The sequence below is a fragment of the Acromyrmex echinatior genome, chromosome 16 (assembly GCF_024713525.1).
Source record: "Acromyrmex echinatior isolate Ae372 chromosome 16, ASM2471352v2, whole genome shotgun sequence".
Taxonomy (NCBI): Eukaryota; Metazoa; Arthropoda; class Insecta; order Hymenoptera; family Formicidae; genus Acromyrmex; species Acromyrmex echinatior.
The window spans coordinates 748,119-988,853 of NC_141867.1; the positions used below are offsets into that span (position 1 = coordinate 748,119).

The 240,735-nt window shown below is 31.0% G+C and overlaps 14 protein-coding genes and 2 long non-coding RNA genes across 26 annotated transcripts in view; 10 read left to right on the forward strand and 6 right to left on the reverse strand.

Annotated features, from left to right (window-relative positions):
• The window catches only part of LOC105145124 (longitudinals lacking protein, isoforms F/I/K/T-like), a 2,416-nt gene extending 856 nt beyond the window's left edge, over positions 1–1,560 (forward strand). Inside the window, exon 1 of the mRNA XM_087414676.1 lies at positions 1–1,560. This exon is cut by the window's left edge and continues 856 nt beyond it. The gene's annotated coding sequence lies outside the window, so the exon portion shown is untranslated.
• Positions 1,561–2,317: 757 nt separating this feature from the next.
• Positions 2,318–11,113, forward strand: LOC147907018 (uncharacterized). The gene is made up of 2 exons (XM_087414551.1): positions 2,318–3,429; positions 6,236–11,113. Exon 1 carries the CDS (start codon positions 2,370–2,372, stop codon positions 2,715–2,717), a length of 348 nt encoding a protein of 115 aa, XP_087270677.1. The 5' UTR covers positions 2,318–2,369; the 3' UTR covers positions 2,718–3,429; positions 6,236–11,113.
• LOC147907019 (uncharacterized) lies at positions 10,963–21,414 on the reverse strand. The gene is made up of 2 exons (XR_015547740.1): positions 16,040–21,414; positions 10,963–15,708 (listed from the first exon to the last, which is right to left on the reverse strand). It is a non-coding gene; the product is annotated as an uncharacterized LOC147907019 (long non-coding RNA).
• Positions 21,415–22,136: 722 nt separating this feature from the next.
• On the forward strand, positions 22,137–23,902 carry Cox11 (Cytochrome c oxidase copper chaperone COX11). Of its 2 annotated transcripts, none has more exons than XM_011054476.2 (3): positions 22,137–22,581; positions 23,168–23,491; positions 23,675–23,902. In XM_011054476.2, the coding sequence occupies exons 1-3, from the start codon at positions 22,429–22,431 to the stop codon at positions 23,831–23,833; spliced, it is 636 nt and encodes a 211-aa protein (XP_011052778.1). In that variant the 5' UTR covers positions 22,137–22,428; the 3' UTR covers positions 23,834–23,902. The 2 variants fall into 2 exon arrangements, with proteins under 2 accessions (XP_011052778.1, XP_011052777.1); XM_011054475.2 differs by having other exon boundaries at positions 22,138–22,632.
• A 7-nt stretch (positions 23,903–23,909) lies between these two features.
• Positions 23,910–182,893, reverse strand: LOC105145114 (tektin-3). 3 transcript variants are annotated; one of them, XM_087414574.1, is made up of 10 exons: positions 180,765–182,893; positions 180,401–180,443; positions 26,131–26,276; positions 25,601–25,843; positions 25,286–25,518; positions 25,083–25,192; positions 24,841–24,989; positions 24,553–24,775; positions 24,339–24,493; positions 23,910–24,260 (listed from the first exon to the last, which is right to left on the reverse strand). In XM_087414574.1, exons 1-10 carry the CDS (start codon positions 180,899–180,901, stop codon positions 24,050–24,052), a joined length of 1,650 nt encoding a protein of 549 aa, XP_087270700.1. In that variant the 5' UTR covers positions 180,902–182,893; the 3' UTR covers positions 23,910–24,049. The 3 variants fall into 3 exon arrangements, with proteins under 3 accessions (XP_087270700.1, XP_011052780.1, XP_087270701.1); XM_011054478.2 differs by lacking the exons at positions 180,401–180,443; positions 180,765–182,893 and adding exons at positions 27,156–27,245; positions 27,333–27,422; XM_087414575.1 differs by lacking the exons at positions 180,401–180,443; positions 180,765–182,893 and adding an exon at positions 27,811–28,241.
• Nubp1 (NUBP iron-sulfur cluster assembly factor 1) lies at positions 26,716–29,615 on the forward strand. The gene is made up of 7 exons (XM_011054479.2): positions 26,716–26,831; positions 27,365–27,606; positions 28,337–28,438; positions 28,515–28,605; positions 28,693–28,958; positions 29,029–29,215; positions 29,293–29,615. Exons 1-7 carry the CDS (start codon positions 26,801–26,803, stop codon positions 29,343–29,345), a joined length of 972 nt encoding a protein of 323 aa, XP_011052781.1. The 5' UTR covers positions 26,716–26,800; the 3' UTR covers positions 29,346–29,615.
• On the forward strand, positions 30,033–37,298 carry LOC105145111 (lysosomal alpha-glucosidase). 2 transcript variants are annotated; one of them, XM_011054473.2, is made up of 19 exons: positions 30,033–30,251; positions 30,365–30,496; positions 30,697–31,243; positions 31,357–31,671; positions 31,807–31,964; positions 32,286–32,460; positions 32,546–32,636; positions 32,711–32,879; positions 32,953–33,022; positions 33,106–33,210; positions 33,284–33,541; positions 33,611–33,813; positions 35,399–35,506; positions 35,578–35,755; positions 35,859–36,007; positions 36,088–36,172; positions 36,252–36,522; positions 36,597–36,793; positions 36,892–37,298. In XM_011054473.2, exons 3-19 carry the CDS (start codon positions 30,752–30,754, stop codon positions 36,982–36,984), a joined length of 3,117 nt encoding a protein of 1,038 aa, XP_011052775.1. In that variant the 5' UTR covers positions 30,033–30,251; positions 30,365–30,496; positions 30,697–30,751; the 3' UTR covers positions 36,985–37,298. The 2 variants fall into 2 exon arrangements, with proteins under 2 accessions (XP_011052775.1, XP_011052776.1); XM_011054474.2 differs by having other exon boundaries at positions 30,037–30,251; positions 31,360–31,671.
• On the reverse strand, positions 39,580–48,576 carry LOC105145109 (uncharacterized). 2 transcript variants are annotated; one of them, XM_087414571.1, is made up of 2 exons: positions 46,885–48,576; positions 39,580–44,544 (listed from the first exon to the last, which is right to left on the reverse strand). In XM_087414571.1, exon 2 carries the CDS (start codon positions 41,910–41,912, stop codon positions 39,642–39,644), a length of 2,271 nt encoding a protein of 756 aa, XP_087270697.1. In that variant the 5' UTR covers positions 41,913–44,544; positions 46,885–48,576; the 3' UTR covers positions 39,580–39,641. The 2 variants fall into 2 exon arrangements, with proteins under 2 accessions (XP_087270697.1, XP_087270698.1); XM_087414572.1 differs by lacking the exon at positions 46,885–48,576 and adding an exon at positions 46,740–46,878.
• On the forward strand, positions 51,839–108,447 carry Ntan1 (N-terminal amidohydrolase 1). 6 transcript variants are annotated; one of them, XM_087414576.1, is made up of 9 exons: positions 51,839–52,522; positions 78,952–79,056; positions 93,106–93,192; positions 99,147–99,337; positions 100,969–101,034; positions 103,473–103,655; positions 104,470–104,678; positions 104,992–105,153; positions 105,293–108,447. In XM_087414576.1, exons 4-9 carry the CDS (start codon positions 99,148–99,150, stop codon positions 105,416–105,418), a joined length of 936 nt encoding a protein of 311 aa, XP_087270702.1. In that variant the 5' UTR covers positions 51,839–52,522; positions 78,952–79,056; positions 93,106–93,192; position 99,147; the 3' UTR covers positions 105,419–108,447. The 6 variants fall into 6 exon arrangements, with proteins under 6 accessions (XP_087270702.1, XP_087270703.1, XP_011052772.1 ...); XM_011054470.2 differs by lacking the exon at positions 93,106–93,192 and having other exon boundaries at positions 51,840–52,522; positions 78,955–79,056; XM_011054469.2 differs by lacking the exon at positions 93,106–93,192 and having other exon boundaries at positions 51,841–52,522.
• On the forward strand, positions 108,565–213,338 carry LOC105145106 (GTP-binding protein Di-Ras2). The gene is made up of 6 exons (XM_087414580.1): positions 108,565–110,259; positions 138,964–138,999; positions 197,286–197,901; positions 199,323–199,468; positions 199,754–200,019; positions 202,730–213,338. The coding sequence occupies exons 3-6, from the start codon at positions 197,715–197,717 to the stop codon at positions 202,932–202,934; spliced, it is 804 nt and encodes a 267-aa protein (XP_087270706.1). The 5' UTR covers positions 108,565–110,259; positions 138,964–138,999; positions 197,286–197,714; the 3' UTR covers positions 202,935–213,338.
• Positions 125,625–129,650, forward strand: LOC105145107 (lipase member H). The gene is made up of 7 exons (XM_011054467.2): positions 125,625–125,783; positions 126,300–126,345; positions 126,626–126,783; positions 127,657–127,899; positions 128,541–128,753; positions 129,119–129,278; positions 129,355–129,650. The coding sequence occupies exons 1-7, from the start codon at positions 125,705–125,707 to the stop codon at positions 129,383–129,385; spliced, it is 930 nt and encodes a 309-aa protein (XP_011052769.1). The 5' UTR covers positions 125,625–125,704; the 3' UTR covers positions 129,386–129,650.
• Positions 213,339–213,433: 95 nt separating the features above from the next.
• Positions 213,434–221,947, reverse strand: Bulli (regulator of MON1-CCZ1 complex protein bulli). Its single transcript, XM_087414573.1, has 14 exons — positions 221,904–221,947; positions 220,638–220,683; positions 216,823–217,140; positions 216,439–216,744; positions 215,833–216,007; positions 215,605–215,764; positions 215,424–215,529; positions 215,205–215,358; positions 215,015–215,078; positions 214,579–214,798; positions 214,308–214,477; positions 213,951–214,226; positions 213,589–213,882; positions 213,434–213,474 (listed from the first exon to the last, which is right to left on the reverse strand). Exons 3-13 carry the CDS (start codon positions 216,949–216,951, stop codon positions 213,621–213,623), a joined length of 2,022 nt encoding a protein of 673 aa, XP_087270699.1. The 5' UTR covers positions 216,952–217,140; positions 220,638–220,683; positions 221,904–221,947; the 3' UTR covers positions 213,434–213,474; positions 213,589–213,620.
• LOC105145104 (ribonuclease H2 subunit B) lies at positions 217,379–221,997 on the reverse strand. The gene is made up of 7 exons (XM_011054464.2): positions 221,904–221,997; positions 220,638–220,683; positions 219,158–219,288; positions 218,782–219,017; positions 218,423–218,708; positions 218,003–218,229; positions 217,379–217,724 (listed from the first exon to the last, which is right to left on the reverse strand). Exons 3-7 carry the CDS (start codon positions 219,243–219,245, stop codon positions 217,635–217,637), a joined length of 927 nt encoding a protein of 308 aa, XP_011052766.1. The 5' UTR covers positions 219,246–219,288; positions 220,638–220,683; positions 221,904–221,997; the 3' UTR covers positions 217,379–217,634.
• Positions 221,998–222,884: 887 nt separating this feature from the next.
• LOC105145103 (protein KRTCAP2 homolog) lies at positions 222,885–224,464 on the forward strand. The gene is made up of 3 exons (XM_011054463.2): positions 222,885–223,109; positions 223,444–223,662; positions 223,924–224,464. The coding sequence occupies exons 1-3, from the start codon at positions 223,106–223,108 to the stop codon at positions 224,094–224,096; spliced, it is 396 nt and encodes a 131-aa protein (XP_011052765.1). The 5' UTR covers positions 222,885–223,105; the 3' UTR covers positions 224,097–224,464.
• On the reverse strand, positions 224,457–226,641 carry Stoml2 (stomatin like 2). Its single transcript, XM_011054461.2, has 7 exons — positions 226,429–226,641; positions 226,249–226,362; positions 225,907–226,054; positions 225,570–225,818; positions 225,155–225,310; positions 224,753–224,997; positions 224,457–224,676 (listed from the first exon to the last, which is right to left on the reverse strand). The coding sequence occupies exons 1-7, from the start codon at positions 226,489–226,491 to the stop codon at positions 224,491–224,493; spliced, it is 1,161 nt and encodes a 386-aa protein (XP_011052763.1). The 5' UTR covers positions 226,492–226,641; the 3' UTR covers positions 224,457–224,490.
• Positions 226,642–227,453: 812 nt separating this feature from the next.
• LOC147907020 (uncharacterized) lies at positions 227,454–234,562 on the forward strand. The gene is made up of 4 exons (XR_015547798.1): positions 227,454–227,685; positions 228,801–228,860; positions 229,360–229,482; positions 229,760–234,562. It is a non-coding gene; the product is annotated as an uncharacterized LOC147907020 (long non-coding RNA).
• The last annotated feature ends 6,173 nt before the right edge of the window (positions 234,563–240,735 follow it).

Consider the following 240,735-nt stretch of genomic DNA (forward strand, 5'->3'; position numbering starts at 1 on the left):
AAAGTCTCATGGCGAAATATTGTTTCTACGAAACATTTTGTTTCGCAGATTATTTTATTTATTATAATCTTTTTAAGAGTGAAATTGCAAAATTTGATTGTTTAACAGTAGGTTTCATAACTTCATAAAACATTTCCGATGGAAATTGAATTTGAATTGTAATGAATAATAATGAAATATTATTTCATATTGAAATTTATATCAATTGATCCATTTTCAGATACTATTTTATTAAAATTTCCATTGCAATATATATATATTAAATTTATTTTATAAATAATAATAAATTTAATACAAAATATTGTTGTATTTAGCTTCGCGTTATAAAATACAATGCATTTGTACATGGTTTTTACATATACTTACCAAAGTACGTAGTATACGTACGTAAGTAAGTAAGTAGTATAAATGTAAATTTGATATATCTGCAGATAATTTGATCTTCGGTTATATAGAAAGATCAATTCAATTTCATTACAATGTTAACTGATTTCATTATTTTTTAGCAAATTTCATTACAATCTTTCGACTATTAGTTCCAACACGCACATTTTAATTATTCTGTTTCCATTTTCGATAACTTTCATTAATAAATCTGTAAAAATATTGTATATTTCTTTCCGATTTCGTTACTTTTTAGATATTTTCATTAATTTTCCTTAGAATTTATAGTATTTCAACATATTTCAATGTACAATAAATTATAAAAGTATTATATGTTCTGCATTACTTTTCATTTTTTTTATGCATTTTTGATAATTATCTTTAGGATTCATAGTATTTGCGTATAATTCAGTGTTCAATATCTCTGAATAAATTAATATATACATATATTAAATATATGTGCATTATTTTTCATTTCTTTTCATTAATTTTCATTAATTATCATTAAAATTTATAGTATTTCAATATTAAAGTATTATTTATGCTGAAATATTTTCAATAATATTTCTGTGATTTTCATTTCTCATTTCACGATTTTTTTGTCGATTTCATCAATTTCAGCTATTTTTTTCCATCAGGTATAAATTAAAATAAGTTTCAATAGCAAAATATTTCTTCTATAAGACAATACATAGTACAGTATAAATATGTATCTGCACTGCAAATGATGAGTTTTCTCGTCAGTTCTGCCGGCCTTTAAAGCTTTGTGACTGCGTCTCGAAGCTCAAAATATTTGTGATCGAAATTTATCAGCAATACAGCGATAGAGTTAAATTTTTTTTAAAAAATGACATTCGCTCCGAGAAGATTTCTTATTTATAAGTTAGATAATAATAAATAAAAATATTAGAAATTATTTATTTATTAACGTTATGAGAACAAATGATCTTTCATCTTTCTATATGTTGCAGAAATAGAAGATCAAATAATAATCATAAATTATTTCTATATTGAATTTGTTACATTTTATAATATTGTATCTTAATCATTATTAAAATTTGTTATATGTAATAATATAAGATTTAATTTAATTTCCGAAAAATCTTTATTAAGTAATGAATTTACATTTCTATGTCATTCAATATATGTAAAAAAATAAATTATTATATATTAAAAGTTGATCTAAATAATTAACAAAAGTAAAGATATAGAAAGATATATTACCATATTATTTTTAAAAGAAATATTCTTCTGCTTTTTATAATAGCATTGTTTTTTAGCAACAACTGAAACTTTATTATATTCTCCAAGTTTTATATTGTTATAATTTAACTTATTTATTAATTATTTTAATTAGTCACTATATCGTCACAATATCATATATATACATATATATATATATATATATATATATATATATATAATATTAATTAACTTTATTTATATTGATCTCGCTATAAACATTCTATAAATTAACTAAACGATTATATTAAGTTAATTATATTTTTTAATTACATGTCCTTATTATAGACTCGACCAAATGCAATGAAACTATAGTTTCCGTTAGCATTTTTAGTGCAAATAATGCAATAGACTAAAAATATTTTTAACACAAACAAAATGTAATTTTGCCTACATAATTAAATATATCGAAAACACGTTTCAGGGAAATGACAACAAGTTTTCTCCCTCCTCTTATGAAAAAAGAGATCCTGTAATCCTATGAAAAACCCGATCAAGGATGCCTTGTTTACAGTCGCTTTTATGGTGAATGGCTACGTGTAACTCAACTCATGCTGTGTATGTCCGTGTCTTTGTCGTAATCCCGTAATAAATAAATCCTTCTAGACTAAAGCGTGATCGCCAATCCCTATGGCAAAAGGACGCAATAATTCTGATAAAGTTTTACTGATTCTCTTGTGTGTTTTCTAGAATGCAAGCACTCGCCAGGTGACGCCATCGAATGGTATTATCAGTATCAAACAATGTATCTACGTCTGATGGCGGAAAACCAGTTGACGAAAGAGACAACAACGAGAACAACAGCAACCGAAAATCAAATAAGTGTTTGTCCCGATAATATTGCCACTAAGAAAATTCAAAATGACCAACCATTGATAGAAGTCAGCAGCAACCAGGTAACCGCGAGTAATCGCGATTCCTATTACTATTGTCAACGTTGCGGTAATGCCTACACGAGACCGCATTCGTTAAATAGACATATGAAATTTGAGTGCGGTGTGGAACCACAATTCGAATGTCCTATCTGCCACAAGAAGTCCAAACACAAGCATAATTTGCTGTTACATATGAGAACTCATAAAAAATCTTAGACCATTTGGTGCCATTGAATGTTATGCGAGGAGAATGCACTCTGAAAGTTTTAATAATCTTTGAAAATCTCTCACGCGCATTTCGTAATTCAAATTGAATTTAACGCGCATTTCGTAATTCAAATTGAATTTAACGCGCATTTCGTAATTTCAATTGAATTTAAAATATGCTTACATTAAAAAGTTGAAAATTTTTAGAACTTTCAAATTCTAATTCTTTTTTATTGAATAATTCACAAAAATATTTATGAATACTATGTCTCAAATGAACATTTTTTAGACTTAATATTAATTCTGATTTTGTTAATTCCTTTAGATTTTTAGGAAAAGAAGTACTATAGCGCTCTGCTCGTTTTTGTTATATGTGAACATCATTTTGATTAATTGTAGACAATAAACATTCAGAAAATCCAAATATTAAATATAAACAAATATAGAGTTAACTAACAATTCACAGATATAACTGATATTTTTAGCTGATTTGTATCGATTGTATGAAAGAAAACGGCAAGTTAAACATTGTTAGTAGATTTTCATTTATTGAATTATTTATTTATTAATTGAGGAAAAAATTATATGGTCTAAATATAATATTAAATATTTTATCGTACAAGTAGGTTTGAACTAAGAATATATTTGACGTGTATGTATATAACAAAGTCATCTAAAGTGATGTCACACGAACGAGCGAACAACTGATGGAACAATTTTGGTACGTAATTATGAAGTATCCCAAAGAATAAGATAGGAATAAGACATTAGATAGAAATCACACACATACCCACACAAGATACCTGATGTATCAAAAGGAACATTAACATATCAGTTTAAATAATTTTAATCTCTCAACTGTCAACTTGCAAGAAATAAGTACAAGAAACTCTTATTAACTCATTAAGGACCAAAACAAATTTTTTTTCTCAAAATTTAAAATCCTTTTAATGGCAAGCTATGCCCTTAAGGAACCAACTTTTCACAAATTTTCACCCTGGGATTGGTTAGGCAGGGGAGGAAAGGTGGTCGATTTTGCGACCATTGGTCTAAAACGATAAAAAGTTGATCTATTTTTTTTTTATCGAAAAATCAACCAGCGGTCCTTAATGGGTTAAGAAGAGTTAAGAAAACTCTTGAATTTAACTTGTATTTTAAAACAATAACAAAGTTACCATTAGTAAACGAGATGCCTTTTTAGTTGTTCTAATTAGTTAGGTTTGCGATTTTGCGAATGTAATAATAATTATAATACCTAATTAAATTACTATAATATAATTAACAAATTATTCCATAAATGTAAGATTCAATACCAGTAAGATTATTATTAAAGCCAATAATTTTTATGTACGTAACGTGTTCAAGTTTCAGTTTTTAAATCTTATAGACATACATATAATATATATAATATATATAATATATGTATTATATATGTATATAGTTAAATATTTTAGAAATTATTATATTTTATAAATTACTCTTACATGAGATTTACGTAAACAAATCAATTAATTTTTGTAATTAAAATTTATATAAGTTGTATGTTTGTTAATAGCAGTTTCAGAGCAAATTTTATGTTAATGTTTATAGACTGATCCACTGCCATAATGATTTTCTGTTCAAACAATTTTTGTTGTCCAAGGCAGACTGATTATGAATAATGTTTGAACTTAAATTGTATTTCTGCCATTAAATGTAGTATTAAGTCTATGATGTCTATCATCTATGTTGAGGACTAAATCCGTTGTGTACAGGATGTCTATAGAAAATATGTCAAACGAGAATTTATTTTACTAAATTTACTAAATTTTTTTATTAATTCTACAAATGAAATACGAATACATTTCTTTGAGACGTCTTGTATAACTGCTCATGTATTTCTGGTCTATTTGTCGATAATGAAAAGAATTTACTTGAAAGAATTAAAGTCATTATTTATAATCAGAAATAACTGTGATTGTCGAACGTGCAAAATGCTAATGCAGCTATAACATATTTAATGTATATGAATGAAAAACTATTTGAAAACGTGGGATAATAAAAATGTATGCTGTGTATTTTCACTGCACATGAATGCGACAACAGATAGTGATAAGAACATGCCTATATTTCTAGAACGTAAGAGAGTAAATAGCAGAGAGTGCCAACGAAACGAATAGTCTGAACACATATATATGTATATGCGTATGTATGTATTGTATCTATATATAATAATATATATATAATAATATTATATATATATATATTATATAATAATATTATATAATAATATTATAAATAATAATATATATTATATATACATATATGTACATATACATATGTAATAGTTTATAGGAGAGAGTCTATGACATGCAATGCATGTAATGAGCTCTCTTTGTCAGATATATGATACTTAAAATTTATGTATACACGCGAATATACATATCTTTGCATATATTATGTAACTGCAGCAAAAATAAACACGCATATTTTGATCCAGAATTTGGTTAATATTTAGATATGACCTTGCACACTAATTTCCCTCTTTGCTACATTTTATTATTATTCGATAATTTATGTGTATGAACGTCAATCTTCGAATTTTTTTACGAATTAACCGCTAATGCGTGATTCTTTTGCAAAACATTTTTGGAGTAGTTAACGATAGTTCACAATCGATACTATCAATTATGTGATCATTATAATAGTCTTTTAATATTATTATTATTACTATGCGCATTATATAAATGAGACGTAGGTAATTAAAAATTAAATGCATGCAGCAATAATATCTGTATTAAAAGTAATATCTTAAATCGGAGATGGACAAAATTTGCGATTGTAATATGAAAGAAATATTTAAAATATATATATAAAAACGTGATATTTTTATATTTGAATTCGAATCAAATGTTAAAATGTAACAAACAGATACCGAATTTCTTTCTTAATGAATGCTGGACAAAATAAAAATGTTTAACATAAGCATAAAATATTATAGTCAACAAAACTTGTAAGATATAAATAAAAGATATACTTAAGTCGAGAATTCTGATGATCGTTTGTCTATCCCCGATATAGATATAATATTAAACTTATTTATTTTAGAGATACATTTTTGTTGTAAAAATGCAGTACGTAGCATAATACAGATTATCACACAAAAGTATCAATGGCAATAATAAATAAATAACATTCATAAAGAACATTTATAGAAAATGTATATAATTTAGAAAAAAAAACAGACGTCGCGACGCAGAACCAAGCGTATGTATGCAAACGGAATGAAATTCTATTTGTCAAAAAGAGAAATCTGTGTGTGATAATCGCCCTGACTTGCGGCATGACTCGCTATATGCACATTCGGTGTTTTTGTTGCGTTATTTAGCCGCCTAATGCTTCTCTAGTTTGCATACGTTGACTCGCGAGAGTGAACGAGCGAGAGAGAGAGAGAGAGAGAGAGAGAGAGAGAGAGAGAGAGAAAGAGAGAAAGGGGGGGGAGAGATTACATATATATCTTATTGTATCCTTTCCGACGAATGTTACAGTTTGGAAGAGATTGAAGGATGCGGAGGACGGACCACCATTTCTTTGTCCGAAATGCGGCCGCACTTATTCGCACAAGTGTAACTTGACGAGGCATTTACGCCTCGAATGCGGCGTCGGACCCAGATTTCAGTGCGGAAATTGCAAGAAGCGATTCAAGCATCGTCATCACCTGCGGGATCACCAGAGAATCCATCTCTACGCAAATTGTGGCTATGAGCAAAACTGAAACGTCATTCTCTCAATTAAAAATCGCTTCCACCTCCAGTTCCTTATTGGTTTCTTTACTTGTTTGTTTATCGAATTATTTATTTACCAGTTAATCGATGCAATCTGTGATCCTTTGAGTACCAAAAAGTACTGAAAGCAATTATTTTTCATACTTCTACACTGTAAGTATGTCTAATGGAATAATGCAATTTTAAAACGTTATTTACAACTCTTCGAATACAATTAATTTTATTAGACGTGTACAGTCGTTATGTGTAAAAGGATTTGGATATAAGCGAATTGCTGCTAAATCAAGATTTTGCAGTATTAGCAGGATTAAACTTCGTATAGTATTATATCTAATATTATTCTGTAAAGCGACATTATTAAGCTATTGTCGACAGAGAAATCTAATCTCTCGAATTCAAAGTACCTAAACTCTATTGCGAGATTCACTAAAAACGTTGATCTGTTAGAAATATAAATGCACAGCCGATTTAAGAAATACCATATAGATAACAAACACTAACAGTGCAAAAAAACAAGCGTCATTAAAATTATTTCGGAATACACGGCATGTATACTTAGATATCACTCTTAAAATTAATGATGACTAGTTTAGTGTATAGTGAAATCATAACTTTTTGAGAACATCAAAGGTATTGTGGAACATTTAACACAGATGTTAATGAAGTATAACTTCGGGATTATTGTATTTTCAATGTTGCGTGACGCGTGTTATTGTCAAACTTCGTGCCAAAAGAAGACAGTAGTAATTTATAGCGGGTTTTATACGATGTTGCATAGTATCCAGATGCTCGGATACAAATACTCATCGTGTAATAGCCATATTTAAATACAATCCAAAGACAACAAGAAAGTCATATTAATTAATCATAAAAGAATGATAATTTCAGTCAATAATCAGTCAATATGACATCAAATTGAGATTATTTTAACTTTTTTGTTCTCTTTGGAAAGTGTCCAATATAACAACGAGCTGATGTATCCATAAATTTAGATACTTAAGATACTTATCGAACCGAGTGTATATAAAAACAGATGGCCATAATTAAATCCATCTCAATTTTTGAGAGGAAAAACTCTATGTAATAATTAAACGTGGAGAAAATGGTCTATTATGAAAATAGAAAAACAAAATTTTTTGGAAAAAATATATGGAAACGAAATTGTAAGATAATTTGAATTTGCTTCTATTATTTCTTGCTAAAAAATATTTTACTAATTTTGCATTTAATTCAGAAACTCTTCTGCTGAATAGATTTTTGGCAATATTACATTAATTATTTTTTAAATCTTCTTATTTTATAATTAATTATAAGTTGTAATTAATAAGTTGTAAAAAAAAAAAGTCATAATTAATTATAACTTATAATTAATAATAAATTAAATATTACTTTGATACTTTTACTGTTATTTTTATTTTACTGTTATTTTTGCATAATGAGCAGTTTGTCTCTATTTTTATTCTATTAACGAATTAAAAAACGTACAAAAAGAATAAAAATGCAGGGCTCGGTAAAACTGATACAATTTTTTTTTAATAAAAAATATAAAATAGTTTCAAAAACTTATTTAAAATCATAGAAGTCGATAAAATAATTAAAATAATTTATTTAAAATAAAAAATATAAAATAAGTTCCAAAAACTTATTAAAAATATTAAATAAAAATAGATCAGAAGAAATTATTTAATATAATAAGTATTAAAAAAACTTTTTTATTTTTTTCTATTTAATATATATATATTTTAAATAAATAATTTGAAGTATGACCAAGCCCTGTCAAAATTCTATTGTGCTTTTCCATGAATTTTATACATACTCTAATGGGCCAGATCAATCGATACAGAAAGTACATCATATTAGAAAGCGATTGCAAATACCTCTTGATCGTGCCAAATATACGCTTTAGTCCTTACTTTGAGATTTCGAGTATTATAGTTTTTCAATAAAATAAGTGAAATACACGATATATATAAATACATGTGTGTGTATGTGTGTGTGTGTGTGTGTTTTGTGTGTGCGTAACATGTTCAGAATAATCTTAAAGACTTATCTAGCTTTGAATTAGATATTCTCGGATGATTAAAATTATATGCTTTATGTGGTTGCTTAGTGGCTAATTATCTCGATGTTATCAAAAATTAAGGAAAAAATTGAAAAAACTTTAGGAAACTACAACTTTTAATTGAAACTATAGGAAGGTAATTCTCAAGCATTTTTAAATGCTTTTTCAATCAAGAATGATATTTGAATAATTTCTACATAGTATAATACGACGATCCTTGATATATTATAAAATAGTATATCAAGCTAACAAGAAATATTTACTGTTAAATATTTATGATGCATCTCTTAAATTATATGTTATTATGAACTGAAATTACTTGTTGTAATATAATATATACCAACACGCGGTTGTAATAAGCGACCAACACTTCCTATTTTCAAGACGTACAACATATAGTATAATAATCGTTATCTCTTGACCAATATATTCTTGATATTTTGCAGTTTGCTTAATTTGCAGGCAATTTCCTATATTCATATAATCCTAAATTATATATTTTAACATTTGTTTAAATGTTAAATTTTGTTTATATGTGATTAAAGATAATCCATTTTTTAAGAATAAATATAGATGAGATTAACAAAATTTATTAAACATTATTTACAATACATACAAAATTCAATTTAGTAATATAAAATTTTATTATTTTTTAATTTATTTCTTGTGAACAGATTACACATAGTTGAAAATTACGATCTTAAAACTCGATTTTCTAAAAGGAAATCGATTGTTATCGCAAATGTAATCTATATTGCATCCCTGATATATTTGTTGTTTTTTAGAATTAAGTTAAAGCAAAAGAGTCTTTTGTATTCATTACACAAATAGTTTATATACAAATGTGCATGTAACTTATGAATTACATCTCAATTTTCCTAATTATGAAATTATATAACGATATGTTAATATTTTTCTGAAATTTCTTGATTTGTAATTAAAAAAAATTTTTAAATCCAAAAAATTTTAAAACTTGCAAACTATATTTAATATTTTTATTTAACTTTTTAAAATTTGTTGTTATCAGTATAATAATGCTAATTAATTTATTGATATTTTCTCTTTCAAGCAGTGATTTTCTAAAGTTAAATTCACACATGTTTTATATGTAAATATCACGAAAAATTATTTAAAAATTTTGCACTGCTAAATAAATTGGTTTTAATAATAAAAAATGAATAATTAACAAATGAGAGTAAACAACTGCACGGTCATAGGTGCGCTTAATAATAACAACGTATTTAAATTATCGTTACATATGTGTGAGAGATATAATTTCTATATCTGGACTTCAACAGATGTTTAGCCATCTTCAACAATTAACATACCAAATTCGAATAATTAGAAATAATTAGAAATTTAAATATATTGTCATAATTAATCATATCTGTAACAACACAGTTGTTTACTCTTACTTGCGCTTTAATTATTTATTTTTTGATTATTTGAATATCGAGAATCCTAAACTAGTAATTAATCTTTTTTTAATATTTAATTTATAATTAAAAATTGCTTTAAGAATATAAAAATATAGCAAATATATACTATTTTAGTTATTGCGAATATTTACTTTGTTGTAATAAAAATATATAGAATTTGCAATATTTAGACGGCAGATATAATAAATGAGTTACATGTAATATATTATAACTGATAATTGGATATATTTGTGCAAGAAAAGAAATTATTCAGATAGCACTAAAAGAATTTAGTTGTATGCCAATTCTGAGTTCAGCAAAAAAATTTCTTTCAGAACTCAGGATGCCACGGAAAATAAATTTTAAAATTCCCTGACTTTTCCAGGTTTCTAGATGAGAAAGGTAAATTTTCCAATGTAAAATATATAAATTATAATATAATACATTTAAAGAGTTGTAGGAAATCTAGCATGTATTATTAAAAATAATGCAAAAAATAACGTAGTATATTAAAATTTTGCAAATTCGAGCCAATAAAAAATAAATTAGTACTGGAAAAAAATGCAGTTACGAAAAAGGATGATCAAATAAAAATATTGAATAAAATACAAATTTTAATTATTTTAAAATCATTTTAAGAGAGTGCAATTTTGAACGTATTTCACTATAAATGCAGATATAATATTAAAAAATTATAATAATTATTAATTATTTGACTTTTTTACACTTTCCCCTGACTTTTCCCGGTTTTCCATGACTAATTTCAATTTCCTTGACTTTTCCAGGTTTATGGCAATCCTGAGAAATATTCAGAAAAAGAATTTTTTTGTGTCCGAAAATGAATTCTAAATTCATTATATAATAACTGTGAAATGAATTCTGTTTGAATTCTTTTGAAATCACTGTGCTATCTGGATAATTTCCTTTCATAAATCATGAATATAAAAATATCAAGAAAGATCTCTCAAAATTGATGAATAAAAAAATTATCTTGTACAACTACGGCCAATTTGTTTTACTTATGCATCGACAAAATGTTGATTAACGAGATCAGAAGAAATTATCAGTCCATGTAAATGAGGAAACTCATACGCTACAAAATACGAGAGAAATTCACAGAAGCATGTAAGAAATAAATTTACTTTTTATGAACAATTATAATTACATAGCCTTGTCAATTCGTCATCTTTGAATCCACCCACGACGGATTTCAGTCGAATCTCTTCAAGTTCATCCAGGTTGGTATTAATACATGTAACACATAGTGTTTATCCCTACCTATTCATACTTATTGTCCCTACCTATATAGTCTCTATCTATCCATACTTATCCTGCCTACCCGTATTTTCATTTATTTGTGACTATTTGCCTATCTCCACCCGTGTATTCCTATCTACATTACTTCATAAATGTGTAATAACACTGCGAATATAATACGCTAATGGCTGCATTCAGCAGAGAAAGCAGCTTTGCAAAAGTTGTAAAATTCTTTAATACAATTGATTCTTGCTTTTGTTTCCTTATAAATTTAAATATATAAATCATATTGAAGAATTTTACAACAGTTGCAAAGCTTTCTCTACTGAATTCAACTGAATTCAGCATGCCTAACCATGTCTTATTGCGTACTGATAAATTCAGCGGGTTAATCTAATCGCGATCATATATTAAGTAAAACAATAAAAATAATAATAATTAAAATGGACTTTTAATCTTTAAAATACAAAAGAATTAACAGATAATAAGGCTAATGAGAATCAGCGCGGATAATTAAGCGCAAGTTTCATAGATTTAAAAAAATCTACAAAACTTGCTTGATTATTCGCAATGGTTTTCATTAGCCTTGTTGTTTATTGGTCATTTTTCTATTTTAAATAAAGCAATAATTTAAAAAATATAAAAACTCGCAATTTGCGAGCAAGTTACCCTCCCGAAATCAGTTTATTTTTAATATTCTTTAAAAACAAATTGATGTTAAACACCAATCTACTTCGTATACATCCTCTTCTTTCTTCTGGCCAGATTGCACTCACCTTTAATTGCTACTGGCCAATATTCTGACTTCATATGCCAGAAATCGACAATAAGGAGAAATATTCCTTTTTGCTGCAAACATTGCCGGCAATAGGCATAAGATTTTACACTTTTATATGATGCGCGAACGCGTCGCGAATGGGCCATCATATTAATGAAATTAATTAATTAATTAATAGTAATAATAATGATTCCATTAAGATACGAATAAATTTCACGTTTATTAAAAATTAAAAATACAAATATTCGACTAAAATAAATCTAAATTTAAAAAAATCTTTATGTCAACAACGTTTCGATTTCAAGAGTCTCAAATATTATAAAATTAGATTAAATTTCTTAATAAAAACTTTATAATATAAACAACAAAATTTAATTTAAAAATTAACTGAAAATTACTAAATCGATTATCATCTGATAAAATTCAAAGCCCATGTACGTATTTTCAATGATTCGAACGATTCGTTGCTGAATTTCATCTCAAAGCATGCGAAGATGAAAAATTCAGATGAATGATGCAAGATCCGAAAGGGATAATTTTCCCACACACGCACACAGAAAAACATGCAAGTAATAAGTACTCTGCAAGTAATAATAATTTATTTCAAGTATTTCATATATCAGCAAATCTATTGTAATTTCATCAGAAGCATTAAATTTATTCAAAATATATCCTGAATTCTAACAAATTTAATATTTCAATCAAGTTTATTAAATTAAAACAAATTGGATATATTCATTATGAAAAGTTCGTTTCTTCGATTAATTTTATATTCTTTAAAAAAAAAATTTTTTTGTTTTGAGTACATGATAATGAGTTTTTCTAAAACTTTGTAATATTTTAAGATTATTATTAAGAAAATATTCTTAAGAGAAAGAAAATAAATTGAATAATTTCGTTTCTTAGCAATACAGGGTTATCACAGAAAATAAATTTTAAAATTCCCTGACTTTTCCAGGTTTTACAGATAAAAATGGGAAATTTCCATGACCAATATAAAATATGTAAAAATTTTAACATAATAAAAAATGTAAAAAATTGTAATATTCAACGATTATAAAAAAGCTTATATTATTAAAAATAGCGATCAAATAAAATTACTGAATAAAATAAAAATTTTACTTTTTTTAAATTTTTTTTTTTAATTTTTTAATTTTTAAAAGTGCATGAGTTTTCTTAAAGTGAATGTATTTGACTAAACATCAGATATAATATTTAAAAAATTATAAAAATTATTTGAAATAAGAACAGTTTAAGAGAATTGTGAACAAAGTTCAAAATTCTAGTCACTTTTATATTTTCCCTGACTTTTCCCGATCTTCCATGACTAATTTCAATTTCCCTGACTTTTCCAAATTTTTCCGGTTTTCTAAATCTGTGGCAATCATACAGTAAATTGATATTTTTCTGTATGCATTGATAAACATATATCTTTGTATTTTGAATATATATCTTGAATTATTAGAATCATTTTTGTGTTTATTACTTCAAAATTAAATATTTTAAGTGACGCAAAATTTTAAACCCGATTTTAAAATAATTATAAGATAAAATTCTTCTATTTTTTGACAAAATATATTGGATCTTACATCATGTTACTATTTTAACTGGTATAAAATCCAGTTACTACATATGGATAAATTATAAAAGTTTAGGCTAAAGTCGGTGCATTAAGATAAATAGCAAAAATTAATAATCGTAAAATCGTATTTTATAAAAAAGAAAGATCAAAAAACCGTATAGCATAAGCGTTATATTATAATATTTTTTATTTCTTTAGTAACTTGTAAATCAAATCAATGTAAAATAATTAAAAGAATATCTTAGAAAATAATATGTATATTTATGTTGCTTTTCTGTGCACTAACTTATATATAAAATTTAATCCTGAACGAATATTTGAATAGATAGAATAGATAGGATAGATAGAAAAAAATAATAAAATAATACTTCTTGGTAAAAAAATTTTCATATATTAATACATTGAGAAAAAATATTCTAAATTTCAATAAATATTCATTTGAATAGCAACTATATATTTAAACATAAAAATATACAATATTTATTTGGTACAAAAAACATTAATTTGATTTAACAATTACTTCTTTTTTTATAAATACTTATTTAGTAAGTAAAGTTTAGTTGGCAATACTCAAATAAATATTTATTTAAATTTAGGCCATTTTTTTCTCAGTGTATGTACAAATATGTATAAACATACATAAATATTTATAAATACGTATAATACATATATGAATTTGAACATTATTCGTTTCAGAAAAAAACAAGTTTGAAAAAATAAAAAAAAATTGCTTATAATTATGCACAATTTTATGTAAAATTATACATAAGTAATTTTTTATATTTCTTCAAACTTGATTTTCTCTAAAATAAATAGTGTGAAAATTATCCTTTTAATTATTTTTAACATTTTCACATTACTATTATTATATCTACTATACTAAAAAATAATTTTACAAAAAAAAAGAGGGATGTATGAACATGTATGGGCATATTTCATATAAAATTATATATATTTATGAATATTTACGATTATTTATACATATTTATATATATTCATCCATGAAAAATTTGTTACTATATTGTAACAAACATTTCTATTTATGATAGATAATTCAATTTACTCTAATTACTTTCTATGTATGAAGATACTTTTAAAATGCGTTTTGTCAAAAATTTATAATTTTCAGAAAACGAGAAACAAAAAAACTGCGCACACAAGAAAATTATGCAAAATTTACAAAAAATAACAATATACTAATTAGTAGAATGTGAAATATTAAACAAAATTGCTAAACAATTGTTAAAAATGTTAAACAAATGTTCTTTGTTTCTCTCTAGTCTAAAAAACATAATGCACTTCGAAATATTTATGTTTTGTCAGCATATAAATTAACTCTGAAAAAATGCTTTCTGAATATTTCAGAGTAACTTTTAATATGAATCTTTCAACACTGAATACTACGCCATCTCTAACTAAAAAAAATTAAATTCTGGACATTTTGCATTTTGGAATTTTTGCATTCTGCTCTTCATATATTCTTTATATTTTTTAATTTCATATATTTCACATATTTAGAAAATACGAATATTTCATTATCTTTATTTTTACTTTCAAATGTATTAAGATGTAATATTTTAGTGTAAAAATAAAAATGTAAAACATTTTTAAAAAACCCATCGAATCAGTCTATTTATATCATTGTTTTGAGATTGCATTACTTAGTATTAAATTAAGTTTGAATTATTTATAATTATTATCATAGCATTCATATTAACGTATGAATTTACAAAATTTTAATAATTTTCTTAAATTAAACAGTTTTATTCTGTTGTTTTAGTTAAATTAATGAAAGATTGAATAAGAGCATGACTTATAAAAATGATTAAAAATAATTCAAACTGGGTGTAACGTGAAATTGTAAATTTTACAGTGCATGCACAATAAATTCTATAACGAAGAGGCATTCAGGATTAAGTTTATCCTAATCTATTATAACTTATCCATTTCAAAGTAACAGATGTGTGGAATGCTGTACATACATTTATCAATATATTTTTATTAAATTGCATATATGCATCTGGATATATAGTGCATTAATGAAATTATCACACATCCGTTACCTCATAAAAATATAAATTCATTACTCATCACCTGATGCACAATGGCAGAGTTTATATCAGCAATGTCGTTACGATTCTGTAACAAAAGAATATAAAATCCAAAATAGAACAAAGTAAAAAAATCAACCAATATTTTTAGAAATATTTACTAAATGCAAAATCCTCTTGAAAATAATCATATAAATTTGAAAATACATAATTTCTATAAACATTGAATTTTTTAATTCATCATTCAGTTATATTTATAAAAATAATTATACATTTTCTTAAAAATATGTGTATTTACAAAATTTCAAAATAATTTTAAAATAATCCTTTTTTTTCAATTATCATTTTTCAATAATTATTAAAATAAAACGACTCAAGATTAAACAGAAGATTTCTAATAAGCAAAAAATGATATTTACCGCAAGGTTGCTCCGCTGATGCCCGATGTCTCTCTCAGGCCTCCTCCTCCTCTCAGAATTGGGTTGACATCCTCTCGCACAGGACACTCGCGTAACACTCGCGAATAATATACTATAAACGCGCGTGGACTATTCATTTATAAAGTCTTTCGCGCGACACTGCGGCATTCCACGTTTACAAAACCCATGATAAGATTACTATTTCGATCGGTGGAATTAACACCATACGTCGACGAGTACTTGCGAAACACGCGATGAATGCCGAACAAGGGTTAAACCCCATACGAAAGAAGACGAAATCGATCGTATCGAGTCCGTCACCTCTGTTTTACGCAAAATCACGTTTAAAATTGACTCAGAAATACGCCCTAACTGCTAGTTCTAGTGGGACACAAGTGGTGCTGTACCTCGAGCGATTCCAAGAGACTGGTAGACGTGACGAGCTCCTCTAATAAGGGTAAAGTTGGTACCATCACCGATTGTCTAACAATCTAGACAATTCAGGAATGGGATCCAACCCCTCGGCACGAAGCTAGTTTTTTTTAAAAAAACTACTAGAGCTAGGCTCTGACCAAGTCAGATTAAACGCGATTTAGGCTGATAGATAATGACAGAGAAATGAGCGCCCTGACCAGAGTTATACAACTCCTTTTTGGACGACTCACCAAGGCGGAATTCTATAACTCGTTATGCAATCGTTATGTGCTCATAACGACTGCATAACTCGAGTTATCGAATACAGGCCCAGAGAAGAATCCGAGTCGATCGATCGTTTCTTACCGCTAAGGGCCGAACTGTTGGCCGACAGACAGAGCGCGTCCTCAATTAGCCGACAGCAACAGTAGTTGCTAAACCGCGCAAACACAGCACCACGAAGTGCGTGACATTACGCGGCCGACATCACCTCGTGCCCGGGCACTTGGCGTGAGAGCGTTGCAGTGACCGTGACCACTTAAGCAACGTCCCAAAGAGAGTTCCGCTTTCTTGTCGAAACGTCGCAGATATGATTTCATCGCCGAAATAGAATTCAATCGAATGGGTTTTATTAAAAGTCCATTAGTCCGATAACTTTAACGGCACTCCCGAAGCAAACGCGCGACGCGACGAACCGGCTGCGGTTCGTTCATTTTCATTAAATCGGCGGACGAGGGTACGTTAGCTTCCCCATCGTTGGATTTTTATATGAAGAGAACGATTTTGCTCAATATCTAAAAATTTATCTAGACATATCATTCAGATAGATACGAAAATTTTTAGATACTTGAGAAAGACCATTCTTTTCGTATATATCCTCCGGGTACTAAGCCCTCTCACCACGTCAAGGTGTACCCGTGAGGGGGAAGATATCATTTAAAAAATGTAATATACAGCTGTTATCTATATTACTATGCAATTATCGGTTGACTTTTATAAATGAATATCAAACACATGTCAATTCGTCGCCATTGCGAAATAAATTCAGGATAAAAGGGCTGAATCTCTTATTCGATGTGTCTGTAAGTTAGTAATTAGAGTCAATGGAATGAACTAGAGATTAATAGAAAAGAAAAATATTTCTTTTATTACCGACAAACTGTTTCAATGTTACATTCAATTTTTTATCATATCACGAAAAATACAGGAAAACGAAAAATTAATTAAATTATTAATTAAGCAAATTATTAATAGATTCTGTCGGTTTTTGCTTTATCAACGATCTACTAAATCAACTAAATATTTATTTAATGTAAATATATATATTTATTTGATACAAGAAATGTTAATTTGATTAACAATTTTTTTTTTACTAAACAAATATTTTTTACTGTAAGTAAACGTTTAGTTGGCAGTATTGAACTGAATATTTATTAAAACTGATCATATTTTTTTCTCAATGTAGATATAAAAGTAATTATAACTTAGTATACTATTAACTGTAACTTAGCTATAATTAATTAATTTAATAGTTACTTTTATAATTGAGGAGATGGGCGCAATAAAGGTCTAATTACAAAATCTTGATATTAATAAAAATTAAAATAATTTGCTATTTTTTTATTATACATAAATGGGTATATATTAAATGAATTTATGTAATGTCTTTAAGAAGTTACATGTCACAATATTTTTCTATTATGATCAATAATACATAAAAAAGATAATTGCCAGAAAAAGGGCCTAAATAGAATTGTGACTTTATTCCGCTCATCCCCTCAATTACTGTATACATTTTTCAAATTTATTATATATAAAAATTCAGAAATTAAAAAAATATTTATTAAACCAAAGTTATCTTCAATAATTATATAATAACCATAATTATATAATTTTTTAAATATATAATTTTTATAAGAATCGAATTTTATAAATTCACCATTCAGTTAGACATTTATAAAAATAATTATACATTTTCTAAAAAAGATCGTAAAAATACATACTTATAAAATTTCAAAATAATTTAAAAGTAATCCTTTTTTCTTATTATCATTTTTCAAAATCATTCTAAAACAAAACGACTAAAAAATGAACAAAAGAAAAATATTGATTTCATATAAGCAAAATATGATATTTACCGCAAGGTTGCTCCGCCGGTGCTCGATGTCTCTCCCAGACTTCCTTCTCCTCTCAGAATTCGATTGACATCCTCTCGCACAGGACACTCGCGTAAAATATTCGCGAATAATACACTATAATCGCGCGTGGACTATAACTTGAGTCCGATAACTTGAACGGCACTCCCGAAAACGCGCGACGCGACGAACCGACTGCGGTTCGTTTATTTTCAATTAAATCGGCGACGAGGTACGTTAGCTTCCCCATTGAATTTTTACACGAAGAGAACGATTTTACTCAATATCTAAAAACTTATCTAGACATATCATTAGATAGATCCGAAAATTTTTAGATACTTGAAGAAAATCATTTTTTTCATGTATATATTCTCCGGATGAGCTCTCTCACTACATCAAGGTGTACCCGTGAGAGAGAAAATATCATCTGAAAAATGTAATATACAGCTATTATTTATATTACTATACAATTATTGATTATCTTTCAAAAATGAACATTAAACACACGTTAATTCATCATTGCGAAATAAATTCAGAGTGGATAAAAGGGCTAAATCTCTTATTACGTCTATAAGATATAACTAGAGTTAATGGCTATAGAGAGTAATCAAAAAAAGGAATATTTCTTTTATTATACCAATAAACAATTTCAATTTTTTATCATATCACGAAAAATGCAGCAGAATGAAAAATTAATTAACATATTAATTGTCAAATTACATTAATTATGAAAATAGGAATCGCATAAATTGCATGAGAGTATTAATATAGCTTTTTTATGACTCGGGTAATACCGTTCGAAGAATAATCGAGAGTTATACTCAAGAGAGACAAAAATGTTACGTTTAATAAAAATAATTGTCGTCCGTAATTATCGCGAAATAGTAATAAATTCTGTTTTTCCATCGCGTTTTGATTTCATATGAATGAACCGTACAAAATGTGTGTTCCGTGATATATGATTGTTATCTCGATTCTTTTACGAATAATTAATCGTGCGAGCTAATAATCTGTGAGTATTCATAAAGTATAATATTTCATATTATCTAGCATTTGTCGCGATCACGTTTCACAACAAAAAGAAATACGAAGAAGAGCGGCACGCGACACGGCTACCTGCCTATACGAGCCTCGGTAATGAAATTACTGCGCGATAACTTCGCATAAACGTGACGCGCCACCCGCCCCTTCACACCAAACAGTCTCGAAGGTCACGCGCCGATCATCTAGCTGCCGAAATATTAACGAATATTACAAAATCAGTTAATTATTAATCTAGTCGGTACATTTTTAAAATTCATCTTCGATGAGTAGGCTTTGTTGCAGTGACATATTTGATATACAATTATATATAATTATATACATATATAAATATTTCCATATATGTAACATTTTTTCCCGGAAATGCTATATTTGTACTCATTATTATATTCAATCCAAATTGTATTATAATTTAAAAAAGATGTTTGCATTTATCTTTATTTAAAAAATATAGAACTTATTATTCATTTTTATTTAATTATAAATCATCGGAGAATAAAAATTGAGATATAATGTTGGGAAAAACGGTTAAGTCAAAACAGTTAAGTGAATAATTATGTAAAAAAACCTTTTTATACGAAAAATTATATATATAGGAAAAATTTGAAATTATAAAATAAATACCAAATTCTTCAATGTATGACAATATAATTACCGTACACATTAAACGACTCGTGGTACTAAAACTAAACTGCTGAATTCTGAGAAAATCGAATAAGAAATATAATATAATATAAGAATTTATTTCATTTTAATTCCGCGACGAAATACTAATTGGAATTTATTTCACATAATATAAAGTCAAATTATTGATTTATATTGATATACGGGACTCGGTCATATTTAAAATATATATTTTTAATAAAAAAGATAAAAGAGTTACTTTGAAACAATCTTATTTCTTGATTCATCAATTAGCGTTCGTAGATATCATATCATCCGTCGCGAACCGAAAATTAATGCGACACCTGGAGCGATTCGTAAAGCACGTCCGTCTCCCTTTAAGCTCGCCGAGCGAATACCAAAGTGATGACGTAGTCAACCACCGTGCCACGCGCCAGATGGCACGCTCCCCTCCCCTACCACATGCTGTTCGCTGCGCGTCGTTTAGATGTTCAACTGTTGCGAAAAATATTTACGGTTTACTCAATTATTCGTATTTTATATGATTCGTATTTTTATATGATTTTAACAAACAGATATCGTCGTATATTTCGCGCTTTGCTTTGTAGCATCTCTGATACTTGTTCAATTCCATATTATCCTTGCAGGATTCTTTTAAACATAATTAATAATTATTCGCATGAGATGTTTTTGACATTCTAATATTATGTCTCAATTTTATTGCACGATTTTTGCTTTATTTCTTCAATTGTGGCTTTGTTACTTTTGAATTGTTTAATTCTGTCATGTCTTATTCCGCATTTTTAACCCGGGAAAAGTGTAATAGGTAGTGTAAATTATATTTAAATTATATATCATTAAATAAATACCCGGAAAAAAATATTTCATATATTATTATATATAATTACGTAAAAAAATCGACATATTTGATATAAAATTATATATAATTACTTTATTACATTAAATGATTCGCGTCGTTAAAACTAAATTATTGACTTCTAAGAAAATCGATATTAAAAATTATTTCATTAATTCCGCGACGAAATACTAATTGGATTTTACTTTATTTCACATAATATAAAGTCAAATTATCAATATATTAATATACGGAGCTCGGTCGTATTTAAAAAAATAAAGATATTTAAAATATATATTTTTAATACAAAAGATAAAAGAAAAATTCATTGCTTTAAATAACTTCTTCCAACCTATTTCTTAATTATATTTTAAATAAGTTTCCAAAATTTATTTTTTATTATTTTATTATTTTTTCTAAATAAGTATCATATCATATCATCTCATGAATATCTTAGTTTAATTGTTACATTAAGCGATTATTAGTTTGTAATATTGAGGAAAAAATATACATATATATATGGATTTTTATTATACATATATATATGGATTTTATATATAATTATATATACAATTATATGTAAAACATTTTTTCCCGGGAACTTTATGTTATACAAAATTCGCGTAATATATACAATTTAATATTTTTAACAAAGGATTGATGCCTTGCTGTTTTTGTTTTCTTTATTACTATTGAATTACTGAATTTTATCGATTCGTACGTGTTATTTTTCATTCTTAATCCAAAAAAAGATAACAGGTAAATTATATTCAAATTCACAATGCGTTACTTTTGTTGAATTCTAAGCATAAAGTTAAAAATATGATACCAATTGAAATAAATCAGTGTATAATTCCTGTATTCTCTCAAAATCTCACCATAATTACTTTGAAACGTCAGAGGCAGCCTATTTCAGGTGTAAACGTAGCTGATGTAAACGTGTGGTATAAATCTACAAACGTAGCTGATGTCGAATGTCGATTTGAATTGTTATCAATGTTACCAATATAGTGGAATCAGATTGGTTACCAACTTAAAACGTTCGCGATCGGTGGAGCAAATGAGCAATATGGAGCCTCATGTGGCACACGGCGCCGGTCATATTGTATCAAAAAATATTTTATCGGAACTTCGTAATAATATTACAATAGATCAAATACGGATGTATTGCTGAGAAAATTGTTCTCGGTCGCCTACCGTTTAATGCCATTATGCTTTCGAGGAGAATTTAATTTTTACCGGCGAATATATAAAAAGTTGTATTTAGGTTAGTCTCTTGTTTTGGATTGACAGGACCAAAGTAGAGAAATTCTAAAGAGATGTACCTGAACATCTGTCGACTGTTGACACGAACATGCGTGAGGCAAATACATACCAGCGTATCGCGAAATTTAATGAAAGACCATTCTGACAACACGTTCCGAAAGAAATTACGTTCCACTGCCTTTTATTGGTCTGGAGTCGGAGTTCTGGTAGTTGGTTTAAGTTACTCTGCAGTGCCTTTGTACAGAATGTTTTGTCAGGTGCAGTTGTGGTTCTCTAAGGATTATTTTATATTACTTAATTCGAGCTTAATCTCGTGTTGCTTTAATAAATTAAATATAATTTGTATAACCATTAGCAAATTCTATCATTTGTATTACACTAAATTAGTCATATAAAAAGGCTGTTTATAATTAATGATATAATAATATAATAAAGCTGCATATGAAATTGGCAAAGTTAAATATAAGAGCATAATAAATATTTAAACTTTATTGGTTGACCTAAAAACTGGGGAACTTGGTTTTACATTAAACATTTTAACTTTTTACATTCTCACTCATATTTTTTTCTCCTTTATAAATAGCACATAAATATTTTAAACGATTGAATATTCAATAATGATACTGTCACGTTCAATAAAATATATATATATTATTTTATTGTCAAAGTTGATTATATTATGCCACTACATATAGATACTTTATATAAAACAGCTTTTAGTGCATATTAATTCAGTGTAATGCGAATTTATCTTATATTTATTTTATATGGAATTTTCTTTTTGTTCTATAGTCATACAGTTATGGTGGAACGTTGTCAGCTGGTCATGATGCTAGTAAAGTATCCACAATGACACCTATTAGAAACAGAAAGATCAAAATTATGTTCAATGCAGATGTGGCGTCGTCGATGCAATGGAACTTCAAACCGCAGCAAAAGGAGATTACGATTATTCCTGGAGAAACGGCTTTAGCATTTTACACAGCCACAAATCCCACCGATAACCAAATTGTAGGAATATCCACATATAATGTTTTACCATTCGAAGTAGGACAATACTTTAATAAAATACAATGCTTCTGTTTCGAGGAACAGATGCTTAACCCACATGAACAAGTAAGTTCGTTAGCATCAAATAAATGATCTACAGTCCAGTTTTTTCTGTTTTTGACAACAGCTATATTTTCTATCTTCTTTATATCAGTTGTTATTCTCTAACAGAAATTATGAACATTTATAATATATATGATTAAATTAGGCAGTGTGTAGTATAAATTATGTATATTCTTATGTATTAAGGTTGACATGCCAGTGTTCTTCTTCATTGATCCAGAATTCATAGAAGATCCAAAGATGGAATTTGTTAATGAAATAGTTCTCTCCTATACGTTTTTTGAAGCCAAACCTGGATTTAATCTGCCTGTACCGAGTTATGCCAAAAGTCATTTAACAAAGTAAAATGTATGTTTAATAGTACTAGCGTAATTATGACAATTGTACAAACGAATAAATATTTAATGTATAATATATTTTTTCAAACCTCCTTCTCGTGGAAATATCACGTAGCCTAAATTCCTTTAGGAGTGTATTTCAAGTGATGATATAATACGACTGAACATTCTCATAAATGGCAGTATTCATATGTAGAGCACGGCATTAACGGAGAATATATCTTTAAAATCTAAATAAAGCATTAACAGGATATGCACGTCTAAGACCACAAACTTTTTCCTTATCGATATATATTGCGTCTATTTTCAGGGCGAGATCGTGTTCGAGCATAGTTCGAGTTCGCAGCAGTTTCTGATGTTGATTCTCAAGTTCTTTCAACGACTTATGCATGCGCTCGAGTTGATGATTTATTTCGTCAATCTCTTTCTGAAGACTGCAAAATAAGAATAGCATTTTCAAATAATGTCCACATATATACATATATTGCTGAATACATTATAAAGTTATATACCTTGCGTAGGCATAGTCACGACATAATTCCATATCAGGACGATGCATCCTCGCTTCCATCCTCGTATGTGCAACTTTGGTCGCATAACTTTTGTCCGCGATAGCCTTACGCATTAATTCCAAATTTTTTTCAACATCGAATATTTCCTGTTGCACCTGTAATATTTCACAAATCGTGTTTAATCCGAAAAGGCTATGTGCATAATATTTGGTACCTTTTGCAAATGCTGTTGCAGCTTGTTCTTAGCCTCAAGTAATTCGGACGATCTATGTGTTAAAGCGTTGTTGGTATTACTCCAAGTATTCCACATTTCCTGAGCGACTTTATTCACAAGACTTTCGGCAGTGGTGCGTAATTGACAAGATTTATTCCGTTCTGTTTGGGATCTTTGCACTATTCTATTCACTGCATCCGCCCAGGTTTCTTGTTCTGAAACACTAATAAGCTAACAATTAATTATAATAGTTATTAAAAATTATACAAATATTATATAATTAAATACCATGGGTCATATTTCTCAATTCCAGAATAATATTGTAATCCATGGGTGTGATTGCTCAATTGGTGACAAATACTATCTATGCCCAGGGCACTCTCCTTATTTTTTAAATCCAATTCTAGTTGATTCTGTGAAGCTCTGCAATTTCGTAACTGCAAGCGGAATAACATTAATTATTTTAATTATGTCGATTAGTTAGGAATTCTGCTATCATATAAATTAAGACTTATTAAGATATAATTTACCTGATCCTTGCATTTGTCCAAATAGGCTTCCAGTTTCTTTTGATTTGTCCGCAAGTTTTCTACTTCTCGGAGTAAACATTTCTCCGACTCGTCATGTACCAATTCTGTGCCTAAAAATATAAAATTATTTATTGTAACTTTTTACACGCACACAATATCTAAAACATGAAATATAAATTAAAAATAGTTTTGTAATATTCTACCTTTTCTAGCTTCTCTGTGATACAGACATTCTTCTGCGATGTGTAAAGGTCCTTCAATATCTCGTGATGCCTTTTCTAAAATATTTCGGCAATCATGGAGTCTCTCGATTTCATGAAGCATTCTCTCTAGTTCCGCTGCAACTTCGTTGCGCCAAAAAGTAATGTCGTTTATTCTCTCACCAAGTCTTCGGCTGGTATCGTATTGACCATGCTGTATCTTCTCTTCGGCATTTCTGAAAAATATTTGAAATTCAGATTTAACATCAGTTTTATACACAATATATTTAAAAATTATTCTGAAAAAAAAAGTTGTACCTGATAATTCTCAGGGCATCGTTTCGTGTCCTCTCGGAGTAATGTCTCTGTGAATCTGCTTCGTTGTAATATCTCACTTGTTTCTGAAACCATTCGTGCGGTGTGTATCTCGTATAAAGGGCGGCTTGTGATGCATGAACAGGATTGCGTTGATAGCCCGTGATCAGATTTGGAAATTTTAACGGCCTTGTACTCATTTTATTACTTGCGTCCAGTGCATAACTTGATATCGATTTTGTGACTCTGCAAAAATAATATAATTATACTCTTCATATCCATGTCCAGATCTGTGCTGAATATTTATTCAAAATGAGAAGAAGAGTAAGATGAGGATTTACCAAGAATCGGCAGTGATATAGTAAAACAGCAAAAATTGTTAAATCATATATAAAAGTACAGTATCTATTTGTTAAATCAATATCATTCTATAAAGAGTTCAAAGCATAACGTCTTATAGTTGTTATCATAGGAGTGATGCTAAAGCAAATGAATCATAACTACTTCTAAAAGAAAATGTTGAATCTACTTACAAGGGGATAACTTCTGTATTCTTGAACCCAACATTTGGTCTCCATGGTAGTAAATGGTGTGTACGAGTATAGTCACCTATACGGATTGGAACTACTGGTTCCATATAAGACATTGAACCTGCGACTGTACTCCATGGTTGTAATTGCTACAAATTAATATTAAAATGTATAGTTAAAAAATAATTGTTTTTTGTTTTATCTTTGTGTGAAGAGTTTAAATTACATATATCTCATATCCTAAACTTATATTTAATGTCAGCATGTTCCTAGAATTATTTTTCAGACAGAAAAGTAATATTTTTATTAAATCTTGTGAGAAATAAATATACATTAATAATTACGTGTTCTATTAAATAAATCTATAGATTATAATAGAAATATAATTATTCTAATATAATGAAACAGATATACATTTATTATACATTAATTGTGAGATATAAGAAATTAAAATAAAAGAGTCATGTTTTTTAATAGAAAAAGTTTATTAAAAAAATTAAATTAACCTAGTTGAATCATTATGATAAAATAATATTCTATTGTTATATCTTGTTATTTTTTCTTCTTGAAAAAAAAACAAAATATAACAATATGGTAGTGCATTTTGAAAAAATTTTTTTATATTCTTATACAATTATCAATGTGTATATCAGAAAAAAATTAATGATCCAACATGGCAGATGTACCTAGCGAGGTTCCCGAACGTGAGTTGTATATTCAATATGATTTTAATCGGTATTAAAAATAAATTAAATTAATTAAAGACGTATAAACTTGATATTCTTGAAATTACATAATTATTGATATGTATCATTTATATGTATATATTATATTATATTATGCTTATAATGTGAATCAGAATTAAAGGTTATGTTAGAACAGTACTGTATATTTTAATTTTGATATTTTTCATTCATTGTTTATGAAGCGTATAATTTATTTTTTAATGTTACATTTAATAATATTTTTTTAATGTTACATTTTAAATATACTAACTAGTTTTTACTTAAAGTAATAAAATAAACTACCTTTTGTCATATTGATATTATGTGTGAATCATCATTTTTCTTTTTTTGCCAAATCCTTTCTATTATGGCTGTGTTTCAAAATTGTCAGTACTGAAAATTTATAGTGCACGTAATGTAAACTGTAATATTTTCAATTAGCAGTAATTTTGGAACATGGCCTATATATATAGAAAGTACTTCAAATATTAAGAAACTTATGAAATTTTTAGATTGTCCTGGAACCCAGAGTGAGAGTGCTGGCAAAGCATCAGCTTGTGCAGGATGCCCGAATCAGTCGCTATGTTCTTCCGGAGCTACCAAGCAGTCAGATCCTGGTATTGCGCTTGTGAAAGAAAGACTTACTTCAGTGCGGAATAAGCTGCTAGTGCTTTCAGGCAAAGGAGGAGTAGGCAAGAGTACTGTGACATCATTACTATCCAGATGTCTTGCAACAAATAATCCTGACAAAAATGTAAGCATATAACTAATCATAACTGAAAAGGAAAATATTGTGTAATATAAACATTTTTTGGAACAAATACTCGATTTCTTTATCTTTTATATCTCATATGTTCTATGTATATTATGCCATGCCTAACATAGATACCATATATTTTACTGTCACATAAGTAACCTCACATATAAAGTTAAAAAGCAAGTTAATATAATAACTCACTCTTTTGCCCATTCCAAGTACATCCATATGATTTTCAATGTACATGTTGACATAGTGAACGCCTAGCAGCTACCTTGTAGGAAATAACCTCAGACAGAGAATATCTATAGTCGACTAATGGCTATGTATATCGTATCAGCCAGTGCCAGTTCCTTATTGATTATCAGACTTTTAGTATTCTCATTCTTATTATTAGTATTTCAAGTCAGTATTTTAGTATTTCAGAGATATAAATACAGATACAATTAAATTGTATCTGTATTTATATTTTTGATATAAATATTACAACATCAAATATAATTTAATTAATCTTTGTGATATATTAGGTGTTGGAATTAATTCGTAGCGTTTTACAAGTGATGGGAAGTACTTTCATTAATGTATTTTTTAATGCTCATGTGAAATAAATAACATTCTTTCATTAAAAACGCTACGAATTAATTCCAACACCTAATATATTGGAAAATTTGGTAATATAAATTTTATTAGAGAGACATTTCAAATTTTGTTTGTGTATTTTATTTAGGTAGGAGTACTGGACATTGACATTTGTGGACCATCGCAGCCAAGGGTACTGGGAGCACTTGGTGAACAAGTTCATCAAAGTGGATCAGGATGGTCACCTGTAGTAAGTAAACTCCTTGAAGCAGAATTATTATATCACTAAAAAATATTATATAACACTACATATTATTTTGTTTTAGTATATCGAGGATAACTTATCACTAATGTCGATTGGTTTTTTGCTCAGCAGTCCAAGTGATGCAATTATTTGGAGAGGACCAAAGAAGAATGGTACTTTTAAGATTTCATCTTTTATAATTCTTATTATATTAATGTATATGATTTTCATTGTAAATAGATTTATCTGCATATCTTCAGGTATGATTAGACAGTTTTTGTCAGAAGTTGATTGGGGTAGCTTAGATTATCTCATTCTGGATACACCACCTGGCACATCAGACGAACATTTGTCAGCTACGTCATATTTAAAAGGTGCCGGCATAACAGGTGCCATAATTGTCACGACACCTCCACAAGTTGCTCTCTTAGATGTCAGGAAAGAAATAGACTTTTGCAGAAAAGTGAATATTCCAATCTTGGGTGTGGTTGAGAACATGAGTATCTTCGTATGTCCTAAATGCAAAGTAAGGACAATGTGAATAGAACAAAAGAACAAATGAAAGAATATGATTAACGAAATATCTTTGTACACAGAATACTGCAGAAATATTCCCAGCTTTGTCAGGTGGAGCACGAACGATGTCGAACGAATTAAATGTAGAATTTTTAGGCTCGATACCTTTAGATCCGTTGTTAGCTAGATGTTGCGACGAGGGTAAAAATTTTCTGACGGAAATACCAGATTCGCCAACCGTTAATGTTTTGAACGAAATTTGCAAGAGTAAGATTTTAATATATTTTGGAAGAAAATTTATTTGACTTTTCATGGGAATTACAAAAAAATATTTTTGTTTTCAGGTATTGTTCGAAAGTGTGAAGAAGAAAAAGAGAATTGTCCCAATAATTCTTAGTAATAACGCAAAATCTTTTGTATAAAAATTTATTTGTATATTCACTTATTTTGCTGATTAAATCTATCATAAAGTTTCATTTTGTGTTAATGTAACTTCCATCTTAGAACTTCTGTGCTTTGCTATTTTTATCAGAAAGAAGATGTAGTAACACAAAACTTTCTATTTGCTTTATTACATTACTTTAAAAAGATATGAGCAATATATAATGATATAAGTATTTTTGATAAATGTATAACGTGAAATTTTAATAAAACACTGATAAGCAGATATCGGAATTTCGATTCATTGTCAGCTTAAAGATAGCTTTACTTAACGACCTTTTCTTAAATGTTTGATAAGCGTATAACACCGATAACAAAGAGAGATTACAAATTTGCCTATAATTTTTACAACAATGTTTTCTGTTATGTTTTCTTTTATTTTCTTATGTATTTTCGAATATTTTGGAATATTGTAATATAATATAAAAGAGTATAATATAATATAAATATATTATAAAAATCATATAATGTAAATATAATGTAAAAGTAATATAATGTAAATTGTAAAGATTTGTTGTATTGTATTAAAGATGTAAAAAGATTTATCATTATTGATACATCCACCATGGATCATCAATAAGAATTTTCTATTTTTGTTTTAATTCAATATCGAATGAAGATAGAATGATTTCTCTCTATATCGATAAGTATCTCTTCCTGAAAACTTTCCATTACATTACGAGTTCAATAATCTAAACAAAGATGACACATGATACATGTCTGATGCACACGTTGCGTGAAAATATAAGATCCAATACACACGAGGCAAGATCAGATGTTCATTATACACAGCAGCCAGTGATAGCGACAAAGTGCGGCGATTCAGAACCGAGCGCGAGATTCTGTGCTCGAAAATAATACTGTAAGTTCTTTGTGCACAGTGATATATGCAGTACGAAATATTATTTTCAGAAGTCTAGTGTGTAACGAATATATATTTGTGCAACGAATATGTATAATTCCGATTATTTACAGGTTACATCAATCTGAATATATCTATAAGGAATATATCTGAATATATCTATAAGGAATATATTAAAATGCGTAATATAAAACGCAATATATTTTTCGTGTAGAAATACATGCATTAGGACGATAACATTATCAGTAAGACGAAAAAAATTACAGTTTGCTCAAAAGCAGTCCATTTAAAAATACTCATTTAAATATATATATTTATATCCATTTAATTTTAGACATGGTTAAAGAAACATTATTATTTTGTTCTACTGACAGTAATGATTGTGTAGTCTTTGTACAAGTATGTTCACGTGTAAATTGTTCATAATAATTCTTATCGCTTTCAGATAACTTGTTCACGAGTTATTTGTGGCAACAGAATTTTAATCAAGGATTTGAAGAATGGCTGATGTAGAAGCAAGTGGGCAGGATGTTTCTGAAAAATCAGGATATTACAGTGCAACCAAAGATCGTCCAAACAAAATTATGGAGAAATTTAATACCGTTGTGGTTAAAACATTAAACAATAAATTCTATGAGCCATCAATGAAAAAATATGAAAAAGAAGAGTTGAATCTTGATAAACGTCACAATGTAAAACGTATAATAATAACGTTATTCTTAGGTCTCATCACGGCTTTATTGTTGTGTCATCTCGGTCTTCCATTATTATATGCGATTATAAATCCATTACGTACTGTGAATAGTTACAATGCAGAAGTGGAATTTATGATTGATATAAATAATGATAGCATTGAGGAGACAAGATATCAGCATATATTAGTGGATACTCCTGATATATACATCGAACAAGAAACATATGATCGTAAAATAGTGCCTTTGAAAGAAGAAAGTAATTTATCTGAAGAAAACACAGCTTTTAACAATGCTCAAGTAAGCAAAATCTAAATCTCTTTATAGTCTTTATTATAAGAAAAACAAATAACATATTATGTCATTTATATTTGTATTTATTGTGTTATTATATTATATGCATATATTTAAAGCAGTGCAGCAATGTTCCTGAAATATTACGCTTTGATTGTCATCCAGAGAATGGAGCATCGCAACTTTCTTGCATAAATAGAGGATGTTGTTGGAATCCTCGTAAGAATAATAAAAATGAGAAAGATGTATCGCTAGATATTCCTTACTGTTTCTATCCTGATGGATGGAATCTGTATAAATATATTAACCGCAGTCAGGATGGAAGTAATTTCTTGGGTTTTCTCAGTCAAGAAAAAAAATCTGTGTACAAGAACAATGTGCCCCTTGTCAAGATAGAAGCCACAAGCATAAACAGCTCAATTCTGCGTGTGAAGGTATGATAATATTATTATATTTAAAGCCTGTGGCACACGATGCTTGTTTTCTAGCTTAGCAGGAAAAGCATCGTGTGCCACTGTGGCTTAAGTTTTGAATCACACTATAATAAAAGAATAACATATAATTTTTAGATATATGATCCCATTAAAACGCGATATGAACCACCATGGCCAATTAGATCGGATCCGAAACCATTTTTATATCAAGTTGTTGACACGAAATATCAATTTAATACTGATGATATAAAACCTGGCTTTAAAGTCAATAGAATCAGTGATGGCACAACACTGTAAGTATAAATTACTTTGTATGTTGTATTCAGAATATTATCTATACTCAGTAAAAGCATCAATTAACAGCATCATATGACATTAATGTATAATTTCACACTTAACAATATAAGTATAATGTGACATGTTGTATGTAACAGTTATATTGAATGTGAAATTATAACATTGATGTCATATTATTGTTAGTTGATGTATAAGTTAGTTAATGTTTAATGGGTAAGGTTTTAATGGAATCGTAAAAATTAAGTTTTTTAATTTTGATTGCTAAACAAAGTTATGAAAATTATTTAAATTACTTTTCTAATATACTCTGTATGCAGATTTAATTCCATTGGGATTGGAGGTTTCATATTTGCTGACCAATTTCTACAAATAAGCTCATTGTTACCAACAAGTAACATTTATGGTATTGGCGGGCATCAATCGAACTTAAAATTAAATACTAATTGGCAAATTTTCACTCTATTTAATTTAGATCAAGCGCCAATGGAAAATGTACGTTGCTCAATTTTATCATATGCATGACAAATGGATTATTATTGCATATTGCAAATAATATCTTTTCTATTTATCGAATTAGGCAAATTTGTATGGATCTCATCCATTTTATATTGTTATGGAGGAATCTGGAATGGCTCATGGAGTTTTATTTCTAAACAGTAATGCTATGGGTACGCTTTTTACTTTTTCTAAAACAGATATATGACATATAATTTTCTTTTCCAAATAATTTTATATATTTTAGATGTGATACTGCAGCCTACACCGGCTATAACGTTTAGAACAATCGGTGGTATTTTTGATATTTACTTTTTCCTGGGACCGACTCCAGCCGATGTAGTGAAACAATATTCTGAAATTGTAGGCAAACCATTTATGCCGCCTTATTGGTCGCTTGGTTTCCATTTATGCAGGTATTTTTTTATATCAGTATAAAATAATATTTTCAACATGCGATTTTACATTAACATTTTGTACATCGATTAGATATGGATATGAATCGTTGGAAAATACTAAAGCAGTATGGAACAGGACGAGAACAGCTGGAATCCCATTTGTAATGTCTACTTTTATAATGTTTTTAAAATGTTTCAAAATATAAGCTATACACCATTTATCATGAATTTATCGTATTTATAGGATACTCAATGGAATGATCTGGATTATATGGACAAAAATAATGATTTTACATATAATAAAGAGAAATTTAAAGATTTACCTAAATTTGTAGAAGAAATTCACTCGGTATAGTATATTTATATAAAAGATTATCAATCGATAAGTCAACATATATTACAGCAATTATTTTCTATTTTAGATAGGAATGCATTATATACCCTTAATTGATGCTGGCATATCTGCTTTCGAAGATAATGGTTCTTATCTGCCTTACGTCGAAGGAATAAAACAAGACATATTCGTAAAAGATGGTGAATCCGACAAACCTTTCATCGGTAAAGTTTGGAATTTTTTTTCCACGGTATGGCCTGATTTCACAAATCCTAAAACTATGATCTATTATGCAAATATGATGGGAGATATGCACAATAATTTTACGTACGATGGTGCATGGATTGTAAGTATCGACTGTTAAAAATATTACTTCATTATTATTTTTTAAACTACTTTAAATTTTTCAATCAAGGATATGAACGAGCCAGCCAATTTTTACAATGGTAATAAGAATGGTTGTACACATAATAATTTAGATTATCCCGAATATATTCCCAATGTTGTTGGCGGTTTGCTCGCTACGAAAACTTTTTGCATGAATGCGAAACATTATTTGGGCACTCATTATAATCTTCACAATACTTATGGAACGAGTCAAGCGATTACCACAAATTAGTAAGTAAAAAAACTAATCTATATTCTTTCAACTTTTATAGAGAATTTAAGATTTATAATATAAACATATATAAAGAAAAAAACCGACCACACACAAAGACGTGCTAATAAATTAGGATGCTAATACAAAGTATTTCAGAAATAGATGGTCAAACTTTGATGATATCATGTTTTAGTGTTCCTAAAGCTCCAGATACAATGCGAAGGAATAGCGATAACGATAGAAATAATTCACACGATTTCAACCTATCAGAAATCAGATACACTGGAATATACAGTTTCTGATAGGAAATTGTGTTATTTCTATCGCTATTACTATTCTTTCACATTGTGTCTAGAATTAAGGACGAAAAAAGATCATATAAATATAGGCTCGGAAATTCTTTCCTTTTAAGATAAAAATACCATGTTTGCGAGATAATATTTTAAAGATTTGTAACTTACTTGAAGAAACTAAATGTATTCTTTATAAAGCATCGTCTTTTGCCGAAGTTTTACGATACAAAATACACTGAGCTTTTCTGCAGTTTCCGTTAGTTCGTCCATACAATTGAAATTCCCACGATATTGGAATAAATCATCTTAATAACACTATCTCTCTCTCTTAACTATGCAACGTTTGGAAACTAATTTACTACGATAAACTGCCTTCATAATAGTATCATTTACTTTACCATAATATTCATGTGATATCTGTCCATATAAATTTTTGAGATAAACAAAAAGTGTTTATATTTCAAGAAGAGTTTCCAGACTTTTTTTCATTCTTAGAGACCGTAGAATATGATACTAAAGTTTGGCCACCTATTTTTGAGATACTCTGTATAATATCAATTAAATTTAATATACATTAAAATAAGCAAAACTAGATACAATTTTATCAAATCTTTATCAGTTGTGTAAAGTTAACGTTACAAATTAATTAAAATATAAATAATCAAAAAGAATAAAAAGTCACGGAAAATTATATTGATATTATATTTAGTATAGGTGCAATCAATCCATAATGTCTCGTAGTTACGAACAAAACTTGATTGTTCTCTTGATCAGTTAAAATTTCAATCTTTAATGAATCGATTTTAACAAATGAGAGCTATGGTACAATTTCCACATCAGATATTGTCAACAATTGGAAAATGAAATGACGAACAATCATATATAAATTATGACCAATCAATGGAATAAGATATATATGGTAAAAATTTTTTACTTCTAATGCTAGCAACAGTTAAGAACGCAATAATCCATCGTGTTTGTGTCTGCGAGATTATGGATTGACTGCATATTGGATGTAATTGTTATAATTTTTCGTGATTTTTTACTTTTTTGATTTTTGATTATTTATATTTTAATTAATTTGTAATGTAAACTTTATGCGACTGATGAAGACTTGTAAAGTTAAAACTAGTTTCGTTTATTTTAATGTATATTAAACATTAAATTTAATTGATATTATAACATCCTAATTTATTAGCTCGTCTTTGATCGGTTTTTCTTTATATATTTTTATATTGTAATTTTAATAATAAGCAGATTATGATTGGTCTATCTTTTAAGAATTTATTCTATTTCAAACTATGTGCAGTGCTCTTAGGAAAATTAGACTAAAGAGACCATTTATAATATCGCGTTCAACATGGATAGGACATGGTCATTATGCGGGTCATTGGACGGGTGACGTTTATTCATCATGGTAATTAGAATCCATCTTAATAGATTCATCATACTTTCATTATGTAACTAATTAAAAAATTATTTTATCAGGCATGATTTAAAGATGAGTATTCCAGCTATTTTGTCATTCAATTTTTACCAAATTCCAATGGTGGGCGCAGATATTTGCGGTTTTAACGGAAACACAACTATTGCATTGTGCAATCGTTGGATGCAACTTGGTGCTTTTTATCCATTTTCTCGAAATCATAATTCCGATGATACAATTGTGAGTGTCGCATCGATATATAATATAAATATTTCAATAATAATTATTGAATTTGAAATATTCTTAATATAATACATAAATATATTAATATACATGTACATAGGAGCAAGATCCAGTTGCTATGGGCGATTTGGTTGTACAATCGTCAAAAAATTCTCTCAAAATACGTTATCGATTTTTACCATATTTGTACACCTTATTCTTCAGAGCACATAAATTCGGAGAAACTGTAGTACGGCCACTTTTCTTTGAGTACGTGTCTATGCTTTGTATTGTACCTATATTGTGAATAACATTTTATACATACATATATATATAATGAATGTTAATAGATTTACCGAAGATCGGCAAACTTACGATATTGATAAACAATTTCTTTGGGGAAATTCGCTTATGATCAATCCAGTTCTCGAAGAGGTATGTCATTAATTAATTTTATTTACATAATATGAGACGCTGTGATATTTAATTAATCATTTTGATTTATATTTTGTAGAACAAAATTGCGGTAACTGTTTATGTACCACGAGGTTTGTGGTATGATTATTATACCTTCAATTCCTATTTCTCCATTGGAAAATATTATACCTTCCCTGCACCAATTGACAAAATACCATTATTGATTCGTGCAGGTTCGATTCTTCCAGCACAGGAACCGGGTGTAACAACGACAGAGAGCAGAAAAAACAATTTTGAATTAATAGTAACATTGAATGAAACTAAAAATGCTATAGGAGAATTGTATTGGGACGATGGTGATAGCTTAGGTAAAACATATCTTGTATTAAATGATTGTATATTGTAAATTGTATCTTGACTGCTAATTATTTTTAATGTATAGATTCCATAAAAAAGAAAGAATATTTGTGGCTGTCTTTCATTGCAAATCAATCAAGTTTATTGAATATGGAAATGGATAAAGGTTCTTTTAATGAAGAGGTAATACTGGGAACAGTACAGATTTTTGGATTACGACCAGTCATCACAGTGTTCCTAAATAATAATGAGATAGAATTTTCATTTAATCTTTCCACATCGGTAAGTGTTTTATTAAATAATGATGAATACCTGAATAACAATGAAAATAAAATGGCATAATAAAAAGTAAATTTTTAAATATATAAAAATTATTTCAGAGCTTACATATTACTGGTTTGCAAGTGGATATGAGACAACCATTTATATTTAACTGGATATTTGAAGATATTTTCAATAATAATTATACATAAATTTTCTATCGCGATTTTTTATGTGAATCTCATAACTAAGTGATAAATGCTACACATATTTTTTTATAGATTACTTACTTTAGGTTGATATATTTTTCTTATGCAATTATACAAATAGCGTGTGAAAAAATAAAACAATTTAAATCATTGTTTATACAAATATTTACACATATATATATATATATGATGTATTGGAACGATGTATTATAATGATGTATTGGAACGCATTATTAATCTCTATTCATTAAAATGAAAAGGGAAGTGATGTTAACGAAGAAAAGAAACCAGCAAATAAAGAAACGTATTTATTCAAATTGTTTTCTCCCACACATCGCACATTATATTAATGTACAAATATGACTATGTTTAGTTTATGGCACTAAAGGAAAACAAAAGAAGCATTCCCATTTCATCGATGCCGAAAAGAAAATGTGATTCGAATATTAATTTCCGTGATCTTACGCAAAAAAAATTCGCGAAAGACACAAGACAATCATTCTCGAGAGCGCTATTTATTTGATTTGGCACCATAACTCAAAATCATTGAGTTAGTGGATTTCGTTGTGAGAAGCTACGCTTCCTGTCGACCATTCGAAATGGCTCTTCTCCGACCTCGATCTATATTCAAAGTGCACTCCGACCCGCATTTGCATCCACAACCGAAGTATAGATTTCGATCTTTCGAATAAATTTGAAAATGCTAAGTCACTGTATACGTCAATACATTCGGACTCATGTTAATACATTAAGGTGCGTCACACGTTATTCATATCGCTCCCTTATTTTTCTCTTGTTTTACAGGCGCAAAATATATCTCGGTGCCTACAATAATAAAATTGAAATTATATAAAACGTAACGATACATACAGTACGATATATTTGGCAATGAAAGGAACAAAGTCTTTGGATTATACTTGCGCGCCGAAAAGAAAGCTCAGAAAACAAATTTCTTTTCAAGCAACAGTTTCAAGTATTGCAAACGATTATATCGCATAAAATAGCACCTCCAATTGCAATATTTTTTACTATTTTTATCCAAACGCACGATTGAGAAATATCCTCATGGTACGTCGAGGAAAGGAACTTTGCGTATAAGAATACCAAGTCAATTTTGATTTTTTGCGCTAGCAAAAACGTCTTCGTCTATAAAAAGAATTATTTGCATTAATTTAACATTACAGTAAATTTATATTACTGTAAAATTCGACTTTCGTTCATCGAGGTAAAATAAATTGCTATTACTTTTCTGAAATTTAGCATCTTTAGAATCAATTTAAAAAAAGATAATATGTTCCTCTCCCCTCGCGGCTCCATCAGCATATATTCATCTAATACCAATATATATATGTATATAAGTATATATATATGTGTGTGTATATGGATATAATATATATCTTTCTTCTCTTCAATGACTAATATATACTAAACTTGTAACCTTCGTTCATTATTGTCTGCTCACATTTACTATGACTATCTAAAATGATGGCACGCCAACATGTTTACTCATCCGCGGCCAATCAAGCCCTCAGTTACGCGCGAGTGCATGTATAAGTGAGATAAATAACGAATAATAGTATCAACTACAACGGGAACGTCGCGCAGGACTGTCGAATATCAATTTTCCGCGGACGCGTCCGTGAACACATTTATATATAACAAAATCTCATAATATTAAATTTATAAATGTGTATGTGTATATATATATATAGATATGTATATAGATGTCTTTATAAATATATAGGATAATATAACGATTACGCATGAAAAAACATAATTGCAAATGACTCGTGCTAGCCTCATTTCTGGTTTTCTTTTGGTATCTATACGATTGACGAACAGTCGTGCTTATAATTAAAATGTATGTGTTAAAGTGATTCTCCGTCGTTCGCCAACGTGTATGCGTGTTTTTAACAAATATGGCAAGAGAACGTCTAATTCTACTTCAGTCGCCGAAGAAGCGCGGCAGTTTGTTCCCGTCGTTTGAGAGAAACACGCCTGGCTTTCATTAATTAAATTCGACAATACGTATTCTACTCCGATGCGATTTATCTTACGCTACAATCAAATAAAAGGATTTGCTTAGCTCCCCTAAATCACACGGTCTACTCACTGGTTTAGTATGGCAAGTATTATGACACATGGCACCATAGAAATTAACATTCGTTAATTATTAGATCAGATATCACACGGAAACTTCCTCGATATCACCTTGATTTATCTTCGATTGATGTGATTAGAAATGAGTAAATATATATATATATATATATAGAATTCTCTTGAAAATTGTCATTAATCTTCATAATTAAAGGTAATGAATAGAGATCATGTCATGACCGCGTTGCAAATGCCCGGCATTCTATTTCGTTCCTTAAAAGATTTTTATAATTATAAATTATAAATTATAAACGTAAAAAAAAAGAATAAAAAAACATAAAAATTATAGATAAAAAGTCTCGTGTAAAGTTGAATGAAAAAAATATTAAGAAAAAGAGTAAGTCGGACAAAATAATTAAATTTTGATGTAAATTTTGATATAGTTAAGACCGAATGTAGAAAAACGTGAGATGACTTTATACTATTGATTTTATCTCACTGTTTTCTAATCTTTACGCAAGGGGTAAAATATAAAAAAAAAACTATTATTAATGGATAAACGTTTACGTAGCTGTGAGCGTCTCCAAAATATCTTCGGGCGATTTTTTCATCTTACGGAAATTCTCCCAATGCTCCTTCGGTACTGTCCATTCTAGAAAAATTTCTAAGTTTCGAGTGAGAGCCTCAAGCTCGGACAAACCGCTCCTCATGACCGGTTCTTTGCCAGCATTCACCAGAGAATCCTGAAGAACGTCGTCGATAAGACGTTTACCGAAGCCGAGCTCGTCCAACCGTTCCTGCTTACTGATCCTCTTCAACAGCACTGCCAATAGCAACCGCATCTTCTCCACCGTCATCAGTTTATATTTCGCAGTGACAGAATTCTTCTCGACGATCTCGGAGCAGCCAGCCGGTTTACCGGCCGGAACGCCACCATCGTCATCCTCCACCTCCATCTCTGGATGACAAGTCTTCTCATGACTTTCCAGATCGCTTTTAATCCTGAAAAAGCTCTTACAACGCTTGCAACCGTATGGATCGCTCCTGCCATGTATGCACTTCATATGCTTCTTCCAATGTGGCAGTTGAGTGAAGCCGGCATTGCATTCGGGACACTTAAACGGCCGTTCCCCGGTATGACGTCGAGTGTGCAGCTTCAGAGCGGTCGAATGAGCGAAAGCTTGCCAGCAGACTAGACAACGAAATGGCCGCTGGCCAGAATGAGTTCTTTGGTGCACGGTCAATTGGGACTTTTGAGCAAATCGTTGGCCGCACGTAGCACAGCCGTGCGGACGGTCGCGCGCATGTGTCCTCATGTGTTGTGGTAGGTGGCCCTTAAAGGTCTTGTTGCAGATAGCGCAGAGGAATGACTTGACGTCACGGTGCAGGCATTCCAGATGTTTCTTCAGGGCGTCGCGTCGCACGAAAGCGCGTCCGCACAGGTCACACTTGTGATCCTTCTGGCCGTTGTGACGTTTCAAGTGTAGTGACAGATTGGCCGCGCACGTGAAGGTGTTGGAGCACAGCTTGCAGTGGAACGGTCTGACCTGGCTGTGCGTGCGACGGTGCTGTACCAGCTGGCCACCCCGCGCGAAACTTTTATCGCACTCCGGACACTTGTACGGTTTGAAGCCGGTATGTGTGCGCACATGCAGTTTCAACCGTTCCTTCAGTGGAAACTCCTTACCGCACTCGTCGCACTTGAACACCGGTCCAGCACCGTGTACTACTTTGTAGTGATTTCGCAAACCACCGCTACCCTTGAAACGCGCGTCGCATACGACACAGCAGTATTTCTTCTGAGAATTCTGTTGATCCTTCAATTGTCTGGTCTTCTCATGATCAGTTCGCTTTCTCTTCGTCTTCTTCGTTTCCGCAGCAGCAGAGGAGGTGCCAATGTGCTCTACGATTTTGATCTTTGATTCATCGGAACCCACAACGTTATTATTTTCGCGCTCGAGCAAGTAATTCGCTTGAATGATGGCGTCGATCTTTAATCTCAGCTCCTTTTCGGGAATGTCTTTCTCAGTAATGCCATGTGCTTTAAATTTTTCTTTCTCTACGTCAGAGATCTTTTCAACGAACGTTCCCTTTCCATCAAATAATTCTCCATCCGTGGTGGGATAATCCTCACAAAAATCCTTACGATTGATCGCACCCAGTTCCTCTGGCTCCAAACTCGAGTGTGGATCCAACGGTTCCCGTCTATATACGTAAATCTCGTCCTTAAAGCAGTCTTTCTTTTCCAGGTCCAAGTACAATTGTTCGTCCTCATCTTCCTCGTCACAGTGATGTTCGAATTCTTCGTCGCATTCAGTAGTATTCTTCCCAATCGATTTCTCATTCATTCCATAATTACTTTCCCTGTCGTCATCCTTCTTCTTGCTTGACGAGCTCGTCAGTTTCCTTTTCGGCGCTTTCACGTGAGCGATCTTGCTATTGTTACGCACTTTCTTCTCCGCCACCCCGCTGTTTTTCTCTTCATAAAAATCTACGTTTTTAACATTGTTCTTGATTTCTTTCGTTTTTTTGCGACAAACCTCCACTCGTCGAGGTTTGCTGCCATGCTTGCTGCTCCGACGTTCCAATTGTTCGACGTTCTTGCAAAAGTTGAATTCTCGCAGATTAAAGCTATCGCCATCGCTGCAATCGCCCGAGAGACTCCTAAGTGCCCTCAGAGCGTCGGTCGCGTCGGTAGCGTCGGTATCCTTGAAGACATTTTCTCTGATACGCGATTGCTTTACTGGGAGCAATTCAGTCAGCTGCACTTCTTCCTGTGGCTGCTCTGGCCCGGTTACATTATTCAAAATCGTTTGCTGCTGCATGCTAATCATCGCGCCGTGCGTCCAGGCAGCCCGGACTCTGATAACGCCTCGAGAGACTTCGACGCTCGACTTCGATTATCTCTGCATACTGTATGTACGTGTTGATCGCCTGCTTTAAAATAACTCACATTGATCATTGCGTCTTTCTTCGATCAAACTTGTAAGCATACGCTGCTACCTCGAAGAAACATGTCAATAGGTACATTCGACAACGTGCAATATAAGTTCGATGCAATATAAGAGATTCTACTAATGGCGAATTATTCAATCTGTGAATTTATTATCCATATAATTTACGTATCTCCATATCAAACCGAATGAAGTCGCTAGGCATCGATGTCGCTTCACAATCCGAACATGGTGATCGAATACGATGTGCGGGATGCGACCGTGACCCCGATCATTATCAATGACAAAGTAAAGAGTTTGAAAAAATCCAGCAGTTTTAGCTATCCATTCTAGAGTAGCCGCACTGTCTTAATGACCAGCACCGGGGCATTGCCAGATCCAAACTGGTAGCGGCGCGATCTTTCTCGAGGAAAACTCCAGATTCGTCTTTTATCAGCATGACGAGGTCGGAAAGAGCAAGAGAACAAGAGAGGCGGAGAGGAGAGAAGAGGTGCGCACACGCATAGGCGTTTATAAAACGCGGTCCGCTTATCGTGCTCTTATCGTCCCGATATACTTCGCCTGCACCCCCCTCCGCCTCGGACCGCCTGCGGGTTTTCCCCGTCCCCCGTCCTCCGTCCCCTGGTGACGATGACGAACTCACAACGCGGTGCCGAGCGGAGTCGAGCTCTCCGCGAGGAGAGCGCCCGGACAGCTCGCTTCCGGAAGTACGGTCCAGTGCGGGCGTTGGAATCACCGTGTTGTACACCCGGCCTCTACCGGCTCTGCCAGGAGAAACCGGAAGTCTTCCCCGAATGGTGGTAGTAGCAGCCCGTTTCTCGTCGACGTGACGATCGACTGACGACGGGGAACAGGAGGGCTTTTCCTCTTTCGACGCGGAGGGCGCCGTTGCTCTCTGGGAACGACCGTACAATTGCGCTCGCGCCTTTTTCCACGCAAGCGCAATCCTCGGTCGATATCAGCTCCGATGCAACCCCTCCCGACGATAACCGGTGCTCCTCTTCCTCTCTTCCACCCCTGCTAGCTGAACCCCCTCGATTCTGTCGCCCTTCCGCGTTTTTCCAGACGGGTTCTAGTCTTGCTTCCGCTATCACCTTCTTTTCTTCCTTCCTTCCTTCCTTCCTTCCTTTTTTCCTTCCTTCCTTCCTTCCTTCCTTCCTTTCTTCCTTCTTTCTTTCTTTTTTGCCGTCTGCGACCTCTCACCTTTTTCACCCTGCTGTTTGCCTGAACAGAGCACTTACCGTCGCTCTACTTCAATGCTAATTCATTTCCGGGGCTCCGAATAGAATCGAAAATTTGGAACGTATCTCGCGTCTTATCCCGTTTTTTTTTCTTTGGTTTTCATTAATTTTAATATGTAAGTGGCGTTTGAATCTCCATAGAATATTCTCCTTTAGATTGATTTATTGTTTTCTCTATGTATAACTTGATCGCTATATTAGCTTCAATCGATTATTAATTTTTCCGATAATGGAATATCAGTTATAATTATCGGCATATTTATTTAATAAATGTCAGAAAAAAATCATTACATCAAAATGTAAATTCTCTTTGAGAACTTCATTTCTTTGACTATGCATTTTCTATTTCTTAATGAAGCAGCGATTAAACAATCTATAGAAAATGGAAACATTTTCTTTCAGTACCATCGATTTGTGCAAAAACTATGATAAATCGCGAAAGGCTTTTTCAACGAAAGGGAATCTCCTCGCTCTCTGTGGTCGCTGAGTTGGAAACGCTGACTCGTCCGGCCAACACTGCATCGATGTTACCAGAGAACTCGACTACCTCGTCACAATTTTAGTGCCGTCGTGTCGCCGATCGATATCCTCGAATTCATTTTCTTCTGTTGATTATTTCTCAAAAGGCCAGTTGCACTATTTTTCATTTAATTTGTCGCACTTCAACGTAATCTCTAATACTCAAATGGCACTTGGATAACACTTCGATTAAGTCTCTCGATTCTTATCTATCTTATCTCTAATTACTCAACGTTGATAAAAGCTTCATAATCGATTTTCTGAAATTCAATTTCAAGCGACCGTTCGCTTTTGCTTTTCGTTACTCCGAACATGTCGATTTTCTTTGGAAATGTGGAGGAACTTGGTATACGGAATTGAATTTTTTTTTTTTTTTTTTTTTTTTTAGTACGATATCATCACGACGAGGAAGATGACCGTCGAGAGATCCCTCTGAATCAGCCTAGCTATCTTGTTTCTATATTTACACACTTTGGCTTGGTTTCTCGCATATGTCGACCCTTATCTCGATCAGAGCGTCACGGTTTCCTTTTTCGCCGATTCATTTCTCTTCTTTCTTCCATTTTTTTTCCTCTATCCTTCTGACTAGACGTTGACGAGCGAACGAGAGTACGTTAAACGCGCGTTAATCGCTATTTAGGTATCAACGTAAATGAAGGACGAGCGGATTATGTGTGAGTTAGTGTTTTAACCACTGCGCACCTCGACGGAATCTTGAATTAGCGGAAAACCGGAGGAACCCACCACCAGATCTGAAAGAAATTAGAGATACCGGAGGCAATTCTTCGCTAATTCCAATCATCATATTATTCGATATTAAATTGCGGAAGCCCATCGATATAATACCAGCCTCGTTTAATAATAAATATTTACGAATGTTAGATAATAAAAGGGAGATGTTATATAAGTAAGCATTAAGAATTACGATATAAATGCATATGATGTGTGATTAGTTATTTATCGTTATTATGAAAACTTCTAACAATTAGTATTGATAAACGTAATAAAAGATATAAGATTTCTCTTTTTAATGAACATGACCTTTTTTTACCTAATATCAAAATTATTGATATTCCAAAAATTATCTTCGAATAATTAAATAATGATCGAATACTAGATTTAATTTGACTCTAAGCAATATAATATTATGCAATGAAATACAATGTTATTATTTCTTGTTCGTTTCATTTTGAAGCTTAATCCACGATTCTTTCGCGTTCGACAGAATTCTTCAGACCTTAAGGGTCTCTCGAGGGTAAATTTTTTTTCAAAGTTTCCACCGTGGGGAAGCGGAGCGTGCGAATGCGTTAAAGGTCTATTAAAATTTCACACGATCGACGGCGGGACACCTTATACACGAAGCGGAGGCATTGATCGCGGAGGCGCATTTACATCGCGCGATTGAAAGCTCGCGCGTTTACGTGACCCGATCTGCTAACCGCACCGATCAATTTTTGTCACCATCGCTGACGGCGAGGCGTGCGACAACGGCGTAATGCTTGCGGGCGAAAAGTGGAGCAACCTGAGGAGCAGAGAGACACGGTTAACGAGAAATATAAAGCGCTGGCAATGCTTCGTTAACAAAATTGCGTCGCGCTGGAATTGCAACTCGAGAAGACGTCAAGTTTTCTCACGAAAGTTTGAATTATAAAGAATTCTATTCAATACAAATTTTAACGCAACATCGGGGGAGAAATTTAACACTAGAATCGACTAATGATATATATCATTGATATAATTATACACCGTTGGAAAAAAATTTGTCGATCTAACATAAGATAAAAATATGTTAGAGAAGGTAACATAAATATTATTTAAAAAGAAACAAAAAATAATATTGACAGTTTGTAAATAAAATAAAATAAAATATGTGGAAGCATATTTTTTTTTAGTAAAATTAACATTTATGATATATTTTTTAAATTAACACATATTTTATTCATTCATCTTAAAATTTATGCTTCAAAACACATTTATTTCTGTGATATTTGTTCACTTACTCATAAATTATGTAATTTTGACACTAAAAAATGCCGAATATTAATAAATAAATTGTGTAAATAACAATTGCATTAAATTAACGCTCAAATATGTTAAAAAATTCAACACAAAAATTTAACAAGGACTCGAGTGAACTATTTTCAATGCAAACATGAAATGTTTTTTATCGTGTACATTAATAACATATTAAAAACAATAACTTATTTAAACATAGAATGACCATTTAGTCTACAAAGATACACTGAAGAAAAAATATACTAAATTTTAATAAATATTTATTTCAATATTCTAAATAAATACTTACTAAATGTAAACATATAATTATTTGATACAAGGACTATTAATTTGATTAATAATCGTTTTATCATAATTATCATTTTTTTCGTTGAGTAAATATTTATTTGCTATAAGTTATTATTCCACAAGAATTATGTATTAAGATTTAGTAATTTTTTTTTTCAATATAACAAAGAGAGTAATTAGTAAGATATTCTCACAATAATTTGATAGCAATTAAGGAACGTTGTTCCATTGTTCCTTAGCATTACACAAACTGTAACACGAAGTAAATAAATAAATTATACATAAATAAAGTAAAACGGATTCTACAGAAGTGTTCCACGAATCACAGAATTGTCATTAAAGTAAGAAAGTTTGGCTTTTAAAAATTCATTACTCTCTCTCCGATAATAAAGATCGGTTACGTTCGATCTCGGATGTTTTCCGCTCTGCTCCTCGGCGTAGCTGACGATTCGGTAACGCGAATGACCTCCTCCGATCTTTCTCCTCGTCCGTTAGTTTAGATTAGGCTTTTCAAGCGTGTGTGACGCACATGAACGCACGGATGTCACGTCATGTCACGTTGCGTGCGGCACTCACACGCGCGCGTCGCTCCCGTTTCTCGCTGTGGCATGGATCCGTGCTGATCTGTGCGCATTGAACTTACCAAAAGTCACGACGGGGATCGCGCGAGATTTCGTCGATCGCGCCGCCCGCCGATAGTTAGTTACCCGCCGACAGGTGCGAGGCGCGCACACGTGATACTCACAATCAATCCGAAACGATTCTGCGAACGTGGCTTGCTTACTCACCGGACTCGACCCGAGCGGGTGGCTCGCCCCGATACTCCACGGCTGTCTCTATCGGGGGGAAGAGGTTGCCTTGCGATGCGCGTCTCCGGCCCGACCCTACCCTCTAGTCGCCATCTTCGATGCGTCTCAAGCTCCGCCGAGAGCTGAGCTGTCACGCTGTGAGCCGAGCCAGCCGAGCCGAGCTGAACGCGGCCGAGACGTACCGGCGAGCCCGGCGGAGTTTAACGTTCAAGGGGGGATGAAGTTACAGCGGTTGATAGTACGGCCACGTGACGTCCGATGGCGCGACGAGCCATTTTCGCGACGAAAAACAAAGCAGCTAAAAACCCCTACAATCCTCTCTGACAGCATTTCCTCACATTTTCTACTAGGAAAATTAGCGCAACACTGGTGCAAACACTGGTTTGAATGCAAATTGATTTATATATTTTTAGTGTTAAAGTAAATAATTTAAGTGCAAATTGATTTGTATTCAACTACAGGGTGCAGCGTTGTTCTATTTTTTCCGGTGGAAGACGCTATGATCTCTCCCCTCCTCTCTCTCTCTTTCTTTATTTTTGATAACCCAGAAGTTTTATCGATCATTGTTGAATCCTAATGCTTATTTTTATTAAAATATGCAGATTAACTTTAATTTTAATTATTAATTTAATTTATATCTTTTTCTAGTCCTAAGAATTAAAAAAAGGATATAGAGTAAATATAAATCGTATCCGTTCCCACATAATTTTTGTTTAAAAAAAAAACCTATGTTTACGAGGACAGTCTGCAAATAATTCTCATCCTCTACTAATAAACTTCATCCCAGATAACATTCATGTTACATAAAATATCTAAATCGTCGTCTGTTAGTTATTTTATATAGCATATATATTTTATATAACATATATATTCCAAGGAGAACAAGCAAGTTAAAATAATGTCATATCGACCGAGTCATGATGAAAAAAATGCCATAAATTCTGCCAATAATCAATCATGATAATCAAATATGATATCAAATTGACATTGTTTTGACTTTCTTATTCTCCTTGGGATATATTATATCCAACTTTATCTCGATTGATTTTTTTATGTCGTCTACAAAATACGAAATAAGAAGTAAAAGTAAAAAATTGACCAATCAGAGTCAATTATTCTTCTTACATTGGACTATGATTGATCAATTTTTTACTCTTATTTCTTAATCAGTGTACTGTAGACATTACATTAGAAGGGTAGGTTGAATTATAACAAAAAGGAAATATATATGCTGAATTTTTTCAGAAGTAGGTATAATACTTTTGCGAATACTAAGCAAGAAAGAATACCTATATTATCTTTCTTGCTTTCTTATCAATACGATTATTGTTGAAATTGTTCCTTGTGTCTCGCCTGACAAAAACAGTTTAGATAGATAATTAATGCTTAAGCAACAAGTAATCATTAGCGTTCGAAGAATCGTCAGATATGGACGTCACATCAGACGTATTTATTAACGATGAGAACAAATAGAAAAGTTTTCTTACAAAGAGTATAAATAGGATATTTCCAAACAGAACACAAGTCATCATGATATCAAAATGACTTCAAAATTATCAGTATAAAGTCACTTTTTAATCATTCTATTTACTATTTATTTTAATGTCATTTTAACGTTATCACGGGATTTCATACTTCAGCGCTTAATGTAAATGATAAAAGGGGTAAATATATAATAAAAGCATCATAATAAAATATTTTGAAATGCATTCATTATAGCCGTTCGATATCTATTCGTAAAACATTCTTCAACTGAGTATAAGAATTAATGATTTCTTTATTTGGAAAAAATAGGCACTGTCGTTGGTGAATACAATAGATTCCTATCAGTCACAATTTTCGATCTTATTTTTTATATATATAATATAGAATACAAACGACTACAAAGCTATCAAAGCTCCGATTAATTCAACTAGCTATTAATTCAGGATAATTTCTAAATCTTAATTAACATAAGCAATTATCTTATAAAGCAGTATTAATGATATTTCGTTTAATGCAGATAGAATTTTTCATTATTTAACTTTAATCCATGAAAAGTAAAGTCGAATTAAAAGCGATAAATTACACAGTTAGAAATGTTGCTGCAAACAATTTTACTATTAGGTGTTGGAATTAATTCGTAGCGTTTTACAAGTGATGGGAAGTACTTTCATTAATGTATTTTTTAATGCTCATGTGAAATAAATAACATTCTTTCATTAAAAACGCTACGAATTAATTCCAACACCTAATAGTTCAATCAATCGTTGAGTAAGTTGATCGGAATTTGATCACTTTTGATCAATTGTTTGTAGCTAAATGTTAAAAATATAATATGCTCTTCTTAATCTAATCTTTCTTTTCGTTTGTCAAACGATAAAACATTAAGATAATTCGATCTATCTAAAAATATTAAGATACCTATTATTTTCGACAAATGAATCACTGGTTACATTAATTAAAATTTGACCGAAATTATCCTAATATTTTTTGATGATTCGAAAGTGCAAAAATCTGACTACTTTTACAATCGCATTAACTACGTTTTACACGAAAAAAGTCCAAGAGTTCGTGAAAAAACTAAGTGAACATCCAAAGAACGTACACCAAGTTAAGAAAATCTCAAATAATGATGCTTTATTTTAATGCTATGAAAATCAAAATGATGATTTTTGGTTATAAAATTTGACTATTTATTAAAGTTACGAATTAAAATAGTCATTTTGATTTTTGTTAATGTTTTTATCCTTGGGACATACTATTTACTTCCTAAGTAGAACACGGAGTCATAATCAAGTCATAATGATATCACAGAACGTCATTTGATACCTAAAAATTGATTTATGAGTGACAAATGAGGTCATGATGATATCCTCATGACTTCTGTGTTCTACTTGGGCTATGGGTGATCAAGGAACGAGCTTGATAACATTAGCAATACTCGGTTCGCATGACTCACTTTGTTAGACTTTTAAATGCCTGCTGCAAGTTTTATTGCGTGTGGGATATATGTGGGACCGTAATATTCTCCTCGTGATCACCGCTAATGACTCTCGCGTCATTTTGCTCTGAATTTACCGACCTACTTTTTTGAATGGTAGAGTATCGGAGCGATCAGTACTGTGGGCTTCATATCTTATCATAGTTATTATTCTACCTTTATCGTTTGCTCTTTTGTAGTCGTTTTGTTGTACTTTCTGTAAATAAGTCTGCTTTTTATTCCTAACAACAGACGGCACTAGAATTTTTTTTCTTATTTTCAACTAAATAGAAACCATATACCTATTTTGTTTTCAAAAGTGTTCAACTATAGAAAACGGTATTTCATCAGGTGAAACAAAAAGAGAACAGGAAGGAGACAGAGATAAAGCATTTACTAACATTCTAAGACAAGTCTTCTAAGAATATGCAAAAAAAAAACAAGATTAAAAAACAGCAATGATTACAAAAAACATAAAGAGAGAAGATAATTAATATATATAAAAAAAAAACAAGTAATGAAGAAAAAATATAATAAAAAATATAATAATGTAATATAACATAATGTAATATAATAAAAAAATATATTTTTCATTATACTAAATTCAGTAATATATTACGTCCGTTATAATAATATACTTAACGTGCAATCGTATTTAAAAATTCTGAAAGTAATAAAGCGTTAAAGCGATCGATCGTTTCCACGATTAGATTATTCGAGAGAATTGTTATTCCAAGCATCTCCTATCGCGACAATCTCGAGGACATCACATTACGACACCGCGATTTAAATGGACCTCGCGCACGATCGCGACCGATCAGTGACTTGAACGCCAAAAATCCGCGCCGAAAGCTCGCTCTGGCGAGATCACCGAGTCGGTCGTCACATGGTGATTTCAACGCTTAGGGCCCGATATTTTCGTAGTCTATCGAAATGCGATCCGGAATTGAAAGTCTAGTTTATCCGTCTGTATTCACGTTATCGAATATCGAACGATCGAAAGAAACACACTGAATCTACAAAGAAGTATATTAATAAACACGTTTATGCAAAAAGTCTGGACGTTGTGCGAGGTTATTTTATTTGCGAAAGATTGAATTTAAAAAAATCTTCAGCGACATCGGATAAATAAGGATGATATCAGAAGTTACATCTGTAAGTTAAACAAATTTCTTTTTACATTTTACGAAGAAGAATAGTCACATTTTTACAAGATCAGAGCGCGAAAAAATATTGATGCAGGGGCCTTATTTTCGAAGATATCCCATACGAAGATACTAGAGAAATTATAATATATGTAACATATACATATATGCTATAGTACTTTTGTTCATTCTCGTATGCAATATTTTTCGAGAATACGCGTGCAGTCCCAGATTCGCGTAATAAATTCATCATTAGAACCGTCGATTCGAGCGCGAATTCAAACATTCGTGACAAGAGTCGAACGAAGATAAAGGATCTATCACTGTACCGACAGTTCACGATATCGACCGTAAGTAATATAAATTAGTTGGTCGGCCCATCTCGAGATGGCAGCACTAGTATTATTACCCTGCGTTACCTAGAGTAACTTAGAGTATATCCTCACACTTGCGTATCCGCGTAAACGTATGCATAAAGAAAATTATCCAATCGCACCTCTCTCATAAAATCGTACGAAAAATGTGATTGGATAATTTTCTGATACATATGTTACGTGCAAGTTAGTGTGAATATACCCTAAGGCGGGAGTACAGAATCTTGCATAATACATGATGCGTAATAAATTGAATCAATCAAAATCCTTCATTTCCTTCCTTTCCACGGACTCTGATTGATTAATTTTCTTACGTGCATACTTTTCTTTGTGCATTGTTCGTCGTGCAAAAAAAAAAAGAAGTCTGCGGTTTTTATTCCGAAAGCTCGTGGCACCGGCGATCGCACATCGCAGTTCGCACCAAATCGCTCGGTCGCGAACCGAGCGCGGCCGAAGTCGCGCGAACGCGAGACTCGGCGAAGCGAAGTGAACGTAGACGCGCTCGGACAGTGCGCGGCGCGGTGCGTGAACAGTGCAGCGGATGAGCGAGCGAGCGGAGCGTTGCTACGCTGGGTTTGTGGATTTTGCCGATTTTTGCCTCGGCTGTCAAGCTGGAGGAGCGCCCTACTCTCGCGGCGCGTGAAAGCGGTGCTTCGTGAGTGACGCCCCTAGCACGCCTCTCTCTCTCTCTCTCTCTCTTTTTCTCTCTCGAAGACGCGAATTTGTCTCTCGCTCCGATCTGTCATCCTTTCTTTCTCGCGTTCTCTCCCCCTCTCTCTCTCTCTCTCTCTGTCTCTCCCTGCCGCGCGTTCAAAGAGTCCGCGTGCTCGTCTCTTTTCCCGTCGCGATACGCTCGATAATCGTATATTCGTGGACGACGGCGATCACGACACGAGGACGGTGACGTCCGTCGCGACACTCTGACGTTTTTGCCTTCGATCGATCGCGCGTCGCGTGTGCACCACCAGTTGCGTGTTGCGTAACTGCATTTTACAGCAGCCCGCCGCCTCTCGCCGAGTACCGCGGGTGCATCGGTCTCCCGTCCCTCCCGCGTCCCATCCTTCGTCTAGTCACGCCGAAGAGTTTGGAGCTACGGAACCTTGGGATCTTGACGTTTCGAGCGCACGACTTTGCTGGTGAGTTTGTCCTTTTTTTTTTGCCTGTTTCATCTTCTTTCTTCTCTTGACGGTGCCCGTAATCCTCTCGCCTCGCGATTCAACATCTTGAATCTTGCTCGACTGTTCATGTACTTGCTTACGCCGTCAGAGACTTCATCCGAATGTATTAGCATAGATTGCGTTTGCAACAGGAGGAAAAACGAATGGGAATTATCGCAACAATGAAGATTCGCGAGATTTGAATAAAGATTCGGAAATATGTGGATATTGTATCTTGTATCTGTATTGTTAAGTAAGAATCTTGCATAATACATAATGCATAATAAATTGTGCCAATCAAAATCCTTCATTTTCTTCCTTTTCATGAAATAAAAGACTCTGATTGATTAATTTTTTTATGCTTAAAGATTGTCAAGTAGCATCAAATATACCAGTGATTTATTTGTTATTGTTAATACTATCATATGTCATTTTGTAAGTCAGTAATAAGCCAAATGTATCCAATTGATTAATTCTTTATTGTTAATATTATTATATTATGTTATAATAAGTCAATAATAAGCCAACAGTAAATATATACTAAATATATCCAAATAATTGGTTTCTTATTGTTAATATTATTATTGTAATATTATAATAAACCAAAAATACACTAATAGTCGATAATAAGCCAAGTATATTCATATAACTGATTCATTTGTCATTTCTCATTTGTCACACACAATATTATTATATTATTTTATAATTAAATTTAATCTGGGAGTGTGATTTAAATTACTTTCCTTTCAGGAAATAGGAGACACAAGTGTCATTCTATCTTCGATAGAAGATTCATGTCGATTATGTCGAGCAATTTAAGCTCATCCGCACTCTTGTTTCTTCCACAACATTGGTTTAATTGTTAAACCGTTTTCAAAAACAAAAATAACAAAAGTGCGAATAGATATAACCTTCAATACAATTCTAGACTAAAATTTAATCGTAACATGATATCGCCTGCAATTTCTAGGTAAGCTTTTAAACAATCTCAACTTTGCGCTTTCTCGCAATGAAATATATTTTTTAATATCTTTATATTTAAAACAAAAATGCAGCCAATAGACAACATAAAAGACGCGAAACAAGAGAAAGCGTAAATTACGTTCCGTTTTTATTTAATTTAATTCGTTGAGAACGATCTAGATGTATATTGATTGCTGTAATTTTGCGATCGATCGATCCGGTATTTTTCTTAATCGCCACGATAGCGCGCGTTTTTTACGGCGTTTAAGCACGAATACCATTGCGGTCTCGCCTCCTCGCGTATCTGAATATGCAATATAGAATCACAATGATGTTGAAAATGAGTTGGTGTTGGGGAAGTAATGACGGGTTTATATGGGAAGAAAGAACTGCTTTTATTATAAGACGCGTTTTTGCGATGGCACGAAGGACCAAAGGGGAGTTACTCATAGATTCGATTTCGCGGAAAACATAACGAGCGTGCATCTCTGAAGCAGTTTTAGTCAGATATTAAAAGAAAATATGTTTTGCATTATCGTAAAAAGATAATGTGTATTGCGATAATAAACAGCTTGGATTTCGATTTTTATCGTCTCGGAAAGTTAAATATGTACGATAATATTTCAAAGAATTAGAAATTTTGCTGCTTTAAGATAATAGCGATTGCGCCTGAACATATTTTTTAAATTATGATCCAAATCTAAGCACACGGTAAAGTAGTTTGAATGGACTCACGTCTGAAATTTAGTGGGGAGGCTTTTTAAACAATCGTAGTTTTTTTCTCTTGAATCTGAATTCGGCTTTTATTTAGACATTAAGATAATTAAGAATCTGCAGATATTCTTTGCCCTCTCTTAAATTTATTTATATTTCTTTAAACTCTGTTTAATTTATAAAATTTAAGGTAAAATATTGAGATTTATTTTTAATCTGACAATCTCGTATCGGAACAATAAAGTTATTAAATAAAATTCTTCCATTTTTTCTGCTTCGAAATAACAATTAATCCAAACGCGATTTAAAAGAATTGTACGATATATTATGCAATCGTGCAGGAATGATCGAATTGACAAAAAAAAAATATTTTATTTCAATATCGCTTTATCGAAGAAATGTATTTCCGTTATCTTGCTTATGAAATGTTCGCCCAAATCGTAAATCACATATAATTTCAAACGACAAAGGATCTCGCGTACAAATAATGAAATAAAAAATAAGAGGCTGACCGTGTACCATCACATGTGAAATACACACGTATACTATCACCGAAAAGTTTTTAGACATTGGCAGCGAAGGCAAAGAGATTTCTAGCAGCAATAACGAGAAATTTTACGGGTAAAAGTTCTTTTGAATTATTTTCTACATATTTCTTCTTCAATTTGTGTATTTACGAGTTTTGTATTTGCCGCAATTTTCCCGAATGTAACTCTCGCCAACATGCGATCTTTTATTGTGCGCATGTCGGGAAACTTTTCGAGGATAGTGTACGTGCCGACATACACAATAGCAAACGTAACCAGTCGTCGCGTCGTGACACTGCAATGGCACTTGCATATGCAGTACGCTCGTCGACATGAAATTATCCAGTGGCCATCCTTTTGCTCTGTCCTTTTATTTCCCCTTTTTTTTCTTCTCCTTCAGAGGAAACAAAAGAAAACCTTCATTACCCTCGTCGTCCGGTCTTACAAATCTTCGTACGCGCTGCAGGAATTTAGATTTTTTGTTACAAATACTTTAAAACGGTCTTAAAAATTATAGAAGGATTATTTATGGATCAGTTAGATCAGTTCATTTCTGAATTGTTGATAAAATTATTTTACTTGATTACATTCAGTCAGCTTCTAAGCGTTGTCGAGATCTTAAGCTGGAGCTCCCTCGCGAAAATTTAGGAAATGCGTCTTGTAATTAATAATTTGTCGACGAGGAAAGAAGTTAATTCTCGCAATCGGCAGTGATCTGCTGCCCTGTTCGAAACCGGAAGAAAGAGCATCCGACGAGCAACGGAGTGCAAGTACTTAACCTTGCCGCGACTTTCGAACCTCCGATCGAGCGGAGTTCAAGGGAAAGGGTTATTAAAAGGCTCCCTCTCCCCCTCCTCCATCACTCGCGTAGTCATTAAAGGCGGAATCGAATTGACCCACTGCATGTCGGTTGCGATTCGTAGTGTAAACGTACGTCTGTGCCTGCATCTATGGCAGCATCTCTCGCCGCTCACACGCTGTGATCGAATTTATTATAATCATTCAGCCGGAGTATCGCGTACGCGCGTGTGTGCACGTATGATGATTCAACTCTCTCAAGATAGTTGAATTTCGCTATGTGAAATTTATAGGAAGCCATATGCTTGATCAACCGCTTGTAGAAAAGCGCACCTTTGATTAATGGATGCCTAACGCTTCGCAAAACATTTTCATCTGTTGAGATTGCCTTTCTTACGTTATGTTATACCTAACATATCTTATTTTACGAGGAATTTATTAGTCGTCCTATGTCCTTAGTACTTTGGATGTTATAAAAGTACCAACGTTTCTTACTCACTAAAAAGGCAAATAAATTACTATGAAAGTAAAGATGAAAAATCAAATATTTCATTTATTCTATGAGAAAGAATATGATTATTGAAAAATAAAAAAAATTCAGAATCCTATCTTTTATACAGAAAATATAATATTAATTCAAAAAATTGAAACAGTCATAATGCTCACAATCACTATATTGTAGTTAAAAGGATTAAGACCCGGTTCCACCAATATAAAATTAACTTTAATCTTGGTTTAACTTACTATTTATCTTTTTCTAATTTTTAAGATTATAAAAATGCTGAATAGTACAAGTTAAACCGAGATAAAAATTCATTTTACAGTGGAACTGGATCTAAAGCTCAGTTTCTAATTAAAAGCATTATGTAAGAGGAAAAGCTTCAAATATTTATCTCGCAACGTCGTGATATTGTACAATGTGCACGTTACGCGAATCTTCCTACCTAAATAATTCTCTCAAAGTTATGAAAAGATTACTTGCGCGCGTTGCCTTAATTCCTCTCCGTTTTTTGTCAATGACTGCATCCTCGTCCCGTAGACGTACGTTACATTGCAGGTAATAAGGTAGAATCATCGGACGAGTGGATAATGGGCAAGAAGAGAGGGAGGAAGTTGGGAAGGCTGCCGTGGAATGATAAACACAGCTTTTGCGTGTACTTAAAACGCATGTGCGTGCGTGTACGCGTATACATATGTGTATGTGCGCGTGTGTATGAAAAGAGGGAGGAGCGGGTAGGTAGAACGATAGAGCGCGAGGAAACCGAAGGGAAAAAGGCAGAAACGAAAGGGCGGCGTGTATGATGGGATAAGTGCACGTCTCTGACAAAATACCGAGGCCCGCTTACGCACACGCACGCACGCACGCACGCACGCAACACGCAGACACGCGGGGCTCCTCGACCGATCGACAGTCCCCGGAGAGTCATATTTAGTAATCATTTTTAGCGAACGCCGCGGTTTAATTCGCGCGTGCATCATATTGTGAAACCGACAATTTCCGCGCCGACCGATCATATTCCGCATCCGCCAAGAATTCTATCGGTCCTCCTAGTCGCCGTGCAATTTCTAATAGCGGTGCATTCATGGAAATCACGATCAATCGGCAGTCCTTGCCGCGAACCTGTTGCATCGAGTTACGTCTGGACTCAAAGCGACAAGCTAAACTTTTTATTACAGCCGATATATTCTCGAAGTGTCACACAGATATCCTTTAGGATTTTGGATATCTCCTTGAAAAGTCGGGAATGTCATATATTTAGATAACATATCTAATTATTAATTGGGTATTGAGATAATATATTTTAAGAAATAAAGACATTCGGATTTATTTCAATGTATTGCGGATTTTTATTGCTACATAGGATAATTATTTTTGCTTTAATTCTAGAGTGCTATCTCTGAGTGATGCTGTATTGTTATTTCGAGACGTAAATTTTACATGCAAGAAAATATCACTCTTAATTAATGCAAGTAATGCAAGCTTTTCATACATTTTATACTTTTGATGACAAAATATTTATATCATTTAGATTTTTATAAATAATCTAATTATATTATAACTTAAGGAAAGAAAGATACTATTAAATTTAATTTTGAAATGATATGGAATAGATAGTCCAATTGTGTGTGCTTTAAATAAAACATAGCATAAAATAATAACACAAAACTGATTAAAAATTGAAAGAAGTAATCACAAGGAGATTCAAATTAATATATATTATATATATAAAATATAATAATGAATAGAATTTTTAAACACTTGTCCTAGCTTGTGGCATTAGACTTCCTAATAACCATTGAAGGCATAACTTTGCACTCAAATATATAACGTAAAATTTACATATCAATTCTAGAGTTATAATTGTAATTATAAATTGTGACAAATACATTACTGAATTTGAAGAATTTGAAGACAGACATTTTAAACAATTTATAGATATAAAAGATATTAGATAGAACTTGTCCACTATATTTTGATTGCCTGCACGTAATTCTGATTCATTCAGCAGAGACGGAATTAGTTTTCATGATCTTCACGATCATGATCACATCAAACGTAAAGTTTCGACTAACATCTTCTTCTCTGACAACCACCATTGCGTTTGTTGAGTACGCATCATATGTTTTTTGCTTCGCGAGAAAATGCATCCGACGCGAACGGTATCGTGCCAATAATTGTGCGCAACTTAAGTACACGTCGGTGCTTAAGGACCAAGGAATTGCGAAATAATGAACACTTCTCCGGGCGAATAATTAGAAAAAAATGTCCGTCATTAGAATTAGCGGTGGATGGCGTAGGCCAATTCCGTTGCATTGCGACGTAGGATTTTACAATTGCGTAGTCATTTGTCTTAAGATGCATGGGACACTTTTCTCCTCTAATCAACGTTTCTTTTCTTTTTTATAGATACTGCACTATTTTACGCCTGTTAAATTATCTTTCATTAAATAAATTTTTTGTATAGAATTAAATTCTAATAAGAATGATTGATCATTGTGTTTTTTTGCATAAAGTAAATCAGTACAGAGACATTCATAGAATACGATATTCAAATGTGCAAAAATATAAAATGAGTTAATGCATAAATCAATGGCACGCGATGTTAAGGTATGCAGGATGACTTTGGAATTGCAAATTTTTTTTTAGTTGTGATAGTAAATGTTCTGTTCGTTAAAGTCGTAAATTGAATCTTGAAGTTATTTTATATTTATTAAAGATTTTATATTTATTTGCACTTGTAAACAATTAAATCCGATTTTCAGTTATATTAACACAAAAATGTGATTATTGATTTGGTAATCTCGTTATATTCTCTCTTTTACATCGGTGAATTGAATGCAAGAATATTGCACAAATTCGCGCGACAGTAAACGAACGCGGACGGTGATTCGAATGTTGGGTATATACGATCGTTGCGGATGTTGCATAAATAATAGAATTGCGATTGACACTTTTACAATATCTATCATTCATGTTAGTATCAAGGTAACCACTCCTTTCTACGTCATACGCACTGCTGCTCCGCATGGCGCAATTTCCTCTTAAGCTTCTTTAAAAAGCTAATGTGCGCCTTTTTTTACTTTATACTACTCACATTCAGGTAATGCGCAGATAAATACGATCGCAAATTACATATTTTATGCAAATCCGATGATAATACAAGATGTAGATATTCATTAGATAGGCATTAATCTTTTTCCACGGAAAAAACATATTGTATTATAATTTTACTGAAATATCTAACAGTTTAGGAAGGTACAGATCTGAAAATGATTTGGTTGAACTATCAAAATAATTAAGTAGAAATCTCAAGCACGATGAGCAATGCTACAAAAAGTTTTGATATTCTAGCAATCAGTTTGACGTAATTATTCTACATAATTATTTTGATAATTAGCATGCAACAAAATTATTTTCAGATCTGTAAATCTATCTAAATTTCTAGATATTCTATAATAAAATTTTACGAATATATATATATATAAACATGTATCATTTATATTTTTTCATACTTTTAATAAGTGTGTCAATTTTCCTGTTTCTTCAGTCGCTGTATATAAAACGATGATTAAAGAGAAACTTAATACAAAAATGCAGAAGGCATCGCACGCTCGTAATAATTCTCGATGGTGAACATGCACGATAGCGTACGATCGGAGTTAAGATCCCTTTCCTTGAGGTCCTCTCGAAGGGACGATAACTCGCGTTAATTTGACAGTTAATTAGTAGCGCCGATCGGATCGATCGCAGTACGATTCGCGATGCACTTCCGCGATTAATCTTTTTTTCTTGGAGTTGCCTGCTGCGTTTACTTTGCCGTTTGCGATTTGCTATTAATTTCTCTACTACTAAGTATGTTGTAAGATGAATGCTTAATGTCATGTCTATATCAAGCTTATTCGTGGATATAGAGAAAATCTATTTTTACTTTAAGAATTAAATCCATTTTCAATTGAGTTTTCGAAATATCTCTTTGCATAGTAGGTTTTAACACTGAGAGAAATGATTTTGTTATAGGAACAAATTAAGGGAAAGCAAATGTGATATTTGTTAAAAAAATGATCGATTTGTTACGATTGCTAATTAATTCGTCAATGTAATAATAATAATCAATAGTATTGCTAGCAAATAAGAGGCTCATATATATATATATATATATATATAAAAGTCGTAGACGGTTCCAGGGTCTCAAATCATAAGAAATTGACCAATGCTCCTTATATTTGACTGTGCTTGGTTGGTTTCCTATGACTTAAGAGTCCGGTCATCTATGGATTCTATGTAAACGAACCTAAAGACTAGGTTAGATTGCATATAGTTTGCTTCTGTTATTAATAATTGGTATAGCAGACTAGCAGCAATGACAACAACAAAATTTGTTGTCACGTATTTACCGATCACCGGTTAAAGGTACTGGTGGCTTGCTAAACAATAAACAAAATCCTTTCTCTCAGTGAATGAATTTTAGTTTTCGATATGACGAAGAATTGCCATTTGCTACATTGCTACGTGAAGAAAGATAAGAACTTTGAGTCTTATGAGATTTATTTGAAAAACGATACTTTTTTCCTAAAATAATTTTGGCATTTAGAATTGGAGATGATGGTTTCCTTGTAAAAAAAAAAATGAGAGAAAAAACGAAGATTGATATCGATAAACAGGATTCTCGACGGATACATACTCTTTAATTAATAAAGTTAAATCACCTTATCTCCCGGCTCGTCAGCGAATTTATTCGCTCGGCAGCGCACACGAGATTGCAAGATTTCTTCGATGCGGCCGGCAGCGCGTTATAGCAATCCTGAAAACTTCCGTCATCGCCCGCGGCGGGTATTAAGAATGTCGTTGATTAATCCCACATTGCCTTTTTTCAGTTTTACACATCGCCATTCTATAAATAAAAGGCGCCGCTGGACGCGGTGGCGGCGGTACTTGAACCGGTGCGGTGGGTGTGCGCCTCTCTACGAGTCTACGCGGTTCTCCATTTCTACCCTTCGTCCTCTCCCACGTCCCTCTCGCACCTTCGCCGAGAAAGCACTCCGGCAGTAGGAAAGCAACGATCGCGGTTAGGATCATCGGAATTTCTGATCGGAGAAATTCCTGGGATATGAGGATGGATGATCAGCGTTGAAACGACGTCAGAATCCGGGATGCGTTTAATTAACCTTCGCGTCTCGTGCTGACCTTATTCAACATTGTAAATCTAACTCGATTACGAAAATTGGAATCTTTCTCGTCGTGCGACTCTTCATACGAGATGCATTGTTTTTAATCCATGGTACACAGTTAAAAGGAAGAAGTTGGTTAAAGATTCATACGTTAATTACATGTGATTTATTTAACGGAGTTTTAAGACCTTAATATCAGCACGATGGCAAACATGTTTATTATTTTATTCATCGATCCACTCTATTCAAACGCGCTCACTGCCGTGATCGACGTTAACAAATGATACCCATCACTGCGAAGATTAGCAATCCGACGATTATAAACTTGTATCGTTCGATTTCGGACGCAGCTTGGATTAATGGAGGTAAATTTATGCCTAAATTCATTCTTGAAATTATGATAGAAATCAAATGATACATCATATTTATTCATTATATTTATAATTATTTCATATATCTTCATTTAGTGGAATTTGGAACGTTGTTTCTCTTTGAGAAAAAATTAATTTTAATTCAGTTTCTTCAATTTTAAGTGATTGGACAATGCATTGCGTTTTTTTTTAAATTGCGGCATAAAAATAGAATAGTATGTCTTTTCTTGGACATTCTATGTGCTGATAAATTGCTACTCGGAAAATTAAAATTGACCAAATTTATAAAGGGAATGATTTATTTGACCTTTTTGACACCGAGTTCTGACGATAATTAATGTGACAAAGTAAATAAATGATATCGGAAGATAGACTGTGTGCTACATGAAAAATCAAATGTTCAGCTGATAGTCATTTACAAATTGTCATTATTTCCCGCATGATTCAATGTTGACCTAACCCTGCTGGCCACCCGGAGGCGTTTGTCAAAAGTTCAATCTTTCAAATTGATTTACGATTGTTCTCATGAATGTATGCCAAACCGGTTCGGGCCTCAGGTACACTTAGTCGGCCTGAAAGTTGATAATTATCGATTCCTTGATTTATCTTTTGCCATCGGAAAGCGTAACGGAAAAACGTGCGACATTAACGGTGATACGCTCGTGAAAAATTTTCAACCGTCACATAATGATTGTTTTATAAACAAACGATCAGAGTCACGTGTTTCTGATCGAATAGCAAGTGGGATCTCGATGGCAATAAGAATCATCCTTCGATGATTTGCGCAAGCAACGTATCCATATAGATCTCTCCTCTCACTGGACAAATCACGGCTATTATTTTCCGATCACCCTGTACGTCCGTCTTTTTATTCGAGCACACTTCTACCTGCTTCATGTTTTTATTTCGTGTGCACATAGAGTCGGTCCACGTGTACAGGGCTCTTGCATATACGTGTGCTTGTACACCGGGGACGGTAATGAACCGGGTTGCTAGCTCACTCGTATTCGTGTAAACCAAGAGCACACACACACACACACACACACACACACACACACACACACACACACACACACACACACACACACAGAGCACACATACACGTGCAAGGCAAAATGTGCGAGACGGTGTACACGTAGACACGATACAAGACGAGGCTCCAGGCGCGGTCAGATTAATGAAACTCATGCGAGCAGCGGCTCTCAAGTCCGTGAAATATTGAGAAGAAAGCGTTACTGTTCTTCCTCGATTTTCGATGTTACCTCGTATCTCGAAATGAGAAAAAGAAGCGTCTTAACCATCTCACATTTTCGGGAAGAAATGTTTCAAAAACTTATTTGAAAAAGAATAACAATGCTTACGTTGAGAAAAAGATTTTGGGAATATAGTAGAAACTGAAATTATCTATACGGACAGTATGATTTTGTTAGTAAATCGAAAAATTTAGGTAAATACAGATCTGAAAATAATTTTGTTGGATTAAAATAATTCAGGGATGATGTTGCAAAAAATTTTGACATTCTAGCAGCAAGTCGTCCTGCATAATTATTTTAATAGGTAGAGCAACAAAATTATTTTCAAATCTGTATCTAAATTTTTAGATACTTTAGCAAAACCATCCTTTCCGTATATTTTTTCGAAAAGTTTTTCTCTCTTTTCTAACCTAAATATGCGACATTGAACTTTGAGATAATCACTCGGAACATTGTATATGCTTTAATTTTTTTTATGTAGAAAAAACGATTTTGTTGAAATATTAAAAAATTTTAGTTACCTAGTTGTAGATCTAAAAATAAATTTGTTGGACTATAAAAATAATGATATATGTAGGACGTTCAAACTAATTGCTAGAATATTACAATTTTTTGTAGCATTACTTATCATGTTTGAGTTTTCTACATAATTATTTTAATAGTCCAACAAAATTATTTTTAGATCTGTATCTACGTAAAAAATATTTTGTTTCCTTCAGTGAAATGATCTTTTTTTTTTTCGTATTATTTATTAGCATTCAGATAATAAGAAACGCAAGAAACTTGGCAAGAAATAAAGAGATTCTACACATTCTACACTACTCTACAGCGGAAACAGTTCCACAAATAACTGATGTTGTGTACCGTTATGCATAAATTTTGAAACTGTTGTGTACCGCTTAGAACATACTCGGATCAGCAAGTATCTACGCGATCGCGTGGAAACCGTCGTGATCGTTACAAATCTGCACATTGTGAGTAGTAAACACACGCTGTGCATCGCGTGAAAATAGCGAAAGGACGCGGCACATCATGTAGACGTCCATTATTGTCTCATGCATCCATTCTCGATGATGTGTTACGTGCAAACACGCCGCTTTATCTCGCCCGAAATGGGTCGGTAATTGTAATTCGAACTCGCCGTTACTCGCGCGAACGTAAATCACACCGCTGCAAGGATTCGAGATGTTCCGGGAACATCATTATCTGCCTCCTTATAGAACGTTTCGGCGAAACGTTCGTAGAGCTGTTCTCGCAATGAGCTGGATGCGAGAATTGCAAGTGCAACCGCAATTGAAGTGCATTAAACGCGATATTCGGAAACTGAACGAAAATAACTTAGAGAATGTAATAATTAACCTTTTATTTCAAGTTAGACGATTAATATTCACTGTCCGCGTTTCATTTTCATATAACATTTTTTTAATAATACTTGCATTAATATTTATTTCTTTATAAGTCTTAAAAATACATATATATATATATATGTTATAAATTTTATATTTCTGTTTTGCGAATTTTTGAATTCCGCAACGGAACCTTTGCGATCTCTGCTTTCAATTCATCTCCTTTGCCGTAACAATTTTACTTCGATTCGATATTCAGAAACGTTCCGCTTCAATTTCGAGAAATACCATGTTTTCAATTCCGACAGTCTTCTCTTAGCCGAAGTAAGCCTATGCTAGTGTACGAATATGGACGCCCCTGCAACCATAACTGTATACTTTCACGTGGCCGCCGACTTTAATCGGAAGGTACTTAACCGAACCACAGTATAGAATTATAACCAATACCTTCTATTCCCATACTCGATGCTCGCTTCGAGAGTTTCCCACGACTTTGGTCTCTGTTTCTGCTCGACGTTTCCTAACGAGAGACAGACGGTATGTGAATTTTCGAATTTTATCTCAAATCCGGTCAACGAAGTGCTCGAAGCACAAGTTTCACCGAGGAACAGCCAGTTTCCTTATTGTCACGATAAGCAATTCTCTCATCAGAGAGAATTGCTAAAAAATTATTAACTCTTGCCACTTGAACATGATAATCTCCTTTACACGTATTTCTATTTAAATCTGCGATATTTCATCGAAACGTCAGGTTTGAGAAATCATTTGAGAAATAGAGAAGTTGCATGTTTCACGATTTCAAGAAATCAATAAATTTTTACGAATCAGGGAATCGAAATCTTACGGACGAAAAACGAATTCAATAGAGCCAAAAACTGCGTGTAACGTATTATTTTCGATCGATGCTGTATTTTATAAATTTTCAACTTTTACAATTTATCACTCCTCACTTTTACAAGTTTTAAAAGCCTCCATGAATGAGTGACAATATGCTTCTAATAGTGTTTCGCTTTTATCGTGTCTCAACGTGACTTATTGAAGCGCACTTCGACGATACTTTCTAATAATAAAGCATTACATTGTCGTAACGCTCGTAATTATTACTTGTACTAGTGATTATTATTCGCTTGTTCTGAGTAATTTCGGTGCTGATTAGTCATTACTGATATTAGTAATCTACTATCGTAAATACTATCTCCGTTTTGCCGCAATCAGTTGTAATTCAGTAAATTAGATTCATAACTATCAGTTGATTAATCTCTAGATTCTATAAATCATATCTATCTATTAATCATTGAATGTATACACACGGAAAGGATGATTTTGCTAAAGTATCTAAAAATTTAACTAGATACAGATCTGAAAATAATTTTGTCGAACCTAATCATTAAAATAATTATGTAGGAATTATGTAGGATATTGAAACCGGTTACTGTCCCGATATAACAAAGGGCTGACCATTTTGCACAAGATGTGAAAAATTCAAATGATTAAATTCGAGCGCATCCTGTTTTCTCTTTACACGTCTTCTTCCCGCAATTCTAGTTGGAATCTTTACGAATTGCAGACGTGCACGCGAACCGCTGCAAAAGCGAAGGAGGGCTAAGCCACGTGGAACGCCCTCGATCAGGAGGTCTCCTGCATCAGCGGGGACGAACTCTTCTCCGGTGCTTTGAACTCTCTTGAGCCAGTCGGACCTAACTGAGTTAAGAAGACGCTGTTATAGGGCCGGCTAAAGAGAGGGTGTTAACCTTCTCTCCCGCTAGTTCACCTGCGATAGCTACTCTCGCCGGTCTCTCAACGGTACGCCATCGTTTTCCGTAACGTTTCAATTCGATACGCGAGTCCGCATCGCTTCCTTGTTGTCTGTGCCACAGCGCGAGTCGCCGAATTTTTTTATGGGCTTCGAGCACTTTGATCGCCGTGCGAACGGACGTATCTCCTCTAGAATACTCAATGTGTTCGGAAGTGATGGGATAAGCTACCGCGCCGAATGATCGAGCAACTGTCTAGACGTTAGATTGCCGATTTAATGCGAGACGAAGCATGACGTGAGAGGAAAGTATGGGATATTAATTCTTCGACTGACATGGCAATATGACAAATTTCACGGGTCTGGTAGAACAAATGAAAAAATGGGCAAGAATAAGGACAAAAATTGCATTTGATAAATTTATTATTATAAAGTTTTCATCAAATTTTTTATATCTGTAGCATAAAAAATTCGACAAATTTTTTAAATTACTCGTTAGACATTTTTTCCATATTTTAATTGAAATAATTGATCGATTCCCTCATATTTTTCACTTCTGTTAGTCTCTGCAGAAGGAATAGTTTTGCTGAAGTATCTAAAATTTAGTTAAATACCTACAAATCTGAAAATAATTTTGTGGATCATTAAAATGATGACGTAGACTATCGAAATTGATTGCTAGAATGTCAAAATTTTTTGCAGCATTATTATAATATGGTTGAACATCCTACGTAATTATTTTGACGGTCCAAAAAAATTATTTTCAAATCTGTATCTAGCTAAAGTTTTATTAGATACTCCTGCAAAACCATTCTTTCCGTACGTATTTCAATTTACCGGCTTGTCTTGTTGGGTAAGAGAGAATGGAGCTTGCTTAGAATTTAACTATTTCTGAAGCAAGTAAGTTCGTCCGTAACTCTTTTTTTCGCAATCACCTGTCTCGGACGATTCGAGAAGGCGAAGCGAATCTCCACCCTTTAATCGTCTCTAATGATTAGCTCTTTATGCGCATGTCGGAATTCGAATATGTTCGCGTGTGCACGCTACTTTGTGGCAATTGACAGGTTCTTAGATAGAGGCTTTCGATAACATTACGGACCCATGTTTCTCTCTACTCGTTTGCGCACGAAGATCGATTAACATGCCGCGATCAACGATGATATTCCGATGAATTTGACGAAGTAACATCCGGCTTGTATGTGTGTCTCTTCATACGTTGCAAATATGATGATTCATTGCCCGAAGAATCGTCTTTCTTTATGGAAAATTCTCGCCGCGGATGTATTAAATTTAAATAGCTTAGGTAATCCTTAAATTTCTCTGACGATTACGTAAATGGTACGAGTGATATCAATGCCTGCATTCAGCAGAAAAAGCAACTGGATGTGTGTGTGACTGTTGTAAGATTTTTTAATATGTTTGATTCTTGCCTCTTCCTCAATGGATCTAATATGTATAAACCAATTATATTAAAGAATCTCACAATTAAACATTTTTTTTTGCTGAACGCATTGGTATCAATTGATATAGTCGATGTGATGAATAATTGAAAGAAAAACAAATAGGATTTATTTAATAAATTACACAGGGCAACAACATAAAAATTTTTTAAAGCTGTCTTAAAAATGTATATTGATTTTATAGAAATTTGATGATTCGAAAAATCCGAAAAATCTCAAATTTGCTCTATCATTCACAATTTTTTTACAACAAAAAATTAACTCTTAGAATATATTTTTAATATATTTAAAATAGATTACAAAAAATTTACAAAGATTGTACAATTCGATTATTTACATTTAAATCTTATGTAAAAGGCTTAGTAGTTTCTTCTTCTTTTGTCAAAGAAATTGTACCTGTAGCTTTTCCTTTTGTGCCTTGCTTTTCGATTTTCACAATGCAGCATCTGGCAATAATGTCTCATTCTCTTGGGAGAGTATATAAATTTTTTCACCATGCACTACCAGTGTTAAATCCACATTCAAATTTTATAGCGCATAAGAAAATTAAACGTAAAATAATTGTGTGGTACAATATTTTTATTGTGTTTTTCAAATTTAACACTTATAAATGCATCAAAAATATAATCACACAAAACATGCTAAATCAAAAAGCAATATAAAATTGACAAAATGAAATATAATAAAAAAATTAGTCTTAAAAATATATTGTCATTTATTGTTTCTTTAATGCCATTTTTCTCAAAATTAGTAATAGCCAAATTTGGACAGCGTATTCGTATTCAGCAAGCAAGAATACATTACACTGAGAAAAAAATATAGTCAATTTTAATAAATATTCAGTTCAATACTGCCAACTAAATATTTACTTACAGTAAATAAATATTTGTTCAGTAAAAAAAATTGATTATTAAATCAAACAAACATTTCTTGTATCAAATAAATATATCTTTATATTTAACAAATATTTAATTGGCAGTATTCAACTAAATATTTATTAAAATTGACTATATTTTTTTTCAGTGTACAAACAGCTAAAATGGTTAAAATAATTTTTCCCATATTGCTCCATGTTATTAATGCTTCAACATCTTCGTATGAAAAGATCAAATTTCACAACAAATATCGGTATTTATTTTCCACTATTGCGGAATATCTTGTACAACTGTCCGTTTCTGCTTTTCAACTCGGATTTTCTTTCGAAATCCTCACCCTCGCGCTATCTATTGCGGATTTTAATACCTCGTCCGTAATCACGTTAGATCTTCGGTAGGATCGGCAGAAATTTTCGAGCCGCCAGTTATCGACGAGCAATTTACGTTATTCGCAGCTGAATAGTCGGAATTTTAAGCGCAATGTACGGAATCCCGTGTGCCGGTTTCCACGTTCCGTATTTCGCGTATCAAGGGACTCTACATCAGACTAGGTTAATCCGGTTGGCTGTATGAGGAACCGAGGTGCAAGGAGAGAGAAACAGAGAGAAACTTATAACCAGAAAGCACACAGAACTTCTCTCCTCTGGTGGAACGCACGCGAAACGAACGGTCGTGTATCCGTACATAAATGTGTCTCCTAGCGAGAGCCAAGAATAAGTGAACGTATATCCCGTATGGATACCATACAGCATTCTGCACGGATTCAAACACTAGGTTCTGCCGGTCAGAACAAATCGCCTTGCACTCATATTAATTGCTAAATTCTTTCTGTCAAGAAGCAAGATATATTTCAAATACGATCCTTGATTTGTCTCTCGAAGGGTCCATTTATTTGAAATATCTTCTTAATCCTAATCATATCCAGTCAATTAAGGAAATATCTTTAATTGGTATTCGCGGTATTCCAATGTGCTTTAAAATAATGTAACCTTAATGTTTAAAGTTAATTAATAAATTAAGTAATAAAGTAATTTAATGATTTTTTTATTTTGAAGATCAAAATCCGAGGAATACGATTATTGCTTGAAGTTATGTATGTATAAAGTTCTCAAAGCATTCGTTATTATTCTAAACAATTTCTCACAACGTTGAAGAAAATGTCCAGATCCATTAATTGGAATCGCGAATACAATTAGGGTTAATAAAATAAAAGTTAATAATCATTTCTTTGGACACCTATCGGAAGCTTTTTATTAAATAACAAGTTTTTATTTAATTTTATTTCATTTTAACTTGAATTAATTATTTTATTGTACTTTCGGTTCTCTCTGTGAATTACCAAAATTTGTCTACCCTTCCTTTCTCGTTCCATTTTAGATTATTTTAACTCAATATATTATAAAAATTGCAATTACAATCTCGTCATGCTCTGTGATTTGCAAACATTACAAATTGGAGCTATTAAAGCAATCGAATAAAATAACTTGATGCTTGCTACAAAGCTACACATGATTCACGTTACTTCAATTAAATGCTTTTAATGCAAGGTATAATACGGCGGTTTCATTAGCTTAGTAGATATTTAACGCGAGATTAAATCTTTTAACATGGATATGTAAACTGTCAAGGAATGTACGTGCGTGTGTACGTGTGTCTAATATGTGAAAATTATATAGCACACGCGTGCGGAAAGTCCATGCGGAATGCAAATCAAGGTTAAAAAATACATAGCAGTTGAATGTGTGTCGGAAAAAGTTATACAGACACGATTCATGCGATGCAAATTCAAATAAATAAGATAAAATTACAGATAATTAGTTAGGTATTAATTACACAGAGAAAGAATCTTTGATCGAATTGAAAGTTTGGTTAAATCTTTCATAATTTTAGTTGAAACAATCAGAATTTTAATTGATATAATTAAAATGTTTCAGTTCTCTTCCATCCATCTTCAACCGGAAATTGTTCTCAGTATCTTTTACGTTACATGATTTTCGCGAGATGCGATTTCTGTAATCGATTGCTTTGTAAAGATACGCGTACTTTTAATAGAATATTTAAATGTTAATACGTTTACTGCTTTCAGATGTTTGACAGAAAACTTGGCGAATTCGAATGGCCTTGTTTCTAGCAAACTAGGAACGTAAAGGACATGGCGCGATCGTAACTTTAATTATTCACTGGCTTGTGAATTTCGTTGTTTAAACTGCGACTTTTTCAGTGCCGCGATGCACCTGCATGATGCACAAGTTGCAAGTGCATCCCGTATACCGTATATAAACCGCGTTTACGCTATCTTAAGGGTAAGGCTCCCTCAGTGTTACCGCAAGAGTTCGTATCGCGTACATTAATCTTTATTGTATAAACTTCGTGTACCTATAATTTCACGTTGCAATTTGCTGCGTGAAGATGCATAAGTATAATCATGTCTTGTATTTCGCGGCAAAGTGTGCATTATGTATTTACGTGTATATGCCATCTTTAAAACCACACAGACAGATAACATCGCTTTTTTTTTTTAATTATATGCAGCTTAAATTCTTGCGTAACAATCCATTTAACTTGCGTACGATACCTCAATATTTAAAATATTGAAATATTGTAGCACAATCTTAATTTTTGAATTCAATGTTTAATTGAAACGATATTTTTTATGCTGATAAAAATTATTTGCTTTCTCAATTTACTTTATTAAAACTTGCATAGAGTTTATTTTATGAAAAATGATACAGAAGATTTCTACGATAATCTTATATCTTAATATATTTTTTGGAATTTATTGACGCCCGTTCTCATCGTAAGATCTCCAATTACGCACTTTACATACGTGGCTCACTTTTTTTATGGCTGTGCCGATTTTCTTTCGTAAACATTTGAGAAAGAGTCTGATTGCATTGGAATTCTACATAGTGAAAATGGATAAATTAAAGTTATCTGATTGAATCCGTTATAATTCTAGCAGAATTCCGATCGATATGATTAGAATCTTCTTCGTTCATTTTCAAGCAGAAATCTTTCTCGGTGAACGTACAGATCTCCCTAACGACGCGGTATTTCAACAATTAACCGTTACCGCTGTATCGCGGTCTAACGTGAAAATACTCGATGGAAATCATCAGCGCGTCCCTCGTTTCGACACGTAACGCCTCAGCGACGGTTTTCATTTCTCACGACGAAGAAACAACGAGTGACCATCGCGCTCGAAAGTCTCGCGAGTATGCATCCATCCCATCGGGGGTATAGAAATCCGCACCCACGCGCGATCTTAAACGCGGCTACGTACTGGATGCTCGGGACACTATGTACTATGTACGACACATACGTGTGCACGTACACAGGCTTAGAGGCGCGGCCAAGTGCACCTCTGCGTACTGGTGTACATTGCACGATGTACGTTGCATGTACGTACGTAACATGGCGCGTCTGTGTCGGGAGAGGAGACCTGGCAACTGGACTCCCCCTGGGGGCCTACATAAATCAGAAACTCAGGTTCAGGCCTAGCCCGAAGCACGGGCAAGTCAGAAATTTAGATGCACCGGGTGTCCCCGAAGTAATTTCCCCGCGAGGCAAGTGAGTGGCCTGCGGAATTGGAAATTAGGACGGCGCACTCATCCCGCTTTGCTCATCCCGCGCTCCAGAGTTTCGTACGATAATTTCAACGCGCCCTCGTTGCCGGCCGTAAATCAACCGGTGGATTTAGATACACTCGATAGAATCGTGTACGGTGACGCTGTTAATTTTTTTGCTAGATATCTCGTTGTTTGTGGGTGAAACAATAAATTGTTGGCTACATGCTGAACGTGTACTTCTGATACCGATACCATTAATAATTGTAATTAACGTTATCTCTGAATAATTATTGAAAACTTTTTAGATTCTTTGGAATAGAATCTCGTCACTCTGAAAGGAGTGACCCAATTTTCAGTCTTTAAGAGTGAGATTTCACTTTTCAGAGTGACAATTTATTCTAAAAGAATAGAATCTAATATCATTTACAAATGATATTAGATTCTAATATCATTTGTAAATTAATGCAAAATAATAAAAATCATCGAATGATCAAGAATTGTATATTGAAGTGAGAACTGTACTTTTGCACGCCTTTATTTTATTCGCAGTGCTTAGAAAATTGCTCGTCGAACATGTTTAACCAGTTTCTCACATTTCGTCCATTTCTTTTCCTGCGTAATTTCCCTCTCATCCGTATTTTATATCTGGCGTTTCGTAATTTTGTTCTAACCGCAGGTCGCGATATCGAGATGTTCGATACGGTGGTGATCTCCATCTCGATTTCACGCAGCATTGATCGGTGGACGAGAGAATAAGCGTTGCGGATTTAACACCGTAGTAAAAGAAAAGCAGCTCTTTGAGCGTGTCGAAAGACACATTCATGAGATAATCAACGACGCTCGATATAAGTCGTGCGATAACAACTCTGCGGAGACTTAGTACATTCATAATTTCTGATACCCTGCACACAATTTAACACAGATCACAACGAATCGCGTTTTATACATTCGATTGTCATACATGTTTATAATACGCGAGTAGTGAAGTAATAAAAAAAAAATGTTATTGATATTTTTATATGAAAAAAAGAGGTATAAAAAACGTAACGTTTTTTTTCTGGTAATATAATTTTCGGATTATTATAAATTCCATATTAAAATTGATTAAAACCACCGCAGCGTAGAAAATTCTTTCGAAATTTTTCAGCGCTCTCTGAATTATTGATTATGACTACGTTATTTCCTAGTGATCTTTCGCGCAAACGATATCTCGGTATACTGCGAACGAGTTCCGCGAACGCGTTGCATCTAAGGGATAAATGCGGCGACCACGTATATTCGCGGAATATGTATATACCGAAAGAAACGAGACGCGCACACGAACATTCTGCTTTTGCCATAATGCACGGTTGCACCCACGGTCGCCGCCCATCCTCTCGCCATAACGGATACCGTTACATTATCGTCGGTATTGCCAATAAATGCAATTGTCTCGGCTCGTGACTTTGTTGCCCGATCGCGTATCGTTAATTTATCGTTATATTCGCGGAGTACCTATCGGAACAATCTTTATATATCTCTATATATGGCTCTGTCAGCCATCATTGCATGTGTTGCACCGTGATGGAGATTCATAATCGATTAAGAGAGCTCTTGCCGAGAATTGAATAAAGACTGCGTGTTTAGAGTTTTCACTTTCGAGAAACGACTCTTAATAGTAAATTCAAGCAATATTGAAATATCTGCATTTTTTTGTTAATTAAGGTTGCCTTTGGGATGAAATTATGCAGCGAATATTCGATCAAGGAATGCTCGAGTAGTCGTACCGTTTATGTTTAGATTTGATTGTTTCAAATAAATTCACATTGAAATAATTAAGCGCTGAGATTCACTTTCATCGAAAGTAGGATTATTTCTCTTAACTGATTTATTCTCGTTGATCTAATTTTGAATTATATAATTATTCATTATTTCATGTTTCCTTTTCAAACATGCATGTCTTTCTCATTATACATTAAATAACCTCTAAATTTTCACTGATTTGCAAAGAATATACGTTTATCAGATGCTCTATGCTACATTCGTTGATCCCCTTCTCCAAACATCACTTACATAATTATCAAAGTTTACATGACTATCGCCCGTTTCTGCCAATGTAGATCAACTTCTAGTTCTAAGAATTAGAAAAGGATAAAAAAAAATAAGCTAAATTCACAGTTAATTTACTTTGATTAGATTACAGTTAATCTACGTTGCGCATTGGTAGAAATTGCAATTATGAGCTTTTCGATAAATATATCCAAGCAAACAAAGCCTTGGTCGTTCAATATACTTGCAGGGAATTATAATCATGAGTGAACCGTGGAATCTGCATTTTATTATCAGGGCACTCTCGGAGGAGAGTCCGTCATCGGGATCGTCATCGAAGGGATCTCTCGATTTTTTTCGCGCGCGACTTTCGATTTCGACCGACGGCGCGCGCGAACGGTCAGAGAGTCGCCGCGCGAAAAGGGAAAAGAAAGAAAAGAAAAGAAAAGAAAAAGTAAGAAACCCGGAAGACCACCTCGCATCTTCCGCGAATTTACCGGGCCACTGACTTCTTCGTTCGTTGCATAACGCTCCTTCTGTCGGCGGGCAACGTCGTCGCGGATGAGAGCCGCTGAATCGTGGTGTACCGGTTGTTCCACTCGTGGAATGCGGACCGGCGCGCTGTGTGCGTGTTCACATTGGTGTGTACACACCATACACAAAGCTACATACACAAAGCGACGCACACAAGCGAACGCGTAGTGCTGTAGGCCATTTCTGCGGCACCCCGACTACTCGGTACCAACTTTTGTTTAATGGGTTTAATCCATTAAGAGCCAACCCATTTTCCCTCATTTTCGAAACAAGAGTTTTGTGGGTGTTAACCAAATTTTATGTCACAAATAAAACGATAGGTAAATAAATCTTTCGTACGCTACCTGGCTTTATTTTTCAAGTCACAATGCGTACGTCAGACGCATACATTGTAATAAGAAACACAAAAGAGCCTGTGTGCCGCAGAGTTATTACGTTGCTGTATATATGCTCGCGTGCCCACACGTGCATACAGACGAGCGAAAGGGATAGCTACGTGTGCACGTTTCACGTGTGCCGCAGACACAAATATTGTTATTATTGTTTACGATCGAAGAGGAGGTGCATCGCACGGCGCACGGCGCGGCGTTCGGTTTTAACTCACGTTAAGAAAGCATTGTTTGCATTTCATTGCCTATGCGCCTTTGCGTAACCGCAATATCGCTGTACACAACCCCCGACGATCCTTAATTCTAAACGATGGACCGTGTGACAGAGATGCGAACACCGAGACGAATTTTTAAAGAAAAGAGAATCTTATACGTTCGAGAGAATATAATTATATTCTCTCATAAATTGTATAATTGTGGTTAATTTATTTGCTCAGATTTAAAATAAAATTTAATAACGTGACTCCTATATATATATTATGATATTTGAAATAATATTGTTGACTTTTCTAAAGCAAACGGGCGTGAATAAATGAATGAACTTGGTTCAATGAGCGTGACTGAAGCAAATCATTTATTCGTGTTTGTTCACCCTAGCTTGCTTGGATCCGACTCGAAAGAGAATTGCAGCAAGAATTAATATATATCTGAAGGTATTGTAGCGATAAATTTGTTAGAGACAAATGTTTTCGAATTGTTACAAATAACGTTTATCGCGATCCTGTGGATACAGAATAGAATACGATTTATTATTAGTAAAATTGTTACAGAAATAAAAAATCGCAGAAGTGTGTACACGGAGAAAAAAATGAAAGGATAAAAAAATTACAAATAAAAATAAAAATTAAAAATAATTGAGACGAAGAATGCATCTCAGAGTGCATGGCAAGGAAAAATTTCCCGTAAAATTTGATACAATTCCAATCTCTCTGCATGCATTATTAAATCGATCACAACCGGTCTGATTACGACACATCAGAGCGACGATTCGATTATTTCGCTCGTAATGCTCGCGTGAATTTTCTAACGCGCATTAATCAAGAGTAATGTCGCAATCTGTCTTGCGGTTAGAATTTTTTTTCGATTGGCCGCGCCGCGCGGGTACTCTCTTAATAGACACATTAACTTTGTGTCGGTAATCGACGATGGAAATTAAATCTTATGTTCCAGTTATAAATCACCCGGGTAACGTGTCCTCGAGCGCTAAATAAAGGACGCGATTATTCATCCGATGAAACTCGGGAAGAAGCATATCGAGTAGCGGTGTAATCTATGAATCTCGTGCATGGAATATTCATAAACGTGTCCCGCAAACTTTAATTGATTCGCTCGAATTATCGCGTCTAGCATCATGTTGTTTATCATCAATATCGCATTAATAAAATCAAATTCTTAATTGGTACGTAGATTTTTTTTCTTTATATTAATTTAAAGGGAAACTTACGTTTTGCGTGCAGCTGCAGGCATTTATAAAAGCTTTTTTACAAATATTTTTTATACTTTTATTAACTAGTTTTTGTTTATGATATATGATATGCTTTACTCACTTTTCACTTACTTATTATATTTAATCGATAATTTTTTTATTTTTGGATAATTTTACGGTTTTTCTGTCATTAATTTATGATTAATATCATCGAAACTTATCAGCGATTTTAGCAGCGCGAAACTATTATCGAAGAACGTAGAATGACTGTATTACTTATACGTAGCTACTTGCAAACAATCGAAGGAAGTCGTATCTCATAAATATTACAGCGTTGAGACCCATCGACTGTCAGTTGCGATCTGTATGCAAATTAGACCGCTGCATGTTTCTATTGCTACTACCTTCCAATCGAGTACTCGATATAAACAACCCTCGACTAACTATGTTGATCTTGGCGCAAAATTTTTATGTATTTTAAATTTGTTATAAAAATAGTAGATATTTATTTCGATATATTCAGATATTGAATAATTTACTTACGTCTCTTATCAAATTGTCCTCGATGCTTCGTATTGACTTGTTAATAAAAAATTTTCATAATGTCATTTTTTAAACATCACTGTTTCAGGATTAGCTGTTTTCAACATTATAAAAATCAATAATATTAGGTGTTGGAATTAATTCGTAGCGTTTTTAAATGAAAGAATGTTATTTATTTCACATGAGCATTAAAAAATACATTAATGAAAGTACTTCCCATCACTTGTAAAACGCTACGAATTAATTCCAACACCTAATAATATTGACATATTACTTGTTACGCATTATCATTAATAATTCTTTAAAAATTAGAACTTGTTAGATAATTTTTGTTATTTAAAATATTACAGTTATCTTTTTACAGTTTTGAAAGCAAATCATTGTATTTTTGTGTTTTGTTTTAAATGTAAACAATCATTGTTTATATTTTTACATATTACATTCATCTATACATTGTATTTTATATGCAAATCTAAATGAACGTAGTACATAAAAATGAAATTTAATTTGCTTTCTTTTTCCTTTAACTTTATTCTTATTGAATATTATCTATTGAATCAGTAATCGAAACAGCACATGAAATCACATAAATGTAACATGAATTGGGTATCAAATATACGAAGAAACGAGTTTTATTAGAGGGTGAAAGCGGCATAAAACGTTGGATTTAAGACGATTTCAAAAATTTGCGTCATAAAAATGAGATTAAGAGGATTAAATAAAGGGATAAGCAACGAGTTCGATGCAGCTTGCGACTTTTGACACGCGAGCGTTTCGGCTTAGCAAATTTACGATTTCCTCGAAATCTACAAGGCGGAATGAATTTAATTTGCATATTCTGGAAATCTGCGTGGTCTTAGTCCCTGAATATTTTTAACAAATCGAAAGTAAATTGAAATGTGAATTTCTTACGTACGTTTATTTCGAATTATTAAATAATATATTAATTTTGTATAAAAGTGCATTGTGCTCATCTAAATGACTCAATTGATAATTTAAAAAAATTAAAAATTTGAAGTTTACCACATATTAATACAATAATTACTTAAGTATTCCGTATAACAAAATTGATATTTAATAATGAAATCAGTGTGCTTGTAATAAAAAAGAAATGCAACGTATTTAATAGTTGATTCAAATGCTAAAGATTCTCGGCTGAACGAGAAGCTATTAATTAACATGATGAGTTTGCGCATCTGTTTTCAAACAGCTGCACTGTTTTTTTGAAGAGAGCTATAAAATGCCAAACCTACAATCCTTACAGATCCTTGAGATCATTGACTTCCCAAGTCATTATCAAATCGACAAAAACTTAGGTGGTTTAAGAAATATATAAATGTCACGATAAGATATTCTTAAACATATAATCAAAGATAAGGATGTTATAGATATATGTACGAGTCAAATTGTAAAAGTATTGAAGGGACGATTCATCGACCGATTTTTTTCATAGATGATAGCCAGATTTGAGATGAATGATATATGATTTCGCTTATCGCAGCCTCGTTTACGCGAGGCTTACTCCTTCGACCGTCATTGATCACAGTCTTTTTTTCAACGTGAGTTTTGGATATTACATTTAGTCACTATTAATTCTCCATTGGCTGCATCTCGTCGCAACTCGTCGTTCTGAATTGTATAGAAATCTATATACAAAATTCTTATTTATATACTTGTAAAAAATTTAATAACAAGTTTTTACTATCATATTATAATAGAAGTCGAATTGTTTTATTACTCATTTTTACAGATTTAAATTTATCTGACAATTTTACAATTAAAAAAATCGACTGCCTTCAAAATCCAACATTGCCAATGAAGAGTAAATAATGTAATCAATTTAATAAACTGTATTAGACGTTACAGCGTTTTAAAAATTATTTTATAATTTAGAAAGATGTGTACTCTCTAAATTCTTTGGAGTGGAATTTCGCCCTCAAGAGTGAAAATTGAGATAGTCTTAAAAAGGAGTGACTCTATTTTTTTCTATCTTTAAGAATGATGTTCACTCCCCAGAGTGAAATTCACTTCAAAAGTTTTAGAGATGAGTATCTATACGATTCAATGAAGATAATTCTGTGTTGCACAAATCATTGATAAATGATCAGTTTTGAACTACATACACACAAATATCGATTTAAAAAAAATGGAATCTCTCTTAACCATCCTCGATGCACTTATCCTTTCAGCAGTTTCCCGCGACGTGCGGCCGAAAAGGCGGAAGTGCCCATTGACCATGGCGGCGGGAACGTGCCAATTTGCCTGAGGGGACAGTATCCGCAGAAATCCGCAAGGTGAGTCCTTACACCCTGTTCCCTTACGCTTCCGAGCTCGGATGTACGACGTTATTAAGATTTTAAGAGATACGGCAAATAAATTAAGCGGGTAAACGGTCGGAAACCGGTGAGGCGAGCTTCGAGATAAATCGAGTGGCGGAAGACGAAGACCTATGAGAGATAATGGGGAAGGGAGGGTGGGTCGCGTTTTTCAGACTCGCCCGGAGTCAGCCTCTACATCCCAGCCGATAGCTTCCAATAGCGAGAGCAAGATAAGCGCAGCGGTGCAGCCGCTTCGTGAAGACACCGATCCTGACCAAAGAGAAAAAGAAAGGGAACTTCCGCGATTAAGATGTGCAACGAGGCACCCATGAATTCCGTCTAGATACATATCTGATTTGGCATTGTCACCGTCGATAATCCGCTCGTCCTTTTTTCGCGAGGAATTCGTACCGAATGGAGATGTTAACTCCCAAATATACACGCGAGGAAAAAGATGTACGCGGATGCAGCATAAACGATCGCTTCTATCTCGCTTTCAGACAGATTTAAGAATTTAACAACCAACCTTTTTATAAAAAAGAATGCTAGAAGCCAATCTTATGTATATAACTCTTTCATTCTTTCTCATAAAATAGTACGAATGAGAATAGAATTGCTCGGATTGAAGTATTTAGCGAGTATTTAAAGTTTTAAAGAGTCAAAATGATTCTTTGCCGATAACGATCGTTAGATAATCTCATGATTATTATTTGTAGAGGTTTCAAATAATTAAAGATAAAGCAGCGCATCGATCAGGTAAGGTTTGTTTCTACATAACTTCAATCTTGGTTCTATTTATTCTTTAAGGCCCTTTCTTTTTTAAATCTAAATATTAAAAAAAGAGATAGATATTTTATAGTAAATTATATATAAACCGAGATTAAAGTTAAAATTAAATTGGTAGAAACGCGCATAAAAGTATAATGAACGTTTTATTGCTTGCATTTTTCGAGTTGCATTTTTAAATCCGCGCGAATGCATTCGATGAAGACGTAATATTCGTATAAAAATAACGAGAGAGCATTTAATCTTGCATTTAATTTAGCAGTTACATATTTTGTCGCCGAGAGTAAGTGCTCGTAAGCATTTTTACTGAAATTCACCTTTATTGTATGTAATGTCAATTTAGTGTCAACGTTGTTTCCCTGACGGCAGCGATTAGCGTACACGAATCTACGTTAAAATCACGTAAATTGATAAAAGAAATTATCTTATGATTGCTGCATATTGCGAAGTTGCAGATATATTGGTATATATACACACACACACACACATATACAAACATTGATATGTGTGAATAATAATTGATTATTGAGTATCTTGACATTCGCACGCGGCATGAGAGATTACGTCGGAGCAGTTCTTTGTTGAATTCACGGGAAACATGAGTGAAGCTGATAATTTGCATATTAAATTAACTGAGGGAATATTTTTCTTAGATACGCTCCAGGAAGTTAAATTATACTAAATAAAATAAAATGAATGTCAATATTTCTGCTTGAAAGTGGATTAATCGTAAAAAAGCGGCATTAAAAAATATGTATAGTTTAGATACGATCTATGCAAATATCATTTTTTATCGCGTTTATTCAACTGAAGTACATCGATTTATAATTTACGTCTGACAACACAGAATCTTTATATTTCTATTACAAGCTAATTTGTAATTCTAATATTAAATAGAATTGAATATTAAATAGAAATGAATGGCAGAATATTTTGTTATACGCTTTTTTTAAAAAAGTAGTTAAAGATCATTACATAAATTATTAATTAAGTTATTACTATCAAGCAACTTGATTATGCGCGTTGTCGAACTGTTTGAATTCTATTTAATCCCATGTTATATGATATTTCAAAAGAACTTCCTGGGTGTGTAAGTCAATGGACCCTTGGTCCATCGGCTATGGGTAACCTTCACGGTATGCATGGGCCTCGTTTATCGCGAGGCCGTAACTTATGCGTCACCCGTTATCTGGGTGCGCTTATTATGCATGTTATCGTCTCTCCCTTCGACGAGGAGAGAGCCATAAATTTAATAGTCCCCGGTGTACGGAGGAATCTTCCTTCTTCGGCATGAAAATCTGAATCGACCCTCCGGGACTCGATTCCTGGCTCTCCCTGTTCTTGTCCCTCGAATTTCATAATGTCATTTAAGCCTATTTGTGTGTGATATGAATTTCTGTCAATATCGCACATATTAACTCACAAGATATGATTATATTTCAGAAAAATTCAATTACATGCATTTGATTGGTCAGAAGTTTTTATACGACTCTTTTAATTTCATTTGTGGCATTTCATTTTATTATCTGATAATATTTTCGATTATCGCGAAATATCCTTATTGCTTAGATATATTAATTTAATTATCTTGAACAATTTGCTCGCTATTAAGAATTATTATCGCATTGAAAATAATTTTTCGCGATAAACGGAGATGTTTGAAACTACAGTTTATGTGCATGTGTATAACGTGCGTGTATGTAACGGCTTGTGTGTCGGCAAAACTATAGTTATCATGCTCCATTATTTGTAACAGGGGAGCAGTTCAGCCTGTGTCGGACAGTGGAAAATTTCGCGCCGATCGTGACTCGTATCGCGGAGAAGGAAAACAGATAAATTGTTGCGAGCAGCGTTGCGACGCTGTGTTTACGCGGAACACGAGGAAGCAAAATAAGAAATCGACCGGGAAATCAAATCGTCCGTCGCGATAACGACGATGCCGGGCGACGAGCCCGACGTCATCGGTCGGACCGTCTTCTTATCATCGACAGAATTCTTGGTTGCTGTGAATGATACGGCAGTCGGCAATTTTTCATTGCCTGGCCACGCTTCCGGCAATCGCAATTTCCCAACCCTTTGATGTTGTTTTATCTGACACATTTCGTTCTACTTTGATCGAGTAAATCTCAAGATATTTGAATAATTTTATGATGCATATACTCGTATATTATCGTTATATCCTAATTTAATTTTGCAAAGTACTCTAAATTTAATCCTTTTTCCAATCTCATGAATTTTTCTTATAATGAATGTAGAACTGATACGAATATAGAACTAATTTTATGAGAGATTACAGATATTGTCTAAGAGATTAGTGATACCAATTTTTAAAAACTCCTGTATTTGAAAGTGATCTAATTTTAGATCCATTTTGCATTAAGACGAAACAAAATCTAATAAAAATTGGATGAAAAATATTTTTACTACTTATTTATTATACCAAGTATTTTCCACTTTTCCCACCCCTATTCTGCAAACAAAATTTTTAATCGCCGAAATTAACAATGCAAAATTTCCTTGCTATACATATAAACAATAGAAACCAAAAACCAAGAAAATATTGAAAATACATTAATATTTGAAATATTGTAGTATAAATACTGGAGTTAAAGGCGAACGTTAATAAATTAAAAATATAATTGAACGAAAAGTTTGCCAATTAGAAGCATTATGATGTACGTGAGACATCCCGTATAGCAAGATGGCAACAAGAACGAGACTGCCTTTTTGCAAGTCACGTATTGCATGTCAAATCGATGCTAAGTGACCAATAAAACCGTGGCGACCGTACCGATTAACCGGCATCGCCCACATGCACCGGTAATGGACACATGCGTTTTTCTAATTACCTGTACTGAAATCGCCCTAATCGCTGGCCGTCGCGTCAGACCGAACTCACTTGATGCCTTCTCGCCATCTTTCTCCGTCTGAGTGGCGAAGGCGATTTGCTACGTGAATTAAACTAATAACGTAAACGGCCTTGAGTCACGCCTTCTTTGCAAGTGCAAGGTTCTCCCTGTAAAATTTCATTTTTCCCGTCTGAACTATTAATATTCTTAATATTCTTTACATCGTTCGTGTAAATGCTTTATCACGATCTTATAGATGTAGATACAGAAAGTCTTCAATTCAAGTTGTATTAATTTTTCTTCAAAGGCAGAGAGTAGGAATTGAATGAAAGATTATGTCGAATAATTAGCTGCACAAATGAGTGACCAGAAAGCGTTAGAAAATATTTGAGTACAGAATACACCGCGCGCGATTTTATAAAGATCCATATTTTTCAGTGCGAGTCTCCGCAGAAAAATCTTTCCATTACAGGAAAGAACGAGCAGGAGATCGATAAATGATGAGGAAAGACAGGGGCCCTCATTGATACTGAAACGTGTGTCCACCGACGAAAAAGAAAGTTTGTCGGGCCGAATGCCAGGTCGAATGGATAAAGGCATTATTGTCGATTGTCCTTTCACAGTAAATCGGCGCAGTTATTCCGCCGAATAAAAACGGAACGAGCGATTTCCGTTAACTGGCGAACGATACCAGATTTCGTCAGTTATTTCACCGTTGTGTGCGAGTAAATTTATTAATTTATGCAACGCAAAACTGTACAAATATGATGTAATAGATAATCTTCACTTTTTGCATAACAATCTCGTCAAAATGACAACGATCGGGTCGTGGCGACCATATGTTGTGGTCCTACACACGCGCGCTTAGTGATTAATTAACCGGTTTAATTAAACGTCTAATTACCACCAGATACGGATCTCCATCGGGATAATCAGGCATGAGGACCGCGACCGCGAGACGACGTGTACGTATTATATACGGCATAGTGATGCCCGATACCGAGCTCTCGGTTACATCCATCCGCGACTATATCCTCGTGTTTCGAGACATTGGAGAAGACGCCATTTTAACGTGTATTAGAGTTTCCACAATGCCCTCGTGCGCGGTCATCATTCATACCCTAATGAACGTGAAATCTCCGAAGCACTTGAGAAAAGAACGTCTAAATTCAAACGATTTTTTAAGCCTTTCAGGACAATCTTTTTTTCAGTGATGATTTAATGATTTGATGTACACACACACACACACACACACACACACGTGTAGGCTACACACGCACGAAACAATATACAAATGCTATACTGTTCGGTATCAAAGGAATAATACAATTAAGGGAGTAATTCAATTCTTTGAGTTAAATAATATTTTGTTATTTTTAACTTCCATGTGTGTCACACAAAACAAATCAATCATTTCTAAGGTTAGTCTTAAATTTAAAAAATCCATATTAACGTATGCATTAGTATAATAAATAATAAACTAATTTGAAATTTAATTGACATTTTCTTGATTTAAATTTTTTAATTCCATTGTTTTAATTAAACATTTATTTTTGATCTCGAATAGAAGCAGCAACCTATAGAAATGATTAAAAATAATTCAAATTGAGTATAATTTGACGTTATGAAATTAGTAGAACTTTTGATTTTAATTTTGATCCAAAAGAAATGATGAGAGTCGACACAGATGATTGTGTGTGGAAAAAAAAGTATGTATTAATAATTATGAACATACATTTCGAGATGAACCAAAATTAATCATCTTCAGTGTATGAGTAACAATTATTAAAGTTCAAAAAAACTTCCAGTTACGGATAGAAAATATGGTAAAATAACTGTCATTGAATCATCATTAAGCTGTTGTCCAGAAATAAAAATTTAGATATCGTCTGTATTTTGTATAGAATACTCAAACCAAAATTAGTAATTTAACTAAAGTATCAAATCAATAATCAGAAATGGAATGTAATCAAAATATTAAAATTAAAATAAATTATCATTATATATATTGTTCATACATTGAAGATGATCCAAAACTAAGAGTCGAAACAGCTGTTCTTACTGATTAATATGTACGTTTTTATTACGATCATCTATGTCGGCTTTCATCGGCATCATTTTCCTTTGATTTAATCTTGGAGCTTTTTCTTAAGTTTATCATTGTTTAATTTTGACAATCGATTAAAAGGAAATCCCAACATTCTTTATAACAGCTGCCTAAAATTCAAGCGTGTGCTTAAGACATTTATAAGTCTCGCATTCTCCGTTGATCAATAGAACACAGCATTCAGAAAAGATGCTCGTGATTCTCACAGCTTGGCTACTCTCGGCGATACGAACTCTATCTTCGAGGCCGCTGGCGGAATTGTCGGCCATTAGAATACCGATATTGCGTGGAAAGAAGGTGACTTGCGAGGTATCCGTTTAATGGCTCTTTTGCACGCTTAAATAAATAATTGCACCACGATCGCGCAGAATGTAATTATCCCTGTGTACGTGCACGAATGATGCGTGCCGTGCGTGCATGCGTGCGCGTCTAGAGTGCATGTTGCGAATAATCGTCATTGCAAAGAAGTCGTAGAGCAAGAAAGAAAAAGATAAGAGAACCTTTTGATATGCCCAGGTCTGCAAAATTGCGATCTGAAGGAACGCAGATAAATTGGCGTTTGTTCACTGTCAGTCACAGATCCAATCGCATTTACGCCTCTCGCGTGTATCTTCCTCTTACCGATGGATGCATAAGATGTGTTGCACACGGCAGATCGATAGAGTTTCATGTCCGTTTCCAGTAGATTTAATCTCGGTTTAATTTATTCGTCATATTTTATCTAATTCTTTTAGAACTAAAAAAGAGAATGATAAAGAGTAAGTCGAATCGGTATAGAAATAGGTATTAAATTTGCAAAGGTGATCTATCAGATTTAAATGGACCACCCAAAATTGAAAATAACTACATGCTTATTTTCATCGGTAATTTAACTTTAATCTCGCTTCAACTTACTCTTCATCTTTTTCTAATTCTTAGAACTAGGAAAAGAAGAAGAGTTAGTTGAACCGAAATTAAACTTAAACTATATTGTAGAAACGAGCCTAAATGTTAGAGTTATATAAGAATTAATGCCCATTTCTATCAATGTAGAGATTAACTTAAATCATAGTTTAACTTACTTTTTATTTTTTTTCTAGTCATAAGAATTAGAAACGGATACAAGTATGCACAAAGTTCATTAAACCAAGACGCTAAAAATAAACGGGAAGACGTATTAAACGAAATCGAAAGGCGAAAAAACGAAAGTTTGCTCGGATGTATCGGTTCTCCATCGTCTCCGCTGATCGATCTATGCAAAAGCATCATGAATTACCGGCGATACGCTAACTTACCCCCGCAGACTCTTGCCATTTCCCCCCCCCCCCTCCTCCCTTTGCTTTCGATAACGTTGCATTATGAAATAGCGTGCAACAAAGTTGTACGATGTTGTACCGCCATTACCGCTAATTCCTTAAGTGAGCGATGCCTCGCTCGATCGGGGCTTTTTCGTTGATCCTTTTGGAGAGTCTCCGTTCTCTCAAAGAGCCAACCTCGTGAACGCTGATACGCGGTTATTAAAGGTCGATCTACTCCCGGCTCATCGATTTCCACCGCCTTCTCCTCCTACTTCTCGAAACGTCGCCGATTTATTCGAATTCCATTCTGATTTTAATTATCTCGCTTTTCTCGCTCTCGAAAGGATACTCTCAGTCGGTCGCAATTAATCCGCATAAATGTACCATTTTGGTTCTCTCGCCGCAATTTATTTCTCACTGTGACTCTCCACTTTCATTTCCGTCGATTTTAATTGGCTTCAACCTCTTCGTTTCTTTTAATTGCGACATATTTCTGCGAGCAGAAATGTCGACATAACTTCGATTGATAAACGGAATTGAATTTTTATTTTCTATCGAACGAGCGGTAATTACAAGAGAACGAAAAGTTCTCTTTGTGATTTAAAAACTCCAAGATCTCTTCGTGCGACTATCATTTTTTTATTATACGTATAGTTTATTAAAGAGAAATAATATTAATTCTTTTTCTCTCTAAAAATTCTTTGGAATGAATCTCGGCTTTCATCGGCTTTCATTTTCCTTTGATTTAATCTTGGAGCTTTTTCTTAAGTTTATCATTGTTTAATTTTGACGATCGATTAAAAGGAAATCCCAACATTCTTTATAACAGCTGCCTAAAATTCAAGCGTGTGCTTAAGACATTTATAAGTCTCGCATTCTCCGTTGATCAATAGAACACAGCATCCAGAAAAGATGCTCGTGATTCTCACAGCTTTAAAAGAATCTTCAAAGAAATTAAGATATTTTGCTTAAAGAAATTGAAAGAGTTAGACATAGCTTTTCTGCAAATTGAAGCTATATTTTCCTTTTTCGATTCTATGGCAGGAATATCATGAAGAAATCCTGAGGATTTTTGGGATTCCCTCGGTGACTGATATTTAATACGTGGAGTCCCATCTATCCCGAACCTCGCCGTCACGGCCTCTTAGAAAGACTAATAATTAAGGTAATGGCTACTTTTCAAGTGGATTTCCGTGTGGCTCGATCTGAACGGCCTCCTCCCGGTCGGCCGATTACGGTCACGAAGGGCCCCGCCATTTTGCTCTCAGACCCCTTTCTGTCCTCTCTTTACCTTCTTTGTACCCCGAACAGGAATAGGCTTTCTCTCTAACTCCTCTGTCCACCTCCCTCAATAATTGTGTATACTCATCGCTGATTTTTGATTGATCAATATCGCTGTAATTCCATCCATCCTTTTGTCGCGACGGCGATTTTAAGTCGTGATCAGATTCGACGATTTTTTTGGATGAAATAATCTAATTTTAAGTGAGAAAATTTAAACGGGGACCAACATTTGTAGGAGTGTCGAATATCAGTGAACTTATTTTTAACTAGAACAACTGACTTTAAGACGAAAATTTGTTTAATGTTATCTTACGAGTAAAAGTAATATCGAAGCAGTACAGAGAAAAAAATGTAAATTCCATTTAAATGCTAATTACTGTTTAAATATCATTTACTATTTAAATGTCAATTAAAGAACATTAGTTACCTATGATATTTTTCTCGGAGTTATTTACGATGGAAACGAATGATTTTGCAACATTTTAGCAATTTATTATAGATAAATGATTGAAAGAGACCGAATTACAACGCAAAAGATTATAAATTGTTTTCGAATACTCGCAAAGTCAGATAAATTCGTTTTCCGACTAAGAGTAATTGCTGTTTGTGTATATCTCAGAGACACGATAAAATTCTCCGATTGAATGAGAAGAACGAAATTTGATAATTCGTGTTCTGATCGACGCTTATTGCTGGTCGCGAGATTGTTTTTTTACGCGACTTTTTTTTTAACAGCAAAATTGATCCATCGAACCGAATAACCATCGAAACCAGTAAGTCTTAACTGTATATCCCGGTCTCCTAAGCTCCGCGGTACTTATCTCTGTTCTAAATACTCGTGAGAAGACATTTATGCCTAACGCTATCTCAATGACTTTGTTTTCTCAGTTTTATACTCGTATCGTCCTCGTTTACGCACATATGTTGTATCATCTTCCGATGGTGCGAAGTAAAAACTTCGGCATTAAATCAGTCGAGACGTTTAAAATAATCGCTGTCGTTGGAACGCATTACAATTTTATTTACAAGATTTTATTTACTGTTTTTTTTGGATTATTATTTTTGGAACGGTTAGTTATTCGCGAATTAATGATAATCAATAGCGGAAAATTACAAAAAAATGTGATTTAAGGAAGAAAACAATTGAATTTTACAATTTTAACAATTTTTTTTCTTATCACTTAATTTTAACGCAAATAGAGAAATAAATATATTTCTATGAGCATTTTTCTTGTTACTTTTTATATTCTATATTAAAACACATGATCGAAAATAATAAATTTGGAAGATATTTATAAATAAAAAACAATAAAATACGTAAAAATGTAAAATGTCAAATAAAAATATGTACAATAATATTCGAGCTCAATTTTTCCATATTTAAAGAAGTAAAGAAGAATCAGATTCAAAAACAAATGTCTTATTATACATAAAACGATATAGCTCGACAATACTAATCACATTAAATCTATATGTAGCTTCATATATCGAAATCGAATGTTCAGAAGATGACGGAAGAAAGAAGACCCCAACGACGAGGACAAAGCGACCGGCATGGTCGGCAATCTGGTACAATGGATTTTGAAGAGTATAATTTTCGTCGGCGCACAACAATGGCCTACCTACCGCGCTGTATAATCTCATCGTCCGCGGTTCTAATTTTCCGCGCATCATGGGAATCCCTGCTCTCGCCCTCGTCGCGATCGAAGGATCGCATTTTTCTCAATTTTAAGAGGTTTAACGAGCAGCAAAATCTTATTCCTTTAATCACTCCATAACATAACAGTCATTCTCCAACTGCGCGCAATAAAACATTGAAGTCTAAAGGTGACCCTATACGGTCGATAATATTGATCAGTAATATTGAATTAGTAATATTGACAGTACGCATCAATATTTTTAGTATTTTTACAACCTTACACGATCAGTATAATTGACAATATAATTTTACTTTAGTTTTACGTACAATATCTATTGCAGTGGATCCTAATAATAAAGTGATATTGATGGTCGCGAATAAAAAACCAGACAGTAAACCATCGACAGTATTCTATGTCAATTCATCAATATTAACACACGATCAATAATATTGTCAGTATTTGTTAATATCATGTAAGATCATCTTAATGAAAAACGCATTTTCTTTTCCAAAATATTCAGAGCTATGAATAACTGTAATTATAATACGCGATAAAATTGATTATTTTTAGATAATACTGGTCTAATAGAAAAGGATTGTTTAATATTTGATGAAATTTTTCCTGATATATTTTTGCTGATATATATTAACGGTAAATATATATTTTCTATCTTTGTTGCACTCTCCTTAATAAAAATTATTATTATATATTAGGTGCGCAACTAAGTTCTCGCTGTTATTTTGATGAAAATGCCATCAATAATATAATAAAAATATAAACATATATAATTACACGCGTGACAAGCATTAATACACTCTAAAAAATATCAATGTGGATTTAACATCCCTGGTGTGGTATTTATATCAACATCATCATGGTGTGGATTTAAATCCACATTATATTGGTGTCAATGTAACTTTAAGTTTAACTTTAAGTAACAGTATTATATTAGGATATTAATTTGGTTCATTCAATGAAATTTATGCAATTTTATTGAATGTTCAACCTTCTTACGCCCACATTTTACACGCACATTCTCTATCATTGAAGTAGATAAAACCATAAATCAAAGCAGATTCATTGTACAATTATTTTCAAAGCTCGAAATATCTCGAGAAAGAAGGTTAAATAGATTTGCCTGTTGCTCGCTTTTTGAATTGGCTCTCAGTATCTGGTACATCCAAGCTTCGAACGCGATAAATTCAGTTCGCGCGGAAAAGTACGGTCGGCATTAATCAACGACGGCGAGTACCGAGTGTTAAAAGCCGTCCGAGAGGGTTAATACCTCCGTCTCTCGCGACCAAAGAAGTATTGCTCGATATTGCGAGGCAAGGCGAGGCGAGACGGCACAGGGTGAGAGCGCGCGGTCTCTCCTCTTGATCGTTGATCAAATCGATCCCCGCCGTAAATCGTCCAGGATCGATCCGGAGAACGAGAGGGCGTGCCGGCGAAAGAGTTGCTCCGCTTCTCCGCCCGGTATCGCACAGGTACCGCGATTCGTTCCGGCGAGGATCGCGGAAGATCCGCGCCCAAGATCGCTCCTTAATCTGATGTAAAGGTACTTCTTTCCCGAGACCCGCCCGTCGGTCTGTCGATCCGTCCGTATAAGATCTCGATAACGTTTCCTACGCGCCTAATCCCACCGTGTCGAGATGGTATCTCCCGTAGGAGGTCATCCTCTCTTTGCTGCTTGCAGCTCCCTCGAGGGTGGCTGATGTCTCAAGGTGGAAATCCCGATCCTTCGATCAGTCGTGATTACACTCGGAAGGGTGTAGTTCACACTGTCACGATACTCATTTGTATGCTCTTCGCGTGGCAGCCGGTCTTCCAAAGAGTGAATCCTTTTAACCTCTTGATGTTTATTTAAAATGTGTCTTGATAGGATAAACTTTTATCTTAAAATAGTCTTGTATTTTTTTACGTTTGACGGCGTCACTTAAATTTTTACGCTTATGGATTCATATAGGCTGTTTTCTAAATGTTGTTGATGTTTCGCTGTATGGAAGGTACATCTCGTATTCAAAAACGATTTTATCGCGCGGCTTGAATCGAATAAATACGGAATAAGTTTAAAAGGGGAAGAAAATTAACATGAACTTAGGTAGACTAATGATTTCAAAAGAGCGATGCCTTCGTTCAGATAGCTAGAAAAGAGAACGTGACTTCGTATATATTTGAATCGATTATTTCAAGGAGAGTATAAGCTTACTTTAGGAATGAAAAGGGAAGAAAGAAAGTACTTAATTGTTTTTATATTCAATTAAATTATAATTGAATTATTAATATATTCTTCCTCCTTGATGTTATGAATTGAATAAGTCAAAACTTTGTCGACGTTTAACCGAAAATAAAATTAACATTCCACGATAATCGTTGAACTAAACTCATCTTTATTCCAAAAATCAACGAAGATTAGTTAATTGGAGTGATTTTCTTTTAAAATCTTCCGAAATTTTAGCTACATTTAGATAAAAAAAATAATCACAAAGATAATGAGCTAAGATTAGACGCTAGATTAAAGGGCGCCAGTAAAGTCCACTTCAAGCTCTCAATCAGAAAATGATTTTTTTTTTATATAGACAAGTTTTGTTTGAAAATTTTATTCTATATATCACTATATGAAGTCAGTATTTATATCTCTTTTTATTCTTATTCTATGCGCGATCTATGATCCAGATTGAGTCTGCAGCTGCTTATTCAGGTCTTTCAGGTATCTCTCGCTTCTTATTGTAAAAATATACGCAAGGTGACGTCTCTCCATATATCTACATATATTCAGATGCTATCATTCGCTTCTCCACTCGGTCGCTTTTTCACAAGAAGAAAAGATTTTCAATACGCATCCTTAATTATACTCGGAAAACATTCAGTCGTGGAACACAATTCAAATCTTATTTCATTATTAAGTTTTCAGGATTTGTATAAATGTTATAATTAGCAGCTTAAATTTGTAGAATCAGTTCAATTCATCAGCTTATGAAGATTTGAATTTTTTACAAAACTTGTCTTTCATCTATTACCTTTTTTTTTGCAAATAAATTAACGTTATTATAAATGTAAAACTTTTATCTGCCAAAACTAATGAACAAATCATTGCAAAATTAATGAACAAATATTCTTTATGAATTTGACTTGCAGTGATCTAAACTTTTCGACTACTCCGTAAACAGACGCTCCCACGAAATACCGCCTCAATCGGCCGACCGTCGATACAAGCAGAATGAGTTAAAAAAAAAAAAAACGGAGCCGAAGCGATTTCGATTCCTAAGCCCTGCCGACAGAGCCAAACATGTTATTTTCTCGTTCGCGGTACCCCGATATCCGATCGACCAGTCGGCCCCGATTGGTCCCTCTTGCATTTTAACCCGTCCCACCGCATCCAAGAAGCCATCCAATCACCGCGCTGGCTGATAACAGAGGCCATAATTAACACGATTTGTTAATAAGCGCCGGGACAGTCGACGACGACTGAATGAAAACTGCGCGGACGAATTTAGTTGCCGCTCGGCTAGATTTTGGATCGGCGGTCGTGAGAGATCGATACGAGATCTTTCTGTTCTGTTATTCGGCATATATCTATAAACCGGAAGTGATTGCGCGTTATAGGAAATCCGGATAGGAAATCCGAGATTTACGAAACGTCATGATCAGTTCACAGACAGTGATTGAGTGCAAGTCGCGTTAAAACATGAAACAAATGATTTTTTAATCTTAATCTTGATAATAGAAGATTAATTTGACTTGAAAACACATAAACCGATAGGATCGATGCTTATCGAAATGTCAATCGATAGAAGACATTTGTAAATTGTAATTCAAGAACAACGCGTGACAGATATTTATTGAATCTGAAAAATATCAGCTGAAAATAAAAGTGAGATAGAAATTCGTTTAAAATTTTCCTGATGAAGTGCTCGCAGAATTTCAATAACGCAACATTTCGATAATCTAGTATATAATAAGAATTACAAGAGTTTGGATAAAAAGACTCACATTCCTGTATTAAACATACATCGGGTGCGCTTTATCTATTTTAGCTATATCTATACGAGATATATAATCTAATTTATATATCTTTATAGATACTATTCTATCGTGTCTGAGCGCAAATTTCTTACGGATATATTGGATAGATTGCATTAGAAGAAAATCAACTTAAAAAAAGCAAGGTAAGTTGCTACTACACAGTGCCTAGAATGAGATATGTAAATTATTTATGTCGCGATGATAATTTTAATAAATTTCTATATAATCTCTTCTATTTAATCTCAGTTCGATGAATTCATAATCTGTTGCGATCATTTCCGTCTTTTATTTGTAAACCGAATATATTATAAATTATTAAGTTTCGACACAATCCATGTGATAATCATGTGATAATAACACGTACAAACAACGTGTCGCAATACGTCTGGATGCGATATCGCATCGCGAGAAATTGATATATACTGATGTCGCGACATGAAAACTCACGCCTGACTGGTTTTCCATGAATAATATTCACAACATCAAACAACTATATCAAATGTAAGAATACGTCACGCGATAGTGTCGGTTTCTTGCAAATTATGCATCAGCATAGCTGCAGCCTCCACGTGACTGTTTGCGATCGAGCTGGTTCATCTCATTATTATATGAACCTGCTTGTGATACAACTAATTACACACAAGTTATTTCTCCTACTGCGCGCAATAATTACAGAGAAGAGAGTATTTCGTAATGTCCCGCGTACTTTTACATTCGTTCAGCGTGAACCATTCTTAATTTCGCTAACTACACATTTAAGTACCAGACGTTGACTTTTTCGACGTGATAGTCCAAAGCACTAGAAAGATAATTGTCGCGTAGCCAAAGTTTGCACATTCTAAAAGAAAAACATCCTTTTGAGATTGAGAAATTTTTCTAAAATGACAAATCCTTTGTTAATCTTGCAGTAAAAAGAGAAACTATTGTCAAGATACTTCTTATTTTTTTCAAAAATTCTACGTTCTTATTTGCTGCCAATTTACAAAAAAAAATTGTATTGTAGCTAAATAAAGATTTAAAAATAATTTTGTTGGACCATCAAAATAATTACATAAAAATCTCAAATGCTCTTGACACTCTAGCAACTAGCTTAAGCGTCCTAATAATAATTTTGATTTTCCAACAAAATTATTTTCAAATCTATATCCAGCTAAATTTTTAGATACTTCTACATAACCGTTTTTCCCGTGCATGTAGCAAAATTTTGAGCGTTTCGTTTTAAACGATTTATAATTTCTTTGTGCTTTTCAAAACATGTCATAAGAAAAATACCTAGAAGGTAAGATCGGGTTAGGATGCTAATGAGAACTGGTGCTTTGCATAAATCTCTAAAAGTTCTAATTACTCCGTTGCTACTCGGCCTGGAATAGATGGAAGATTTTCACGCGGCGAAACGCCGCTTCTGAAACGAATCGCAACATAAAATTGCTCCTAGCGAGCAAGCAACGGAGTGGTATGCATCGCATGTCGCACGCCGTATAATTAAGCCGCGATATTTCCACCGAATACAAAACATGTAATTATCTCATCTGGATTATAGTACCGTGCTCCCTAATACCGAAACCTACGTACATTGTATGCGGTTCGCGGGTAAGATACCGCCGGGCTAGTTCGCTGCAATTTTCTGTTCCTTCGTTTCTAGAGCGGCGCGGAGAGAACGTGAGATATAATTACGGATGTTACGGGGACAGCCATTGAAGTTGAGTTAACCGCTAACGTCGCGAATGCAAAGTGCATAAGAAATTATTAGAATTTTATATACGCATGAAGTCGCACATTTGTTAATTAATCCTCTAATTTATTTTATTTATTATTTATTTCATTTTTATTTTATTTTCTAATTATACCAGTCTATATCTGCTCGCAATAACTTATAAAAAATTTTCTCATGTCATTAATATACAATAATAAGTAATGATATAATAATCAAAAATGTTACAGCGCGTTGTGACTAAAGAAATAATAGATTTATTTAATTTCAGTAATGAAAAAACATTTTGTAACATTTCAACAACATTACAGCAATGTTACAATGTTGCTGCAATGTTGTTGGAATGTTTCAAGATGTTTTTTACTGGGTACAGCGTTTACGATACCAAATTTCAGCAGAAATTTTGTTAAGAATCAGCAGCCTAGCGTTTTTTTTTTTATCATAATTAGGCTCGCATTAATAGTGACAAAGAATTAAAAATTATTATGGAAAAGAAATACGAGTGACGCGTAGCTTTTGCCATCGTATGTATTTCTGCATGTTCGTAGAAGCAGCTGCACAACACGCGGCTCGAGGGAATCTATTTTAGTCCTTGCTACGAATCATGTCGCACACGAGGACATTGCAACGAGTTTTTTGCGAAAACCTCATATTTCTCGCGGTGTTCCTTTCGTTCTGCGAGCGCCGCCGACATAATTGGCAATTATTCTGTATTTAAACGCATGCCGCGCATTTTTCGCAGAGCCTGTCTCGTTATTTTTAAATAAAAGAGAACCCGTTTTTCGTCGCGTCATCATTCCAAACTTCTACGATCCACGATCAAAGGAAGATTGATGACAATCAATTACCGATGCTTTAATTAATGATTTTTTTGTATTAATAACGCTATTTATATGTTGCAAGAAAACAAAGAGAAAGTACACGATTAAAGTTTTTAAAGAGACATTCTGTTATTCAATAATTACTTTCAATAATTGGATTGTTTTTTTGTCGAAGATTTTTTACTTTTTAAATTTAAATTTATTAAATTAATCGATATTACAATTAATCCTTTATAAGTACACATATTTTTATTTATTTCGTAAACATTGGGTTTTTGTAAACACACTCAGGCTCAAATTTTTTTTACTGTTCTAGGCTTTTAAAAAAATCTAGAGAAATTCAAAATAACATTCCTACTCTATAAGATGAATTAGTGCATTATTATTGACTTCAATGCTACACTTATAACTGATGTAATCATCAGCGAATATTTACTGTTTTTTAGTAACAACACACTGATTCACTTTTATAGGTTATAATTTCTGCAGATTGAAATGCATTTCAATCTATAGAAAATCACAACTTTTAAAAGTGAATTTCACTGATGATTACATCGTAGTTATAAATGTAACATTGAACACATTGATTCATTTTAGAGAATACATTGCTAAATATTTATTCAACTCAAATGTTAAAATCTTTATTTAATAAAAAATAATCTGTGCCAAGAAATTTGAGTGAATTTTGCCTGAGTCCTTGTAAAAAGACCTTGTATCTATAAAAGATAAGTAATGTCAGTGTTATAATATCGGGTTAGCTGTAACATAATATAGATAACAAAGTTCTCCGTTCACACTATAAAATTTTCGCCTTTCATCTGTAATCTTTTTCGAACTTCAACGCAAATTTTTATATTGTTCCAAACTGTATAAAAATCCGAAAAAATTCTTATATACTATGAATGCTTTAATATTGAGTTTTTACTATCATAAAAGTTGGATTGCATTTTATTTATTTTTATACAGATTTAAATTTATTTACTCAAATCCACAACAACAAAAATCGACTATGTCTTTTAAGTCCAACATTTGTCAGTAAATGAGTTAATTTGAGATTGAGCTTAATTTTAAGCAATTTATTTAAACTGCGTTTAAATCAAATAAATAAGGAAAGGCCCAATATATAAGATTGAAGTTATATATTTGGTGTCTAATAATATTTTTAAATATCGATTTTAAATCTACATCTCTCAGTTATATAAACTACATCACTCAATGTCAGACTTGAAACACAATCATAAACTGAAATTGAAATAATAATATCGCAATCAAATTGATCGTCGATAATAATAACGTTACTAGCATCTTAAAACTGTCTCATCTTTAAACACTAAAGAATTTATTGTTTACTGGAAACAAAAAAACTTACTAAAATGTATATTTAGAATTTGCATTAAAAAATAGTAGGTAAAATATTGCCCCAACCTTTGGTCCTTTTCTTACTTATGTAATTTATTCATATAACTGTCTAGATTATTATTGCTAATGATTTATTGTTGCGATTATTAACATGTAGGTAACACCATTGGTGAAACGCTCGCGAAACCGACAATACAACTTCGAAATTCGTCGTTACTCTAATCAGCTTTGTCATATACAATACCCAGCCCTGATCGTGTGTGCGAGATATACCTGAGGACTTTATTGTTAAGATCGAAAGACGTCGATTCTCTTCCACACGAATTTACACTTGATAAGCTAGTCACGCACGATGTTTAATACCCGCCTGCACACGAAAAGAACGGTTTTATTAAAGTATCTAAAATTTTAGCTAAATACAGATGAAAATAATTTTGTTTAGAGCATCAAAATAATTATGTAGGATACTTATAAATTGATTGTTAGAATATTAAAACTTTTTGCAGTATTATCATCAATGTTCAACATTCTACATAATTATTTTGATGCTCTAATAAAATAATTTTCTTATTTTCAAATCTGTCGAGCTAAATTTTCAGATACTTTAACAAAACCATTCTTTCGGTGTGATAATTACTTTGCTTACAGTTGCCGAAAATTAATGTTAATTTATTTTATTTTATTTATTGTGTATATTAGAAACACATTTATATTGAAAGATGCAGAAATAATCAAATACACAAAAGATGAGGCATCAGCAATGAACTATTGTTATTAAGTCTACCAAAGCGATTTTAACAGTAGATAGGTAGATAGTTTGAAATATGACAAGATAATATATGATGACAGAGTTTACATATCGAGCATTTTCAATATAATGCGAAAATATAAAAATATTCATAACAAGATTGCAGGAAGAAAGAGAACAAGTCACAATTAACTGTGATTTGATGACGAAAAATGAGCTACCCTGTCGCGAAAAGAAGATATGGAGGAGGAAAAGCGAAGATAGAGCAAGATAGTATATTACAATACTTGGTGGATATGTGGGAGAACAAAGCTCTGAATTTGGAGCGATAGAAATGAAAGAGGATAAGGAATTGTAGTAACGGGTGTTTGTGAAGTGAAACTGGCATGGAAGTTGGAGTATAGTGAATAAGATTACGTAGATAAAGAGAAGTGTTAGAACGGAAAAGACGGTAAACAAGACAACATAAATAGAGAATAAAATTTATTGAATTTTTAATCGCCCAGAACTTTAATACCTATAATGGAGAAATGTGTAAATTATATTTGCGGATGTTATTAAAAAAAACGGAGACAGGAATTCTGTATACGCTAGAATACGCTGAATTATTTGTTGAGTTAAGCCGGAATATAGACTATATACAGCGTAATCGAATAAGAAAATTACAAGGAGTTGCGATATAAGAAATTCTGTGAGATTGAAAGGATGTGACGAAAGGGATGTAGGAGGTGAAGGCGTAAAAAAGCTGCCAGACACTTAATGGTAATGACATGATCATTAGGTAACCACGAAGAATCAAAATAGCTCGAGTATTTTTATAGTTTAATGATCCATTCGTTGTGATTTATGACACGTGCCAGTTATTTTGCAAATATAATTTATAAAGAGATACATATCCCAAGCAGCGAAAATTGTTATCTCAAAAGATTTTCGATCAATCTTAACTTTTGAAGAGTATATACAATTTAGCGATATAAATATTACAATTTGAAATGTAATTATCGCTGATAATTCATCGTAAAAAATCAAGCTACGCTTATATTCTAAACGTTATATTAACATATTTTTTTACGGCACAATAATGAGAAAGATATGTAGAGCCAACTTAGAGGAATTCAGTAGAGAGTGTGAGACACATTTTTCAAACGTCTTTTCCATTTGCCCGTCAGATATATTATATTTTTCAACGCACTTTCTGATAAATCTGGACTTTGTCTTTGATAAAAAAATCTCATACGTCCGTTTTTAATAAACCCACGTGCGTCGACAAAGAATAAGATGGAAATTAACCAGCGAGAAATGGCCGTTATTTGCATAAATTATTAATCGTTCGCGAACGTATTGTTTTACAGAATGAATTTCATGCATATCAAACATGCGTGTGCACAGCGTCTTTTAGTGATAAAACGTTCATTATTTTTTATCTCGCTATAACCGCTTTTCCTTTCGCTTTCGCAGGATGGTGCTGGTGGTGGGCGGGGTGGTCCTACAGGAAGAGATTCCTGCGGACAGCAGGTCTTTGTATGCGGCTCATCCGGTATACCGTGAGAGCGCAGCTCAGCTGCACTCGATGCCGGCGAAGCTTGTGGGTCCGGTGGGCCTCCTCTACGTTCAACAACGAGAAATGGCTGCGACGCTACCGCACGACAGTAAGTACAATGCATCTCGATGTGCCACGTCAAACTGGGTCTAAGGAAACGAGCGCAAACAAACACGAACGAACAGCTTGCTTCAATGAATGCCGACAGCGGTGCTGATGTTCGTGCTTGTTCGCTTATGCTCTTTTTTATTAAGTAGTGCAGTGAATCAAACTATTTTATAATTTCACAGTGTTTATCCGGCTGCAAGATTTCTCAGAAACGATTTAACTTTTTCAAATTTTGTATTTGGCAATACCTAAGGACCTTACCGAGTTAATTTAGTTGATCATAATAAGAGAGTAGTATACAGAAATTTCACTCAGGCTCACCTAGGTATCATTTTATTCTTGTTCAACATTTGGTAAATAATAAATGGTAAGAATAAATATTTGGGAGCATCCGGTGTGATTTCTGAACCAAGGCGGTCAAAGTCAATTTTAGCAAAGTGTTTCCAATCGTAGGTATAGGATTTTTGCTGCACTACCAGTACTACATATACAATAGTTATATTTTATTGCAAAGAATTTATTTTTAAATTAAATATCTTACTTTCACTTTTTTCCTCAAATTACATTTTCGCTCGCAAGAACACGTAGATATATATGATATGTAAATGTGAATATCCACAGTATATTGAGATTTGGTTTTGCTAGACCTAAATGAAGACCCAAATGTGAATCATTCCTGCGGGAAAGAGAAATTTTTTGAAAAATTATAATCTCTCGCGGTATCTAACGGAGAGAATATGTTTTTGATGCAATACAGCTACACGATTTTCATGTTATCTTGTAAGGAGATATCAAATGTTACCGGCTACTTTTGACGCGATATCACGGGATTGACGCAATCCGTCAACCTACCAGATGTGATTACGCTTATAATTATGAGAATAAAAAAAAACAACCGCGCGAGCGATAAATCAACGGATACCGAGCATTATTTTGCGCTTTATCGAGCAGCTGTTTATAATGTAAAGTTACAGTCCAATTTTTCAGATGGTATAACTTTCAAAAATAACCGAGATTCGTTATTATGCTGCAATAACAACGGTACAGTAAATCTTGTAACGAAGCATATCTTTCTTCACATATTTCATTAAATCTGGATGACTCTGGTAATGTTTTGCAATAAGCGATTTTCTTATCTTTTTCTCGGAATATATAATAAATCTTTATCAGTAATCTTTATCAGCAAATAAAAAATTATCGCTTAAAAAACTGTACTCTTGTATGTAACATAGTGTAATGTGTTATATTAAATCGACGTATATAGCTCGTGTTTCTCTTTAAAAAAACTATCTTTTAATTTCACAATTTTTGCGATGCATGACAGTTACAATAAACATTTGAGGAAAGATAAAAGCAAGATATGACAATATAAGAATAATAATAACACGCGAATAAGAACATTATTTCTCTTGTAAACATGACGAGATCTTAATATTTTTCTCTATAACAATTGGTAGAGTGTATATTTGAAATACGAAAATTTATCTTATATAATTATGGAAAGTTCTTGCGTATGGACGAATGAATTTAACAATCTGCAGCCTTTCGAAGCGCTATATTCGCTCGAGCATGTGCAGACCGAATCGATTGAATGTATATTGCCGTACCGATTATTCTTTTTTCCCTTCACAGAGAACGTGAGCATCCTCGGTTCGGACGACATGACTACATGCATAATCGTTGTTGTCAGGCATTCCGGTGAGTATATTTGAAAGTACAATCGTGCTCATTATAAAATAGCTGCTGGTTGCATATAAATGACCGTTTACTGCACGACAATGAAAAGAAAAAGAGGTCGGAATAACGCAATGACGAAGCACGATTGCTTGATCGGTATCGCGTTGAAAAATATTTAATACGAAACTCATAGAACTTCGCAATATAATAATCGATCTCTCTTTTAACATACACGTCAGATTCTCAAATTGAAGTTGATTTCTTTAAAAAAGAGAGAAATACGTGGAAAGTCTTTTTGTTAAAAGATTTTTATCCTGTAAATTAAAGAGTTTTGATGAAATTATTAGTTATTTAATTAAATATCACGAATCTAATTGACGCGAAGGTTTTCATTTTTATTATAATTCTGAAATTACTGTCTTGATATTTTATAGTTGAAGAAAAATGAACTTTAAGGATGCATCAGGTATATAATCTCTGCAAAAAATGACTAGAATTGGAAATTCATACTTTTAGTATAAAAATGAATGTTGTAGACGTACATATGAAACAATTTATAAGATTAATATTTATATTCAACATTACAATTTTACAGGTTAAATGAAAATTTCCTCTTTTTATTTTATTTTTTAAAAACATATATCATTTTTTATTCAGATTCTAAATCGGTATTAAATTTTTTTGTATTACTTTTAAATACAATATAGAAAATTCTATATTTTTTTACAATTTCATGATTTTGTTAAAAATATGTGTAATACATCCTTAAATTAATTTAAGTTAAAAAAATCGAAACTCCAAAATGTCAATGAAATTACAAGTATCTCATTTAGAAGCCATTTCACGAGAAAACTATAAAAGATTTCCGTACTTAAAGAAAGAAAAAAGACATAAAATTCAATTGCAATCTGTTCGTCTTCGACCGGGAGTAATTAGTCAAGGAGCTAATGAGCAAAAACTTGTGAAAAATGTCAAAAAATATCGCTAAATGAGAAATGTGACATCCGTGATTATCTTCAGACCTTCCGTTATACCTACTGCTTTTTATTTTTATTGTCCAGGCACACACTTTCGTTCGCACGAGAATCATTGACTCCTCTTCATGATATAACGTCTAACATAATGCGCAAAATGTGAAACGCTACTTCTTTCGAAAAGACGAGCCATTTAATAGAACCAGTTCTGCCATTTGAGCTTAGGGAAAAAAGTGCTGATTCAAGTTACGATTCACGTCCATATTATTTAAGTGGTAATCTTACGATATGAAGTTTAAAGAACTTCGAAGAAATAATTGCAAATAAGAATACTATACATAAGAATAATATACCTAATCTCATGTGGACGTTACAAATTTATTAAAATTGTTGTACAACTATTTTTCAACAAGCGTGTTTTATCAATTCGATATTTATAACTGATATTACATACGAATTATACGAACTTCAATGTTTTTTCGAATGATAATGGATTTCATATCGCACAAAGGAGCCTATTACATTATACCATACTTCTCAAGGAAACTATCGGATAAGTTCTCCTTAGCTTTCTCCTGCTGAGACGACAGTGTATCGCGACGCAAGTTGGGTGTCTCCGATCGTCTTAAGGTTGCGCGTGAATAATGGCCGAGATAGAAAGCGACTGCGAAAGTACGTAATTAAATAACAGTTCGCGATATAAAAGTCCTTTTTGTCGCGAATTCTCTCCCGTCCATTCATCGTTGCTTTGTGTTCACACAACAGAGTTGGATAATGTTCAAAACTAATTGTTAAAACTAATTATTATCGCCTTTGTTTTTCAATTAGTATAGACAAGGCATTCCATAATCGCATCTTTAAGAATCTCTTTCGCAATATTCACATGTTTTCTAATGTTATTTTCTATTCCACTTCATTTTTATTATTAAACCGAGTGCATCTAACGAACTGTAATCAATCGCGATCCCGGATTTATGTTAAATCGTTTCAGTGCACAACATGAATGCTTTGGTCGGTTTCTCGATAATGGTGAAAAGATCGACATGTCACTGATACGGTTGTTTGCTGTAATTTTCATGCTGCAATAATTACCGTTTTGATAGTTACATTTAAATGCTCGAAAATTAATTTCTCTTTTAAGCGATATTCTTTTCGTAGCAAGTGGTCACAAAAAGATAATAGCATGCAAGCGATAATATTATAACTCATTTAACCATTTCGATATTTCTTTTCAATAGCGATAAATACCATTAAATTCACTGATCAATAACATATTGTAAATAGTAATAAAGTAATAATTGAACAAACAAAAGTTCATTTGCTTTGAGACTAATTCGCAGGATATTTGGTTACGCTTTATGTTTTTATAATGATAATATAATAATAAAATAATTATTTTTTTTATATTATATTTAATAATATAATAAATATCTCTTTAATATTGTAAGGATTTTGAATGTTATATTTTTAAATAATGGATTTCAGGCTCGGGCGCCGCCGCTCTGGCGCACCTTGACGGCTCCGGAACGGAAGATGCTGCGGCGGCAATGATCCAGAGGGTAACGGAACTTGCCCTCGGATATCCCGAAGGTCGCCTGGAGCTGCAGTTGGTTGGCGGTTATTCCGATCCGAGAAACTATTCTGAAGAATTATTTTACAATATACTTTGTACGTAAACATATATTTTTGATGTGGTACTTCTATTATTGAGAAGAAACGTTCATGGATATTTTCCATTAGTCGACACAAATATCATTTCTGTCTTTTCTGACATTCCATTGAGTAACAAAGATAGAATGATACTTGTGTTAACTTGTATCATCAAACAGGAGAGTAATTTTAAATGCAAGTAACATCATATGTAGTAAAAATAGGACTCACCTTTGTATGAGTCAAATCATTTATTCGCTTTGAAATAGATAAAAGATTAAAAAAGATAAACTAAATGGAACTCTTTAAAAAAGAAAAAAATATACGCCAAGTGTATAAAAAAGGTATCGAATATTACATTCCTTTTAATAAAAAATGGATATGAAATAAATGCAATTAGCCAAGTATTTCATAACGCAAGACACATAAGATGGATTAATAGATAAATTTTTAGAAAATATAATGTCATCGATGCCCAGCGTCATCCAGCATCGCGAATTTAACAACGGCACGAACATATACGCAATGACGTTTACATCTTAAGTGATCAAACGGCTCATTTTATATTTTTATGCATTTGACGTTGCGACATTATCGCGTTGCTTGATAGAGCTGAATTTTTATATTACGATATCATATTTTTGAAAGAATTTTTAATCAAGATTGATCGAAGGAAATTAATGCTAAGTTCTACTCGAGAAACGACATTAAATTACACAGAAATGCCGACATTTTTCAAGCAATTGTGAAATTGAATAATATTTAAAGATAAAACGAAATTTTCTCCTTCGGCTTCGTCTACAAAATGTTAACCGGACTAATTGTCTTCTAGCTGCATTTCACAAACAACCGGTGGAGATTGATCTAACATTGTGCTGCGTGGGCGAGCTGAATACCACCGTGAGAGGTGGGATTCATTGGCCGTTGATCTACGGTATCGGACTAAACGTGAAGACAGGCGAAATCTTTCCCGCGACTTTCCCTGACAAAGGTCCAGATCAGGCACTAAGGTGTGCCAGACAATTGACCGGGGGTCAGCAGGTGCGTGTACGCAACATTTGCATTAGTGACACAATTTTAATTCAACGAATGATCATGATTTACACTTAAAACAAAAAAATTATAGCTTAATCTTTACAGTCTATAAATAAATATAAAATAGTGGATGTTAAGTGAAAATCGACCAATAAGATTAAACACACTAAATGGCGTTTTTTACTTATGTGTAATAAAATATTGAGTTAATAATATTAAATAAAATATTATTAATCGATTAAGTACGATATAAAATTTTATTTATTTTTATTTTTAGCGTATTCCTTCGAAATTGAATGTACATTCTGTCTTTATACAGGTTTTGGATATATACGATTGCGCTTTGGGATTACTTAGAATCGGACCGTTTAACTACGACCCTTTGCGTGGCGTGGATCTCTGGCTGGCACAAACCGATCAGTTCATCCTACAACATCTGTCCACATCACCGGAAGTAGAACAACCACATTTCGTATCGCAGGTAACTCCGTTTGAAACACTATGCGACATCGTTAATTATCGTTAGTTCCTCGAGAGAGTAGAAAGCATTAGATGACAAATCCTGCAATTGTACTGTGTTTCCCACGCACCGTTAAGCAGTGACGAAATTTCTGTTTCAGGTGCGGGCAACGCTCAAGTATATCCAAGACAATCAATTTCCGGCCGTCACCGTCTTCCGAGATAACAGACCTCATTACTATCGTCGGGACGAAACCACTGGTGTCTGGCAACCGATGCGATACTAAAGCGTTTAACAAGCCACAGATTCGGTTAGGGCTTGCGTGATGGTTGTTCGACAAAATTTTCGAACGACACGAAGTATAATGATAAATTCGCGAATCGACGAAGCGTACGGAGTAGGACGATCAAACCATAAGAATATAAATTAATTAGTCGAGTTTGATACTGCGTCTTCTGAAGATCACGGTATCTTAGCCAGAATTGTTTAAGCCCTAATGCGTCCGTTTGAGAAAATTGATTAGTATTTACAATTTGTGAGCAAATTGCGGAAGTCGACGTGCAATAATTGCAGCCCTCATCGGCCGGCAATTATCTGTGATCGTCGAGAAAAAGATGTCCGATTGGGAGGAAGCTGTAGGATCAAACACCGATCGAAGCGGTCATAACTGGCACGTTGATCGATGCCTTAAGGCCTGCTCACACCGGAAGACGTCTCGCGAGCCGTATTAAAGCCAAGGTGCGGATTTGAATACGCATTACCGAATGTGATTTGTAATATTTGCAAATAAAGTTATCAGACAATAGTTTACTCTGTTATCGAGTAGAGAGTAAGCTATGAAGCAAAATAAAATAAAAATAATTTTTTGAAAAACCATTTTCCGAAGATTTTAATATGCATTATTCTACATTAAGATGCAGATAATGCATATTTTACTTTGCATACGTTTTATATATATTCAATCTTTTTAATAACATTCTTTTCTAAATAATATAATACATAAGAAATTTTTCCCGTCATGCTCGCCGAAAATTTTCGATGATTTTATCGAAATTGTTTTATATAAATTTTTATAAAGCAAGTTTAGATTTAATTTGATCTTCAATTAAAACAGGAGATGTAAAAAGACGACTAATAGAATTAAGAATCACATTGCAAATTAAATAATTCAGACTTAATTTTATAAAGGCAGGATATTATTGATCTTTAATTATAGATTTCTTAATTACTCGCGAGCTATCATCAGAAATTCCAGATAAAATTACCGCAATTGAATCCATAATCAGAAATTCCAGGCAAAAATACAGTGACTAAATCCGTAATCGAATCTCGATTTTTCGCTTGCTAGGAAACTCTTCTTTTATGACTTAAAAAAGGATATATCATTTTTGGAAAATCCTATAAAAAAAAAGGATTTTATAAAACACGTATAAACACTTTTCTCTTTTCTATTACACACATATACGTATACGTATACACGCGCGCATTTTTTTTATCTTAAAAATAGTAATATGTGTGCATTAACATGCAGCGCATGACAACTTCAGTTGTGAATAGGCCTATACGTACTAAATATATTGGCATTGTTGAATTTGTCTTTTTGTTAGATACTTATATTGCGTGGGCGACGATCGAATTTTGGTCGTTATAAAGTGTTATTAGTTGTACGCGATCGTTACTCCACCGTTGAACGTTCACTCTGTATTAACTTTTTTTCGTTGCCAGAGCGAGAAAATAATGACACTCTCATCGTGCATTTAGTTAAATGTAACTCATTTTTATGTCACACGTGCAATCGTCCTATCGGGTAACTCGATAGTAAAGAATCCCGTTTGATGCTGAACGCGCGATTAAAGACACGATGAAACGTACACACGTGAAGAGATTTGTCTTTTTTCGTTTTCTCTTCATTTCTTTCAATCGAATTTACGAAAGTTCAAACAATGATTGATTCCGTACTTGCCATAATAAAAGGAAGAAAGTTAAATGAAAGATAGAGGCGAAGTAGAAGAAATGATATATATAATATTTTCAGGGTTGTGCCCGAGTCTTTCGGGTGAGGGAAAGTTCCTTTGCCTCGACGCAGTTAGTTCCATAAGGGAAACGCGAATCCCTTCAAAAATTCATGCGCAGATTAATGATAATGTACGAACTGTTTATGTCCCGCGGAAATTTTATCATATTGTGCGTATTATATACATATGTCGAAAATGCGGAAAAATCTCTTCCAACTTTTTGAAACATTTGAGCGATCGCGTTTGATCATTTATGTAGGATAGATGTTCAAGATAAAACGTTTCCTGTTGTCTCATCGAATGATTCAAGAGAGCGAAATCGATTGCGAAATTGTCGAGATTAATACATAAACGCATAATGGAACGGGACAATTCGATCACTTTGAAGATCGTACGAACGTCCTATATAGATTTTCCTATTTGTTGTTAGAAAGTAGGGTGTGCGATCGTGATCGAAGAATCAAAATGACGAGGCCTTCCCTTACCTGTGGATTCGTCGATTAAGCCGAAAGGTAATCACTCTCCGGATAGCATTCGAGAACACAGCTCTATGAAACTGATCAAAAAGTTTCATATCTCGACACTCGAATACAATTTTCATGAAAGAATTCATTCAATAATTTAACATTACATATGTTGACCGTTCTCTCTTTTGAGATGAATATATGATGAAGCAAAATAATTTTTTAATACTTCAAAAATTTCTTTCAAAGCTATGGTCTCGAAACCGTGGAGTAGTAAAGAAAGGATGCGTTCACAATTTTCCATTGTTCTAGTGATACATAAGCTAATTGAGGTTGATATTATAATAATAACGATGACGATGATTATCATAATGATACTGCTGATGATAATGATATTTCCTAGAAATCGAAGAGATATATTTTTACTATATTATGTAAAAAAAAATGAAGAGCGAATGCACTCGTGACGACGAGGCTCTCAGGATCGAACTTGCGACCTGCTTTCCCTTCCCATTCGATCTACGTGAATAAAAGTATGGCGGGTGGTTTGCCACTTACTTTGTTGCTTTTGCCAGGAAAATATACGGCTTTTCTTGCTTGCGTCATGAAAACTTCCCGGTGCAGCAATACAAGTTACATATATATTTGACTTTTCTTTTAAGTTCACCATATCGTTCTTCCTTTTTTCCTGCCCGAATCTTTTCATTTTTTTTTCACAGTAGCCTTTTTTCGTTCGATCTCTATCGCATTCTTTCTTGCGTTACGCAAACGCAATCTTACTACATAATATTATTTGGTGATATATTTATACAATAAACGATGATAGACTAAAGTAACACTTGTGTATGTTATTTCATAGCGCTGTATAAAATCGGATGCTTAAGATGACAACTGTAACCGGTTTTAATCTATTGTTGAAAATTATCTCGCGTTGACCTACATTCGATTTGTTATAATAAATTCTTCACAGCTGATCTAATCGCGAAAAGTTTGCGAATAGCATGTGACTCTATAGGATCAACTTGCTGAGAAACCACTGAACAGAGACTGGTAACAACATCGTTAACAAAGTTGTGGTCTGCTACACACAGTCTATAGCAGTAAACTATTACGTAAGTAAATTACCACATCGCAAGGAGCGTTCGTGTATTATCATGGCTTTATACATATTGACATGATTATTAAATACGAAACGCGATAAATAGAACTGATTAATCGATTAACGACGGAAAGCATTTTCATTTAAATATTATTTGAGAAAACTGAATTATTAACAAAATATTTTAATTTTATGATTATTAGCACAATATTTCATATTATTAATACATCATTATTAATCATCAATAATATTTTTTGTAATTGTCATCAATGTATATAATTATATAATTTATCGTTACGTGTGAAGTAAATAATTTTATAAATGTACGAAGATGCTTCAAAGTCTCTCTCTCTAATCAATTATGACCTATATAGTCGATGTATTTTAACTAATTATGAAAGTAGCAAAAATTATACAAGAAAATAAATTGAATATCTAAGATAAAAGATTTTGCATTCATTGTCTTAATTTATTATACAACAAACTGTTTAAAGTTTACAGATTTTTGGAGTCTTCCAAAAACTAAAAGTTCATCAAGCACTTACGTTATAAATTTTCTCTATTGCATAACTTTCAAGAACATAGCATATATAATTTGTTCAATGTTAACAGCTTACGTACATGCGTAAGTGTGTAATCTATATCCTGCCATGTTGCATGAGAAGTTGTTTGATTGTCAGGGGAGGAAACTTCCGCTTTTGGAAAGTTTGCTTTGAACGACTTACAAGTCTTCCGACATGCCTCGCTTTAGCATGGAATCCGAAATTTACAGTGAAGAAGATAATTGCATTGAAAGATAATCATCCGGAAATAATATTCGTGGCTGAAATTCTGGAAAGTAATTTCGGGCTTTTGTATTAACTAAGATACAAGAAAAGATCTTTGAAGCATCTTAAAACACTATTTACAAAACTATTTATTTCATATGTAATGATAAATTATGTTGATATATGAGAGATTAATCGCGTGGAATAATAATATCAAAATAGCGTATTTTCAGTATATAATGAAGTTGATATATTTAAGTATTTCTATCGTAATTCTCCGCATACATTATTAAAACATAATAATTGACAAACTATATTTTTTATTTCTACATTTTCATTTAATTCTTCAATTAAAAGAAATGTAATGTCACGTTAAATCGCGCTAATAACATTCTAGGCGAAATTGATCTGTACCGTAGAAAATTAAGGAATGTTTTTCACTTTTGACAAGAAATATAGACGTATGTTTTATTAACGAATATTCCACATATTTCGAATTCAAGGTGACAGGAAAAATGAAAAGAATCGTGAAAGAAAGTGAGAAGAGAATAGACTTGTAGGGAACCCGGGCGGCGAGTAGTAACGGTCGACACGCGCAGACTCCTCGCAAGTGACTCGACCAGACTCGCAGTAGTTGCCGTCAAGCATTTGGTCCGACACGGTCAGTGCCGTTTCGTCATCGGTTCGTAACGACGGCCCATTTCGCGTTTTCCTTTGTCGCGGTCGCTCCACGTTTTCGGCATTTGAAGAAGGCTTTGAGCGAATGAGACCTCTTTTTCACGGTAAGTTCTTCTTTACGTTTTTTTAAGTATACACTTTTTTAACATTGTTTAAAAGATCTTTCAAACTATTTAATTTTGAAAATGGCTCGCGAATTATATTGATTAAATTGGAAGATGTTTTCTTTCGAAAAAGTATACATTTCGATGTTAAATTAATCGTTTTACTTCTTGCTTTCAGATTTTAAAATAAATGTAAATTTATGCATTAACAAATATGTGCACTGCTTTTTTAAAGTAACATGTAATGTATCTGAATATGACTAAAAATAATATTGTAAAATTGGTTAAAAAAAATAATAAAAATTGCTGTTCATAGCAAAAATAAGAAATAATCGAATTAGAATTAAGGACTATATATAATTCTTTTGTATTCTTTTCAATGTAATTTGTGAATTCTATATAAATAATTTAAAAACGAGTAAGAACTAAATGCAATTTTAATTAATTATTACACGTATTATAACATCCAGATTTTAACGCTTCAAATTACATTTCCTCAAACGACGAGTAAATGTACTGAAATCGATTAACGAAAACAATACTGACTGTATTTGTAGATAATACTGCACTAAATACTATGTTTAGATTCGATCGACGATGTTTATTTTAATCAAGAGAGAAAAGATCTATTACCATTTAAGGAAATTTACTCATTTACTTTAATTTGCATTATTTGCATTTTATTCAAGTAATATAAATAATGCAACAAGCATTGTAAAAATGATTATAAAATTCCAAAGTACATCTGTGAATCAAATTGCATACACGTGACTTTAAAGTCTTCCTTTTATACTCATACGAGTGATATTGTTACGATTGTATACAAGTATTTGCTCAGTTCGCAATAATAATTCTATTACGTCGAAAGCAATTACTCCTTGTAAATGAAATTGAAGAAGAGTACATATATTTATGAAAGTCAACCGGAGTGTGTGAAATATATGATGTATAATTAATGCTTTATGTCAATGTGAAAGATAAATTTAATACCGGATTAATTTTCTTTTGGCAATATAAAAATGAAAAATCAAGAAAGATATTAAATTTATCTTTTATATTGACATAAAGCATTAATTATACAACATATATTTCACATACTTCCATTGAATTTCATAAATATGCACTGAAAAAAATGTTTGGTTAAAAAAATAGACGAATCAAAATTTTCTGATTAAATCTATTAGAATTCAGTTGAGATAACCGGAATTAGTTGATATAATATTTCTGGTAAAATGTACTAGAATTCTTATTTTTATCAGAATAATTATATCAATTAGAATTCTAGTTATTTCAACTATAATTCTAGTAGATTTAACCAGAAAATTCTGATTTGTTTGTTTTCCACCAAAATTATTATTTGATTCAACCAGACCATTTTTCTCATTATATGTATATAATAAAATATTCTAAAGTTTTTGCTGTATTATATATATTTCATATTTCTAAATATTTAAAACTTTTTATTATAATATTTTCAATGCAATAATATCAATAAGAAAACGAAATAATGAAACTTTTGATATTAAAATCTCTGTATCTCGAATAGCGATCAATGATTTTCTGAGAAGTCCCTTAACTTGTTCTTCTTATCTGAGAATAATATTAATTTCAGAGTATGCTAATAATCGAATATGCTCTAATCGTTCTATGAGGACGAAGGAAGGAGAGAATTGCGGAAAGCGAGTTATCGGTCGTTAGCGAATCGTAATATTGTCTAGTACTAGTCTTCGCTAACCGTGAATGTTCGTGATGTAAGATCGTAATCGACCACCCCATTTTCTTAGAAACGCGAACAGGAAGTTCCTCCTGATTCAACTTCCGTTTTCGACCGGCATATTCTCGGATGAAAAGTGAAGGTTGATGAACGAAAAGTAGTTTAAAATGTTAGTGAGGTCGCGAGAAAGATGTTATTTTAAATTAATTGAAATTTACTAAATGTATTCAATGATTATTTGTTGCGCGTTTCTTATTAAAAATGAAAAAAAAATACTTAGATGTTAGTATTAAATTACAATTTTGAATTGTAAATAAACGTATGCCACAAATTAAATTTGAGGCAAATAACAATCTCACGCTTCATATGATTCGCAATCAATATATTAAAAATATTATAATTTGAAACTTTTCTGGGCAAAGTTCATATTGAACATTAACACGTGCGCGAAGAAAAAAGGAACCTAATAAAAAATTAATAAAAAAAAGCAACTCCAGATTGTTCGAAATTATAGTTCTGAAAAGTTTAACAAATTGTGTACTTTTTAACGGGCACTTGCGTCGTATAAAATCTGAGAAAAAGATAAAGGTAAAGTTTAGGTAAAATTATTTTCAATGAGATATTTCTCCCTTATGTATTATAATTTTCTAATATATTGTATTAGAAATATATTGTATTAGAATAAATTTTCATATAATCTTATAGTATGAACATACAGGAATTAATTGCGATAAAAGGGCGATAATATTTTTAACATACCACACAAAGTGTAATCTTGGGTTAATGCAATCTCTGCGTTAATGCAATCTCCACGATTTGACGGGCATGCGAATGGAATTATGTGTTGTGAAATCTGTGTGGAGGAAATGCATTGTATGGATTCTGTACCTACGAATGTAAATCGTAATGGTCGATAATGGTTCCTCGTAATTTAATGGACTCTTCTCAAAATATTCCCCATCTCTTATTTCATAGAATGTAAATTTTGTAATTAAGTAATTTATAACTCAAATAATCATAAAAGCTTATCTTAGCAAAATCATAAATAAAAATTTTGTTACAAAAAATTATAAAAATTTTAATCAACATTTTTATTAACTTCTCAACTAATATTTATTAATATACCTTTAAATATTAAATCTACAAAAGAAGAATATTAATCATTCAAAATATTTGGAAGATCATATTAAAAAATATATTTTTAAATATATGTTTAAATATATGTTTATTAAATATTCTCTATGATATTCTCTATGATATTTTTATATATTTGTATATAATTGTGTATGTTAATTACTTAAAATATTTTATTTGAAAAAGTACATTAAAAATATATTTTTAATATATGTATATTACTCATATTTTTATATTGACGCACTTTAGCAGCCATATATACATCTTCCAACTATATACAATATGATATCTTCATGAAAAACGAAATTATTTTCCTAAAATTTTTCACTAATATTTCGAAATGAACTATGACATTTTTCACAATGCATTTTATAAATTTTACCAATCAAATCAATCGCGATAAATTTTTTTGGTCGCGATCACATCTATCCTGTCGCGAAATTTATGATTTCGACCTTTATCATGACCGCGGGATATTCTATTATAAGTCTCTTGACCCTATCTTTTTATCTGCCAGTTTATTGACGCGTCGCATAACATGATAATCGCCCATTCTTTCACAAAGAGCGCGATATTATTTTTTTTATCCCGGTCATCGACATTGTTGTGTATCGCGAAGAGGACGATTATTGCTGTCGACGGTTCGATCGTCATATAGAAGAGACGTAAGTAATTCAGCCGTCACAAAGTGGAACGAGCGCTCGATCAGAGATCGATAAACGGCGGTATCTTGTATTCCCTATGATAGTCTAGTATAGAAAAGCTTGGCCAAGAATGACGTATTTAATCAGATTAAGGTGAACCTCGCGACCGCCGTCTACTTCTTCTCTCTAAGGCAGGAAGCAAGTAATCGACTTCCAAGAGCGATCTCACCCCTCGAGTTTATTGCGGCGCATCTTATAGAGCGCCCCGTTGCGCTCTTCTATACTTCACCTTTTCTCAAGGGAAGAGCCAATAGCCGATGACATATCAGCTATCGCTACTCCTTAGCGAGTTATTAGCGATCTAACATTACCAATGGTAATGTTAATAAAAGACAATAAACAAGATATTATGATTGATTACCTAATCAAGTCAAAGTTCGAATATTTGTATCCGAAAATATGGAGGCAACGCGTTCAGAAAAATAAATAGAGAAAGAAAGAGAAATATAGAGAAAGAATCAATTAATGCAATAAACTTATTGTATTATATTTGATTATCTTCATTTATATCATCTTCTCTCTTTAAATAGTTTAGACTTTAATCTTATTAGTATAAGATGCTTTAAATACTTCGAAATCGATTTTTCTCTATTAAAATGTCAAAATACTAATAATCTTCGCGAGTTATGAACGAGATAGAAAACAAAGACAACTTTGTGAATTAAACTTTTGCTAAGTAATTAAATGACAAAGAATCTTCTCATTCATTTTAATGTTAAATGAGCTCAATGCTAATTAAAGGCTTATTCATCATTGAATTGTTTAATCTTAAATACTAAGAATTAAGTGACAATAATAATGGATGGCTTACGGAGAAATTTTCGCAAAAGCTTATGATTCACATTAACAATAGGTATTTAAAATGTATTATTAAATTTGTACATATATATTCCTTGAATAATTTTCTTAAATCATTTTTAAATACTTTCGTTTAAGGTTATTTAATTTATTTTTAATAAATTTATTTTAAATATATTCTTATGAAGTAGTTTAAAAAAAATATTTTTGTATTTTAATTTTATTTTTATATTTTTATATTTTTATATATTAATTTCTACATTGAATATTATAAATAAAAAAATTTCTCTTTATAAAGAAAAACAAATTTAGTTAAAGATAATAATAAAATTTATGTCCGTAATAATAAAGGGTTATATATTTCACGGTTTATTGTGCAAATAGAATAGTTCTAATAACATAGTCCTCTCTCTTACAACAGTAGAGAAAATTGTAGACATTGCGACATAGACAGTTGACTTTGCGGAATTATCTGAACTCTGAAAAGAGGGTTTTGTCTCGTAATGAAAGAGAGTCTATCAGGCATATAACAGTTACATACCTTTGTAAGACTGATTACGGATATATCTTAGAGAGAAATTTTCTTAATATGTCCGGTCTAGTATCGTACATTTTTAAAATATAATCTATATTTTATTTTAAATAGTTTATTTCCCTTTTTTCTAATTATTATAATAATGTACAAAAAAATTAATTACAAAAAAAATAACGCTGTCCCCGTACATGCAATTTTGACGAACTCTCGGAAAATGATTTTTCGGGAAATTATTGCGCGCTATGTTAATAATTCCGTAATTGTCGCAAGATTTTAAGGTATTTAAATACTGCTAGAATTTTATTGCTAATTCTATTATAAAGTTTAAGGATATTGAAAAATCACGCAATTATTCGCGAAATAACGAACACATACCTTATTGATCTTTTATTTCTTCTTCCTATCCGTTTATTAAAACTTGACAATCTTCGGAAAAGAGCTTTTTCGAAATTTTCCGTGATTTGCAAATTGAACGAAAGCTTTGAAACTCGATGCCGTTTCAAAAAATTTCATATTTGTCTTCTATGATAACAAATTAAATTAAGATACCATACATTTCGAATTCCATTAATTCAGAATAAAACATGAAAAAATATGACTCTGAAAATAATTAACAAGTATTTCAATTTTAAATACTTTTGCTTTAGCATGTAGCAGTAGTATTTAAAAAAAAATAGGACAACAAAAAAAATTCGACAAGTTGTCTGCAGCTGTCACCGCTCATTATTACGAAACGAACTTCTTTCTTTTTGCAACAAATGAACGCGTCGTGACAAACGAGCAGCCAATTTTACAGAACGGACAATCATTTTTAAGAGCCAAAGCCCTTAACTCTCTTCTATCTTAGTCAGTCCTACATATTTTACCGATCTTTTCATCAGAAATAAAAATTTTTCTAATATATATAAATGACACAAAGAGCAAGAAATATTGTTTTCTATTGGGCGAAATAATTCACAAAGTTTGAACATTAGAAAATTGACATTTGTTTCTGATATGAAATTTATTTGGTACTTTTTTATGCGAAATTTCATAAATATCAGATATTGTGTAAAACTAAAATAATGAATGTGCTAGTCAAATACAAATTTTAATTGCCGTCAAAAACCCGAGTACCAACCATCTCTGTTTTCCAATTCAAATTCATCAATTAACAAAGATGGTTTTAAATGGAACGTTCATATTTGTTTTGTATGCAATTTTAGCATATTACGTGAGCTTTATTGCATCTACTGAATTTATTTTGGCCAAAAAGCTCTCGTACATTTAAACAACTATAATATTTTTCGTTTTCAAAAATATTTGGGATAGAAGTTTCAGAGGGATCTCGATTTGAATTATATATATATATATAATATATATATATATATATATATACTTTTATTTGCATCGATTATTAACATTTAACAAAATATTTCGTAACGCAAACGATATCGTCCAATTTTCATTTATCCGCAAAACTGAAGAAAACTTTAAATAAACTATATTTTTAATCAATTATTAATAAACATCATAAACATATTTGACAAACAATGTTGACTGATGTATGTAAATATGTCTAGAATAATTCAAATAGGTAAACGTCATTCAACGTAAATTATGCAGGACAACGCCAAAAAATTAGAATGTCATTTAATTTAGAGATTAATCCACATTTTAAAGAGAAATGTAGAAAATCTATCAAGAAAAATCATATGCACGTTTCATAATTCCCGCTTGTGACGTCATCTTGCACTATCTTTAAAAAACTTTCTCTTTACGACATTGTTTTTTGCAAGAGGAAATATTACATCTCTCATAATAATAAAAAGCAGAAATATACGCAGAGATAATCTCGAATAATCATGAATTTGCGGTAGATAAGAGAGAGAAGGGGGGGGGGGGAGAGAGAGAGAGAGAGAGAGAGAGAGAGAGAGAGAGAGAGAGAGAGAGAGAGAGAGAGAGAGAGAGAGAGCGTGAAAAGCATTGGAAGATTCACATTATTATTTATTCACATCGTTACTATATTACTTACTCAATACAATGTAAAGAGAGATAATAACTGCATTATAATGTTTTCACGATATTGTACGATTAAAAGTGATGTAATTAATACGTACAATAGCTTGCGCCGCGTAGTTTTGCACGAATTAGTAATTAAAGCTACACCAGAAACGCAAATATCAGAGATGAAAAAGCATAATCGTTACGCGGTTTTTATTCTCAGGGAATGTGATTATGCGGGAGATCTAGTCAAATACAATCCAAATATAAAAACGTTCGAATTATTCGAGCGAGTTCTTCGAATGTTGAGGTATATTGAAATTCCAGCAATTCTCTAAAGACACACACATATACATAAGCAGTGTACGCAGAATTTTTCAGACTGACGACTATTAATGGAGAATTGCGTGAAAGTTCTCATAAAAGAAAGTACGCTGTAAAATAAATTCCTTTATCCATGATTCAACTGTACGCTTTATTGTATCAATGATTTCATCAAAATCATTGATTTGAAGAAATAGTAAAGTGATATCAATCATTTCCACAGACATTTATCGGTTCGCAAAGTAAAGCAGGCTATTAAATAAAATTTAATATTATTATATTATAAATTCTTCTGTAATATAATTATAATATTCATTTAATTAGTAAATACAAAAGTCTAGAAATGTGCAATAAACTATTATTTTAGTATCTAATTAATGTGAATCATTGATTCAAGTTCAGAATTTGTACATAATAAAGAGAATGTGCGACAAAATATGTAGAGATTATTGAAACAGTTTCTCTTCATAAAGTACTGCGAAGCGACTACTGCGCAGTATTGCTTTCAATCTTCGTGGAAAAAGTAACGCTTGTAATATTTTTCTAGGAAAACCCATTATTTCCATACAATTCATGTCGTCATTTAAAAAAGAATATTTATTGCATGTTTGTGTCGTGAAATACAGAGGCTGCTAGCCCTTTCATGCTATTCTGGGGAACGATGGATTCTGAAATTGTTTCGAGATGGATCGAGAGCACGTGCGATGGTTTAGAATACGAAAATTATTCAACGGCTGTTCTAGAGAATGAGAAAAAAAGGCCAGCTGCCAAAAAGTAAGGTTCCCCTGTGAATGAACAAACTACCCTTTTGCGGATAGAAACACAAAATCACTATTGCCATAATAATGTCTGAAAGGATAATAATATTTGAAAAGTAAAACATTCATAATTTTTTAAATTCTATTTTTACGATCAATTTAAATTACATTTTGTCGCAACTTTTCGATTTTTTTCAAAATCGATAAGATGTGACATTTTAACAAACGGAAGAGTATTTATTTGTGATTAAAATAGTTGAAAAATGTTTGAAACAAAGAATATTTAACTGTGTGCTCCATATGACATTTCCCAAAAAAATTACTAAAATTTAATCTAACATTTTTATAAACTGCATTTTTTTGAGTATTATTATTACATAATCTTTTCTTGTACTTCTTCATTATCAATTACTCGACATATATATATATATATATATATATATATACATACAATACAAAATGTTTTTAAATTGAAATTTCGTCCGATTTAAGCAATATGTGTCATCAGTGCAAGACACACATCAATCTTCAAAAGTTTTTCATTCGCTTCATTAAGTCGAATGAAAAGCTTTATTGACTCGAGCGTTCCTTCGTGACTTTCGTAAAATGCCGTCCACGTTCAAAAGCTTTTAATTAAACGCGCGTCACCACGTGTAGTTCTACCATGTTGCCGATTTTGAGTTTGTAACGAATTCACGCGTGAATCACCGATATACATTTTTGTCTGCTATCAACGAATTTGGCAACGCACAATTGAAAAATACTCTTCGATCAAATTTTGATTTATTTCCAATTAAACAAAAACCTATTTTATCTATTAAATAAAAATTTAATACATTTTATATATATATATAGGTTATTAATAAATACTTGCATATAAAATCATTTTTTATGCGTGTTTTGTAATAAAACTTTTTGCTTTAAATATGCACAAAATATCTGTGTATTAAACAGCTTTTGTATCTTGATTTCTTGAAATATCAGCGATCGATTTTCGATATTATATTGTGAGATTGATATTGAACACTGAGATAAGTTATTCAGTTTGATATTATATTTATATTTACTTTTTTATATTCGATATTATATCCGATATATATATATAGCGGTTTTATCGCTATGTCATCCATATACGAACTTAAATCTCGTGTCATTGCACAACAGATTTATATGGATTCGACGACATCACTTGAACCACAATCGTCATCATTTGAGCAAAGATGTCAGTGATAATATCGATACATTTATTTTAACAATATTAAGCGATAAAAGATGATCGCGATTCCTTAAGGGAACCGTTAGAAGCTTTGGTAGCCATGAAAACATTATACGATTTAATAGCCAATCTGTAAGAAATTTTTTCGATATTACTGCTCGTAATCAGATAAAATGAGAACATCAACAGAATTCTGCACGTATCTGTTGCCTGTATAAAAGAAATAAACAAAGCTAGGTAGACGTAAAAATGATAAAAATGATATAACAAAAGACAACGCGTGTTGTCCGATAAACCCATAAACTTTGTACCGCACTCTTTTGTAAATCCGTCCATTCTTAATTTTAAAAGACAGCCTGCGTTCGAAGAGGAAACTCTGCAAAACTAGGAATTCTCGAGAGGAAAACTCGCTTGCGAACATGGAGAGCTATATTATGTTTTCGAGCTTCAAGGAAAGCGAATATATCTATCCTCCGTTATTTCTTTGATGATTTCTTAGTAAAATGTGTAGCAAGAACATTTAAATAAATGTCAGGAACATATATCGTAAAAAAAAGAACAGGAAAATGCAAAAAATAGGAAGTAAAGAAATTACTGCATCAATGACATTAGATACACTAATTAATAAGTTTCACTTCATTTTATTATTTTTTTTATTTTTAAAAAACCGAATTCTTAAATCTTTTTGTAGTAATTTAAAGATAATAAAATCAAGATGATTCCAAAGATCATATCCCATACAGCACAGACCATTCCAATAATATTACGACAACCAATGTTCCAGCAATATTGCAATAACATTGTAGACGTTACAGCAATATTGCAACACGTTTTCTCTACTGTATAAGATAACATATTATACAATAAAAAAAAATATTATTCAATCTTATTAAAGAGTTAAAAAAAGCGATAAAAACAAAGTAAAAGAGAAGAGAGAAAGAGCAACATTTGATTGCTTTAAACGAGCGATTGTACATTAAACACTTTTTTAATTTCGATATGTATGGTTCAAAAAAATTCAGAAAATATAAATAATTAATGGACGCTACCGGTTTCTTCAAATCTTCTAATGGCTGCTGGGTTTTTTTCGATAAAAATGCAAACGTCGATAATGCGGCCGGTAAAAACTCTGAGAAAGAAAGAAGCCGGCGGCTAAATCGGAAAACATCTAGCAACTCAACCGAATCTTTGTATTAGAGCGCTACACGTTTATGGAATGAAATCAATACACCGTATTGTGTCTTTTACTCATTCACTAAATCACTTTTTAATCGTTCAATCGAGTTTTGTTTAGACAAAAAATAGGTGCTTAAAGTTCAAATGTTGCCAAATTGAATTTGATTTTGATATCGGCTCATTCGTGACCTTTTGTTTCTTTGCATAAATTTATTTTATAAAATTTATTTTTTATATACATATAAAATAAATAATAATAAATCATTAAAATATATATGCTTTAACAGGTTGGTATGATAAAGAAAGAGTAGGATTTAAGGAGGAAATATGAATCTTTATCTTTATTTATGAATTTTATATTAATAATTATATAGACTTAGTTTATGGAAAAAAATTATAAAAATAATTTGCACTCTTATTTTGAAGATATTGGATAAACAAAGATACTATAGCAAAAAAGAAATATATAGATACTGTTCGACTTCATGCAAATTTGACAAACGAAAAAACTCTGTAATTTCCTAGAGAGAACAAAGGAAAAGGGTAAGTATCCTTAGCTGCAATATTACGCAATGACTATTCTTTAAAAACGGAAGAATTTGACTTTTTGCAACGGACGCGATAAATCCCTGGTGGATTATGGTCAGTCAAGCTTAAAAGAAGATTAGAGAAAATCTCGTGTAGCAAATGAAGTTTGCTCGTCGCATCGCGATGATTTTATTAGAAAGCAAATTTAAAGATTTGCACTACTATTAACAATCTCGTAATTGCCCAGTATTACTCATAGAAAATTAACCATAATTAGAACTATGATAACCAATTTTAAGAAGCTAGAAAAATTATTATATTATAAAAGTCAAATTTTCGTTAAAAACCTATTTAGAAAATCTTTTTTACTATAAATACTCTTTATCTTGTTAAATGATAATAATTTAAGCTTGATTTAAATAAAATGAAACAAACTAAACTACTTTTTTATATTCTCAAAATTTTTATTTTTCTGTAACTCACGTACATATTTTAAATAGCTACATTTATTTATTTTGTCGTTATTAAATTTTTTATTAACTAATTATAAAAGTTTCATGTTTCTTATGTAATCAAATTCCAGAATTTATTCAGATTCGCAACAGACATCTCTTTGAGTTTATTTAAATAGAGTATGAGAATCTTAATATATCTCTCTCTTAGACACACGGATAAATTTTTTAACAGTTCTTGCAGATGTCTAACTCTGACATATTTTTTAAACTAATGAAATATCTCAAGAACTTTCATTGTGTAAAAGATATTTTCTTACTCATACCTCTAGGGGTTTCGCATGAGATTGGTAACCAAAGCACACACATCTTCTATAAGGCAAAAGCTTTAAAATTTTACATCGTAGACATAAGAAAAGCGACGGAATACAAAAAATTCCCCTGTACATTTCTTACTATCAGCACATCTTGACAAATGGATCAGCATATTCATTCGCAATTTGGCAATCTGTCACTTTATCTTCTTCGTTAAATATTCTTGTAATGATTATCTGACATTCTCATGATTAATGTACAAAATTATCTTCGTATTTTTACAAAATTATATTTGTTTAATATATTATATATATTATAATATATTATATTTTTTCTTTTTAAAAAATGTTCGTGTTCTTCTTTAACTTCATTTTGAAATTTATCCTAATATTTATACAGGTACCGATACTAAATAATTTATTTGCAGTACTTATTTACAATTCATATTAATAAATATAACCTGCATGCACGAATATTTCATCTTGTCTACTGAAAATTATCTTATCTGCAATTATTTATTTAATAAAAAGTATTTACTATAATACAATTGTGTTATTCCTTACAAATTAACATAAAATAGTTACATATGAGCGCATCAAAAACATATTTCTTTTTATATTATCCACTCCTGTGGCCATATTGAAATTAAACTACAAATGATGATTTGTTATTATCTAAAGCCTTGTATGAATTCAGTATCGGCTCATCTGTTATTAGCTTGAAAAAATTAGCAATTTGTCATCTTAACTGCTTCATCATTTTTACCTCCCTTTCTTCTATATTATACTTGTATGTATATACAGAAATTTCCGACGATTTTTTAAGATGATAAAACAATCATCTGCACTATTTAGTATTATTTAAAATGTACATAACACAAAAACTATTTATGAAAACTGTTATGAAAATTATTCTGACAAAACAAAAATCTATTCTTATCACATTTGTAAGTACTTATATTTTGCAAGCATAATTCAGTTTACTGATAATCTAAAGTAATCGTAAATGGAATTACTTTAACCAACACTGTTGATTTATTTTTAGCATATTTTTGCTGACAAACCGTAACTGGTTAAAATTAAATTCGCAGCCGTAATGGACGGCGTTTCTCGTGTCTCCGGAGAAGGGAATCTTCTCAGAAAGTCTGAAAACGCATTAGCTAATTGTAAGTCTTAAAGAGTTTTACGGCAGGATGTACTTTTATGAGACGTACTCAAGGCGTCAATATGAGAGATCGTATTAAAAAGTCGATTGCTTAAAGTAGCAAATTGCCTCATTCAATTAATTATTAGCTTGCACTGCATAACATTTTCGGACAGTCATGTTTTTAAAGATAGAATACACAAATATAGTACATGCAAGAATTGCGAAATAATTGATCTATTATACATTGGAAAATTTTGTAAGTAACTACACTTTTTATTACATTTTTTTTTTGCAAACAGAATAAAAACACGACAATAATTTTAACTACTATATCTTTTCTTATAAATTTAACATACTGCAAAATACATAATAATTTAATGTACTCGCAAAATACAATAATAATGTAAAGTCTACGGCACAGGATGCTTGTTTTCCTGCTGGATTGCTTGCGTTTTAGTAAATTACTAGAAATTCTCCGTTCTGTGTGATGTAATTCTACTAAATTACTAAAACACAAGTAAAAACAATTATTGTGTGTCACAAATAAAATATTGTTAATTTTTATAATATATCACCGCCAATATTTGTAATAAATTGCAAATCTTATACACTGTGTAGGAATAACCAACAATTGTTTATTAGGACACATAAAATTCTCGAAAACGTGAATTGTTCTTGAAGATAGAATATAAAAATAGCAGAAAATAGCTTGATGCAAAAAATGCGAAAAATAATTCTTAATATAATCGTGTTATTATCAGGAAATTTTGTAAGTATAATCTCTTCTTTTGATATTTAATATTTCTTGCAAGTAGAAAATAAAAATACGAAAACTTTGATTTCTCTCCCAATTTTTATAAATTTAACACACAAAGAATTAAAAGAATTAATGTAATAAATAATAAAAAAAAAATTGTCGCGTGTATACGAATAAAACAATTGATTAAAAAATAAATTAATCGCAAACAGATAAGTATTGCAACAAATATGAAAATGACCAATAATGCTTTTATCAAAATGTATAGATCCATTAAAATAACCTATTATTATTAGTGCATCGATACCTATAATTGATATAAATCATTGTATTTTGTCATTTCTATTTGTATATAGAGAAAAGGCTCCTATTATGAGATACCGAGTTCATTTTAGGTAAATGCTAGAAGTCTATGGGCAGAATTAAAAAAAAATAATAATCATTTGGAAGGGAATTTAATAAGCTGTAAGACAATGTTATATAAAATTTAATTCAAATTTTATTTTTTTTACAATGACTACAGGCATGATTTAATAATGAACTTTCTACTAAACCGTTTTCAATCCAGAGCATTAAATTTGTGGTGGAATCAATAGATAACGTTTATTAGTTTAGCAGAAACGCCACTATCTCATATTAGGCACCCTATTTCATAATAGGGGGCTTTTCTCTATCAATCATATTTTGTCAATTTAATAATAATTTACTAATATTAAAAAGTATAGATTGTATCAATCTATAAACCATCCGGTTTTAACGTAACTAATAAAAAGAGGATAGCAAATAAATTTTTAAATATAAATTATTAAATAAATTGCAAATGAAATAAGAAAAAAAAAGACAGAAAAAAGATCAGCTGCCTAATAAAAGTATTGTATATTTAGTATGTTAAATATTAAGTTTTATATTATCTCTATAAGAATTATTGAATTTCTATCTAATATTTGCAAATCTTTGAGCAATCAAAACTATTATGTTGTACCTTGAGACAATTATATTTTTCTCGAGTAAGACATGTAGTATTTGATATTGATTTGAAAGATTAACCTCAATATGGAAATTGGATTGCATGTTGTTCTTTCGTTACAAATACTGCCAAGAAAATGACCAGATTTACTTCGGACCGCATGTAGACATGAAAAAGTGAGAATGACTTTTTGTTTCTACTTCTTTCTTTTAATTTAACATGACTTAATAATTCAATTCAATTTCCTCGCAGAACCGGCATCTGCTGTCTTCCAATCAATTAAAGGATGTCTTCATCTATTAGATAAGAGCAAAATAAGTATCATGAATAATCCGTAGTTGCGACAAATTAAAACTGCTTGTATTATTTTTGGCCTAAGCAATTATTACAAAAGATAATTCATAATACATCGCAATACTATTTATTTAAATGGATAATGACACATGAGTGTTGAAATTATTATACAATCACACGACGTGACGGAGTCGTGTGATTGTATAATATAATATGTCGTACAGAGGTAACACATCATAATACGCACACATATTCAAATATAGCGTAAGTTAGTTAAAATGTAACAGATCTATATCTCGGAAACAAAGCATTTTTAGAGAAAAATATTTCATACAAAAATTGTATGGTTTGAAGGAAGACATAAGATGGTGTCATTGGTTTGACCTTGGGAAGTGGAATCAAGTAAAAGTTATCATCAATTTCTTAAGCACTTTGCATATACGTTTACTTACATTGCCTCTTATCTCTCAAGAGCACAGAAAAAAAGCTTATGTTAATACTTCATAATCTTGGGCAAACAAATATATTTTTTCTGGCAATCGCATATATCTATATGTACACTTGAATATAATGATCCAAAAGTCGTTAAATTTATTCAGTTTGTCGATGGCTGTTGAATCGACTGCTACGAATAAGATTGTAAAATGACTCGAAGGACATCCATACATACCTATTTTTTGGTTTTCTTCATCATTTGGTTTTGCTTCGCATCATTAGTGATAAGTAAAGAGATTACTTGATATTAATTGACAATACCACTTAGTTTCATGATCATTTCTTGCTATTTTAAACATATTATCGTAAATTAGTTCTATAACATTCTATAATATTCGAATTAAGCGTGATCGGTATTATAAATAGTATGAACGCGCTTATATGTTTTCTATTAATTAACATTATTCCAATAAGATCACGAAGAGACTTTGTAAAAATCTGCATGATTAAAGATATTATATTTTGGCATTATTTATTGAAAAAAAATTGTAAACAATTATAATGAATAATAAATATTCGGAAATTTACAAATTATGAATAATATTAATGTTTTGCACAAATATTAGAAATGTGTTAGAGATATATAGAATAGTAAAATAAACTCAATAATACATAATAAAATGTGGCTCAAATAATTCAAATAAAAGAAGTTGTGCTAAGAAGGACTACGAGCCAAAACGTTTTGTTTTGGCTCGTAACTCTTCTTAGCGCAATTTCTTTTATTTAAATTCAATAATTTTGCAGATGACAAAATCAATCCGAAAATAATTCTTTTGAGTTTTCCTGACTGGTATTTATGATTTTTTTTATATTAAGAATCGATTATTAAAAGTATATATAAGTAGGCTTATATTTTTAAGAGATTTAATATTATGTTATATATATGTTTTTCGAAATGAATATCTAGTGAAAATGTCCGTATACAGTGAACAATTTTCAGAATGAAAACGACACAATTTATAAAAAATGAGTTAAATTATTTCTATCCAGAATTTAATTTACTATTCTTTTTTTATATTTTGTAATACTAAACAATAAAAATATTTCATTTGATTTACATGATATTTTAGCAATGACCCGACTAGATCAATTCAATGTACTATAGAAGATACGGATTGCATACAAAACACATATAATCAGATGAAAAAAGATAAGACTGAAACTACTGTTTTTATTCACGGACATCACAGGAATAACAAAACACTTATCTATCAAGACATTATCTTAGGTATCAATAATAATAAATTGTTCTTATATGTAGCATCATTTAATAATTAAGTAATATATATAAATAAAAAAATATTTTATTATTCTACTCTATGTCAAACACAAAAAATAAAAGATTTTCTTAATCTTATTCATATCACATAAAAGATTACGTAGATTTATGCTATTTATTTCTATTTGTCTTACATGAATGTATCATAATTCACAAAATGAAAAATGAAGTATTTTTTCTCTTTTGCGAAAAATGATAACTATGAATATAATTTTTGGCTTTTTACAGTTAAAAATCGAACATAGAATAGTAAAATATTCACTCTTTATTTTATATATTATTTACATATCTAAATCTTAATTAAAAGACAAAAAGAAGATAAAAAGTTCAATATGTTTAAACTATTCCTTCTCTTCTAATATTAAACACGGGTTTTTAATCTTTATTTTTTTTATGTTTTAATCTTTAATTCTTCTTCTAATTTTAAAATCAGATTGTATATTGTTTCTTTCAAAGTTTATTTCAAATGTTTGTTGCATTATCATTTGAAAAAAAAAAAAAATATATATATATGGTTGTATATGATGTACAAATGTATGTGAATATTCAGTGTATTGAATTTGGATCCGTGGATTTACTAAATGATTCTGCCAATCAGTTATCCCTGAGGAAATTTTTCATTTTATTATAATTTATTAGAAATATATCATAAAAACTACATATTACATATACACATATATATATATATATATATATATATATATATAAGTTAATAAAAAAACATTAAATTAAACATTGAATTAAATTAATAAAAAGCAGTAAGATGATATTAATATATGCTAACAGAAAAAAATTGATGAATACAATATTTTAATTTTTTAGCCTATTGTTCACAAAATAACTCTGTCATTGCAATACTCGACTGGTCCTATTTGATAAATAGAGACCTAATATTACTTTCTACTCAAATAGAGCAAATCGCACAGATAACCGCATCTACTTTTAACTCTTTAAATGATAAAGGATACGAAATAGCAAAATGGCATCTAATTGGACATTCCATGGGTGTTCACATTGCAGCTTGCATTGGAACATACAGTAATTTTACTTTTTCACATATTACAGGTATGTTATAAAAAAATCATTATTTGCTTAATTTTCGTTTTACTTTTTTTAGTTCATTTTATCGATTAAGAAACTGTTATAAAATTTAAAATCTTTTTTAATCTTCTTTAAAATTTATTCAAAGACATTGATAGTTTCAAATTCTGACTAATTTTACGAAAAATTAAAAACATTTGTGTATCGTGACAAATAATATTATTTTATTATTATTATTTTTTGTATTTATATAATTATTTTGTTTTGAAATAATCTTTATAAGACAGTTTTATAAATTCTACAATTTAAAATCATATTTATGAATAAAAAAGTTAATGTTTTAATAAACATAAAAATATGTCATTATTATGTTACATATATGCTCATTAATAAGTAAATGTATTCTTGAAGTTATATTAAGACGCATCTATTATTAGAAAGGCCAATTTATTAATAAAGATTTTCATATAATGAAAGTTATAGTGTTTTCGGCCTGGTTTGCACCAACTTGGGTTAGAAAAATATTTCGCTATTGGTTTACGTTACACGCTCTACCAATAGGACAGCACGAAACATTACTTCAACCCAGGTTAGTGCAAACTCGGTCGAGCCGAAAACGCTATTAGAATATTATACCAATTTATTACATGTATCATTAAAAACAGGTTTAGATCCCGCGGCAGTTATATTTTACAATGGCTTCTACAAAGGTTGTGAAATGAATCCGACAGTTGCACATTTTACGGATGCTTTTTACACAAATCGTGGTGCTCTTTCTACTGAGCAAAATGTAGGCAATCTTAATATTTACGCCAATTCCGGAACAGCACCCCAACCTGGCTGTTATTCAAATACTTCATCACTAATGGATATACATGGTAATTCAATTTCGCATATCTTGACATTCTAATGAGAAAATTTCTTATCCTTTTTTTAACATTCTTTCGTTCTATTTATTGTACACTATACTTAACACTAAATATGATCATTTGTAAAATGTTTTAACAAAAGTAAAGTATTTTAATAATGTAAATTTTCTTAAAAAAATGCCTAGATGTTTTTATATTAAAAGAATTGTACTAATCAAATTTTTGTGTACACGTGTAATTAAAAGATTGTGTACAATATGTTATGTCCAATAAAAATTCAAATGGACATAGTGTATGTACATATGCGAATATGAATCACAATGTAAAGTGGAACTGTTAATATTTATCACTTTATATGCATTCTTCTGCATTAGACTGCAGCCACGTTAAAGCAATACAATGGTATGCTAATGCCGTGAGAAACGAAACAAAATATTTAGCCACAAAATGCGAAGATTGTATGTTGTTCTTGCGTTACCAATACTGCCAAGAAAATGACCAGATTTACTTCGGACCGCATGTAGACAAGAAAAAGTGAGAATGACTTTTTGTTTCTACTTCTTTCTTTTAATTTAACATGACTTAATAATTCAATTTAATTTCCTCGCAGAACCGGCATCTACTGTCTTCTAATCAATTAAAGGATATCTTCATCTATTAGATAAGAGCAAAATAAGTATCATGAATAATCCGTAGTTGCGACAAATTAAAACTGCTTGTATTATTTTTGGCCTAAGCAATTATTACAAAAGATAATTCATAATACATCGCAATACTATTTATTTAAATGGATAAGAAATGGATATTTTAATAATAATATAAATCATTTCATGTCTCCTTGATTTTTACGTGACATTTCTATGTAATGATTGAAGGATTAAAAAATAAAATTATTATATATAATAATTTTTATCAAATGCGATTTTTTTAACCTTGTATTAGTTGTATTCAGCAGAGAAAGCTCAGTAAACACTCAGTGATTTTTTAACATGATTGATTGCTACACTTACTTACATCCAACGAAAAACTAAAAACAAGAATCAATCATATTAAATCACTGAGCACTCATTGATTAGCTTTCATTGCTGAATGCAGCTATTTATTTATTAATATGAATTAATAACATATATTTCTCAAATAAACTTTTTTGCAAAATACTTTTTAAGAAAAAAAAGAAGATAAAATAACAAACTTAACTGTTCTACCGAATGTGTAGACTGTCTCATGGTTCTATCTATCGACTACTGTAATGAGAATGATCAGTTTTACTTTGAACCACATGTAAACACGAAAACGTAAGGATGATTTTCTGTCTCTATTTTTGTTTTTTTCAATCTAACATGGCTTAATAATTGAATTTAATTCCCTCACAAAACTGCCACTTACTATTCTTTCAATTCATTAAAGGACATTCTCCAGAGATGAGAAAATAAATATCATGACTAATCCGTATTGCTATAATAATTATTATTATTATGAACTACTATTATAATTACTACACGTAATTGCTATTACAAAAGATGATTTATAATGCAGCGCATTATGTAATTATATTATGATTTATAATTTGTTTAACTAGATAATAAATTGATCTTTTAGTAATTTAATGGTAATATATATAAATAATTCAATGCCTTTTATTAATATATAATACATTTATATGTAATATGAATTACTATAATACATTTATATGTTAACAAATTAAAAACAAAAATTATATTTTAATTTTTATTAAATCTGATTTCGTAAAAAAAATTTGTATTTATTTAATTATATGTATGTATTAATCATACACACTTTTTGAAACAAATTTTTCTGAAAAATACTTTTTAAGATAAGAAAGAAAAGAAAGTAACAAATTTAATTAACTTTTGTTCATAACAAATCTAAATAACTTTGTTTCGTTTTTTAGGCAGTTTGTTTTTTGCAGTAGAAGTAAACAAAAATACAAAGGTGTTTAATCCTTTTTCCTCTTTTTGTAGACTTAATTCATCACAACAAAAATTAAACAAAAACTATTACAGAATTTCATATTTAAAAAAGTGTGAATGAAATATTAATCAAAAACATTATACGTGGAATAAATCCCGTCCTTCTTTCTTTCATTTAATTCATTTATAACACGATTTATAATAATTGAATTCAAATTTATTAGATCTGGCAGCTATTGTATTCCGATTGTTTAAAAAGAATTTCTTCTTCTATGAAATAGAAAAAATTAGATTTATAAAAAATCTCTAGTTAATAAATTTTATGTCATTTCTCTCTCTCTCTCTCTCTCTCTCTCTCTCTCTCTCTCTCTCTCTCTCTCTCTCTCTGACTCGAGCAATTATTACTATAGAACACGATTTAAAACGCAATGTAATGCAATTTGAATAGATAACAAATTGATTTTTAACAGTAATCTCAATGCTTTGATTTATATGTAATATAATTAAAGAGTTAAATTAGAATTTAATGTATTTTTATTATAAATTCGATTTCATTAAAAAGTTTCTATTCATTTATTAATGTGTACTAATAATGTATACTTTTCAAAATAATTTTTTAAAAGTATCTTATGCAAAATTTAAATATACAATGCAATATTTACATTTTTTTAATAAATGCGAAAAAATGGAATTTTATTTTCTACAACAAAACATTCAGAAAGTTTTAATTAACTATAATACCATAAAGTAATGTATAAAGTTATGCAAGTAAACATTTTCATTATGACAGAGCACGTACGAATAATTATTGAATTTTACATAAAATATTAGGTGTTGGAATTAATTCGTAGCGTTTTTTAATGAAAGAATGTTATTTATTTCACATGAGCATTAAAAAATACATTAATGAAAGTACTTCCCATCACTTGTAAAACGCTACGAATTAATTCCAACACCTAATATAATTATATATTTTTGCCATATGATCTATGCGAATAAATAAAATGTTTGAAACACATATTATAGATAAAAAATATTTAATTATCTTCTAATAATTAATAATATTGTTATTATTCTTTTCAAGGAAATGAATTTATGAGATGTTACATATAATATTTATAAATCTATTACATCCTTTGATTAAAAGACTTTAAATTAAAAGATAGTTTAATTCATTATATATATAATACAATACAGCAGCGCAACAGCATTTTACTTCGTCATTACCTGATATAGGTATCTATTTTTTACAAATTTTTACAAGCCTTTCTTATCTATGAAATTTTTTCTTGCACTTACACAAATTAACATTCACGAAAAGCTTGTTTACATTTAGATTTATAATATTAATCACGATTATTATTCTGCACAGCATTATCAACGTTAACTAAGGTATAATAAACAATTCCATGTGATAATAGTGATAATTTTATGTAGAGAATCATTGTGAGGAATAATAATACAACAATAAACGGAACAATTCTATTACCTGCTAACTCAAATATTATCACGTGAATGATAACGCTTCGATCTTGGTAAACAATAACGCGTTGTATGCTGTCGAACAAAATCTTATTCTGAAATATTTAATTTTTTGTAATTTGACTTTATGCAAATATTTTATTTTTCATGTTCCGAATTATTTTCCAAAAATGAGTTATTATAGTTTATTAGATATCTAATATATATTTGTTTAAAGAAAATATTAATCCAAAACATATTTACATATTAAATTATATATGGCATTTCCAATCATGATTAACTTGCGGAAAAAAAAAACAAGAAAGAAAAAAACAGCAAGTAATTTAATAAATTCTTTTATACGAAAGCTCATAGAATTTTCAGCGGCATACTGAAAGAAAAGATTGACTGAATATGTCATAACATTTTTAATTAATCGCAACAGCCGATTTTTGATTAGCCTATCGAAATCCTGTATTGACATTGCCATATTTTACGAATTTTCTAATTTGCTGCAACAGCCAATCTTTTCTTTCAGTGCAGACATTGAAAAGTATTGCTCATTGACATTTAGCAGATATTGACATTTGATATGAAAAAGTCAAAGTTCAAATATTGTGTAATGAATTATTTATTAATTTTTACACTATCATTTATTTTGTTCGATCAAAAAAGCAAATTTAATATCTGTTAATGTTAATACTAATTTAAATTTTAAAAAATGATTAGATTACTAACTATTATTATTAATTATTATAGGTGCATGGTTATTAATATTATTATTAACATTATTAATATTATTACAAATTTATTAATTAAAAGAATATCATATTTTTAAAATTTCATCGAGATTAAATCGCAATTAAAATAAAAAGATGATAAAGATAAATGAATAGAACATGAATTTTCAATCTTTTTGTTAATCACAATGTAAATTAAATAAATCTTTATTTAAAAAATAATATTTGTTTGAGATATGAAAAGTTACTGTTATTATCAATATGTTATTAATCTACTGATATTATCAATGTGTTAACTAAATTTAAAAAAATGTGTTAACTAAATTAAATTTTTGCATGTATGGTCATTAAAAAGCATTGCTATACATTCCCAATTGTTTTCCATTTCCTTTCTGAAAATATTTTCAATTTACTCTCACAAAGAGACTTGCGACCGACTTGTAATTACGAAGTTTCTATACTCGAGCGAATGGACAAGTATTGAAAATTCGATAGGTTGACATTACGCTTTCTCTCCGAGAGGTTCGTATCGATAACCTTTCGTAACGATAACATTCTTTGCTTACATGAAAAAAGGTCCTTTTCGCAGTGAAAAAAAGCAGATGATGTGAGATTGATGTATCGATCTTATTTTTCTTCGCAAGAAAACAGAAACTTGACATGACTTCCTGTGCTTTACACTTTCTTCTCCGCTAAAGTTTCCAAAGACTGCATCATTAACTCAGAATCAATGCTGAATATTTATTCAGAATTATTGTTCAAATCAATGTTTTTTAGTTTTTTTACATTACTAGTCTTTTATATTTTATTTACAACAAACGTTTAAATTATTCAATAAAAATCTTAAATCTTCTTTGCAGTGGAATTCAATTCTTTAATAAATTAAAAACCGAAATTTTTTAAATAAAATTTTTTAAATAATATATCTTGAACAGTTTCTCATCTCTCTTCTATTATTATCAGAATATTTCTCTTAAATAACTCATAAATTAAAGTTTTGTTAAATTATATGCATCTGAAAATTTAAGAAAAAAGTTTCACTCTCTATTGCGCATTTAAAAATTAATTAATCTAGCTTAATTTTATTCCTAGGATTTTCTACTAAGATATTTCAATCTACGGATCAAAGTATATAATAAATATATTGGCATTTAAAATTTTCCTAATAATAAGATTCTCAGTTGTGATTTTTCGATGCATTTTGAAGTCGGGGAATCGCGAAATTTAATCGGACGTTGGCTCAAATGTTCATCAGCGCAATCAATGGAATTGGTTCACCTTGAATTACATACTGAACAAACGGGCAGTACAAGCAAGCCAGCATCTCGATGATCAAGTAGGATCTCGATCGAAGCGCGAATAATACATTGATACGAAGGAGATCAACTGACCGGAAACACGCTGTGAAACCACGTATAAATGCATTGAAGTGCATTCTCTGGTCCATTAAATTTTCGCATTAATAGTTCGTATATATACTATACAGAGTACAATGTGTGCCTCGCGTTGTCAACATATAATTACACGGCCACGAGCTGAGAAATACCGATACCATACCTACCACCCGTAAAGTATTTCCTTGTCATGTCGCGCGATTCTGTCTCTCCTTCGACGACCATCGCGAAAATCTCTGTGTCTCTTTTTGTCCTTTTTCTGACCCTCTTTCTCTCTATCTCACTTTTACGTGATACATGTCGGTCAGCCGTGCAATACACTGACAGAAAACTCGCGTGCGATGCAATGCGAACTTATAGTACGAACTTGGCAACAGCGACCATGAGAGAGAGAAAATCAATAGGGTCTTTTAACCCTCTCCTCTGTGAAATGGAAAAAACGCCACCGACGAGAATTTCCGAATCGAGTTTTGTCGTTTATTGTTTATTGGTTAATTGTTTGGATTTTTTAAATCAAAGAAATATGCTTGCGTGTGAAAGAGATTAGTAATCGTATGTATAAACGAAACTTATTGATTTATCTATTGTGTCAATATACGTGTCAAGCATGAAAGCATAATAGAATCCGTCTATAATAAACAATGTAATGAAGTTCTCACAATTGATTAATTGAAATGATACTTTCAAAAATATAAGATTCATATTTCTGTAGAGATGCCTTTAGAATATAAATAGTGAAAATTATTGTAAATTTGTTAAATCTTATTTGTCTAATAAAGCACGATGAAACGATTAAAAGAAAAAAAATTACAAAGATAATCGTGACACTTATTCAATTCGAAGATCCAGGATCGTTCATGTATGAGAAAATGTAAGACTATTTTTTAATTGTAAGACTGCCAAAGATGATTCGAAATTGAACTGAAATGTATAAAATTATGTGATTTTAAATTGTGTTAATCGTTTTATTTTATGCATCACATTTAATTAGCCCTTGTTTATAATTAATGTTTTTTTTTAATTTAAGAATCTTATTAATCTTTTACTGAAAGATAATTTGATCATTAATTGTTTAAATCTCATCGGATAATCCAACAATGTTACTGGGACAGACTAATTATAAGATATAACAAGCAACTGGTGTAATGTAACCAGCACATAATAATTGAAGATAGAATCACTTCTGCACGCGCTATTAGATATCATTAAATATCAGAGTTTACATTTATGCGCACACTCAGTGAAGCGTCCGTACATCGCTCGTTGGTAATAGCAATCAAGCGTGTCACGTGTTTTCCGCGTTAACAGCAAGAACGTGTCAATAAAAGCGTAATTTAAGCGATGCAAGGTTAACGCTCTGCTAACTTGATAGGCAGGGCCGCTATACTATAATCGATGTGAAAAAAACCATGGCGAGAAAACGAGGGTGTGGCGTTAATTGAACGTTATCGTTGATTAATCAATGACATTCAAGAGTATGTACGAGGAATGTATGTAGAATCATATGTATAACGGAGAACAGGAATTAAGATGCATGTGATTATTTCCATTATCGCGTTAAAAAATATTATTCTTAACTGCAAAAATGAAAAAAATATTTAATGTAATATTTCGTTTAGAAAATGTTATATAAATATTATTTTTTAAAAATAATTTCTGCATAAAGATATAATTTTAGTGAAATATGTGTTTCCACATGTAGTTACAAATAAAAATATAAATTTAATAATTATATAATCACATAATGGGTCTAAATTTATGGATCAATCAAAAGGTAAAGTCTTCCATATCAAAGTCTTTCGACTAAAAGTATACGCTTATACTCTCGACTTGAAAAATATTTATACGATTTATAAGAAGAAGTATCGCATTTAATTTTAATATAACAACATTTTGCAGAATTTCTTCTACAACAACAATTACATTATTATTATTAGATTGCGAGCTATTTTTTTATCGATAAAAAAATTTTTATTTCATTTCCGCAAACGCAAGCTGCCAGTAACGATTCCCAGAATGTTTATGACGTCTGCTAATTTAGATTGAATTGTCGAGACGCAATTATAAGACCTCTCCTGGCGAGCGATTCAAAATGAGTTTCTCTCTTCACGTAAGACTGCCGTGAAATTTCAGATTACTCGTGCAAGATGTTTTCATTAACGCCGCTATGTTTGCTCATAATTACAGTTTACGTCATATACTTGATGAGTTTTTCTTATGTACTTATCGATTTACCGAATCTGTTACGTACGTCTCTTAGTTAAACATTTAAATTTTAATGATACATATGGAAAAATAACATCTTTCGTCAAAGAATTATTTAAAAAGTATATATATGATAAAATGTAGAATTACTAGTGCTGTAAGCTAATAAAAAGCTTTTTAAAAATTTTTTAAAATAAATTTTCAGAGATCTTGATAAACTAAACAATTTCAATAAATGTAAAATAAATTCTATTTAAATATACTTAATTAAAATTTTATTTAAACAAATTAATAAAAAATTAAGAGCTACGAGCCATAAAAATTATTAAAAATTTTTATTTAAACACTTTATAACTCAAATATTTAATATTCTATATTAGAAGATTGTGAAAATGATATTATCTAATCAAATATTTGTTTTAAAAAATCGCTATCAAATAAAACATGTCAATTCATACAACATATGCATAGAAAAACCTACGGTTTTGAAGATTACAAAAAGTATAACAAATTTTCAGATGTAATAAAAAAGGTAAAAAATAAGAAGAATTCATATCGATAGTCGTACCTAACAGAGACAATATGTTCAACCTTTTTCTGTGTAATTCATCTGAAGAAGCGACGTTTTTCACGCTCAATTTGTTGTGTTTTTCTCGAAGAATTCACTCACGAAAATCAACCTGCGTGATCGCCTCTATCTGTTCTCAGACATATAAAGCAGAACATTGTTTTACCGGCAAATCGCGGAACACGTTTTCTTCCACTTGATTCACGAACTGAGTCTTTCAAGGATTTAGAAGAATGCCGCTTATTTCTATTTTTACGACTGGTTTGGTCAAAACACATAATCTAGTTATAGTGTATGTAAACATTTACTTGTCAAATCTTTCTTTCTTTCTTTATTCTTATTTTTAGTATTACCGCATTCTTTTAACAATCTATACATACTGTCATTAATGTGTTTTGTCAAAAAGTCAAATCAATTAAATAATTAGCTTAAAATTCGATATTTTTACGAAAAAACATTTAAAATAGCTAATATCAACTAATATTATTTTAAAAATTTTGACGATATTAACCCGTGAAACTAATTGCGAAAAACAAAATAATAAGTAATTTAGTTCATAATGGTTTTATACAGCAAAATGACCTATTATCTTGTAGTTTTAGGTCATAACTTTGAAACGAGTAAGTGGATCTAAATCAACTTGTATACGAATATTTATTGTTATTAGTATACACTATCCTTCATAAATTTAGAAACGCTTGCAATTTTCTTGCATTTCATATAAACTTAAGTATCTCGATGAAAAGGAATCGTAGAGAACTTTTTAGAAATGCATTTTAAAGAGGAAAAACAGAGCTTTAAACTGGTGTTTGAATTTTGTCTCTTACTTTGTTTCTAAATTATATAAAATTGAAAATTGAAATTTTTTTCATATTTGTGTTATCTTTTAAAGTGCTCTACCATGATGGAACATCATCAGATAAAATTTAACAGACAAGCATTTTAAAGTAAACTTTTTAAGCTCTAAAATGCATTTTGAAAAAATTGCTACAATTATTTTTTGCAAAGATATCGAATTTTTTATTATGTACAATTTTGACTCAATTTTATAAAATTTCTTAATCGATCAAAAAAGTTTTTAAAAAATTTGAAAAAATTTATACAAATCAAGCGCATTATAACAAATACTTTTACCTTTCTATCTTTTTTCTATGAATTTATTACTTTCGAAGTTAAAAAACATTTTAGAAAAATTAAGTTTTTACATATGAAATTCTATAAAATAAAAAATTTGATATTTTTGCGAAAGAGCATTATAGTAATTTTTGTCAAAAAAAACATTTTAAAGCTTAGAAAGTCTATTTTAAAATTCTTGTCTGTTAAATTTGTCTGATGTTCCATCCAAAGAAGAGTGCTTCGAAGAATATAACAACAATATCAATTTTCGATTTTATGTAAATTAGGAACAAAACATTATAGAAACAAAATTCAAACGCCAGTTTGAAGCTGTATTTTTCTTCTTTAAAATGCATTTTTAAAAACTTCTCTGCAATTTTGTTTTCTTTTTATAAAGATATTTAAATTTTTATAAAGTGTGAGAAAATTGAAAGCGTTTTCAAATTTATGAAAGATATATATATAAAATTTGATTTAATTCTTGATATTGCTTTCTTATCAAGCCATGACTTTACATGTAAATAAAAAAAATTAAATAACTTTTAAACTAATGAGAGAATTGTGTTCAAATTTTATATAAATATACTCAACGTAAAAACAAAACAATCCGTAAAATTTTTGTTAAATTCCTAATTCTTACACGTCTAAACAAATTATTTAAAATAAATACAATAAGACTATTTTTACTTTGTCTCAGCGCCATGATGAATTAAATTAAATAAAAAAAAATTTTATTATATATATTTGAATAATATAATTTTTAATAACTTTCCAATATTTTTAACAATTTATTTTTTTTTACAGAATCAGTTTTCCGGACGGAATATTTTCCATTCAAAGGTAAGTTTCAAGAAGATTGAAAAAAATGTAAAATTAAAAATTCGAAAACATCGAATTATCATGTAAACATACTTTTCGTAAAATTATTTTTATTAATTGAGCAAATTTAATTAAGGAAATTAAAATAATTCTGCATTTAAAATACTTGTTGGGAAAAATTAATATTTATAAATACGGCATAAGTTGTAATTCATCAGGATTATTTATTTTAAATCAGGATATTTATTTTAAAAATTAGCAAAATTGCAATTAACTTCAAAATTAATTGTTTTAAGAATTCGCATTTTTTAATCAATTCTTATAAAAATGTCCTATATTATTCGCAATCTGTCATTCTTGTACACACACACATATATATATATATATATATATATATATATATATATATTATATATAATATATATATATGTGTGTGTGTATAATAGAGTTGCCTTTTTTTCATACCAATGTGTAACTAAATAATGAATTTGTTGGTCATTTTTACGATGTACTTGAAACTACCAAAGAATTATCTGATATATTTTCCGTATATGTCTGGGACATAAATCATGAAGCAGCATCTTCAGAATTACATCCCGAGTGCAACGCCTACATGCAACGAAATTGGCATCGGTCGATTCGCGTGTGAATTTCTTGACTTTGATTGGATTGAAGAAAAATTCCACGCGCAGTACTCACGATGTGATCACACATCGTTGACCACGAGTCGAGATGCGACGGGTCGTAACGGCATAGGATGCGCATAGGATATGTAAGGAAGCTGTTGAGCGCGTTCCGAGATTTCAATTTAGAAAATTGCTCGCGACTGTGCCATTTTGCATCAGACTTGATGGATAGATCGTTTTATTGTATTTTATTTCGTAGTAATTTTAGATTGTAATGTCCAACGCATCAAAATGTTGTATTCATTTTTAAGACTTGGCCCTATTTTCACAATATACGATTACCTAAGGATTAAAAATTACCAAGAAATTGGTAAATGAATTTCATTGATGAATCTAATTGGTAATCTTTAACTCTTGGCAATCTTTAATAACTATTAACTATATTATGAAAATAGGCCTTAACGTGGAAAATTAAAAATCTGCTAATGGCTATCATACTTTCGAAAAAAAAAAAAAAAATTGATGTCAAACTCTTAAAATAATGTATTATTGAAATGTGCTTTGTGTTTGAATTAAATGTCACTAAACGAATCTCTACAACAATAATTTCAGTTAAGCAGGTGACGTGAAAAGATTAAGTAGTACAGCTCCGCGTCTAATAATAAACGGAATCGCTACTTCGTTTTCCGACGTTTTCCGACGATTGTGCAACGACTGCTTCTAAACCGAACCGTTCGTTCGCATCGCGAGCGCGTGAATGCCGCTACCGGTCTGTCCATTTCATACTTGTCCAACTCTCCTTCCCGGCTTGTCTGATAAGCATTCCGACGTGGCTTTAAAATTAATGGCTTTCAACCACGAAGGTTGACGGCGCCCGCTATTGACATCGCACGCCCGTAAACGAACAGGAAGTTGTGCGACTCGCGTGCGCGCGAAAATAATTAAACTCGAGAACGAGTTGCACGTGCGGTCGATCGATATCTTTCATCAAAGCCTACCTTTTTAGAGTTATTGAAGTCCAGAGTTTTGGATTATAAAATAGTTTTTAATAATCGTTTGCTATCGTTTTGTAATCGGTTCTATCATTTTTTTAAATATTTTTTCTTTGTTGGAAATGTGCAGCAAAGAAAAGAATTTTTAAAGGAATCCTGCAATATATTTCGAAATTATTGAATATAATGCGTTGAATATTTCTTTAATCGATCAAAAGATGCGTGAGATATTTTTTTAATCAAAGAAGAGAAGCTAAAAAGAAACAATTGTTTAAATGCCCAGGCAATAATACTTTTGGATAATTTATTTTTAATATTTAGATAACGTTGATGGCAAGTTAAATACAACGAATACAATATTCCTTTGTTTATTAATTCTTATTTATATCTTTCCTTTATAAAACTAATGTCTTAATTATTGAGATATTTATTAAGATAATTCGAGATTACTTTTGAAGCTTTAATATTCTGAGTGGCAGATGATAATTTTTATCAAACTTTTATATGAGAAGAAAAGTTTATTTGAAATTTGTAACAGAATGGCCAAAGAATTGTACTTTCCCAAGAAATCCTGCGTAAGTACTATAAATTAAAATCTGATGAATTGTTTCCTCGATCTTAAGAAACAACGACGTTTAAGTAACTCGATTTAATGAGATATTCGCTTCTCAGTAGAAAACGCGAGCTATCGATATTCGCGAGCTTTCAATGTGACTAATGGCCTTCCGAACCACTTGTTGAAAGTGAATCCAATCAAAACGCTTGCATTTCGACAAGATCTTTGACTCATATGACTCATATCCGTGCTTTTGATTGTTCTAGTTTAACTTTATCTTACTCATAGAGAGACATGCATCTAACAATCTCGAGTAAAGCATTAAGCTCGCGAAGCTTTAAATGTACTATAAAATTAGTAAAATAAGAATTTCTGTATTTTACATGCTTTTAAACATGAATTATTTATTATTCGAGCAATTATAATTCTTAGTAATTTATGTTAATTTGTAAATACTTAAATACCAAAAAAATGCTAATTTATAAAAAAATATTATGTAAATAATTAATTTACTTGTAAAACCATTAAAATGATTTTATTAATATAAATTAACATTTGCCTTTCAAAAATATTATTTAACGAGAACCAGTTCTTTTTAAAAGCAAGTTGTTCCTGTTTTATCTAAAATTTTGTCAACTTTTTTTCTTTATCTAATTAAAACAAAAAAAAAATTTTTTTACCCAAAGGTCAAACAAACTTTACGATATGTAAACAAATATTTCGTTCAATCAAGGCAAGCATATATGTAGAGGAAAGTAACGAGAAGAAATAAAATTTTTGCGATCGATCGTATGAGGAAGCAAATTGAGGTGCTAGAAGCGACAATCTGCGAGCTGCTGTCAGTAATTTGCAAATGGTGATCAAAAAACGATTCGCCGTTAGTAACTTACGCGCATGGCAGTTTTGGGTTCAATATAATTTACATAACTACGTTTCTATTGAAGCTTACAATGAATCTTACATTCAGCTCTTCAAAGTCGGCTAATGCAAAGAATATTGCTAGATTACATAATTTTTTTGCTCCAAATAGGAAAATTATGATTCAAAATTGTCGATAATGGAGAGCTTTTTTAATACTCCGTTTCATATATTATGTATATATCTAAGAAATAATATAAAATAAAGAAGAAAAAAAATATATAATAAAAAATTAAATGAACAATGTTCAAATCTCTATATAAAAAGCTCTAAGCTAATGAAATTAAAAAAAAAGTTTTTTCCACAGAAAATTATCGCGAAAAGAAATCTCTCTTTCTCTCTTCTTGCATATGGAAATAAAATTTTCTGTCCGAGATGAAATACACCGTGCTTGTCGCCGCATATGCGACCTTTTATGTAGTAATAAATAATAAGGTAACTGTCGCACGCGTTTCTTCTCTCCGGCCGTGACGAGATAAAACGGTCTGATACCCCAACTGCCGCGGACGAGAATAGACGACGGATATGCCGACGACAACTTCACAGTATATTTTATAGGGACTGTTGTTATATTACGGCGCACCACTCGTATGTCGTTTATTTCATCGTGTTGTTCTAAACACAGTGTTCTCAGCTACAGAAATATGTTCCCTCTAAATAAAATATTGCTGTACTTTTCTGCTGTCGTTTACAGTATCGTAATTATATAATTCTACGAGAGCAGCAGGAACTTCCGTTGCTTCATTAATTTTTGAAATTTTTTTCACTTTTAACGTTGTGATTTCGCTTTTCTTTTTGCCATTTTTTTCACTTTTACTCATGTTCAATTAATGTCGAGCGAAAATATAAAATAGATAAATGTTGGACTTCGCGATTGCGTTTTTATAGAAAATACGTCTCGAGAGCGCGCTTCTAACAATCATCCGACCGCGAAAAATAGTTACCCAACGTTTAAAAAGCCTTCAAGCATGGTTGAGATCCACTCGACCCTTTACTAGAGGGCTTTGCCTAACACTCTTTTTCGAACTCAAGTACCGGCCAGCTGTTAAATTTTCCCAAGAGACGATCATAATCGAAATATAACGTAACGTCGTGCAAAAGCCGATCATCAATTTAACTTTTACCCTTTACTGATTTTCTGTATGTTTAATTACGCCTACCTCACCTGCTATAATTAAATATTTCGTCTTTCACTGATCATCATCTGCTGTAAGTGCATTCGAGAAAAAAATAGATAGAGAAATTTGGATCTCTTTAAATAGCTATTGTATGCGCGTCTTGATTATCGAAATACACATTATCCAATTATTCAAAAAATTATAGTCTTTAACAAATAAATAAAAATTAGATAAATTTAAAATAATGTTATATGTATTGAAATACACATACATATTGAAATAAAGTAATTTTAGTAATAAATGATAATTATTTAGATATACATATATAATTTTACTTTGAATTCATGTAACCTTTATTTATTTATTAAAGACTATAATTAACAATTATTCTTATAATTATTGCTTAAAGAATATAATTAACAATTATTGCTACAATTAATTTATTTAAGTATACATATAATACATACAATATTACTTTAAATTAATGTAATCTTCATTTACTTTTATTAAAGAAGAGACAGAAACAGTAGTTTTTCGAATAATTGAATAATGGGTATTTCAATAATCAATTTGCAATTAATAATTATTGTTATAATTAACTATAATATATTCCACTTCACACATTCACACATACATATCAGAAAAACGTTCCACCTTTTTATACGTAATACTTATATCTACAAGTCACTTTTTATATAATCAATACTACTCGAAAGCTGCTTCTAAAGTTTCTATTTTAAAGTTCATACGTTTTAAATCCATTATCATGTGATGCGCAAATTCGCTTTCTCGATTAAAGCTTTGACGAGGCATCAACGTGCGAAATCAGCCGCTGAAGTTCCATCGTCTGACATCGAAAGGAGGAACCTCATTTATGTCTGTAAGGAGGGTCTCGTCGAGGACCTCTGACCTGGTTTCGCCATGTTCATATCTTTGAATCGGTGTTGGAGGACTCTCCCTCTCTTTCGGTGGCGGTATTCTGTATAAAGCGTTAGGCCTCGGTCGAACTCGCAAACAAGCTCTCAACCACTTCTGGCAAATCTGCGCCACCTTGTCGCGATTTCACGCTGAGAATTCTCACCGCGCTCTATAGGAATTGCCTTTTGATTCTCAAAATTAAATCAAATATTTCAAGAGTATAATAGAATCGAGAGATGTGAGTCATGATTTCGTAACCTAGTCGGCTGTCTCTTCAACGATCATAACAAATTAGGACGTATCTAAAAGTATTTCAGAATATCAATTGTATTCTGTTGAATTGATAAGTGAACTATTACAGTCATAACAGAGACTCAATTTTAAATCGACGGAAATAAAAAATTAAAAAAGTAATAATTTAAATGGATGAACTCTATTGTATATTGTACAATTATTTTTTTAATAATGCTTTGAAATTAACTAGTTGCAAAACTTATGTTTTCATGTATAAATGTTTTATTATATTTAGCTACTAAAGTCGAACAGTTAACGTAAACTAATAAAATATATACGAAACAATTGTAGAAAATAAATTTTTAATTATCATAAATAAAAATTCGTAATATTAAAATAAAAGAAAATGTAATATTCTAACCAATTCCAATATAAATGATACTTTAGTATCGCTCGTTGGAATTGGTTAGATATTACTTTATTGTTTTATTTCTATCAATAAGAGTCTCCATCGTCTTTATTTCATATCAGCATTTCAGAAATATATTTATTTAATTAATATTTCAACATTTCATATGGAAAATGCACACAGAAAATTGTTTATGAATATATTTTTTATTGAATATTATAATCAGTTATAGTAATAATCTCATGTTAACAATTAAACTATTCAACAATTATCACTCCATTATCTGCACAAGTTTGTTTTCGTACTTCCTGTTATATGTATTTTCCATGTGTAATCAACTAACGAGAATACCAAGGATATTACCAATATTGGATATTACTATTTGACTTTGCGCATTACGCTTAATAGAGTTTCTGATTATTACGTACTTATGTGTATATTGGACGAACGATACTACACTACGTTTTCAATATCTAAGCTTCTATAATAATTACTGTATAGTGTAAAATTTTATTATTATTATCTAACTTAGAATCAAATTTAGAATTTAAAGATAATTTATCTTTTATGAAAAGTAATATATTATTGTGTCTTTTTTTTTCGAACACATTTTAATTATCTTTTATGGTATAGCTGAATCTTAAGTGCTCTCTTTTGTATAATTCTGTATTAATTTATATACTATGTATGTAATCCTTTAAATTATGCGTCGAAATGACTTTTTGGTCTTGAAACGCAAACTCTATTGAACTATAATATCACGAACTGCAATAATATCACGAGTTAAATTGACTAGCAATTTAACAATTTGATGCTCTTACGCATTTTGGAATAATTTTAATAATATATGTATATATATATATATATGTAAGTTAATAATAATAAAATTATATATAAGAATAAATTATTTATAGATTTTATTATTACGGTAGATTTTATTATTCACGAAAAGACAGTTTACTATAATACATTCGTACATATTAATCACTCGTTTTACTGATTTGAAATATTTAACATTTTATAATTTCGCAAAAATATTAATTATTATATGCCTCGTGTTTCGTATTATTTCCGATAAATAGGTTATTACCGTACATTATAAATATCGCACATTATTTATATAATTATAATTATGTATATTTGTTGAAAGAAAAAGATTTATTCGTATATAGATCGAAAATTAATTTTTGTATAGTATTTCCGATGTTAATTATGGGCAATTTCACAAAATACATGAATCAATAATCATTATTAAGAAACAATTAATGTATCACACTAAGACTTATTGCACTTGAATTATTCAGACCGATGATTCGTGCATTACTACGTGTTCTCAATCTAAAAAATAATAATTATCATATTATATTGAAAGCGGCGAATAGTTTAAAGTAACGAAAGATTTAAATCCATCCATTTATCATTAAAAAAAAAGAAGTAATTACCATTAATATTTACGTATTTCATAACGTAAGTAATATGAAGTAATAATTTAATAATGAATATTCATCGCTTTTCTACTTCTAAATCAAGTAAAATAGGGAATATTTCAATAATCATCTCGACACACATTACAGTCGCAAATTGTAAAAGATAATTAATTGCAGTGTAATAATTGTTAATAAGAAATAATCGCGTTTCAAATATTAATAATGTTGCTAAACAATTTGTATTATTATTTCTTTGCTCGCATATCGTGTGAAAGGAATGACTATACATTCAGCACAGAAAACTGATCAGTAAGCAGTCAATGATTCCTTAATATGATTAGTTGCCTTTACTTCTTTGCTGGATCTAAGTGTAAGAACCAACTATGTTAAAGAATCATCTGAGCACTCATTGATCAGTTTTCTCTGCTGAAAACAGTCAATGAGTACGCAACAATCGCTCGAAAGAAACAGAATGTCAACCTTGTTTATCGAAACACGATTTTGTGTATGACATATGCAAGTTTGAATAGATAAGTTTTACAATAACATCCACTGATGATACAAATAGAATTCAAAAGATTATTTTATTGATCAATTAATAAAGTTCTTTCTTTCGATTAGTCAATCAAATGCTTCAAAGCATTTGTGAATTTTTTATGGTAAACATTCACAACAGTGAAGCATTATTTATTTTGAGTGACATTTGGCAATAATTTGATGCAAAAAAATCAATCGAGTAATTTATTTATTTATTTTTTATTTTGGGCTTTTTATGGGTTACCGTTTATTTTGTTCAATTATGTAGAGCGGATTTATTCTTAACATTAAAACATTGAAGTTTCGATCGACATAAAAATAATTTATAGCATCGAATGGACCATATCTGACTATAGCGATTATGAAATTTTCATCGCGTTTTGAAACAAATATACATAGAATATTCTGATCTGACTTTACATTTCAAGTTAGTTTTGGAAACTGTTATGGCATACGTAGTGCTTTATATAGATTCATTAGCATTGCCTAAGGTATCATTTAATTCCATTTAAGTGCATTTGAAATCCATTTGAAATCCATATACACTGAATTATCTAAATTACAAACGGATTTCTAATTAATTACGGAGAATGAGATTACACAATGAGAAATAATGATCAGTGCACAATTTTATGAAAAATGTTCCATATTATAAAAATAAATATCTTGTATTTTTATCAAAAAAAAATATCAAAAAGTATCAAATAAAACACTGTATAATCAAATTTTATTAGATTAGATTTTATTAGATTTTTATCAATTATTGAAAAAACGCATGAATAAAGAAAAAATAGTAATTTAATAAAATCCTTAATATAAGTCCTAGATTTTTCGTGACATTCATAATAGTGAGAAGCATTACTTATTGTAAGTGATATTCAATAGTAATTTGAACTGAAAAAGTTAAAGTCCAAATATCACGTAATTTGTTTATTCATTTTTACGAAAGTTTGTTACTTTATTTTGTTCTATTACAAAGATTACAAAGAGCAGATTTTTTCTTAATATTAAAACATTAAAGCTTCGATCATTACAGAAAAATAATTACATAACAAATAATCAATCATTACTAGCATTATTATTAATATTATTAATTAATATTATTAATATTATTAAGAATTTAAAAAATGTCATTTTTATAAACAGAAAGAAATCATTGAGATTAAATTGTATATAAAATAACAATAAAAACGAATAAATATATATAAATATAAATATATATAGACAAATATTTTGTAAGAAATCTTTCGATATTAAAAACAATGTGAAAATAGCTTATATTTTATACTTATTTCAATTTTAATTAGATAGCAATATAGGATAATAAAATATATGATATAAAATATATGATATAACGTATTTGATCATGAAAATACAGCTGAAAATTGATTAAGATCATCATTTGTCAGCTCCCATTTGTCATCTCAAATACTTAGCATAAATGAAATATGTATACGGGCGTAGAGAGAGGGAGGGAGGGAGGGAGGGGGGGGGGGAGAGAGAGAGAGAGAGAGAGAGAGAGAGAGAGAGAGAGAGAGAGAGAGAGGAACGGAACATAAACCGTATCGGGAAAATTTCCGAGAGATATCAATCAACGTGACAAAGCGAGCTCATTTAAAGAAGCTTCGTCATAAAGATGGAACAATGAAAAGAGAGGTTGGATGTATTTTTATACACGCAATGTTATACATCTATTGAGTTTATAGTTATTTATCTCATGCGCGTTATTTAATTTAAAAATGTCATGATAAAAATATTTTTTAAATTAAGATTAAGAGGCTTATTCTATAACTCTTAACGACTGTAATTGTAGGATAAATTTGGATAAAATGACTATTTTTAAAATGCAAAAAACTTGTTTCTCATCTTTTTCCAAGAATTTTTCTAGAATTGGAAAGAGATAATGAATAAGTTGAATCTCGATTAAGAGTTAACCGTGAGTTGTCACAAACTGTGCTTAAGAGTTACAGAACTGATTCCTCAATTACATTTAATATGTGTTCCGCATAAAAAAACAACAAAATTTACAATATCTTACCACGTACAATTCTCAAGTCCAACAAAACGTATTTCAAAATTTAATATTCTTGAGCATTTGAAATGCAAATCACTTTAACCAGTACAACATCTAAATTCCTTATGAGTCTTATGATTCTATATGGATTTTACAATTCTTATAAATCTTTTTTAATTGATAATGAATCAATTTTGTTAGCAGTTTTATCGCTGAAGAAGACACTGGGCTATCACCCCTATTTTTACATTATTATAACGTCACAAGGCATAAAATGTTGTAACAATCTCCTCGAAGAACCCCAATTTCGCTCAGTGTAGTATTACGAATAACGCATAGCGCCGGATTAGCACGGCGGGAAATTCGAGATGAACATCTCCTAGCCTTTGTCTCTCTCATGAAGAGATTCGTGAAACGTAATAAACTCGTGACGTGATATCCATCGACGGAATTGCACGTTTTCAGGGGATGGCGAAGTAAACGAGAGAGGGAGAGAGAGAGAGAAAGAGGAAAAACTGAGCTTGCTCTTGTTCTTAAAGCAGATTTGCTTTTGCTGCTGCTGTGTGCGCGCGTGCGTGTGTTATGTGTGTGCGTATGTGTGTGGTATGTATGCTGAATAAAGAGTACATAAGCGAATAGCAATCTTATTTAGCGCGTTATTTGACTAACTGACCATCATAGTTGCTAACGAAACGAGAGAGATGTTCAAAGTAAGTTGAATGGCTTATCACGGATTTTGTGCTGAATATCGCGTAGAAACTAGCATTTAATGCAGTAATGATGCAGTAATGATGCAGGAAATGAAAAATTCTGCAATATTTACGCATAATGTTGATTTGTTGAAATTGCATGCTGATAGTTATGTTTTTAATTTAAAACATTACAATCTGATATTTTACTCAACTCTCAAAATATACATATATCAGCATTCGACAATATGAATATTTTTCTTATAATTAATAAAGTCTTGCCAGCAAGGTTTCCTTTAACTAATATATTCTTCTAACTCGACGTAAATCATGCATTAGCAAATTCCCGATGCAAGATTGAAAAGAACAACGAAAAAAAAGATAACGTTTCGTAAGAATAGTTGCCTATGCATTTGCGAATACCGGGGCAATACTGCAATTTCCGTTGAAGAAGCGAAAAGAAACCAGAAAGTCATCGAAAGAAAGAGAGAGAAGAGATAAAATATCCCTGTAAAAATGTAAAAGCATTCGTACATATCACTACATGCACGTGGTGCGTGTGGAACGTGTCACAATCTCTCTCTCTCTCTCTCTTTCTCTCCCCCCCGCTCCTTCCCCCCCAATAGCAACTCTATTCTCCAGCATTTACAGGTTACAGAATTCGCTGTTGAAAACGACTATCGAAGCTTCTGTACGCGCACGTGACGAAAAGCCGAAGCGGCGTGTTCCAGGCGTGCTGCGAACGAGATGATAGTGTAATCTCACTCGATCCAGGTTATACCTTAGCGACGCGACAAAGCATCGCCATGTGTATACGCGGCGTATTAAACAAAGGAGGAAACGAAATTGCACTGGGAATTGCATCGCGTCAGTCAGCCGTGCCCGAATTCGAGCGGGCGAGCGTTCAATTGAATAACCAGGAAAACGCGAAAATCACTCTGATTTCACTCTCTCATCGCGTTCCCTGAATTGGAATGCATATTGCAGAGTATTGTCAGATCGGTTCACGAATTCGCATGTATTTTGGAGAGATTTTGGAAACAAAACAAAATACAATTATTCTTTTCTCTGCTATCAATGTATACTTTTGTTATCAATTAATTATCATTCATATTTTATTCATTCTGAGACGCCATTAATGTCAAGCATTGTTCACGCAATATATATGCATGAAAATGTATGATATGGATTGACCTAATACGATCCATTAAAACGCCGCTACAGGTGTACTTGTTCCCTCCAGAGATTTCACCGCGTTCGTTGCTACAACTCTCTGAATATATACGATTTGAATTAATAAAGGGGAAAGTTCATCAATGAGTGAGCATGTTGAGTAAGCATGATAATCAAGCATGATAAGATGATTCTGAGAATAAATCACTCACGTCTAATTATTATTTGTTCGCCTTTTCACTCGAGTGAAAAAACAATGTTTTGACATTTGCATCTTCCGGTTGATTTATAACTTGCAGCTGAATCAGGCGTAAAAATTTGAGAAAAATAAAACCGATGGTGTAATGGTCAAAGGTGACATTTAAAAAAAAATACAAAGAATGTATGTACAATTATCTGCGATAATTATATCTTAACGTATTTTTAATAATAAACATATTTACATAAATGTATACAAGGTGTCCGATAATTTTTCCGAGAGTTCATGAACATGTAGAGCGGACTAAACTGAGACGGAAAGTCATCTACCATTTTACAATTTTCGCAATAGTTAACGAAATAATATTAATAATCTCTAAAGATCGCCGAGAGCTTCACAGAGAGAGAGTGATAAATTGCATCACGTGAATGCCCACGTCCAATCAGGACGAGGGTCACGTGACCAGGTTTCTCCCATTTCTTCCATGTCTATATAGAGCTTTGATGCCCGCGTCCAATCAGAGAAGATCACGTGATGCAATTTGCCACTCTCTTCCTTTGAGGCTCTCTAGAAGAGAGTGGCGCATGACTCCCGTCTTGATTGGACGCCGTCATTTATGTGATGTAATTTGCCACCCTCTCTCTTTGAGGTTCTCTAATCGCCGAATACGCGCGTCCGCCCAGCCTCCTACTATCAAATGTACGCCCGTTGCTAACTCGGTGCGCAGACCGTGGGAAGTGGGGATGGGCCTGGCAAGCCTTGCTAGACCACATCCTACTATTCCTATTCACTACGGTTCGCAAACCGAGTTAGCAACGGTGTACATTTAATAATATTAGGCCAGATTCACACTTTGAGGAAAGATAGAAGCAGACAAGCGAAATGTACCGCCTACTACTACTGCGAGTTCTGATTAGTTTCCGCTTTAACGCTTTTCATTTTTCCGTCAAGGTGTGAACCCAGCCTAGGGCAGACGCGTGTATTCGGCGATCTTTAGAGATAATATTTTAGAAATTAATATTTCGTTAACTATTGCGAAAATTGTAAAGTGGTAGAGGATCATCTTAGTTTCCATCTTAGTTTAGTCCGCTCTACACGAACTCTATCAGAAGAATTATCGGACACCCTATTCATATAAACATACATTTGTATAAAATAAATAATAACAAACATTTGATAATTCATTATTAAAAATCTTTACATTATTAACGTCTGACTAGAAAAAATACGATTTTAAAGTATTGCAAAATTATTTCTTATGATTTCTCATTGATAGTTTTAAGAGAAACGCTCATGTTTACGACAATCATCGATCATTATCTTGGATAAATCATTAGTGAAGACAGGATTAATGTAACTAATATGGATGAATAATCCTCGAAAATAATAGCGCGTTTCGTCGTCAATATCAGTCCTTCATCAACACTTTTTCATATTACAGAAAATACGAAAAGGTGAAAGGTGAAAGATTTTTTTTATATTCTTCATGTTTTCAGACGAATCCGTCGTGTTATACTGTCGCGCTTTATCATATACGAGTGAGAGATTGACGCTTCTATGAACGCCCGCGATTTCTACGTCGCACCATCAGTCACCATTCATTCTGTAATACAATATAGAAAATTTGATGCTTTCCTACATCTCTTCCTTGTCTGTCAACGGATGTGTCTATGTGAAAAGGGGAATATGAGGAGAGTATCTCTCGCGTATCTAAGAAAGTGAATAAATCGTGAATGGAAGGCATTTTCTTTTAGATTAAGAACTAACGATACATCCGTTATATGTAAAAATTAGAGCATGTAGTTGAATCAAAATCGATTCACTAATGACTTTTTATTTTAATTAAATTCGAAATTCACCTTGTGCGAGGTATCTTCAATGCGAGGTATCTTTCGTATTGATAGTGTTGCCATTAGTGGTTACAATTAAAAACGATATTGGAGAAGGATATTCTTTGAAATTCCACAAATAATCTCTACATTATATGTATATATATATATATATATATATATATATATATATACGAGAGAGATATGGCAATAATTCTAAATTTTAATCAAATTATTTAGCAAGGCATGCACATAATGCATCTTTCAGTCTCTAAGTATATTTATTTCAACAAGTTTCGTCAGTAGAAAATTGATTCTAAATTGCGCAATTTGTAAGCGAAATTTATCGAGAACGCGCAATCTTGTACATGAAGCTTTATAAGAGCAATAACTGTAGGTTATTAATACCCGAAACATGCTAAAATATAGGCTGTATTAACGATCGAAAGTATCTAGCGTCCAAAAAGAGAAAATTCTCGAGGGAAAGATCCAGTGAAGCATCATTCGAGCAATATTCGAAAGACGAACGAAAACGAGAGACAGAGTCGTACGTGCCATCAAAAGATCTTGATTTAATGGTCGTGATTTTTCGAAGATGAAATTTCGACGAAAAGAACAGGAAAAGAGTAAACTACTGCGAAACGACTTACTGAAGAGAGCTCGGAGAGGATACCTATGTCGTTATTCAAACTCAGTCGTTCCCAGAGGACGAATGCGCAAAGTGAGAGGATGTATTGTAAGACTCATAAATTTCATGACTGTCAAGTAAGTAAACCCAACATCCATCCCCACGAATCTACCCTCCTTGCCATGCGAAAAGAAAAATTGGGAAGCTGACCTAACGAAGGAATGCTGTTCCCTTCTCGACAATGAAACATCGCGACGGCAAGAATTTAGCTACCTCAGACCATTGATAATGAATCCTCTGCGCAATCTCATCATTTCTTCGAATGATGTAACATTATTACGAGAATACCTTATTTTTCATCACCAACTGCGTAACATTGTATAATCAGTGTGACTCTCCCATTAGATAATCTATTAGATTGTCTGTGAGATATCAGATATTTGATAAATTTTACCCGATTAACATAAAATATAAAGTCACTAAAAGTTCTCATAAAAAAAAACTACATCATTCGTAATATTTTTACCTTCGGATAATTTTTGTAATTTATGTAATTTTTTACATAAATTACAATTGAAATAAAATAATTGTATATATTTAATTACATTTCTTTGTACAATATGCGTATTTATTTCATGATAATTTGTGAAAATTATAAACTATTTTAATTAATTATGTTTGCTAAAACAAAGAGATTTGCTTGAACTGAAAATTATATAATTTACACAAAAATATAATTAGGCAAAATTCACTGTAACTGAATATGCCTTCTTCGTTCATTTGTATTAAAATAAAGAATGCAGATTAATAAATTAATCAAATACGTAATATTGAAAAAAATACGTATTATTGAAAAAAAGAACTTTAGCATTATCTAAAATACTTTTTTTTAGAAGTATTAATATTTCTTGTATAAATTAAGTAAATAGAGAATTGTCAATCAATTGTAAGCAATGTTTTATTAATAGGTGTTATTGAGCAATGGAAAAAGAAAAAGAAACGGATTTGATAATAGCTAAAATTTCTTGTAATATGTACAGTACTTAACCACGATACGACATGTTATTAGTAATTATTGTGCAATTAATTTGCAGTAGTCATTTACGTATAACGCGCTGCTTTTGTATAGCGAACATTGTTCGCCGAACGTCGCTGCCACTCCTAATTAAGCGATCGTTTGATCACGGAAAACTCGACAAAATAATAACGCAAAACATGATATATTTTTCGATATTAATGAACGATCTGGAAATATCTCGAATCAGAAATTTATAGTATTAAATTTAAACGTAACATTAAATTATGCAAAAAAATTAAAATTTATTTACGTATATAAATCTTCGATGATTACTAGACAAATGATTCTTTTTTCATTCTTTTAATGAAATCCATTATTGAAAAATAGTATAATACAGGATAATTACTTTTATTAGTAATAATTAATAAATAGGAATTGTTAATGAAAACTTTTAATTAGAGCGTCATATTCTAGATTACAGAATAAATGTTTCATCCTATTGATGACACTCTGATGTAATCAAAGCATACATAAATAATTACGTTCAACTTTCATTGTATGATAAAAGCAGCCATTTTTAATATCTTTTTAAATAACTTTATCTAAAAATGTATGCGGTACAATTTAAATACATGTACGCAATATTATTTTTTTTTTGTGGAATTACATTGATTTTCTATCGTAACAAAACTTATTGCGCACTGTGTCATTAATCTTGAAATAATCGTATTTAGAAACTTCACGCCAGTTTACTCTGCCAACTTTGTTCTGAAAATTATAAAGTTTATTTACGAAAATATTGAGATCGATAACTGCGAACTCGGGTATAGACGTATCGAATAAATTACATTTTCGCAAATTTTCTCAGAATACCACATTCTCTATCGTATGCTGACGAACTTTTGGAAAACAGATTGCAGCTGCTTATAACGTCACATATGCCATGTCTGACCGCGTTCCATGGCCCGTCACACGTGCATGTTCACCGGCAGGTCGGTATATTCAGTATGTCGGTACCAAGGACCGATCTTGCGTGAAACGATCAAAGGCGCGACAACCACGTGCGACCGAATCGGGCCGCCTATCTATTTCTATGTCGAGCGGAGAGTTCGCCACCGTAAACTGAGTTCGTCACCGCGCTGTACCTTCAGTCGCGGACCCTCTTTTTGCTGATCGTCCCCTTTCTGTCATCGTCCCCGAAAGATCTCAAAGCTCATTTATTGGGAAAGTTGCCATTGGTTGCCATGCTTCGGTCCTTTGCCTCGCTCGAGGAATTATCAAAGTGACGGAGCGTTATCGCTTTTCTTTGCCACCTTCGTCCGACGCAGCATACGAAAAACTTAATTTCATCTCGTGACTTTGGAGCATTTTTTTCATCGCGTGATATGAGCATATTAATGATAACAGCATGTCGCATTTCAGACGACTTAGCTCTACGATAGGAATTTCTATGACTAGTGTGCAATCGATAAAATATTAAATATTACATTCACATTGTTATACATCATAAAAAGTATGTTAAATAAGAGAAAAGTATATTTATGACTTTTTTACTTGAATATATTGGTATATTCAAGTAAAAATTTCTTATATATCATTTTGTAGCAAGTAAATATGTTTATATAGCAAGTAAAATATGTTTTTATCTGTCGGGGCTGTGTAATACGCTTCTTTAATAAATAAAATTGTGAGATTAAAATATTAATGAGAGCATACACACAAAGAACTGTGAACAATAATGAAAAATATGTTACAAACAAAAGAAATAAAAAAAAAACAAAAGAAACATTAATAATAGCGACGTTCTTGAAAAATGTATGTATGTATACGACTTGAAATGACATACTTAGCTCAATTTCAACTTTTCATGTTCAGATTTTTCCGTCAGAAACAATGCGACTATATTCATGTATATTCCCTTGACACGAAAATATGTAAAAGAGGACAGTATGGACGAGACGTTATGATAGATAAGACTTGCCTTTGTAGAATGGCATGCTTTTTGGAAGAGTGCTTCTAAAACGAAGTGAGAGTTATGAAAGACGGCCAAGCAAACATTCCATTATTTCCATCGAAAAGAGCTTGATACGAAGAATTTTACATGCTCACGTTGCATCAAATTTCAATCAACTTTATTTCAATTAAATAAATATTTATTTCATATATAAAATAGATATTCATTATTAGATTGCATATAAATTATTCAATTATTCAAGATTATTTTATCCGTAAGATGACAATTCGCTTAGTTTCCAATATTGACAAATTATTAATTACTTAATTATTATTTAATTATTAATTATTTCGTTGTTTATATTACATGTTACACTACACATAAAAAATACACATAGAAATTGATATACTTAGGTATTATCCATCAAACAGAGTCTAAAAAACACGTTCTTTATAGAACTCTCTTTTCTAAAACAGAAATATACACTGAAAAATAAAAAATAAAATGTTAACCGACATATAGACTTTCTGAGATATGCAAAAATGTTGAAATTAATAAAAAAATATTAATTTTAACATTTTTAGATATTTCAGAAAATTTATTATATGTTTTTAAGTAAAAATTAATATTTTATTTTTTACAAAGTATTATTGAAAATATTATTCAATACAAAATTGCATAGTATAAGGATAATCCTCCCTTGAATACAAGAGTTACTATTAATTATAACTATATATAGAGAGATAATTTGATGTCTATGAAACTGACATAATAATTTATTGTCGTGTCATGTTTGTGATAAATCGTTAAAGAGCTTCTCGCGTACAAAACAATACCGTGTGTTGAGCATATTTCATATATAAATAAATACTATTTACTCTGGGAAAAGGTAAATAATTTTCGCAATAGTGAGATAAAAATTGCATTTCTACAATTGCGACGAATAACTCAAAAAAAATTGTTATAAATTGTATTATGTTGTTTGCAACATTTAAATACGCGATAAAAGGTCTACAGTTGTCAGCACATTTTTCTAAATTATGCGCATTATCTTGAAGTTTTTAAAATTATTAATTAAATAACAATAAAATACATTAAACACATAAAATATTTTCCCGCACTTTCAGTAACGCAATAAACAATTATTTTAAATATTATTTTTTAAATTTGTAATATAAAATGACTTTATGTTTAAAAAAAAATCCATATTTTATAAAATTAAGTAATTTTAAAATGCATAATAATTTACAACTAGTAAGTATACATTAAAATTATACTTATTATACTAATAATTCACATAAATATTTTGTTTTCTTATTTCTGAATTACGATTCTTGCGATTCTCAAAATTAATAATTTATAGAATATGCAATACAAAATTTTATCCACTTCATTAACTTTTTTATGAAATTTTATGAAAATTAATGCGTCGCTGCTGCATGTACAGGAAAATATAACATTTTAAACACTAAATGCGAAAGAAATGGAACTGTTATGTCGATAAATTAATTTAACTTAAATGCAAACTGTTTTTTACGAGATACGTTGTCACAATGTTGCGTTAATACAATATAACGCCACTTTTGGGATAGGAATGCAAAGCGCTTTGACAGAGTGATGAAGCTTCCTGAATAGAGGAATATACATTCGCAAACTATAATGGAGCGGCATTGCTCTGGGGAATCTCGTTAAACGCGCGAGAAAATAATGGAATTGCTCTTTTTATATAAACTCTACTGCACGCGCTAAAAGTACCTCGCGGTCGCTTGAAAGGGGATCTGAAAAAGGTACCATCGTTGGCGTGCATCGATGTAAAACGAACAGTCGGACGTATGTTCAATTCAACAGTGCAATTATTGTTTTTCCCATCACTCACAAATCGTGTGAGCGCGATCGTACACGAAACTCTCCGTCCATTTATTACGCGACTCGTAATTATATATTTACTATTGCATTATTCTATGCATTAATTTAATCTCTTCAGATCATTAAATTTAAAAATACTATCCATTGAAATTATTTAATTCTAATCGACATCATCTGATTGTGAGATCTGATATATATAATGATGTATATATTGAAAAAAATAGTCGAAATTTTGAAAAAATTAATTGTTTAGTATGAATTACTTTTATTAAAATGCACACAAATTAAAAAAAAATTTTTAACATATAATTTCAATAAAATCAGATCTAAAAAAGTTAAGAATATGTCTTAAAATTAATAATAAAACATCCTTAACTTAAATCAGCTTAGCGGTAGAAAAAAATTTCCTACAATGATTACAAAATGCGGAAGATGAACAGAAATGTTAAGATGATATGTAAATATGTTAAGTTAACCATATTGTTGCCTGCAACTTGACGCGGCGAATCGGATGTGATTAATTCCATCCAATTCCACAGAATTCCCATAGGGTAACAGTGCGTAGTTGGATGCGCTTTACGAACTCTAAATTCCAGGGATTTTCCATGCTGGTTTATTTTCCACGCGATCCAATCGCTCGAGCGTATAATTTTTCAACTCGAAGAGAATTTTGTGAATTTGATTGACTAGTCTATTAAAAGCATCTCAGATAGCAAAAAAATAATTCAGTCGTATATCATTAATTCTGAGTTCATTTTAATAATAATAATAATAATAATAACAACAATAATAACAAGATTGCTGTAGAAAATGAATTTTAAAATTTCCTGACTTTTTCCAGGTTTTCCAGATGAAAATAGAAAAATTTTCCATGAGTAAAATATGTAACTTTTAACATTTAGACTCAAGGATTGTAAGAAAGTTAGTCTATATTATTAAAAATGATGCAAGAAAAGCTTAGTAGCATAATATAATTTTAAGTGCAAATTCAAATCACAGCATAAAATAAATTAATTTTGGAAAAAAAGAATGCAATTATGAAAAAGAGGGATCAAATAAAAATACTAAATAAAATATAAATTTTAATTATTTTATTAAAATCGTTTAAAGTGCGCAAGTTTTGAACGTACTTGATTATAAATATCAGATGTAATATTTAAAAAATTATAAAAATTATTTGAAATAGGAGCAGTTTCAAAAAGAATTGTAAACAAATTTCGAAATTCCAGACTTTTTTACATTTTCCTTTGACTTTTCCCGGTTTCCATGACCAATTTCAATTTCCCTGATTTTTCCCGATTTTTCTGGTTTTCAGGCCTGTGGCAATCTTGAATAACAATTTTTTGAAAACGCAAAATAAATTCTTTTAAAACTATTTAGAAAAAAATTCTTTTTGAATTCTAAATTGATGACATAACAACTGAATTCTTTTTTAATCCTTTTTGAATTCTCTGTGCTATCTGAGATTCTACTAAGTTTTCATATTTAATTAAGATCAAATACACTTTATAATTTTAATAAATATGTAATCTTTTATTTGACTAATTAAGACGTATTTATCGTTAAAAATTACAAAGTTTTATAATTACAATTTATCATTCAATATTCTCATAAAGGAAAATTAAGTGACTATTTGATAATTGGCAAAAGAATAGGTACACAAGCACTGGTCTATCACACTTAAAGTTAATATTAAATATGGTAATATTATTTTATATTATTTTATATTATTGGGTATGTAATTTTAATTGCAAATTAATGATCATATTATCGATCATCAAATTGTTAATTCTGCGATCAAAGCGTAAAATTTATACTTTGTAAATTTACGTTCATAAATTTTCCGGCGAAAGATAAATGGAACATCGGGCTTATCTATATGCTTTAAAATATTCTAATTCTACAAGTACTTGAAAAGCATCATGTTTTCGCAGAATTAGAACATTATAAAGTGTTTAACTACGAATGAAACAGTCGAGAATTCCATGCGTACGATCCATTTTCATTTGTTAGAAAGGTTCATTTCTCTAAATTTAATCTCCCTAAACAAGACTGCTCTTGCTTCTACTCCAAATTTCGCCATCGAACATAAATTAACAAACTCCAAGATAAATTTAATTAATCTTAAGCAGATGAACAGAAGAATAAATCGACGAGCAGAGACCTCTGAACCTTAGAAAATTGGGTGATTGATTGGTCTGAAAGTTTTACGCAGCCATTTCAATGCATTACAAAATTGATTCAATTGTCTTACAATAGAACTAAGCAGATTTTTCGTAAAGAGAGAAGCTTACAGCAGTAAAACAATGCAAACTGAAAAACAAACTGAAATAAAATATATAAAATGAAATCAAAGTAACTCTCACATATTAGAATATCAAATTTCGTTTTGTGATTTATTATTTCCACGTATTCATCAATTTTTGCAGATGATTACAATATCGCTTAAGTTCATAAATGTGATTGTTAAAAAATATACTTTATAAATCGAAAATTATTTGATACATTATTTTTCTTCTTATTCAAAAAGAACTGTTCGTAAAAAATTATCCTCTAAAAAAGCTATGTAGCATCAAGTATTTTCTTTTTAGTTGTACATTTAATTATTTACTCATTTTTACATTTAATTTATAATTTTATATTCTTAGATTTATAATTTTATACATAATATAAATCTATATAGTAAATAAATATAAAAAACGGCAGTTAATAAATATAATTTTATATACGAATATACTAGAACGAATAAACAAACAAACATCGCAACATGTAACATCAATATCTATATAAGCGATTTGTTACGATATCTTTGATGAAAAAACGAAATCAGAAAATAGAAGATCAAATAGAAGATGACGTTCAAATTAGCGAACTCGTTACCATCGGTCACAATTGATCGAATCAGGATTGATCAGTTCACTCAATCGATTGCCGCATCCGTCATGAATTATGTTATATCAAACTAGCCTACCACTTCCTGTGGTTTTCAATTAAAGTAATTTAAGCGATAGTAAATCGTTCTTACTCAAGAAATGTTGCAGGAAAAGCCGGCTCGAAAAAGGAGAAAAAAGAGAAAAATCGCATCTTGGTACGATCGAACGTAAATTATTGAGTGTATAAGAACAAGTTCCAGTAGAATAATGACTTTACAATAATTGAATTATTTTAAGAGGATCCAAGCACTTGATATTGTAGCGTATCAGTGAAGCGTAACGCAATATTTCTTTTTCTTTTAGATAAAAATTTATTTTTTAAAATAAATTTAGCAATCAGTAAAAAATTGCAGCGACAAAAAATTCATAAAACAAAATTTGTACACAGTAAAAAAATTTGTGTATTTGTGTTGGAAATGGTCTATTTACGTTTGTGTTGAATTTTTTAACATATTCGAGTGTTAATTTAACATTATATTATTTAAAGATTTTTTGTAAAGTTGATATTCAATGTTTTGTCAAAATGACACAATTTATGAGTAAGTGAACAAATAACATAAAAATAATGTTTAAAAAAAACGTAAATTCTAATTATAAGACAAATCCGTGTTAATTTAACCGTGTTAATTTAATATATCATAAATGTTAATTTTTTGACAAAAATATGCTTTCAATAGTTTATTTATAAATTATGTCAATGTTATCTTTCTTTGTACTTATTCTCTTATATAATATTTGTGTTTCTTCTAATACATTTATCTTGTGTAAAATTAATTGAAAAATTTGAGTGGATCGTTTGGGATTTATGTTAAATTCAACATATTTTTCCAACTGAGTATTAAGGATTGTCTTAATCGTTTTTTTATTACAAATCTTTACGACGTTTTATTCATAGATGATATTTTTTATCAACGTACATAAAAAAATGCCGGGCATTTTAAATATTTTCTGATTATTATAAAATTCAAATTTATACTAACACAAAAATACTAATATTGCAGCTAATATAAAATTTTATTTATTTTATTATATTTTGTTATATGTAAACAGTGAACATAATGAAAATTTGTTTAAATATTCAAAATAATTTTAAGCTTTCAGCTTTTAATATTACATATAAAAGAATAATAAACAATTTATATTAAAAAAATATATAAACACAAGAATTCTTTTAAGAGTTATTTCAGAGTAAAACCCCATGAACTTATAAGATTTATTTGCCAAAATTCTACGTCATTCTTGGAAAGATACCATTTGTAATACAAATGTGTCACATTCTCTGTGACATTCTAAATTGTATTCCTACTACTGGCCGTTAGTCACGCTTGTCTAACTACTACATCCGACCAAAGGGAGATTACGAGAAACGAGGAGTCGTCTTGTGTGATGCGAGTGAGACTGGCGTAAGCAAATCTCTTGTTCCACTATTCGCAGCTTGGCCCTTTAATGCGGCTTAAGTTACATGGGTATTTGCGTTTATACATCGTACTCCACTCCGTTCCCCTTCATAGTCAAACAAGCCTTCGCAAAATTACAGATAATATTACAAGAGAAAAGACGTGGATGAAAATGATATTACATAAAATTTACACAACCTTCGTTTTTATATTCATTTATCGCTAACTCTGAAGAGATTTTCCTATATCTTCCGCTAAATATTCTACGAGCAATTTTCAATTTTTATAAAAAAAAATTTATTAAATTGATCGTTACATTATATCTCGTAATATCACGTAATATTTGATATAAAAATATTACGTTTTGTCAATAAAAATATGACTTATTAAAACAGAATCAAGAACTATTTTTCATTATGTGCATTTTCGTTATTTAAATATAATAGTCTTTTAAATTATGAACAAATTGTAAATTTTCCTAAATCACATTTAAAAGTAACACAACAAATTTGACTTTTTTAATCGCTCTAATAAAAATATATAGAAATTTATTTTAAAATAAATGACAAAAAATCTCAGTTTTTTCATGTAAGTACTTTATGTATTCAAGATTATTTATGTAAAGTTACAATGCAATATATGGACTAATTGTCTAGTAAATAAACAAAATATTTATTTGTTCTTTGTAACTGTAATTAATGAATTGATCAATAAAACTTTACGTAAATTATTTTGAATACTTAAAGTACCTGTAAAAAAAATGGATAAACTTCCGAAAACGTCGAATCGTTTTCGGAAGTAAACACAAAAATTTAGATCTTTATTATCATCTTTTAAATTTTAATTTATAACAGCAAAAATAATAACAAATAAAATAAATAAACTATAAATAAAATAAATAAAGATGTGTTGTTGAACAAAAACAGAATGTTATAATCATTACTTTTATATGTATATAGTTTTAAAGTATAAATATTAATGTATTATATTTATAAAAATGACTCCAATACATCCTTAATCAGTATAATTAAATATAAAGATTTTTCTAAAAACATTCTGAAATATAAAAAAATATCAACTATGTGTATGTGTGTGTGTGTATATCTTAGGCTATGCAAACGAATTCAAACAAGTATATATACATGTATTCTTTAATAGCACACTCATCGAAAAATTGATTTAAAATGTAAAATCAGGTCAAAATATTCAAAGTATATTTGTTTTAAAAAGCGATGAATATTTTATAATTATTGTAAAACATTATTTGCTGAAATTTGCACGTGTCGTTCCCTGTACACAAAGTCGCCGTGCTGCCAGTATGTACACAAGGTCGGCATGCCATTTCTCTCGAACGATCTCATTACGTACTAAATTATTCGTTTTCCGTCGCTCGAGAAGTATCAACATGACTTGCTCAGCGTCGCAACATTATTATCATTTAACACGATATTTTCTATTAATAATTAGTGATTGCTGCACCGTACGATTAATTAATTTTTACGGTAACAACTTATAAGTGTACCTACCTAGATGACAATTATTTATTCAAATATCATTTGCATTTTGTTTAACTTACAAAAGTCGAAGCGATCGTGAATAAGCATTATTATTGTTATTAAATTACTATATTGACGAAAATCCACAAATACCAATTATTACTTTAACAATACGTGAATTTAAATACTTTTATCGTTTTAAACTGTTTGTATGCTGAGATTTAAGCATAATTTAATTACCCTCCCCCCATTTCCGGATTGAAAATATTACTCCCATTTCTGAATTGAGAATAATTCAAGTATGAAAATCTTTGTGTGATGCGTCCGTCGTTTCTTGATAAAAATGACCAATTCATGTATTTCGTGAAATTACACATAAATATTATACATAATTAATATCGGAAACGCCAGACAAAATTAATTTAATGTGTAAATACTTCGAGATCGATATATGAGTAAAGCTTTCTTCTTTAAACTATAATGTGTGTGTAATATTTAATGCACAATAATAATATACTCATCGGAAGTAATTCGAAACGTGAAGCATAAATTATATCATAAAACAGTAAATATTTCAGAACATTGTAGTTTCTGTGAATGCAATGAAAATACTGACAGCTTGCTAAGCAGAGAGGCATTAAGCGATGAAACAAAGCTGTTGCTACTGCATCATATTAGTGAGTATTAAATTATTTTTTAATTTAAAATTTATAACAAGCACGCATAATATGAAAGAGATTTAATAAATATTTTATCACTAAAAACAAAATATTTTTATTATACACATATAAATCATTTTAGAGCTAACTACACATCATGTTTTAAATTGTCATTTAGTTTGTATTTAAATTATATTATATATTGCACTTGAATTATATGTTTAAATTATATTTTCTAATGCACAGGATATTTTTTAAGTATAATCTTGACGTAACGTAAACCTTACAACAACTTGTAATATTTGGTTATTATATTGTGGGCAATGTATAGATATATATGTCAAAATTGAAATTCATAAAGGCATATATATATATAGAGTATGAAAAATTCATACTGTCAGCAATGCTGAAATATGAAAGGCCTACTCGTTTCAGATGATCGTTATCACATTATACGACTCTCTCTGAAATAACCTCGAAAATAACTGACTAAAGTTTAAAGACGAACATATCTTGATTTATAATTTGACACTTTGATATATTGGATGCGTTCCGAGTTAAGCATAAAGTGTATTCTTTATTTGTTGAACAATAAGGACAAATGATGCATCATGCGCTTCATGCGTAACTCGGAACGCACCCATTGTCATTATGAATACAATTCAATGCTTTCGTTTCTTATGCCAAATGTAGCATATTAATCGGCTATGAATGATGCGTGATAATATGCAGGAAATTCCGCAATCGTACAATACTTGAGTGATATTTTCTGGAAATTAAATTATTTATTTGATTTCGAGGCGAAAATCCAATTACAAAATGTCTCACGATAATTTCTGGGTTATACACAATAAAAATTATTACGTAATATCTAGAATTCGTATTTGTGACTATGTGAACGTGTACTATAATTTATTATCCATTATTGATTTTCATAATATAGGTGAGATTGATTTTCGTTACTCAGCTAATTTTGCTCTAATAATTTTTTATGTGTAGATGTTATAGCCACTATTTTGTCGATAATATTATCAAGAAAGCTAATAGCAAACTAGATGGTATTATGGCACCTCATTTACATTTTGTACAATAACTTACAATTAGTTAATAATCAATATTTAAATATAAAACTTAACAATTACTTCGAAAAAATGTTGTTCGAAAAAATCGATTCTAAACTCAAAGTTATGAAACACTTATTACTTAGGATGTTATTTATAAAAATGTGGCGACAATAGGCTCGAAGAGAAATAAGAGTAACAATAGGTCTTCCACAAAAATAGATTTAAAAAATTGATTTTATTTAAAATTTAAATTAATTAGTTACTTTCTATATAACAGCATTGATCAATCTTAAATGTTTGTAACTCGATAATTATATTGTGATCTCAATATTTTTAAAAATTTTGAGATTGTGCATTTTAATTAATTTTCAGAATTACATGCATACACACATAAAAGTATTGTACGATAATTGCGCATTTATAGCATTCCCTATAGAAAAGTTTTACGTTATGTAATATGACATTTTATAGTTATTCAATACATTTGTTGCTTTTTATTGCAATACTTAATGAGAATTAGTAATCTTAACATAATATAGGATATTTGAAGAATATAAGGATCAAACATTCTCGTATTTGAAAAATTAAATTAAGAAAAAAAGAAAAAATTACATTACACAATTCAAATAATTAAATCTTGATAATTAAATTTTTCTAAAGTTAAAATATTTATAATTAAATTTAATTCAGTTTCTGTTTGGACAATCTTTTAAGAACAAGAAGAATTGTTGAAGAGTATAGTCGAAAACGATGTTATGACAGCTTCACACGAAACGTGATTTCTCTATTTCATCAAAGCGTCTATCTTCGTTTATGCGACCGATTTCCTCTATTTCCCAGTGTAATGTAATGTCGTCAGTGTCGGATATATCTCTATCTCGATGTAGATAAACAGTTTTGTGTCCGAGAAGCAATAATCGTCTTTCCGTTTATGGATACTGTCTGATTATGATAGGTATTATTCACTTGTCATGATTGAAAGAAATTAGCAAAATAGGAATCGTAAATTTAACACAAAATGTATCTTTCTCAACATTCATTACGAACAAAAACTATTCCATTAATCATATATATCTTTTAGCAACAATCTGAAAAGACACACTACTTTTCGTCTTCGAGATCTCTCGTCATTCATTTATCATTTCAATCATATCACTTAATAAATTTTAAATAAATAACAAATAGTTCTTAATGATAAATTATTTTTAATCTCGTTTCTCGCCATTATTCGGCTCTCAACGACATGAAATAAATAAAGTCAGTTAGAAGCAGCTACATAAATGTATATATCTCGCGGGATAAAAACCCAAGCAGTTTTCGAGAGTCACGGTACATTCAAGAAGAATGGTAGATGCTTTGCGACACGACGGCAAATAGCTTCACAGGTCTTCGAAGCAATGCGGTCGAAATACGCGAAGTGACATTTCTCCTTCGGGATACTAAAGTGCAAGTATAAATCGGGTGAAGAAACTGCGCTACGAATTTATCTTAAGAAATTTAAAGAATTATAAATGGACTTTTAGTCCCTTTCTAGGATTTTAGTCATAGAGAAACAAATGAAGAGGAAAAAGAGAGCAGAATGAAGTAAAATAGGGTATATTTTATGTTTTAAATTAAAGAGTATTCTCCGAACATTAACATTTGTACAGCTTGCTAAAATCAATAAAAATATTTTGAAATAATTTTATATGTACAAATACATTGAAGTATATTATGCGAGCATTTCTTTTCTATACTGTTAGTCCGCGATAATAAAAATTTATGTGGCGGTTTCGTAATTATTAATATCAAAAATAGTTACACGTTCATAAAGTATATTCGGCTATCATTAGGCTCGAGCTAAGAAGGATGGAGAGAAAGAGCGGAGGCGAAGCAGGCAAACGCCTGACGCCCTCGTGTTTCGCTTTATTAAGCTCCCCTTTCCATCAATTAATACGGAAGAAATGGTACGGAAGAGTGTCCTTCTTTCCAAGCGCCAAGCTTGATAAAGAAAAGCTCGTGACGCTCGCGTAACAAATCGTCGAAGCGATGAGGAAGCGCTCGTTCTTGCTTACGACGCGGGTAACGGTTATGCATAAAATAGAAATATGGAATACGAAAAATATATCGCATGATCAGCAGGTCTGTTGCTGGTATTCACAAAGGTGGACGGACGCGTGTGTACTTCTCGATAAGACCAATTCCAGAGAGATTATATCGAGAGTAAAATATATCGTCGAGAACAATGTGAAATTCACGTAGAATGTGATCTGAAGATTTAAAGAGAACGTGTCTAAAAATCTAAAAAGAACGTGTAAAAGTCAGAAAATTATTGTGAAGTGCTATTTGTGTTTAAGTAGGTCGATTGTGTCTGAAATTAATAGCACTGTCTTATATGGATTTTAAATCACGAATGGAACCAAGTGATTCTTATAGATTTTTTGTTACTGAAAACGAGTCGTAAATAAAATTGCTTCGTAACGTCACGTTTTTGAGATATTTTGAAACTCACATAGTTTCAATTTTTACGCTGCATCCTTTAAGACACTTCTCTCTTAGAGCAAACAGTCATATTCATCCTTAAGTATAAACTTGCATTACTTTACGAACATACTTGCCATTCATAGAGTCCCTACTATAAGGCTTTGTTTCTCCTCGTTTGCATTTTATGTCATACCTATATTTCCTTTAACTCTTACGAAGCTCTTAATTAAAACGGACGCATAATGACTTCGTTGACGTCACTTGTAATAAACTTTCAAAAACAAGTAAAGGCAAAGTATGCTAACTGCAGCATAACTTGCAATGTCCGTCGCAGAAATATGACGTTTCATTTACGATTACTATCTTTATTAAATAATAAACGCACAACAAATTAAAACAACAGTAGTAAATATACATATAATTACGAATTTTATATAAAAAAAGTGAAAGTTTTGTAACTTATCTTTGCTGTAATTCTACTTTTGTCTTTTTGCTTACACGAAGTAAATTATTCCTCGGGAATCGATAAAGCTTCTGCATTTCGTGACTGAAGGAAATTTTGCGGCTAATACGGAGGTCGATGGAAGAATTCCTGCAATAAATCTTGTGGAGAGAAGAAAAAACGGCACGTAGCAACGTCCCAATTCTATTCGCTATCTCCATCGTTATCTCACGGAAAGGAAAGCTTTGACACGTGGACTAGAGCTCCTAACTCATTAAATCAAAGTTATTTTTTTAAAGGGCTTACTTTGATAATAGCGCGGTTGTGGAAGATGCTATCTACGAAATTCTTCCAGTGATGATTGAGTAAAAGTGAAGAAAGAAAAAGAATACGAAGAATAGAATATTTTATAAAAATATTTCTTTATAAAATTTTATAAAATTTTATTCTAAAAATTCAAGTTGTTAAATTCAAGTTTAAAAATTTTTAAGTAATTAATCATTAAATATACTGCTTGCAGTACACGATTAATATTTTATTAAAGTAAAATTAAATTAAACAACTGTACAATGTATTTGTAAAGCCTTAATTGAAATTGCTATGTCTTTTCTTTATGGTTCGTGGATACTTTGACAAACGTAACAACAATTAATGTAGTGAACAAATATGCTCTGTTAGTAAAATGAAAATATACATCATATTTTCACGAAACTTACTGTGGCACTTTCCGACAACGTACATATTGTTATCTTCAATTGCAATTAAGAGTGTCAACATTTGTATATTTCTGCTTGAACTTACAAATTTGCGTGTGCATCTATTCGTGTGTTGATTTTCACTAAACTGAACGAACGAGAACGCGGAACTTCGCGGAATGTCGTTGTTACACGACATTCTTCATCTCAATCTCTCGTGCAATAGTGCGATGCAAATGTAAATGGTGAAATTTCATCTTTGGATCTTGAATAAGAACACTCCTACGTCCTCGTTAGGTTTCGCTACATTGAATCGGGCGAAATTTTATATAACTCTTCCAATTCAAATGTCAATAACAAAATTTTGATGTGCTCTTTTCAGATGTATATCCACCGTGAATCTAATTTCACTCAGAAGAATATTCGAGATGAGAGCAATCTTACATATCGTAAAACTTAACAATAAGAAATTGATGACAAAAATCGGAAAAGAATGAAACACGAAGTATAAACCATTGTAAAACAATTTTAATGTACATAAAAATACTTTGTTTCTAAGACTTGCAATGAAAGAAATAATGTGACAAGAATTATCGAGAAGAATAATACAAGAATAATTTTCTATTAATTCAATTATTATAGAAATTTATTTCTTTGACATTTTAAATTGAAACACATAACACACACGAAATTAGTCTCCAACGTCCTCTATAAAAAGTGCAATTAATTATACAATGAATATAGAAGTATTTATATATTTCTTACTTTATACATTATTAATTAAATGAAATTATATTTCATACTAGTTTCAAAAATAATGGAATTAAATTGCAAGATTTCTTTCAGAAGAATATTTTTGAGATTTACTAATTAATAATCTTCAAATATTTTTTATTTAAAAGTTAGATATATGTAATATGTTATTACTATCCGCCATAATTGCCAAAATAATACGCTTTTGTGTTTTTATGTTTTGCTCTTCCTTTTATGAGTTATATTAATTTTACATATTTTCATTTCATTATGTTACATCTAAAATGTCTTCTGGTAGGACAATGGAGACACATTGTGCCCTTTCCCTCGGGCATTGCCCATTCCTCTGAATGAAACATGATAAACAATTTTCCATCTGACAGTTTCAATAAGCAATAGTGAGTGCATTTTAAGCGATCGTATTGTTGAAAGATATACGTGGAATTTTTTTCATCCGCACTGTGTTCGCTTTATTCACGCGTATCTATCTCACGGAATGAGTACAAACATTACATCTTTCTCGTTAACCCGGAAATACACATGTGTGACGCTCACGAGCGTGTATGTACAGCTTGCACGTAACTCGCAGAAGCGTTCACGATAACAAAGAGCGTTTGAATAAATCGTCGAGGAAAGCGGCTGTCAACAGAATTATCAGATCCTCGAGATGATTTGTGCAAAAACGCAGAGATACTGCTCAACGAAAGATGTACAGTAAACTAGATAATCAGATAAGTATACTTTTTATATAAAAAGAAAAGAGGGGATTAATTACAACACGGAGTTCATTCATCAATTTCTTCATTTCTCTATCATGCCAATTCATTCGTAGATCCCGCAATTACTAAATGTATCATATTATGTCATCATTGACTCTCTCTCACACACACACACACACACACACACACACACACACACACACACACACACAAATTACAAAACATGATTTAATTATTTGCTTATTAAAATAATAAATATTATCATAGGAAAAATTTATTATTCAGTAAATATAATTGCTTACTATGCTCAACGAGAAATATTGTCATCACGTTCGTTCATTAACATTACGTTTATTTAGTTTAATTGCACATATTTGTATCACGCTTTAGTATAATAATTTTACCCATTAAAATATTCTAAAAGAATTACTCGAAATGACTCTACTTTTCTCTGCACTTTTCTAAATAAAACTTCAAAAGATATTAGTCACATTAGAGTTTAGATACTTTAAGTTATTGTAATCTTTTTAATCTTTTTGTTGTATAAATTATTATTAAGAGCAAATACAGCCTAGTATAAACTTGCAACTTGGAATATACATTCCATACGGAGAAAATCACAATATTTTTTTTAATTAAAATTTTGATTGAACATTCGCGATGTTTTATCAGGCAAATTGCTATTTGTTGTATATGTTGCGCAGTGCATGCAGATATCGTCTGATATCATGTTCGCATATGTATCTATTTAAATTTCAGCAGATATCTCTTAACACTTGAAAGCATTTGCAAGAATTCTTCCACCCACTGACCCATTTTTAAATGCACGTGATTCTAAGTCTAATCTTTGCGCTTTTATATCAATAGATTACTTTTTCAAGATGGCATCTCTGCATTGCTTAGTATTTTTCACGGAAAACGTAAGATACTTATACGAAAAATTACACGTATTACACGTATTACTATCTCTGATTTACACACATTTTCTCAAGAATTTTGATCATTTAATCTTCGCTTTTTCCTCTCTTTTTTTCTTAATCTTAAATATTGAAACGTTAGTTTTGAAAAACAATTATTAAATATTTAATTCGATTTAACTATATAAATTTATTTATCTCTAATTAAAAACTTTTTTTTTAAGTATATAAGCGTATGAAAGAACTTGCATCGAATTTTTTTAAATTTTAAATAAAATAACAAAAGAGATAAAGTAAAAAAAATATAAGCCAAAACAGGTGTAATTCAAAATAAAATTATATTAACATAAAATTAGAATTTTTTGTTTCAATTATCAAATTTTACGTTAACTACCTCGTTAAGTGAATTTTCCATAAAATTTTCATCAAAATAAAGTTAATAATGTAGTACACGGAGAAAGATCTATTAGAAAGTTCTACTAGAATTCTAGCAGATTTAACCAGAAATCTAATATACGTAACCAGAATTCCGGATCATTCATTTTCCACCAGAATTCCAATTAATTCAACTAACATTTTTGTCCGTGTATATAATATATAACATGGAAAAGTAAGTTTTTGTATTACATAATAAATATAATATTATATTTTTTAATAAGGCCTTAGCGTTCTTTGCAAAATTCAAAATGATAAAATTTAACCCTTTAAATCGGTGTAACTCCACGGAACATGAAATCCTCTATATGAGAAAGAAAATGGTGGCCGACATTCACGTGCGCGGACGGAGTTTTATAGAGCACGCACGTCGTTTCGCTGCATCTATACCTATCTACATCTGCAAGAAATGAAATTACTAGTGAAATAGAGAGCGAAATAACACGAGAATATTGCGGCGAGTAGCGGGCCGCTGAAAAATACCCTACTCGGTTTTATGACACGATGCCGATGCCGATGCCGATGCCGGAAAGAAGCTGATGAGACGAAAGCGTGAGCGTGGCTCATTTCTCATATTCTTGAGATTTACGGGAGAATGCAATCTCTCTTGCGATTACCCCGTTCGGTTCTTATTCGATCATCTCAATTCACGATCTAAGCATTCTATACATCCTATCGCGAAAGAATTTTTGTAAAGTGATAACAACAGAGGTGTCTCTTCATGAATGAAAAGTAATACCGATGTAAGAAGAATATAGAGATTTTCGTTCAGCATTTGCAAGTGTCGGAGATCCGATGACGTATCGCATTTCTTTGTAAACCGTACAATCGCTTTGTATTTCGACTCTCTGTTCTAAAAGTCCGTACATATTTAGTACATGGAAAACACTGCAAATTTCGAGACACGTTAGACAATACGTCACACATGCGCCACAAAATGTAGAAGCTCTTAATGAACCTTTATAGGATTCTTAATGAACTTATGATACACAGCATTATTACGAAAATTATATGGAAACTGCACGTAGATGTAGCTTGATTTTATTCTCAAAGGCACTCTCTAAATAAATTTGCCTACACGAAAATGGTTAGAAACTCTAAAAGCTTCTCATTTCTGAGTATTTTGGAGTTTCTAGGAAAATAAAATTTAATCAAGAAACTCTTTAAATTAGTACTTACAACTCTAAAGTCTTAAGTACTAATATAAATTAAAATAGCTGAAATCTTTTATAGTTTTAGCTCATTAATCGATTATATTAATTAAAAGTCATGAAATTAATTAAAAATTAGAAAAAGAGTTATTATTTTCTGTGTATTTTTCTTTACTATCTTTTTTGTTTGGGATATTTTCCAACTCTAAAAAGTTATACAACACATTTACTAGATCTTTTTGCTATCTTTGATTTTATTAGTTTTTCCATTATTGATTATATTTACGATAAATATGAAATATTGTCCATGCCAATTTGTTCAAAATTATCAATAACAGTAAATATAGAATTCTCAAGTACTTTAATTATATTTCTCACTTCTTTCGAGTAGCATACTCACGATATAGAATAAATTGGGCAATTCGAAGTACATATATCACGACATATATCACTCTGATGTAATGCGCTTATCCGTAGCGAGCTTTACCGAGGCGAGTAACTAATAGCGAGTCATTTCATGCATTTCTCGAGACGAGGAATAATTTCACGCTTGGCAATGACCGAGTATTTGTCTGCAGACAGCACCATATTCTGAAGCTCAAACGACGAGCTTTGAAACTTTTCTAACTATCTGTAGTTAAGTGCTTTACTACCATTCAGCTCCTTTGTTTGATATTGCCGGAATATTGTGTCATTAGTTCATTGTAGATTACTTATTAACTTGTCTACTGTATCGTCAAAGTTGGACGACGTGACGATTTCCGAAAGAGAGCTGTGATCTACTCATTATTAAACTAAAGTTTAATTAAAGCGAGAAGAAACGAGGACTAGAAAATACTGTTGTTTGATTAAATACTTCGGAAGAACATTTTCTCTTTAATTAGCGCTCATTTTGCAATTCTACGTTTCAGCTATCGCTCAAATATGTCTCTCTGTGTTACTTCTCTTCATATTTTTTAAAAAGTTTTAATTAAACTTAAATAGTTTTAATTAAATTTAAGAAAGTGTGCTACGAAAGAGGATCCCGGTATCAAATATTAAAAAAAAAATATATTTCTGCAATCTCAATATTTTACGATTCAGTATCAAATGCCTCTTTAATATTACGCGTTGCTACTGCTTTTTTTTTTTCATCGTTACGTTATTATAACTACCGGCCAGCGTGAATAGCGAGCTCGTTTGTATTGAATAAATTAATTACGGTCAAGTGAACGGCAGCTCAGGCGAGAACATTTTCGATATTCTTGCGCCTGACCGAATCACCACTTCCTCGGTCATTTGTTTATTGCTTTTTTTGTCGTTAGAATTTATTCGTGAGTAAACGTCGCTTCGTTTAACGCGTCGGCTCAGTGGATCACCGACATTTTCCGTGTGTGAAACGAGAAAACTGAGTACATTCGCTTGGCATACGTGTGCATGAAATACTTGTCGGTATATTCATTCGGCCGTATTTTCTTTGACAGATATACCATCGATTTTCCGAAACTTTATGCGATGTCACCTTTGGATTCTTTCACGTTATAAACATGCCAATACAAGCAAAACTTGCAATTAAATATGTAATAAGATCTAATAAATTAATCCTCCGAAATAGGAGATTTATATTGTTTCTCTTTTCCATCATTTTGATTTAGCTAGCATCCTCTTATCTTAAAATTATCATGTTATCTGCCCTGAAGCCTCTTTTCGTTGAGGCTGTACTTCGGTTTTGATGAAATGTAACATTAAAGTTTTTGGAATCGCTAATTTCAAATCCGGACTCAAATTAAAAATTTTAAATGGCTGAATCAATATGGAGGATTGAAATTTTACGGAAATTTTTGCGAAAGCTTACATAAATTTTATATTACGAAATACTATTATAGGGTAACTCCGGTATATACGCCGCACCTATCAAAAACTTAATACTTAATTTATTAAGTATTATTTATTATGTTTATAGTAAATAAACTATATCAGTAAAAATTTTGTACTGTCTACTACTATGAAAAAAATATTAGAACATACGGAAAAAAATACAGCCGAAAACTTCTAATTCAGCAAATCTACAGTCAATGTTCTATGTTAAAATAGCAAAGTTGACATTAGCGATTTGTTAAACCATCAAATCTTCTTAGCTATCGATGTTGAATTCGCGTAGTAAATTATAGATTTGCTGTACCATCCAATTAATTTTTTTTCCGTGTGTATTAAAAAATAAACTTTTTGAAACCCTTGTATTTTTGCTGCATATCCCATAGGAGTGGGATATACGGCTACTCATGGGAGAGAGGGAGTACGGCTTATGAAAAATTTACGAATAATGCATATAAATGAAACATATAATGACACAATAACTTATAAAATATTTATAAAGTTTTATTAAGGAATAAGAATGGAATAAAAATTTAATAAGGAATAAAAAAAAAATATATATATATATATATATATATATAGTTATAAACTAAATATATATATATATATATATATATATATATTTAATTTGCTGTCTTGTATATTTCACCTGTTTGGGATATACATTTGGACATTTTTAGCAAGCGGGATTTATGCCCAAAGTATACAAAGTGCGCAAATTGAATTCAGTGCACTAAATGCAATAAACATTATATGAAATATGTACCTCATAAACCTTGTAATATATGTAAGAAGATTGTAATTATTATTTGAGGTACATATTTCATATAATGTGTTTATTGCATTTAGTGCACTGAATTCAATCTGCGCACTTTGTATACTTTGGGCATAAATCCCGCTTGCTAAAAATGCCGTATATCCCAAACAGCTGGAATATACAAGACAGCAAACTAAACAAAGAATACGAAAGCAAAGCACTTGTATTTTGCTATACAACATGCTTTACTATTCCATTATATGTATGTATCGAAATAATCACTCTTTTACATGCTCTACAGTAATCATTTTAGATTGTAGATTATAACTTATGATGGCGTTACTTACTATAGTGACACACAAATCGATTCAACTCATAATAATTTCATTAACATTAACAATAAGAAGTTAAACTCATAAGACAATATTAATATAACATAAAAGCATGTAACAGAATAGTTGCGGGAAAATTATCCCCACTCCTTCTACTTTTTCTGACTTCTGCGGCGTAAATCCCAGCGCGGCGTATTTGCTGGAGTTACCCTATATACATTTATTTAACGTACTCGTACCATCTATACTTATTGTGTGCTACCTACCCATAATACTGTTATACATACATTTATTTAACCTACCATCTATACTTACACTTGTTGTACCTACCCGTATTTTCATTTATTGCCTATTCGCGGATACCTATCTCCATCCGTATATTCCTATCTACATTACTTCAAATATGCAATAATACCACGAATATAATACTGTTAATGACTGCGTTCAGAGAAAGTATCTTTTCAACTGTTTAAGATTCTTCAATACGATTGGTTCTTGTTTTTAGTTCCTTATGGATTTCAATGTATAAACCAATCACATTGAAGAATTTTACAATAGTTGCAAAGATGCTTTCTCTGATGAACTCAGCTGATGCCAAACCATGTCGTAACACATACTGATAAATTCAGCGGGATAACCTAATTGCATACTAAATAAATAAGCAATAATAATAATTGAAACGGACTTTCAATCTTTAAAACACAAAAAAATTAACAAATGACAGGGCTAATGAGAATCAGCACGAATAATTAAGCCCAAGTTTTATAGACAATCTACAAAAGTTACGCTTGATTATTCACACTGGCTCTCATTAACTCTGTTGTTTATTGATTATTTTTGTATTTTAAATAAGCAATAATTAAAAAAATATAAGAACTCGCAATTTGCGAGCAAGTTACCCTCCCGAATTCAGTCTATATTTACATAATACTCTTTAAAAGCAAATTGGTGTTACACACCAACCTACTTTGTGTGAATACATCTTCTTTTTTCTCAGATTAAACTCACCTTCTGGCCAATATTTTAGCTTCATATGCTAGAGATTCGACAATAAGGAGAAATACTCCTTTTTACTGCTGATTAATATCGCCGGCAATAAGCGTAAGATTTTTAATCGCGCGATTTTTTCGCGCTTTTGTATAACGCGCGAAACACGAACGCGTCGCGAAGGGGCTATCATATTAATGAAATTAATTAAATATTAACATGAATAATTATCAATAATAATAATCATTCCATTAAGATACAGATAAATTTATTCTCTATCGCGTTTATTCGAAATTAAAAATACAAGTATTCGACTAAAATAAATATAAATTTAAAAAATCTTTATGTTAACAATGTTTTGATTTCGAGAGTCTCATATTATAAAATTAAATTAAATTTCTTAATAAAAACCTTACTAAAATTCAAGGCCCATGTACATATTTTTAACGATTCGAACGATTCGTTGCTGAATTTCATCTCAAAGCATGAGGAGATGAAAAATTCAAATGAATGATGCAAGATCCGAAAGGGATAATTTTTCCTCCCGCACACACAAAAGTGCGCAAGTAATAATTATTCTATGCAAGTAATAATAACTTATTAGAATTTAAATTATTAGAATTTTTTGTGTAATAAATTCATTTTTTGTATAACTTATTATTTCAAAATTAAGTACTTTAAGTAACGCAAAACTTTAAACGCGATTTTAAAATAATTACAATTTAATTAAAATTCTTTTATGTCTTGACAAAATATATACTGGATCTTACATCATATTACTATTTTACTGGTATAAAATCCAGTTACTACGCGTATGGATAAATTATAAAATCTTAGGCTAAAGTCGGTGCATTGAGATAAATAACAAAAATTAATAATCGTAAAAATGTCTTTTACAAAAAAGCGAGATTGATAAATAATTGTACGACAAATGCGCTACATTAAAATATTTGTTATTTCATTAATAACATGTAAATAAATACGAATAAGTGTATACAAATAAACAATACAAGGAATATCTTTGAAAACTGTATGTATTATACATATATGTATACATATATTGCTTTTCTCTGCAACCAACTTAAATAAAATTTAATTCTGTATGAATATTTGAGAATACATTGAGAAAAAAAGTTGCTATCAAAAAAGTGTTAGTTGATTCAACTAAATGTAACACAAACTGTCAAGCAAATATTTGTTAATTCAAACAAATAACATGTTTTAAATTACAAGATTTTGCTAATCTAAATATATACATATTTAAAATATTTGAAATATTTAACTAAGTAATCATTACGAACTGAACACATTTAATCAAGTTAACAACTTTTTTTCTCAGTGTAGGATAGGTAGAAAAAATAATAAAAAACGATACTTATTGTACTGTAACAAACACTGTTCTATATTATAATATCTATAAACAATAATTTCATTTACTCAATTATTTTTTATATATATTCTTTATATTTTATAATTCACTGTATTTTATTTATTTAAAAAATACGAACATTTTATTATCTTTTGTGTTTATTTTCAAGTGCGTTAAGACGTAATACAAGATATTTGATAATTCTGCTGACAACGCTCGTGATTAGGTACAGCAGATTAAACGGAGTCGAAAAGTTCTGTATCATTTTGCAATTTTCGCAATAGTTAACAAGATATTACTAACAATCGCTGAATATTACTTTTCAATAATCTTTTACTTAAATATTATCAACTTTACAGCAAGAGACAAAAATTGTTTATTTTCTTCTTATAAAGTTTTGAAAATTTTTTCAAAATTTTTTAATACTGTATTTTTTCACATGCTGGTAAAAATAGTTGCCAATAAAAAAATGCAGTATTAATTGATAAAAAAATTCTTAGCGTTCTATGAGAAAAAAATGAACAATTTTTATCTCTCGTTTTCTGTAAAATTGATAATATTTGAATGAAAAATTATTGAAGATAATATTCGACTAATATTCGGCAATATTTAGTAATTAATATCTTGTTACTATTGCAAAATGGTAGAGGATTTTTTTCGATTCTGTTTAATCCGCTCTATTTATCCACGAACAGCAGAATTATTAAACATCTTGTATATTTTAATGTAAAACGTATTTAAAAAAATGATTACATCGAATCAACCTATTCATTGTCATATTATTGAGATTGAATTATTTAGTATTAAAATCAAATTGAGCTTGAATTACGTACAGTTAAACTTGAATTACTTATTATTATGTATATATAATATAAGTATTCACATATAATATAAGTATTAACGTATGAATTTACAATTAATATACAAAATTTGAACCTTTAATAATTTTCTTCAGTGAATTAGTTCTACTTTACTGATTTAAATAAATACAATAAGATAAAAAGGCTCAATGAAATTAATAAATTGAATTGGAAGGGTCTACGAGTCAAACTGATTGATGCTAAATGTATATATTTTTATGAGAATAAACAATAATTAAATAACGTACGTTTCGACCCGTATTGGATCATTTCAATGTTCGAATAAAAACGTTATCCTAATCAATTTCTTACAATATAAATTTATATATATAAAATCGTCCCTAAGATGATAAATATGTGTAATAGTCCTTAAAATGTATTTTTTATGTATAGTTGTTTATGTCTGTTGCTTGCAATAGTTCATATGATTCAGGACTCAACTACTACCATCCATCCGTTCTACTATGAACTATTGCGAGGACAGGCATAAACAACTATGCGTAAGAAATGCGTTTTAGGAATTATTGTACATATTCATTAATGCGTTTTAGGGACGATAATATATAAATACACAATATAAATTTATATTGTGAGAAATTGATTCGGATAACTTTTTATTCACTGAAAATCCAATAGAAATCGAAACGTATGTTATTTAATTATACATTTAGCATAAACATCCAGCTTGGCTCGTAGTTCCTGCCAATTTAATTTATTATTTATTGTTTTAGTTAAATTAACGAGATATTGTGTGGTAACTTATAGAAAGGATTAAAAATAACAAACTGGGTGTAATGTAATATTATAAATTTAACAGTGCATGCACAGTAAATTCCACAATGAAAGTGCATCCAGAATTAAGTTTATCCTAATCTGTTACAACTTATCCATTTAAAGCAACGGATGTATGGAATGCTATACACATTTATCAGTTAATTTTTATTAAATTGATGTATATGCATCTAGATATATAGTATATTAATAAAACTACCATACATCCATTACTTCAACAAAAACATTAATTCATCACTCACCAACCGATACGCAACAGCGGAGTTACATCTTGCTACGATGATTCTGTAACAAAAAGAATATACAATTCAAATTAAAAAGAGCAAAAAGAATCAATCAATAATAAAAGAAATATTTAATGCAAAGTTCTCTTGAAAATAGTCATATAAATTTTTAAATATATAATTTCTATAAGCATTTTTTAATTCACCATTCAGTTATATTTATAAAAATAATTATACATTTTCTTAAAAATATGTGTATTTACAAAATTTCAAAATAATTTTAAAATATCCTTTTTTTCAATTATCATTTTTCAATAATTATTAAAATAAAACGACTCAAGATTAAACAGAAGATTTCTAATGAGCAAAAAATGATATTTACCGCAAGGTTGCTCCGTTGATGCCCGATGTCTCTCTCAGGCCTCCTCCTCCTCTCAGAATTGGGTTGACATCCTCTCGCACAGGACACTCGCGTAACACTCGCGAATAGTATACTATAAACGCGCGTGGACTATTCATTTATAAAGTCTTTCGCGCGACACTGCGGCACTCCACGTTTACAAAACCCATGATAAGATTACTATTTCGATCGGTGGAATCAACACCACACGTCGACAAGTACTTGCAAAACACGCGATGAATGCCGAACAAAGGTTAAGCCCCATACGAAAGAAGACGAAATCGATCGTATCGAGTCCGTCACCTCTGTTTTACGCAAAATCACGTTTAAAATTGACTCAGTCATACGCCCTAACTGCTAGTTCTAGTGGGACACAAGTGGTGCTGTACCTCGAGCGATTCCAAGAGACTGGTAGACGTGACGAGTTCCTCTAATAAGAGTAAAGTTGGTACCATCACCGATTGTCTAACAATCTAGACAATTCAGGAATGGGATCCAACTCCTCGGCACGAAGCTAGTTTTTTTTAAAAAAACTACTAGAGCTAGGCTCTGACCAAGTCAGATTAAACGTAATTTAGGCTGGTAGATAATGACAGAGAAATGAGCGCCCTGACCAGAGTTATACAACTCCTTTTTGAACGACTCACCAGGGCGGAATTCTATAACTCGTTATGCAATCGTTATGTGCTCATAACGACTGCATAACTCGAGTTATCGAATACAGGCCCAGAGAAGAATCCGAGTCGATCGATCGTTTCTTACCGCTAAGGGCTGAACTGTTGACCGACAGACAGAGCGCGTCCTCAATTAGCCGACAGCAACAGTAGTTGCTAAACCGCGCAAACACAGCACCACGAAGTGCGTGACATTACGCGGCCGGCATCACCTCGTGCCCGGGCACTAGGCGTGAGAGCGTTGCAGTGACCGTGGCCACCTAAGCAACGTCCCAAAGAGAGTTCCGCTTTCCTGTCGAAACGTCGCAGATATGATTTCATCGCCGAAATAGAATTCTATCAAATGGGTTTTGTTAAAAGTCCATTAGTCCGATAACTTTGACGGCACTCCCGAAGCAAACGCGCGACGCGACGAACCGGCTGCGGTTCATTCATTTTCAATTAAATCGGCGGACGAGGGTACGTTAGCTTCCCCATCGTTGGATTTTTATACGAAGAGAATGATTTTGCTTAATATCTAAAAATTTATTTAGACATATCATTCAGCTAGATCCGAAAATTTTTAAATACTTGAGAAAGACCATTCTTTTCGTATATATCCTCTGAGTACTGAGCCCTCTTACCACGTCAAGGTGTACCCGTAAGAGGGGAGATATCATTTGAAAACTGTAATATACAGTTATTATCTATATTACTATGCAATTATCGGTTGATTTTCAGAAAAATATCAAACATACGTCAATTCACCATTGTGAAATAAATTCAGAGTGGACAAAAGGGCTGAATCTCTCATTACGATGTCTGTAAGATCTGATTAGAGTCAATGGAATAAACTAGAGATTAATAGAAAAGAGAAATATTTTTTTTATGACAAATAGTTCCAAAGTTACGTTCAATTTTTTATACGAATCACGAAAGATGCACGAAAATGAAAAATTAATTAAATTATTAATTACACAAATTATATTAATTGTAAAAGTAGGAAATTGCGATATTTGCATGAGAGTATTAACGTTATTTTTTTATGACTCATATGATACTGTTCAAAGAATAATCGAGAGTTATACTCAAGCGAAACACACATACAAAAATGTTACATTAAACAAAAATAATTGTTGTCCGTAATTATCACGAAGTAATAATAAATTTTGTTTTTCTATCGCATTTTGATTCCAAATGATTGAACCATACGAAATATCTGTTCCGTGATATATGATTGTTATCTCAATTCTTTTATGAATAAATCGTGCGAGTTAGCAATTTAAAAAAATGTTCAGAAAATGTTCTTATATACACATAATAGTATAATAAAGGAAATCAATATAATTTTTATTGCATGTGAAGAGCATAAAAAACACATTATGTTCTTTAATTCGCCATTACGTTCGAATTAATCCGCTTTATCACGTATTATATAAAATATCTGCGATCACAAATATCTGATCACAACAAAACTTACAAAATAACGATGATATTACTTCAATAATGTAATTTATTAAAATATAAGTAAAGCTAGATAACTTTTAATGTGCATGTCGAGCATGAAAGGCTCTTTTGCAAGAAACAGCTTTGCTTTGTAGGTATCTATTAAAATACCGCGCACGCGCTTTCTTTCTGTTGATGCAGTTGATTCTATAACATCCTAATGCTTGAGAGAAGAAAAATAGAAGCAAGCGAAGCAACGCCTGAATTATTAAAAGAACATGAACTTAATGCGTAATTTGCAATCATATATATATATATATATATATATATATATATATATATAAAGAAGTTATATATTTCAATAAAATAATAAAAATAAACTGATGAGAGTTACATTTTTGACAAAATAGTTAAAGATGACTTTTGTAAATTCTGTGTAAGGGATAGATATTCTTCTTAAAATGATATTGCTATTTAACCATTTCTTTATCGGCCCCCAAGTTATGCAAGTTTTTTAAAAATATGTTCAAAGTTTTCCGAGATATTTGTCTTTTTTATAAGTTTGTCGGAACACAAAAACTTAGGAAATTAATATAATCTTCAAGTTTGAAAAAGTTGGATTATAAGAAGAAAACAGAGAAGTACATATTTTTAAATAAAATTTCTAACATGCGATATGCGTAGTTTGTTGCGAAAACAAGTTTTGTTTTTGAACCATATTTCGTTTAATCTTCAAATATTTGAAATTAGAAGAGTTCACATCGTTACTTTTGTCTAGAAATGTGGAAACAAACCAAAATTCGCGCTAACAGGCTACCATTGATAAATTCTGCTTTGCAATTGTATTCGAAACTAATTAGTACCTCATCTGTTAAAGCCGCGAAATCGTAATCTATCTCTTTTACAACTGAATTTCCCACTGCAACATATAGTATGTACGTGGGTGTACATACTATATACATATACAAGTACGTACATAAATACACACATACACACACACACACACACACACACTCATTCACTCACTCACTCACTTACTCACTCACTCACTCACTCACTCACTCACTCACTCACTCACTCATATATATATTTATTTATTTGGCATTTATTTATGTGTCTCTGGGATAGATCTCCGAGAGAGACAGAGAGAGAGAGAGAGAGAGAGAGAGAGAGAGAGAGAGAGAGAGAGAGAGAGAGAGAGAAAGAGGAAAGAAGAGGAAAGGAGCACGATAGAATCTCTCATTTATCAAACCGGCACAATTAAACGCTCCGTCAAAAGCCGACGATACCCATAACACCTTTCTTCCTTATGAACGCAACGCGTCGCACCTAATTAATGTTCGTCAAACGAAATTCCGGTCGGCGGAAATTCACGACACGCGTGCGAGATTTTTCGCTCACGTTTACAAGTGACGCGTTTCGTCGCACACAACGCATAATCGAATTGCACTACGTAATTTACGAGTGAGCGCTGAAAAAGACCTAAACTCTATTACGGATTACTATTGCATTTAATCTCCATTTTTAAAAATAAATATTCTTTTATTCTAATTTATTCTTTCTCTCAGAAGAGAGAGAGAGAGAAATTTTTATAAATATAAAATTTCAAATATTTGAAATAATTGTGAATAATCCATAATTATATTATACAATTATTCAATTTAAAACTAAGTCTCACTTATAATTTTCAAAGCAAATTTAAGAGAAATGTTCTAAATTAATTATAACACTCAATTTGACATTACTTATTACGATCGCACAACTGTATTACAGAAATGTAATAAAATGCGGGTTCGATGTCAATATGGAATACTTCAAAAATTTCTCTTTTTGCTGCAAGCGGTCGCATTCTGTTTCCCGCTTGTCAGCGACCGATAGGATAAATTAAATATTGACAGTCGCCAAAATGCAAAGCTAGAGATCCTGGCAGAGTCGAACGGTTCTAATTAAGACCTGTCTAGTAATCGCTTTGTTGACAAAAACCGATTGTTGGTAGTTGCACCTGCTTTCAATTAAAATCGCCACGAGTATTTCATTTACAAAGTAATTATTTGCACAGGCCTAATTTGTTGCGTTCGCGATTAAGCGAGATTAAAAATTAATTATTCATTTATTTACACGATTGAGATTGTGCTGAAAAATACGTTTAATATGCATCGATTTATTATTAAATTCAAAAAAAATTAATTCTTTGGATAAATTGCATAAGAATGCAATAAGTTCAAAAGAATGCAATTATATGTTCTTCCAGAAAAAGTACGAAAACTGTATATAAGTGCTTAGATATAGTGCAATAATTTAGAAGCATTTTGTATTAAAAAAATTTCTTTGTCTCTCTCTCTCTCTCTCTCTCTCTCTCTCTCTCTCTCTCTCTCTCTCTCTCTCTCTCTCTCTCTCCAATCTAAATAAAACGGATGTTTTATGAATTTGAAACATCTAGAATGATCTTTTCCTTTCTAGTCAGCTTTCTTTCCTTCTCGTAAAGGTTCGTGCACCGATAAGTCAAACCGTATATTTCGCACGATAAAATACAAAGTTGCTTCATGACTTGCACACCGTCAAGTTGAATCTGTGATAAGTAAGTTCCGAAACGTTTCAATCTACTATTCTTGCTTACGGCTCCATTAAGTCGCTGGAACGTCGATAGGAAATCACACGCGTTACTATAGGAATCGAATTTCGGAAACCTATTGAAACCTTCCTATATATAGTTACTTTATATAATTGATGATACGAATAGCGAACAGGTTTTTTCCGCAAAGAAGACTCCTGTTTTTGTAAGCAAAAGAAAAACAGAAATTTACTCTCAAAAATTTTGTTCCTATCTTTCAATGAAATAAATTTTACGTTACATTCCATAAAATTCGCATTTTTTAATATCATATTATATACAGTTATAATTAAAAAATAATTGAAACTTTCAATTTTCATATTTATCTCAGAGAGGGAGAGATGGAGGCAGGAAGAGAGAAAGAGAGAGGAGAGAGAAGAGAATTACATTGAATCTCAATCTCTCTCAAATTCGATTTCGCTCCGTTCCGTCTGTCATATATCCGAATTAATCGCAAAACAATTTAGCTCGAATTAATACCGATTCGTGCAACTCCAACGTTCTGTAACGTTCGAATATTCGATAATTAATAAAACACTAATTATCCTCCACCGAATCAGTGATATTAATATAGTGTCTAATAAGCAGTAATGCGTTATCAAAAGTGTAATGCATGTACATGTATGTGTATACACACATACATGTTTAATCGTTAAATCCACGCTAAGTTGAAGAGAGTACAATAGAACAAATAGAACGTGGAAAATCCGGGGAATGAAGTAACAACGGAGTCACGTATCTTTTAAATGATCCTCCAATTACTTTTACAGAAACTTTGAAGCCTCAGGTCTGTAGTTTCGATCGAATTTATTCGAGTGCGAAATACTTGTCCTACATACAGGATGATCCTAATACATTTAGCTAAACTTTATTATACACATACATTATTATACTGATTAAAAAGTATGTTTTAAGCATAAATCTGCACACATACTCTCTTTTTTTCTAAGTTTTAATTTATTAGAAATGCACATTTCTTATCATTATTCAATAACTATAATAAATAACATTTCATTATTTTGTTGTATAATGTTATATAATGTTTATATATATCTACAATTTATTCAAATGCTAAAATCTTTTCAATTTTCAATATTAGTTGCTTGGAAGAATTCCAAATTTATATTCAAAATTCTTTCATTAATTTAATTAGCAAAAAAAAATATATAGTAAAAAAACATAGTCAATTTTTTAGGAGCACTCTGCCACAAATTATGACAGAGTGTTATCAGTGAAAAAGCCTAGCAATTTAAGTGAAGTGCATGTTATATGTATAGATCAAGTATATGGAAGATTGTATAGCATGTACATTGTATCATATTTATATGATATAATATGTCATTTATTATTATAATGTAAATATATATTTATTTATTTTATTTGATGTTTAGTTTGCGATTTATCAACTAGTGGAGAATAATATGTGACTATTCGCGGCAAATCCGAACTCATATCTAAATATAAATTCAATCAAATATATATGCAAGTTCTGCTTTTATTTATATTTAAATTATAAGTACATATAACGCTAGCTTAATTTCTATTATTAGACAATTATAATATCTAAACATGCAAAATGAAACTACGCCTGCGAAGAAATTTGAACAAAGCGAAATAATAATTGTGAATATTAAATGATTGTCGATAGTGCTGAAGGATAATAACTGCTAATGTAAGGGAAGTGGTAATCTGATGCGAGAGTTCACAAAGTGCGCATAAGAATGACAGGTTTTACGATTCTATAAAATATTCATGGGATTCTGTGTTGGAAAATTGGGATTCATGAGTGACAGAAGTTGTGTTTGTATTTTGTTCCAATCGTGGCTAATATTCTGTAGTGAAAAAACGATGCATAATGCATCATGAACACATGTGAACGAACGAATACTTAAAAATAAATAGGTTATCATACAGTTTAATATAAGAACAAGTCTATACTTCAATTGTGACTTTCAAATAAGCAGGGCATTTTTCATTAGTCGAACGAAATCTGTTACCGAAAATATTTTTATAAACTTATTTTATTTATTTTTTATACTTTTAATTTTCTAAAAGAATGTTAAGATTCCGAAAAATGTTTTAAACATATTTTATTTCATGAAAAGATGGCAAATCAGATGTTAAAAATTGAATCAGTATAAGATGTGAAAAATCAGTAAAACGATAAACAAGATATTTTTGTATAAAAATCTCAATAGGTAAATCTGACGATGAGAGACGAGCAAAAACGTTGCGTAAATAAATAAAGTTCTCAAGCAGTCAGTACTTCAGTTGATCGAATAAATCCATTTTATTGATCATATGAAGTACATACGCGAAAGGCAAAATCTATATGCCTTCGACTGGATTTACAAATGTGAGACTCAGATTTACTACGAACGTTACATGTAATTCTTCAGCAGCTGATAAATTGTAGACTAAACGTCAGATGGAAAATTGCCTGCGATAAGCAACAACAGGATTAAAGAGGCTCGGAATATAAAAATGTTATAAGCAAAAAATTTGACCTTTCGAGGAGAACGGAGTTCAACGCTTTAATCAATAAAAATGCTATAAGACTTTAATGGATACAGACTATCATTATTAAGAAAGTTTTAGATTTAAATTCTGATGCACTTTTATTAATATCATAGGCAACGAAAATTCATTGCTAAAGAATTATTCTAAAGTTTATTATATACAAGATAAACAAATAATATATATTTCTGTCTCGAGCTAATCTAAGCCAACGTAGTTGCCGATAAAAAGCACAATCTATATATTCCGCGATTTACCGCTTACATATTTATAACTACTCCTTTCCAACATCGATTTAATGAAATTCCCGCGTTGCACAATCGGCCTGCAGCACTGCGAATCGATAGCACCGTCCTAAGCGTGCTTTGAAATATAACGATTTTACGTGACGGCGAACATTGCCTTCTCTTATATGCAAAAATCTTGCGACTACTCAATTTAACTTGGAAATATCGTACATCAACCTTAAAATCGTTGCTTTCAATTCTACAACAGATAGTTTATGCTTTCTTTATTGTAAAGAACTCGCAGAGGACTAATCCAAACAACGGATGTTTTCAGACAATCATCGTAGACAATCTAAACAGAGGTAATCCGTGAAATTGCTGCCTCTAGGATTATATCGGTAAAGGATCACTTTGCATGTGTATATAACTGTGTGTAACTGCCATGCATTTACCATACAGTATCTACAAAATAAATTCCAACCGAGAACTTATTATCGATTATTATACCTATAAAGTATATTATATAAACTTATAGAAGCTATTTAGACAGACTATTTATATAACCCGTATTCGCTCGACTTTAATGAACATTGTCCTATATTTCTTGTCTCGTCTAATATTTCTGAGTCGTGTAATTAAATGCAATTATTATTCAGTTACAGTTATTCAATGAAGTATAAGAAAATAATTGTACACAACAAAGTACAATTCGTTACAATCGTGCTTTTTTTATTTCAATTATATAAAACTAGACGTACGTATATATGTAGAATATATATATAGGTATTTCATAGGCATGTATAGTTTGGAGTAAAACATTGATAAAAGAATTTTATGCGGCTCAAAGGCTGAAGAAACCGCTTTGCAAGCTTGTTCGTGCTTTATAGTCCATCAACTTGTGCGTTATCTACACACGGGTCTGCCGGCAATGCGTTTGTAACGTATTCGTAAACCCGAAGACCGCCGTAATTACGCGCGCCACGTCGGAGGAGAGCGATCGGTACAGCTGCATACCGCATCTATACATACGTAATTCCGGAACATGCGCGCCGAATGGCACAAGCCGCACAGCGAAGCCGCAAACCGCGAAAATATGTCAGTCCCGATAATGAGCTTACGTCCTCCCTGCGCTGCGACCTAACATAATTTCCCAAACTCGATGGATAGCAGACTAACACCGCAGCAATATTATCTAATAGACTGGCGACTGACATTCATCAACGCTCGAAGGGAGATCATAGCATAGTTAACGTCGTCGTCGTTAACTACCTCGATTTGCATCTGTCCGTTTGACGTAACAATTTATGCGTCGTACTCATGATAAGACAAAGTTAATTGATACTTCTCGATCTGCTGGGATAATATATACAGAATTTTATTCTATTAATTAAATTTATCCTTCTAAGGAAAAGGAGATGAGAAGAGATGGGATACAAGTAAAAAATTTCAATTTTAATTTATCTTTCGCTTGGCACAATTAATCTTAAAATATTCTAGAATTTTGCAATTTTAATTTTTGTATCATCGCAAAATTACCTTATCACTAACGAGTTATGTAATTTGTCAATATTTCATTCCGCGTGAAAAAAATTGAAACAGACGTGCATCTAAAGAAAATATCTTGTTCAAATATATTAAATGTGTTTCAATAACTAGAACGAGAGATTGGAAGAGATGATATAACGTCCAATAATTTTAAATTACGCGTTCCTTTATTTCAACATAACATTTCGTTGCATTCTTTTATTTATTCGAACGTATCCCAGGGAATAGTTTTTTAGTTAGCCACGGAGTTATCTTGAATAAATACAAGGGAAAGAATATTAGAAAAGTTGCGACCATTTATAATCATCGATTTAAGTGTTCCTCGTCTCTGCGCCTCGTTCCGTCGTCTTCGTAATTACGTGCAGTCTTTTTCTTCTGATTTTTTTATAAAGTATAAAGTCTTACATTTCCAGAACGTCGCAGTCGCGTATGCGGATGAAGTTTTTGAGAAGATAATGTTCTGTGGATACGCCAGAAGACGCTCTTTTGCTCCAAGAAAGGAATTCTCAAAAAATTTAGCGAAATTAAATCCACGACGGAGAGATGTAAAAAATACTCTTGCTTTTCATTACATTATAATAGCGTTTATGCTCGCTTAAACGATCGGAAAATCTATTCTGCACAAAATAGCTACTATCAGCTTCACATACAATGTTACTTCGAATATAAAAGATATACGAACGATTCAAATAATTTTAAATATGTATCGGAGATATAAGATCATTATATTGATAATATCGATATTCTATGAATATGTTCACAATTAATTATTTGATTACTTAAAATTGTTTAAGTAAATTGTCAGTAATTAATGATGTATTAATTGTATAATAATTGTATAATAAGAAAAATTATTTTTATTATTTGTAAACATATAAAAATTAAAAGAAATGTGATATTTGTCTTTCTTATCAATATACGGTATTTCTTTTAAAAAACATATATATTAACCATCTGAAATAAATAATAAAAAAATATACGAATATTTTTATAACGCGTTGTGATTAAATTTAGCAATTATAATATAACATTCGAAGATATTCTTTTTAAAAATATATATTTATAGGAAAAGGTGAGAGAAAAGATGTTTTAACAAAGCTCTCACGAAACCTGATCCCACTGTGGATTTTTCGGAATAAACATCTCCCTTCTCATGAAAATAACAGAGCATTAATACAAACAAACGAGACGTATAAAAGAAAGACAAAAGATCACATTGATTTTACACGTGTATTTCCTTATTTTTTTCTTTAGCATTCTTAATACTAAAATAAAAGTGAATCAACTTCCGCTAGTATTTTTCTCTCATATTAATTTTTTATGCAGAATTTCGGTTACGAGAGAAAAATTAAAAGGCAAACCGAGTTTTATTACGGTTTTTTCTCATCAATTAATCGAAAACATTTGATAATCGTAATCATTTCCATTTTATTTTCTACAAGCGATTGTCATTGCTTAAAAGATTACATAAACAAGGCATTGAATATTTGCAAAATTTAACGCTGACGATATTTTATTGCGCAGCGTTTCATTACATCGAAACAAACATATCCGATAATCGGTCTTATTGCAAGTTGAATCGAGTTTAATGCGTGTCACTGTAATTTGATGAGAGAAAGAAAAAACTTTGTTAAGGTTAATTGAAATTAATCTCATTTCAAAAGAGCAAGCGTTATATCATTTATCATCTTGTTCGTTTTACGAATCTCATTAAAACATCAAACATCCTAAATGGCGATTGTGTAAAATTGGATTATTACAATAACACAATATAAAATGAAATGCATATAAACAGAGTCCAAATAGAAGAGTTAATAAATATATATAAAATTGAGACAAAATATCAATTAAATCCTTTCCACAAATAAAAAACATGATTTTAATGAAAAACGTTCAAAATATAAATATGATATGTACTTTAATATTATTTTTTATATTCCTGATTTATTAAATAATGTTTTATTGAAAGATGAAATGATTCTAAAAATATCGATTTTATATTTTTATCTCATAAATATGTAATAAAATTAGATCACCAATTAACTGAATTAGTATTAGATATTTGAATCTAATAAAGTAATGTCGGAAAACTAATAATATAGATAATAAAAAATATTGAATAAGTAAATAACTTGAAATGACGTTAAAAAATTTTACATTCATCTTGAGAAAAATTAATATTAGCAATAGATATTCAAAGGAATTAAATATATTATACTGTTAATATTTTAAAAATATACTGTTAAAAATAGAAAATTCTTTCAAAATTCTTTAAACGAGAATATTAATAATTTTTTTAATTCTATATTCTTAAATTATATATTCTTTATTATTCTATTTTAAATATGAATTATAGTGGAGTTTTAATTAAATTAATATTATCAATATTTTATGGAATTTTTTAGATAAATTTTTTTTCGAAATTTCTACTTTTTTCTCTACCGAAAAAGAGAAGAAAAGATAAATAAGACAGAAAAAACTCATAAACTCTCCAGCTACGATGTCTCTTGCTATATAACAGCGTCTCTGATTCGGGAAAACTTTCTTCATACTTTCAGATATTGCAATATATTATTCTGTATCGCCAGAGGAATATCATTCCTTAAGAAGAGGAAAAGAGTCATCAGCAATATCGAGGGACGTGACGTGATTAAGCGAAATGTCCACCCAACGTCTGTTTGTACGCGAGCAGCAAATTAATGATTTCAATTTTGTTGATCGTGTCTGGAAAAACCGTGCGGGAATTTTCGGGTATTATTATGTAAATCAGTATGCTGACGCCAGTAGAAATCAGTTAACGGTCGTAAAGGTAGGATCTAATAACTAGATTTTCAACACACGCGTAGGACGTTTCGCGATATTACAAAATCATTAATGAAATATATTATTATTTCATCGTCCATGGATAAATACACGGTCATATTTGTAATGCAATAACCGCAAAGCGAAACGAATGAACGCGCAAGATAATTTCACGTTTGCCGTAGGAAATCACGAAACATTTCATACTTTCATACTTTCATGCTTTCATACTTTGAAAATGACATCCCCGAAGCGAATTAAATTAAAAGTAATGAACTTTAACGTAATAAAATTAAATGAAATGGAGAATTTTGTTTATTAAAGACATATATGATGGAACTCGTCGAATTAAATTCGCATCTTTGAATAATTAGCCCCATATTTTGTTTATTATGAATATTTATAACAACAAAATATTTTATCCTAAAATTTTTACAGATTATAGAATGTACATGCTGCAATATTTAGAGTATAATCAGCTTGCATGTTAGTTAAATATAACACATTTAGGACATGTCTAGTGAAGGTTTCTTTTACAGTATACCCTTCGGCAAAGTAGAAAGATATACATTATTACAAGAAATTCGTATTTCCTTTTAGTTTCTATTCTTCTTAGATATATTATGATAATCGTATGATAATATATCTGTGGTATTATATTCCATTTTTTTTTAGGTTTGCAATAACTTGTATAAAATATCGAAAGTTTTTCAAAATGAGATCTTTTTCTAAAAACAAGTATAAAACGAAATGAGTTCTTCAAGGTTTTGCTCCTCCATTTCACCTACAAGATAGTGTTTGAACAAATCCGCGGATAGCCGAGAAAGTCTTCCGTATTTGAGCTCTTTTCCATTTCTATCTCTGAAGAATCATATAAAAGATGTTACAATTCCCACAGCAGCTATCCAACAAAATAACAAAATTTTTATATTACGAAAAATAATCATACAAAGATAAATTTGCATTGGCATTGTTATAATAACTAGATATAGTGAATTAAATAAAACTTAATGGAGTCTGTAAATTTTATTTTTAATTTTATGCCAAACTACAAATCTGCAAATTACAAAAAATTAGATTCTCGTTTACTCATAATTAATTAATTAATAGATTAATTAATATCTGACGTAATTGGAAAAATTTGTAAAAACACGATATATATTTATAGCATTCCCAACAGATTATATTTAGGAAAATACTAAAGATTAAGAGTATGCTAGCATCATTAATATATATGTTGAATATACTTTGTGTAATTGGAATTCAACGGATAATGCGTATATCAATGCGGAAGAATCCCGAAAAACATTAATGACGAATAATTATTCTAATAGCTCAGGGATGCTGTAGGTTCCAGTTTCTCAGCACTTAAGATAGACGGATTGTGCAATTTATCCCTCTCGCTCGGTTTACTCGATTTTAATTAGTTCAAAAAAAAATTAGCAAAGCTGATTCTCTCTCTCTCTCTCTCTCTCTCTCTCTCTCTCTCTCTCTCTCTCTCTCTCTCTCCCTTCTTTCTAATGCAGGAGATTAACAGTATATATATATATATATATATATATATATGCATATATTTAATAACGTGATATAAAAATCCTAATCACGTTAATTTCAACATCTTGCTAACTTATTATTAATTTCTTGTTACAGAATCAATAATTAGATGCTAAAGGGGGGGCAGGATTTTCGATACTCTTACTCTGTTGAACGACATAAATAAAAAGGAAACCCAAATGCTATTAATTACTCAAAGCATATTGCAAGTATAATGGTATCATTTACTTTTTATTGATATAATTCTTTAGTTGCAATTTATGTCATAAACTTAACACATTTTTTTATACTAGCTATTTCTGGAGGATCTAAGCTTTTTACAACCCTCGTTATACCTGCTATTCATTTAGAATTGATGATACAATAAACCGCATACTCTTTGCAAGATCTTATAAGTATGTTATTTTGATTTCCATTTTATATTCTCTGTAGTAGCGTATAAATGACTCCAATTTGTTGAAAGCATTAAAAGCAGAAATGTGCGGAATCGATAAAATATCGTAATAACGGAAAGCTATACTTTCGAAGTGAATGTCAATGAAAATGGAGAGATCGCAATAAATATATATACACCGCGGTGTGTAAAATCTTATAAAACTAAACAATGTGCAGTATCTGTTAAGTTTATTAAATGAAAATAGGGCATACGTGAACCATACGGCGTGATGTCTGTGAGAAAAGCTTCAGATTGACGCGGCAACGCTCCGCGAATTTACAATTAATGAGCTTAATGATTAAGGCTTTATTTCATAAAACAGAGCCTGCTGTTGACGGTTTATTTAGCAACGTTTTAATCCCGTGGAGATCCCCAGGCAGTAGAAAAGGAAAAAGGAAGTGGCCGGCAGCCACCTGTGACTCCTGCCGAAAGACTGCGGGTCTAGTTGATAGTGAAAAAGATAAAGATGAAAAAAGTGAGACAGAAAGAGTGCAAAGACTGTTTCCAACAATGTAAACCGCACAAAAGCGAGATACGCACTCTTTTCTTTCCTTTTCATAATCCCTTCGCGGACGTAGGATGCAGAGTAAATTACGATCACGTCCCGTCGCATCGCCATCGTGACAGCGACAACACGCTTTTTCATCTCGCGCGGATTGTAAATACCACCGTGCTGCTCGATAAAATTTCATTACACATCCCATTCGCCTTGTGTCTGGCCTCTGCGAGATAAGATTAAACAAAATTAACCTATATCCATATAAATTTTCATCGAAAGAGAAATTTTACATTTGTGGAAGTTGAATGAATCGGAAGGACTTAGAGAAAACTATTGACGCGATATTGTTGTTTCTCTTTGCGATATTGCTGTTTCTTGTTTTTAATTAAAATATATTAAAAAATTTGTTAATGTAATTAATTTATGAAAAAGACGAAGTCTTCAAGTAAAAGATAATTTTTTTCAAATTTGATTAATCTACAATCAGGAAAATTTTCTTGTGATAACAATTAAAAGCATATACAATTCGCATTTGGCCGTTAATACATACAAATGTAAAATTATACGCGTTTGAATTGTTGTGCAATTAATTATCTTTTAATAATTATTTAAACATAAAATGTAATAACTAGTAAATCCATGAAAATTTTCATCAAAAATAGATTTCTGTGAATGTATTTTGGAAATCTTTAACGATAAATGCTAAAGTAATATTGCTATTAATTAATATGTAATATGTAAATGTAAAAAAATATATATATATGAATATAATTAATCTTCTCAATATCAATACAACTTTTCCTACAAGGGAAGATAAGCGAAGTGGTTTGCGTAAATTGAAATTAACATTATTGTTTATCAATACTTCCACTTATAATAAATTTAAATATGGATATGTATAACAAAATATTTTCCATAACAAGGACTTTGTTAAGGACGAATATTTTTCTTAATTAGAAAATGTAAAATTGTTACATTAATTACAATTGAAATCATACTTATTAACAATTACGTGAGCATTTCTAAATATAAAAATAAAGATAAAATAATGATAAATAATAATTAATAGAAATAAAAAAATGAGAAAACAGAATAAACGAGATGATAACATAAGTTTAAAATAAAATGATAGGGATTGATCGCGAGTTATGGAAAAATATTCTTGAGATTAAAATTTAATATATAAAAGACATATATCGATTTAATTTCAATACATATTAATACATTTAATTCGGATGTTATATTGTATTTATTTCCCATGTGCGTTTGTCGCAAAAGAGATGCAAAAAACCCCCAGGACGCCGTAGTTCCCACATTTCTACCGAATAAACTCAATTCCGCGATGTTTCTGAGTTTCGTTAATTCCCGTAGATAACTTTATCTTGCATAGGAATATATAATTTTAATTTTAATATCCTCCATAACAGTTTGGTTGCAATTGAAATAATTAAAAAATTCACAATTTAATATATATTTCAACAAATATAATTTTTATGACAATGCAAAAGTATTTGAAATATTATATTTTACAGTGCATAAATTAAATATTGAACTGTAACCGTTCAGTTTTTATTTTAGAACTATGTACTCGTTGATTTCAAAAGGTTTTTCTGTTCAAACTTATTTCACAAATATTCTTATATAGTTCGATATAAATGATACACTTTTTTTCTTAAAATTAGTGCTCGTAATCGATTAAATCTGAAAAGGATAAATTGATATAGATATTATCATGAAGGAAATGTATTAACTTTATTAGCGATTATAATTAACTTTAAATAACAAAGAGGTCCATTGTGTTGTCTATTCTAATCCTTTTCTATTGATATTATTGGTTATTGATAAAAATTAGATATTGATAAAAAATTACTTTAATTATTGTAATATATTTCATTTGCTTACTGACCTAAAAAATCATCGAGACTTTCTGCTTCGATATTTATAATCAACGTATCGGATTTCTTAACATAAAGCATGAAAGCTGTGGCCTCAATAAAAGTCGCTGTTCTAAACGGAATATTCCAATTAGCTCGGAATGTTTCCATGGTAATACTATTTACTTCAATTTCCAGTACACTTGGTGATCCCAAATAACATTACACCGGCTGTATTTCATAATTTTATATTGTCCGTCAATTTGATGTTGCCAATGAAATTTCATAGTTGGCACGTGTAAATAAGTAATAATTGAACAGTTTCTCATCTTTCAACAGAAAAATTTCAACTCGAATCACGGAGCGAGCGAAAGACTGCGATTTCCCTGAGGAAGATGGGAGTTCCCGCGAGAGCGCAACGTAAGCGGAGTAAGTGAATGAAGAAGTCGGTGACGTGCAACGTCGTTGGGTGGAAAAACGTGATCGTTTCGAAGCGACGTCGATCGCGACTGATCGATCTCGAGGAACTACCACAGACTCGTTTCTGACCGCGGTCAGGAATCGCCGCGGGGAATCAAATTAATATCCTTCGGACCAAGGAGGAGCACTTTGACAGACGCGGGTGGCAACGAGGGCGGGTAAGGCGACCGTATTGGATTTCCAGGAGGTGGACGAGACTTCGATCGACCTCCCGGGTGATGCCATCCTGAGGCAACGACATTCTTACGGTCGTGCTCTAAGTCACCAGGGTGCGACCGGCCGGAAAATATGGCCGATCTCGAAAGGATCAGGCTGGTGGTGCTCGGCGGCGCCGGGGTCGGCAAAAGTGCCATTATACGACGACTACTCGGTCAAGGCTTCAGCGAGCGATACCGGCCCACCGTGGAGGATTTGTACTCGCGAGAATGCATTCTTGGCACTCTGACGCTCAAAGTCGATCTTCTGGATACCGCGGGTAAGATGAACATCTCTCACCATTCCCCTTTTCCCTTTATTGGCTGTGTTCAGCAGACTCAATAGTTAAGTGAGACAGTTCGCTGCTATTGATGTATTCTTCTAGATCTAAAATTCTGATTGAATAATCTAAAAGAATACACCAATAACAGCGAGTGCTCTCTCAACTATTGAGTCCACTGAATGCGCTCATTGTTAGAATGTATGACACACGTCGATTTTCTATATCAATGATTTTTAAATAATTTTTTTAAAAACAAAAGGTGTGTGTGTGTGTGTGTGTGTGTGTGTGTGTCGGGGGGGGGGGCTGTAAAAAATTCACTAATATTTTTTTTCTGGATAAAAAATTGTTTTTATAATTTCCTTTTCACTAAATAATTTATATAAAGATAGAAAAGATTAAAAATATAAATTTGTTTAGCTTTAACATAATTAACTACTAATATTTCGCAAAAACTGTGTGATAATGCTTTTATTAAAGGATCATATCATTTTAATGTAATAACCGTTTTATGCTGCACTTATGCAATAATTCAATACTCAAGTTAATTGAGTTTTAATTAATTACTGTGTTATACACTTAAGTTGTAATAAAAATCTCAGTATAATCTGTTATTAATTAATCTATCATTTTAAAATTTCGTATATTTCCGGATTTGCTCATAAAAAACTCTAATAATAAGTCTCATACGTGAAAAATTAATTTTATATTTTTTTAAAAGCCATTTCCTCTTTAAATATGAAATGTTTCCCTCCTCATCGAATCTGCTATGCAATATAACGAAAAATATTAAATGATACGTGATACTACGTATACACATTCTCAATATGATGAAACGGAATACTGAATGTTTTGATTGAAAACGAAAGAAGCTTGGATCTCTCTCTCTTGCCGGAATTGGTATCAAATAAACGTAACTCAGTAGCGTTCAATATAGTTGTACAGAAATGTGTTCGTGTACCAAGGTATCCTTGATCTAATTGAGATTGCGCAAAGATATATCCCAATAACTTTTTAGCGAGAGAGCAACGGAGTATCGGAAAAGCAATGAGATAAATGCGCTATACATATGCATCATAAATAAATAGACTTATTTTTCATATGTAGTAAAAATTTATCAGAAATAACAGCACGCTTTTGGGCGACATTTGTAAAAATATCATGAAAAAATAGTTGTCAGTTTAAAACATTTCAATATATCTTTTGAAAAGAATTGAAATAAAAAGAATTAAAATCGAGAAGAAAATAAGAAAAATAATGAATAAAAAGAAGAAGAAGTTATTTTAAATTCTTTTTTAAGAATTACTTTAAATATTACGCAAAGAAACAATGCGCGATTTTTTCACATGCGTAGGAAGATTTTTCTCATAAACATCCATTAATAACATTAAATTAAATCAATTTTGATTTTATTTTTATAGGTGACCTGCAGTTTCCTGCAATGAGGCGGTTGAGCATAGCCACCGCCCACGCATTCCTACTCGTATACGCGACATCGTCCTTACCAAGTTTCGAGTGTGTGAAACGTTGCTTCGAAGAAGTGAGAGAACAACGACCCGACTTCCAGGTGCGAATTCCAAAATTATTCATGTTAATTCTCTCGTGATTTATCTCGTAAAGTTTATCGAATATTTAGCAGAGTTACTCTTATCAATCTACGATTTAAATTAGATTCCTCTATTTTTGGAATAGTATGAAATATTAATTTGCTGTTCTCAATATTTATAACTTTGCACAATATCTAGAGCTGATAAAAAAGCATTATCATGCGGCATTTTTTTAAAAATCGATTTTATTAGTTACGCTTTAGTGAAGAAGAAGCAATAACGAAGACATTTTTTCTTTTCAATAGGAAGTACCGATAGTTATCGCTGGAAACAAGCTTGACCTAGCGCCAGCACGAAGAGAGGTACCAATTGAGGACGTGAGCGAATGGTTATTTTGCGAATTGCCGAAACTTCGCGCTAAGGTGATGGAGTGCTCGGCAAAGGACGACTACAACATTAAGGATGTATTCAGATGTTTCGTCACGCTTTCCAAGATCGTACCGAAAAATCCCACTGGCGAGGTCGAGCAGTCGGGGCTCAGAAGAAGATGTTCAGCATACGGATCACGCAGGTATCGTAACACTAATTATTCCCTACATACGAATAAATACATTGAACAATAAGGCATTTGTGTTTTCATATATACTATAATATACAATAAAATATATATTATAATATGTAAATCTCATTTTAAGAATGAATTTAAAAAAAATTTATTTCAATTTTTTTTTTTTAAGTATCAACTTCAAAACGAAAAGTTTTCAAATTATAAACTATATTATAAGAAAATGTATAATGCTTTTCATTTTTTAATTGACTAAATTTTTAATTAAAAACTTAGTTTATCAAGATATTTCATATATTAAGAAATATTTCAAGAATTTAAATTTCCAGTTGACCTTCATTCATTTTTCTTTTCAAGAAAAACTAGTATAAATTCATTATTAATGTAAATTCCGTAAATGTACTACAATAACTGTAACCATTAATGTCGAACTTTAAGATTTATTTGTTTAAAGGTTGTTACTTAGCATTAAAACTTCGATAATTAACTAATTTTTCATGTCGTATCATAAATCGTAATCTCGACAGTGAATCGTTGTCAGGCTTATTTAATCCAAATAGTTAGCACCAGGTTTAAAATGAAGATTGCATTCGATGTAAATAAGAACTAAGAATTGTGAGAGGATTTCGCGTCAAATGTAGGGTGAAAATTTAGAGGCAAATCAACGTAATATAGACATTATTAAATTTTTTCCTTGTTTTAAATTAAAAATGATGAATGTGTAGGAAAATAAATTTAATAAACGATGAATAAGTTATCACTCATTAATTACTTATAATTATAATAATTCTTTCTATTCGAAAAATATTGAATATTTTTATTACGAATATAAAAAGATTAAATGTAAAGATTAAATTTTATAAATGTTTAATTCATTATTTTTTATATCAAGAAAAATTAATAAAAATCCGAAAAGAAACTTGTTGGCTTACATAGTAAACTAGATTACACGTACTAAACTAAAAAATTATGATGTAATTTCTTTAATATATGTATATACACGAAGGTAATTCCAATCACTTTAATCGCAAACCTGCCATTTAGTCGCGTTTCATCTATCAGCAGCATGTATAACGGAACAGGTATTCAATCTAAAAGGTTTTCAACGCACTTCAATGTCACTAATTACCAATGTCAAAGTAGATCAAATATGAATATAATTGAAACATTAAATATCATTTTCAATGTAGTTTCAATATCGTTTCAGATCATCTATTATTCCTGAACATTATTATTTATATTTGATACTCGAGCTTATACTTTGCATTGCTTGATTCTTTTTATTCATTTTATACGTTAGTGTATCACGATAATGTTACGATACGTTATCAACAGGAACACTACTTACTAATATAGACACGCCGATTTTGATGAAACTTTTAATTAAAGTGCTTGCAAAATGAAGAAACAATAGATATATCCATTTTATCGGTAATTGTCTAATATTTAGAAAAAATTAGAATGTTTATGAAAAATTGACAAAAGTCCAAAAAAATATTGAAAAAATTATACTGTCCAACATCATTTTGCAACATAAAAGTGAATATTTCCGATTTTTATCTACTAAACACGAATTTGAATTCGAATCTCTGGCATTCCGTGCAACATTCTTAGACCATCGTCTTTAGACCACCGAAATTATTTAAAGCACTCAAGATCCAGCTTCGATCGATATAAGTATTGCTTCTTACTTATTATATGTAGTGTATTCACATTAAACAGTCCTAAAAAATCGTTTATTATTGCATGTATAGGAATTATGTGCGAATATATGTTTTCAATAATTGAGAAAAGACACACATATATTTACAATTCGAAAAATCATAATCATAATTTTAAAAAATAATTTCAAATGGTATGTGTATATAAATGCATTTTCTCTTCAGCTTATTTAGACTTGAAAAAACGTCTGGACTCAAATTATATATTTTAATATCTCAACTAAAAGTTGTAATATTTAAATATTTACTTTCGCTTTATAACTCTATTTATTCAACTTATATAATTAATTGCGCGCAGTTCAATATAGTGCCAAAGGGCTATATCATGGAATATTATTTTTAAATCTTAAATAATATTTACATTCCTTCCAATTATTTGCTGTCTTTTTATTTAAAATTTCCTTTTGGAAAAGTTTTCTTCTTAAGTCGTAACAATCATGTCTTCTTAGGAAGAGATATATTTAAATTAATAAAAAGTTAATACTAAATATAAATTATAATATCAAAAGAATCCTTCATCCAAATTTATAAAAATGTAAAATAATGCACGATACGAAGGATTATTGTACATAAATGAACACCGAAAATTCGAAGAAAAAAACAAATGCAGCATTAAATTAAATCAACTACAATTTTATAATTACATTAAAAAAAAATTGTTCATTTGACTAAATTAATTTAATCTGTTTTTATTTTTTTCATTGAAGAATGTATATAAATATATACATATATTACAATATATACATTCTCCAATGAAAGAAATAAAGACAAACTAAATTAATTTAGTCAATTGAATAATTAATTTAATAAAATGAATAATTTTTTTCAATATAATTACAAAATTGTAATTGACTTAAATAAATCAAATGTAACTGAAATACATTCTTCATCAAAAGACATAAAGATGAACCAAATTAATTTAGACAAATAAATAATTTTTTTTTCTTAGTGTACTTCTAACTCTCTCATCTATTATTCTTTTATTATAATAAAAGGTCCGGCAGCCCTAGTGGCAGAACCGGTAGCGCGGGTCCCGGTGGGAATCTCCAGCAAGTGGTCGCGGCTCAGGGTCCTAGCGTCGTCAGCGTTACTGAGGAGGTAAAGAGCAAACCACGTAGTCGCAGCCTAATCAGGCGCACTTCAAGAAAAACGAAACAGCAGATCAGGGATGCCCGTGCCGACGACTGCAACATCTCCTAAATCTGCTACCTCGACAGAGAAATGAATTTTTTTCACGACCAGGAGTCCCTGGTCTCGATTATTGCGAAGGAACAACGAGCAATCGAGTTTTTTTGATTAAGTGCGTTAAGGTAAGACTCGAGCTGACGTTCGCAATTTGAAAGGAAACAAGTCTTTCCATATCTACATGAATAACGGATTAACTTTTACTGCTTACTCCGTCTTAATCCACGGAATTTTGAAAAGTAAGCGTGATAAGTAGATAAAATGGATAGTTCCAGAGGAAGTCTAACTCGAAGTTCGAAAAGATACGACTTCGTAAGATTTATACCAGAAAGTATGTGTATCGATAACAAAAGTATTATTATTATTATTATCATTAAATATTAAATTTGAGAGAAAGAGATTAAATTTGAAACATTAATTTTCCTATAGCAAATATTTAATACAAAATATTAAACATCATGATAAAATCTCTAATACCTTTTCAGATCAAGATAAAATAATTTTTTATATGGAAATTGTAAAATAATTAAATAACTTAAATAACTTTCAATTTTTATTAAGAAAAATGCGAGCACAAATTGTAAAAAGCTTTTTGCTATCGACATACATCTTTTTTGGAATATCCCTTGTATATATTTACGTATAAATTAACGTGTGAATGTGAAATTGATGTTTAATGATGGATATGTAATTGTTTTCAACGAATGAATGAACTCTCATTTTCTTCGTGTAAATATTCCTGATTTAAAGTAAAAAATTACATTCTTCAGAGTATTATATTGTATATGTAACGTTTTATTGCGATTGTTTTTATATCCCGAAAAATATAATGTACGTATATGGATATGATTTTATTAGGTGTTGGAATTAATTCGTAGCGTTTTACAAGTGATGGGAAGTACTTTCATTAATGTATTTTTTAATGCTCATGTGAAATAAATAACATTCTTTCATTAAAAACGCTACGAATTAATTCCAACACCTAATATTATGTATGGAAAAGTTTATTTAATAAGAAATACGTGATTTACATATAAAACAAGAAAAACAGCACATATCGTTTTTCCTATATATATATATATATATATATATATATATATATATATATATATATATATATATATATATTAAAACTCATAATTTAAAATCACGTACACGCGCGTACACATTAATTAATCGTACCTACGAATTTAAAAGCGCGTTTCTTAAAAAAATAATGACTTTAAAGTATGTTTCCCTCGAAACATTCGCAAGATTCGAAAAATTTCTTGCAACGAGCATCTGAAAAGTTTGCAATATGGAAATAAAAATTAAAATGAAATAAAAAACGTCAATTTAAAAAAATACGGTACTCCTTTAAGAAATCTTTTTCATTATTTAAACAAGGAATCGAAACATATATCTCTTTTGATATTATTTAAATAAAAAATTAGCAAAAAAATTAAAAATAATTATTATTTAAAATAATTATTAACAAAAATATTCAGCGACCTTTAACAAAAATTAATATCAGTACCGTCTCAAAAATATAAAATCTAAAATATAAAAGTTATGCAAGGAGAGGTGCATTGTACTTAAATATGTTTTATAAAATTTGATTGAAAATGTAATGTTTATAAAATGTAATTGAAAATTTATTTCGTAATACACACGATGCACATCTGCGCGTAAATATTTTGTTCGTGTTAAAGTTTCAGTTGCAAGTACTGCCGTCGGGTAAAAAGAAATTCGTTTGCAAATTATAGGATGCGTAATAATCAAAGCATAAAGTACCTTTTTCTGCTACCTTTCTGTTAACTATATTATCAGGTATACGCTTTTCTCTTTCAAAGCTTATAAACTAACGAGCTACTGTAATAAATTGTGTAATCTGTATTTTAATATTTTGTTTGAAAACTGCTCTTTGAAGTTCAAAGACTTCATTTCAGATTCCGTATGTTTACATCATGATTGTTACTGCTTTTTAATAAATTTTTAGATATCACGTGTTAAATATCTTGATAATACTCATCTTGGAATTATTTTAAAATAAGATTGGTGTGGAATAATATCGAATGTTCTGATAAACCATTTTGTTTTTAATTGCGCGCTTTGTTTTAATAATTTTGAAGTTGATATAGATCATATATACCAAGTGCACAATTACAGGTAATCAAATGAATTACATTGAATTACAGTAGTAGTGTTAGTGTTAGTATCCCGAAAGTATACTGCAATATGTAAGAATTACATAATCATAACTAATAGAAATTCCAGTAAAGCACCGACGGAAGATATATCGAAGCATATTATTTTAGATATTTGGATTTAGATAGGAGATTAATTATGATATAATTAGGGACAGATCGATAAAAACGACTTTCCTCCTTGTTCTATAATATTTTAACTTCTTTTTAATTTCAATCATGCTGTAATTTCTTCACATTGTTAATATTTAACAAAATTGTAATAACATTATTATTTCTATAATTTATTATTCATAATATTTTCCACTTTTTCCAACATTCTCTTATTAAAATTAAAATATTATTACATTATAAATAATGTGTACTTTTTCAACACAGAATAATAACATATATTATACATCATTATTAATAGCTATACACTTACTTACAATTCTTTTATTACAAATTATTTTGAAATAAAAAACTTATCTGGAAAGACAATAAATAAAAAATAATTATCGGACTACATGTTTTATTTGCATGAAAAAGTACTACTATCAAAACTTGTATCTTCTCATCTCAAAATTAATGACTTTATTTCTCAAAAAATATTGTGTAACAACAAAAGAATTATTTACAATACCTGAGGGTTTTGTAAACAAAATACATTTTACCTTAAGGGAAATCAAAAGTAGTACAGAAAGTATTGAAGAAAATGCCAATATTTTATATATCCGATTACGAAATAAGAAAGGATCTATCTAACGTAAAACATAGAACAGGAAGGAGACTCATATGTCATCGTAACTGAACCGATGCACAAAGGGGATTAAGGAAATACCACAAACTGAAACAGCTATTGCAACTTAACGGTACTGAAGTACGCGAAATATCTTGAATATATATTATATAATTATAATTATAATTGACGCGTAGACATTAAAAACGTGTAATATAACGTCACGTAATATTATACAAGTAACTGTAAAAACTAAGGTAGGGAATACGCGATAGTGATATATGAATATTTCACTCGGTACCAGAAATATTCGCATGAAATATTCGCACATACATTTGAGAGTTCTATCGTATATGGTCATTACAGTCTCGTTAATTCGCGGTTATGTGATTCCTCAAAAAAAATCTAGTAATTGGTAAAATTATTTTAATAATGTTCCACATCTTATTTTACGCGTCGCAAAAGTACAAGCTGTACTTGAATAATACTCGTATATATTTCATCGATCGATATATATTATATTTATTCAAAAATATCATAAAGAGTATTTAAGCAGAAAATAAAGCGTTTTGATAATAGCTCAGATATAATTAAATATTTTTGAATAAAACTTGTATTTTGTGGATAAAAATTAACAATCTTTTACTTACAATAAAATATGAATTAACTTAATTTGTTTTGCATAAATTAATCAGGAAGTAGTATTTGCAAGAAAATTTATGTACGCGAATATTATATTATATAATGTCTTCTGTGTAATAATAATGAGAAAGATTAAACTTTCAAGTTTGGAAAATCTAATCATAGAATATATTTAAAAAATAAAAAAATGTTTACAAATTAATGACTTATAAATAATTGCAGTAACAAATAGCTTGAAACTGTCAATCGTAAGTTTAAATATATATGTAATGAATTGAGATCATAATATAATCTTTGCAGTGACGATCTTATTATAATCATAGTTTACTATTTTCTCATTTGTGTACCTATGTTAAATAATAAACAAGCTTTACTTATTTATTTATTTTAATTTTGTTAGTATTATTTTAGTGTTACAATCCATGCTTGAAAGTTTAAACTATTTAAAATATAAGAACGAAATAAATTTTAATAAAAAATATTATAGTTAAATTTTAATAAATTTAAATAGAGATTAAAACAGGGCAGAAACACAAATTAAAAAAGGATCAATCGCTCTGTTAAGTAATGCGACTAGATTACGAATATTAATAACCGTCCCATTAAGATATTTTTCACACGACCAAGGGGAAATTATAAAGGTGAAAGGTATGTTCAGCGAAGTGAACTGAGATCGCGAGATGTTCTCGAGGTAAGTTCATTGTTAAAAAAAGGTCACAAGAATATGTTTAACAAGTACCTCGCGGACGTTCCGTGCGAATGCATGCGTGAAGTTTTGTATTTTGACATTTTAATGCGAGAGAGCAATGTATTTCTATCGGTTGTATCGTTTTTACAAATGTAGCTGTAGTGTATCGTCGACAAACGTGCAAAAGACTACTAAAAAACATACAACCAATTTTTTAAAACAAGAAGAATATTTCACAGATTTATTTGCATATGTCTAGAAAAAACTTTGAGCTAATTGTGATATTATTTGTAATATGCATCGAAAAGAAATAGAAATATTTGAAAAATAATTTCAAATTTCAGAATTCGAATATATGTAATTTCTGCGATAAGTAATGCAAATTTTTAAAAAATTAATAAATGAGAGAATCAGATTTCTATTTTGTATTTAAATTACATATTAAATATACATATTAAATTTCATAAGCAGCTGAATTTTTCGATATGGTTGTATAATAATATAAGATATGTGTATAACGTATAATGTCTTCTTATATATAAATGTTACAGAAACTATGGATAAATTTTTAAAATGCATATAAACGGTTCAGCAGTTTTAGTTACATCAAATAGATTTTACGCGTTCGTCGATGATAACACAAATGCAATTTCATTGCGACTATCGTGGCAAACATTCTCTCCTGTGTCCATGGAACTTCACGCGACCTCAATGGATTTCTTGGGATAGACCTTACCTATCGAACTTTACTTGTACCTTACAAAGTTCCCATCTGAATAGATATGATTTATACGATATGTATATTCTAAATAATGATCGAGCTAACTCAGTCTGTCTCTAAATACGTACAATGGACCAAAGTCTATCAAAACTTACAAGATATTGACTCGATAAAGATTATTATCCTGCTTAGACGCGCTGAACTTAAAAGAAATAGTAATAAAGTAGCTTTCGCAAAATTTTCTAACGGGACAATAGTCTTTAGCTAGTTAATAACAATCAATTATTTTCTGCAGCTCTAATCTCATGTAAGCTTCAAAACATGAGAACGGGCATTATTTTTTTAGATTTATTAATAATCAGAATTTTCGCAGTACAACTCTTCTGTATATTGAGTACTCACCTAATTCACCATATCGTCGCACTGAAGTAAAGGACACGATTCATCTTTCTTCTCTTAATTCTTGAAATACTAATTTCCAATTCCTTAAGCTCACTCTCGTAAACAAGCGGAATTGCCGGGTAATGATGTCCCTGTAAATAATTAATACCAAAATTTTCAATATAATATAGTTAGGCATGTATTCCCAGATGATCCTGTACGTTCGGTAATCGGCGTGCCACCGTGTGTCTATGTTATATATATTCTATCCGAAATTCTAGAACATATCTTTTAATGTACGCGTAGTTTGGACATTTCTTATTAAATATTCTTAATCGAGAACAATATCATATTTGTCGATGTTATTATTATTACATTAGTATTATATTTTGTACATTCTATTAGCTATTTTTATATAATGTTATCCCTTACAAAAATTTAATGCTAAATAGTAGCAATTAATTATTTTAAGTATTAAAATCACTAAACACAATAGTGTTTTAATACTCAAAATAAGTAATTTTCCATGTTAAATTGGATTTCAATAAGTACTGCTTCTAACTTAATGAATAACTATTGCTCTTAACGTAATGAGTAAACAGAAGCAAACTTTTAAACTCTATACCTCTTTTATCGTTCAAATCAATCAACATAAATTTTGAATAAGTGTTCACAGAAAAATGATTTTTACATTTCATTTAACAGAAATGCAAAAAATACTTCGTTGCAAAATATCAAAATCAAATCCACTCGAGAATTGTATAGATTTTAATCCCTAGAAGATCTTTTCGTGTTTTATTGCTGAAAAATATTTTAGACACTCCAAACGGTTCAAAATTATTTTAGACTCATCGACCTATTTTATTCCATTTCTGTTTGCGCTCAAAATGTTATGAATGTCCAAAGTAAGCGTGCATTTTTGAGCAGCCTATACATATGGTGACCATTCGTCTTTTATTGTAAAGGACAGTTTACAATGGCTATCTTTCAAATAGCCATTCTTTAGATTTATTTATTTTTTCAAAATTTAATTTTGTTTTATTTTAATAATATTATGGGAAATTCCTTTCTAATTAGTATTTCAGTATCTAATGTACATGAGCGAATTTTTACGGAAATTATCGACAAATTTAGTTTTATGCAAAAGCAACATTAGCTTAGATAGAACAAACGAAGTTACAGTAACATTAAAATGATGTCAAAATAAGTCGTGATGGATTGAAAAGTGACTTTTAATAATCAAATTTGCAACTATTTTAACGTCATTTTGATATTATGATGACTTGTGCTTTACTTGGGAGTTATTTCAAGATCCTATGCAAGAAAATTGTAGAAATTAATGCGCACACTTCTGACTGCAGTCAAAAACTAGTTTAGAAATATTTAAAAATAAAGTCCTAAAATTTTCAGGTTTGTCCTTTATTTTCTTTAAGAAAATATGGTCACCGTACCTATACATATAGCATGTAAGATAAAAGAAGCTAAGCTAATGAAAAGGGATACCTCGGAAAGTCTTTATTTAATATTTGTCTACTTGATGCTACAAATGCTACAGACTACTTGATGCTACAAATGCTTCGAAGCATTTTTTGATTGCCCAATTATGATTGGCCAATTTAGTAAAATTTTTTTCTTTCAATTAGCTAATCAAGAGCTTCGAAGCATTTGAAGTGCCAAGTGCTACATCGCTTCCTTTAATTGCTTCATTGGCGCGGTCAAAATCTTACTACAAATGTAGAATTTAAAGCATTTGATTGACCAATCAAAAGGAAGAATTTTACAAACCAACTAAAGAATGCTTCAAAGCATTTGTAGCATTACGAAAACTGTATCACATTTACAGCATTCGTATATCGATCTTAACGCCTTGCTTATCGGCCGGTGTTTATCAGTTACATAATTTATATCCAGGTCGCAAAATTCGCACATATAAAATTACAAATGTGCTTAAATATATCACGTTAGTATAATATGCGGTAAAATATTACTCTTATACATTTAGATTTATTAGATACGCTCTTATAAATGTTGTAAATTATAAACAAGTGTATATTGCACACGAACCAATTGCGTACAAACAATCACAGCACTAGAAAAAAAACTTCTTATGCAGAAGTTGTTGTGATTGGCAGTAGGCAATTACTACAGTGTGCAAGTAAACTTTCATTATAAACGACTAGAAATAGGAATACAGGAAAAGTGGCAAAAATAAATTATCAAGATGGAGAATATCCGAGAATTCGTTCTTTTTTAAATGTATAAGATGATATCGCTTTTTTAAATGTATAAGATGATATCGTGGATAAAGCAGAAAAACAGATTTGCAACTGTTGTAAAATTCTTAAATATGATTGATTTATACATTTAGATCCAGAAAGAAATTAAAGATAAGACCAATCATATTAAAGAATTTTATAACAATTGCAAAGCTATTTTCTCTGCTGAATGCAGCCATTGACTGTGGACAGAAGAGGAAACTAATCAATTATAGTTATTCGTTTATAGTAATTCTTTAATATGATTAATTCCTACATTAGATCCAGTAAAGAACTAAAAGTAAAAACAAATCGTATTAAAAAATCACTAAGTGCTAACTTATTATAGTTTATTTTACTGAACGCATTATTTTCGATTAAAGAGAAACGGTATGTCGATTGCTACAACACAAATAATACTAAAATTAACAAAGTGTGAATATAACTTATCATATTAAAGAAATTTTTATTCATTTCGTGCGCATCAATTATATTTAGCCGGTAATGAAGACGTTAAGAGAAAAACCAATACAATTCGTATTACAATTATACTTGTGTCTCTTTATAAAACATTTTCTCTTTCTCTCTCTTTCTTAAAAAATATAGTGTAAAAATATTTAATTTACCTTTGATCTTTGTCGACAAGTTCACGCAATATGTCGAGAATTAATTCGAGAACTGCATCGTAATACGGTACGAACGACGTAAAGTTCAAGCCGAACGTGATTCTTAACCTACCAAATAAACGACTTCAATTTACATTTAATACTTCTATATTCTATAATAACCGCAACTCCTCGGCTCGCGTAAAGGAGCGCGGCAGTGTCTCACGCCATGACGCTTCACTTGTTTCAGCACTAAGACATTACCGTGTCTTCAGATAAGATCTTCCGTTCATTTGCATACGTTCGTGTATTATTTGTCGCAAGACACTTTTTTGCTAATCAATCGATAATTATTTGGCATTTTGTTGCTATAATTGTTAAACTAATACCGAATATTGTAAACGCGATGCAAACGCGATATGCAAACTGTATATGCAATCGTATATGCAAACTGATGCAAACTTCACTCCGTGAAGTTGGATACAACATGAAATGAGGCATACGTAACGAACGATAGCTAATCCGAAACCGCTGCTTTTAAAAAATTTGAAGATCATTTTGTTCACGTTAAAATGAACATTTTTAATCTCGACAAGTTTTTTTCTATAACATATCATAGCTTTTGTTTCATAATTCAAATGATTTTCTAAATTAAACGCGACTATTGAAACACACAAAAATAATTCAATCTTTAACATATTAATAATCATATATAGCTCACCCCTCCTCTCTGTCTCTCCCTCTCTCTCTCCTCCCCCTCCCTCCCCCCCTCTCTCATTACATGTTATTTTAATTGAGCTATATTTTTTATTTTCACGTATTAATACAAAAATTATAATACGATGTAATACTGCGCAACTTTTATATTTTGTATGTTATATTGATATTAGATATCCTTTCATACTTTCTACAATTATATTGGGTCATCTAAAAAGTATCCGCGGTTTTTTGTCACTAGATGGTGTTGATAGTCAACACATCTAGTGACAAAAAACCGCGGATACTTTTTAGATGACTCAATAATTGAAGAATGGGGTTTGAAAAGTCCCAGTCATACCAGAATCTTATAAATATTATTATGATAAAACAATTAAAACGAATCTTTTAAATAATTTTTTAAATGATCATTTAAAGAGGACCAAAAAATCACACATGCGCAGCAATTTACTTTCTCAACACAACTGAGCTTAAACAACCAAATCATTTCTAACTTACATTGCAAACGATTTCGGAAATGCGGGATCATTGCGATGAACAGGTACATAACATTACGCGACCAATTTCCCAATATCTCGTTGTTTCTTCATATGTGTGTGTGTGTGTGTGTGTGTGTTTTGTGTGTATGTGTGTGTGTGTGTGTGTGTGTGTGTGTGTGTGTGTGTGTGTGTGTGTGTATGTGAGCACTGTATTTGTAATTCTTTTGCCAATTGAGAATTTGAGCATTTTTATAATCATCTTAGTAGATCTGTGCAGTAATTACTTAATTGTGACTATGATTGCTTTGACGTCGACCAAATTCAGATTAACTTGTTCGACAATTGAGATTACTTACAGCAAAATTTTTAACTGTACAACTTGTTCTCTTTAATTCAATATTTTCTTAGATTCATCAAACAATAAAACATTATTCTTATTATATTAATTTTATTAACTACTACTAATATATGAATTCTATTAATTCTATTTACTTGATAATAATTAATCATCAATTAAATTAATCGGAATTTGTCCGATCATCCTTTATATGATGAAAAAAGCACTTAAACTCACGACTTGGTAGCAGCGATCTTCCACTTTTCCTCATTCACTTTTTACCGCTTTCCAAATATTTAAAGTTATTGTTAATTGAAATTGCAGCGTCTGTTACTGCATTGTTCTTTGTTTACTTGTAACAGATTGTACTTCTTATTGTATTTCTGATGTATACAGGATCTAAAATGTCTTCTCTCCTATTGTATATTCTACTGATATTGTAATTCGTAGATCTAATCGATGACCAACTCGTTTACTTTTCACTATATTATTAGGATGCAAGAGATGATTATTTGTTTTATTTTTTATTAAGGAGAATATTGTGCGATATCTAAAAATATACATCAAAAAAGAAAAACGAATGCTGATATTACCAAATATTCCCTCGTAAATAAGAAATTCATTATAAATGTATTACATTACATAAGTCTCGCTATTAAAAGATTATTAAAGAAACCTTATACTTTACAAGTCTCAAATGTATAAATCCCGCAACATGGACTTTGTAGTGAAAAGATGGAAAGCAGATATTCTAGCAGGTAAATATCACACATATTACTTACAAATTTTTCTTAATCTTTTATTTTTCTTTCTCATAATAAATAATCTATAACAATATTTATACAACATTATAGGAATTTACAAGTTACAAAGCAGTTGCAACATATAAATTCTCTATCAGCTTCGTTAAATAAAAATAAAATGTCGATTATCTTTTTACCTATTATTCTCACGAACACTGATATTGAAATCCTATGAAGAAATAGTGGTAACGTTTGAGTTCGTATCTGAATTGCACTCATTATCCGTTCCTTGGAATAAATATTTAAAATGCTGTACATATAGCTGGCAATGTTCTCCCTTAGTGAAGGCCGTGGTGTTATGCAATCTCAAGTTGCGCTGCTCGAAGAATTTAAAGACCGAATGAAAGAGTGTCGCGTCATCAGTGGCTTTTGCTGCTTCTAAGAATTTTCTTGCAGATACTTGATCTGCCATTCCGACCGAACGAACATATCTGAAACGTAGAAATATAATAAACATATGTTAATTAAAACTTTAATTAAGAAAAGCATTTTAAATTACCTTAAGGCAGCCAAGATATGTCCCTTCGATAAAAGTACTTCGATTATCTCCTCATGCGCGTTCCCCAATCGTTTTAACATGTCCAACGCCAATTGATGCGCCGCCGGATACAAATTTTCCAGGGAAAGTAGTAAGCAAGCTAAAGGCTTCGAATCAGCGACCACATGGTATTGTAACAACTGATGCAGCTGATAGTAAGCCTTTCTATGTACTAATGTTGTGATCACCAATTCGTACAAATAATGTTGCACCGGTATTCCATGTTCAGTTAAGGATCTGTAAAATTGACATTTATTTAGATCAGATAAAGTGACTCGATAAATTTATATATTGTAAGTTATTACAATTCCCATGTACCTGATATATTCAAGTAGGATCCATACTATCATCTTTGGTTCTATTGTATTCTCAGGAAATTTGGATAATATGTGACTATACATGTCGCTTTGGTCGAGCAATAATTTATACTTAAAATTTTCAGCCACTGTTGTCACATTTTTAACATTATTCTGTAAAGGCGTTCCCATCTGTGAATGATAAATAAATGAGATAATTATTTAATTTTACATCTAAAAATTATATATAAATAATTATATATATAAGAGAGGAATCTATAACTTATAATTACCTGGTTCTGTATTTCATTTTCTAAATAATTTCTGTATACAATGTTAAGCTTATCAAATACGGTTGGCATCTCCATTAAACTTACAGGTAACTGTGTTATAAAACTCTGTAAGACTTGTATCAATATCTGTTTAGCATTTGATCGCTGCATTAAAAATTCTACTAAAAGCACTTTATCCGTGATTAATGTCACCAAAGCTTCCAATCTGAGCTCGATATACCTGTTTGATTATTAATAAATGAGAAATTATGCTCAAATATAAAAATGAATTAAAGGTCTGTTTTTTTTATAACTAAAATAGTACACTGTTCGAACTTAAAATAAAATAGATATATATTTGATATTTAGCAGAAGCGAGAGAGAAACTTCTAATAGTCTAGTACAGAAAAAAACTAAAAAGACCTCGAGACATGATGTTGTAATTAACCAAACGTACCACAAACAACCCAATTTTACGTCAATTATTATATTTGGTTGGAAAACAACCCAATTAGGAGAATCTGTATCATGTTAAGACTTAATATTTAGATAATGTTCAATAATGTTAAGACATTATTATAAATATAAAATATTACTTATTAAATTAATAAGTAATATTTAATATATTTTTTTTTATAAAAGGATACATAACTGGCACGGCTGATACATCTGATCAGACAAGATTGCACCTGGTACTTTGAGATTAAAAGGTTTAATCGGTTTTGCTGTAGTTATACTTGTATGATGCATTACTGTTCCATCACTCACACCAGACATCATAATGTCAAATATCATTGATGTCTATAAAAATATATGTTTAAGTTCTTATTTTGAATAAACTTGTTATATACAGTAACAATATATACCTTTGATGCTTGATGATGAACAATGATGAGATTATCAACAACGTTTATAGCAAATCTTCCACCAACATCCAGTTTTAACATATGACTTTTTTTAATGGTCATCATTCTGCAAAAACATCATATAACATTGCTATAACATTGCTTAGACATTGCGAATTGCGTTCAAAGTGACAAATTTTACTTGTGTACAGTATAGACGTATACAAATGCCGTTCCCATTGAGCGGTTGGCTCCCGGTTGATGTCGTAATAAAATTATACAAGGTGTTCCATATAACATAGCCAATGCTACATCCCTTTCGGAAACGGCCAGTTTCCCTGGTTTTGTTACGTTATGTTCAACTGGAACATTATTAAAATAAGCACAAAAATATTTTGTTCAACTTAATATTCAAGCACATGCAACTTACTTTCAAATTTAGTCAACTTGTGAAGATTACCAGGGGTAATATGTAATGCTTGTATTTGATTACCAACTGTACCAGATGATAATAATACCATATAACTCTTGGGACAGAATACAAACCAATTTATGCCTAAACTTAAGCATTTCAAGGCTTTAACGTTACGTTTTTCTGGATTAACCTGTAAATAAGTTCAAAGTATTAAATAGTCGAAATTCTATTTAAATAATATATCACAAATGTAAGTGACTGTATAAATAATTTGGGACAGCACGTATTTAAATCTTTTATTAAATTCAATCCATGATTAATGAATCACTAAAGAAAATTTAAAATTTAAATTTCCTTTAGAGACTCATGGATAGATACCACAATTAAATTTAACAAAAATGCTGCCCCAAGTTACCTGCATTGTCACCTTCATTTATGGTAATATATAATAGGTCTGCTTTCTATAGTTGAAGTGGAATATTTTTTAAACTTAAAGTGAGATGGGTATATGTTTGAAAATATATTTGAAAGCAAAAAAGAATTCTAATATTAGTTAGTATAGTACAAGAATAAAAATAGACCTAATAATATGAAATAAAAATGACAAAAGAATTTTCGCACTTGAAACAGTTCTACTCCATGATCTGTAACTACAAGTATCTCAGTGCCATGAGTCCACACAAAGCCTAGTATTGTGGCACTCTTCCCTTTGCATGACTGTGAGTACTCAACATGATCCAAACCAGAGACAGAAGAATAATTAACAAATTCCACTGACGAATTGGTACGCTGAATCGCAAGTACATTCATATCAGGAGAGAATTTAATGGATATTACTGGGCCTCTGTCTTCCATCCGAAAGTTTAAGTTCTGATCTGGGCCCTTAACGAGCACTCCCGTAACGCCTCCTGAGCGAACAGCAAATACCTGTATACAAATCATGTTTGTTATTGTATTAGGATGGAAATAAAAAATTTCACATGTACTGAGACAAAGTCAACTAACTTGCTGTTTCGAATCATCGAAAAACACATTCGTGAGACAGCTGACCGATTCGAACCTGATGGGGTCAGGAGACAGCTCCAGGTAATAATCATCATTCTTTCCCCGATCATCAGCTTCCATGTCTGGCATAACTGATCATCTGATCCTACCAGTTTACTACAGGCTTGACAGTTCTCCAGGTTGCAATGCACTAGGGATAAAATAAAACAGTGCTGTCGATAGAGAAAATCTCTCCTCTCAATATTCTTTCCCTATATCAAATTCGGTTGCCTGCTTTACTCCTCACTACCGCATTCTGGTTGCCATAAATGAAGTTACCTAAAGTAAAACATATGATAATTTTAACCAATAAAAAAAAAATGTGTTCTGAGAAGGAAAATTGACGCTCAATAATTAAACAAATACCGTGAATAAATACTGGAAATCGATAAAATATAATTTTATCCAGCACCAGTATTTATCGTCGTCTTATCAATACATTTATAGTAAAAAATAATTGATAAAATTTTATAAGTAACAATTAAAACTAAAAATTAAGAATTTAGTTGCTAGTATATTCTTTTATTAACTGTTTATTGTTATACGTTACATTGTGTTTAAATATTACATAAATTTATTGAAATATTGGAAAACACTACTTTCTGTTACATAATCATCAATAAAATATTACAATTTTCAACTTGGACATTACATTATGTTAAATATATGGATTACACGTATATAGCAATAAAATTTTTTAAAATGTGTACGACATGGTAATAAATGTCTATAAATGCATTAATCTTTAAAATCGTTCTATATTTTCTTAATATTTATTTCTTCTGAAAAAAGCTAGTAATGCTTTTAGATCCTGCCGCTGCTCTCTGTTTGGCTAATTCCTTTTTACCAGGGGCAGTGCTTTTCTGTAAAAAAAATATATATAGATATTCAAATTAAATTTGTTCACACAAATGTCCTATTTGAAAATTCTTTACAGATTTAGATATTTTTTGTGTTCTATATAATTTTAAATAAATAAAACAAATACAACCTTCCACATTACTGTAATGTATAAAAGCATTATAACAATTACAATCTTCAAGTAGTCAAAAATTATTTATATATTTGTAGCTTGATATTTGGAATTATAGTTATCATTTACTAAAAATAATTATAATTACTACTGCTACTAATAACTGACCTTTTCGGGTTTACTTAAAGTTTTTGTTTGTTTCTTTGCTTTTGGCACTGGACTTTCTTCGAAGGAATCTTTCTTAAGCTTCTTCTCATCAGTTTCATTTTGAGGACTATTCAGCTTGCGTTTTTTACTCTCCACTTCATCAGATATATTCATACGTTGTGCCAGTTTCTTTGAGAGATCTTCAGCAAGGTATTCTGACACAATGCCATGTGCATATTTTAAGTATTCTATAAGAAAATTTTCGATAAGTGCTCAATTAATTGATCTCGCTTGTAGATGGTGGCCTACAAAAATTGGTTGAAGATCTCGTTATATCTCAATTCAGCTATAATAAATATTGAGGAACCCTCAAATATTCTATCTTATAATCTTATTCCTTCTTTGTTTCATAAACAGCATTACGATTGTAATTTTTCTTACCTGCTTCAGTACCAATTTCATATATAGTACTCTTAACATAAGTGGCACTCATAGCACCTTGAGATACATGAACTCCTTTTTCTTTTAATACATGTGCTACCTTTTCTACCTTCTTTTGCAACCAATTTAACGATTTCTCCTCATTAAACTTGAAAGCTTGTAGTGATTCGTCTCCTTTACGATCGGCAACTAAGGATAGATTCAAGTTGTCACATTGTGCAAGTCGAGAAGTCTCTGGAAAATCTTCATCCCAGAGGCATTGCTCCAAAGGTTGTGCTAGTTGTGACTATAACAAAGACATTTATTTTAACAACTACATCTCGAAAATTTCTCATAAAGAAATAAAATTCTACCATTACCTTTCTCAAGTATGGTAAAGCCAAAAAGATAGGATCAATTGGTGTCGATAAATGCAATTTTCCATCAGATTTGACATTATCATCAATAAACCAAGATCTTTTCTTTTCATCGAAGATTAAAATCTCTTGAACTGTGAGATTTCCAGCGCCAAATACAAATATAGCTGGCTTATCAGAAGCTGGATGTCTAAGTTTCACTATCTCAGATTGGCTTCTTGTGCTGTCCAAATTGCCATCTAAAATACATTTTCATTGATATACAATACGGAGATATGTATTTCCCAGGGACATCTACAATGCGACCATAGCAATCACTAGTAAAATTGCAAGTTGCAATTGTCAATATGATAAAACAACAATAAATCGTCGCGTTCACCTTTCATCAGGAACACCCACGTGTTCGCCGACGGGTGAGAGCTCGTCACCTTGACTAGTTTCTGCGGAAAGCTTTTGGCGCGCGGCATTTTCCATGTGCCAAATGTCGATTTTTGAAGGTTATCTTTCCGGCTGGACGGGAAAACGCTCGATTAAGCCATTCGCTCGCTCATATGCACCACTATGCACGCAGGAGTTTAACGATCGATTGTCTCTTACGAGCAATATTGCTTTTGATTTATCGCAGCCAGAATTAGTTTCACTTGCAAACAGTTTTGTTTTGTACGCGACATATTGCGGAGACGCGTAGGAGTGACAGACAGCGTTTAAAAATTCGATGCGTTAAAATGGCGAAGTTAAATAATCGATAATAGCTGAAATTCTTGCACCGTTTATTTTTTCTCTTTTTCTTCTCAAACGTGTATGTATATGCTCACCGAACGATTGGTTATTACTTATAGATCCATAAGTAAGAACCAATCGCTCAGTGAATAGGCTGCATTCTGAAACTTATTATAAAAAAAGTATTGCACCTTTTTAGGCTGCCTTTTTTGTTGCCCATTTAAGCCAATCATAGTTGAATATAATGAAAATAATCAACTATTATTTGTTAATTTTTTACGGCTTACGGCTTGCGATCCTATTGTAGAACAGACTTTAAGCCTGTTCTAAAGAAAATTTCAACCGGTTGAAATTTGTCTTATGGATCAGTTTACTGCTATTTCTATTTCCGTCAGATTACGTAGATCTAAAGCAGTATCCTGATTGGCTCATCGATTTAATTCCAAGCTTAAGGTATATCCATATTTGCATAGCCGCATAAACGTATATGCATAAAGAAAATTATCCAATCACATTTTACGTGTGACTTTATAAAAGAAATGCGATTGAATAATTTTCTTATAAATATATAAAATTACATAAAATTATATATATTTGTATATATAAATGGACATATTTTATATATAAATATATATAATTACGTACAATTATATATAAAATATGTCCATTTATATACAATTATATAAAATTAAATATAATTTTAAAAAATATTTTTTCCCGAGTTGAATTACTTAGTATCAAATTAAGTTTGATTTATTTAGAATTAGTATCAAAGCATTCACATTAATGTATGAATTTATACAATTAATAAACAAAATTTAAGCCTTTAATAGGCTTCTTAATTAAACAGTTTTATTCTATTGTTTTAGTTAAATTAACCAAAGATATTGAGTAAGAGCAGTGGCGACTTATAAAAATGATTAAAAATAATTCAAATTGGATGTAACGTGATATTATAAATTTAACAGTGCACAATAAATTCTACAATATAATAAAGATTAAGTTTATCCTAATCTGTTAAAATTTATCCACTTCAAGGGGGGCAACGGATATATGAAATGCATACATTTATCCGTATATTTTTATTAAATTGATGCATACATCCGTTACCTCAATAAAGTAATTAATTTATCACTCACCAATGCGCAACAGCGGAGTTATATCAGCAAAGTCACTACGATGATTCTGTAACAAAAAAAAATAAAAAGTTCAAATTAAAACAAAATAAAAAATCAACTAATATTTCAAAAAATATTTGTCTCAAGCGAGACAAAAATGTTACATTAAGCAAAAATAATTGTCATAATTATCGCGAGATAGTAATAATGCGAGATAGTAAAAATAAATTCTATTTTTCCATCGTGTTTTGATTCCAAATGAATGAACGTTCGTACGAAATGTCTGTTCCGTGATATATGTGATTGTCATCTCGATTCTTTTATGAATAATTAATCGTGCGAGTTAGTAATCTGTGAGTATTCATAAAGTATAATGTTTTATACTATCTAGCATTTGTCGCGATTATGTTTCAAAAAGAAATGTAAAGAAGAGCGGCACGCGACACAGCTACCTGCTTGTACAAGCTTCGATAATGGAATAACTGCGTGGTAACTTCGCATAAACATGACGCGCCACCCCATGCCGCCCGTCCACCCTTCCGCGCCAAAACAATTTCCAAGGTTACGCGCCGATCATCTAACTGTCGAAATATTAACGCGTATTACAAAATCAGTAAAATAATCTATTCGTTATATTTTTAAGATTCTTTGAATTTATTACACGATCTTTGTTTTATTTTTTAGATTCGTTATGCAACTCATCTTAATATTTTAGATATTTCAAACTGTGCTACAATAAGCGATTAGTTTGCAAGAACTTTTTGTAACACAAAATCCGCGCAATGTGCGCAATATTTTTAAGAAAAGATTAACGCATTTTAGCGTTTTGTTACTTTTGAATCGTAATCCGATAATTCAATAAATCTAAATTTATGCATCGTACGTTTTCGATTCGAAAATAGAAAGTAATATGCAATCAACGTGCTATCACTCGTTATGACCATTAAAGAGGACATTATTAAGTACCGGTTTAAACGTTTAGTAATTTGTAATTACTAAACTATCATATATTTCGACGCCTTGATGAAAGTAAAAATCGAAACGTAAAGCGGATGTAATGGATAAGAGTAACAGAAGGGTGAACGAAACTTCTAGAAGGCGAAAATTGGAACAATAAAATGTAAAAGAAGCATTTACACTTCTTTTACATTTTGATGTTTTAATTTTCGCTTCCTGCAAGTTTCGTTTACCCTTCTGCTACTCTTCCATTACATTCGACTTACGTTCTGATTTTTATTTTCATCATGGCGTCTATTTCAAGCATGTGATAGTATAACTATAATATACCTTCGACAAACGGCAGTCGCTTCGACATGTTCACGGGTCGTACATTATATCAATTCGCATTCGTAGATATGTATTTAATTTAAATTAATGTGACACGCGAAGCGATTCGTATCAAACGTCCGTCCCGCTCTGAAGTCGCCAAGCGAATGTCGGAAACAACCGAATGCCGAAGTGATGACGTAGCAGCCACCGGCGCCACCGCGCCGCCTGGCACGCTCCCCTCCCCCTCGCCGCGCGGCGAAAAGCGAGGGGGAGCGTGCCTTCCCCACTCTTCGCTGTTCGTCGTGCGCCGTTTGGATACCCAATTACTGCGCATAAAAAATATTCACAATTTATTCAATTATTTTTATCTTACATGATTTTGATAAACGGGTATCGTACATACATTTCGCGCTTTGCTTTGTGCCATTTCTGGCACTAGTTTAATCCTATATTACTTGCGGGGTTCTTTTAGTCCGGATCTATAATACAATAGATGTTTTAAGCCTCAAACCGTAAGAAATTGATTGAATTATTATTGAATGCGAGGAAAATAATTGACTATGATTCGTCCATTTCTTATGATTTAAGGTTTAAAAATCTATTGTAGATCCGGGCTCTTAAACGTAATTAGTAATTATATATAAAATATGTTCATTTATATATAAATATATAAAATTATATATAATTTTATATAATTATATATAAAATTTTTTCCCGGGTACACTTATACTATTTTCTAGTAAAAAATATAATTATAAAAATAAAACTTTTTGGGGTATTTCAGCACCTCATCTTGTGTTTTAAAAATTCATTTATCTATTCAAAGATTAAAGAAGAAATTCTTAAATTAAAATACATAATAATGAAAAAAAATTTATAATTGATTTCAATGTCATTTTTATACCTACTGTGTTTGAAATTTTATTGTAAGCGATCTTGCTAATGAGTTAGAAACATTTAAGCCAATCAGAACTCGATCAGATCTCCAATAAAGAATGAGTGGAACATCTTTGAATCATTTGAGCATTGCTTGTTGGTGTTGCTGACGTGTTGCTGACATTTGTACGCATGGAATAATACATATATATTACCGGTTATCCAAAGCGGTTAACCTGTGCTAATCTCAGTGAATGTACAGGGAATTGTATACAATTTATGTAAATTCTCGCTGAGAGAAAAAAAGGATAGGTCTATGATTATTCCTAATTTTTTCAGCAACAATGGGTATGAGCACTTTGAAAGTTATATTTTTAAATTATCAAATATTAATAGAAAAAATTTAACAAGAATTTGCATGCTGTAAAGAGAAGTTATCAATTGTCAGGTGATATTTCAGTCTCGTCGCGATCTGATAATTTTATTAAATTAACCAAAACAAATTGTTTGTGTCTTCAAGAATAAATCCAATACACGAAAAATGTCTAAAATTGTTTCTGCAATTGTTAGTGCATAAGCAATGTATATTATATATGTAAGGCAAAAGGATAGTAATTTTTATTTATCTTTCGTTACTCTTTAATGTTATTGCTAACATTAACATTACATATTGATGTTACAGCTGTTAACAGTGGAATGTCATTCATGCTATCATCGATATTAGTGGTGTTATTGTTTTCTGGTATGCAGATGTACAAAGTTTTGCTCAGCTCATCACAGTTGGGAACCATTCTCGGAGGATTGATTGGATCTTTGTTGTTCATGTGTACATTGACTGCTGTGGGAAATCTTGAAAGTACCTTATTCGGAAAGTCTTTTCAACAGAAATTACTCCCAGAAGGTATATAGAAACTAACAGAGAAAAGTCTATTAAAAGTCAAACTAATCAAATTTGGCAAATTTCTTAATTTTAATATCAAATATATAATTAGTGTAAAGTATAATTTTTTTCACTTTTTTATTTCATTTATCAATTTGCTTCTGAGAGACTCTTGTATTGCAATTGTATTGTTTAATAAAGTGAATTATTTAAGAGTTAATAATATACAAATAGTTTTTAAATGATATACGTAAGCTGATATATATGTTTGTTTTGTTACAGTGGTCTTCTCATTAACTTTAAGTCTAATTGCTTCTGCCCTGATCCACCGTGTGTCCACTACAACTTGTTTAATATTCTCTCTGGTTGCACTGTATTATATGAATAGAATTTCTCAGGAAACGTATGGCGTGTCTATACAAAATACAGTTATGCAGTCCAAAAAACGCAAATAATAAGTATAAGGATATTTGTGCGACATATCTTTTTACTATCATGTACATCATAATATATCATACGTTCTACGTAAAACTTCCAATTTGTAATACAATGCCAATTGTAAATTGTTCGATATTATTTTATCTAAGATATTGAGTGGTTTAAGACTTGTACTAAAAACTAAACCTCAATTGTGAGCCATTTCCCTATCAATTTGCATTTATATAAATGTATGTAAATTTTGAAAGTTTGTGCAATAAGAAAAGGGTTTGACTAATGAAACAAATTTGTATGTATAATATGTAATGCTTTATGATAGTTTATGACAATATCATGATATTTACATCGCGAAATTTAATTAAATAACATGTAAAAAATATGAAAATATTTCTTTATTGCAGGTATAAATATTTATAATATTCGGGGCTTTTGTTCTTCCGTTTTTCTATGTTTTTCAGCTTCTTCCTTATCGCTGAAATACTCAAATGTTTCATCAGAATCTTCCATGTGAACATTTGATTGATTACTCGTTACTTGTTTTGTTTGCTCATTATTGTTTTTGTGACCCGGCATTACTTGTTTATAAATTGCCATCGCCTGTAATAAAATGTAACAAAACCAAAAATCTTGATAATACTATTATTAAAATTTTAATGAATAATAGGCAACGAACCTGTGCTACAAATGTTGGAACATCTCCTACGTTGCTTGGCAATATCAATGTATTATTAACTTTTGCTAATTTGTTGAATGCATTGACATATTGTTCTGCTACGCTGAGTGCTGCTGCGTTTTTTGCATCCGCGACACCAAGTGCATTTGCAACTATTTGTAATCCCTTCGCTCGTGCCTCCGCCACTGCTACTACCGCTGCAGCTTCTCCAGTGGCTTTGTTTATTTGTTCTTGCCTCGCTGCTTCTATAGTAGTAATCAAGTTTATCGTTACAAAAATTAAATTTTTCACTAATTTTGTATTCACATACGCGATATTAAAATTGCTTTTTCAGATAAATTCAAAAAGCAATGTGCAAGTTCACTGTGAGTAGAAGCTATACTCAATTGAATAACACAGCACCAGAAGCTAAAATTCGTGCGAGTCGTTTGCCTTCAGCCACATTTATCTCAGCCTCCCTAACACCTTCAGATTCCAATATCGCAGCACGTTTCTTTCGTTCGGCTTCTACCTGCATTTGCATTGCTTCCTGTACTCTTGATGGTAATTTTATATCTCCTAAAATATTAATATACATTTAATAAATTTAATGAAGAATATTGTGTATTTGTCTATTTTGGATAGAAATTTTTTCTAGTTTTAGTCAAGCAATCTGAGATATCTGTTACATAAGGTCTATTCTTTTTGACTGAACTTTTGTACAAGTTTATTTTTCTTTTTTTTCTCTCCAGAAGGAAAGAACAGGAAGAAAGACAAACCGGTGCAAAAATTCAGCCAAAAAGAACAAGCACATATAATTATTATTTTTACAACTTACGTATCTCATATCTCAGACACGTTATTCCCCATGCACTGCTTGCTTTGTTGATACTTTCAACAATGGAAACGTTTAATTCTTCCCTTTCCCTAAATACTTTATCTAAAGATATTTTTCCTAGCTCAGATCTCATGGTAGTTTGGGCTACTTGAATTACTGCAAACTCAGCATCCTCAACGCCATAGGATGCTAGATAAGGATCAGTTACTCTTAAATATAATACCGCATCGATATTTAAAGTCACATTATCTGAAATCAAATCAAAAAATATTTTATTATGAATACCGTGTTATAAAGATATAATATTTTTAAAATTTGTATTAGACAGCATAGCTACCTGATGTAACTGCACTTTGTTGTGGCACATCTATTGCTAATTCCTTTAAAACTTGCACGTACTTAACTCTATCGATGACAGGAAGCAAAATGTTCAGACCTGGTTCTAAAATTTTATGAAACTTCCCCATTCGTTCGACGATCCATGCCTAAGTAAAACGCTTTCCTTTAGGCTAGTGATAAACTATATTTTATTATATGTCAAACTAATTTTATTATATGTAGTTTTATTTCAAATAATTTAAAAAATTGTAAGTTGAATAAAAGCTAACTAATCAGAAGTATATATGAATCATATACAGTAACTGGCATACGTTACAAATATATTGTTCAGTAAACAAACCTGTTGTTGAGGAACGAACATTATGACAGTATTTATTGGATTTAACGGTTTATATCGTGAATTTTGCGTCACAGAGCTAAACATTTTATTTCCTACGTTCGCAAACATGTGATCCTGCAACGTGAAATGTTCCGTGAAACTAAGAATTAAAAATCTTTTCGAAGTCGAGATATATTTCACCTTAACAAATCCCAAGTTCCTCGCCAATATCATGGCACTACCAGACACTGTGCGTTTATACATCCTTTTATTATACTGACTTTAAAAATATACAAAGAATATAATATAAATTGACAGATTATGGTTCTTTTCTAGGTTATATGACAAGAATAACGCAATATTGGAATAATAACCCGGCGTCGCCCAGCATAGAACATGACGCAATAGAAGGAAAACTTGTTACCAGATATTTTGTCATGTGGGAATACAAAGATCTATTCCGTATCTTGAAACGAGATGAAAATTACAAAAGTGAGCAAATTTATTAGGTGTTGATCAATTAAATTATCAGTGTTCTAGTAAACTCATTCACTTTTATAATTTTTACCTCGTTTCAAGATACAGAATCGATCCCGATGTGAAAATTATTAATTAAGTGAGCGAATTTATTAGAATATTTATAATTTCATTGATTAATTACTAAATTTGCTCATTTTGATTTTCATTTTGTTTTAAGGACCGATAGGAATGACAAACTAACTCATTTACATCTCATTTGTGTGCAGTTATATTTACTCTCTATACATTAAACTACCATACATATTGGATATATTTAGAACATCATTGTTCATTTTGGAAAAAAAAAACAAGTTTGGAAAAATATAAAAAAAATTGTTCATATGCAATTATGCATAATTTTTACATAATTATACATAAATAATTTTCTTACATTTTTTCAAACTTGATTTTTTTCTAAAACAAACAGTGGAAATTATCCTTTTAATTTACATGCATGAACATACTTCATATAAAATTATGTATGTATAAATATTTATGCATGTTACGAGTACGAGCTATCATAAAAGTATATGCTAAATGCTTCTCTATCTTCAAGAAACGCACGGCCTTAAATTCCGAGAAAGACTGAAGTTTTTTTTGTGCGTAGAGTTTATATACCATATTCGAAAGCTAATCGTATCCAATAAGCATTCGCAGCGAGGCATCGCGCTCATTGGCTAGCATGCGAGTGGTGGGGTTAGCTGTTTGACGGCTGGTATAAATAGCGCATAATTTCCAATTTCACGCTTTTGTGAATCGAGCAGGGGATGGGGGTGTGTCCTGTCAGTTTAACGTTGAAATAATTCGCACTTCGCAGCCCTGTCTTCTAATCAATTATAACTTATTCTCCATAAGTATTCTACACAGAATCTCTCGGAACATAAAACGATGAGCGAAACGGCACGAAGGGATCTTTCGTCGTTGGATATATTTACTAAGGTAATCAATAATTAACTTTGTCTTTACTTCTCATAACAGTGTAAATATCGCATGTTGTAGTCTCGTACAGTACTAAACGCTAATTATTCGGTCGAAACTTTTCGCAATACTCGTACGATCGAATATAAAAACGCGGTCGCGTCTCGCGTCTTTTACTTACGCGTGAAGTTGATCGCACGGAAAACGACGTCGCTTCTCCATTTTGATCGCATTCACATTTTATTTCCAAAATGCGGTGGATAGGAAATGACACGGCGAAATGGCTCTCACAAGTGGCAACGCGATCAAATACGATAATTAAAATCTATATAAAACCTGAATGTATATTGTTGATATTTAACTACCGCGTGATTATATAGATTCAGTATTTGTATATTAATAATCCGTTCGAACGTATTTCATAAAACTTATTCGCCGAAAGTATATCGCTTGAATAATTGATGAATGAGATTTTCGAATATCGAATTACAATACGGAAATAATCATAAAAGGCGAGCGTATATGGATCTGTTATAATATACGCGCTCGTCTTTTATGATTATTATTTTCGTAGATTGATATCAGATGTATCTGATGCTCGAAATACGGAAAATTCATGAACGCGACGCGAAAAGTGAGAAGTGTAGCATCACAACGTCGCGTCGTTCGCCTCGCTTTTGGCACGAGAAGTTAACCACGCAAAAACGAAAATCCTTCGCCAATCTAAATTACAATTACGCTTCATTACACATCTTGATCTGTAAATGAAGATGTAATCAAGAGACGATTGGCATCGTGATCATATGATAATTGAAATTTGTATTAAATCTGTATTTGTCGTTTATTGCACTTACAATTAGTTCGCGCAATTATAAATACAATATTTACAGAGAGGACGCGCATTGTCACGTATCGCGACTCGCGACGGCACACCGCTGTCCCAGTCAGAAATGATGATGGAATCGACATCTCGAATCGATGTCGATTCGACGTCGAAAGCATCAAATCGACATCGATCGACGTTGATTCGATGTAGATGTCATTATCATTTCTGACTGGAGCGTCGCTCTTAACGTGTGAAATTGATTGCGCGACAGACGAAATCACTTCGATACATTAATTGCATTTATTTGCAGAATGTGGCGGATACGAGATAAGTCAACTCCAAATGAGTGCTATTGCGACTTATTGAATTGGTAAGTAAAATTTATATTAATTTTACATCTAATTCTTAAAATATCTAATAATTTTTTGTATAATATAGTAGATTCGGCACTAGTATGCGGATAATTCGTTCGAGCACGTATTTCACAATATTCGTGCAGCTGAATAGCATGTCGCGTATAAAATCAACTGTGCAGAAATCTTTCGCCATCTTAGATACATTCCAATGTCTAAATTTTATTTGTAAAATATCATGAATATCGAACATGATAAATTTTCTGCTGTTGTAACATGAATTATGCATTATGTCTAATTAATATCGACTATACGAACAAAATATGACATGGTCGCATAATATTTAGAGTGCGTTCCACTTTCACGCTCACACGATGTAAACATTAGTTCATCCTTGTTTATCAAATATCAAACAAGAATAAATGATATTTATAAACACTATAAGCGCAAAACAGGACGCATCCTTAGCAATTATTTCCAACTTAATTTTAACAAACTATTTGTTTCAACTGATAGGTACTGTTACAAAGCAAACAATGGAAAGAGAAGAGAGGTGAAAAACAGGCTTGACAATTTTGTGTGGAGAAGGAAGAGGAGGAGGCGGAGGAGGCTCAGGAAAAGCAATGGAGCAACTTTGCGGTAAGCAAGCTTATTGCTTACTTGCATAGAAAATTAGTCATTTCTTCCCATTAGGTTTTATTTCGATAATTAAAAATAATAATTGAAAAAAAAAATTAATTTAAAACATTACGAAAATTTATTCTTATAAAGATAATTTTGAGAAAATGTATAATTATTTTAATGGATATATAATTGGAAAACTATTTAAAGATTCAATGCGTATAAAAATTAATTTTTTAATTATTGATTATTTTGAACGCTATTTTAATTTGTATCTTGTATTTGTATGTTACAGAATCATGTAACCACGTAGCTGATAACTCCACTGCTGTGCATTAGTCGTTCTTTCTCCTTCTTTTTTTATTGGTACGCGCACCTCGTCCACGATTAGGCCATTAACTAATTAGTGAAGGTGCAGTGAAATATAATGGAGACTGCACGATTCTGTACTGAGAGGTCAGGGCATCGGTCGGTGAGTAACAAAGATTTTATTAGTAATAAATCTATGAAAAATGTACAAATCTATTATATTAGAAATGAATATAATGTTTTATAGATCCATTACTTTAAAATGGATTAGCTACAAACGATTATGATACATATTTAATCTTGGATTTGTCATTATTTATATTATCAATTTGATCAGCGTCTTGTCTATTATGTATAAGGCTATTATGTTTATACCTGGAAAAAAATGTTTCATATATAATTACATAAAATTATATATAATTATGTTATATTTTCTACAATTATATGTAATTATTATAAAATATATCTATAATATATATAATATTTTTTTCCCGGACATTCATAAGTATACATATAAAAAAAGATAATGAAATAGAATTCAATGATGAGTTAGTGTTATATAAATTATACAATATTAATAAAATTATATAAGGTTAACAAACCAAATAAGAACATAAATACATTTATTTATTTTAATTTTATTGAATTATTATTTGATAAATATTTTTTCTAATTTATATTGTTACTAAAGAAAGAAATTTTTTTTCGATATTCTTTTGAATTAAAAAAATTTATATACAAAACTGCATTTTAATAAAAATAAGCTTAATGAATATAAAAAAAATTATTGAAATAATTGGTTTTTAAATTAAAAATTAATGAAAAATAATGAGGAAATAAAGAAAAAATAAAGTTTCATATAAACAAAATATTATGAATTTTAAAATATACAGATTTTTTATTTTTAAATTAGTGTAGAATATTCACATATTCAATATATGTGACATAAAAATAAAAAAAAATTTGATATAGCAAAACCTACAATTAAACGAATTATGTATTTATTTTCCTAATCCCATTCCCAAATATTCATCCAAGATTAAATATGTTATAAATTGATGCAAAGAAAAAATATGTTTTCAATGCGTATAAATAAAAAAATTGTCCTTCTTTACAAGAAAAAAATACAATAATGTTATTACGACTGACTAATCTTACACATATACAAGTGTATATACATATATGTGCGCGCGCGCGTGTATGTGTGTGTGTGTAAAATACAGTACTACATATGACTAAATAATTTTTGAACACACAGCATCAATTTTAACATAATAGATTGTAGCTTATATATTTGATTGATTGATAAAATAAATTTATAATAAATAAAATAAATGACATAAAATCCTATAAATTAAATGAACAAGTAAAAATAACGCTTGATGATTTGCAAACCAATACAAAAATCCTAATAACGACTAACAAACGAGCAAAAAGAGATGTTAGAATAAAAATAAATTAATTATATTTAATACATAAAAATAATTCCGCAAACGTTTCAACTTACAGAGTCTTCATCAGTACGGTATAAATTTACAATTATATTAAATAAAAAATTAACATCTACAATCTAATATGTCGAAATGAGATAACATTAGAAATATCATTCGTCCTTTTCAAGATAGTTATGTCGCATCATGTCCAGAAGAATATATAATAAATCAAAATAATTCAAACTAAATTTCCGTTTGACAGCGAGAATCATGTTAGTCCTTTTAAAATTAATTTGATTTAGAACAATTTTATATCTTATCTCATATCATATCATATTTTATATCTTATCTCATATTACATAAAGGACTAACACGATTCCCGCTTCATAGTGTGATAATAACTATCTTGAAGAGGATGAATGATATTTCTATAATGTTACCTCATTTCGACATATTAGATTGTAGATGTTAATTTTTTATTTAATTTAATTGTATTTATACTGTATTGATGAAAACTCTGTGAGTTGAAACGCCCGCGCGCGTGCGTTTGCAGAATTATTTTTATCTATTAACTATAATTGAATTATTTTTATTTTGTTGGTCGTTATCAGGATTTTTCCATAGTTACTCATCGCGGAACACACAAGAACTTTTTAAATTAAATTAACGTTTTTTTCATTAAAATTTTTTTATAAAAAAGATATTTTCATATAATACACAACTAAATATAAGTGATATAACAATGATATAAACGCAACTGATAAGGAGTATAAGTCACAATGCAGGATTTTTTTGCGCAGTACTCAGTAAAAAATTTGTTATGCATAAATATGTATAATTATGTATACACATATATAAATATGTATAAATATTCATAAACATATATAATTTTATATGAAATTGTCCATACATTCTTTTTTTTGTAAAATTATTTTTTATACATATTTATGCTGGAAAATTTTTTTACCGGGTATATTTAAATATACATACATATACATATATAAAGATAATAATAGACATTTTGGCTAAAACTAGGCTATGTAAAAACGAAAACAAGTGTGCAATTTAAAGTAATAATGAAGTGTTAATATGATAAGAACATTATTAGCGCGATTAGAACAGAGATTTCTACAGATAAATCATATAAAATTAGCTAATTGCTATAAATGCAGTTACTATGTACTGGGTCTATGATGATTCGATTTTGTCAAAAAGTTAGGTATAAGTTATATTAATTATTATTAAAATTTATAATACTATTAATTAATTTAAAATCAATATGTTTTAATGTCATATTTAAAATGCGTTTAAGACGAAATTGAAAACGACAAATTAACTAAAATTAAATATAAAAATTATAAAAAGCAATTCTAATTCATCAAAGCGCGAATTCATGAACTTTTTCAAGAACTGTTTTTTCTCTTTTTCCATCACACGTTTCGCTTAAAATCTCCCTTCTATAGCTTCTCCGTCTCGACTTTCGCAATATTCTATTCCCTTTGTAAATTTTTTTTAATTTCTCGTGTGTCATTTAATATTTCTGTTGCAGCTTTTTCATGGCACGTGCAATAAACGTTTCTTTGGGAACATTTACGGGTTTTATTCGAAATTTATATAAATACGGAATATGGTCCGGGTAACGTGATCGTTGCAATTCGTGTCCAATTCTCGCCAGGTTTACCGGTCTGTCGAGCTTGACTCGTAAGACTAGCGTCTAGCAAGCCGATAAGCCGAATTAACCACGATTAATGCACGAGGGATGTGGGCAATATCGCCCCAGAAAGTGAATTGCCTCACGTCGCGTCTATCAGCCAAGCGTTTGCACACTTGTTGTGACACAAACTATTGTGGTTCGCAAAGTATCGTGGTTATGAAGGCCTCGTCGACGTTAGACGTGCGTTAAACGCGATACGAGAAGCCGACCATATTCGCAACGATCTCATTGTCGGTCCCGCATCCGTCGCATCGATCTCAGCAAATCGCCACTTCACTCAATTCACATCGTCTCTTGCATGTGCCATGGAGATGCAGCAACCGAGACAAAAATGATCCTCGCAACATTAAGAAAATTTTTGAGAAGAGAGAGGTACGTGATGCATAGAATTTTTTGTAGCAGGAAAATCGATGGAAAGATTGTCCTATTCCTTGCATTTATTTTCTTTAATTTTTCGTGTGTTTATTTAACATTTCTGTTGCAGCTTCGTCATGGCACGTGCAATAAACGATGTGTTCCTTCGGAATTTCCGGGTTTCACACTTTGTATAAATATGGGATACGGTCCGGGTAACGTGATCGTTGCAATTCGTGTCCAATTCTCGCCACGTTTACCGGTCTGTCGAGCTTGACTCGTAAGACTAGCGTCTAGCAAGCCGATAAGCCGAATTAACCACGATTAACGCACGAGGGATGTGGGCAATACCGCCCCAGAAAGTGGGTTGCCTCACGTCGCGTCTATCAGCCAGGCGTTTGCACACTTGTTGTGACACAAACTATTGTGGTTCGCAAAGTATCGTGGTTATGAAGGCCTCGTCGACGTTAGACGCGCGTTAAACGTGATACGAGAAGCCGATCGTATTCGCAACGATCTCCTTGTCGGTCCCGCATCCGTCGGTCTCAGCAAATCGCCACTTCGCCAATTCACATCGTCTTTTGCATGTGCCATGGAGATGCAGCAACCGAGACAAAAATGATCCTCGCAACATTAAGAAAATTTTTGAGAAGAGAGAGGTACGTGATGCATAGAATTTTTTGTAGCAGGAAAATCGATGGAAAGATTGTCCTATTCCTTGCATTTATTTTCTTTAATTTTTCGTGTGTTTATTTAACATTTCTGTTGCAGCTTCCTCATGGCACGTGCAATAAACGATGTGTTTCTTCGGAATTTCCGGGTTCCACACTTTGTATAAATATGGGATACGGTCCGGGTAACGTGATCGTTGCAATTCGTGTCCAATTCTCGCCACGTTTATCGGTCTGTCGAGCTTGACTCGTAAGACTAGCGTCTAGCAAGCCGATAAGCCGAATTAACCACGATTAACGCACGAGGGATGTGGGCAATACCGCCCCAGAAAGTGGGTTGCCTCACGTCGCGTCTATCAGCCAGGCGTTTGCACACTTGTTGTGACACAAACTATTGTGGTTCGCAAAGTATCGTGGTTATGAAGGCCTCGTCGACGTTAGACGCGCGTTAAACGTGATACGGGAAGCCGACCGTATTCGCAACGATCTCCTTGTCGGTCCCGCATCCGTCGCGTCGATCTCAGCAAATCGCCACTTCGCCAATTCACATCGTCTTTTGCATGTGCCATGGAGATGCAGCAACCGAGACAAAAATGATCCTCGCAACATTAAGAAAATTTTAGAGAAGAGAGAGGTACGTGATGCATAGAATTTTTTGTAGCAGGAAAGTCGAAGAGAAAGGTTGTCCTATTCCTTGCATTTATTTTCATTAATTTTTCGTGTGTTTATTTAACATTTTTGTTGCAGCTTCCTCATGGCACGTGCAATAAACGATGTGTTTCTTCGGAATTTTCGGGTTCCACACTTTGTATAAATATGGTATACGGTCCGGGTAACGTGATCGTTGCAATTCGTGTCCAATTCTCGCCACGTTTACCGGTCTGTCGAGCTTGACTCGTAAGACTAGCGTCTAGCAAGCCGATAAGCCGAATTAACCACGATTAACGCACGAGGGATGTGGGCAATATCGCCCCAGAAAGTGGATTGCCTCACGTCGCGTCTATCAGCCAAGCGTTTGCACACTTGTTGTGACACAAACTATTGTGGTTCGCAAAGTATCGTGGTTATGAAGGCCTCGTCGACGTTAGACGCGCGTTAAACGTGATACGTGAAGCCGACCGTATTCGCAACGATTTCACTGTCGGTCCCGCATCCTTCCTATCAATCGTATAGTAAAATAAACAGTCACATTATGTGTTGTGCAATTCGCACTGTCGTTTGCACGTGCTATGAAGGATCTACAACAAGGATATTTAGTGATTCGCGGGACATTGTGAAAATTTATCCAAAAAGAGATTGTCGAATGTTAAGAAAAGAATTCCTGCAGAAGGATCATCAAGGGGAAATTTGTAGATGCAGAAATCTTTTTGCCAGAAATCGCGGAATTCAAATAGCTGAGATGGCGAATAATTATGAAAATATTTTTTTTACTTAATTTATATATCTTATGGATGGTTCAAATACGTAATTATTGATGAAACATGATAGCACCTGTGTAAAATTAAAATATGTATGAAGTATTTAAATATGAAAGAGAAATTAATTAATTCATTATCAAATTTTGTTTTATGAAAATTCAGATTTTCAAGGTCATTTTTGCAGATACAACGATAAAAGATAATTTGGGAAATATATTAATGGAGGCTTATAACGATTTTTATTGTGACATGCAATTCTTGTCCCTTCGTGGAAAATGAAGATTCTCTGTTAGAGAATTAAATCCTGATTAGTCATAAGATTTGGATTCCATTTATTAATGATTTCAGTATTAGTTGATGACCGATGACATTTTTACAGTTGTTAAATTATTAGTGAGGAAATGTTTTACGAGAAAAAACGAGTAAGATTTATGTGAATTAGAATCTTATGTCACGAATATCATCATTGTTCGACTTGGTCACTGTTACAAATAGGAAGTTGTAATTCGTTCGTTTGTTCACATCGATGATTGTTACTTATTTTTGCTTTTGATATTATAATTACTTTTAAAGAGATTTAAAAAGTGATTTGGTGATTAAATTATTCTTCTTAATGTTTCCATTCTATCAATAGTTTTATTAACGTCCTTTGTTCAATTACTTAAAACTTAATATATTATATAACTGCAGACTGCACACATTAATAATATGTTTTTTAAATATTGCTTATCAATATAATACGTATAATTATATACTTGATTGTGACTTATTTCTCTTTATCTTATGTATAATATATCTCCAAGCTGTCATATTCCAAAATACATATTTTATTCTATAAAAATAAATAATACCTTGATCCACCGATTCCATTCGACAATTCTCTTTTATTCGTAATTATAATTTTACATGTAATTTATTTTACAATTTAATTTATATCAATTGTAATATTAAAAATGATCTGAATATGAAATGAGAAATAACGAAACATATCTATATCGGTAAGATTATAATTATTGATGTTATTCGTAGCAACGCGATAATTAATTATAATATTGTATTATCAGATACTATATGTTTAGTTTTTTTTTTAATCTCATGTCATTTATTTTATTTTGTATATTTAATTGATATGCTTTGAAGGTGCTTATCATATAAACATGCATTATATCTTCACTATTGCATTATCAAATTTTCTATTACTTTATTATTTTATGATTTTTGAATGTTACATTATAAATTTCTATTTTTCGTGAAATATGTAAAATTTTTTGTTTAGAACGGTAATATACATATAATACAAGTAAATTCTTTTTAACTTAAATAAAATTCCAAGTTAAAACAACGTGGAGAAATATTCGATTAAAATTCTCATGCAAGTAATAAAATTTTTGAACATATTTTCAGTTTTGTACATCAATTTTTACGGTTATTATCATTATTCTTTTTAAATCATTTTAGTTCGAATTTTTCGATACGATCTTCTCGTGTATGTCCGAATTGTCGTACATCCGAATTGAACGTAACATTCTGTCTGTCGGCGATAATAATAATCTGACAGCAAGGACGTCTCTGTCTTATCGATTTTTGAAATGTGATCAAGTCTATGGTCAGATGCGACGAAAGATAAGTTCAATCCTGAAGAAAGAAGGAAGAATATGACGAAAGGTAAGTGGTAAATTTTGATCACGTGGAGTATAAGGTAATATACAAAATTCTTTATTTATTTATTTGATTTTCTCTATATTTTCCTTTATTTTCTTGTATGTACGAGATTTTAAAAATCCCATTAAATTTTAATCGCGCGCGATTAATATATTTGAAACTCTGATTCTTAGATTTATCGCTCGAGTAGATTTCAGGTATTCTGTTGGATTAACCAACAAATCGGTTCCCTTAGTAAGTCGCGTATCTTTTTGTCGCGGTTTTAATTAAAGATTTTTTGTATTATGTTGAAATATACGAGTAGGTAAATGGATAGGAAAAAATATGAGCAAATAAGAATATAGATTGAAATATGGATAGGTAGGGATTCGGTCTGGTAAAAATGTAATATTTTGAGTTGAGAAGATCCTATTAACAAAATATAAATAATTTATTTATAATAATTATAAGTCTATACATTTGTTATTATTGTATTAAATATTAAATTATTTATTATTATATAAAGTACAATAATAATATATAACTGCCTTATTATTAAATTTTAATAATAATAACTTAAAAATTATATTATGTTTAAATAAATTCTTAGAGATAATATAAAATATTTTTGTGAATATTATGTATTGTAATTGTAATTTATGTAATAATTGTAAATAATGTTTATTATGTAACCGGATGCAGTTAATAAAACAAAAATCGATACATATTTAATTAATAATATTTGTTTTGGAATGTCTTTAACATTTTTTTGTTACCAAAAGATTGTTAATAAAAATTCCTTATTTTTATATATTTTATTTAAAATTAAAAGTTATAGTTATATCGCATGTATTATAACAATTAACTGAAGACAATGATGATATGTGTAATTTTTATTCACAAAATTTAACATTCATCTTAAATAATTATTACAATGTAATAAGTAAATTTAATATATTTTTGTGAAGTTGCAAATTTTTTATTAGACCTTGTTATAGAATTCGCAAAATTCGCGCCTTATTTTATCTCGCTCTCATGATGAAACGTATTCGTCAAGTATATAATATTAAATATTTATTAATCGAATTCTTAAATTATGTTTCGTATTAAATATGTTAAATCGTTAAAAGTTTATGCAGGGGGGATTCCGTTGCCTACAATATCGTTTGCCTATATCACTTTTGCCGACAGTTCGTTTGCACATAAAAATTATTGCCTACATGCACTTTTGCACACAAATAAAAATTTTAGAAACAAAGTTATTTTTGCCAACATTATTATTGCCTACAACTCGATTGTCTATATGTATCATTGCCTACATACATTATTGCTCACAACCTTCCGCGAAATGAGAGCCATCTCACACTAAAAAATGGATTACGTTAGGGTTAGATTTTTTGGAAAAATATTCCAAGCGGACATTGTCTACGCTGACACCTCATTGTTCACATGATAGATTTCCTAAAAATATAAATTATTTTCTTACTTAACTTTAATTTTATATTTATGCGCAAAAGTGCTTGCAGGCAATCGAGCTATAGACAATAATACATATGCAGGCAAAAGTAACTCTGCTTCTGAAAGTTTTATTTGCGCGCAAAAGTGCATGTAAGCAATAATTTTTGTGTATAAACGGACTGTCGGCAAAAGTAATGTAGGCAAACGATATTGTAGGCAATCAATTTGTAGGCAAAAGCAACTATTTCGTTAATGCAAATATTACGTTATTTACACGTTCATAGTGCAATAATTATAATAATTAGTGCTTCGCCACTGTTTTTTGTAGCAACATTATATGAACATTAGTAAATACTCATATTATAATTCGTACCGACGGGGAGTAATGATTTTTAATGAGGAAAATTATTTCTCGTCAATTTCTGTAGTATTCATCCGAAATGCCTATTTCGATGCTTTATTGAATCTGGGGATTCTCGGCCGTTGCAGGGCTGAAATTAATCGATTAATTAATTAAAGGTTTTTTTTTATATTTCCTGAAAGCAGTGATTTCGGCAATAAGTTAACGACAACGACAATATAATTTTTTAAAGTCCAATTATGAAATCAATTAAATATAGTATATTCTGAAACAAGAATTTATCTTTTCATTAAATATTCTTTCATTAATTAACATTAATACTGCTTTGACAATAATAAGATTTAACGGATTGAACATGGATAGCAATTGTTCATAGATAAGTGAATTACATTAAATAAATTAAAATTACAAGTTTTGTAATCGGTTTTGCGATTTCTTTAAGAAAAAATGTGGTTACAAATGAATATATTTTTTATTTTAATCTTTAGTTTCTTTTAAGAAACTGTTTTCAGATACTGGACATCCCTTTATTCCAAAACATTAATTAAAAAATTTTTTAGATTAATTTATATAATGAAATATATACGCAATTTATATATTATGCAAGAAATTTTTAACTTCTATTAGGTGTTGGAATTAATTCGTAGCGTTTTTAATGAAAGAATGTTATTTATTTCACATGAGCATTAAAAAATACATTAATGAAAGTACTTCCCATCACTTGTAAAACGCTACGAATTAATTCCAACACCTAATATTTATCTGATAAAATTTTTTATCAAAAAGATTCATGTTTATTTAAATGATTTATTGTAATAATGGACGTAATTAAAAATGTGCGTACTTAAAGATTCAAGACGAATCGATTGGGTACCCCGATATCAATAAGATTTTGATAGCTGTAATTATCTAAATATTACATTAATTATTTAGATAATCCTATTTAATTACTTGACTATATTTGAGTAAATATTGCAGAAAAAAAAAGATTGATATAAATTTTATATTAATAATATTCGATTATAAAATCAAAATAAGATGAATAAAATTTAAATCTCATCGTTATCGGTTCGATTTGTCTTGAACAGTTGGTACCTGAGAATTTTTGTACTCACATATATAATAAATATATAAATTATAATTATATGACGTATGTATTTTATTACTTTGAAATATAATCATTTGTAACTATCCTTCGATAAATGTTATTCTATCCATGTTTTTTTATTTTGTTAAAATGCTGTATTTTGTAATAATTTGAAGAATATATTTTGCGTGCAAATCTTGATCTTATATACTATTGTGAAATTGTGATTAATATCAACTAAGTTATCATTAAAATATTCGGTAATTGCATAATATTTGCATTATTTATAAAAATTTGGAAAAGGGTGACAATTGTTAATTCGTTGCCAAGATGGGCGTTGTTATAAGAATAGTCCGAAAAATTTGGGATTGGTTTTTTTCTGCAACGAAGTTCTTATATAGTGTCCAATGAATCACTTAACTTTCTTTCGCGTTGATGACGTGAAACTTGACGAGAAGTAGAGCCCAGCTTGCTCTTCGTGGAGTTTTTCTCTCTGTCGAATACAATGCAACGGAAATTATAGTTGTAAGTAGTTGTAATTATAAGAATTGATGAATCACAGTAGAATACGAAAAGAATATCCGATATGAATTTGATTCATGAATTTGATCATGTGATTGATGAATTTTTACAACTACGATTTTTTATACTTACAATTACGTTTACGCAATTGTAGATCTGAGAGTCGATTGTGTACCGTAAAAGGTGAAAATTACAAAAGTAAGTAAATTCACTAGATATTGATCAATTAAATTATGAATATTCTAGTGAACTTTATCACTTTTGTAATTTTCAAAGTACATACATAATTGACCCTCAGGCTTT

Bases quoted from the DNA above. Each gene is read 5' to 3' on its own strand.
- LOC105145104 (XM_011054464.2), bottom strand. From the start codon at position 219,245: ATGCCGCGCGCCAAAAGCTTTCCGCAGAAACTAGTCAAGGTGACGAGC. The intron at 219,018-219,157 runs GTGAACGCGACG...AATGTATTTTAG, and splicing joins GTGGGTGTTCCTGATGAAAG to ATGGCAATTTGGACAGCACA. The intron at 218,230-218,422 runs GTAAGAAAAATT...ATTTTCTTATAG, and splicing joins TGAAATTGGTACTGAAGCAG to AATACTTAAAATATGCACAT.
- LOC105145109 (XM_087414571.1), bottom strand. From the start codon at position 41,912: ATGATTAGCATGCAGCAGCAAACGATTTTGAATAATGTAACCGGGCCA.
- LOC105145103 (XM_011054463.2), top strand. The intron at 223,663-223,923 runs GTATATAGAAAC...GTTTTGTTACAG, and splicing joins ACAGAAATTACTCCCAGAAG to TGGTCTTCTCATTAACTTTA.
- LOC105145107 (XM_011054467.2), top strand. From the start codon at position 125,705: ATGACTCGAAGGACATCCATACATACCTATTTTTTGGTTTTCTTCATC. The intron at 126,346-126,625 runs GTATTTATGATT...ATGATATTTTAG, and splicing joins CTTTTGAGTTTTCCTGACTG to CAATGACCCGACTAGATCAA. The intron at 127,900-128,540 runs GTATGTTATAAA...CATTAAAAACAG, and splicing joins TACTTTTTCACATATTACAG to GTTTAGATCCCGCGGCAGTT.
- Ntan1 (XM_087414579.1), top strand. From the start codon at position 93,592: ATGCATCAGCATAGCTGCAGCCTCCACGTGACTGTTTGCGATCGAGCT. The intron at 103,656-104,469 runs GTACGTAAACAT...ATTGTCTTCTAG, and splicing joins ATTATTTTACAATATACTTT to CTGCATTTCACAAACAACCG. The intron at 105,154-105,292 runs GTAACTCCGTTT...TTTCTGTTTCAG, and splicing joins AACCACATTTCGTATCGCAG to GTGCGGGCAACGCTCAAGTA.
- LOC105145114 (XM_087414574.1), bottom strand. From the start codon at position 180,901: ATGAATAGTCCACGCGCGTTTATAGTATACTATTCGCGAGTGTTACGC. The intron at 180,444-180,764 runs GTAAATATCATT...TTTTTGTTACAG, and splicing joins ATCAACGGAGCAACCTTGCG to AATCATCGTAGCAAGATGTA. The intron at 25,519-25,600 runs GTACAACTTTTT...AATATTTTTCAG, and splicing joins GATGCCCTGAGAATTATCAG to AAATGCCGAAGAGAAGATAC.
- Stoml2 (XM_011054461.2), bottom strand. From the start codon at position 226,491: ATGTATAAACGCACAGTGTCTGGTAGTGCCATGATATTGGCGAGGAAC. The intron at 226,363-226,428 runs GTGAAATATATC...TTCACGTTGCAG, and splicing joins GGAACTTGGGATTTGTTAAG to GATCACATGTTTGCGAACGT. The intron at 225,311-225,569 runs GTAAGTTGTAAA...TTAATATTTTAG, and splicing joins GTGTCTGAGATATGAGATAC to GAGATATAAAATTACCATCA.
- LOC105145111 (XM_011054473.2), top strand. From the start codon at position 30,752: ATGGCTGATGTAGAAGCAAGTGGGCAGGATGTTTCTGAAAAATCAGGA. The intron at 31,965-32,285 runs GTAAGTATAAAT...CTCTGTATGCAG, and splicing joins ATCAGTGATGGCACAACACT to ATTTAATTCCATTGGGATTG. The intron at 36,794-36,891 runs GTAAGTGTTTTA...AAATTATTTCAG, and splicing joins CATTTAATCTTTCCACATCG to AGCTTACATATTACTGGTTT.
- Cox11 (XM_011054475.2), top strand. From the start codon at position 22,429: ATGTACCTGAACATCTGTCGACTGTTGACACGAACATGCGTGAGGCAA. The intron at 22,633-23,167 runs GTGCAGTTGTGG...TTTGTTCTATAG, and splicing joins TGTACAGAATGTTTTGTCAG to TCATACAGTTATGGTGGAAC. The intron at 23,492-23,674 runs GTAAGTTCGTTA...TTATGTATTAAG, and splicing joins TGCTTAACCCACATGAACAA to GTTGACATGCCAGTGTTCTT.
- Nubp1 (XM_011054479.2), top strand. From the start codon at position 26,801: ATGGCAGATGTACCTAGCGAGGTTCCCGAAC. The intron at 28,959-29,028 runs GTAAGGACAATG...CTTTGTACACAG, and splicing joins TCGTATGTCCTAAATGCAAA to AATACTGCAGAAATATTCCC. The intron at 29,216-29,292 runs GTAAGATTTTAA...TTTTGTTTTCAG, and splicing joins TTTGAACGAAATTTGCAAGA to GTATTGTTCGAAAGTGTGAA.
- LOC105145106 (XM_087414580.1), top strand. From the start codon at position 197,715: ATGGCCGATCTCGAAAGGATCAGGCTGGTGGTGCTCGGCGGCGCCGGG. The intron at 197,902-199,322 runs GTAAGATGAACA...TTATTTTTATAG, and splicing joins CGATCTTCTGGATACCGCGG to GTGACCTGCAGTTTCCTGCA. The intron at 199,469-199,753 runs GTGCGAATTCCA...TCTTTTCAATAG, and splicing joins AACAACGACCCGACTTCCAG to GAAGTACCGATAGTTATCGC.
- LOC147907018 (XM_087414551.1), top strand. From the start codon at position 2,370: ATGTATCTACGTCTGATGGCGGAAAACCAGTTGACGAAAGAGACAACA.
- Bulli (XM_087414573.1), bottom strand. From the start codon at position 216,951: ATGCCAGACATGGAAGCTGATGATCGGGGAAAGAATGATGATTATTAC. The intron at 214,478-214,578 runs GTAATTATAAGT...TATCATTCACAG, and splicing joins AAAATGAAATACAGAACCAG to ATGGGAACGCCTTTACAGAA. The intron at 214,227-214,307 runs GTACATGGGAAT...TCAATTTTACAG, and splicing joins ATCCTACTTGAATATATCAG to ATCCTTAACTGAACATGGAA.